Here is a 288,358-nt window from a genome sequence, read left to right on the forward strand (position 1 = left end):
CCGATCGGATGTTCCGCCCCCACGCGTCTCCTTGACGACGCGGAATGGGGACGGAGGAGGTGCGCGGTCGCCGCCATGAAGGTACGTTGGTAGACGAGGTGGACGACACCCGCCTATAGAGCTGATTTATATTGCAGCTTTCTACTTGCAGGAGCAATGTTTTAATCTGTCTTCCCGCATGCATTTTTGCGTGCAGGGAAGACAGATGAAAATTCCGCTTTCTTCAAGGGAGAGCTGTTTGACAGCTCTCTCTTGCAGACAACGAAGTTTGTTTACTTTTGCTTAGTGGGAGCTATTTCTCGGAGTAGGCACCCCAGGATATAGCAGGAGCTGGCCCTGGAGGGTGTCGGTCCCAGGGCCATCTATGGCTTCTCATGGAGGGACACTTGGCCCCCTCTAAATCTACATTTTAGCCCCGAAGAGGGGTGGTCCCTGGGGTTGTGGGTGGGCAGCCCCCCTCATTGAAATAGTATGTTTTCCCCGGGGAGGTGTTGGTCCCCAGGGCTGGAGGGGGACCGGAGAGCACCCAGCATTTGAAATATGCTGGGCGTGGTTCACCGGGGGCTGCAATTAAAGCAAGCGCAGGAACCTGCACTTGGTTTTTTAAACATTTTTCAATGGATCCACTGTTCTGCCATGATTCCTGCAGACGATTAAGAAATAAAATTCATTTTTGCTCTTGGGGTCCCTTTAGGACCCCACCACTAGTGCTAAGGGGTCAGTGTGACTCTACTCTGGCCACTATTCTTTTTTTTTTACATTTCATTTTGGGACTCAGCAGAAGTCGAGTCCCAGTATGGCTACCAACATTTCCTTGATGAAGTGTTGGCAGCCAATCAGATCCCAGCACAAGAGCTAGAGGGGTCAGAAATACTTTGCTTCCCTATATATACAAATTTGTTTTTCCTTTAATTTCTCTAAAGCTACTGAACACATTAATCACAAAATGACGCTTTTTGGACCAAGAACTTTCTGCCAAATTTGATGTAATTCCATCCATGGTTCAAAATCCCTATGGAAAAATGAAACGGGAAAATAGTTTTGGGACCCTCCCTTATTCTTGGCCCCCACTTTGCGGATCACCTTGAAATTTTCCAGACAGCAGCTAGCATGAGCACCCTATTGTTTTTGAACATTTTGAGAAGATTTTACAACTGACACCAAAGATATAGGCCCTCATTCTGACCTTGGCGGGCGGCGGAGGCCGCCCGCCAAAGTCCCGCCGTCAGGTTACCGTTCCGCGGTCGAAAGACCGCGGCGGTAATTCTGACTTTCCCGCTGGGCTGGCGGGCGGTCGCCTTCAGACCGCCAGCCAGCCCAGCGGGAAAGAGGCTTCCATGATGAAGCCGGCTCGGAATCGAGCCGGCGGAGTGGAAGCTGTGCGACGGGTGCAGTTGCACCCGTCGCGTATTTCACTGTCTGCGCAGCAGACAGTGAAATACATGTAGGGGCCCTCTTACGGGGGCGCCTGCAATGCCCATGCCAGTGGCATGGGCACTGCAGGGGCCCCCAGGGGCCCCGCGACCCCCCCTACCGCCATCCGGATCCCGGTGGTCCGACCGCCGGGATCTGGATGGCGGTAGGGGGGGTCGGAATCCCCGCGGCGGTGCAGCAAGCTGCGCCGCCGCGGAGGATTCAATGGGGCCGCGGTACACTGGCGGGACCCCGCCAGTGGTGCCGGTCCGACCGCGGCTTTACCGCCGCGGTCGGAATCCCCATTGGAGCACCGCCGGCCTGTCGGCGGTGCTCCCGCGGTCCTCCGCCCTGGCGGTCAAAGACCGCCAGGGTCAGAATGACCACCATAGTCTATAGAAACTAGGTCCTACCTATAACTACCTAGTGGCGACTTCCACTATGTTTTACTCATATATGTGTGCGTGAGTGTGTGTGAAACTAGATACATAGATAGATAGATAGATAGATAGATAGATAGATAGATAGATAGATAGATAGATAGATAGATAGATAGATAGATAGATAGATAGATAGATAGATATTTTTAGGCATCCTGACTTAAAAAGCAGACTTCAAGGGTGCATAAAGTTAGAAAAGTATTTTTGCAACATAGAAAGGTATCTTTTCCTGCCATAGGTTACCGCTTTCTTCAAGGGAGAGCTGTTTGACAGCTCTCTCTTGCAGACAACGAAGTTTGTTTACTTTTGCTTAGTGGGAGCTATTTCTCGGAGTAGGCACCCCAGGATATAGCAGGAGCTGGCCCTGGAGGGTGTCGGTCCCAGGGCCATCTATGGCTTCTCATGGAGGGACACTTGGCCCCCTCTAAATCTACATTTTAGCCCCGAAGAGGCGGTGGTCCCTGGGGTTGTGGGTGGGCAGCCCCCCTCATTGAAATAGTATGTTTTCCCCCGGGAGGTGTTGGTCCCCAGGGCTGGAGGGGGACCGGAGAGCCCCCAGCATTTGAAATATGCTGGGCCTGGTTCACCGGAGGCTGCAATTAAAGCAAGCGCAGGAACCTGCACTTGGTTTTTTTAACATTTTTCAATGGATCCACTGTTCTGCCATGACTCCTGCAGACGATTAAGAAATAAAATTCATTTTTGCTCTTGGGGTCCCTTTAGGACCCCACCACTAGTGCTAAGGGGTCAGTGTGACTCTACTCTGGCCACTATTCTTTTTTTTTACATTTCATTTTGGGACTCAGCAGAAGTCGAGTCCGAGTATGGCTGCCAACATTTCCTTGATGAAGTGTTGGCAGCCAATCAGATCCCTGCACAAGAGCTAGAGGGGTCAGAAATACTTTGCTTCCCTATATATACAAATTTGTTTTTCCTTTAATTTCTCTAAAGCTACTGAACACATTAATCACAAAATGATGTTTTTTATCAGCGATAAAGCACACACAGCCTGCAAAATCAGTCAGGAAAAAGTGGGAGGACCACGACAATATGATATAATTCCGTTCACGATTATATACACCTTCTTTGATAATTGAGCAATGGAGCAAAAGTATACACTTTACTTGAGTTCCTTATTTCTATTTTTAATTTTATAGTTTTGTTTGATTATCTTTATATATTTAGTAGGCTACAAGGATGTAGTCTGTGGCATTTCCAGTAATCAGTCCCCAATTCAGTGTGATTTTGGGTTTTCACTTCAAGGGAAAAATATAAAAGTGATAGATTAGATTTTGATTTACATTTTGAAATTTTTAGAACTGACAGACACTTCCAATAAAAATTAACTTAATTTGATGAGAGTCTGACATTCGTTTATAAATACGGTTGATTGGTTTTCCATTGGCATGGGCACAAGGTTGTATTCAGAAATATAAAATGCTCCCTCTCTGAACCATGTCCAGAATGGCATGTAGTTAGCGAGCAAGGCAAGTGACCCAGATCTTCCCTGCAAAGGTTTCCCTTCTTCTGTCTGTCTCGTTGTTTCTGCTGTAATCAAATTGACATTGAGTTCTCTCTTGATCCATGCCCAATGCATGTAATAAATTTAGTATCCCCTTTGATTGTCCCTGTTCCTACTGCCATAAGTAACTTTTCCTTAATCTCAGGAAAGGTTCCCTCCCACTGCAAAAAAGACTTGCCTCTGATGAGACGCTGAATTACATTAGTAGCCTGATTAGCACAATATAATGGTGTGGGGTATGCTCAACTGGAAGAGTGTTAAATTATAGTGTGGCCAATGTGAGAAACATTTTTATCCTGTGCATACGTGACCAGAGAGGTCCTCCTACTTTGTCTTAGGTTGCTTCCCAAGGCGTGATGGCAAGAAGAGGAGCTAGAGATAGACCCATGCAATTTCCAAGAATGTATTATTGTGTCTGATTTGACCAGGTCTGTATGAAATCGGACAGAGAGATGAGCGACAGATTACCCACAGATGAGCAATGTGGAGGCATTCTTTGTATGAATACAACTATGACAAATTGTCTGAGTCCATTCCCATGCAGCACGAGAAACATAGTCTGGCACAGGAGAAATATAATCATAGAGAAACACTTAAAGAATACCACAGGACTACAGAGGACTGACCCATCAGAGTGCACTGTATACAGGCAGTCTTGATAAATGTTCGATTTGGTCCATTCCAGGAGTGACTATAGTGTAGCTCACGACAAGCACTAGGTATAGACAGCCAAAGTAAAGGAGTGACCCATGGAAACGCCCTTGTTACATGCAGCTACAGTAAACGCTTTATTGAGTCCACTGCATGGGCCACCCCAATCAGGGAGGCCCCACTTATGGTGGTGGCGCCGGGCCAGAATGTGAGGGGTGGGGGTAGGGAAGCGGCAGGCTCCTGGCCTCCACCTCGCAACGAAAACACAGCCTATTGGCTGTAAAGGGGCCCGCGGCCCCAGAAGCACTGTTTTGCGGCCCCGGAGACACTCTTTGTGCTTCCGGGGTCGCTCACAGGGATGACATCACAGAGCCGCCCTTATAAGGCGGCCGCGGTGTCAACACCAGGGCAGTGCGCGCTCTATTGGCGACTAGAATGCAAAAACCCAGCACTCTCAAAACAACGTAATTTATGCATTGTGCTGATATGTTGTTGTTTAACCTTTTGCATTGCAGAGTTTAATCCTGAAGACTTATTTTTATTGTGTTTACAAATAATGTTCATTTGCAAAGTATTGCTGCAGGCTTTCAGAGTGTGCTAGGGTGTGGTCCCTTTCCAGGGCCTTCCAGAGACTTTCCCTGCAGCATGCCTGGGTGTGGTTGTGGGCTGGGCCAAGACTCTATAAAAGGGAGCCAGCCCAGCTCCAAGTGCTCCCTATTCAGAGGTCCCAGTGCAGAGCAGCAGCTACTTCCTGAGCTCCTGTCCCGGTGGCCTATTTGATCTTCCAGGCCTCTGCCCTTCATTCTTCATTTGTGATCCTTGTTCTGGGCGGTAAGACAGTGGTTGGGCTGACCTCCCGACGCCGTTATCGAGAACTTTCATATTCTTGGCCTAATTCTTTAATGATTAACAGATTACTTTGCGAGCTACCATTTCTTGACATTTGCATGGTGGCTTGCTAATCGGCAAGACTCGCGATTCGTTTCATGCTGATTTGATCTTGTTATTCATTGCGCGCTACCATTTCTTGACATTTGTATGGTGGTTTGCGAATCCGCAAGACGCGCAATTCGTTTCATGATGATTTGACTTTGTTATTCATTGCGCGCTACCATTTCATGACATTTACATGGTGGTTTAAGAATCGGCAAAAGACGCGCGATTCGTTTCATGGTGCTTTAATCTTGTTATTCATTGCGCTCTGTTATTTTTTGGCACTTACATCGTGGCTTACGAATCGGCAAGACGCGCGATTCGTTTAATGGTGATTTAACCTCGATATTCATTGCATGCTACCATTTCTTGACATTTTACATGGTGGCACTCGAATCGGCAAGACGCACGATTCTCTCTTCGAGCTTAATTCATGTTGTTCATTGTATGCCATTTATTCTAAGACATTTATTAGGTAATATTTGAGTTGATAAGCTGTGTGATTTGTTTCCTGAATCCATATTGTGTTATTCATGGTGCACAATCCTTTTATGGTGTTTACTATATATATATGAAAATCTGCAATGTGCGCAATTTCGTGTTGAAACATTTCAAGAGAACACAGAAGACCAGAGTTTCTAGATGCAATATTGCATGGTCCTAGTATGCATTCTCAAAAAAGGATTCATATGACTGGTTTAGAACTTATTCAGAATGTTTTCCTGATTCTCATGTAAAGGAAAGTACTTGAATTTGAAAGTTTCATTTAATCCATCCTGATTCCCTTTCAGGTATCTGGCCATCTAGAAACTTAGTAATTTTAAGCCTAATTCTTAGGTTGTTCATGTTTTCAGAATGACTAGTCTTAGAGTCATAGTCTAGTATTGATTTCATGAGATGTAATTTTCATATTGTGTGTTTTAACCTTTTTCTTACTACAGGTCTCCTTCCCAGCTGTTCCCTTCCTAATCCCCTCTTCCCCTCTTGAACTCTCTTAGCCTCTGTGATTTATCTATCAGAGTCTTGGAGCTGTTCAGTGGTGGACGTGTTGGGAACGTGCGCAGATCCCGAGGATCTGGTGACTCTGACACGCGGTTGGCAAGCGCGTCTTTTTCGCTCTCGCCGATCGGACCAGGGGGCCCTAGTGGCCGCAACAATCCATTTGGGCTATTTTTTCTTCATCGGGCTACTTTTGGGCTGCTTTTGGGCTACTTTTTTCCTTTTTTCTTTCTATGCACGTTTTTAACATTATTTAATTTGTTTTTATACTACATTTTGCAGGTTTCTTTCTGCAGCATTTCAGGGAAGAAGAGGACGATGCGAGTGGCTCAGCAAGCCTCACGGGGGGCCATACAGGTTTGAACTTAGCTTACCTGACCTGAGTTACTTTCGGTGGCAGCTCCTGTGGGGTTTCTGGGCTACTGGGTGAGCGGCCACCTGGCCAATTTTGTGTGGGGAGCATTAGTGATCCTGTATTTCTTGGTAGATAGGGTGTGGGGGGCCCTAAATGTGAGGTGAAGTGTAGGGGAGGTGCCTTTTGTCATACCTGTTGGGGTTTATGGTAAGGGGGCCCTTACATTAAGTGCTTTCTCGGTAAGGGGAGTCACATTGGGGTCGGAGAGCGAATTCCTGTTTGGAGGGGTTTACTTGGGGGGCCCATTTATAGATTTGCCTGTTTTTGTGGCCGTGCGTGGGTCATGGCTGAGAAACTGTCGCGAACAGAAGAGCTCCTTGAGGCCCTGATTCTTAGGATGGACGCTATGGACCAGGCCATAGCATCCTTGAAGGCGCAGACATCTTCTTCAGGGGTGGTTGCATCCTCTAACGAGGATGTCCCCCAGCGGGTGGGAATACCATCTAGCGAGGCAATCCCCCCAGCTCTGAAGAGGGTGCAGGGGCAGAAGAACGGTAAGGGCGCTGGGGGAGGCGGACAGAGGCCACCCCTGCACATGTTGGGAACGGTGTCAATCTAGCTTCAACGCAGCCTGAGGTTAGTGCATCACCAGTAGTGGATGAGGGGCACACTGGAAGTGGATCCAGAGTCAGGCGGCAGCGCAAACTGCAGGCGTTGTGGTCCCTCCACAAAACACAGTTGCGGGTAAAGACACTGGAGAGGCCAGTCAGCGGGATCTTGTAGGCCACTTGATGTCCGTATTGCCATGGCATTCTGAGATGGGGTTGCTGTCCACCAGTTTAGTGGGAGGCCGATTTTCAGGGGCTTATAAGGGAGACTTTAGGGAACAGGTGCAACAATTGGTTTCCAGGTTGGGAACTTCAATGAGTGCCCAGGGGTCTCAAGAAAAAGGGCCAGGGTCAAACACTAGCGGGGGCGTTCAGAGTGCCAGCTCCTTCTCCCCAAAACCCTACAGAAGGGGACCAGTTGACTACTGATGTGGCGTCCGCGGCACAACCGGTTACTTCTGCGTCAGGTGCGCCCGCAACCCAGACAGGTAATCCCCCAGTGGTGGTGACCTCTACAGCAACTACTTTGGTGGCCCGGGGAACCGCAAGTGCAGGTACTGGTCACCCTTCACTCCTTACGGACTTGGGGGATATTTGCTCAGAGCACAAACAGTTAGGGCTGCATGTACCGGTTGAGGTGAGGGAGAAGATTTTGGAAGGGGGCGTACATTGATATCTTCGATTTACTGGTTGAGAAAGCGGAGAAGGAGGAGGTGTGGAGTTGCAAAGAGTGTGCACATTTGAGAGAGTGTGGTCATAGGCCACAAAGAAGAAGTGGAGGAGTCTTTGCCCAACTGGGTTAGAGCGTTCTCCATTTATCAGGCCATTTTAGCGGAACGTTTCAGCGACTTAGGTGCGCAGTTAGCTTGCTATCAGAACAGGATCGTGGGGGCACGCGATGAATATGGTGGAAGACATGGAAGGAATATGATAAGGAATTCAGGAGAATTAAGGCATTTAAGCCTTCATTGGCATGGAATCAGATACATATAATCACTTGGTTGAGTTATACCAATCACACTCAAGGGCCAGGTCAGCAGCCCTTTCATGGGCCTACAGGGAACGGGCTCAAGAGACTCAGGGGGTACTGGCGCTAAGAGCGGGGCCTGCTGGGATTTCAACTGACGCACTTGCTCGTGTTCCCCCGGGACATGCCATTTTAAGCACTGAAGTTTCTTTTGTGACCAGGCCTCCCACCCAGAATTCAAGTTTTTTTTTAAATCACGAGATAAAGGTGCCAAGAAACAAGATTGCCAATTTGGGGTGCATCGGTCACACGGTATTTTTGATAAGGCTTCGTCCCCCGTTAATCTTTTCGCTATGGTCCCCTGGCTTAATGTTTACCCCAACCAAGCAGCTGCGCAGGTGTTGTATTTGGGTTTTAAGAACAGTTTCAGAATACCGGCTCATGACTATGTTGCTCGCCCCATTGTAAGAATCAGCTGTCTTTGCGTTCCAACCCCGGGGTGGTAAGTAAAAAAATCAAGAAGGAACTGGATTTGGGGCAGGTGGCGGGCCCTTTGATGTAATTCCCATACAAGGCTTTGTTTGTTCTCCTTTAGGGGTAGTCCCCAAGAAAGAGCCAGGGGTATTCAGACTGATTCACAATCTGTCCGCTCCAAAGGGGCAGTCAGTGATTGAGGCTATTGATGGGTCATTGTGTTCGGTTAGGTATGCTTCTTTGGATCAGGAAATTCAAATGCTGCAGGAGCTGGGGCCTGGGGCTTTGATGGTAAAATCGGACATTGAATCTGCATTTCGGTTGTTGCCTGTGCATCCCTAGGACTTCCGTTTGTTGGATTTCAAGTGGAAAGGAATGTATTACTTTGATAGGTGTATGCCTATGGGCTGCTCCTTGTCATGTTCCTTTTTTGAGAAATTTAGTACCTTTATGGAGACTCAAATGTTCTAAATATCTAATTGTGGTCTACATGCTAACAATTTGTTTTTCAGGTTTGTGGTGAATGGACAGTAATAGTTTGTCAGTTTGTCGTATTTGGGTACGATGGTGGGCAGGGTGAGATCATGACTGGGAATATAAATGGGTACCTTTTTTATTGCACAATTTGGTGACAATCTAATTCGATCCTCCAAAGGGTGATGGCTGGGAAGGGTGGATGACACACAGGAGTGTGGGGGGTTGCGAGCGGTCGCTGGCATCTGGCCCTTATGGCTAACCACCCTGTGAATGCGCAGAAGATCAGAAGCCAGCACTGGCCTTTGTGGGGGGTAGAGTTTCAGGGTTGCGGGGGTGCCCGAGGTAGGTATCCTAGCGGTCAGCCGGGCCCCCTCCACAGAAATCCAGTTTGGAAGGTATGAGAACATCCTGATGGAGATCCTACCCCTTGGATTTGTAGCGTAAGGAGGGGTAGGCTTTGTGGTATGGGATAACAGTCATGATCTCATTCACAGCCACCAACATTGGGTACGCAGGAACAAATGTTTTTTTAGTCAGTGACAGGAATGTGGATGTATTAGCGTACTCCTTTAAGGCTAGGCATTCTTTGAACTCTGTAAATACTTTGTGAACATGATTGTGGTTACTGCGTATAATTTTGATTAACAATATTTTGTCAATAAAAATACAGCCGGGGGTTTACGACCCCCAATCCCAAAGTGAAGTGCGTCTAAGGTTTTAATTCAAGCTTATGCGGAGGGGGGGGGGTGAGTGGTGCTTGGTGGTAGGAGACCTCGGCGATACTCGGCCATATGAAAAGTGACAGGAAAGCAACCCCAGTGCATGCACTGTATACAGTCAGCCATCTTAAATGAAGTACATGGTTTGTCCAAGAGCTTTACAATTAACCTGCAGGGATACAACCATAGAAATTATCTTCTTAGATTGCCCAAGGGAGAGTGTTAATGCTCAGGCATGGACTGTTTGAAAGCAGCTAGGGCTTCAAAATCACAGACGAAGATGCAAGCCTAGTTTAGACATCTTGAAAAACAAGATAAACAAATGTAGCAAGTCATAAATAGGGAGGCTATTGCCTTATGTCCAGTATTAGAATGTACTAGATTGGAGTCCATCAAGGATTAGTAGACTCAACTCCACAAGAAGAGTCAGAGGGACCATAGCAATGATTCTGTGGAGTCTATCCAGCGGCAGATGAGGAAATACACAACGATTTCCACATACAGGACTTGCTAGAGCAATAAGAGATATTAAGTGGGTACAGCAGTTACTCAGGTATGAAAAAAATGTAGTATAACCCAATAGTCCTTAATGCATAATAAAGGTATTTACTCACATCAGTATACCCTTATTCTTATTTTTGATATATGAATAAATGTGAAGTGATCATAGGTGATTTCACAGTGACATATGAGAAAAACATTAAAAAGTATAAATACTAGAACAATTGACTTATGAGCCATGATAACAACAGACTTCAAAAGTTACAATTCGCAGTACACTAATTAATACATTGCATTTCCTTAGCCTTATAGTTAACATGGCAACATTATTTTGACCTTGTGTGAGGAGGACCTTATAAGGAAATCATCAGGACTAAGTAAAATGAGAACAAAACGATATTGTGAGTAGGACTGCATTATGCAATCTCCAGATGGAATGTAGATTGGAGATAAAGATTGGTGTCAAAGGATCACCATTTAGTAGTCATAGTAATAAGCATGTTTGTATGATTTGCACCAGCCAGGGCAATCAATGGGCGGTAGGGACTGCAGTAATTGGAGAACTTTAGAGGCATATTTAAGAAAATGGTGCTGCACACAGTGCAGCGCCTCTTTTCTTGCGCCCCTTAGAGCCCTCCTATTGCCACCATGTATGCACCATATTTAAAATACTGCGCACCATGGCGGTAGTTAGGGGACTAGCGTCAGAATTTTGGATGCTAGGCCGGAGTTTTGCAGGATTATCATCAAAATTTTTAATCAACGGTGTGCCTCCTTTTAACGCCTGCTCTGTCCAGGCATTAAAAGTGCGGAACAAATGACACCAAGAAATCTCTTAGTTCCCTAACTACTGCCATGGTGCGCCGTATTTTAAATACAGCACACACGTGGTGGTATTAGGAGGGGTGCTAAGGGGCGCAAGGAAAGTGCTTTTCTTAAATATGCCCTTAAGAGGTACAAAGTGGCACAATGCATGCATTGCGCCACTTTGTAAATTTGGCGCGGCGATTTCGGCCTCATTGGCCCACATTAGGGTAAACAAAATGACGCTAATGTAGCGCAAGAAGGCGCTAGAGGCTCCTAAATTTGCCCCTTTGTCTAATCTACACTCCCATGCCTCTATTGTGTTCGTTGATTTAGAAACATTCCTCATGCTTAGAACTTGTTTTTTCTCCCTTCCAATACAGGCTGACGTGAAAAAATAAACATCCACACATTTTTAGGTTTCACATTTTTTAATTGTAAGCTTAGCATTTGGTCCTATGGTATGGTATTATTGTATACTGCCAAAACTAAAAGAATAATGTCAAACAGGCACGCACATTTTCTGAATCAAGCAGTTAAAATGAACGACTGTTCCAGGAACAATCGTTATGTAGAGAAATTTCTAATTTTAGCATACATCTGGGTACTGCAATAAAATACACCTGCAAGCCAGGCAAAGTAAGAAAGAAAATTTCCAATTTCCTGCGCTGACATGTAAAAAAGGAAATGCAAACTTAAGTTTGAGGCGTATCTAAGATGTAGGTGAAGAAGAACATGATTACATTCTGAGGGGCTCTGTGTAAGTAAAAATTTACATATATGATTTCTTAAAATTTTAGTGTTTGCATTTCTATTTTTTCGCTTCCGCTTTTGCAGAGCCTCGGTGTTTGACCTGATATTTAATTTGTTGTTATGTTTTAGAAACGTATTAATGTGTTCCTTGCTTCCTCTTCCTTCTAATGCTCTCCTATGAATAATGTCCCCAAAATCTGGTAAATCCTAGCATTTATGAAGCGAATAACTTTGGTTTTAGTATTGTGCATGAACACAACATTCAGGCAACCTTTCTCACACATAATAAGCATTTATGCCTGCAGAAAAATAAGATCCCGGACATATTTTCACAAAGTCCAGGAGACATTGTGACAGTCACGGCCATCGACCAATAAACATAGAGACACGAGTGGACAGACTACAGACGTTATCAGAAGCACAACTAGTCCCTGATATTGTGAGGAGTTCCCTTCACTGCTCCATTGCACAAAATCGGGGGTTCATTTTCTGGTCTATATGCCGTCCGTGGTGCATTTTATAACAGTTGGGCAGTGCCACTAGTTTCAGATTGTTATACTTTACACGGGGTTAGGGTCCTCTTGCAAGGAGATTTAATTAGCATGGATGGAAAACATTGCTTGTGAGTACGAATTGGACCAGTAGACCTAGTAAGATATGGAAATTCAGGCCCATATTTATACTTTTTGACGCAAAACTGCGCTAACGCAGTTTTGCGTCAAAAAAATTAGCGCCGGCTAACGCCATTCTGAAGCGCCATGCGGGCGCCGTATTTATTGAATGACGTTAGCCGGCGTTAGCCGCCGGCGCCGTCTGGTGTGCGTTAAAAAAAACGACGTACACCAGGCAGTGCCGGCGTAGGGGAAAATGGAGCTTGGGCGTCAAGAAATGGGGCAAGTCAGGTTGAGGCAATTTTTTCGCCTCAACCCGATTTGCGCCATTTTTTTTCACTCCCAACCCCCATAGAAATGACTCCTGTCTTAGCAAAGACAGGAGTCATGCCCCCTTGCCCAATGGCCATGCCCAGGGGACTTCTGTCCCCTGGGCATGGTCATTGGGCATAGTGGCATGTAGGGGGGCACAAATCAGGCCCCCCTATGCCACAAAAAAATAAATAAAAAAAACACTTACCTGAACTTACCTTAATGTCCCTGGGATGGGTCCCTCCAGCCTTGGGTGTCCTCCTGGGGTGGGCAAGGGTGACAGGGGGTGTCCCTGGGGGCATGGGAGGGCACCTCTGGGCTCCTTCAGAGCCCACAGGTCTCTTAACGCCTGCCTTTTGCATGCGCTAAAAAACGGCGCAAAAGCGGCCGTACGTCATTTTTTTTGACCCGCCCACTCCCGGGCGTGAATTTTGCCCGGCAGTATAAATCCGACGCACATGCCTCGGAGTCGATTTTTTCGACGTGAACGCCTACCTTGCATCTCATTAACGCAAAGTAGGTGTCCACGCTAAAAAATGCCGCAAACTCCATGGACTTTGGCGCTAGACGCGTCTAACGCCAAAGTATAAATATGGAGTTAGTTTTGCGTCGAAATTGCGTAAAAAAAAACGACGCAATTCCGGCGCAAACGGAGTATAAATATGCCCCTCAGACTCTATTAACCGGGACAATCAGTGGGAAATCGTGCTTTCTCACGCACATGGGGAGCGATGCTTTGATCCCAAACTAACAGAACTTAAAAAATACAACTTTACTACGATTTTTAGGAATCATCCACAAATGGAGGGCTGGAAAATTGGTGGCAAATGGTACACTTTAAGCACATTTATATAGAGAGTGCTGTGTTCATTCTGCATTTTTCATCACAAAGTACTTTTACGTGATTGCACAACAGGATCTTAGTATTGTTGACAACTATTTTTAATGTTTGGAGGTAGAGTGTAATTTCCAGGCTCTATACCGCATTGAACATTGAAGATTTTCTCAACACTTCTACATGGTAATACAGAGTTCACATCCCTATAACAATTGGTTTTGCTCAAAGGAGATGGAACTCGTTTAGAAAGTGGTTGGAAACAACAAATAATATAGCAAAGAAACTGAGCACAAAGTTAGATTATTAATGGTGCATTAACCGTACGCTGACGTCTATTAGGGGCAACTAGGGAGAGAAACTACTACAGATTGGCAGCCACTTGGTGCACTTGGGCAGTGACAAAATACATAAACTAACCAGAGCTCCAAGGACTTTTTTTTTTTTCTTTAGTTAAGGATATTAGTGGAACAAGTGTACAGCTGTATGATACAATCGATAGGGAAGAAGTGTGAAATGCAGTTTCAGCTACTCCAGGCATTTACTGAATTCACATCCATTACAACAAAGAACTGATTCCTACACTTTAATGATGTCAAAGAAGAGTATTAACAAAATATTAAACATTAATACCCTTTGTGAAAATGAGTCAGAATGTTGCATAAAGAAGAACATTGATATACCATTCTTCTATTGAAACCTTTTAGATAGCGGTGGGTGGTGAACTCCGCTCTGCTTGCAGAGTTTGCAGAGTTTTCCCACTCTGCATTCCTCTTAGAGGACAGAGCTCTGAAAAACTCCACGTATCTGAGTGTTTTCCTCATTCACGCTTGCCAATGTTAATTTGCGAGCGCTAGTGAGGAAAATCTTACTCAGACCACCTCCCAGCAAGATTTCTCAACACGGGAGGTCATGGATGGTCACTATGGCTAGTGTAGAGAAACCTTCCATTCGAGTTGAGGAAGGTGCAACTCGAATAGAAAATGTCTACGCATGGTGCCATTTGCGCTGACAAACACCCTGCGCTAAAATTCAACACTAACGGCATGACCTAATGCACTCTGCCGCTTGCGGAAATCCTCGTAGCAGGGTCACTTCGTGAAGTTTCGCAGACCTATTTTTAGAGAGAATTTGTATTTTAAAACATTGTTGTTTACTTCTCTAACATTAGCACAATGCAGTACCACATCCAGATAACTGTATTTTATTTGGTGGTGTTCTGTCACCTATCTGGATTGCTGCAGATTTGAGGAAGGCAGGGGTGTGTGGGTGGGGTCCTTGCACAGCAAACCACCATCTCTCCAGTTAGCCGTGGGTATCTGCACACTAGCCATAACAAAGAAATAGAGTCCCTGCTGATAGGATGCTCCCAGAGACCCATCTGCTCTTGGACTGAGAGTTAGGAGTATAGCTTCATGTTGGCAAGGAAAGCCACATAGGGTGGAGCAAGAAGATTGCAGTATACTAATAACACATTTTCTTTATGTGAAGAAGAGTGAGGGAAGGACATTATTGAGATCGGAGTTATAGGATGTAGGACACGGAGTAGCAGTTTTTTTTATATTTATTTGGAGGCGGGTGGGTAATGCCAAGGGTGGTGTAGTTGGGTGGCAGGATACCAGGTATTTTTTAATATATGGGAGGGTGATAAGGTAGAGTGGTAGTTGTTGGAAACAAGGTTCTGCACGGCACACCCTTCGCTGCTCCAACACTGTGCTGTTCATGTAAACATTAGAGGGTGTGGGAAGCCGTACATAAAATACATTTGTTCATGGGTAATTGTGAATAAGGAGGTGCCTTTTATCTCATAACTCTGAGTTACATCATAGAGAACTCGATCTTTGCAGTCACCTAAAATCCATTGGTGAAAAACATCCCCGTCGTTCTACACAGTTAACCATTAAGACTTATTTATATTATAACTTGAGTCTGTGGAATTTTCACATATGTTTTTACAAGTCACACGGGGAATCTAGTTCAGTGGAATTTTTTTGTAAAGTAAAGGGATTATGCAGTAAGATTTATTTGAGTAATACTCAGTGGTGGCATTACAATGTACTTCCAGAAAGAATAAGAAATGCATCAAACAGGTTTTAACACAAGTGACTGTCTAAATTAGAATGAATAGATAAAGGGGTTCGACATATGGGACTAATCGCAGCGTCAAAAAGACTGAAGCTGCAGTTATATTTGTATCACCTGCGTTGCAGCAGGCAGGGCATTTGGCTTATTAGATAGGTCTTAGAGCCCTAATTTCAAATGTATTTAATGTTCAGAGGAAGCATCTATTGAAATGCATTACAAATTTGAATTTAGTAATTTTCATTTAATTTTCAGACGCACTCTCAAACCTAGCCCTCTCCCCCTGTAAAAGACATGACATTAGTAAACCCGATGGCCTCGGCCCTTCCCGAAGCCCCCCTTCTGCCATCCTACGAATCCCTCATTCAGCGGTAATATAGCATAATATATCATTGAGGGAGAAGCTCAAGAAAGGGGTTACTTTTAACATTGTGGACAGGTGTGCAGTTGTCGGCTTTCATGGAACACTCCTTACTGTCTATGGTATATCTTGAATAATGTACCTTGATTTCGGATTCTCTATCATCCACTGACTCTTTCATCATCATACATCATTAGGACATGTACTGCCTTCGTACTATTGGCCACTGGCACCCTCTATTATTTCTCCTTTTCCTTCCAGCCGTACCTATCAGTTCTATGTCCAAGGCCATTATCTATAAAGCGCTGTCCAGTGAGCTTTCAATATTTTGGACAAAACCCATTCTGGCTGCAAGGCTCTCTTTGCCTTATGCCTCCTCAATTTATCCCACTTTTCCACTAACCCTCCTTCAGCTCTTTAAGTCAAATTTATCCTGTCTTAAAGTGCCATAGAAATAAGCAATATATATATATGCATATAGCATTCAGATCAATTGGGGAAAGTTTGAGATGTTTCTGCTCTGCTTACACTGCCACAACACGAGTTGAACCGGAGTACCCACTGCGCTGATATTTTGACTCAGTTAAATACCTCAACTTTAAAGTACATAATAACAATACTGTCAATGGCAGGTAAGATAGTCTTAATAAAGATGGTGATTTTGCCAAAGCTACAGCACCTATTTTTCAATGCACCAATAATTACCTTTGCCCAAGATCTTTACTCTTGACTTTTCTCTTTCTTTTAGTTGCAATAATTTAGGCACCGGAACAGGTTTGCATAAGCGGAGTGACTTGAAGCTAGATGACTCTAAGGGGGGTCATTTTTCCTAGATTAATGATTGCATTTTTATGCTGTGTATACTCCTGGTGCTATGTGTTGGCACCATTAACCACCTTCTGCCTCTTATGATAGTGGAGAACGGTGTGGTAGACAAAAGATGCTGCAGACCACTTTTCTGCCCCCATGTGAGAACCATTTACTTTTACAAACACATTGGTCTCCATATGTCGGATGTGGAAAAAAGCTGTCAGGTAAAGTGGAATTCACCCACTTATATTCTTCTGCATCACACCTATTGGATAATCCAATAGCCACATTGTGAATTGAGGGAACAGCAAGGGAAGCATTGCACAGTCTGAGTTCTAATATTGAAGGCATGCATTCAGGAAACAATTCTTCACATTAATACACTTAACACATGGGAGGACCACCATCAACCTAGACATGCTTATCTTCTTAAGATTTTTAAATGATTTGAAACAAATAAGCCCACCTTCCATGCAGAACCTGGAGAGTTACCCTGCTGACTCTACATTTATAGACTCAAGATATGCAAAACAAGGTTTCACAGCTCAACGCTTACTATGGACCATGCTCAGTCACCCAGAAGACAATTAGAGGTAGACCTTTAAGGGACTATTTAAATGACTGTAATGCTTGCTGTTGGCAGATTGTTGTAATATCTAGGCTTGTTAGATTACAATTTTAAATTCCTCCACCATCGCTGTTATACACCTATTATGTTATATACATTTAACTCATCTTGGAGTGCTGTATATCTGATGATTCTGGAAATTGGTTGTGCAAACCTAGATTGCAGGAAACCATTTTCTTTGTTAGAACCTTTACAGACTTTTCTTGGTTATGTGGTCCGCAAGGCTTCAAGATAAGGAGGTGTTGCTGTTGGATAAGAGAGAAATAATCATATCTTGTGTGTGAGGCCTGCAAGGAAAAGAAGTGGATATAGGATGTGGCTACCCGCAGTGAAATGATAAAAATATATGCATCACTGCAACATGATTCCTCACACCTAAGGATCTTTAGGACCTTTGATGATTTTGTTGGTCAGTGATATGATGAAAAGAGAAGTTTGCTGCCTGATCTTCATAGCTGTACTGTGATGCTTGTGCTACCACTCCCAAGATAACTATATGGATGCATCTAGATCATGGGCACCAAACAGGTTCATGTTGATTCTACTAGGCTTTGATGTCAACGTTGCCAATTTGCCAATCCCTTACATGTTTGGGATTGCTGGAGCATTGGGGCCCCGGAAAAATCCTACTCTCCAGTTCCAGGTTCAACTACCACCAGCACTCCGGGTGAGACACCAACACTTCATCTCACCTATTGAAGTTGACTGAATCTTTGGACTTGGTGAAGAGTGTAGTAGTCAGAATCACTCAATCACAAATCAATGACATTATACCAGAAACAATGATAAACACTATAGCAATTTAAACACTAAATCAAACTCCAAACTGAGTAAAGTTTTAAAGCTTTATTACAATCCCCAAATCAATGTCACATAAATGGTGTGCAAAACTAAGTTATAGACATACATGAAAACCATAGGCTGACCAAAATGTCTGAAAAGATTCAACCTACTAAACATCAATACTGTCAGACACCCCATAACAATAATAAAGATTAGCAACAATACAAACCAATGCAATATGTGCATGATTATTATCAGTCAATGCAGAAAGTGGAGAAATCGGTAAATCATCAAAATACAGTTTCAACAATTAGGGGGTTATTTTAACTTTGGAGGAGGTGTTAATCCGTCCCAAAAGTGACGGAAAAGTGACGGATTTACCACCAGCCGTATTATGAGTCCATTATATCCTATGGAACTCGTAATACGGCTGGTGGTATATCCGTCACTTTACCGTCACTTTTGGGACGGATTAACACTCCTCCAAAGTTAGAATAACCCCCTTAATTTCGGAGCTGGGCTATTCCTAATACAGACAAGGGACTTGCATATTTGGGAATGGGCTAACACATGCAGGCAAAAGCAGAATTAGTTTGGAAAACATCTAACTAACTCAAAAAATTTGCTGGTGTACGTGACTAAGCTAAAAAGAAACAAGAAACCACATTTAGTTATAACCTTCTTCCAGTGTCAGTTAATAGCTGCATCAGAGGATGGATCAGCAGTTTGGAATTAATTGGCCTTATTAGTACTGAACCACATAACAGAATAGGGCAGTTGAGATTAAGATGAAGAAACTTATCAGAATTCTCAGAGCATAGGAGTGTGAGAGAAGAGACTTAAGATAGAATTAGACAGCTTCCAAGCAGGAGGGGAACTAACTCTGAGAGGGTCTCCAGACAAACTGTCATCAGTTTCAAAATTTTTCACTAATTAAAATATGCACAATTCATTCTTGGTTCTTCAGGTGGTCACACTCTGGGTGTTGATTTCAGCATCCAATGGTAAGCAATGGCACTACCAACTTTTTCAACTTTCAGAAATCTTCTCAACAATAGTCCATTATTCCTATTATGCCTACATGCCATTCAGCCAAAATATTACATTTTCTAATAAGTTGCTACTTGTAGTTCCTTTCTCACAGCCCACAATAAACTAAACTAATTAATTTCACATGAGAAGAGCAGATTTCCTGTTCCATTCGACAGCTAAAACAAATAATGTTACATTATTGCATCTAAAATATGTCTCTTGCCTTCAATACAATAGAACATTACATTTTACATTAGCAGCCAAAGAAAGAATTCAGGTCAGAGGAGACAGAATAAACAAATGGTTTTCCATTGCTGTGAAAAATGAATTTCCCTCTTCAGGCCTAGTCAAGTCAGGATAGCCTTAATACACACGAATACATGTAATACATTAATACACCTATTGGGCACCTTACAATTCATATATGGAAGCAAATGATTTAATTGTAAACATTATTTATAAAATGTTAGAGTTAATTTTAAACGTGTATTTATTTTTCTATATATGCATAATTTTTAATAAAATTAATTTAACAAATATAAGTATGATTGATTCATATTCTTTTTAATACTTACATTATTAACCTCCATTTGAATAAAACCTTCTTTACGTTAGCACATTTTAGTACTTTCATTTAATAAAACTCAAACTCACATTATAAAACATGGTGTACAATCCGAATGGTGACCAGATGGCTCACAAAATTCAAACATCCACGTTTTTATTTCTACTGTATTTTCTCTATTAGGCCTTTAAATGTAGATTCATTAGCTGCCGTATGCCACTTATTTATTAGTCAAATTTGCTGTCTCTCAGGATTATGGATAACTCCTTATGTACTGGTTTTTGCCTGTACCTATAGTGTTGCCAAATGTAACAGGTACATTGTTGTGGATATCCTTATGCTCTATAAAAGTAATTAAAAAAATATCCCTGGTGTTGAGGCTTTATTCTCACAGATCATCTTGGTTATGCTTATTAAGAAGGCAAGGCTAACTGCTCCTTCTACCAGCTTTATTCCACAAAGAAGAATAGCAGAGGGTTAGAAGTAAAGAAACTTAAAATTTGTTGTTAAGAACCAGTGAGTTCTCAGAAAACACTCTTGTTCTGCCAGTGACAAATCTAGGTGCATGCAGTTGTTCAGTAATGCTAAATGTAGGAAATTGGGTGACTGGATAAGAGGACGGTGAAACCCTACTCAAGAAGCATCTGCAGTTTAGGTCAGGGTGATGTCAGAAGAAGACCCAATATTAATCTACGCTTAACCCTCTGGTAGATTTGCACAAAGCAGTCACCCTTAACTTATAGACAATGAATACATTATTTATGCAGCACTTCATACAGCAATAAAGTGAAAGCACAAGACAAGAAACATCACAAATTAATTTTGAAAAAATGAGTAAAATCTAACAAATTGTTTGAGACTAAACAAACAAAAATCCAATTAGTAGAACCAGAGATTCCAATTTCAAAGGTTTAAGGTACGTATAGGACCTACAAGTACAATGCACCACTTGGGGTTATCTGGTTGTGTGAGACTGGGTGAAAGTCACCAGTTCAGCCAACCGCAATGGAGCACATACTGGACACAGGGACTGGGTTTGTCTGTGGCAAGAGTTACCTTATAAAGTTCAGCTCAAAGAAATCTGTTTGCCCGTTAAGGGGGCCACGAGGAGCAGCAAGGGCATTGCAGATGGTTCATGCTGTCGTGTGAAGAGTAGACTGGGCATCACAGACAGTCTTCGCTATAATGGCAAGATTCTGTCTGGCATTTCAGACAGTAATTGCTGGAGATACACATTGGTGGTCACTGCGGGCTGATGATGCCGTAGAGCAAAGTGAAAATCTAGCATTGAAGGGCGTCACTGTCAGCTGCTGTAGCGCGAAGAGTCATGTACACCAGAACTTCACATTGACAGGCGGGGGTTGGCAAGATCTTGGTGCAAACAGGCCCGTTTGTGGTTGTGAAGAGCCCAAAACTTCAGCATTTCCCCCTTCAACCAATGCCACACCAAGAATCCAAGATCTGAGGCCCATCTTTTGGGGATTAGGAACTCCCTCCAGCAGAATCCAGCACCATTCAGACAGGTACAGTTGCAGATAGAGGCAGTAGGTCAACTTGGCAGATGCCAGAAGGCTTCCGGAACATGTCATGTCCCTACAGCTCAGAAAAGGAGGTCAGTCAACTGACCCTTGGAGTCACTTTGGGGTGGGATGAATGGTGCAGGTCCAGTCTTTTCTCTCAGAAAGCAGGGCAGTAGACAGCATTGCAGCAGAGTAGCAAGGCAACAAAGGGACAGTCCTTCTTGCAGCTGTCTAGCATAGCAGTCCTTCTTCTGTAGTATCCACAGGCCCAGATGTATATTGAAGTGTTTGGTCTGAGAGTTCAAAATTACCATTTGGTTCCGTAACCTGTCTGGGGAAATAAAAGACTAATGTTAACCCTTTGTGAGTTTGGTCAGACAAAGCCTTTGTGATGTGCAAGTATAGTAGGTGACAGCTCTGCTCCCTATCAAGTCAGATGTAGCCCAAATTGCCAACACCTATTCCCCTTTTGTCTCACTTACTGGGAGCAATGAATAAATACCAACTGCCAGCTACACCTAGTCATGTGACCCAGATTACAGGCTTCACACACCAAATGGTTGTGACAAGAAAATGCCAACTTTCTGAAAAAGGTGTTTTCTAAATTGTGACTTACAATCTAGCTTTCCCATCAAAGGGGTTTTTAATTACAATTATTTAGGCACTATGCATGACATTCCTACTTGCTGCTAATTGAAGGTTAGCATGTATTAGATGTCAAAAGGTAACCCAATGTTATCCTATAGTAGAGGCAGCCCCTTCAGGAGCGAAAAATGAATGTAAGTGTTTTTCACTACCAGGACATGTAGCACTTGCAACTATATGTCCAACTTTTAAAATACACTCACTTTGCCCTATGGGCTGTTTTGGGCTTAATTTTAGGAGTGATTTATAATTATTGAAAAGTAAGGTCTAGGCCTGGCATAAGGTTAGTTTTGCCAGATCAAAATTGCAGTCTAAACTGCACACACAGGCTGTAATAGCAGGCCTTCAGGTATGTTTAAAAGGGCTTCTTAAGTGGATGCCACAATCTGTGACACAGGCTCAATAGTACTATTTACTGTACAAACCCTGTGTACATGTAGTTCCAGTGTTGTGCCAATTAGATGTAAATCCTATCAAGGTGAGGGTTATCCTACCTTGTTCATCCTCTTAAGAGCGTGAATCGAGGGACCCTTGACTCTTTTAGATTTTTTACAAGGATCCTCACCCACAGGTACAACTCATTGGCATGCTTCATCATGGGATCCTCAACCACTGCACCTAGTGTGAGTGGGTGGGATCAAAACAAGTTGTAAGCAGAACACTTAGAGGGTCATTCTGACCCTGGCGGTCAGTGATAAAGCGGCGGCCATCCCGCAAACAGGCCGGCGGTCAAAAAAATGGAATTCTAACCCTGGCGGGAACCGCCAACACAAGCCGCCACTTTAACACTCCGACCGCCACGGCGGGACCGACAAACAGCGCGGCGGACACCGCCAACAGGCAGGCGGCAGACAATGTACCGCCCACCCTATCACAACTCACCAATCCGCCACCTTTTCCGGGGCGGGAGCCCCGCCGATAAAAACACGGCGGAAACAGACTACGAACGGGAAAACGCTCACCTATACACACTCCACGAGGAAGGAGGACAGCATGGAGCCTGAATTACACATCCTATCAGCTATTGTCTACCTGCTCATCTACCAGGAGTACGAACGCCGGCGCAGACGACAACGGTGAGTACTGCACCTACGACACAGGCGAGGGGGGAGGAGGAAAGCTTACGGGCACACACATGCGCCATACACCCACCCCCCACCACAAATACCTATACCCCAATGCCGAGCAACAAGTCAGAGTGACACCACACAAACCCCCCGGAATAATGCAAAGACACAATTTAAATGATCTATAAAATATATGTATAAATAGCTCCATTGAAGGAATGGCAAATATGCCATATAAAAGATACAAAAATAAGGAATGAACATAGTCAACAATATATCCATAGGCAAAAAGTCCTGCACATTCCGTCAAAGTTCCATAGTCCGTGGGCCAATGTGCACAAACACATGGGCAAATCCCACACAGGAGACCAGATACCATTGGAGAGAACACTGCAGGGGCATCAGATGATAAAACTACAGGCACCTCAGGGGGAAGGGAAGGGGGGGCACCTCAGCCACATGAGTCCACGACGCCAGATCCACGAGGGGCCTCCATGCCCACTGTCCCATCCTGGGGAGTGCAAAGCCACAGTCTCACAAGTCCCTAAAGTGGGTGGCTTGCCCACTGTACCATCCTGGGGAGTGCAAAGCCACAGTCTCTCAAGTCTCTACAGTGGGTGGCTTGCCCACTGGACCATCCTGGGAAGTGCCAAGCCACAGTCCATCAGATGGATTACCGACTCCACTGTTATTGGAGGAGGCACGGTGCCCAGAGTGCTTCCTGAAGCCCTGCTCGACACAGAACCGGCACTGACAATGGGCCAGCGGTGCTTGAGATGAAGGGCCCAGCGGAGCGGTGCTTGAGATGAAGGGCCCAGCGGAGCGGTGCTTGAGATGAAGGGCCCAGCGGAGCAGTGCTTGAGACGGCGGGGCCCAGCGGTGCGGTGCTTGAGATGAAGGGCCCAGCGGAGCGGTGCTTGAGACAGCGGGGCCCAGTGGAGCGGTGCTTGAGACGGCAGGGCCCAGCGGAGCGGTGCTTGAGATGAAGGGCCCAGCGGAGCGGTGCTTGAGACGGCGGGGCCCAGCGGAGCGGTGCTTGAGATGAAGGGCCCAGCGGAGCGGTGCTTGACAGGAAGGGCCCAGCGGAGCGGTGCTTGAGACGCCAGGGCCCAGCGGAGCGGTGCTTGAGATGAAGGGCCCAGCGGAGCGGTGCTTGAGATGAAGGGCCCAGCGGAGCGGTGCTTGACAGGAAGGGCCCAGCGGAGCGGTGCTTGAGACGTCGGGCCCAGCGGAGCGGTGCTTGAGACGGCGGGGCCCAGCGGAGCGGTGCTTGAGATGAAGGGCCCAGCGGAGCGGTGCTTGAGACGGCGGGGCCCAGCGGAGCGGTGCTTGAGATGAAGGGCCCAGCGGAGCAGTGCTTGACAGGAAGGGCCCAGAGGTTCTTCTGCCGGCGGGGCCCTGTTCAGCGGTGCTCCTCCCGGCGGGGCCCTGTTCAGCGGTGCTCCTCCCGGCGGGGCCCTGTTCAGCGATGCTCCTCCCGGCGGGGCCCGTTCAGCGGTTCTTGTCCCGCCGGGGCCCTGTTCAGCGGTTCTTGTCCCGGCGGGGCCCTGTTCAGCGGTGCTCCTCCCGGCGGGGCCCTGTTCAGCGGTGCTCCTCCCGCCGGGGCCCTGTTCAGCGGTTCTTGTCCCGGCGGGGCCCTGTTCAGCGGTGCTCCTCCCGGCGGGGCCCTGTTCAGCGGTGCTCCTCCCGGTGGGGCCCTGTTCAGCGGTGCACCGCCCGGCGGGGCCCGTTCAGCGGTTGTTGTCCCGCCGGGGCCCTGTTCAGCGGTTCTTGTCCTGCCGGGGCCCTGTTCAGCGGTGCTCCTCCCGGCGGGGCCCTGTTCAGCGGTGCTTGTCCTGTGTGTCTAGGGAGCCAGACCTGGGCAAAACTTCCTGCTCATTCACCATCCGAACTTGCGGTCGCGGCACCCTCCTGTGATGGAGTCCTGGGCCCGTGGGTGTCGTCCGTCACACCCGGAATGGGGCTGGTGGGGCCCTCCTGGGCAGCTCGCCTGCTGCCTGACTTCTCCGCCCTGCTGCCCTTGCCCTCCTTCGCTGAAGCTCTGTGGCCCTTGCCTCCCTTGGATGATGTGGCAGGTGACGGGGCAAGGCTACTGTCCTTGGTGGCAGCCGTCTCAGGCTTGTCGCGCCGGGCCTTTTTCTTTTTTGTCCTCTTCCCAGGGGGGGGGGCTGGCTGTCCCCTTGCTGCTGGCCGATGTTCCTGCCCTAGGATCTGGTGGACTCCAATAGCCCTGCACTATGGTCACAGTAGATGCAGGGCTGGTGGTGGCTGAGGTGCTTTTTTTACTCTTACCAGATGGAGGGGGTGGGTCAGTGATTGGAACGAGCTCAAGGTTGGAAAGGAAAAGGACAGGGACGGGTAGGTGCAGTGGGTTTGGGAGTGGAGGAAGAGGATGTGGTTGTAGGAGAGTCAAGTGTGCTGTCTCTGGGTGCAGGTGGTTGTGACGGAGGCTGTCGTGAGGTGGATGGCTGTTGGGTGGGTGGCTGCCTGCGTTTCTGTGCTTTGGAAGAGGGGGTGAGAACACAGGGGACGTGTAAATGGCAGTGGGGGTGGTCACTGCACGTGTGCGGACTGTAATGGAGGGTGTGCTGGTGATGGAAGTACTGGCTGATGGTGGTGTGCATGCAGGTGTGAGTGGAGACGTCACAGGGAGGGAGGAGGGAGATGAGGAGGTGGGGGACACAGAGGTGGTAGTGACTGTTGGCATGTCTGCATCTGGATGTTGCTTGGGTGAATGCTTGTGGGATCTGTGGTGCTTATGTCTGGATGAGCTGCCCTTGGGTGTAGAGGTGTGTGCAGGCTGGTCTGATGGTGTGGATGGGATAGGCAGAGGAACAGGAGACTGGGACTGGATGGAGGGAGTCAGAAGAGGGAGGCTGGAGACAGGGACAATGGCTGCCGTCAGTGCTGAGGCCAGAGCGTTGAACGATCGCTGATGGGCAGCCTGACCCGAATGAATGCCCTCCAGGTATGCATTGCTCCGATGCACCTCCCTTTCTACACCCTGGATGGCATTCAAAAGGGTAGACTGCCCAACAATGAGTGTCCTGAGGAGGTCAATGACCTCCTCACTGAGGGCAGCAGGGGTAACTGGGGCAGGGCCTGAGGTGCCTGGGGCGAAGGAGATGCCCGCCTTCCTGGGCGAGCGGGCACGGAGCGAAGGCTGAGGGGCTGCTGGGAGGGTGGGGCTGGTGCGCTGGGTGGCAGCTGTACCTGTTGTGGCGGTGGGCACGGATGTTGCCGCCACTGCTAGGGAGCTCCCTTCCGAGGACGTGTCGGTGTCGCTGATGTCTCCACGGGTCCCCGTTGTGGAGCTCCACTCGCCCTCCGTCTCACTGGTGTACTCAGAGTCTGTTGTATGGCCCGCCGGGGCCATGTGAGATGCAGCTCCCTCGTGCGCCGATGCCATTTCTCCTCCGCCTGATGATGCTTATGCACACATGAACAGGAAGACAAAGAAAATGGGGGGGGGGAGAAATGAAGACCGGTTGAGTGCATGCATTGGCAACACCGTTGTAGGAGAGGACAGACACAGAAGCCCCCTGAACTAGGCCGCGCAATGGGGGTACACTACTCAGTTATTGTGACTAGGCCTACGGGTCTATGGACGACAAATGCACACATGGGTGAGGCCGGACCATGGATAGCTGTACCTGGCACCATACAGAGGTGGGGGGCGGGGGCACAGGGCCGTGTCTGACGGAGGGGCCTAGCCTACAGAATGCGCCCAGGCCTGGAGATAGCCACAGCCCTCCTCCCCCACCCAGAGACCTTCACTGCGCGCAAAGATAGCAGAATGTGCTGATACTCACCCCCTTGTGTCTGCTGTGATGTCCTCACGCCCCCATCCAAATCGGGGTAAGCCACCGCCAGGATCCGGGACATCAGGGGGGTCAATTGGCGGCTGGCACCCCTCCTACGTTGGGAGGCCATCCCCAGCAGAGACTCGGCGGTCTTTCTGGTCCCGCAGCAGATGTCCTCCACCTCTTTTGGCAGTGGGTGCCCCATCTGTTGTGGACCCCCAGGGCCCGGACGTCCTTGGCGATGGCACGCCAAATGTCGATCTTCTGATGGGCGCTGACCTATGTGACATGTACAGGGTGGTAAAGGAAATCGCATCAGTTTTCTGCCTGGTCAATGTGAGTGCCCCCCACCTCCCCAACCTTGCCATGTGGCACATGCTCTCATCTTTCGTGCGTTGCACTCCTCATTCGCTCCCCTCCCCACCATCTTACATACACCCCACTCAACACAGGCATAGCCCATTCAACGTGCACCCTGTGTACTAACCTGTTGGTCTGGAGGACCGTAGAGTAGCGCATACTGGGGGAGGACCCCATCAACAAGTTTCTCCAATTCTTCGGCAGTGAAGGCAGGGGCCGTTTCCCCAGTCGCAGCAGCCATTGTATCTCCCAGACCGAGGTCACAGCAGCACTTGCAGTATAGGTCCTCTCCTGTGGGTGATCAGGTCTCGAGTGATTAATCAGATAGAAAATGGCGGCCACGCCCGCGGCGGTGCATACCGCGGCGGTGCGTCCCGCGACCGCCGGCGCACATCGTCATTGGCTCCTGAGACCCATAGGGTTCAATGTTAACCAATGCAGCTTTGCGCCGCGGTCTTCGACCGCCTACCGCCACGGTGTGTGCCACGCCAGCGCAGTGACCTCACATCCCACTGTCACACTTCACAGGTCAGGCAGCCACCATTTCAAGGGCCCACATGGCATGATTTATACTGCGTCACACAGGCCTAGGCCTAGCATTGCCACTCATACAAGCCATTCAATGCATAGCGAATCGTGTACTGTGCAAGCTGTGGTTACGTACCTGTGGGTTGCTTGACTCTGTGCTCCATGTTGTCCTTCCTAGGCACCGTCCGCTGGGACTTGCGAGGAGAAGGATGAATCCTCCCGTGTACCGACCGCTGGTGGACCTGTCGACAATGGAAGAACGACATATCATACTTACATACCGGCTTGACAGAGCAACTATAAATGAACTCTGTGCCCAGCTGCAGCCAGACCTGATGTCCCCCATCCGCCAACCCACAGGGATTCCCCCTCTGGTGCAGGTTCTGTCAGTACTCCATTTTTTGGCAAGTGGGTCTTTTCAGACAACAGTGGCCATATCATCTGGGATGTCTCAGCCTATGTTTTCTAATGTTTTGTCCAGAGTGTTGTCTGCCCTGATGAAATACATGCGGAGCTACATTATTTTCCCTGAGGTGGGCGAATTGGCTACAGTGAAGGGTGATTTCTATGCCCTTGGACATATCCCCAACATCATTGGTGCCATTGATGGGACCCATGTGTCTTTGGTTCCCCCCAAAGAAAGTGAGCAGGTGTACAGAAACAGAAAAAGTTATCATTCAATGAATGTCCAGGTGGTCTGTTTGGCTGACCAGTACATCTCCCATGTAAATGCCAAGTTCCCTGGGTCAGTGCATGAAGCGTATGTCATGCGAAATAGCAGCATCCCTTATGTGATGGAACAGCTACAGAGACACCGTGTGTGGCTAATTGGTGACTCTGGTACCCCAACCTGTCGTGGCTACTGACCCCAGTGAGGAATCCCCGGACCAGGGCAGAGGAACGGTACAATGAGGCCCATGGGCGATCTAGGAGGATCATAGAAAGGACCTTCGGGGTCCTGAAGGCCAGGTTTAGGTGCCTGCATATGACAGGGGGATCCCTCATGTACTCACCAAAGAAGGTGTGCCAGATCATCGTGGCCTGCTGTATGCTTCACAATCTTGCATTGCGACGCCAGGTGCCTTTTCTGCAGGAGGATGGTCCAGATGGTGGTGTTGTTGCAGCTGTGGAGCCTGTGGAGAGTGAAGAGGAGGAAGACGACGGGGGCGACACGGACAACGGGGATACAGTCATACAACAATACTTTCAGTAGCACACAGGTAAGAAACAGCCACCCCAATTTACATTTACTTAAGGCCTCATGCGTCTCCACTGTCTGTGTTTCCCCCCAGTTCCTGTTAACTGATTTGTGACTTTCCCTTCCCTTTTCAGAGCTGTATCATCCACTGCCTGACTTCAGCTTTGTTTGCCCATGGACTAAAGCTTATTGAAATTGGTATGTTGTCATCACAAAGTAACTGGACATTATTGCACCGTTATGTGTAATACATTTGTTAAGAATACAAGCAGACTTCTGTTTTTTTAAGTGGAATAAGTGATTTATTTTAAGTGCTACATATAGGTAAATGATTGGGAAGCGGGGATGGGTGGGGGTGGAGTAATGTCCATGGCAGAGTCCAGTTCTCAGTCGCACAGGTGCATTGTCCATATGCCTGGGGAAGGATGGAGCAGGGGCAGTTCAAGGTTGGACAGGGTGACAATGTGGGACAGTGGGATGACATCAGGGGGTATCTTAGGCTGGCGGGGGTCTTGCAATCCTACTCTGTCTTCTTGTGAGATCTCAGGTTCCGCTTGCGGGGTGGTTCTTCTTCTGCAGGAGGTGGGGTTCTGGTGGCCTGTCGTTGTGTGGGGGCCTCCTGTCCACTAGCGCCGGCGGAGGTGGTAGGCTGTTCCTGGCCTGGGCTAGTGACAGGGGCCCTTTGGGGTGCCACATGGTCCCGCAATGTGGTGACGATCTGGGTAAGGGCCACGACGATGGTCCCTATTGCGGAACCGATGTTCCTCAGTTCCTCCCTGAACCCCATTTACCGTTCCACCTGCAGTTCCTGGATCTCCTGGAACCGGGCCAGTACCGTCGCCATCGTCTCCTGGGAGCGGTGGTATGCTCCCATGACGGAGGAGAGGGCCTCTTGGAGAGTCGGTTCCCCGGGCCTGTCCCCCCCCTGTCGCACAGCAGCCCTCCCAGTTCCCCTGTGTTCCTGGGCCTCTGTCCCCTGGACGGTGTGCCCACTACCACTGCCCCCAGGTCCCTGTTGTTGTTGGGGTAGTGGGTCAACCTGGGTGCCCTGTAGTGGTGGACACACCGCTGATTTACGTGTCGTGGAGACAGAGGCATGGGCTCGCTGGGTGGGAGCTGTGCTGGTGTTCCCAGAGGGGGTTGGGTCTGGTGTAGCCTGTGGCTGTCTGTGGGGAACCGACTGTCCAGAGGTCCCCTATGGGCAGGGCTGGTCGTCTGGCTCCAGGGAGACAGAGCTGCTGTCATCACTGGGGGCCTCTTCTGGGGGTGGGATGGACATCTCTGGACCATCCGTGGCGGTGTGGTGGCGTTCGGGTCCTGCAGGGGTATAAAGGTATGGTTATTGCTTCTGTGTGTGGCATTTCGTGTGATGGGTGGGTGTCCGTGTACCCATGTGCATGCATTTCCTTGTGGCGGCTTTTGTGAGGGTGGCTTGTGGGGGTGATGTGTGTGTGCAGTGGGCATGCTTTGGTGATGGGTGTCCATGCTTTGTGGTCGCATGCAGGGCTTGGTGTTGGGATGGGTGGGTTGTGATGGTGGGCCTTTTGCTAGGGGTTGGTGTGATGGGGGAGGGGGTGGGGGTATGATTTGGCATGCAGGTGGGGTGGGGGTGGGAAGCAGTAGTGAAGATTTGCCTTACCAGAGTCCATTCCTCCGCCTACTCCTGCGAGGCCCTCAGGATGCAGGATGTGCAAGACTTCCTCCTCCCACACGGTAAATTCTGCGGGAGTAGGTGGGGGTCCGCCGCCAGTCTTCTGCACCGCAATGTTGTGCCTTGATACCATGGAACGCACCTTCCCCCGTAGGTCGTTCCATCTCTTCCTGATGTCCTCCTGATTGCGTGGATGCTGTCCCACCGCGTTAACCCTGTCCACTATCCTTTGCCATAGCTCCATCTTCCTGGCAATTGTAGTGTGCTGCACCTGTGCCCCGAAGAGCTGGGGCTCTACACGGACTATTTCCTCCACCATGACCCTGAGTTCGGCGTCACTGAACCTGGGGTGTCTTTGGGGTGCCATGGGGTGGTGTGGTTGAGGTGTGGGGTGGCGTTTGTGGTGATGAGTGTGGTGCGTGTGGTGGTGTGTGGTGTTTGGTGCGTGGATTCTGTGTGGGTGATGGTGTTGTGTGCCTTTGTGTTGTGGGATTGTCTATTCTGTGCTCTCTCTCTAGCCTTCGTCAATGATTTCGGGTCGTAGGGGCTTGTGGGTGATGTGGGTGTGTGTTTTATATTGTGTTGGGTGTGTGGGAGTGGTGTTAGTATGTGTATCAGGTGTGTGTATTTCGAACTGACCAATGTGGCTGAGTTTTCTATGTGTGTGTGTATTTTGACCGCGGCGGTGTGTACCGCCAATGGAATACCGCGTTTGAAAGACCGCCGCGCGGATTTGTGGGTCGGAATGGTATGGGCATATTTCTGTTGGCGTGACGGTGGAGGTTTAGTCATCGACTTTTTTTCGCTGACCTTTGGTGTGGCGGATTTTTGTGGATGTCGGGTTTTTGGCGGTTTGCCAGTTGCGGGTCAGAATGACCGTGGCGGTTTACCGCGGCCGCGGCGGTGTTATGGCGGCCTTCTGGCCGGCAGTAAGCGACTTTTACCGCTGAGGTCAGAATGACCCCCTTAGTCTAAAGTGATCTTTATTTCACATTGCCTGCAGGTTTCCATAATATATTCTTTATTGTGAGTACCTTTGGCAAGGTTAAAAATAGGCTTATAAAATTATGTTACTAGTGTATGACATGACTCAAACATCAGAGCTCGACATGTTTCAGCCCTACTCATTGCCGTCAGGCTCATTGGGCTTTCTTCAGGACCAATATCATCTATAATCACTATTCTCATTAGTTATTCACCAATCTACCATACAGTATAACAATGTGAAAATATCACACTTACAAACATGCAGCTATGAACAAACCATAAAGTGGGAATTTCCCTATGTTTGTATGGAACAAAAAGAGAGAGGTATATTTAACATCCTCTATTTTGTGGCACAAATCCTTGCTGTCATGTACCATGTTCATTATTTGTAGCAGTACACATTGCGTGTGTCAAGTCATGCCTACTCGTGAATCACAGTCACTCCACCACTCATTGCTGTAGCACAATTGAGTGAGAGCAATCATGTGTGATAACATATCACACAGTATAATGAGGGTGCAATGTAATGTGGGGTGTAATATATACTCGCACCCAAGATGACAAAGTACCAAGACCTGCACTGCCTAAGTATATTCTAAGGCTCCTTAAGGTCTAATTGGTGTTAAGCCAATTTTATCATGTTTTAGGGAGTGATCACATGCACTTTACTACTGGTTAGCAGCAGTAAAGTGCAAAGAGTCCTAAGGCCAACAAAACAATATCAGCAAAACATGAATGAGTAAGGAAAAAAGATTGTGGGAATAGCCCTGAAGTCTGACAAGTATAACATTAAAGAATAAAGGCAACAGAACAATAACCAGAATTAGCATCTAGAGTACATGTAGAAGAGCTGGACATGCACCATTGAGATACCCCGAAGCCATTATAATTACTTCCTTTTTTGATGTAACTTCCTAAAATTGCATAAAAAGGAAAGGAAGCCATGGTGGTATGACATTCCACTATGAATAGAACAGAATGCTTGCAATATTTTGGTTTGCTGAATACAAAGTGGTTATGAGCAGGGCTTACTTTCAGTTACAAACATTTACTAGAAGTAAGAGGAACTGCCCAGTGAGCTAAAATGTACTCCTGAATATCAGAGTTCTAAAAAGAAATGCTGAGTAGAACATGCTGCCTGGTGGAACAGCAAAGGGGGAATACTGCCAGCATAACAGACTTTGCCAGCAAAATAACAGTCACTGTGTTTGAAAATATGTGTGTGTACCTGGAATCCCTTGAGAACGGCAGTTCAAAGATTGAGCAGTTAAACTGTATTAGTTTTTGTCTCTGGGGTTGGAGGCTTCGAAGCACACTGGACTGTGCACCAAAAGAAAGGCAACAATTCAGTGAGCACTTAGGACACCTAGTCACAATCTGTAAGCAAAAAAAGTCACATGCCTAGCTACTCATCTCTACTGATAGTCTGCAACATGAAGAATATGCTCTGAACTAAGAAAAAAAAAGCATTTCAAAGCACACTTCTTCTTTACCTAGCTCTCTTGTTAACTCTTTTAGGGTAGTTGAAGTATGATTTTGCACATATATTTAACTCTTTCTTTTATCCATTTGGAGAATATGTTACCTTGTGTAAAAAAACAATGTATTACAGCCTATGATGGTGTAGCAGTGTTTTGAGAAATTTCCAAAGCTAAACATATGCATACTTCAACTTTTTCTTGCAGCAGATTTTAGCATTTTTGTTGTGAGGGCAATCGATCCAAAGAAGCAACAGTATCCATCATCAGGCATTTAATTGATTTTCTTAAAATCAGGAGGAATACAACTTCGTAGGTTTGATTGAGGCTCTAATTTACCTACGATGCAGTTGCCATCTTTGATCACCTGCTTCCATCAAGAATATACCTGTAGATCCAGTAGTCAGAAACGCATCCATCATGAGTCACCATCTTGATCCCAGGCTTAGATTACCTGAGTTAACTGAGAAAGCCTCTGTGTACTGTAATTTCTCTCATGCAACCTCTCTTCTTTAGGAGGAAATGAAAGGAGGAAATGAAAGACAACTGTCTGGGTCTACAGTTGGTAGGACATAACAGGAGGTTTGGCCTATGTTATTGACTTTGGGAGTTTAAGCAGTCCACCATTGAGATGTTATGTCTTGTAGTCTCCTCCCTGATGGTGCAAGGTCTTATGTATAGTTAAAGTCAGTAATCCCTGTTTGGCTTGTAAACTGTTAAGATGCATAGACATGTCAGCATCACCTTAACAAGGAGATAGACATTGGAACAGCTAAAATGATATGTCTTTATGCAATACAGAGGGAAAAGGGCTGAAAAAAATGACTAATTTCTGATTTTAGTACGCCCTGATTGGGCAATCAATACACACAGTAAAGGTTTATATTTTGCAACCTAAATATGTTTACAAGAGCTACCAAAAGATAAATGAATAACTACAGAAACATATAAATTGCATGATTTCCATAAAGACTAGCCGTGAGGCAATAATCTGTGTGTAAGTTTTCAATGATTTTATATTTGGAATTTACCTAGGTAAGAATAGGAACTATGGTAAATGTGAGTAAGCAAATGTTGCTTCCATTACGGCACTCTGAACATAATAAATAGATATCGCTTCAGAATAGATGTGTATGTTTTAAAAGTATCACCATTTAAGAATATGTGTGTCTGATACTTATCTACCATAAAACAGAGAGGACCTCACAGATTTGGTAATGTTAGCAACAAATTCTACTTATTTGGTGATTTTATTCTCCCTGTGGGCATTCTGGTTAATAAACATGTTTCAAAAGCCATACAATATCTAGAATTGTTAAGTATTTCTCCACATGTAGCTTCAACTACCTCTCAGTAAAACACATATTGGATCTGATTTTAATTTTTGACATGGCCAAATCAAATGCAATGATTATACCTTAAATTTGAATAGACCACCATTCGATCACACTGAATACAAAAGCACAAAGACTATGACCGCAAGTCATATCTAGTCCACTCCACAGAAATACAGAACGAAGGTTCCTCTTATGAGATAGAGTCAAACCTTCATCTTCATCAGCACAACTCCCTTACCACCTGACAATAAACCAAAGTCTCTCCTCAAAACCCCCCAAAATAAAATTTTCTAGAACACATAATATAATATATTATTTGCGATTTAAAAAATCATCAACACCAACTGTGAAGACAGCATACAAATTGTTTAACTTATTGTTGACAGGCGCTCCAGGGTAGAAATCTGGAAATACTTTGGAAGCACCTCGAAGAGGTACCTAATAGAAAACTGTGCACATTTCACATGGAAGAATAACCAGGAACATTCCACAATGCAAAGATAGATAACCTTTCTACCAGAATCAAGAAGACACCTAACCACACCTGCTAAATATTAAGATTTTTCAGTAAGTTAGAGAACAAGAGACTGTAAAAATGCCCATTTTACTACTGCTCAACCTATCAAAAATATGTTTGGACAGAAAAGTCTCTATCAGGGTGACTGACTTGCACCTCTGCCTCCAGGTCCCCAGCTGCAACAATATCTAGATCTCTGGTGCAGATTTAATAGTCATGAGCAAACATGTATCATGCATCTGCACCATGACCTACACTTGTCTCACAGATTGTGGTCTTGTTGGTCGGACACCCAAAGCACTACCCTCATAGTGTTAAAGGGCTACTGCCCTTAATGGGAGTTAAGATGCATGAACACGGTGGAAGCATCATTCTGTGTTTTAGTATTGATGATGACCAATAGTGTGAACAGGCCTTTTTACCTCTGTCACTGGAGTGGTATCTACCAGCCCATTGATGCAAAGTTTTACTGCTGTGTGCTTAACTCTTCCTCGGCCTACATCATGTTATCATGTAGCACTGTACAAACCATGTGTGTTTGCATGTGTGCTGTGATGTGTGTGTGCTTGTGAGTGGTACAACACATGAAGGCCTTTGGGCTCTGCATTTGAAACCCAGGGCCTTGTAAAGGCATGTGAAGGTGGTGGGGCCTGCCCCCCCCCCCAAGCAGATTTGTGGACTATTGCATTCCTGAGAGCTGGGTGTAATACACAGTGAAGGAAAGAAGTGCCAGGCTCTCCAGTGGATGTCAAAAGGGCTCTTTGATTCTGGAAAGGCTACTCGTCGGGCCTGGGAACATCTCAAAAGGGAGATATGGCTGCTAAGGAAATCATAACGAGTGGGGCTGGGGTGCCTTTTTAACATTAGCCAGGCATATATCAGTGAGGCTAGCATTCAGTTGTGATCCACATGTAACTCCCATGGCCTGTGTTGTGGTGCTGTCTGGATTGGAGTCACTCCTGATGTGACAGACTGCTTCCTGGGCAAAGGACAGGACAGAGGAGTGGACACTTCAAAGGACCCACACCCTGCAACACAAACTTCAAAGCATGAGACACTAATTCACATCTGTGTCTGGAAATGGAATATAAAAAGGAGAGCTTAAGTCTCCCAATTTGTCAACAATAAAACTGTCAGCCATGGCTGTACCTCAACATGAAGAAGCTCAGCAAGACTTCTGCATTGAGTGACCAGGGCTGGGGTTTAAAATATTTCAGTCTTCCAGTTGGGTGCTGGGACATAACCCAGGGAAATGAAGATCACATGCCCTGGAGCCCAGAACAACAGCATCTGCTTGCCTGCCAAAGCCAGAGAATAATGTGAACAGAAGGCTAGTCTCTGGAGGGAGTAAGGTACAGTGGGGATCTTGGTGAGCAGATCCTCACAGCGAGGTGCAAGATAATTGCTTTTGCACCTGTTGGGCTGTTTGCTCATTTGCTGAGAAAAGTCAGTGACCTCGATGCCACAGGAGGCCACCATGAAGATATCACTGCTGTCACACCGATTGGGCCATTTGACTGTGTGCTTACCAAAATTCAGTGACCCCGTATGTCAGAGGGGGCCACCATCAAAATATTGCTCCTGTTGCACTAATCAAGCAGTGTGTCCTGAGGAAAGTCAGAAACCCCATATGCAGAGGGACGTGTAAAGATATTGTCATTGTTGCACTTATTGCGGTGTCCATTTGTGTGCTGCGAACAGTCAGTGACCAAGTATGCCTGAGAGGGCTGCTGTGAAGATATTGCTGCTGTTGCACCAGCTTAGACATATTCCCATATGCTTGCCAAAACTTTGCAAACTCATATGCTAGAGAAGGTCATCAGGAAGAGCAAGGGCCATCGCCCTAGTGCACTATATGCATTCTGGGTGGGCTTTCCCATGTACAGCTTTGGAGCTCTAAGACCAGTGGGTGCTGACCCATGTGCCCAAAGCCCAGGTGGAAGCATCAGTATCTGAGTAATTGCTCCTAATCTGCTAGTTGGATCAGAGGAACTTACCACATCATCTGAAGAGAACTGAAGATAAACAGCCACCATTCCTGCAGCGACTAGAGTACCACTCATTGTTGACAGCCACTCCAGTCCACCGTGAAGCTGGAGTGATGAACACTCTAAGATATTTTGCATGACAACACAAGTGGGAGTGGGTAAGACTGATTGTTGAGCCAGATAGCTTAGGAGGAACTTCCTCTTTCGCACAGAACTACAGCACTGGAACATTTTGACTTCTAAAATGCCTTTGTGGAACTTTTAGGACTCAGACTTGTTAGCGGGCCATAATCTAAATGTTACAGATCATAAACGTGGAATGACCACTGCCTCAAGACAGGAACATGGGACTCAGGGCATAGCCTGGACAATGCTGGTGTGCTGCCCTTACGAGGGCTACCTATATTGTTTGTGTGTGTCGTATATCACTTTGTGTTTGCAAATAAATACTACTTTTGTCATATAAGTGAGTATCTGGCCGGATGTTCATTTTTTGAGCTTTCTGATTGCATTTTGAATCTTAGGCCTGTGTTCACGTTGCACATACCTCCCCCCTAGATGCCTTGGACTGCTCAACCTGCGCTACCACTGACAGTCAAGTGCTGCAGTAGTAGTATTCGGTCCAGTTGCTCAGCACCCATAGTAGCTGGAGCCCAGGGACATCAGGAGTAATCTCGTGGTTGTGTCCATTAGCTCCTGCTTGCCGCACGGCCTCTGAACGAGGTTATGACAATCTAATGTTCCTCTCGGAGTATAAAACACATCACTATCCAGGTGAAGACCGTTAACAGACCGAGTCCCACCTTTGTACTCCAACTGAGCCATCAAAAAGCTTCCTGCTCTTCTGCTTTTCTCATGTCTCTGCTCTCCTACTGGATGAGTCCCTAAACAAGAGCCTCAAAGAGCCTCGGTATGTTTTCCGCTTTGAGACACCTGTGAAGGCTTCTCCCCCTAGCTGTAACAAAGGTCTCTCTTTGAATATTTGTTCCAGTGGTGGTACCTTTATAGTGATGCAAATATAGATAAAGCGAGGGCCCAGATAAGATAACACCGATTCTTAAAAGTGTGCCTGAAAATGATTCAAGTTTATGGTCTTATCTGTCATGTCTTTGATGCAGAGACCTTAGTACTGGAGGCAAATAAAGGTAACCCGAGCCAACATGAGAAAGCTGCAAATGGACGCATTTACTGGAACCTCTCAAGTACCAACGATTCATTTTCTGAACAATTTTGTAGACCTGGGAAAACGCAGCACGAACAGGTTAACTTTATATTTTCCGCATCAAAGGTTCAACATGTTTACCGAAATCATCAATGCGAGCTCCGCCACTTCCTGCAGTAACTCAAAACATAAATTATAGCCTAGACGTTGGCAGGCCATCAAACTCTGCGGTCTAGCTTTAAGAGGCGCGGTTATCTTCCCGTTGCCCAAGATTAAATGAATTACAGCCTGCAGTGGCACAACACATCCACATATAGAAAGTATTGATGGCTTCACTCAAAAGATGACACGGGTGGAGCTCGTCAGTGCGTGGCTGACAGGCTCATGAAACATGCATTCCAACTACGCACCATGCATATTGGAAATCAAAACAAAGCCAGTTTGAGTCGCGTTATTGATTCCGAGCTTTAATGGTGCATACTTTTTTTTATAAGGATCAGACAGAGGGAAAGCGCTCTAGATAGGAAACATAACAGGAGATTTTTTACACACCGCACATGTAGCTCCCTTTCGCTCTTTTCGGAGAATTTCACCCCAGAAAAACATCAGTTGTACCTGCGGTATAGTCACTTTTAGTGGGATGGGAGGGTGGTGTTGCTGGGCTTTACCTTTCCAAGGAAGTGTGGCAATATCACACTTCATGTGGCTTCGATGTAACTGCTCTCAGAAATGTTCAACAGTCAGAGATCAATTTCGCCTTGTTTGGGGCAACACTGCGGCTACTGTTATGCTTTTTTAGCAATAATTCTTTGGATACGAAAGCTCGATGTTATTGGTGGTAAATTAAATAACATATGTCCTTCACTCGAGTGTCTAGCACAAAGGCATGTTCCCGCTGTCTATTTAACACCCTCATACCCTCACCCCCTAACAATGCATTGAAGTGTTTTACAAAAATAAAGGCGCAAGGGAAAGTTGTGCATCTAGAGGATGCTAACCAAAGACGGTTACGTAGTCAGGTAACTCACAATACAAGCAAAGATCGCTACGGGACTAGTAAGAGTCAATACACTCTGGAGCCCAATTATTGATGTAAGCAAATGGATGGAAACTTAAAATAAATGCAAGTGCTTGGAATAAAAATGTCAATAAATAGAAAGCCTTTCCCGGAAATGGAAAGAACAGTAACAGCCTAGGTTGGTTCAGTACAAAAAAGCTATCTAGTGTCAGGTATAAATCCTACTTTTTCTTCTGCACCCTCGTTAAAATATCTGCATGTTAATGTGATTCATAAGCGAGACATTTCCAGCAGCAATGTCCTGCTCACTTCAGCACAAGGCAATTGCATATATTTTAATAAATGATAACCTGCAATTCCTGTAAAAAAAATCACCTCTAATTTCCCTATTACGGTCTAGATGAGGTCTCTCTAGTAGCCAGTAATTAAAGAATGGCATAGCTGACCAACTTGAATAAGCTACTACATTTGAGTTGTGACATCACAATCCCCACTGCCAGGGTCAACAGTCAAGGGAAAAGTGAGGTCATAGAGCATAATTATAGCTGTTTAAATAAGGGAAATGAGAACTGGCTTTACCTTCTGATCTGTCTTTCCAAAATGAGCAGTGATCAGCAGGAAAGAGAGATGTTTAGGAATGCGGGTATTTTGTGCCCTATATGTTATTACAAGAAAGACTATGGTGGTCATTACGACTTTGGTGTTTTTTTTCAAGACCGCCGAAGCTGCTGACACCAACAGACTGCTGGCGGTTCGAAGACTGCCATATTTTGACTTAGGGAGGATTTCCACCTGTTTTCGAGTGGAAATCTGACCCCGTCAACCTGGCCGACGGAGGAAGAGAGGCAGTTCCACCGCCACGCCAACAAGACTCCTCTCCATCTTACGATACGTGATGCGCTGTGGCGAAGTCCTGTCGACAGTGCGGCGCTGGCAGTGGGAAACACCAGGACCCATTCCCTCCCAGACGATCACCTCTCCAGGAAAGGTAAGTTGAACATTCTGAAGTGGGGGCATGAAATTGGGGGGTGTTGTGTGAATGTGAGTGGTGTCTGCATGTGTGTATGAATGCGGGGGGGAGAGTGTGTGTGTGTGCGTGTGTGTTGTGTGAATGGGGGAGGGGGTGTCTGTGTGTGTGTGTGTGTGTGCATGTATGTTTGTGTGAATGCAGGGAGGGAGGGGGTGTCTGTGTGTGTGTGTGTGTGGGTGCATGTATGTTTGTGTGAATGTGGGGGACAGGGGGTGTCTGTGTGTATGTGTGTGCATGCATGTTTGTGTGAATGTGGGGTAAGGGGGTGTCTGTGTGTGTGTGAGTGCGTGTATGTTTGTGTGAATGTGGGGGTGTCTGTGTGTGTGTGAGTGCATGTCTGTTTGTGTGAATGTGGGGGTGTCTGTGTGTGTGAGTGCATGTATGTTTGTGTGAATGCAGGGGTAAGGAGGTGTCTCTGTGTGTGGGAATGCATGTATGTTTGTGTGAATGCAGGGGGAAGTGGGTGTCTGTGTGTATGTCTGAGTGCCTGCATGCAAGTGAATGTGTCTGCCTGAGTGCGTTCATGCAAGTTAATGTATATGCCAGAGTGCGTACATGCAAGTGAATGGGTGTATCTTAGTGAGTGTTTGGGTGCACAAATGCTGGCGGTCTACAGAGTCATAATACCGATGGCGGTATTGTGGCTACCACCTAGCTGGAGGTGCTCAACTCCGGCCCGGCGGTCCGACCGCCCTGGCGGAACATGCGGCGTTTCACACTTTGGTTTCAGCCAAACTGCCACAGTCGTGATTTGGCGGTCTTCACCGCCACCGCCGCCATGGTGGTCAGGCGACCGGCAAAAGCATAATGAACACCAAAATCTCGCTGTATGTTTCTAACCATTCTGATAATAGCCTATTTTTTAATCTTACTTACATTAAGATGATGGAAATTTTATTTTGCAACAGGTTGCTAAGTGCTTTAGGGTGTTTTTATTTGCACACAGCAGATTGCTCTTTAATGTTTGATATTTGCAACTGTACTACCTCTTTCATATGAACGAGCAAGACACAAAGGATTTAGGATGATTGTAGGAAGGGTGTTGATGTGACCGTGTATTATAAGTAGGACTCCCAGTTTCCCATTTTTACTGTTTTAATAGCTAAATATATAGAGAAAACTATCTATTTTCCTGTCTGTGGTTATTTTGAAATATGGAAGAATACAGAAATTTCTCCTTCTTTCGATGATTCTCTGTACTGTCAATCATGAGTGCCAGGTAAGTACGTGCAGATTGACAGGTAGGGAATTTTAGATAAAAAAACATTCGCTATTGAAGCCTAATTACGTGAAGATATAATGCTGTTTATGCTATTCTTCAATGCAAAGGTTTCCAGGTGAATATATTCTACGGTATTTACCTAAAACCTGTTGGGCATTGAAATGTGATTTTTCAAACATCAGTTAAATAAATATGGAAGTACACCCCTTGCAGCGTCATTTATATTCCAAACACAAAATAAAAATAGATAAATACAGAAAAAATGAGAAAAAATAAATATTGATAAATACAGATGTAAATGTAAAAAAAAGAAATACCATAAAACCGGGAGTCCTAATTACGAGCAGTGCCACTGAAATTATACTGGAGGAGAGGGCTAAATTATGTGCAGATTTGACTATATTATGCAGCAAAAAAGACAAATTACTCTGTGTAATGCAGCTCATTTTGTGACAATATTACTTCATTATTTTGTCATTTTACCCCTGTTACCACTCTCTTAGCAAAGTTTTCACCTCATTAGTACCACTTTGCCACTAAAATACAACAATAAGCTACTGAAAGGTGACCAGTCAACCTTTGGGAAGGAGCCTTCCACTGCACAGCAGCACATGTTGCTACAGGTTTCAACGCATTTTACCTGTTTCAGCTAGAAGCAAGTTTTTATCTCCAAATCAACCAGAAGATGGTGGATTATATGGCAAATGTGTTAATTCCATAATTATGCAAAAATGTTGCAACTGCAGAATCAAGGAATTCCAGACTCCCTAATTATAAGAAATAATAGTGTTGGTGTGACCACATATTATAAGGAATAACATACTCTCTGTCATATGTTAAAAGGACATGGCAAGCTACCTCAGAGCTCCACTAACTTATTAAGGAACTCTGCCTTTGCTTCATCCCTCCATGTGGTTGCAGAATTCCCCAGTGACTTACAAAGTATTAAAATGTATGGCAGGGAGAAATTTATCACATATATACATGGCACAAGATTCATTCAATTAATTGCATAAATCTGGATTCATCTATCAATATTAATAATAAATGAGAAAGTACTAGAATTACTTCCAAAGATAGTGTTTGCCAAACATAATAGGACTTCATACTGACATTGCTAAGTACTGCAGACAATAAGGACCTCATTATGACATTAGCAGTAAATCCCACTTACCGCCATGCTGACTGCAGCCAACATACCGCCCCGGCGGCGGATATCCATTCACCATATTATGACACACACACCAATTCATCACTATTCAGACACAGACACAAATCCACCACACCAAAGGTCAGTGATAAACTGGTAGTATCCAAACCCACACCGTTACACCAACAGAACAACACCCACAACATCATGACCCACAAATCACCACAGCGGACATTCAATGGCGGTAAAGTATTGGCGGTACAAACTACTGCGCTCAAAATATACACAATCAAACAAAACAACATGACATTGGGCAATTCAAACTACACACACCTGGCACACATACACACACCACACCCTCACACCCACACCACTATAAAACAGACACCCACACTACCCTCAACCCTTTACGAATACAAACAATTGCCACGCGACAGACACCATGACCACAGACAAGACCAGAGACACACATCACCATCACCTATACACCACCCACGCACCTTACATCACACACCCAACACATCACACTACACACCCTCACCCTCACTACTCACACAACACTCATGGCACCACAACAACACACCAGATTCTCTGAGGAGGAGATAAGCGTCATGGTGGAGGAAATCATCCGGGTAGAGCCACAGCTATTTGGAGCACAGGTGCAGTAGATATCCATTGCTAGGAAGATGGAGCTATGGCAGACGATCGTTAACAGGGTCAAAGCCGTGGGACAGCACCCCAGGGCAAGGGATGACATCAGGAAGAGGTGGAACGATCTACGGGGAAGGTATTGCTGCAAGACAGCAGCTCACAGTACAGAGGACTGGCGGTGAACTCCCACCTCCTCCACCACAACTAACAACTAACAACATGGAAGGAGCAAGTCTAGGCAACCATGCATCCTGAGGGCCTGGCATCAGTAGGAGGAGGACTGGATTCTGGTAAGTCAACTCTTTACTACTTTCACCCCCTACCTGCGTAACAACACATACCCCCACCCTCACCCTCACTCCCATCACTCCACCACCTCCCACACACCCCACCATCACAACCCACTCATCCCAATGCCAAGCCCTGCATGCCATCCCAAGACATGGACACCACTCACAGACCTTCATGGACACCTATCACTAAAGCATGCACACTAGAGACAATCAGCTAGCCCACCACATAACAACTCACACAAGGTAAAGCTGCCAGGGCAATTACAAGCATAGAGGGCAACCGACCCATGCACAATATGTCACACACAGAACCAATAACAGTGCATTTACATCCCCACAGGTATCCCAGCCAATGTCACCGGAGAAGAGGTGCCAGCACTATCCAGTCCCCCCACAGAAGAGGCCCACAGTGATGACAGCGACTCTGCTTGCCTGGATCTGGATGACCAACCTGGCCCATCAGGGACCTCCGGACAGTTGGTTACCCAGGCACAGTCACACACCACCACAGAGCCTCCCCCATCTGGAAACACCACCACAGCACCCACCCAGAGTACCCATACCTCTGTCCCCAGGACACGTCAATCAACTACAGGGACCCCAGGGCACACCTCAAACCCAAGACAGTCAGGGACCTGGGGCACACGGTTTAGGGGAGAGAGGCACAGGACAACAGGGAAGCTGGGAAGACTGCTGTGCACCAGAGGGAGGATAGGCCCAGGGAACCGACTCTCCAGGAGGCCCTCACTGAGATCCTGAGAGCATACCAACATTCCCAGGATATGCTGGGCCAGATCTTGGACAATGTGCAGGAGAACAGGTGGCAGCAGGAGGGACAGTACCAGGGGATCAGGGAGGACTTAAAGGCCATTAACACCCCCCTGGTCTCCATTGCAGGGCTGCTGGCAGATGTAGCCAACATTATGAGGGAGGCAGTCGTACAACAGCGGGCCCCTGCCACTAGCCAGACTACTGAACTGCCCTCCACCTCCGCTGCCGCTAGTGGGCAGGAGGCCCGCCACAGGACTAACATGCTACCAGCACCCATCCCCCTGCAGGAGGAGAACCACCCCACAAACGTTTCCTGCGATCCAGGAAGAAGACAGAGACTATTGCCAAGAACCCCGCCAGGAAATGAGACTCTCCTGATTGTCACACTTGTGTCCCACTTTGTAACCCTGTCCACCTTGAACTGCCATTGTTCCTCTTCGTATACTCCCTTGGACAATGCACCTGTGTTACAAATAGACTGGAACTATACCCTGGACTTTCCTCCATCATCACCTCAGCCCATTGCACTTCTTCCTTTTCTTCTTGCACTGCAATAAACACACTTTAAAAAAATACAAGTATGGAGTATGTCAAATGATTTAAGTATGTATCCGTGAAACAAGCTTTAAACATTTAAATTCAAATGTACAGTATTGTTTACATAGGAAAGACCTGTAGTTGGCTGCAGTGAACACACCAGGAGCGATAGTGGGGCACCAACATCTGCAAAAAAAGTTGCCAAAGGGTAAAGTGAGTGGGCATAGAAGTAGGAATTCACAGCCTGCCAGTGACAATGTTAAACAAAAAAGTGACAATGAAATGTGAAGTTACTCTGTCTTACCTGTGTGTCATTGGAAGTATTACAGGGAGTGCAGAATTATTAGGCAAGTTGTATTTTTGAGGATTAATTTTATTATTGAACAACAACCATGTTCTCAGTGAACCCAAAAAACTCATTAATATCAAAGCTGAATATTTTTGGAAGTAGTTTTTAGTTTGTTTTTAGTTTTAGCTATGTTAGGGGGATATCTGTGTGTGCAGGTGACTATTACTGTGCATAATTATTAGGCAACTCAACAAAAAAAAATATATACCCATTTCAATTATTTATTATTAAAAGTGAAACCAATATAACATCTCAACATTCACAAATATACATTTCTGACATTCAAAAACAAAACAAAAAAAAATCAGTGACCAATATAGCCACCTTTCTTTGCAAGGACACTCAAAAGCCTGCCATCCATGGATTCTGTCAGTGTTTTGATCTGTTCACCATCAACATTGCGTGCAGCAGCAACCACAGCCTCCCAGACACTGTTCAGAGAGGTGTACTGTTTTCCCTCCTTGTAAATCTCACATTTGATGATGGACCACAGGTTCTCAATGGGGTTCAGATCAGGTGAACAAGGAGGCCATGTCATTAGATTTCCTTCTTTTATACCCTTTCTTGCCAGCCACGCTGTGGAGTACTTGGACGCGTGTGATGGAGCATTGTCCTGCATGAAAATCATGTTTTTCTTGAAGGATGCAGACTTCTTCCTGTACCACTGCTTGAAGAAGGTGTCTTCCAGGAACTGGCAGTAGGACTGGGAGTTGAGCTTGACTCCATCCTCAACCCGAAAAGGCCCCACAAGCTCATCTTTGATGATACCAGCCCAAACCAGTACCCCACCTCCACCTTGCTGGCGTCTGAGTCGGACTGGAGCTCTCTGCCCTTTACCAATCCAGCCACGGGCCCATCCATCTGGCCCATCAAGACTCACTCTCATTTCATCAGTCCATAAAACCTTAGAAAAATCAGTCTTGAGATATTTCTTGGCCCAGTCTTGACGTTCCAGCTTGTGTGTCTTGTTCAGTGGTGGTCGTCTTTCAGCCTTTCTTACCTTGGCCATGTCTCTGAGTATTGCACACCTTGTGCTTTTGGGCACTCCAGTGATGTTGCAGCTCTGAAATATGGCCAAACTGGTGGCAAGTGGCATCGTGGCAGCTGCACGCTTGACTTTTCTCAGTTCATGGGCAGTTATTTTGCGCCTTGGTTTTTCCACACGCTTCTTGCGACCCTGTTGACTATTTTGAATGAAACGCTTGATTGTTCGATGATCACGCTTCAGAAGCTTTGCAATTTTAAGAGTGCTGCATCCCTCTGCAAGATATCTCACTATTTTTGACTTTTCTGAGCCTGTCAAGTCCTTCTTTTGACCCATTTTGCCAAAGGAAAGGAAGTTGCCTAATAATTATGCACACCTGATATAGGGTGTTGATGTCATTAGACCACACCCCTTCTCATTACAGAGATGCACATCACCTAATATGCTTAATTGGTAGTAGGCTTTCGAGCCTGTACAGCTTGGAGTAAGACAACATGCATAAAGAGGATGATGTGGTCAAAATACTCATTTGCCTAATAATTCTGCACTCCCTGTATCTAATCACTACAGTTCTGTTGTCCTCATCCTCTGCCTCCTCATCTTCACTGTCCACAGGGTTCACTGCTGCCACATGGCCATCTCCCTCCTCCTGCAGGAATGGCACATGGCGCCTCAAGGCAAGGTTATGCAACATGCAGCATGCCACGATTATCTGGCAGACTTTTTTGGGTGAGTATCACAGGGATCCACCAGTTAGATGGAGGCAACGAAACCTGGCCTTCAGGAGGCCAAAGGTACGTTCAATGATCCTTCTTGTTCGCCCATATGCCTCATTGTAATATTCCTCAGCCCTTGTCCTGGGATTCCTCACAGGGGTCAGTAGCCATGATAGGTTTGGGTAACCAGAGTCACCTGCAAATATTGAGGGACTGCATTTAGCCACACACTATGCCATATGGCCCACACCATACCCATACAACAACATCCCCTGGGTGGGAACCAGGGCTCACCTATTAGCCACACCCTGTGCCTCTGTAGTTGGCTTATCACATTTGGGAGGCTGCTATTCCTCAGGATAAAGGCATCATGCACAAATCCAGGATACGTAGCATTGCCATGGGAGATGTACTGGTCCGCCAGGCACACCATCTGGACATTCATTGATTAAAAACTTTTTCGATTTCTGAATACCTGTTCATTTTGCCGGGGGTGGGACAAATGCAATATGTGTTCCATCAATCGCCCCAATGATGTTGGGGATATGTCCCATTCCATAGAAGTCAGCCTTCACCGTGGCCAAATCCTCCACCTGGGGGAATACTATGTAGCTGCACTTGTGTTTAATCAGGGCAGAGAACATTCTGGTCAGCACTACTGAGAACATTGGCTGTGACATTCCTGCTGCCAAGCCCACTGCCACTTGGAAAGAACCAGTTGACAGGAAATGGAGCACTGATAGCACTTGCACAAGAGGGGGATCCCAGTGAGGTGACGGATAGCAGATATCAGGTCAGGCTCCAGTTGGGTCTCTAGGTGAGGATACTGTGCCTGTCCTCCATTATTGCCAAGTCCACCAGGGGTCTGTAAACAGGGTATGTCTCCATCTCCTATTCATCCGCAGCAGTAGCAGTCTATGGGACAAAAGAGTGAGGAGACGGTCACAAACTGAACATTGTAGCCACAACAGTACAATGCATGATGTTAATTTGAAATGTATAGCTGGCATATGTCCTGTATGTCAAATTGTGAACTGTGATGCAGTTATAATCCAGGGCCTGCCCCCCTGAAATGGCGTCAGCCTGTCCTGTGTGGAAGGACAGGTGGAAGTGAGGTAATTCCGCTGACATTGTGCAATGACGTTGGGCGGGAACCGCTGTGCAATGCCTCATTGGATAATATTGGCCCTCATGGGGTACAGTGGCCAATGGTGATATACACCGACGGTGATGGTGTGCAGCGCCATGGACGTCACCGCCATTTTCTATCTGTTCACTCACTTGCTACCTGACCTTCAACAGGAGAGAACCTACACTGCATGTGCTGCTGTGACCTGTGTCTGGAACTTACCATGGCCTGTGTGACTGGGGAAAGGGCCCCTGCCTTCACCTCGGCGGAGTTGGAGAGACTAGTGGATGGGGTCCTACCCCAGTACGGACTGCTGTATGGGCCTCCAGACCAACAGGTGAGTACACTGTGAGCATGATGCATGGGGCATGAATGCATGGAGTGGTGTGTGTGAAGGCCTTGTGTAGGGGAGGGGTTGGTAGATGGGCCCTGGGCAGCGTGCAGCTTGTGTGCTGGGACATGTCTGTGCAAATGGGAATGGGAAGGGTTATGGTGGGCCATGTATGTAAAAGGTGGGACTGTCTGACTAATACTATTTTCCTGTGTGTATTTCCCCTGTATTTCAGGGCCCATCAAAAGAAGTGTATATGGCGTGCCATCGCCCAGGATTTGCGGACCCTGGGGGTCTACGGCAGGCGGAGCACCCACTGTCGGAAACGGTGGGAGGACCTGAGACGCTGGGAACGGAAGACGGCGGAGGCCCAGCTGGGGATGGCCTCCCAATGAGGAAAGGGTGCCCGGCGAACCCTGACCCCCCTGATGCCCTGCATACTGGCGGTGGCCCATCTGGAGCTGGATGGGCACTTGAAGGCATCACAGCAGCCACAAGGGGGTGAGTACAATGCCCATTGTTACAACTTACGCATGGTGGGGTGGAATCTGGGTGGGGGATGTGTGTCTGTGGGTGCCCCTAGGCAAGGCCTGACATTGCAGAGTAGGTCTCATGTTGGGCAGGGTTCTGATGTGATATTCTTCCAAACTAGCAAGTAGGCATCCACTACTAGGCAGGGCAGTTGGCGGTATGTCTCCCTGCCCATGCCCTGGTGACTAGCATTGTTACTAGTAGTGCATTGCATAGTGTGTAGGGCTGTTCCCTGTGTGTGAGGGTGCTGTGTACGCCAACGGTGGTGTAGGTGCGGCCACTGACCAAGTGTATCCTTGCTTTGTCATCCTGTCCTTATGTGCATTAGCATCATCTGGCGGAGGAGCAGTGGCACCAGCGACGGAGGGAGCTGCATCCCACAGGACCCACAAGGCAGAGTCCACTGACGCTGAGAGCACCAGTGGGACGGATACCTCTGCCGATGGAAGCTCCCTGGTGGTGGCGGACACCTCTGTGCCCACCCCAGCTACAGGTACAGCCCCCACCGCCATACCAGCACCACTGTCCCAGCAAACCCTCAGCGAGTTGCCCGTGCCTGCTCACTCAGGAGTGTGGGCATCTCCTTCGCCTAAGGCACCTCAGGCCCTGCCCCAGTTAGCCCTGCTGCCCTGAGTGAGGAGGCTATTGACCTCCTGTGATCCACCTCTGTTGGGCAGTCAACCATTGTGAATGCCATCCAGGGGATGGCAGCCCAAATGCAACAGACCAATGCATTTCTGGAGGGCATTCACACTGGCTTGGCAGCCCAACAGAGACCAATCCAGGCTCTGGCCTCCTCTCTGATGGCAGCCATTGTCCCTGTTTCCACCATCCCCCCTCCAACTTCCACTACCCAATCCCATTTTCTTCAACCCCAACCTATCCCAAGCACACAGCCAGACCACCATGCACACAAGACAACACACAAGAGTGGCACAGGCAAACACAAGCACCACACTTCATCCCACAGGCACTCACACAAACACCATCCAGATGCAGACATACCAACATCCACTGCCTCCACTGTGCCCCCCTCCTCCTCCACCTCACTCCCAGTTGCGTCTACACTCACACCTACATGCACTACATCCTCATCCACTACCGCCATCACCAGCACACCTATCAGAACACACACCTCACTGGCAGACCCCACCCCAACAGCCATGAACATGTCCCCTGTGTCCTCTCCCACTGTGTCTGTCTCCCCCCTCCCAAAGTACACAAACACAAGCACTCAGACACCCATCAGCCATCCACCTCACAACAACATCCAGCCCAGGCACCTGTACCCAAACACAGCAGATTGACACCTCCTACAACCACACCCTCTTCCTCCACTCCCAAACCTTCTCCATCTTCCCACCCCAATTTCCCTTAACAGCTTTTCCTCTCCACCACTGACTTCTTCCCTACCCCTCCCCCCAGTCCTTCACGTCTGGTCAGGGTGGCTAAAACCCAGGCAAGCCCCTCAGCCACCCAGTCCACTGGCCCAGTAGTGTCCACAGCAATTTGTGGTGGAAAAGGATCCTGGGCACCAGGCAGCCACACGGAATGGGTGTCTGCACCAAGTACTGCTGGGAAGGGCAAGGAGCAATCCCCAGCTGCTGCCATGAAGGTCAAGGTGCCACCCCCAGCTGCTGCCAGGAAGGGCAAGGGGCCATCCCCAGTTGCTGCCAGGAAGGGCAGTGAGTCATCCCCAGCTGCTGCCAGGAAGGGTAAGGGGCTTCCACCAGAAGGCAGAAAGGACAAGGGGTCTGGTGGTGGGTCTCAGTCAGAGCCACCACCACCAGCCATGGTGGTGCAGCCATCCAGGTAGGAGCTTCCCCTCACCACCACCACCAGCAGCAGCACCACCACCAGCACCACCTCCAGCAGTGGGCAGCTGTCCAAGGCTGCAGGGGAAGGGCTGGAGCCATCCCCACCACCACCACCACCAGCAGCAGCAGCACCAGTGGGCAGCTGTCCGAGGCTGCAGGGGATGGGCTGGAGCCTCCCTCCACCAGCAGCACCACGACTAGCAGTGGGCAGCTGTACAAGGCTGCAGGGGATGGGCTGGAGCTTCCCCCCACCAGCAGCAGCAGCACCCCCACCAGCAGCGGACAGCCGTCCGAGGCTGCAGGGGATGGGCAGGATCCCCCCCCTTACCACCACCAGCAGCAGCACATTAGTGGGCAGCCGCCCAAGGCTGAAGGGGATGGGCTGGAGCCTCACCGCCACCACCAGCAGCAGCACCAGTGGGCAGACGTCCGAGGCAGCAGGGGATGGGCTGGAGCCTCCCCCCACCAGCAGCAGCAGCAGCACCACCACCAGCAGTGGGCATCCGTCCGAGGCTGCAAGGTTTGGGCTGGAGTTTCCCCCTACCAGCAGCAGCACCACCACCAGCAGTGGGCAGCCATCTGAGGCTGCAGGGGATGGGCAGAAGCCCCCCCACCACCAGCAGCAGCACCAGTGGGCAGCCATCCGAGGCTGCTGGGGATGGGCTGGAGCCTCCCCCCACCAGCAGCAGCAGCACCACCGCCAGCAGTGGGCAGCCATCCGAGGCTGCAGGGGATGGCCAGGAGCCTCCCCCCACCACCAGCGGCAGCATCAGCAGCACCACCACTGAGCAGCTGTCACCAGTGGCGGACAGTCTGTAGTCCTGTGTCCATGTGGCTGCTGTGCGGCCCGCCCCCTGCAAATCCTGTGGGTATGACACCCACCTAAGAGACTGGGACCTTGCACTCACCAAGATCTGCATCATGGGGCTAGATGCTGTAGGAGGCTGGCCTGACTTGTAGTGGGTACCAGAGGCACTTACACCTTGTGCCAGGTCCAGTTATCCCTTATTAGTGTAGAAGAGGTGTTTCTAGCAGCTTAGACTGATAGAAGGTAGCTATGGCAAAGCAGCTTAGGCTGAACTAGGAGACATGCAAAGCTCCTACTATACCACTTATATCATATGCACAATATCATAAGAAAACACAATACACAGAGTTACTAAAAATAAAGGTACTTTATTTTTATGACAATGTGCCAAAAGTATCTCAGTGAGTACCCTCAGTAAGAAGGTAAGTACTATACACAAGTTATATGTACAGAAACCAAAATTAGGTAAGTAAGAGAAAGAAAAGTAATGCAAACAGCGTAGAATTACAATAGGTTGCAATAGGAGCACATAGGTATAGGGGCAACACAAACTATATACTCCAAAAGTGGAATGCGAACCTCGAATGGACCCCAGACCTATGTGAGCTTGTAGAGGGTCGCTGGGACTGTAAGAAAACAGTGAGGGTTAGAAAAATACCCCACCCCAAGACCCTGAAAAATAGGAGTAAAGTACACCTACTACCCCCAGAGAGCACAGAAGTCGTGATAGGGGGATTCTGCAGGAAGAACAAACACCAGCAGTGCACTGACAATGGATTTCTGGACCTGAGTACCTGTAAGACAAGGGGACCAAGTCCAATAGTAGCGACAGTGTCCAGGGGGGGCAGGAGCCCAGGAAACCCCAGCTGAAGGTGCAAGGAAGCTGCCATTGGTTGAAAGAAGCTTGGAGTTCTGCAAGAAAGAAGAGGACTAGGGACATCTCCTTTGGAAGACTGATGTCCCACGTCGCGGTGAAGCTTTCAGAGGTATTCCCATGCAGAAAGACCGCAAACAAGCCTTGCTAGCTGCAAGGGTTGCAGTAGAGGTTTTTGGGTGCTGCTGAGGACCAGGAAGGACCAGAATGTCGCCTTTTGGAGGAGTAGACAGAGGGGGCACTCAGCAACTCAGAGAGCCCTCACAAAAGCAGGCAGCACCTGCAGAAATACCCCAACGGGCACTTAGAAGAAAAGTGAACTGGAGTCCACGCAAAGTCACAAAAGGGAGTCCCACGATGCCGGAGGACAACTCAGAAGGTTGTGCACTGCAGGATGGAGTGCTGGGGACCCAGGCTTGGCTGTGCATGAAGGAAATCCTGGAAGAGTGCACAGGAGCCGGAGCAGCTGCAAATCACGCGGTACACAGCTTTGCACTCTAGCATGGGGAGGCAAGGACTTACCTCCACCAAACTTGGACTGAAGAGTCACTGGACTGTGGGAGTTACTTGGACAGAGTTGCTGTGTTCCAGGGACCACGCTCGTCATGATGAGAGGGGACCCAGAGGACCAATGATGCAGTCTTTTGGTGCCTGTGTTAGCGGGGGAAGATTCCGTCGACATACGGGAGATTTCTTCGGAGCTTCTGGTGCAGGGTGAAGGCAGGCTACCCCCAGAGCATGCACCACCTGGAAACAGTCGAGAAAGCCAGCAGGATTAGGCGCTACAATGTTGCTGGTAGTTGTCTTGCTACTTTGTTGCGTTTTTTTGCAGGCATCCTGGAGTAGTCAGCGGTCGATCCTTTGGTAGAAGGTGAAGCGGGAGATGCAGAGGAACTCTGGTGAGCTCTTGCAATCGCTATCTGAAGAATTCCCCAAAGCAAAGACCCTAAATAGCCAGAAAAGGAGGTTTGGCTACTAAGGAAGGAGGATTGGCTACCAAGAGAGGTAAGAGCCTATCAGAAGGAGCCTCTGACATCACCTGCTGGCACTGGCCACTCAGAGCAGTCCAGTGTGCCCCCAACACCTCTATTTTCAAGATGGCAGAGGTCTGGGACACACTGGAGGAGCTCTGGGCACCTCCCCTGAGAGGTACTGGTCAGGAGAGTGGTCACTCCCCTTTCCTTTGTCCAGTTTCACGCCAGAGCAGGTCTGGGGGATCCCTGAACCAGTGTAGACTGGCTTATGCAAAGATGGGCACCATCTGTGCCCATCAAAGCATTTCCAGAGGCTGGGGGAAGCTACTCCTCCCCAGCCCTTCACACCTATTTCCAAAGGGAGAGGGTGTAACACCCTCTCTCAGAGGAAATCCTTTGTTCTGCCTTCCTGGGCCAGGGCTGCCTGGACCCCAGGAGGGCAGAAAACTGTCTGAGGGGTTGGCAGCAGCTGCAGTGGAGACCCCAGAAAGGCAGTTTGTCAGTACCCGGGTTCTGTGCTAGAGACCCGGGGGATCATGGAATTGTCCGCCCAATACCAGAATGGTATTGGGGGTACAGTTCCATGATCTTAGACATGTTACATGACTATGTTCAGAGTTACCATTGTGAAGCTATACATAGGTAGTGACCTATGTATAGTGCACGCGTGTAATGGTGTTCCCGCACTCACAAAGTCTGGGGAATTTGCCCTGAATGATGTGGGGGCACCTTGGCTAGTGCCAGGGTGCCCATACAGTAAGTTACTTTGCACCCGACCTTCACCAGGTGAAGGTTAGACATATAGGTGACTTATAAGTTACTTATGTGCAGTGATAAATGGCTGTGAAATAACGTGGACATTATTTCACGCAGGCTGCAGTGGGAGGCCTGTGTAAGAATTGTCAGAGCTCCCTATGGGTGGCAAAAGAAATGATGCAGCCCATAGGGATCTCCTGGAACCCCAATACCCTGGGCACCTCAGTACCATATACAAGGGACTTATATGGGTGTACCAGTGTGCCAATGTGAATTGGTAAATTTAGCCACTAGCCTGTTAGTGACAGATTTGGAAAGCAGAGAGAGCATAACCACTGAGGTTCTGGTTAGCAGAGCCTCAGTGAGACAGTTAGGCATCACACAGGGAACACATACAGGGCACATACTTATGAGCACTGGGCCCCTGCCTGGCAGGGTCCCAGTGACACATAGACTAAAACAACACAGTGAAATATGCGGGTAACATGCCAGGCAAGATGGTACTTTCCTACACACGCCCCCTCCAGAACCAGTGGGCATGGCACCCACTCACCCCATCCTCCCCAGGATGAAGAGCACAGGGCTAATGCCCCCTCCAGAACCAGTGGGTATGAGACCCACTTACCCCATCCTCCCCAGGATGAAGATAACAGGGCACAATGCCACCTCCAGAACCTGTGGGGAACACACCCACTTACCCCATCGTCCCCAGGATGAAGATCACAGGGCATGATGCCCCCTCCAGAACCAGTGGGGAATACACCCACTCACCCCATCCTCCCCAGGATCAAGATCACAGGGCACGATGCCCCTTCCAGAGCATGTGGGCAAGTCACCCACTTAAGAGACTGTGGCCTTGCACTTCCCAGGACCAAACCCAGGGCATGTTGCCCCCTCCAGAGCATGTGGGCAAGTCACCCACTTAAGAGACTTTGGCCTTGCACTCCCCAGGACCAAGCACAGGGCATGTTGCCCCCTCCAGGACCAGTGGTGTTGTTCCATCTGCCGGCTGAGGTGCCCCCCGTTCCCCGTCCCCCTGAGGTGCCTGCCTATTTTCAAACTGATGCCCCTGCAGTGTTCTCTCCGTGTTGTTGCAGGAGACAAGTGGGGCCTTGGACTTTGTAATGGGGCCCACGCACATTGAGGCCTGGGCAGTGTCCCTTGATTTGTACATATGTATATACTTTTAGATTGGATGTATGTATTTCTACTTTATATATATTATTACACTCACTTTAATTTATTCCTGTAGTCCTTGCATTATTCCTGAGGGGTACGGGGTAAATATGTTACATTACGGCATTTGATTGTGTGTATGGTGTTGGGGGTGGGGGTCTTGCGTGTTGTGTGTGTGTCACTCTCTTCTCCCCCATGTGCTAGGCGGCTGTACTCACTGTGGTCGTCTTCGCCATTATTGGTGTTTGTGGTAGAGCAGGACGTAGAAAATCATTGGGAAGATCTGCAGTTCAGGCTCCATGGCGGTGTGGTTCTTCCTTGAGTCTCCAGTGGTGATTCGTTTCCCTTCTGTGCAGTAAGTCCACCAGGCTTTTGATGTCGTTGGTACTGTCCCGGAAAGTGTGGCGGATTGGGCTGCCATAATACAATGGGCGGAACATTGGCTTCCGCCTGGCTGTAGGCGGCTACCCCCGTCTTGCCTGTTGATTCCTCCCTGGCAGTTGGTGTGGTATAGAGGCTGCATGTCTGAGCTCTTTCTGCCATGGTCATATTTTGGGGGTATTTACCTCCAGCCTGTTGGCGGTATCACCGACCACCAGGGTTGTAATGAGGGCTTAAGTGTTAACACTAGCCAAAGTAATGCTGCTCAGTTTACTGACCTCCGAAAGATAGAAGGCTGGGTCTGACTTGACTTGATTAGAAATGTTGACTTGCAGGTTACCAAGGCCGTTCAATTCACTGAACTATCTTTAAAGCTATAAGCATGAGTCATATTTGTTATTTCATCATCATTGCCATTTCTGACATCAGTGTGGCAACTAGTGCCCAACACTTTTTAAATTTCCAAATTTGATGCCTAGATGTTGCAAATTAAACTGCACTTTGCAGGTGATAGATCCAGTGCCCAAAATATTTGCATTAAGTCTGTTGAATATGTATGAGATGATATATACTGATCAATGAGGCTGATTATCTGTGTGTGAGACTCCAGGTGATTCAAAACATCTCCACCAAGCTGATCAGTCATATGGGCGTATACAGCTCGGCTTCAGCCTCGTTGACTACCCTTCACTGGCTGCCAATGCTGAAAAGAGCCAGCTTCAAACTCTTATGTCATACATATAAAGCTCTACATAAGATAGGGCCTTAAATTCTGCTAACTAAAGTGGAATTTTATACCCCAGCATGCAATATGAGGTCATGCAACCGTGCTCTTCCAAAAGTCAAGCAGATAAAAAAAAAGTAGAGTTGGGGGCCATTCGGTCTGTCACCTAAAAGTGTCTCATTGGTACGCATTACCCCTAGACTTACGTCTTACCAACGGCTACCTAAGAATCAGAAAAAAGGTAAAAACCTGGCTCTTCAGAGGATAAGGATTGTTTTGTTGTTACAATTCTTCGCTCAGGCTCATAGTTTAAAGAATAAGAAGCTCTTAGTGCAATGATATCCCCTAGGGCATGAGTTTTGTGCTCTATAAATACCCCAAATAAACACATACACACACATATATGTATATATATATATATATATATATATATATATATATATATATATATATATATATATATAGATAGATATAGATATTTATATATATATCTATATCTTTATACATATATAGATATATAGATAGAAATAATTATATAAATATATATATATATATATATATATATTTATATATATATATATAGAGAGAGAGAGAGAGATAAATATAGATATATAGTGGTAGCTCCAACACTGAATACTCCAACCATCTCTCATTCAGTCAGAGAGTGTCTGTGACATGTTTCTTCCTCTTCTAAGTGCATCCTGGTTTGGAACATAAAATTCAAGAAACATGAACATTTATTCTACCCACTTATTGTCGATGTCTCAAGTGCAAAACTATACCATAAAGGCAGGGATGTTGTTTTAAATAGTCGGAGTATAAAGATAGAGGGCATGTATTTTTATTTCCTCCTTTGCTTTCTCCTTTGAGATCTTTCCCAAAATATTTCCTCCTTGATATTTGTAGCAATGCGATACTGATGAACCGTCTTACCCTATTGTGTGGATCGCATTTGGGGATCATTGCTGGACTCTACCAGAAGACGTGACATTGGGTGAACAATGCAAAGAAACCAGAAAAAAAGGAGCTCTGAAGAGACAGGACAGGGTGGAGAAGATTATATCCAGTGGATCCTGCTAATTGGCAATGGTAAGTAAAGCACAACAGTATGCGTCCTCATTAAGACAAGAGGTCAGATAAATTATACAGACATAGGCAGCCTAGCAGATTCCTTTAGTATGACAATGAGGAGGAACCCACCGAGCGCATACCTTATAGTTGTCATTCATACAGTGTGGCAAATGTTCATGATTATTTCTCGATAAAAGTAAGTGCACCAATAGTGATTTCAGAACTATAACATCTTTCTATTAATGAAAGTTTACGCAATGGCAGCACACAATGTCTCAAACCTTATATTAAAAAAAGAGATATACATGAAATTTCCCAGTTGGCTCAAGCATCTGGAATGAATTAGTTGGCATCTGTCAGTGTTCATACGGGGGCTGCCATTTAGTACTAGGGGTCAGAAGATGAAAAAGTGCAATTTTTGTGCCATTTTTGCACAGGAATTCGCAAACTGTCAACAAAATATTTTTTAAAACAGAAGGGAAATCCCGGGCATTGAAAGAAATTCAAAATTTAATTTGAATCCTTACACCAGCCTTGCCTGATTTAAAAACAAATGCATTTGATAGAGTTCAAAAGGGAAAAGGGATTATTTTTGAATGTCGCATATATTTTGGTTATACCTTGCCTCAAGCCTAAGTAACATTTTGCCTTTTTGTGTAGGATAACTACTAATGCTCCTCTCCCAAAGCCTGAGAAGGCCTTAGACCTCATGAACAAGCAACCATAACAGTGACAGGTTTGGTGTAACCAGCTGAAGGTTGTTATCACTGTCTCTCTTCTTAGATACAAGAAACATTGCTTCTGGGGAGCCTGTTCTTGTCGCGTCTGTGTTTTTTGGAGATTTCCGCATTGATTATTCAATGCATTCTGCACCTGAAAACTGGAGCTCACTGCACACAGAACTGCACAGCATCCGAGTATTTGTCAGCATAATTTAGTGAACATTTGCAATCCTGCAATCCTGCTGACATGCGCCATCGAGGCCAATTTGTTAAGCCACGTGGGTGTATTCTTTACATTTGCCTTATCATCACACTTTTATACTTGGCTACAGGATACTCTCTGGGTGCCATGCTGCTGACTGTATCTCAACCCTCACATCTTGGTAAAAAGTGCAGACTATACAGTTCTGTACATGACAAAAACTCCGTTCACGAAGCTTTAAACTCTTTGCTTATCTAATCATTTTAGCTAAAAGTTGAATATTTTCGTATTATTAATACTCGGTATCCTAAAAGAAATGCAGGACAAAGCTGCTCTGCTTTCAGATTTAGCTGTTGTTTATTTGTATTCTCGCATTTTTATTGTCTTACTTAAACACATGTGCCAAACCTGGAATGTATCTAGAAAGATGAGATAGTCGACAAGGGAAAAAAAGAACAAATCTATTTTCCTCTTAAGTAGAAAGCGGCCTGAAATATTTTGGTAAATATTTACAAGGAAGTGGAGGAGCGTGGTGATGCGCCAAATTGATCAGTGCCACACTGCATCATTTCTGAAACGGAGGGATGCACCATTTTTACAAAAACATGGCACACTCCTGTGCCTTCCCTAGCGTTGGAGCCAAATTCAGCTGCCTAGCGCCAACACAAGCACCCTTGAACCATGGTGCAAGGGTGCCTGCATTGCTGGGAATGATTGTTTATGTGCGGGAAAGTGTCCCTTTCCGCACATAAACAATCAATACTGGCGATTTGTTATTTCTATGTTTGCTGCAGAATGCAGCACACCTAGAAGTTGCAAATCGTCATTATTCAATGATTGTTTATGTGCAGGAAGGGCCAAATTCCTGTACATAAACAATCATTTATGGTGTTTTGCTCTTACATAGAAAAAGCAAAAATGAGGAGAAATAAAAGTATTTTTCCTTGTTGTGCCATGCTAACCCTACCCTGGGGTGGTGTTAGTTTTTGGAGCAGCCTCAGATTTCCGTTTCCTTTTAAATTTGGGGCAGTGCCAAACGCAATGGGTGTTAGTGTAGAATACCCACACCAACACCCGTTGCTTACCCCTCTGCTGCAGAAAACTGTGTTGCAGGGGCCCATATTTACAAGGTGGCGTTAAGCCACAAAAAGTGGCTTAATGCTGCCTTGTAAATATGACAATGGGAACAGCGCCACAGGAGCGGCACAAAAAGTGACGCTCCGGTGGTGCTAGGGGCTTGTAAATATGCCCCTTTAAATTGAAGAAATAACTAAAAAGGTTGTCTTAAAAGCTAAACAATTAATTTAAGTAGAGATAGCGAATAAGGTTTTTTCCAGAGGAGACCTGTTGTGACACCGTCAATTCCAAATCGATATTTTGCTGTGTCCTTATGTCAAGGATTATAATAACAATCAGTTTGCAGGAAATGTGGACACAGAATTTAAATATAGATACAGGGACCTAGGTCTGGGATAAAATGTCCATGCAAATAAATTGATTCATGTCACTTCAATAAAATGAAAAAATAGGCAATCGATGTCTTGGACAGTGAAGCAATTCCCTGGCTAGATAATGACTTTGAAGTGCAAGATAAATTGTGGGATTAAAAAAGGACTGCAGTTCGAATATGACCTGCTATCAGTATCATCTCATTTTAAACTTCCATTTCCCCGTTCCAGGGTATTCTCTGTCCATTTTGAAAGAAGGGAGCTATGTTTTTCTAACAGACACACAACCTAAAATTCGCTAGAAACTTCAATATACATATAATTATATTATATGTCTATATGTTGTCAATTGTGCATCTACTGTAAAATAATAAATACAGTTTTCAGATCTAAAATAGATGTTACCTATTACTCAGCTGGAGAGCATTCAGGTAAGATCTGCTCAACCGAAATATATTGTAGCAAATAATTTATAGTTATTATGCTTACAGAACTGTAGAACTTCAGTTTTCGGCATAGTAAGCAGATTCTGAGAAAGGGTCGACACTTGCCCCATAAGCTTTGAGGAAATGTCACTTTTATTGCAAGTAAGCAGAGCTCACGAATACTGACAATCCTTTCGTTTAGCTAGACAACCTTTAACATCCCAGCCCTAAACATTACCCACCACTTAGGGCTCTAAAGTCCTCTCACCCCCTTTAACATCCAATACTTCAGCATGTTCTTCTAAAAACTGCTATTTAGTATCCTATGTTCTTGATTCTCTATCACCGTCCTTCCAGCCTGTCTGCTCTAGGCACAGGATGCCTCCTATTCCATGCTAGATCAGACACCTCCCAGTCATTCTCTTCTCCTAACCTCCCCGTCCTTGTCCGAAGGTATCTTTCTTTCTGACTGCCTCCTGTGACAACTTCTAATGCAATTCCATCCCAACACCTCGTCCTCCTTGCTTCCAAGCCTATCCCTGTAACTTTTACCAGGGAGGGGATAGGCTGATTGTCACATCCAAAAGGAGTGAATGGTCCTGTTTTTACATGCACACCTCTTTCTGACGGTGCAATGGCGCAACAGCTTCTGACATCGATTCCCCTATACACCGCTCCTGCTATCTTCCAAAGGCCCCACGTGATGTGGGCAATTTTGTCTCCTGCGCACAGCCCCCCCCCCCCCCTTACAGCATAGCGTTCACCAATTAATTGGCAGCTTGAAAAGTCTTGCTGTGCAGACTGCTTTGACTTTTCCTGTGGTGTGGCCCTTTTGGAGGGGATAGGTCTTGCATCCTTATAACAAGGCTATGTAAGTGTTATCACTGAGGCTTGATTTTAGGTTATGGTGCACGTCAGTGTCTCCTTTTCCCTTTGGGTTACTCATGTGTATTCTCAATATCAGAGTCTCTATATTCCAATGGTGGTTTATTAATGCAAACGTGCTAATTTATTCCTAGACCCTGTGTGAGAGGGTTGCCTTTCCCTGATATGGCACATTCCCATAAGTATTAAGAACTGTCCTACTTTCCCTTATTTCACATATAAAGTTCATCTGATTGATTGAACTCTTTCCAGGCGGCAATATGAAGGAGAGCTCTCAAGTTCCTTGCCCTAATTTCTACAGTGGCCGGCAGAATGCAGAGCGGATGAGAGGAATGAAAGCAGGAGTAGCTAAGGAACTGGTGGATGCACCCTCCTTATTTATCTAAGATCATGAGGATGGTGAGAGGATATGGACATTATGCTTCGAGGGAGAAGCTAGCTCCAGTGTGGATACAGATTAAACCTGTCACTCTCCATTCTCAAGGCAGCCTGGACTTGACTGCCAGCGATCTAGACCTTACTTCAAGTGAATGGTCTGGCTGATGCAGTGAGGTACATGTGTCTAGGTCAATAGAGAGCACGTGCACCAGAGCTCAGTGTAAGAGAGAGAATGTGATAGAGAGAGAGAGGGAGCAGGGAGCAAAAGAGAGAGGGAGAGAGAGAGAAAGAGAGAGAGGGATTAGCAAAAACTGGATATGTATATTGAATTAGAATGCATCTATACGTTATTGTCTTGATTGAAATATTTGATATGAGCAGCCTTTAGTGGAATTTGTCAAAGACGGTTGAGTAGGTTTTCTTTCACACATGTGTAATTATGGGGTTTGAAAATAATTTACTAAGAGGTTTCACTAGTGAGTAAAATCGTCATATACCCAGAACATCACTCATTTCAATGGTACAATATTTCTTCTTTGTGCTTACATCCAGAAAACGTCTTGTGTCTGCAACAGGTGCTCATTTTAGATAATGTTTGTGTTAGACGCTGTAAAAGGTTTTTGCCTGCAATAAAGAACCAACTATGATTACATCAGCCAAGTAGGCCCAAATATGATTTTGTCTTCCAGAGAGGCCAAATAAGCTTTCAGATAATATTAGAGGATCACTTTGGATTCCGTCTGTAATGAAGGTAAGGACTTTCCTGCAGTGTAGGCCCAAGTAGGAACAACTCTATACAGCTATTATCAAGGGCATGGTTTAGAGATTCAGGGTTATGTAAAGTTTGACCATCATTGACGAGATTACTAAGTCTGAAGTCATCACCGATGCAGGAAAACAGCATATTTTACATTAGCACCCCCTTCTAAGTAAGTCCTTATTTTTTTTCTTAAATCCAGTTAAGATCATGATAAAATATGCCAACATAGGATTATGTGTACATTGCATGCCGAGCTAAGATCACATCTGCAGTGAAGTTGCAGTTAGAGTATTGATAACAATGAAAATACAGTTAAGAAAGTACCTGCAGGGAAGCCCAGTTAGGATTTTAATGGAAATTAAGGCCACAATAATATTGTGTCTCCAGTAAAGATGCAGATAGAATCATGGCTGCAATAGTGGACCAGAGTGATTATATTCATTTTAATTATTTAAACACATCAAACATAACGTGCAATATTATAATAATATGAAAGGAGAAACATCTTTAGTAGTGGGTGTATCGACACTAAAAATATCAGAGGCAGGTTAAAGATGATTCTAATGGCATTTATAGTGAATATCTAGAAACAGCAGGTAAACCCATTTACATCTTTTAGAAATATTTGAACTTTGCAATTCAGCATCTTTCATGAAGTGTGGATCCCAGCACATCAAAAACTAACAGTAAGGTGGCACATATACAATAAAAAACAGTTTTCAAAGTTTCACAGATTCTAGTCCTCATTACAACGTTGGCGGTAAACCCGCTTACTGCCGTGCAGAAGACCGCCAACACACCGCTGCAGCGGCAGAATTCCGCGACAGCTATTTCGACCCACAGCTCGGAATCCGCCCAAATCTAGACACCCACACAAGTCCTCCACACCAAAGGTCAGCGATAACAAAACCTCCACCGTCACACCAACAGGAATGCGCCCACAGTATCGAATCCACGCGGAGGTCTTTCAACCGTGGTATTCCATTGGCGGTACACACCGCCGCGCTCAAAATACACACACATTTACAAAACACAACCACATTGGACAATTCCAAATACACACACCTGATACACATACACACACCACTCCTACACACCCAATCCAATATAAAACACACATCCAAATCACCCACAAACCCCTATGACCAGAATTGCTAAAGAAGGCAAGAGAGAGACACCACCATCAACAAACTAGCATCCACAGGCACACAACACCATCACTCACACAACATCCACACACCTCACACAACACACACAAACACATCCCCTCACACATCACAACACATACAACCTTACACATCACCCACACCACCCCATGGCACCGCAAAGACACCCCAGGTTCTCTGAGGAGGAGCTCAGGGACATGGTGGAGGAAATCATCTGGGTAGAGCCACAGCTTTTCAGATCACAGGTGCAGCACACCTCCATAGCTAGGAAGGTGGAGCTATGGCGCAGAATCGTCAACAGGGTCAACGCAGTGGGACAGCATCCAAGAACATGGGATGAAACCAGGAAGAGGTGGAACAACCTACTGGGGAAGGTGCAGTCTGTGGTCTCAAGACACCAGATTGTAGTTAAGAGAACTGGCGGCGAGCCCCCGCCTCCTCCCCCACAACTAACAAAATGGGAGGAGCAGGTCTTGGCTATACTGCATCCTGAGGGCCTCGCTGGAGTAGCAGGAGGAATGGACTCTGGTAAGTCAACTCTTTACTACCATATCCCGACCAGTAGCAGCACCCCCCACCCCCCCTCCCTCAGCACCTTGAAACCTAACGGGTACGAAGTGCGCTCTACAAATATTGTGATTGATTGATTGATATCCCCCACCCTACCTGCACGCTATCACATACCCCCACCCTCACCCACATCACTCCAACACCTCACATATGTCCCACTATCACAAACCACCCATCCCAACACCATACCCTGCATGCAACAACAAAACATGGACACCGATCACCAAGGCATGTCCACTACAGATGCCCACCCAGACCCCAAAACCATTATCAAACAAGGTCCTACACAAGAATGTAAGCACTGGGGTACATGGTCACCCACCCATTGCACACGATGGCACACACAGATGCAATAATCATGCCTTTACACCTCTGTAGGACCCCTACCCAACGTCACCGGACAGGAGGTTCCAGACATGTCCACCCCCCCAACAGAAGAGGCCCAGAGTGATGACAGCAGCTCTGTCCAACTGGATCAAGATGACCTGCCTGGCCCATCTGGGACCTTGGGACAGTCGGTTCCCCACAAACTGGCACATGCCACCACAGAGCCTCCCCCCTCAGGAAACACCAGCACAGCACCCACCCAGCGGGCCCATACCTCTGTCCCTAGGACACGTCAAGCAGCAGTGTGTCCACCACTACAGGGAACCCAGGCAAACCCACAAACCCAAGAACAGCAGAGACCTGGGGGCTGTGGCAGTGGGCACACGGTTCAGGGGACAGAGGAACAGGAAAACCGGGGAACTGGGAGGACTGCTGTGTGACAGGGGGAGGACAGGCCTAGGGAACCCACTCTCCACGAGGCCCTCTCCAACATCATGGGAGCGTACCATCATTCCCAGGAGACGATAGCAACGGTACTGGCCAAGTTTCAGGAGACACAGTGGCTGCAGGAGGAACAGTATTTGGGGAGCAGGGAGGAACTCAAGTCCATCAACACCACCCTGGTCACCATTTTAGGGGTGCTGAAGGACTTTGTGAACACCAGGAAGGACACTGTGGCACAACAAGGGGCCCCTGACACTAGCCTGGACGATGAACTGCCCACCACCTCCATCGCCGCTAGTGGACAGGAGGCACCACCACAGGAGCACAGCACCAGCACCCCACCCCCTGCAGATGGAGAACCACCCCGCAACCGGTCCCTGAGATCCAGGACAAAGACAGAGAACAATGCCAAGACCCCCGTCAAGAAATGAGACCACCCTGAATGTCATCCTTGTGTCCCACTTAAGTCACCATGTCCATCCTTAAACTCCCCTAGCTCCACTTCCTATGCCGCTTTGGACAATGCACCTGTGAGACAAATAACTGGACTCTGCCATGGACATTCCTCCACCATCACCCCTGACCATTTTACAACCCCGCCACTATTTTGCACTTAAATAAACACCCTTGAATCACAAAACAATCTGGAGTCAGTCTGTGCTTTCGCAAATGTGTATTTGCAATAACTGAGGAAAATAGCAATGTCCATTGTATTGTCAACATACCTATGTCACACAGCTCTAGTCCATGAGGTAACATAGCAGAGGTCACACAGTGGGACCCACACCTGTGAAATGGAAATGCAAAGTGACAGGTCAGGTTCCATACATTGGGTGAAAGTGACAGACATATGATAGGTCTAACAAATGTGTGAGATGTAGGAGGCAGTGATGTCTTCTTACCTGTGTCTCACTGGAAGTATTGCTGGATCACGTTGTTTCTGTTGTTGATATTCTCTTTTTCTGCTTCCTCTTCTTCACTGTCCACAGGCTCCACAGCTGCCATAAGACCTCCTTCTGGACCATCCTCCTGCAGAAAAGGCACCTGTCGTCGCAAAGCCAAATTGTGCGGCATACAGCAGGCCACGATGATCTGGCACACCTTCTTTGGTGAGTAGTACAGAGAACCACCTGTCATATGGAGGCAACAGAACCTGGCCTTCAGGAGGCGGAAGGTTCTTTCTATAATCCTCCTAGTTCGCCCATGTGCCTCATTGTAGCGTTCCTCTGCCCTTGTCCTGGGATTTCTCACTGGGGTCAGTAGCCATGACAAGTTGGGGTACCCAGAGTCACCTGCAAATGTCGAGGGACAATTGTTAGACACACACTAACCCTTAGGGACAACCCCAGACCCAGACAACTATTCACAGGGTATAGTGTCGTTGTCCTCACCTATTAGCCGCACACGGTGCCTCTGGAGTTGCCCCATCACCTAAGGGATGCTGCTATTCCTCAGAATGTAAGTGTCATGCACTGAGCCAGGAAACTTGGCGTTCACATGGGAGATGTACTAGTCGTCCAAACACACCATCGGCACATTCATTGAATGATAGCTCTTCCGGTTTCTGTACACCTGTTCACTCCTGCCGGGGGGGGGGGGACCAAGGCCACATGTGTCCCATCAGTGGCACCTATGATGTTGGGGATATGTCCCAGGGCATAGAAGTCACCTTTCACTGTGGGCAAATCCTCCACCTGGGGGAAAACAATGTAACTGCGAATGTGTTTAAGCAGGGCAGACAACACTCTGGACAACACGTTTGAGAACATAGGCTGGGACATCACTGATGCTATGGCCACTGTAGTTTGAAAAGACCCACTTACCAGAAAAATGGAGTACTGACAGGACCTACACTAGAGGGGGGATTCCTGTGGGATGGCGGATAGCTGACATCAGGTCTGGCTCCAACTGGGCACACAGTTCCTGGATTGTGGCACAATCAAGTCTGTAGGTGACTATTACATGTCTCTCTTCCATTGTCGACAGGTCCACCAGCGGTCTGTACACCAGAGGATGCCGCCATCTCCTCACCTGACCCAGCGGACGTGCCCTATGGACAAGAACAGTGAGCACAGAGTCAGCCAACACTGAGGTATTGAAAAAAGAATTTATTGCACACATTTGTTAATCCGCTATGTGCCTGTCTCTGTGTGTATGCAAGGCCTAGATATGTGTGACGCATTTAAAAATAATGCCATGTGGCCCCCTGAAATGGCAGCTGCCTGACCTGTAATGTGGGACAAGGGGATATGAGGTAACTGCGCTGGCGTTGTATGCCGTTGCGGTAGGCGGTCGAAGACCACAGCACAATCATGCATTGGTTAACATTGGGCCCTATGGATCCCACGCCGGCGGTGATGGTATGCACCGCTGCGGACGTGACCGCCATTTTCTGTCTGTTCATTCACTTGATACCTGACCTTCGACTGGAGAGGACCTACACTGCAAGTGCTGCTGTGACCTCATTCTGGAAGTGACGATGGCTCATGTGTCTGGGGAAAGGGCCCCTGTCTTCACATCGGAGGAGTTGGAGAATCTAGTGGATAGGGTCCTCCCCCAGTACACGCTACTCTACAGTCCTCCAGACAAACAGGTGAGTACACTGTGAGCATGCTGTACGGGCAATGCCTGTTTGGAGTGGTGTGGATGGAAGATACGGGGGGATGAGGCCTCCATGAGCGGACAGTGAGTGTATGTGCGTCAAGGCAAGAGTGGGAACGTGGGACAATGACTGTGACGGTCCGGACGGTTAAAGTTTTTCCTTTTCCCCTGTACTATTCCTCTAGGTCAGCGCCCACCAGAAGAAGGATATTTGTCGTGCCATCGCCAAGGACGTCCGGACCCTGGGGGTCCACCACAGACGGAGCACCCACTGCCGGAAAAGATGGGAGGACATTTCGCCGCTGGAGCAAGAAGACGGCGGAGGCCCAGATGGCACCATGACCCCCCTGATGTTCCGGATCCTGGCGGTGGCCTATCTGGAGTTGGATGTGTGCTTGAGGGCATCACAGCAGCCACAAGGGGGTGAGTACTGTCACATCCATCTGACTCTGCGTGCATTAGGAGGTGTCTGGTTGGGGGAGGTGGGCAGTGGGTTCCCCTAGGCTAGGGCGAGCTTTGTAGGCAAGGACCCTTTGTGAGGCAGGCTAAGTGGCACCCAAACCCCACAAGTGGTAAGAGCCATCTACACCTAGTCAGGCTCCTGTGACTTCCATGTGTGCAGCAATCAGACATAGGCCATGTACCCCATGTCCCTGTTATTAATTAGGGAACTCTAAGTGCATGGCGTAGTGCAGAGGGCTGCTGTGTCTGTAATGTCTGCCAACGGTAGTGGTATTGCATGCACTGAACATGTCTTACTTCTTTCTCCCCCTCTTTTTGTGGTCTCCCTGTTCTTGTGTGCATTAGCGTCATCAGGCGGAGGAGCACTGCCATCGGAGCAGGAGGGAGCTGCATCCCACATGGCCCTGGAGGGCAAGACAACGGAGTCTGAAGTCACCAGTGGGACGGAGGGTGAGGGGAGCTCCACGGCGGGGACAGGAGCAGAGACCAGCAACATCGACTCCTCCTCTGATGGGAGCTCCCTTGCAGTGGTGGGCCCCTCTGTGCCCACCACATCTACAGGTACAGCCGCCACCCCCCCTCCCAGCAGCGCCCTCCCAGCAGCCCCTCAGCGTGTGTCCCATGGCCATTCACCCAGGAGGGTGGGCATCTCCTTCGCCCCAGGCACCTCAGGCCCTGCCCCAGTCACCCCTGCTGCCTTCAGTGAGGAGCCCATTGACCTCCTGAGATCCCTCACTGTTGGGCAGTCTATCATTCTGAATGCCATCCAGGGTGTAGAGAGGCAGTTCCAACAAACAAATGCATACCTGGAGGGCATTCATTCTGGCCAGGCAGCCCAACAGCGAGCATTTCAGGCTCTGGCCTCAGCACTGATGGCAGCCATTGTCCCTGTGTCCAGCCTACCCCCTTCAACTTCCTCCACCCAGACCCAATCCCCAGTACCTCAGCCTATCCCAAGCACACCATCAGACCAGCATGCACACACCTCAACACACAAGGGTGGCTCTGGCAAACATAAGCACCACACATTCCACAGGCACTCACACAAACATCATAGACATGCACACATACCAACATCCACTCCTTCCACTGTGTCCCCCTCCTCCACGTCTCCCTCCTCCCTCCCATTCATGTCTCCACTCACACCTGCATGCACTACATCCTCAGCCACTACCTCCATCACCAGCACGCCCATCACCACACACCGCTCACGTGCACTCACCACCCCCACTACCATTCACACATCGCCTGTGTCCTCTCCCAGTGTGTCTGTGAGCCCTCCTCCCAAACTACACAAACGCAGTCACACACCCACCCAACAGCCATCCACCTCACAACAGCCTACAGCCCATGCACCTTCACCAAAAGTCACCAAATTAACACCTCCCACAACCACTACCTCTTCCCCCACGCCCAAACCCCCTCCATCTACCCGTCCCAGTATGTCTAAAAAGCTTTTCCTATCAAATTCTGATGTCTTCCCTACACCTCCCCCGCGTCTTTCCCCTAGGGCCCGCCTTTCCAGGTCCCAACCCAGCACCTCAGACAGCACGTCACCAGGCAAAGTGGTGCCAGCAATAGCGGGATTTTGGAGTGTGCCAAGCAAGAGGGCTGCCAGTGTCCCAAGGAGCGAGGGCAAGGACATTCCGCCACCTCCAACACAGAAAAAGTTGCCCACAACCCGGAGGGAGAAGGCGAAAACACCTGCCACCAAGGGCTCAGGCAAGACAAAAGTTCAAAGTGGCAAGACAGCTGCGCCACCATCCAAGGTGGGGACGGGCCTGAAAATGAACGCCAACCTGTATGGCAGACAAGACCACCACCGGCACCGCCACCTGCACCGCCACCAGCACCCCAGACACTGAGCCATTCACCAGCACCGCAGACACTGTGACCTTCACCAGCAACGCAGTAAGTGAGCCCGCCATCAGCACTGCCGTTACTGACACCGTCGCCAGAACCGCAGTCAGTGAGCCCGCCACCAGCACCGCCGACACCGCCACCAGCACTGCAGTCAGTGAGCCCGCCACCAGCACCGCCACTACTGACACCGCCGCCAGCACCGCAGTCAGTGAGCCCGCCACAAGCACCGCCGGCACAATGGCCGCCACCAACACCAATGCCACAGAGCCCGCCGCAAGCACCGCCGCTACTGACCCCGCCGCCAGCACCGACAGCGGCCCCGCAACATCCTGAGCCAGTGGCACCACCGCAGACATGGCTGCCATCCCCAGTGTTCATTCGTACGAGGATGGTGGTCAGTTCCAGGGGCCTGGGCAGCTTGCATGTTGCACCACCGTCAGTGGAGATTCAAATCCACTACCTCAGTCCTTGGCAGGATGAAGCACTCTGGGCACAAAGCCCCCTCCAGAACCAGTGGAGACTGTTATCCACTTGAGAGACTGTGGCTTTGCACTCCACAGGATAAAGCAATGGGCAACCCACTCACTGGAGAGACTTGAGAGACTGTGGCTTTGCACTCCCCAGGATAAAGCAGTGGGCAACCCACCCACTGGAGAGACTTGAGAGACTGTGGCTTTCCGCTCCCCAGGATGCAGCAGTGGGCAACCCACCCACTGGAGAGACTTGAGAGACTGTGGCTTTGCACTCCCCAGGATAAAGCAGTGGGCAACCCACCCACTGGAGAGACTTGAGAGACTGTGACTTTGCATTCCCCAGGATACATCAATGTGCATGGAGCCCCCTCGTGGAGCTGCCGTCGTGCACTCATCCGGCTGAGGTGCCCTCCTTCCCTTCCCCCTGAGGTGCCTGTTTCATTTCGATCTGATGCCCCAGCAGTGTTCTCTCCGTTTCGAGTCTGGTATCGAGTGTGGGCCTCTCCCATGCATTTTGGGCCCAGTGGTCCACGGACAATGAATGGTGCACTACCCGGACTTGATTGGTTGGTATACATAATTGTTTATACTGTAGATAAAGTTTTGACTAATGGATTTTTATTGATTACAATCGTTCAACTCATTTCCTTTTGTCCTTGCGTTCTTGAAAGAGGGTTAGGGGGGTGTAAATGTAATGTTGCAGCATGTATTTGTGTGTATGTTGTTGTGGGTGAGGGTGGGGTTGGGGTGTTGCATGTTGCGTGTGTGTGTCACTCTCTTTTCCCTCCCCCTCCCCTGTGTAGTAGGTGCAGTACTCACCGTGGTCGTCACCGCCGTCTTTCGTGCTCCTGGTAAAGGAGCAGGAATACTATCGCAGGGAGTATTTGGAGTTCAGGCTCCATGGCGTCCTGGTTCCTCATGGGTTGTGTGGAGGTGAGTGTTTTCCCTTCCAAGTCCTGTTTCTGCCGTGTTTTTATTCACGTTGAATCCACCCCGGAAAAGGTGGCGGATTGGCCTGTCATAACAGTGTGGGCAGTACATTGTCTTCCGCCTGTCTGTTGGCGGTGACCGCCGCTGTATTTGTTTGTACCGCTGTGGCGGTCAGAGTGTTAAAGTGGCTGTCTATGTTGGCGGTTTCCGCCATGGTCGTGATTTCATTTTTTTTACCACCGGCCTGTTGGCGGTCTTACCGCCGCTTTAACACCGACTGCCAGGGTTGTAATGAGGGCCTCTATGTCATAGTGAGGTATTACAGGAGGATCCCACATGGTTTTCCCCAATATTGCATAAGTACATCCTCAAAGCTTCTATTGGGGGTGACAATGCAGTCTGAAGTGTACCAGACATCTGTACTACAGGTCACAAAATTTCTGAACCAATCTGATATGTTAGTTAATGGTACCTGTAATCATGCAATAGCCACACACCTCTTAGCATGAACTAGTGTTACTGTTCACAGCCTACAAACTACACTAAGAATTTACAGCACAAAGCCAAATAGAGCTTGTAACTTGAATAATTAACGACCACAAACAAAAGTTTGAGACAGTTTTTATACTATCTGCCTCAGATACACCAATGTACCTCTACCCCATGCCAAATACAAAAGATATACATTCAGTTGGCAGCATGAAAGGCAGCTTGGGCTCTATATACTTCCAAATTTATGCAATACTACCAGTGAGAAACAGATGTGGTGTAAAAATTTGAATCAAGGAAATATGAGTATTTTATTTATAGATACTAGTACTGTTTGCCTACAACAATAATCCCTGTGAAAGTTCTGTCAACAAGATAAATTCATCCAGATCCACTGAAAAACACAGGCTCCTTTTTTGTTAAGTGGTCAGAGGCTGTAATATGCGAACATATCTAAGGATGTGGTAGTTCTGTCAGCACTGAAGTACGCTAAAGTCTGAAATTGTCTATTGAACACATGTGGCCAAAAGGTATCATATCAGCCTTTTCGTCCATCACTTAAGGGTAGTTCAGGTAAGAGCAGCAATGCAAAACCCAACCTAGCAGCGAAACTGAACCATGCCTGTTTGTATTGTACCTGTGTTTACAAGGTGCTTCTTTAACCACCTAGTATGGCATACGATTGGGCAGAGGAACCCAAAATATTGTGAAATGAGTATGAGTGTGGCACAGAATGGGGAAGAGAAAACCAAAATATTGTGAAATGAGTTTGAGCTGAGATTCAGAGACTGAGAATTCCCTTTTCTCACATGGCAGTATTAGTACCTCCCACCAAACATATGCCTGTCTACTTTCTTAAGTGAAACATATTAAGAGAGTGATGAAAAGGAGCTTTTGATATTCATTGGAATATTGGTAAATTCTATAGAGGCATTCAAAAGTTACCCTATAAGTAGATAATATTATCAATGTCCTAAATCTAGATAAAGAGCAACAGAATTGTGTTCATTATTTGTGGTATTGGGAGATGATCAAGGTTGTGTATATCAAGAAAGAATTGCATGACATACTCTTACATTTCATTTTCTTTTTTCGGGACATTTAGTGATTTGACCAAAATCACATAATATTGACCGAGCTCTGAGGCCAGGGTTTTAACATCCCCAGCTATTCTGAAAAGAGTGTCCCACAACATGAACAACAAAGACAATCTAATCTACCTACATGCCATGTCGGATAAGAGGTACCATCCCTGGCCAATAATTATCTGGAATCACTACTTTATGGTCACACTGAACCTTGATCCCAAAATAATTGAAGGAATGGTATTCTAGCAAAGTGGGTACTCAAGCTCTAATTGTAGATTGGTACTGGTAAGAGGAAAGACTTGCTTCCAGTTCATCTGTGGTCTAAAGAAATCTAGAAAACGAAAGTTGTTCAGATATCAGGGAAACAATTATGGTCTTGTCTGGATGTGTAATAAAAAGTAAGTAAAACGTTAAGCCAATACATTGATACCAATGCCATCTAGTGCTGAATGAAATGCTCCTGTGTGCATGATACCCGCATAGGTCCTGATTCACAAAGGGCCTCCACACTTATGGAGGAGGCCCCAAGGTCATGGAGAAGTCCCTGCTCTCGGGACGGTATCTCCGCAATGACAATTCTCACTGTGGAATTTCCATCCGAGTGTGGAAGAGTCTCCACATTTACAGGGTCTCCACCACCAGTGAGGAGGTCCTTTGTAAATCAGTTTATAAACCAATAGCTCTACATCATTGACAAAGAGCTGGGTAGGGAGAAGACAAGCCTTTCTTATGCCCCGGGGGTTAGGGTATTTAACCATATCAAATTTGTCTCTGCTTGAGGTCCAGCTAGGACAAAACTGGAGTTTGTCTGTAGTGGAATGCCAAATAAGATCATATCTACAATAAAGACTCAGTTAAACCATATAGTGGAGGCTCTTTTGGGAACACCTCTTTAGTAGAGGCTCTTTTGGGAACAATTCTCTAGCAGACACCAGATAAGGACAAGTTAAATGTATTTCTACAGTGAGGGCTAAGTTTGGATTGGGCTTGCAGAAGTGCCTTTGATTGGGTGACACCTGCAGAGGGCTTTTAGATAGGATTTTGAATGTGTTGGGGGTTCCATTTGGACTGTATCTGTAATGGAGGCACAGTTATAAGCATTTTCCTCCAAAACACAATGTTGACTAATTATTTGCCTGTTTGGTACTATAGTGAATCTTGGTATGCAAATTTCCATCTTAAGTCTATGGGTTTCCCCATGGTATTGGCTTTAAAAAGAGCTGCTTCTTGTGACCTTTCACCAATGTGATTAGTGGTTCCTGTGTCTCAGTTACAGTCTGTGGTTTATGTGTGTGTGAGAGACCCTCTTTTTTGCAATATTTTTCTTGCCCTTTCACTATCTCGGTGTCATTGAGTTTTCCCTGCTTCAGTATGTATCTATCCTCTGCTAGTATGAGTCACTCTTTCCAGTAAATATTCCAATGTAAGTATATTCCCTGACAAAATATCGGTCCATTCCTTACCCAAGTTTTGATGTATTCCAAGAAATCTGTTCCAAAAATGCTGCAAAAACATGATCTTACTGTTCTTAGCCCATACAGACCAGGTTTGGGAAGAGACAGAATTAGGGGACTACTAATTTAACTTATCCTTGGGGCTTGGGAACCGGGGCACACTAGGGTGCAAAGTGATAGCTCCAGGCACTGTCTACATTTGCAAAAAGTATTCATGATTATGTTGTTCCACTCCAAAAAATGATATAAATTAAAGACAGAAAAAATACACCTATGCCCAAAATTCTGAAAAGCTCTCATGTCTATTTACATAGTGTCACAGCATGAGATTAATTGGTTTGTGTTGTATTATAAGATTTATATATGCTTACTACCACTTTGTGGGGTGCTGAAGCACTTGAATACATGGGCAGCACACTATACCATGTAGGGTGTGTGATTGAAAGTGTTTTGTCTTTGTTTTGATCCTGTATGGAAAATGTTCGAATGTCGTATTAGTTGCAGTTATTGTGTTGTGGGATGCAGCACTTAGCAATGTGATGGATAAAGAAGTGTGAGAAATAGGGGTGGGTGGAATGCTATACCAAAATTCCACAGAGTGAACAAAACAACTCTGCAAACTCCACCTAACTGTGCGCGAACGACCGGAGGTGTGCAAGCTGCCCATTCACACTGACTGGTACAAGTAGCGTGCTCCGCATTGCAACACGCGTGTGAACAGCACCACATGGTTGCCTGCAAGCGGCCATCTTGTTTTTCCTATTCTAGGCATGGTGTCGGTTCTACTTTTCAATCCCTAGTATATCTTAGCCATCATTACTTTATCCAACTTATCCTTCCCTGTTTTACATGTATTTCCTTAATGTGTGTATATGTGTTGATGTATTTTACGTTTTTGCCTTTTTGTTATTTTCTGTGAATTTTTTGCCCCTTTATTACTTTTCCCCTAAATTCCTAATTTCTCCCTCCCTATTCTTTCTTTTCCTTCTGTCTTTTTTCTGTATTCCACTCAGCACCACGGCAGAACATGGAAGACAAGGTGACGCCAGTGCAGCGAACCGCACACCCTGCGAATGTCGGCGCCACCAGGGGGAACAGCCTTGCACACTGTTTAGCAAGAAGGATGTGGGCACACTTGTTTTCTGTGCAGCACCACCTCCCCTCCATGCTAGCAGCAGGCAGCAGGCCCTGGAGTGGGTCTGGACTGCAGAGTGTCAGCTGTTGTGGGGGAAGGTGCTCCATTGTGTCCACCAATGCACTGGGGTTCGATGCACCCAGGAGCAGCTGATGCACCACTGGCCCGATATCATGGACCAAGAGAGGGACCTGCTTGACCTGCTGGGTGTCCAGGTTGTGGGGCTTGGTGAGGACTAGTAATTAATTATTGCTAATTTAGTTACGTCCTATTCAAATAGCATGCTGCTCACACTCAGAGGTAAATAAAGTTCATGTAACATAACTTATGAATATTATGTGATCTAATTTAGGGAGCCAGGTGCTTGGTGCTGCCTAGTTCTGCTCGTTACTATAGGCGCTCTCTTGGGCTGATTATTTAAGAATTTATGCTGACTCCTCCACCCTCCTGTATCTAAGGCAGTAGTACTTTGGTAGTAGTAATATCAGTGAGTTAGCATTCTTTGTGACTTTCTTTTAATGTAGCTTGTATAGTCCCAAGCAACCTTCCAGTGATGTGCAGTATGCATCTTTGCAGTAAAAAGGGAAAGTGACTGAGTTGGCCCGTCAAAGGGGGTTGTGATTTGTGAAGCAAAGATGATTTGTAGCAATACAATAGTACTTCCAAAGGTAGTTTAGGAAATTTGGATTAGGGCTTAGGTAAGGTTTCAGAAATTAGGAATAGTCCAACTCGATAATATAGGCAACCTGATTCAGAAAAGTACAATGACAATATAGTACTACATTACTATTTTTGTTATCTTTTTCATTTCTTACCTCATCACCCAAGGGCAAGGAAATTGCATCAGAGGGTCAGGCAGAGGAGTGTGCCACCACCAATGCCACTGCAGCTGGAAGTTCCAGTGCCAAGACCACAGTAGACAGCTGTTATGGCCCCAGCAAGTTCTCATTAATATTATTTATTTCTCTAAATTTTACCTCTCCCCATTAGATAATCGTTTCCTCCTTTCATTCTTACTGTGACTTTTTTCAATTGTTCTTCATTCTATTTAATGTTTATTCTTGTTATCCCTCCCTTCATTATCCTTTTTTCTATATTTCTTGTTTCTCTTGCTGACTTCCTCCTGTTTCTGTACTACTCTTCATCTTAAGTTTTCTTCTGCTTGGTTATGCTGTGGACTGTTACAATAAGATTAAGACAATAGATTATGTAGTCTGCTGTGACGATTGCGGTTTCCAGACCACAAGCAAGCTCTTCTGGGCTTGTTTGTTGAGAAGTCTTTCTATTTCTTGCTTGTGCTCAAATAATGGGAGTGTGGCCATGGTTATGGTTATCCCCCACCATTGCTGTGTTGTATGTATTATTATTCAGTATCCCAGCAGTTTTGATGGGAGTGCAGCATGGAAGGAAAGTAGTATGAGGACAATCCCATTGTATTTGCCAACAAAATCCATATGTTCTTCACTGACCAATTTATTCTACCCCTTCATTGCTCTTTAAGTGACTCAAGTCTTCATCGTATCTCTGCCCCCCATTATGGTTGGCTTGACTACCTACTTCTCTAACATAGTCAGCCAGAAAAATGCCCAATGTGATATTATATATGGGAGAGGAATTACTGTGACGTAAACTGTAGTCATATGTTGCAGTTTTATTTTGATTAAAAAAAAGGGGGAGATGTATCTGGCATCTAAAATGTGTAATGTTTTTTCTAGCTGCACAGACCACCAGTACTTGAGCCAGCAGCAGTGCGCCAGGTGATGCAGCAACAACTGAAAGGGGTGTCTTTGCTGTGGCAGGGACGGGTGATGGTAAATCATATTGTTTGTATATTGACAATTGCTCTTTTGCCCAATGTTTAGTGAGGCAGATCCCACCCATCATCATTCATGACCTCCCTGCCCAATGCACTTTGCGAGTCACGACCCGTGGGACATGAACCTACCCAACTGCAGCATGGTTCAATCCTGCACTGCAGTATTGGCTGTGCAATGTGCATCTGCTTCTGTTAATGTATAATTTGCTAAGCTTTCAATTAATTGGAAACCAAAACAATGTGTCTTTCTCTTCCCTCCCAGTGCCCACTCAGAGGCGACACTCCTTTATTCATTCCTAAGTTCTGTCCACATAGAAAAAAAACATTTTTGGCATGTGCCACATGTTACAACTCAGACAAGTGATTCACATAGCTTCCATGATGGATTTGCTTGTTCAAATTTGATTTTCAGCAACCTTCAGCTTTAACTTCAGTGGCTGACTGAGCCTAAACTACATCATCAATTAACCCCCCTCCACAATTCTATAGCAAATCCTCTACTATACCTACCCAGCCTTTTCCCTGTACCTTACCCTGCTGCAGCAGACTGAGGGCCTGATTTAGAGTTTGGCAGAGGGGGGTTACTCTGTAACAAATGTGATAGATATCCCATTCGTCATATTACGAATTGTAATATGGCGGATGGGATATCTGTCAAATTTGTGACAGAGTAACCCCTCCACCAAACTCTAGTCTAAATCAATCTCTAAGTCAAGTTTCTTTTCCTTACTGCCAAACAGATGTATTTGATTTAAATAAATTGTGTTTGAGGATGAGGGCAGGAAGTAAAATGGGATAAAGTGTCTGGATTTTCTTGTTTTGTGGATGGGATACTCTATGACGAACATGTTCAATAAAGTATATATATCCCGTTCATTTTCCTGTACTGCAGTGCATCTTTTTACCACCATCTACATACGCCAGGCAGGATGTTTATTATTATCTGCATGTTATGCATTACATGTGTGACATATTAATCATCATCTGCCTCTTTGGAGTCAGGGTACATTTGAAAGGCATTTGGAGAAGATCAGGGCCATTGGAATGAAAGATCATTTTTTGTCCGTTGCAGCTGCCCCAGCTGCAGACTGCAGAGATTAGCAAATTTGTACCCAATGCGCTAGCTACCATGCTTCCCGTCATTTAACACCACAATAATTTAATACTTGTACCCCATAGTGGATGATGCCTTACTCATTAAGCAGGGTTATGTTTCTTTTTTCTACACAAAATGGCTCTGCTGCCTATTTTTTGGGGGAATTCTTTACCATAAAAACAAAAAATCGCTCAGTTTTAAAAAAAACTTATGCTGCCTCCTTTCAGCCAGTCATTAGTTTTATGTGTTGTTAAAATCATGCCCTCCCCTGTGAATAACTTTCCAAATCACATCCAAAATTCCAATGGCCTCAGGGGACCAGCAATGAACTTATACTATGCCACTATGTAATTAAAAAAAAAGAATGTTTGCACAGAGCATTCTTTAAAATTTCACTTTTTCTTTCTTGATATTGCTACTCCTGCTGGTCCACAGAGGCTGGAGATCACCAGGGCATACTATCAGCAGCTGGTGGATGAGGAAGGCCCAGCACATGCTCCTGCTCCTGGGTCCAGTTCCACTAGCCAACCGCATGTGCCTCCAACCTCAAGACCACATCAGCATGGAGCTGCCCATCTCCATGCACTTCCCCTTTCAGTCTAGCTCCACCATCGTCATGTGCTGTGCAAGCTGACACACTTGCACCATAGGACGGCACACCTCGAGTCCGGGATTCAACACCTGGAGACCCTCATAGAGAATGACCTCAATTAGCCCTTTTTTCATTTTTTGTTTTGGTGGGAGAGAGTTGTTGTGGGTGTAGAGGGTGGGAATTTAGGCAGCACATGTTTCATCTTCATAGCCAATTTGGCCTTGGACATCTGTATATTTATTTTGGACATTGGTTGGGGATGGGGATAGATGTGGGAGAGGTATGGACCTGTTGTGGGTGGAGAGTGTGCGGTTTATATTTTATTATGTATATGTTAGTAAAGGGGAAATCTTTATAATTCACTTTATGTCTGAAGTTTCTTTTATGTTTTAGCACTAATGCCTTTTCATACAACCTGTCTTTTTAATCTATTTCTCAAAGTATATGCCAACTAGGAAGGTATACTGACATTGTATATATTGCCTACAGAAACATAAATAAACAAGTACTGATCTCATTATCATCTGCAGTAGACATTAGTTAATTACTAAGTAAAGTAGTTCACTTCACCCCACAGTTCTCTTAACTAAATAGATGAAGTGATGCCTGGTGGCTGCTCCCTCTATCTTCCAACACCTTACTGGAGAGTTTCCCAAAGTGCCTTCTTCACAGTAGTGGTTGTGTTCTAATAGGGAAGGCATTACTGTGAGGTCCCATTCCCAGCTAGGTGATCTCCAACTATAGGATTAATCAAAAGGATCACAGGAAACTAAATTGAAAGAAAAATCGAGTTAGTAGGTTATACATAAACATTTGTATTAAAGCTTTAGAAAGATTGAGGACTACCACCATGTCATATCAAAGAATACCCCATATAATATAAAAACCTAGCAATAGTAAAATATTTGGAGCAATGGTAAGCATGGAATTTCAAAACCAAAGACATACTCAAGACAGGAAAAATGCACCCAAAGTCTGTACTCTGTAGTCAGCCAGGTTAATCATTTTATTTATGCATGACAAATGCCTGAATGATGATATTGATGTTAAAGAATGACATTCTTACTTATGCATGGTTGGGTAAGTTGGGCTGGTGTGGGCTGTTGCTCAGGCAATAGCAGACCTCAAAGTGAGTTGGTGTTGCAATTAACCACATCCACCCCACCAAGTGTGTGATCTGTTCAGTGTAAATTAAGACACACCTCCAAAAAAATCACACAGCCTGAGGAAAGAGGGCGAGGGGTTTGATGAAAGGATGAGAAAGGGGATTTGGGGAAAGATGTAACAAAGACAAACGCAAAAACATATTCATCAAGGAGATGAGCAGCACATCATCATCATCAATCTGTTGTGGAAGGAAACAATGGAATGAGTATGACACAGTTCAGTAACATCCATTACAAACAGTCCTTCTGCTCCAGAGACTCAAGTATTAGATATCTAAATCTTCTGTCTTCTAGGTTTAAAAAAATAGAATTATGGAGGAGTGAATTGAACTCATCCAATTCTAAAAATGTGATTGTTAAAAGAAAAATTACACTCTATTGCCAAATTCGGCAGTGCATCTGCATTCTCCTTGAGAACGTCTGGCACTCTTGGGTGCCTGTCTGAACTGATTTGGCAGGTGAGCAGGAATGTTGACCTCAGCTTTCACCTTTTGTTCATGCAGGAGAGGAGAAAACCTGCAGATTGTAAAACAGAACCTTTATTGTAGAGTCAAGGCGAAAGACAGAAGGAAGGTAAGCTTTATTAGAAGTGTACCAAGGAGACTCAGAGGAAGAGCAACAAAAATAAGAGGACTCAGAGTTTCACTTTTGCTACCAGTGCAAAATACACACTCAGCAGCATTTCCCAAATCAACAGATTTTTCCATTCCACATAACTGAGTACTAGGCCTCAGAGTCATGGTTTCCCTTTGAAGTTGATAACTTCCTCCTTCTAGCTGTTGTGGATGAGGTAGTCTCACCCTGAGTCCTTCCATCCTCTTCCTGAGTCTGAGTAGATCCGTCCTAGTCATGACCCAAACGAGATAGACCTGTAGGGCACTGCTGTTGAAGAACAAGTGGAGAGAAAAAGAATTTCAACATTTTATAAAGATTGTGTTTATTAACTTAAGTGACTGGTCCGGTCTCTGAAGAACCAGAAAAATGGAGTGGACCATACAGATAGATTTTTGCTAAGTTAGTTTGTAAAGGCCAATCGCCTTCAGTAAACATTATTACCCATCAGGCATCAAACATTGCAATTCATCAAAGTCAAGTTTGCTATTAATTGAACACCCTTCCTCACAGTCTGCCTTCACATAACTCATCACTCACAGTCACACACTCATTGTTGTAATAGTTGTAATTACCTCTTCCAATCCAAGATGGGTAGGTTAGGTACACAATTGTATCTTTGACACAGGCAGCACATTGGAATTTGGTATTGGCACTCTTGTAAATCAATGATCTTCTGGGACAGCCCTGGAAAGTGAGGCAAAAAAGGATAGGCACACAAGGGAGACTGACACTGTCTCCAATGTGATGAAGGGAAGGAATTGTTGTTGAGGCTTCTTCAGTGAACACTAGTCCAACTCCAACCCGGCCATATATGTGACTAAAAAATGGTGGGGCAGCATAAATCTGACACAAACTTAGGCCCTCATAATGAAAACAGCGGTCCGTTCCGCACCGCCGGCAGTGGCGGTAAAAACCGTCAACAGAAGAGCGGGCCGGACCGCCAAATAAGGAACCAAACGAAAGACAGGCATCCCAAAAACCACCCACCGCCAGTAGAGGAGTGCTGACGACGACGGCAGAGTCTGCCCACAGGCCTAGGGAAAGGCCCAACCCGCCCATCAAATAATGAACCACCAGTCCGCTGCCAGTTCTGGGGCGGGAACCACTGCCACGCAAAGCCAGGTGGAAATGAACCAAATCCAATGAAACACTCACCGGAGGCCCTCACAACGCACTGAAGCAGACATGGATAGAGAGCTGCAGATCATGCCAGCCCTGCTCCTTGCCATATACCTCACGACGGAGACCGCCGACGAAGATGACGACGGTAAGTACCGCAACCTACGAAACAAGGGAGGAAAGGGCACAGTCACATACCCATCCACTTCACCCACCCTGCGACGCTTCCCAACCCTTCACAGCAGCAAAAGTCATACACCCCACAGCAAGAGGTACTTACCCGACACAAGGCAAATCCAACTTGATCACAGTACATACAAATGCCCCACACCCATAAACAATGAAACGAAAGACCAGGGTACAACAGTGTGCTGCCAAAACACAGGCCACACAGAAATATTTAATGAAAGCTCACAGAGCCAAATAGTCTAAACAGGGCCAATGGCCAGTCCGTACGGCTACAAGTGCCATGGGCCACAATGGACCCAACCTGACTCCCAAAAGTTCATGGTACTCCACCTAATGTGGCAACAAAGGGGCATACAGACACCTCACGGAATGGGGGCAGGGGGTGGTGGGGGTGGGGATTTGCGATGGGGTGGGGCTTGGACTTTTCGTTTGGAAGGTGGAGGGGCGGTGGGCTTGTCCTTTGAAGGGGGGGTGTTTTGAGCGGGTGGAGCCAGATGGACTAGGCTCTGCCAGGGCCTTTTTTTTTCTCTGGGGAAGGGGCACGGGAATGTGAAGGGTGGACAGGGCTGGACCGTGAAGTGGAAAGAGTGGAAAGGGCAAGAAGGCGAGCACGCTTGGGGACAAGACAGGGTGGGCCAGTGGGTTGAAAGAGGTCAGCACAGGAGAGGAAACACTTTTTCGGAGCAATTGGGGTGGTTCTGGAGGAGGGTGTGGGAGTGGAGGCAGAGGCAGTGGATGTAGGTGGTGTAGGGGTGCGTGTAGTGGGTGCAGGTGACTGGACAGTATGCTGTGGTGTGGTGGATGTGTGATGGGTGGGTGTCTTGGTGCGCTTGTGTGTTTTTGGAGGAGGGGGTGGACACAGTGGGAGAAGACAGGCAGCTAGTGTGGAAGTATGTTGTGTGGGTGTCTGCAGGTCTGGTGAGTGTGCTGCATCTTTCAACTACAGTAGTTTTGGTGAGTGCAGGTGTGATGTATGGGGTGCATGTATGGATGTCTGCTATTGTGGTGAGTGCAGTAAAAGGAGCAAGCAACAGTGACTGAAGGTGCAGTTAATGAGGGTGTGGATGTAGAGGGGCAGACAGGGAGGTGGAAGAGGTGGGCACACTGGTGGAAGTGGATGTTGTTGTGTGTGCATGTGTATGTTGGCTGTGTGAAAGCTTGTGGTGGGAGGTGTGGTGCTTGTGTTTAGAAGTGTGCTTCTTGTGTGTTGATGTGCTTGACTGCGTGTCTGAATGTGTGCTTTGGACGGGTGAAGGGAGTGGGGTGCTGGAAGGGGTAGAGGAGGTTGAAGGGGGGACGGAATGGCCATGGAAACTGGCTGCCATCCAAGAGGAGGCCAGAGCCTGAAATGATCTCTGTCGGGCAGACAAAGCACCGTAAATGCCATCCAGATAGGCATTTGTCTGCTGCACCTCTGATGACAGCCCCTGGATGGCATTGACAATGGTTGTCTGCCCTACAGAGATGGTTCTCAGGAGGTCAATAGCCTCCTCTGTGAGGGCAGCAGGGCTGACTGGGGCAGGGGAGGAGCTGCCTGGGGTGAAGGAGACACCCAACTTTCTGGGTGAGCGGGCACGTGCAACACGGTGGCGAGCAGAAGGGAGGGCGGTGATGAAATGGGGGTGGTGGAAGATGTCACTTTAGTGGTCTGGCCTCCAGTGGTAGTTGCCTCCCTGTGGAACTCCCCTCACCCTCCCACCCACTGGTCCCCTGGGCGTCAGATATCTCTGCCTCCGAGGATCCATGTGCTGCTGCTTCCCCACTTGCCAGTGTCTCAGATCCCTCGCCAGATGTTGCTGCTGTACCAAACCAGCACAAGAGAACAGGGATGGGGAGACAAAACAGGAGAGACAATTTTAAATAGCTGAATGGAGGTACATAATGGCCAGACATACACCCACCCAGAAGACACACCCAACAGGCAGCACCATTCACTATGCCCATGGCCATGCCCCTGACTACTGACCAGAATACTGCTCTACACCCATCCCCTGGACTACCTAAGGAGGTGACGTGTTGGAGCCCTGACAAAGACACCCTTTGGAGACCATAATGTACATGGACATCAGTCAGAGTCCATGCCTCTAAGCAGCATGAACCCTAATGCACACACAGACATCCTTCCAGACTGAAGTTTGTGACATGAGTACTCACCCTCTTGTGACTGCTGTGCAGCCTTCAAGCTCCCATCCTCCAGGTCTGGGTATGCCACTGCCAGGACACATCACATGAGGGGGGTCAGTGCCCGACGGGCACCCCTTCCACATTTGGAGGGCCTCCTCAGCTGGGCTTCTCAGATCTTACACGCTCTGCACCGCAGGTCCTCCCACCTCTTCTGCAGTGGGTGCTCTGCCAGTTGTAGACCCCCAGGGTCCGCACCTCCTTGGCGATGGCATGCCAAAGTGCCCTCTTCTGGTGGGTGTTGACCTAAAAGGGTGACACAGATATGGAACACAGAGGTCAGGCACTTGCAAGATAGGTACAGCTGGCTAATTGTTCACAATGGGACGGACAGTACTCACAGGCATACACACGCAGCATGCCATGCACCACGGCCCATTACACCCAAACAGTGCCCCCCAAACCCAGACTCACCTGTACCTCTGGCCGTCCGCACAGTTTTGCGTACAGGGGCAGGACCCCGTCCACTAGTCTCTCCAGTTCCTCCTGGGTGAAGCCCGGGGCCCTTTCCCCTGCAACACGAGCCCCATCCATTGCCAGAGGCAGGCCACAGCAGTACACACAGTGGATTACCTGTCCGCACAAGATCAGGGAGTCAAGTGAATAATAGATGACAAAATCGCCTACGTACCACGTCGGTGTGCACCGTCACCACCGGCGGCGATCATGATACGCCAGGATTCCCCATTGGCATCGATGTTAACCAATGATGGTGCGAACGGCGGTAAACACCACCTTTCGCTGTGACTTCAACCGCTAGTAGTCTGAGGTCACTTCCAAAATGAAAGGCCTGGATTACTGTGGGCAGACATTTTGGCAGTAACTACGCATCTAAAAATAAAAGTTTGCACAATGCAGGCCCTACTAGCCACATGAAGCACCTAAGCATGTGGCCATTCCTTAATATACCACACATGGAAAACTCTGTTCCCTCATTGTGCCAGAAGCAGTTAATGTTGAGTCACTCCAAAGAACTATGCAGTACACAAATGATGACAATGTGTGCCTATGTATATGTGTTCATCACACCTTTTTGATACCCCTCGTAGGTACCGACCCTTGTGGCGAGGAAGGGCACCATCGGTGTACAGACCACTTGTGGATATGAGGACCATGGTGGAGCGTCAGATCATAATCAATTACAGACTCACATGTGCAACAATTCAGGAACTTTGTGCTTTACTGGATCCTGCACAAACTCCAGGAAATCGTAATCAGCATGCCATCCCTACTGAAGTGCAGGTGCTCTCTGCACTCCATTTCCTGGCCACGGGCTCATTTCAGGTGACAGTGGGCATGGGTGCTGGAATTTCACAGCCAATGTTCAGCATGGTACTGACAAGATTTATAAATGCATTTGTACGACACCTGCAGCCCTATGTGAGGTTTCCCCAAAGTACTGACCTTGCTGCTAAATTCTATGTCTTTACCAACATACCCCATGTTATAGGTGCCATCGATGGCACCCACATACCGATCATCCCCCCAAGAGTCAGTGAACAGGTGTACTGAAACAGAAAGAACTTTTACCCCATGAACATCCAATTGGTATGTACTGCAGACCAGTACATCTCACTGAATGCCATGTTCCCAGGTTCAGTCTGTGATTCCTTGTGTTGAGGAACAGTAGTGTGCCACAGAGGATGGAACAACTCCAAGAGGACAGAGGGTGGATCATAGGTAAGTGTGTCTGACACATAGCAGACAGCCAGGCTATCTGACTAATGGGCGTAACAATAACGACTCTGTATTGCACCTTTTTCTAGGTGATTGCCAAACTTGCTTTGGCTCCTGACACCAGTGAGGAATCCCAGGACGGATGCAGAGAGGAATCACAATAAGGCCCATGGACACTCTAGGAGGGTGATAGAGCGCACAATATGTATCCTGAAGGCTAGATTTTGTTGTCTACATATCTCTGGGGGTTCCCTGGCCTATGGGCCTGAAAAGGTGCGTAGAATACTGGTGGCCTGCTGCATGCTGCACAACGTGGCAGTGAGACATTCTAGTCCCCTCTTGGAGGTGGAGGGTGCTGTATGTCCTGACCAGCTACCTACCTCAGAGAGGGGAGGAAAGTGATGGTGATGATGAGGAAGGGGAAGATGTCAATTCCAGGACCCAACTGATACAACACTACTTCCAGCAACTGTGTGGGACTTTGGGCTGACATTGGGGTTTGTGCCACATCCTGCCAGTGTGCTCAGTCATATGGGGGGTTGACAATGATAGGTGAAACATGGTCCAGTTCTGCATGGTACAGATTGATATTTTCCGCATTTACTTAGGTCCCACGTTTAGGCACACAAGACTCCCTTCATGCACAGATTTGACAATAAAGTAGGTATCAGCCAGTTGCATTCATACTTCACTTTGTTCACAATTTAACACAGGGGACAGTGTTACAGGTGTGATATGTGTTTTATTGGTTGCAGGGAGTGAATAGTGCTATTTACAGTGATGCAAGTCGTAAGCGGTGGGTGTCCTCAAAACCAACATGGTGTCAGCCTTGTTGGTAGTAATGATGGGTCCATCTTTTCTTACATTAGTTCATATTGCCTCTTAGCAATGTGTGGTGGCTGATTGAGTGGGATGGTTACTGTGCAGATTGTTGCTGAGTTACTTCTTGAAGGGGGCCTTGTTCTTTGCTGGGGTGCCAAATCTTGGCCTGAGGGTCCGTTTGGGAACCTGCTGTTGATCTTCAGGGGATGACATGGTAGGCCCTTGGGTTTCTTGTGAGGGTAATTCCTGGGATGTTTCTGCTGATGGTGTAATCTCATGGTGGTTGTCCGGTGCTGTAGTGGGGGCCTCCTGTCCTGTGGGGGTGTCAGACTGGGTTCGTACCAGCTGCAGCAGTGCTCCTGCTATGGTGGGCACTGTGGCGTTGTGCTGTTTCCACTGCTCCATGGGCTGTTGGTGGTGTTCCTGCTGCATCCTCTGACTGTGCTCCAGGGTGGACACAACCTGTGCCAATGTGTCATGGGTATGCTGGTAGGCCCCCAATACCTCTGATATCACGTCCTGGGTTGCTGTATCCATCCTGTGGCCTCCCCCTGGCCCACTGCCACCCTTGCACTTGCCCTAGCCCCCTGTGCTTGTGTCCCCTGCACAGGTCTGGCAGTACCACTTATACTGGGGCCCTCACCTTCTTGCATGTTGGGAGTGGGAGATTGTGGCCGCTGTACCTGTTTTCCACCAGTCTGTGGCCTGGATAAACTGGTGTGGGGACGCTTGCCTTGGGCTGCTGGTCTTGACTGGGTGGTAGGGGTGACAGTGGTTTCCTGGGTGGGGCTGCTGCATGGTGACAGTCCAGAACTGTGTGAGGGGGTGCCTCCTCATCACTGTCCAGGGATCCTTTACCCGTGTCCTGTGAAGTGCCTCTGTCTCCCTGGGAGGCACTGGCACTCCTTGTCCTGTCCGTTAGGGTGGCATGGGTGGTGGTGCCTGTTGGGGGACAAAGACATGTCTGTTACAGCTGCATTAACATTTGAGGTGAACAGGACTGGGCTATTTTGTTCTGGGGTTACTTTCAGTGGCCTTATAGGGTGCCTTTGTGAGGTTGACACTGCATTTAGCGTCGACTGTGGGGTTGCATTGTGGGTACTTGCAGGGGTAGGTGGCTGTGCACAGGAGGAAGGATGTGGGCCTGTTAGTGGGTTTGTGGTCATGCAGGGGGGGGTGGATTTAGTGGCTGGTTCATGGGTGGGTTGTTTGTCTTGGTCTGGTGTGTTGCATGCATTACAGGTATGGTATATATGGAGTATATGTTGATAACTTACCCGAGTCCATTCCTCCAGTGAGTCCACTGAGTCCCTCAGGGTGCAGGATGGCCAGTACCTTTTCCTCCCAGTCTGTGTATTCTGGTGGTGTTGGTGGCAGTCCTTCCCCGTGTCTTCTGGACTGCAATGTGGTGCCTTGATACCATGCCCCTGACCTTCCCCCGCATGTCCTTCCATCTCTTCCAGATGTCGTCCCGGGTGCGTGGATGGTGTCCCACTGCATTGACCCTGTTCCGAATGGTCTACCATAGCTCCATCTTCCTTGCAATGGGTGTGTGCTGCACCTCGGTCCAGAATATTTGTGGCTCCACCTTCAGGATCTCGTCCACCATGGTCGTTAACTGTGAAGCGTGGAGGTTTGAGGGGGTGACATGGTGAGTGTGGTGAATGATGTTGGGGCTGGGAACGCAGTGAGGGTGCTCTTCTGTGGGTGGGTGTGCGTCTCGTGTATGCTGGCATTCAGTGTCTGCCTCTGAACTCTCCGTCTTCTTGGCCTGGTTTTGTTGCAAAGGACTGTGGGGTATGTCTAGGGGTGTTTTATGGGGTTATGGATGTGTGTCAGGTGTGTGGGTTAGACGCTTATCCAATGTGTGCACTTCCTGCTGTTAAGTCCTCTTGCCACCCGTTGCGGTTGGAGCTGTCAATGGTCGTCCGTCCTGGTGATTTGTGCATCATTATTCGGAGGGTGGGATGTGGGTGTGCTCAGTGGTGGCGGGATGGGGAGGTCCGGGATTCCTCCTGACAGGGTCATGGCAGGGAGTGGTAGTCTGGTGATTTTTGGCGGGGTTGGATTTACGTTCATTATATGGTGGGGTTCCATTCACCGCCAACTGCGGACTTATGTTCACCGCCGCCACGGCGGTGTTTCCCACCATCTTCATAATGACCGCAATAATGTTCCACTAGCTACTTTTTTCTTTTTTGCAAAGAAAGAAATTCAATGAGAAATAATGAAAAAGTTCTACTCAGTCTGGGAAGTTGAATTTGTCCTCCATCTCAGGTGGTACACCCAGAAGTTGGTCAGCTAACACACTTGATTCTCACCAATCATCCTCTTCCTCCTGTGCTGTATTAGGAATGGTGTAATCGTATAATATGAAATGTTGGTTTATTTTGAAAGTTGGCAATCTCTCCACAGTTTAAGGCAAGAGTCTGGTCCATCTCACGGTAGAAACTGCACCAGCTACACTAAACACACACTCAGCAGACCCACTGGAGCCCAGACATGCCAGATACATTATTGCCAGCCTGTTCAGCTCTGGTCATTAGTGGATCTTCCCATACCAAGACACCAATTGGTTTTGATCCACGTAGACCTCTTTTAGGTCATCTTGATACTCCTGGAATATCCTATGAATGGTCATTAATCCTGCCACTTTTGCCTTCGCCTCTGCACTGCCTCTGCCTCTGCACTGAACTTAAGATCTACCACTTGAAACCAAGCGAATGCAGAGGTTGGGTCAGATTCTTTCATTGATGTTGTTGTTGATGGTCTTGCTGCTGGTTTTGGCTGCTGTGATGAGACAAGGCCACCCTCTTAGGAAGTTGAAAGCAGCACCCAGAAACTGTGGAGCTTGCCCAAAAATCCACCTCTTGTATTTTGAAACATCACCTTCAGAAAAAAGAATGAAAGTGGGCAGAATCTGTTTGCACAGTGGATCAAGTAGGATGTCATAGATGTACTCTTTGGATGAGATGATGTAATTTTACAGCCTTGCATTACAAGCCAAGCAACATAATAAGCTCTCAACCAAGGTATGCACTTCTGTGTTTTCGTTCACACCTGCAAGTGAGAACCTTTCAGACACCTTCTTTAGCTGGTCCTGTGGCAGATTCAACAACGTGACAGCTTGGCCCATCGTACTCCTTGCTACTTCCCATGTGAAAACCTCAAAAAGGAGTTTGTCCTCATTCATCGTCATAGCTTTCCCAATTGCATCATGTCCTCTTTGAATAACAGTTATTGATCTGTTTGTAATGCACAAACAGATGTTGCAAGATGTAATAGGTCGAGTTCCAATGATTTGGCACCTCCTGTATCAGAACTTTAAGTGGTACTTTGTTAGCACTCTGAATAATCTGCAACTGCTTCAGAGTTATAAAGGAAAAGGAAAGGCTGAAATTAGTGCAGATTTGTCTGCGGTTGGTCAGTATGTTGCTGACTATGGGCCTGATTACAACTTTGGAGGACGGTGTTAAACCGTCCCAAAAGTGGTGGATATACCACCTACCGTATTACGAGTCCATTATATCCTATGGAACTCGTAATACGGTAGGTGGTATATCCGTCACTTTTGGGACGGTTTAACACCGTCCTCCAAAGTTGTAATCAGGCCCTATGTCTTCTTTTTTTAGAAAGTCTAGCACAACCAGTTAGATACAGTGCATCAAACACAGGACCCTGAAATAGCCACCGGCTGCCATGGCCTTGTCTATGTTACTGCCATTGTTTGTGTCAAGAAATCCAATCCTGAGATGTCTGGGCTGCAGCCATTCAGACCCCTTGCTGTTAAATTTGACCAAGATGTTTGCAGCTCTATGTGATTTGTCTTTGGAGAACATGGCTACTGTTGAATGCCACTGAATGCTCTTAAAAATGTCTTTAGGGGTAGACCTGTAGATAGCTTTTCCTTTATCCCTGCAAAGGAGGTCCAGTGTTCTGTCACCTGATCCTGTTCCATGTGTCTGTCGTCAGGTGGATAGTGTGGACAACACTTTGCTGCAAAGCTTGTCCAGCTAATAGCAACACATTGTAATGCAGTGTTGCAACAGAAACTCTGGCAAAATAGGTCCGACTTGGAACCTTCCATTTCTGACACATGGCTGCCATAATTTCTAAGAATCCCCCTCCTTCCATAAAAGAAAACACATTGGCAAAGCAATGGGTCATGCATTTAATTGAGTTGCAGCTTTTGGCATTGTAAATGGATAACTGGACTTTTCTTGCCACATAAATTGGTCAACCCTGCTGCATATTTTGGTCCTCTGTGCCACATAATTCCAGTGGCCCTGTAAATAACCTTAAGATAATCACTCATACTAAGGAACTGGAACTGGAAATATTACATGTAAGTGCATTACAATCATGAAAAGTCCCAAATAGACTTAAAATGCATTGACATTTCTACATACAGAAAGAAAGGTGTCTGCGTCGAGTACGTGAGCATATAGACATGCGTTGCAAGCAATATGAACCATTGAGACATGTACATGCATAAAGCACTGGAAAGGTAGTTATGTGTACGCCGGTGGACTCCCAAACACGTACACTCAGGCCCAAACTCACACATTCACAGTGACACACACAAGCCCTGTCCCAACTTCCTAAGCTTGCGGCACATTGCTATGAAAAAAAAAAAGTATTATTCTCCTGTGTTGGGCCCTCGATTGCATTTGTCAATTGCTTGCTGTGAAGTTTGTCGTATTTCATTTGCTTAGCCACTGTTTCATATGCTCCTGGATTTAGCCAGTATTTAAACAGCAAGGCTAGTGGTAGCCTACTTACTGATTTTCAGTAACAAAAATCTCAAACCCTGGATCCTGTCCAGTCATGTGCACTTGGAATCTGCCCCATCATTGAAACAAAACAACAACATCTTAGCCACATAATGTGTTGTACAGAATGATGCTTTTATAGGCCTCATAAATACTTAGAAGGTTTACTATACACAGTTTTGCAGCATGAAAGTATCACATGGAAGCATAGCAGCATTTGTAAGGTTGTTCATATTGTGTAAGGTGTTCTCACGCACCAGGGGACCCAGAATTACGACCAGTGGTGTATACATATTATATTTTTTGGGGGTGTCACACATTGAACTACAGATGAAACTGGTGGGGCATCCACAAACCAAGCCTCCAGCTTTGAGCGATTTCGCAAATTGGTACTTTCGGGGTAAATCATTTACAAAGCGTGATGACAACATTTATTTTCACCATGGCTGCTAAAAAGGAAATTCAAACAGGCTTTTTTTTTTTTTTTTTACTATATTGCCTTTTTTTGTTGATTAATGGCTGTCTGCTACACAATTCTTGCCATAATGTGCTGGTGCATTCCTCTATGGAGCTGGCCGAGCACACTCTTATTTTAGCTCCTTGCAGGAGCAGGGTCTTAAGAATGATGTCCTCTCTCCTGCTTTGTAGCAATTCACCAATGTGGATGTTGTGAGTGCTGGCAGGGAGGGGCCTCTGGAGATAGAGACTCCGGATGCAAGGCTCTGCAATGCATGTTTTAATTGAATGAAGATGCTGAGGGAAAGAAAAAGGGAGTCAGGGGTTAAGGGTGGGTGCAGTATGGGAGAGTATGTTGACAAATCCTCGTAAAAGAGACGATTTCTTTGGAGAGTCGATGTGGCTTAAATGCAACACTGTGAACTTTGAAACTGGGGATTGTGGTTTGAGAATCGTTTTGGTTCTCCATAATGAAGGAAAGTCTCTAACAAAATAATAATAAAAAAAAAATGGTCAGGGAAGTTTGTTCCTCACATGGCTCACAAAGGAAACACAAAGTGAAACAATGTAGCATACCTAGTGCTCATGCAAAGCACTCCAATATCACCGATCAAGTTAGTGCTGTATCAAACTTTAAAGCACCAGGAGTGTGAAGGGCAGATATAAAAGAAAAGTAGTTTGGCACACTAAAGTATATCAGCAATGGTGCAATTATCCATGTAACAGGTTCAATCTGCAAGGCGTGACAAAACAGCCCCAGGGAGGGACAGAAGTGAAACATTTACCAATTACATCAAGGGATTTTTGAAAGGCAAGCCCATGAGCGAATGAAAGAAATGGGTGTGGTTAAACCACACATATAGATTACAACAGGTCGTAAAAACAGCGCTGTAGTAAACACATAGGCTCAGTATGTTGAACAAAGGTTTATTGAAGAGACTCCTCGTACATCACCTCCTCTCCTGAGATCCCTCACTCGCTCTCACACCTGAACATTCTAAGGTGTACTCCCGGTTGTTCCACTCTTCAACATTCTGAGAGCATATGGAGCATACCAACAAGAACATGGATTATAATATAGCGGAAATATGTTTGTTAATTCTATGTTACATGACTGATGAATGCAGTAAGAGTAGATATACTTTCTCTAATGTGAACAATAAATATTGTATGAACATATATTATAACAAGCGCCTGCACGCTGCTATGGTCAACCTAAAAAGGGAGGAGATCCAGCTCTTAGATTTTTGCCAGCTTCCCCTTATACCCCGTTGGGTGGTTGCAGTCATAGGGCCCCTCCTGCCTAAAAATGTCTGTAATCGTAGCCTAGATGTTCTTCTTTTCTGGGGCCACTGAAGCAGGTAACTATTGAGAAGTAGGTGGTGGTAGACCCAATGTACGTTGTGAGGCAGTCACTATATGTAGTGGTGTCTCCATCTGAATCCGAGTCTTCTTGTGCCATTGTGAGGTCACTGAGGCAGGTGATTCTGGTGCACTGCCGGGGACAGGGCTGCTTTGCATGAGGATGTCACTCTCTTCTTCCTCATTAGCACCTCCCATTGTGATTGGATTTTTATCTGATGTTTCCTGGCTCTCCTCATCTCACTGTCATGACCCATTCAGCAATTGGTTAAGGTGCTCACCCCTTTGGATTGTGTCATGTTTTTTCATATGGGTTTTTTGGCCTCCAGTACCATAAAGTGAACCAGGCTTACCTCAACAAACACTTGCTTGGCAAATGGAGCATATTGTAATGTTCTCCTCCTGTTCACTAATTGTAAAAAAAGTCCCAAACTGGGGAGAAGTCCTTTCTTAGTAGGCCACTGCCAATGCCTGAAGAACAACTGAAGGCAGGTGGGAGTGTCATCAATTGCCACTCTGGAGTGCATACTTCTACTAAGCTAAGGGCTGGCACAGGTCTCAGCTGGGAGATTTACAAATATGGGATCTGGTGGAGCTACCTGTGACACATCCCTCAGAGCAGGTTGAGTAGTAATGTCAGACTCCTCTGTGCCAGCTTCCACAGTGACTGGCTCATCATCGTCATCCTCCACATTATCCCCTTCCATAATTCTAAGGCTTTCTGGAACTTTTCTTTTCCCTTGCCTCTCCTGGTGTTTCCAGACTCTGACAGGGCACACTCATGTCATCATCATCTTCATCAGAAGTGGTGCTTAGAGAAGACGGTGGAGTAGTACCCTTCCTTTTTCTTGCTAGAGATCTGGAAGCCAATGGTTCTAAAAAAAAGAAAGTTCTTGCTGAGCAGGAAGCTCAACCTCCTGTTCTGCTCTAACTTCAGGACGATCTACTATTGCTGGCTGCGAATGCTATCCACTTTACTCTGTTTCCTGCAATGATTGGGTAATACTTTGTGAAAGAGACAAGTCCAATTCAAAGTCACTGCTTGCTGGCATCACCTTGATTCCAGTGGCTGCCACACTGACAGACATGGTATTAGGCATAGGTTGGTGTGGTGCTATTGATTAAGGAGTGCTGCTGCCAGGTTCGTCCCAAGAGGCTGGTGCAGCAGACACACGTCTCCCAAAAAAGGTTGTGGTTAGCATGCCACTCGTGGAAAGGTGCTTCTTCTTACTGACCACTTTTTTTTTTAGAACAGCATCTTTTGGGGGCTTCTTTAAGCTGTCAGTTGGCAGTGGCCTTAAGCTGCAAAAGCGGAAGATATCAGAGTACTGACATCAATGTAAAGTCTTTCTGTTTAGCAGTACCGCGGGTGACACCTCTTCTTCTCTTGTGCACATAAAGGCAAACAAGAACGAAAAACATTTAATGAAAAGTGGCATTGTTCAGTTTGAATTACTACAGATAAAAATAATAGTAGTGTGTTGGTTACTTAGGTTATTATAAATCCACCACTTAAAAGTCATGCCAGACCACAATACCATAAAATGTAACTTACGATCAGAACACAACATATAGATATAGCTCTTTGCTTTATGACTATCTATTCTAAAGTAGACACCTGTGGCAGTCAGAGAAGTGCATAGGTAAATGGAATAATCTTTAAAAACACAAAGGTTAGTGTGCACCTATGGCATGAATTGTGGTTGAGGGGAAAAGAAATAAATAATCATAACAAAATAAATTAATGATGTTGATGTGTCTGCAGCGCACCGCAGCCAGGGTGTCCAGGAGGAAATGGATTTATACCTAAAAAACTGAATGCTATTGTGCAGCGGTGTGCCTATGATGGATGGATGAATGGATCGTGGCAAAATTGAAAAAAAATGTAAATGAATACAAAAAAAAATACAAAAAAAAATCTAAAATCTAAAATAAAAATAATAAAATTTTAAAATTTAAATAACACATTAAAATGAAGAAAAAGAATTACAGATGTTTGTATGGGAGGATGAGAAGGAACATATTGTGAGGCAAAAAAGTGGTGCAAAATAAAAAATGCTTCATATTGCATGTAATGTGAGCACTGTTCATCCAATTCATATTCATAATATGCATATACTAAAATGATCCTCAAGCATAGTATTAAGGTGATATCACATACATCCATGCAAGCCTATGGCAAAGGTACACTGGTTGAATGCACAAAATGGCTGCCAGCCACATGGTCAAACAACAACAGTGTGCAAGGAGGCATGGGGAACAACCAACATATGCAAACCTACTGCAAAGGCACACTGTCTGGATGCACAAAATGGTGGCCAGTCACATGGTCAAACAAAACAGAGAGCAAGGAGGCATGGGGAACAACAAACACATTCAAGCCTATGGTAAAAACACACTGGCTCGAAGCACAAAAGGGCCGCCTGCAACATGGTCTAACAACAACAGCAAGCATATGGCAAAAACACACTGGCTGGTGCAGACAATGGCCCCAGCCACATGATCAAACAACAACAGCGAGAAAGAAGGCATGGGGAACATAGAACACATGCAAGCCTATGGCAAAGGTACACTGGCTGGATATCTGAAATAGCTGCCAGCCACATAGTCAGACAACAACAGCAAGCAAGGAGGCATGGAGAACAAAGAACACATGCAAGCTTATGGCAAAGACATGCTGGCTGGATGCACAAAATGGCTGCCAGCCACGTGTCAAACAACAACAGCCAGCAAGGAGGCATGGAGAACAAAGAACACATACAAGCCTATGGCAAAGACACACTAGCTGGACACAAAATAGCCACCACTCAAACAAAGAAAACATTCAAGGCTACGACAAAGGCATGCTGGCTGGATGCCTAAAATGGCTCAAACAAAAGCGAACAAAGAGGTATAGGTAACAAAGAACACATGCAAGCCTATGGCAAAAACACATTGGCCCTCATTCTGACCCTGGCGGTCGGTGATAAAGCGGCGGCCAAGCCGCCAACAGGCCGGCGGTCTAAAATATGCAATTCTGACCCTGGCGGGAACCGCCAACACAGCCCGCCAACTTAACACTCCGCCCGCCACAGCGGTACAAACAAACAGCGCGGCGGTTCCCGCCAACAGCCAGGCGGCAGACAATGTACCGCCCACCCTATTACGACCCACCAATCTGCCACCTTTTCCGGGGCGGGAGCACCGCCGATAAGAACACGGCGGAAACAGACTACGAACGGGAAAACGCTCACCTCTACGCACTCCACGCGAGATTCCGGCAGCATGGAACCAGAGTTGCAGGTCATCCCCGCACTCCTATTCCTGCTCATATACCAGGAGCACGCCCGGCGGCGCGGAAGACATCGGTGAGTACTGCACCTGCGACACAGGGGAGGGAAAAGATTACCGGCACACACCCACCCACCCACACCCACTACAACACACACATCAATGCATTCCCACAGATCACTGTCACAACCCACAAACCACCCCCCTCCGAAATAATGCAAAGACCAAAAGAAGAGATCATAAACGGGCAGATATATTGAAATATGGACACCAGTAATCCCAATAAATAAATAAACTATATACAAAATATATACATCTACTAAATGTAGTCCAACCACTGTCCGTGGATCACAGGGGTCCAGTGCAAAGGGGCAAGGCCCAGTCCCACGACAAGAACTCCACGGAGAGAACACTGCAGGGGCATCAGAAAGAAAATCGGACAGGCACCTCAGGGGGAAGGGAAGGGGGGGCACCTCAGCCACTTGAGTACACGACGCCAGATCCACGAGGGGACTCCATGACCACTGGGCCATCCTGGGGAGAGCAAAGCCACAGTCCAAACAGTCCATACAGTGGGTGGCCTGCCCACTGGGCCATCCTGGGGAGAGCAAAGCCACAGTCCATACAGTCCATACAGTGGGTGGCCTGCCCACTGGGCCATCCTGGGGAGAGCAAAGCCACAGTCCATACAGTCCATACAGTGGGTGGCCTGCCCACTGGGCCATCCTGGGGAGAGCAAAGCCACAGTCCATACAGTCCATAACAGACCCCACTGCCACTGGAGGAGGCAAGTTGGCCAGAGGACATCCTGCAGCCCTGCCCGAGATAGATCCTGCCCTGCCACGTCTGCCAAAGGGCCAGCGGTTCTTGCCTTGAAGGGCCCAGTTCAGCGGTTCTTGAGACGGCGGGGCCCAGTTCAGCGGTTCTTGAGACGGCGGGGCCCAGGTCAGCGCTCCTTGCCTTGAAGGGCCCAGTTCAGCGGTTCTTGAGACGGCGGGGCCCAGTTCAGCGGTTCTTGAGACGGCGGGGCCCAGTTCAGCGGTTCTTGAGACGGCGGGGCCCAGTTCAGCGGTTCTTGAGACGGCGGGGCCCAGGTCAGCGCTCCTTGCCTTGAAGGGCCCAGTTCAGCGGTTCTTGAGACGGCGGGGCCCAGTTCAGCGGTTCTTGAGACGGCGGGGCCCAGTTCAGCGGTTCTTGAGACGGCGGGGCCCAGTTCAGCAGTTCTTGAGACGGCGGGGCCCAGTTCAGCGGTTCTTGAGACGGCGGGGCCCAGGTCAGCGCTCCTTGCCTTGAAGGGCCCAGTTCAGCGCTCCTTGCCTTGAAGGGCCCAGTTCAGCGGTTCTTGAGACGGCGGGGCCCAGGTCAGCGCTCCTTGCCTTGAAGGGTCCAGTTCAGCGCTCCTTGCCTTGAAGGGCCCAGTTCAGCGGTTCTTGAGACGGCGGGCCCAGTTCAGCGGTTCTTGAGACGGCGGGGCCCAGTTCAGCGGTTCTTGAGACGGCGGGGCCCAGTTCAGCGGTTCTTGAGACGGCGGGGCCCAGGTCAGCGCTCCTTGCCTTGAAGGGCCCAGTTCAGCGCTCCTTGCCTTGAAGGGCCCAGTTCAGCGGTTCTTGAGACGGCGGGGCCCAGTTCAGCGGTTCTTGAGACGGCGGGGCCCAGTTCAGCGGTTCTTGAGACGGCGGGGCCCAGGTCAGCGCTCCTTGCCTTGAAGGGCCCAGTTCAGCGCTCCTTGCCTTGAAGGGCCCAGTTCAGCGGTTCTTGAGACGGCGGGGCCCAGTTCAGCGGTTCTTGAGACGGCGGGGCCCAGTTCAGCGGTTCTTGAGACGGCGGGGCCCAGTTCAGCGGTTCTTGAGACGGCGGGGCCCAGTTCAGTGGTTCTTGAGACGGTGGGGCCCAGGTCAGCGCTACTTGCCTTGAAGGGCCCAGTTCAGCGGTTCTTGAGACGGCGGGGCCCAGTTCAGCGGTTCTTCAGACGGCGGGGCCCAGTTCAGCGGTTCTTGAGACGGCGGCCGGTCTATGGCCAACTGCTAATTGCCTGGTGGTGCCCTCCTGGGCAGCGGGGATGGTGCTCCTTCAATGCCCACCTGGACTGTGGGTGGTGGGGCCCTCCTGGCCAGCTGGGCTGGGTCCTCCCTGGGCAGCGGCTATGGGGGTGGTGGGCTCTCCCGGGGCAGCTGTGCTGGTTCCTCCCGGGGCAGCGGCTATGGGGGATGTGGGCTCCTCCTGGGCAGCAGGCCTGCTGCCTGACCTCTCCGACTTGCTGCCCTTGCCCTCCTTAGTCGTGGGCCTGTGGCCCTTTCCTCCCTTTGGAGCTGTGGCTGGTGACTGTCTCTGGGTGGTGTCCGGGGGGGATGTAGAAGGCGGGCTCCTGCGGCGCCCCTTCCGCCTTCTGCTCCTCTTCCCAGGGGGTGGGCTGCCTGTCCCCTTGCTGCTGGGCGAAGATCCAGACATGCGGGCTGGCGGGCTCCAATACCCCTGCACCCTTGTCAAGGGGGCTGCAGGGCTGGTGGTGGCTGAGGTGCTCTTCTTACCCCGACGAGAAGGAGGGGGGGGCTCAGGGTCAGGAAAGAAGTTAGTAGTGGCGAGGAAGAGCTTCTTGGGACAATGGAGAGTGGTAGGTACAGTGGGAATGGGAGTGGAGGGAGAGGATGTGGTTGTAGGTGAGTCACGTTTGCTGTCTTTGGGTGCAGGTGCAGGAGGGATAGGCTGTCGTGAGGTGGATGGCTGTTGGGTGGGTGGGTGGCTGCGTTTGTGTGGTGTGGAAGAGGGGGTGACAGACACAGTGGGAGAGGACACAGGGGACGTGTAAATGGCAGTGGGGGTGGTGACTGCACGTGTGCGGACTGGAGTGGAGGGTGTGCTGGTGATGGAAACACTGGCTGATGGTGAGGTGAATGGAGGTGTGAGTGTAGACGTCACAGGGAGGGAGGAGGGAGACGAGGAGGTGGGGGTCACAGAGGTGGTAGTGACTGTTGGCATGTCTGCATCGGAATGTTGCGTGTGTGAATGTCTGCGTGATCTGTGGTGCTTATGTTTGGATGAGCTTCTCTTGGGTGTTGAGGTGTGTGCAGGCTGGTCTGATGGTGTGGGTGGGACAGGCAGAGGAACAGGAGACTGGGAGGAGGGAGTTAGTAGAGGCAGGCAGGAGACAGGGACAATGGCTGCCGTCAGTGCTGAGGCCAGAGCCTGGAACGATCGCTGATGGGCAGCCTGACCCGAATGAATGCCCTCCAGGTACGCATTGATGCGATGAACCTCCCTCTCCACCCCCTGGATGGCATTCAAAAGGGTAGTCTGCCCAACAATGAGCGTTCGGAGGAGGTCAATGACCTCCTCACTGAGGGCAGCGGGGGTAACAGGGGCAGGGCCTGAGGTGCCTGGGGCGAAGGAGATGCCCGGCTTCCTGGCAGAGCGGGCACGGGGCGAACGCTGAGGGGCTGCTGGGAGGGCGGAGATGGTGCGCTGGGTGGCGGCAGTACCTGTAATGGCGGGGGGCACGGATGGTGCCACCCCCGCAAGGGAGCCCCCTTCCGAGGACGTGTCCGTGTCGCTGCAGGCTCCAGTCGTCCCCGTCGTGGAGCTCCCCTCGCCCTCCGTCTCACTGGTCCAGTCTGACTCTGTGGCATGGCCCTCCTGGGCCATGTGAGATGCAGCTCCCTCCTGCCCCGATGCCACTTCTCCTCCGCCGGATGATGCTGATGCACAGAAGCACAGAAAGACAAACAAAAAGGGGGGGGGAGAGAGAAATAAAGGGATATTGAGTACATGGATCTCCGGTACAGTTAGCGGACATGACAGACACAGATGCCCCCTGCACTAAGTTGCGCACTTGGGGTCCGCTACGCATTCCGTGGAACATGCCCTACACGCCCAGAGTTGACAACTGCACCCATGGATGACACGGCCCAGGGATGGCTGTACTGACAAACTACTGAGGGTGGTGGCTGGGGACACAGGGGCTTACGGGGGTGCCCAGCCTACAGATATCGCCCTGGCCTAGGGGGACCCCCAGCCATCCTCCCCCAACCAGACACCTCCACTGCGCGACAACAGAGTAGATAATGCTTGTACTCACCCCCTTGTGTCTGCTGTGCTGCCCTCACGCGCCCATCCAATTCAGGGTAGGCCACCGCCAGGATCCGGAACATCAGGGGGCTCAGTTGACGGCAGGCACCCCGCCTACGTTGGGAGGCCATCCCCAGCAGAGACTCGGCGGTCTTCTTGGTCCCGCGGCGGATGTCCTCCCACCTCTTGCGGCAGTAGGTGCCCCGTCGATGGTGGACCCCCAGGGTCCGGACTTCCTTGGCGATGGCACGCCAAATCCCGATCTTCTCATGGGCGCGGACCTATGTGACACGTACAGGGAGGGAGAAATACCACGTTCAAGTTTGTCAGCATTTTCCTTGCCAGTGGCCCAACGCCCCCCATACCCGCCAGGCCCCCCGCCAGGCCCCCCGCCAGGCCCAACATGCCCCCCATCCCCGCCATGCCCCCCGCCAGGCCCAACATGCCCCCCATCCCCGCCAGGCCCCCCGCCAGGACCCCCGACAGGCCCAACATGCCCCTCATCCCTGCCATGCCCCCCGCCAGGCCCAACATGCCCCCCATCCCCGCCAGGCCCCCCGCCAGGCCCCCCGCCAGGCCCAACATGCCCCCCATCCCCGCCATGCCCCCCGCCAGGCCCAACATGCCCCCCATCCCCGCCAGGCCCCCCGCCATGCCCCCCGCCAGGCCCAACATGCCCCCCGTCCCCGCCAGGCCCCCCGCCAGGCCCCCCGCCAGGCCCAACATGCCTCCCATCCCCGCCAGGCCCCCCGCCAGGCCCAACATGCCCCCCATCCCCGCCAGGCCCCCCGCCAGGCCCCCCGCCAGGCCCAACATGCCCCCCATCCCCACCAGGCCCCCCGCCAGGCCCCCAAGCCAGCCAGTGTCCCCAAATCCAGATTGAATTAAACTCACTTGTTGGTCTGGAGGACCGTAGAGTAGCGCATACTGGGGGAGGACCCCATCCACGAGTTTCTCCAACTCCTCTCCAGTGAAGGCAGGGGCCCTTTCCCCAGGTGCAGCAGCCATTGTCCCTTCCAGACCGAGGTCACAGCAACACTTGCAGTATAGGTCCTCTCCTGTGAAAGTTCAAGTCGCAAGTGGATAAGTAGATAGAAAATGGCGGTGACGTCCGCGGCGGTGCGTACCGCGGCGGTGCGTCCCGGCACCGCCGGCGCCCTTCGCCATTGGCTCCTGAAACCCATAGGCTTCAATGTTAACCAATGCGGCTTTGCGCCGCGGTCTTCGCCCGCCGCCCGCCGCGGTGTGCCACGCCAGCGCATTGACCTCACATCCCATTGTCACACTTCACAGGTCAGGCAGCCGCCATTTCCAGGGCCCACATGGCTCAATTTCAACTGCGTCACACAGGCCTAGGCCTTGCATAGCCACTCAGACACGCCATTCACTGCATAGAGAATCGTATACTGTGCTAGCTGTGAGTACGTACCTGTGGGTTGCTTGACTGTGTGCTCCATGTTGTCCTTCCTAGGCACCGTCCGCTGGGTTGGGCGAGGAGACGGATGAATCCTCCCGTGTACCGACCGCTGGTGGACCTGTCGACAATGGAAGAACGCCACATTATCCTGACCTACCGTCTTAACCGTGCCACTATCCATGAACTGTGTGCCCAGCTGGAGCCCGACCTGATGTCCCCCATCCGCCAACCCACAGGGATTCCCCCTCTGGTGCAGGTCATGTCAGTACTCCATTTCTTGGCAAGTGGGTCATTTCAGACAACCGTGGGAATTGCTTCTGGGATGTCTCAGCCCATGTTTTCGAAGGTGTTATCCAGAGTGTTGTCTGCCCTGATGAAATCCGTGAGGAGCTACATCATTTTCCCTGAGGTGGGCGAATTGGCTACAGTGAAGGGTGATTTCTACGCCCTTGGACATATTCCCAACGTAATTGGTGCCATTGATGGGACCCATGTGGCTTTGGTTCCCCCAAGAGACAGGGAGCAGGTGTACAGGAACAGAAAAAATTACCATTCAATGAACATCCAGGTGGTGTGTATGGCTGACCAGTACATCTCGCATGTAAATGCCAAATTCCCAGGGTCAGTGCATGACGCCTACATCCTCAGGAATAGCAGCATCCCTTACGTGATGGAACAGCTACAGAGACACCGTGTATGGCTAGTGGGGGACTCTGGGTACCCCAACATGTCGTGGCTACTGACCCCAGTAAGGAATCCCCGGACCAGGGCAGAGGAACGGTACAATGAGGCCCATGGGCGTACTAGGAGGGTGATCGAACGCACCTTTGGCCTCCTAAAGGCCAGGTTTAGGTGCCTGCATATGACAGGTGGATCCCTAATGTACTCACCTAAGAAGGTGTGTCACATCATCGTGGCCTGCTGCATGCTTCACAACCTGGCTTTGCGCCGCCAGGTGCCTTTCCTGCAGGAGGATGGTCGAGACGGTGGTGTTGTGGCAGCGGTGGAACCTGAGGAGAGTGACGAGGAGGAAGACGACGGGGCTGAAACAGACAACAGGGACAGAATCATTGAACAGTACTTCCAATAGGACACAGGTAACAATTCAAAGATAATTTAGTAAATCTGAACTACTCTCCAGCATCTCTGCTGCCTGTCTATTTGCCCCAGTGTATGATGACTGAGTTTTGGCTTTTCCCTCCCTATTTCAGATCTGGGGTCCCCACTACGAGTCCTGTGCTTCGTTTCCCCATGGACTACAGCTTTGTGGCAGCTGTTTGTTGACTTCACCATGTACAAGGACATATTTGCACTGTCATGTCAATTACAATCTATTGAAATCACAGCCAGACTCCAGATATTTTGGTGCAAAATAGGTGTTTATTGAAGTGCTCAAAATGGGATGGGTGGTTTCAAGTGGGTGTGGGCTATGGTGAAGGAATGTCCATGGCAGAGTCCAGAGTAACAGTCACACAGGTGCATTGTCCAGAGGCCTGTGGAGAGATGGAGCATGGGCAGTTCAAGGATGGACAGGGTGACAATGTGGGACAGTGGGATGACATCAGGTGGTATCCATTGCTGGCGGGGGTCTTGACATCCTACTCTGTCTTCTTGCGAGATCTCAGGGCCCTCTTGCGGGGTGGTTCTTCTCCTGCAGGAGGTGGGGGTCTGGTGGGCTGCTGCTGTGCGGGGGCCTCCTGTCCACTAGCGCCGGCGGAGGTGGTTGGCTGTTCTTGGTCCAGGCTAGTGGCAGGGGCCCTTGGGTGTTGTTCAGTGTCCGCCCTGGTGTTTACGAGGTCCTGCAGCAGCCCTACCATGGTAACCAGGGTGGTGTTGATGGCTCTGATGTCCTCCCTGTACCCCCGATAGTGTTCCTCCTGCAGTGCCTGGATCTCCTGGAACCGGGCCAGTACCGTCGCCATCGTCTCCTGGGAGCGGTTGTATGCTCCCATGATGGTGGTGAGGACCTCGTGGAGAGTGGGTTCCCTGGGCCTCTCCTCCCCCCCCCTGTCGCACAGCTAGCCTCCGAGTTCCCCTGTTTCCCTGGGCCTCTGCCCCCTGGCCGGTGTGCCCACTACCACTGCCCCCAGGTCCCTGTTGTTGTTGGGGTGGTGGGTTATCCTGGGTGCCCTGTAGTGGTAGACACACCGCAGATTGACGCGCCCTGGAGACAGAGGCATGGGCCCGCTGGGTGGGAGCTGTGCTGGTGTTCCCAGAGGGGTTAGGGTCTGTAGTGGCCTGGGCCTGTGTGAGGGGAACCGACTGTCCAGAGGTCCCCGATGGTCCGGGCTGGTCATCGGTGTCCAGGTCGACAGAGCTGCTGTCATCGCTGACGGCCTCTTGGGTGGGGGGTGAGGATAATTCTGGCCCCTCCGCCGCGGTGTGTTGACGGTCGGGTCCTGCAGGGGTATAGAGGTATGGTTATAGTTTCAATGTGTGGCATATGGGTGTATCTGTGGGTTCTCGTGTCCCCAAGTGCTGGCATTCGTGTGTGGGGGCTTTGGTGAGGGTGGCTTGTGGGGGGGATGTGTATATGCATTGGGCATGCTTTGGTGATGGGTGTCCATGCTTAGTGGACGCATGCAGGCCTAAGTTTTGGGATGTGTGGGTTGTGGTGGTGAGACATTGGCGGGGAATAGGTGTGCTGGGGGTGGGGGTGAGGATGGTGGTGGGGGTGAGGATGGTGGTGGGGGTGAGGGTGGGGGTGAGGATGGGGGTGGGGGTGAGGGTGGGGTTCGAGGATGGGGGTGAGGGTTGGGGTCTGATTTGGCATGCAGGTGGGGGGGAAGCAGTATTGAAGCTTCAACTTACCAGTATCCATTCCTCCGCCGACTCCTGCGAGGCCGTCAGGATGCAGGATGTTCAAGACTTCCTCCTCCCATGATGTGAATTGTGGGGGTTGAGGTGGGGGTCCTCCGCCAGTCTTCTGCACGGCGATGTTGTGCCTGGATACCATGGAACGCACCTTCCCCCGTAGGTCGTTCCATCGCTTCCTGATGTCTTCCCGATTTCTGGGGTGCTGTCCCACTGCGTTCACCCTGTCGACAATCCTCTGCCATAGCTCCGTCCTCCGGGCAATGCTAGTGTATTGTATCTGTGTGCCGAACAGCTGGGGCTCTACCCGAACGATTTCCTCCACCATGACCCTGAGTTCTTCGTCTGTGAAGCGGGGTTGTCTTTGGGGTGCCATGGGGTGGTGTGTATGATGTGTGGGGTGGAGTATGTGTATTTAAGTGAGTTGAGTGTGGTGGTGTGTGTTGTTTTGTGTGTGGATAGTGTGTGGGTGATGGTGTTGAGTGGCTGTGGCTGTTATTTTTTGGATGCTGGTGTCTCGCTCTTGCCTTCTTTACGAATTTTTTAGCGTAGGGGTTTGTGGGTGATGTGGGTGGGTGTTTTATATTGTATTGTGTGTGTGGGAGTGGTGTGTGTATGTGTATCAGGTGTGTGGGATTCAAATCGTCCAATGTGGCTGGGTTTTGTTCGTTTGTGTGTATTCTGACCGCAGCGGTGTGTCCCGCCAATGGAATACCGCGTTTGAATGACCGCCGCGTGGATTCGTGGGTCGTAATGGCATGGGCGTATTTCTGTTGGCGTGACGGTGGAGGTTTTGTCACCTCCACCTTTCCGCCGACCGCTGGTCTGGCGGTCTGTTGTGGCGGTCGGATTTTCAGAGGTTTGCCTTCTGCGGGTCAGAATGACCGTGGCGGGTTTCCGCGACCGCGGCGGGATTATGGAGGATTTCTGACCGGCGGTAGGCGCCTTTTACCGCTGAGGTCAGAATGACCACCATTGTCTGGATACACAAAATTGCCACCAGTCACATGGTCAAACAGTAGTGAGCAAAGAGACATGGGAAACAAAGAAAACATGCAAGGATATGACAAAGGCATGCTGGCTGGATGCCTAAAATGGCTGCCATCTACATGGTCAAACAACAGCAAGCAAAGAGGCATAGGGAACAAAGAACGCATGCAAGCCTATGGCAAAAACACATTGTCAGTATGCACAAAATGGCCACCAGTCACATGGTCAAACAACAACACCGTGCACGGAGACATGGCGATCAAAGAACACATGTAAGCCTCTGGCAAAGACACACTGGCTAGATGCACAAAATGATTGACAGCCACCTGGTTAAACAACAACAGCAAGCAAGGAGGCATGGGGAAACAAGACCACATTAAGGCCTATATTTACAGACTATGCAAAATGACCCTTGGCCACATGGCTTGGAGAAAATGACCCTTGGCCACATGGCTTGAAGAGTTAAAAAACAAATGGTGTCTGATGACAAACAAACACACACACACACACATCAGCCAGAAAAAAGAGGCATGGTAAACATTTTGAGGAAAATACTACCATTAATTCATAAATGCAAAACACAAACATTTACTGAGCTATAAAAATAAACAATGCACATCTTCCTGTGGCATCAAATATTATACCACATAGATACATGTTGTTGAAGAAAATGAAATTCAAACAACAGCCAACATTCTTATTTTAATTAATTGCCCTAAATGAAGTTTGAAAAACATATACTACAGAAAGCTTTCTTTCATGCACTGATGACTACAAGTACTGGGCCTACTGGCTAGAGGGTTGGTTGGAAGTCTAGGCCACATAATCAATCAATCAATCATTATAATTGTAAAGCGCACTACATACCTGCGAGGGTCTCAAGGCGCTGGGGGGGTGCTGCTACTGCTCGAAGAGCCAGGTCTTGAGGTGTCTTCTGAAGGTGAGCAGGTCTTGGATCTGTCTTAGGTTGGTCGGGAGGGTGTTCCAGGTCTTGGCGGTGAGGTAGGAAAAGGATCTGCCACCAGAGGATTTTCATTGTATGCGGGGGACGACGGCGAGGGTGAGGTTGGTGGAGCGGAGCTGTCGGGTGGGGTTGTAGAAGCTGAGTCTGTTGTTCAGGTAGGCTGGCCCAGTGTTGTGGAGTGCTTTGTGTGCATGGGTGAGGAGTTTGAAGGTGATCCTCTTGTCGACGGGGAGCCAGTAAAGGTTTCTCAGGTGGAGGGTGATGTGGTTGCGGCGGGGCACATTAAGGATTAGTCGGGCGGAGGTGTTTTGGATGCGTTGGAGGCGCTGCAGGTGCTTGGTCGGAATACCTGCGTAGAGTACGTTGCCGTAGTCAAGCCTGCTGCTGTTCTTCTTGTTTCGGTTGGGATCCACTTGTAGATCCTGCAGAGCATGCAGAGGGTGTTGTAGCAGAAGGAGGAGATAGCGTTGACCTGTTTTGACATGGAGAGGGATGAGTCGAGGATGAAACCAAGGTTGGGTGCGTGGTCGGTCAGTGTCAGTGGGGTACCCAGCGAGGTTGGCCACCATGAGTCATCCCAGGCAGAGGGGGTGGGCCCTAGGATGAGGACCTCCGTCTTGTCTGAGTTCAGTTTCAGGCGGCTGTCTCTCATCCAGTCGGCGACAGCCTTCATACCCTCTTGAAGGTTGGTTTTGGCAGTGTGCAGGTCCTTGGTTAGGGAGAGGATGAGTTGGGTGTCATCGGCGTAGGAGATGATGTTGAGGTTGTGTTGGTGGGCCACTTGTGCGAGGGGAGCCATTGAACAGTGTCGTGCTGAGGGATGAGCCCTGGGGTACACCGCAGATGAATTTGGTGGCTTCGGATTGGAAGGGAGGGAGGCGAACTCTCTGGGTTCTGTCAGAGAGGAAGGATGTGGTCCAGTCGAGGGCTTTCTCTTGGATTCCAGCTTCGTGGAGGCGGGTTTTCAGAGTTTGGTGGCAGACCGTGTCGAAGGCGGCTGACAGGTCTAGGAGGATGAGCGCTGATGTTTCGCCATTGTCGAGTTGGTTTCTGATGTCCTCTGTGGTGGCGAGAAGGGCGGTCTCGGTGCTGTGGTTCTGTCTGAATCCGGACTGGGAAGGGTCCGGGATGTTGTTGTCTTCGAGGTGGCAGGTCAGTTGCGTGCTAACGATTTTCTCGATGACTTTCGCCGGGAACGGGAGCAGGGAGATGGGCCGGAAGTTCTTGAGGTCCTTGAGGTCCACCTTGGGCTTTTTGAGAAGGGTGTTGATTTCGGCGTGCTTCTAGCTTTTCGGGAGTCTAGCTGTTTCGAAGGAGATGTTGATGACCTTCCGTAGTTGGGGTGTGATGGCTTTGTCTGCTTTGTTGTATATGTGGTGTGGGCACAGGTCTGATGGTGATCCTGAGTGGATGGAGTTCATGATCTTGTGTGTCTCATCGCCGTTGACGTTGGTCCATGAGGTCAGGCGGTTGGTAGGGGTGGTGTTCGCGGAGGAGAAGACTGGCGTGGTTGAGGTGGTCGAGGTGTTGAAGCTGTTGTGGATGTCAGTGATCTTCCGGTGGAAAGTGGTGGCCAGTGCGTCGCACAGTTCTTGGGAAGGTGTGTTGTTATCAAGGCGGGCTTTGAAGGAGGATCTCTTGGCCAGCCTGATGAGTTGGTGATGTCTGCGTGTGGCATCCTTGAGTGCTGTGTGGCTGTCGGGTGTGCGTTCGTGGAGCCATTTCTTCTTGAGTTTCCTGCAGTTGAGCTTGGAGGTCGTTGGTGAACCATGTGGCTTTTTTGCTGGCTTGGTTGTTGGAGGGCTTCTTAAGTGGTGCGAGGTGGTTGGCGCAGTCGTTGATCCATTGCCTGAAGTTGTGGGCTGCGTTGTCAGGGTCGGTGGGGTTGGTAGGCGGTCTCTCCGCTAGGGCGTTGGTCAGCTGATCTTCGGTGACTTTGCTCCAGCATCGACAGGGCGGCAGATCGGTGTGGTGGTGTTTGGTTTGTTTCTTGAACAATAAATGATTATTGCAAATGTAACAAATGTAACAAACATGGGGAAAGAGTACTGAACTATGCAACTTTTTTTCCTTTGCAAAAGATGAATAATGAAGTGCAAAAAAATAACTAGCCCCCTACTTAATCTACAGACCACCCACCGCAATGAAATTTAAAAATAAAAAAAGTACAAAGGAATACTGCTGCATGCCCTATCAATCAAACAACACCCTTATACAATAGATTTTGAAGTTACTTGGGTGATATCACAAAAACAAAGTCATCAACTCTAAAGGTATATATCCAGCAGACAAAGAGAGTTACACTTCCACCTTAACATCCACATGGTAAGTGACCAGAAGATGGACAAAGCAATGGGAGGAGCCTGTTGGACATGAACAGGAAGTTAGAGTCTCTGGGGCACTACCTTCCTGTAGGAAACAAAAGCAAAAAAATGGCTTGTCACACTAAAAAACAACTTGAAAGGCCTGTTGGAGAAAATCCATTCAAAAACACCTTTTTGAGTAGATTTAGCTGATTCCCAAGTTGAAAATGTATGTGAGGTGCATTTGTGCTAGCTAGTGGCACTCTATTGGCAATGTCATGACTGGAAGCGGCGTGTGCAGTTACCAAATCTCTTGCACAAGTGCTCACTAGCAACCTGAGAATATTGTGCCGCAGGAGAGTGCCAAACACAAGTCTTGTATGTGCAAACGGAAAAGAAAATGCTGCTTCACGCCTGATGGTGCAATTCAGCAACTCTGCACTACTCCTCATAGTATAGACTACCTGAATCTCAAATGCTTCACCAGCGGAGCAGAGTTTTCTCCCCGGGTCCAGTGAGAAACCGGCTAACAAATTTTGGTTTTCAGTAAATGGGCCACTTTGAGCAGCTTTGCAAGTCCCTGTGTGGTATTTCTTTTGTTCTTGGTCCAATTAGGTGGTTACTGCACTGGTTGTCTATTCTGAGATAGAACACCAGCATAAATTTGCCAATGTTCAAATAAAGGCCCACATTTATCAATACTTCACACAACGCAAGGCAGCAAGCCACCTTGCTACACTGTACTGCATGAAAGGAAGTGAGAAGGAATGTGTTGTACTTAACAATTGACAGCATATTCCTGCTCTCTGGCTGCACTTTGCGGAAACTGCTGCCTTGTAGCAACACAGTCACCCTTGCACCATATGCAAGGGTGTCTGCGTTGTCAGCAGGAAAGGGCACCTTCATGCACCTGCACAAAAGCAATCCTCAAAGGTATTTTCCTCCTCCTTATTCCTTATGTGCCTCACAATGTAGCACACTTAGAAGGAGGAAATAGCGAGGAGAAATAAATATATTTTTCTAGCTGTGTCTCTGGTGGGGAGGAGTAAAATTCAAATGCAGTATCAAATCTACCAGTGCTGGTAAATCTGGAAATGTGTCAGAACACATGGGTGGATGTGTGGGAACACTCACGCTCTGCCCATGGAGCAATTTGTACTGCCTTGCTCTACTCTAAATTCATGAAGCAATGCAGGGCCATGCAAGATGGCTGTGCGTGACATGTTGAATCTCAATTAGGTTTTGCATGGCTTTTGTGTTCCCTTGTGTGGTGCAAAGGCGATGCAATCCCTTGATAAATATGGCCCAAAATATCTTACAACTGGGTGTTAACTCACTAATGAATTTTAATGAAAAAAACCACAAACGGTCATTATATTACAATCCAAATATGCGCATGTGTAGGCATTGCTGTTGATGACCACCATGTGGAGACTGGCTGAAGAGTTTGCAGTACTTCTTCTAGGTATCTTGTTAAGATCCTTTCGTCTAATTCTGGACATACTAAGAGGGACCAAAAAACAAACAGCACACTTGAAGCTACCAATTCACAAATTCTTTTCAAAAATAGAATACTACTAAGATAGCCATACTGTACACATATGTTGTGTAAGATTACAATTTTGCCATGTAAATTTGTCATCATTTGTACTGTTGGTTAGCCAACTTTTTACAATTTCATTTTACAAAAGGTGAATTCATATTATTGAGCCTAGATAGAGATTGCCCCTAGGGTAAAATCAACCAGACCAATATTTTGGAGACTATGGGCCTGATTCTAACTTTGGAGGATGGTGTTAAACCGTCCCAAAAGTGGCGGATATACCACCTACCGTATTACGAGTCCATTATATCCTATGGAACTCGTAATACGGTAGGTGGTATATCCGCCACTTTTGGGACGGTTTAACACCGTCCTCCAAAGTTAGAATCAGGCCCTATGTAGGTCTAAAAAAAAATCAAACGTTGTAGTTTTAGGTGTAGTCAATATGTCACAGACTCCTAATTAAACAACCTCTTTATGCAAATGCTATTTCCAACTGTATGCTAAAATGCCTTAGCATATGCCTATCTTAATCATAGACATGTTTTTCTCCCTACACACTTAGATGCAGTTATACTGTTAAACACCTCCAAATGGGAGAATCTGTTCTCTTTCCCATCCGAGAATGGAGTTACTACAGCCATTGTCTAGTGTAAGTTTTCCACCATTTACCTGGTTGGAAATGGTTAGATTTCAGTGTGTCGGTGTCCACCCATGTACATGGATGCACATACAATCATACAAGGCAAACCATGCCTAGCAACACCTGCTTCCTATCCTTTACTTGGGATTTACTATTGTGGATTCTCCTACACACGTAGTGGATAACTCTGCAGTGAATGCATTTACACCTGTCACAAATATGTTCATGAACGTCTAACAGGCGTAAATGAGTTGTTCTTTCATCTCTAAACATGTGCTTTGTTAAAGAGCTCAATATCGTCAACCCTTTCACAAAGCACTTCTCTTGCACATTTGTGAAATGACCTGTATTCACAGGAAGAGCAACTTTATTGCCCGATTTTTGAGTATTTCACCCAGCTTCCTTCAGACACATGCCCAATCTTTCAACCTCAGTCTTGAGTGCAAAGACTATTTGGTCTATTCTTGGTTTGAGGTCTGTTGTACTTATGGTGATTAGTAGGAACTGAGGAGGAAGTCATGCACTGAGAATATTTGGGAAATGAGGAAATCTCATATCAAGGTGCATCTTGTGACTAAACTCTGTTGTCACCAACGATAATCCGTCCCCTCTGGTACTCATAGACTGAAGTGACTCATCCACTCCATACTTCACATAGATACAGATAGTTCCCTGATCATGCTTAATTTTGTTGCCAATGAGAAAGCCTTTTAGGATTCACAACTGAATGGTTTCTGTATGTTCTGGGGCTTTGTTCCCAAGTTGGCCACTCTTGGAATTCCTTTATTTCTAAAGCAGCACTAGTCTATTGCGCTAACATAATACATCTTAGTTCTATTTATATTAGCTGAATATGTTACATACCATGTCAACAGAAGTGAATGATTAAGAAGCACACGAGCAGATGGACCTTTGGTCCTACCAAGCCAAATTAACCATATCGTTAAACTAGACTTGTTAGCCATTTTCATTGTTGATTTCCTGCTTACCTGTCTACACAATTAGCATCTACATGCAGTAAATGACCAAGTACTTTACTCATTACGTTTCCGCACATCACTATCTGCTAATGTTTTGGAATTCTGGAGTGGAAAATTCCAGGTTGGGGTGATTCTGTGGGGGTGAAACACTGGGGATGTTCAAACACTGGTTCATTGGTGTTATGTAGGTGACAGTTGGCCCAGGCAGGCGTTGCACCTCTTCTACTAAAGCACCAGTCTTGAAACTCCTCCTGTTGATGGTAATGCTTTTTTCATTCTAATGATGAGCTGTTGTTAGACCTCAATATGACCTGGGCTGAGCCTATGCATGTGCAAGCATTTGACAAGTGATTAAAATACATCTGCAAGTGAATTGTAGAAAAAACAGCGTGCATCTGCAGAACAGCCTTTCCGTGCCATTAAATATAGAAAGGTAAGCTGAAAACAATGGATCTCGGGTGCAAGATAAGAGGCAGTGAGAAAAGAGCCAGCACTGTCAACAACTTATGCTGCTCATATCAGCTCAGGTCCCACATTGCAATGATACACATTACCCTTTGCATTCTACGAAGTGTGGATAGTGATCTATGCATAGTTGAAAGTCCAGGTAAATTCTGGTAGTAAAGTTGATCCCCCATCAAAATACAGGAATCAGATCAAGCTCACTGACACTGATGCTGACGTCACATGTCGGTCATCTTAAGGGCCCAGGTTTCAAGTCACCTACAGGCATAGAAAAAAACAGTCACTCTGTGCCCACAACTAGAGGAAAATAAGGAAGTGACACCAGTACACTGATGTGTCAGTCAGACTGGACATTAAGAAGTCATTTTAGTAACTGCCTTGCATTCAAGTAGTAATCCTCTTATGTTTGTGGCACCAAGGAATGGTGGAATTTTATAGCTGGTTTGTTTAAGGATTGACTAAAAAGCTAGCCATTTGAGTTGTACCTTAAAGAGAAAATACTTTTAGTTGGATTGATGAGTATGAAGATGAGTTTAACAACATCAAGGAAGACAAACAGGTATTATTTCCTGGCTAAGACATTGTGGGGGTAATTGATGCTAGCACCAAAGGTGGTGGGGCTGATCTTATGCAGCAAGCGGAGCACTGAGAGAAAACCATTGCCTTTGCACTAAGGACATTGAGGGAGTCTGGGATCAATTACTCAGTCCTTGAGAAAGAGGCACATGTGATGACTACTGCATTAAAGATATTTCAGAACACCCTATTGGAACTGACATTCATCTTTACAACGGAAGACCATCCATAGAAGAGCACGTTAGGAAAAAATGGTTGGATGCTTTTTTTTGCAGAATAAGGCACTGGTTTGTCAATCTTCTGGAGCATATGCATCTCGAATTTCGACATCAAAACATCAATGGAACACAATATTGAGGACAATATATGTAAAAACAATATGAAGAGGTAGCTAAGTCTAGATTTCCTATACCCAACTCACATATGTACTTAAGCGGTATATATGTCATCAAGGTATGCAGATATGGAATTAGGAATAGTGAATCTATACTTCCCTATATGCACTTACTTTTTGAAATTTGTCCCTCAGTATTCTTTCTTCGATATTCTTGTATCACAATATTCTGGGGTTCAATATTCAGTAGTACAGTACTTCAGGAGTTTAGCTTCACAGTGAAACATATTTTGAGTGCCCACAACAAGCTAGCTGTTCTTATCCAGGCTCATCCATGTTGACAAAAACTCAGTAAACTCAGTGAAAAGGATGGTCTACACAGAGAGAACAGAACTATTTCCTTAAAAGATAAGGTTGTACATTTGGAGCATGTTGGTCATCTTGGCATCATGAATATCAAAGAATGGATTTAACGAGATTTTTGGTGGTCCGATTTGGTCACACAGGGAAGGTTTGGTTCATGACTATGTTGAATGCTGTAATAGTTTCAACGGTTTGAGAACTTTTACTCCTCCCATACAGAGAAGGCACCTTCCTGACTCACTGTGGGTAGAGGTTTCCATTAATTTGGTGGACCCTTTTCATGGAGTACAGTCTACACCATAACATTTTTTAGTGGATTTGCTTTTAGTATGACCTGAGGTTGAGTGCGTGGGGGACACTAGTTGCAATGGAATCATAAACGTTTTGGAGAGCATTTCACAGGGAGAGGGTTTAACAAAGTCAGTGTTTTCAGACAGTAGAGTTAAATTTTGCTCCAAGAATGTGGATGAGTATCCATCATCATGTGGGATCATCCATAAAAAAGTGTTCTACCATTCTGAGACCAAAAGGGTGGTTGGACATTTCGACTAGAGTTTAAAGGAAGGCCTACAGATGGCTAGAGTGAATGGGTTGTCATGGAAGGGAGAGCTGAGGAAAAGTGAGATCAGTCACAGAATGTGTCCCCATTCCACCAATGGTCAATTTTTCTTTGAATTGTTTAAAGGAAGGAATACTGGAGCATGGATGTCTGCTGGTGGATATCAAGTCCAAGGGTAGTCTGAGTGTGTCTGGGTATGAGGAGTGGGTGAGATGGTAGGAGAGATGTCAGAAAAACAGGAAGAATGACATCTACATATAGGGGGTCATTCTGACCTCGGCGGTAAAAGGCGCCTACCGCCGGTCAGAAATCCTCCATAATCCCGCCGCGGTCGCGGAAACCCGCCACGGTCATTCTGACCCGCAGAAGGCAAACCTCTGAAAATCCGACCGCCACAACAGACCGCCAGACCAGCGGTCGGCGGAAAGGTGGAGGTGACAAAACCTCCACCGTCACGCCAACAGAAATACGCCCATGCCATTACGACCCACGAATCCACGCGGCGGTCATTCAAACGCGGTATTCCATTGGCGGGACACACCGCCGCGGTCAGAATACACACAAACGAACAAAACCCTGCCACATTGGACGATTTGAATCCCACACACCTGATACACATACACACACCACTCCCACACACACAATACAATATAAAACACACACCCACATCACCCACAAACCCCTACGCTAAAAAATTCGTAACGAAGGCAAGAGCGAGACACCAGCATCCAAAAAATAACAGCCACAGCCACTCAACACCATCACCCACACACTATCCACACACAAAACAACACACACCACCACACTCAACTCACTTAAATACACATACTCCACCCCACACATCATACACACCACCCCATGGCACCCCAAAGACAACCCCGCTTCACAGACGAAGAACTCAGGGTCATGGTGGAGGAAATCGTTCGGGTAGAGCCCCAGCTGTTCGGCACACAGATACAATACACCAGCATTGCCCGGAGGACGGAGCTATGGCAGAGGATTGTCGACAGGGTGAACGCAGTGGGACAGCACCCCAGAAATCGGGAAGACATCAGGAAGCGATGGAACGACCTACGGGGGAAGGTGCGTTCCATGGTATCCAGGCATAACATCGCCGTGCAGAAGACTGGCGGAGGACCCCCACCTCAACCCCCACAATTCACATCATGGGAGGAGGAAGTCTTGAACATCCTGCATCCTGACGGCCTCGCAGGAGTCGGCGGAGGAATGGATACTGGTAAGTTGAAGCTTCAATACTGCTTCCCCCCCACCTGCATGCCAAATCAGACCCCAACCCTCACCCCCATCCTCGAACCCCACCCTCACCCCCACCCCCATCCTCACCCCCACCCTCACCCCCACCACCATCCTCACCCCCACCACCATCCTCATCCCCACCCCCAGCACACCTATTCCCCGCCAATGTCTCACCATCACAACCCACACATCCCAAAACATAGGCCTGCATGCGTCCACTAAGCATGGACACCCATCACCAAAGCATGCCCAATGCATATACACATCCCCCCCACAAGCCACCCTCACCAAAGCCCCCACACACGAATGCCAGCACTTGGGGACACGAGAACCCACAGATACACCCATATGCCACACATTGAAACTATAACCATACCTCTATACCCCTGCAGGACCCGACCGTCAACACACCGCGGCGGAGGGGCCAGAATTATCCACACCCCCCACCCAAGAGGCCGTCAGCGATGACAGCAGCTCTGTCGACCTGGACACCGATGACCAGCCCGGACCATCGGGGACCTCTGGACAGTCGGTTCCCCTCACACAGGCCCAGGCCACTACAGACCCTAACCCCTCTGGGAACACCAGCACAGCTCCCTCCCAGCGGGCCCATGCCTCTGTCTCCAGGGCGCGTCAATCTGCGGTGTGTCTACCACTACAGGGCACCCAGGATAACCCACCACCCCAACAACAACAGGGACCTGGGGGCAGTGGTAGTGGGCACACCGGCCAGGGGGCAGAGGCCCAGGGAAACAGGGGAACTCGGAGGGCAGCTGTGCGACAGGGGGGGGAGGAGAGGCCCAGGGAACCCACTCTCCACGAGGTCCTCACCACCATCATGGGAGCATACAACCGCTCCCAGGAGACGATGGCGACGGTACTGGCCCGGTTCCAGGAGATCCAGGTACTGCAGGAGGAACACTATCGGGGGTACAGGGAGGACATCAGAGCCATCAACACCACCCTGGTTACCATGGTAGGGCTGCTGCAGGACCTCGTAAACACCAGGGCGGACACTGAACAACACCCAAGGGCCCCTGCCACTAGCCTGGACCAAGAACAGCCAACCACCTCCGCCGGCGCTAGTGGACAGGAGGCCCCCGCACAGCAGCAGCCCACCAGACCCCCACCTCCTGCAGGAGAAGAACCACCCCGCAAGAGGGCCCTGAGATCTCGCAAGAAGACAGAGTAGGATGTCAAGACCCCCGCCAGCAATGGATACCACCTGATGTCATCCCACTGTCCCACATTGTCACCCTGTCCATCCTTGAACTGCCCATGCTCCATCTCTCCACAGGCCTCTGGACAATGCACCTGTGTGACTGTTACTCTGGACTCTGCCATGGACATTCCTTCACCATAGCCCCCACCCACTTGAAACCACCCATCCCATTTTGAGCACTTCAATAAACACCTATTTTGCACCAAAATATCTGGAGTCTGGCTGTGATTTCAATAGATTGTAATTGACATGACAGTGCAAATATGTCCTTGTACATGGTGAAGTCAACAAACAGCTGCCACAAAGCTGTAGTCCATGGGGAAACGAAGCACAGGACTCGTAGTGGGGACCCCAGATCTGAAATAGGGAGGGAAAAGCCAAAACTCAGTCATCATACACTGGGGCAAATAGACAGGCAGCAGAGATGCTGGAGAGTAGTTAACATTTACTAAATTATCTTTGAAATGTTACCTGTGTCCTATTGGAAGTACTGTTCAATGATTCTGTCCCTGTTGTCTGTTTCAGCCCCGTCGTCTTCCTCCTCGTCACTCTCCTCAGGTTCCACCGCTGCCACAACACCACCGTCTCGACCATCCTCCTGCAGGAAAGGCACCTGGCGGCGCAAAGCCAGGTTGTGAAGCATGCAGCAGGCCACGATGATGTGACACACCTTCTTAGGTGAGTACATTAGGGATCCACCTGTCATATGCAGGCACCTAAACCTGGCCTTTAGGAGGCCAAAGGTGCGTTCGATCACCCTCCTAGTACGCCCATGGGCCTCATTGTACCGTTCCTCTGCCCTGGTCCGGGGATTCCTTACTGGGGTCAGTAGCCACGACAGGTTGGGGTACCCAGAGTCCCCCACTAGCCATACACGGTGTCTCTGTAGCTGTTCCATCACGTAAGGGATGCTGCTATTCCTTAGGATGTAGGCGTCATGCACTGACCCTGGGAATTTGGCATTTACATGCGAGATGTACTGGTCAGCCAAACACACCACCTAGATGTTCATCGAATGGTAATTTTTTCTGTTCCTGTACACCTGCTCCCTGTCTCTTGGGGGAACCAAAGCCACATGGGTCCCATCAATGGCACCAATTACGTTGGGAATATGTCCAAGGGTGTAGAAATCACCCTTCACTGTAGCCAATTCGCCCACCTCAGGGAAAATGATGTAGCTCCTCACGGATTTCATCAGGGCAGACAACACTCTGGATAACACCTTCGAAAACATGGGCTGAGACATCCCAGAAGCAATTCCCACGGTTGTCTGAAATGACCCACTTGCCAAGAAATGGAGTACTGACATGACCTGCACCAGAGGGGGAATCCCTGTGGGTTGGCGGATGGGGGACATCAGGTCGGGCTCCAGCTGGGCACACAGTTCATGGATAGTGGCACGGTTAAGACGGTAGGTCAGGATAATGTGGCGTTCTTCCATTGTCGACAGGTCCACCAGCGGTCGGTACACGGGAGGATTCATCCGTCTCCTCGCCCAACCCAGCGGACGGTGCCTAGGAAGGACAACATGGAGCACACAGTCAAGCAACCCACAGGTACGTACTCACAGCTAGCACAGTATACGATTCTCTATGCAGTGAATGGCGTGTCTGAGTGGCTATGCAAGGCCTAGGCCTGTGTGACGCAGTTGAAATTGAGCCATGTGGGCCCTGGAAATGGCGGCTGCCTGACCTGTGAAGTGTGACAATGGGATGTGAGGTCAATGCGCTGGCGTGGCACACCGCGGCGGGCGGCGGGCGAAGACCGCGGCGCAAAGCCGCATTGGTTAACATTGAAGCCTATGGGTTTCAGGAGCCAATGGCGAAGGGCGCCGGCGGTGCCGGGACGCACCGCCGCGGTACGCACCGCCGCGGACGTCACCGCCATTTTCTATCTACTTATCCACTTGCGACTTGAACTTTCACAGGAGAGGACCTATACTGCAAGTGTTGCTGTGACCTCGGTCTGGAAGGGACAATGGCTGCTGCACCTGGGGAAAGGGCCCCTGCCTTCACTGGAGAGGAGTTGGAGAAACTCGTGGATGGGGTCCTCCCCCAGTATGCGCTACTCTACGGTCCTCCAGACCAACAAGTGAGTTTAATTCAATCTGGATTTGGGGACACTGGCTGGCTTGGGGGCCTGGCGGGGGGCCTGGCGGGGATGGGGGGCATGTTGGGCCTGGCGGGGGGCATGGCGGGGATGGGGGGCATGTTGGGCCTGGCGGGGGGCCTGGCGGGGATGGGGGGCATGTTGGGCATGGCGGGGGGCATGGCGGGGGGCCTGGCGGGGATGGGGGGCATGTTGGGCATGGCGGGGGGCCTGGCGGGGATGGGGGGCGTTGGGCCACTGGAAAGGAAAATGCTGACAAACTTGAACGTGGTATTTCTCCCTCCCTGTACGTGTCACATAGGTCCGCGCCCATGAGAAGATCGGGATTTGGCGTGCCATCGCCAAGGAAGTCCGGACCCTGGGGGTCCACCATCGACGGGGCACCCACTGCCGCAAGAGGTGGGAGGACATCCGCCGCGGGACCAAGAAGACCGCCGAGTCTCTGCTGGGGATGGCCTCCCAACGTAGGCGGGGTGCCTGCCGTCAACTGAGCCCCCTGATGTTCCGGATCCTGGCGGTGGCCTACCCTGATTTGGATGGGCGCGTGAGGGCAGCACAGCAGACACAAGGGGGTGAGTACAAGCATTATCTACTCTGTTGTCGCGCAGTGGAGGTGTCTGGGTGGGGGAGGAGGGCTGGGGCTCCCCCTAGGCCAGGGCGATATCTGTAGGCTGGGCACCCCCGTAAGCCCCTGTGTCCCCAGCCACCACCCTCAGTAGTTTGTCAGTACAGCCATCCCTGTGCCGTGTCATCCATGGGTGCAGTTGTCAACTCTGGGCGTGTAGGGCATGTTCCACGGAATGCGTAGCGGACCCCAAGTGCGCAACTTAGTGCAGGGGGCATCTGTGTCTGTCATGTCCGCTAACTGTACCGGAGATCCATGTACTCAATATCCCTTTATTTCTCTCTCCCCCCCCCTTTTTGTTTGTCTTTCTGTGCTTGTGTGCATCAGCATCATCAGGCGGAGGAGAAGTGGCATCGGGGCAGGAGGGAGCTGCATCTCACATGGCCCAGGAGGGCCATGCCACAGAGTCAGACTGGACCAGTGAGACGGAGGGCGAGGGGAGCTCCACGACGGGGACGACTGGAGCCTGCAGCGACACGGACACGTCCTCGGAAGGGGGCTCCCTTGCGGGGGTGGCACCATCCGTGCCCCCCGCCATTACAGGTACAGCCGCCACCCAGCGCACCATCTCCGCCCTCCCAGCAGCCCCTCAGCGTTCGCCCCGTGCCCGCTCTGCCAGGAAGCCGGGCATCTCCTTCGCCCCAGGCACCTCAGGCCCTGCCCCTGTTACCCCCGCTGCCCTCAGTGAGGAGGTCATTGACCTCCTCCGAACGCTCATTGTTGGGCAGACTACCCTTTTGAATGCCATCCAGGGGGTGGAGAGGGAGGTTCATCGCAGCAATGCGTACCTGGAGGGCATTCATTCGGGTCAGGCTGCCCATCAGCGATCGTTCCAGGCTCTGGCCTCAGCACTGACGGCAGCCATTGTCCCTGTCTCCTGCCTGCCTCTACTAACTCCCTCCTCCCAGTCTCCTGTTCCTCTGCCTGTCCCACCCACACCATCAGACCAGCCTGCACACACCTCAACACCCAAGAGAAGCTCATCCAAACATAAGCACCACAGATCACGCAGACATTCACACACGCAACATTCCGATGCAGACATGCCAACAGTCACTACCACCTCTGTGACCCCCACCTCCTCGTCTCCCTCCTCCCTCCCTGTGACGTCTACACTCACACCTCCATTCACCTCACCATCAGCCAGTGTTTCCATCACCAGCACACCCTCCACTCCAGTCCGCACATGTGCAGTCACCACCCCCACTGCCATTTACACGTCCCCTGTGTCCTCTCCCACTGTGTCTGTCACCCCCTCTTCCACACCACACAAACGCAGCCACCCACCCACCCAACAGCCATCCACCTCACGACAGCCTATCCCTCCTGCACCTGCACCCAAAGACAGCAAACGTGACTCACCTACAACCACATCCTCTCCCTCCACTCCCATTCCCACTGTACCTACCACTCTCCATTGTCCCAAGAAGCTCTTCCTCGCCACTACTAACTTCTTTCCTGACCCTGAGCCCCCCCCTCCTTCTCGTCGGGGTAAGAAGAGCACCTCAGCCACCAACAGCCCTGCAGCCCCCTTGACAAGGGTGCAGGGGTATTGGAGCCCGCCAGCCCGCATGTCTGGATCTTCGCCCAGCAGCAAGGGGACAGGCAGCCCACCCCCTGGGAAGAGGAGCAGAAGGCGGAAGGGGCGCCGCAGGAGCCCGCCTTCTACATCCCCCCCGGACACCACCCAGAGACAGTCACCAGCCACAGCTCCAAAGGGAGGAAAGGGCCACAGGCCCACGACTAAGGAGGGCAAGGGCAGCAAGTCGGAGAGGTCAGGCAGCAGGCCTGCTGCCCAGGAGGAGCCCACAACCCCCATAGCCGCTGCCCCGGGAGGAACCGGCACAGCTGCGCCGGGAGAGCCCACCACCCCCATAGCCGCTGCCCAGGGAGGACCCAGCCCAGCTGGCCAGGAGGGCCCCACCACCCACAGCCCAGGTGGGCATTGAAGGAGCACCATCCCCGCTGCCCAGGAGGGCACCACCAGGCAATGAGCAGTTGGCCATAGACCGTCCGCCGTCTCCAGAACCGCTGAACTGGGCCCCGCCGTCTCAAGAACCGCTCCGCTGGGCCCCGCCGTCTCAAGCACCGCTGAACTGGGCCCTTCAAGGCAAGGAGCGCTGAACTGGGCCCCGCCGTCTCAAGCACCGCTCCGCTGGGCCCCGCCGTCTCAAGAACCGCTCCGCTGGGCCCCGCAGTCTCAAGCACCGCTGAACTGGGCCCTTCAAGGCAAGGAGCGCTGAACTGGGCCCCGCCGTCTCAAGCACCGCTCCGCTGGGCCCCGCCGTCTCAAGAACCGCTCCGCTGGACCCCGCCGTCTCAAGCACCGCTGAACTGGGCCCTTCAAGGCAAGGAGCGCTGAACTGGGCCCCGCCGTCTCAAGCACCGCTGAACTGGGCCCTTCAAGGCAAGGAGCGCTGAACTGGGCCCCGCCGTCTCAAGCACCGCTCCGCTGGGCCCCGCCGTCTCAAGAACCGCTCCGCTGGGCCCCGCAGTCTCAAGCACCGCTGAACTGGGCCCTTCAAGGCAAGGAGCGCTGAACTGGGCCCCGCCGTCTCAAGCACCGCTCCGCTGGGCCCCGCCGTCTCAAGAACCGCTCCGCTGGGCCCTGCTGTCTCAAGCACCGCTGAACTGGGCCCTTCAAGGCAAGGAGCGCTGAACTGGGCCCCGCCGTCTCAAGCACCGCTGAACTGGGCCCTTCAAGGCAAGAACCGCTGGCCCTTTGGCAGACGTGGCAGGGCAGGATCTATCTCGGGCAGGGCTGCAGGATGTCCTCTGGCCAACTTGCCTCCTCCAGTGGCAGTGGGGTCTGTTATGGACTGTATGGACTGTGGCTTTGCTCTCCCCAGGATGGCCCAGTGGGCAGGCCACCCACTGTATGGACTGTATGGACTGTGGCTTTGCTCTCCCCAGGATGGCCCAGTGGGCAGGCCACCCACTGTATGGACTGTATGGACTGTGGCTTTGCTCTCCCCAGGATGGCCCAGTGGGCAGGCCACCCACTGTATGGACTGTTTGGACTGTGGCTTTGCTCTCCCCAGGATGGCCCAGTGGGCAGGCCACCCACTGTATGGACTGTATGGACTGTGGCTTTGCTCTCCCCAGGATGGCCCAGTGGGCAGGCCACCCACTGTATGGACTGTATGGACTGTGGCTTTGCTCTCCCCAGGATGGGCCAGTGGTCATGGAGTCCCCTCGTGGATCTGGCGTCGTGTACTCAAGTGGCTGAGGTGCCCCCCCTTCCCTTCCCCCTGAGGTGCCTGTCCGATTTTCTTTCTGATGCCCCTGCAGTGTTCTCTCCGTGGAGTTCTTGTCGTGGGACTGGGCCTTGCCCCTTTGCACAGGAACCCTGTGATCCACGGACAGTGGTTGGACTACATTTAGTAGCTGTATATATTTTGTATATAGTTTATTTATTTATTGCGATTACTGGTGTCCATATTTCAATATATCTGCCCGTTTATGATCTCTTCTTTTGGTCTTTGCATTATTTCGGAGGGGGGTGGTTTGTGGGTTGTGACAGTGATCTGTGGGAATGCATTGATGTGTGTGTTGTAGTGGGTGTGGGTGGGTGGGTGTGTGCCGGTAATCTTTTCCCTCCCCTGTGTCGTAGGTGCAGTACTCACCGATGTCTTCCGCGCCGCCGGGCGTGCTCCTGGTATATGAGCAGGAATAGGAGTGCGGGGATGACCTGCAACTCTGGTTCCATGCTGCCGGAATCTCGCGTGGAGTGCGTAGAGGTGAGCGTTTTCCCGTTCGTAGTCTGTTTCCGCCGTGTTCTTATCGGCGGTGCTCCCGCCCCGGAAAAGGTGGCAGATTGGTGGGTCGTAATAGGGTGGGCGGTACATTGTCTGCCGCCTGGCTGTTGGCGGGAACCGCCGCGCTGTTTGTTTGTACCGCTGTGGCGGGCGGAGTGTTAAGTTGGCGGGCTGTGTTGGCGGTTCCCGCCAGGGTCAGAATTGCATATTTTAGACCGCCGGCCTGTTGGCGGCTTGGCCGCCGCTTTATCACCGACCGCCAGGGTCAGAATGAGGGCCATAGTGTGCCACAAAGACTGCACTAATTTCTGTGGGTGAATGGTTAAAGATTCCATTTCCTGTGAGCTGCACCTTTGTCCTCTTTGGTCCCTCATGTCATTCAAGAATGCCTTTAAACTGAACTGAGCTCTTAGTTAGGTATCCTTGTGTCCTTGTACATCTCAAAGGAGTATATTAAGGACAATGTATGAGGAGATGGAAAGGCACAGAGGAGTAGCCAGAAAATTAAAATACCACCCACTTTTATCTATTCCTCAAAGGCCACTGTGTGAGTGAAGCAAGTAAGTCCTACCCAGCCTAGATGAGGTCCCTTTATCACAATGTACACCCATCTAGCTCTCCATCCTTTAAGATTTCCATGCATCCATCCATCTTTTCATGCGTCCATCCATCATTTCACCATTCCATCCATAACTTACAAATCTGTCTATCTACCCTTTTATCATTTCTATCCTTCCATTCAGTCATTCTTCCATCCTTCTCCCATTGATACAGCCATTATTGTTCATCCATCTGTCATTTCGCCCATCCTTTTTCAATTCACCCATCCATCTAGATTTCCATTCATCCATCCACATATTGAACCAGCCTTTCATCATTGCAGCCATTTCCTCTTTGCCCACTCATAACAATATTATTTTACACTTCCCTTCATCAGTCCTTTGACCCTGGCATGCATCTTTGCATGCCTCATGGCCTCCCTTCTTGTCACAGTTATTTTCTTCTTTTCAGATACTCTTCATTACACTATTCTTACTATCTCTCTTTCTCTCTCTAAAAACAGTCTCTGTTGCGTATTCAGTGTATTGTGGGCCTTAGCGCAAGGAAACAATGAGCCCCACACTGCTATTTAAATGATAAAATACAGGGAATAAAGCAGAGCACAGTGAGCCTGTCAGGCCTCTGGGCCTCAGTGCCACTGCACCTGATGCACCTACTGAAGCTATACCTCTGAAGACTCTATTCCTCTCTTTCCCTCATCGTTTCACCTTTTGGGCCTTTTTATGATTGTTTTTTCATCTATGGCCTCAGTTATAATAGTTCCTTACTTAGTTTAAGATCTGCAGAGCTGCAGACAGACCAGACTAATAAATAATTATAAGTCAACACCACCCCCCCTTAAATTGTGAAAGTGTGAGGGTCCAATGTTCCACTGAGGACAATGGTAGCGTATGTATTCCTGAACAGTGGGAGTGCAGAAAGAGTATAAGGAAGACGCAGAAGCCTGGATATTTGAAAATCTTTGTTTAGCACAATCTTCAATTGCCTTGAGCATGCCAATAATGTTTTGTCTTATAGCTTGACATATTGCTAATATAGGCAACACTGTTGCCCTTCTAAGTGACTTGTTGGCTGCTATGGTCTCTTGCATTATTTTTTGTTGACCTTCCTTGAGGCTCCTTTTTAGGGTCGAGCGCAAAGTGCTCCGTCCCTGGTGTAATCTCTCTATGGGCTTGTAACCACGCACATGTCAAGCCCATCAGTTTGATTGGTTTGTGGGCTTGCCTTTTAAAATTAGCTTGATTTCATTAGTGAAAGGCATGCACACGTCATGCCTTTTTTGGTGTTTAGCCCGCCTCAACCGCACCGGCCAAGTACTGAAAACATATGAGGTTCCATGTTTTCCGTATGGTTTCTGCACTATTTTTTCTCTTTATTTCGTAGGCAGTGAGATCTCGCTGGGCAGTAGTAGAGTGTTTTGTATGACATCGACCCTATTACATGGATATTTGCACTTTTGCCAGTTACATGGATAATTGCACTTTTGCTGGTTACATGGATAATTGCACTTTTGCCTGTACTGTTCCCTTTTGTGTGTTTGCTTTGCACTCATGGCTGTCATTGGCTGGCTTATATGAAACTGTTTTACTTTTCAGTTTATGTGGCAAGAAAAGTCTGGTTAGGAGTTTGCAATGCTAATAGCTTTAATTCAAGTAAACGCGAGACCCGTTGTATTGCAAAAGCTTGTTTATGTTAGTTTATAACTTGATTTGATGTTTAATCCTTGCCTGTTCTGATTGTGGGAATCTTTGTCAAGAGGAATAAGCGTGGTGTCTTGGTATTGTGGTGTGGAGCACTCTGGGCAGAAGATGGTACTGTGGGGGAGAAACACTCTGAACCTGGGATACTGGAACACTGGGTCAGTGGTGTTCTATAGGTGACAGCTCAGAAGGGAAGTGGCTGATGTCTTTACTAATAAAGTTCCTACCTAGAAATGTATCCACTGGGCCCTGAAGCTTACATCACACCCTGCTCACTCGCTCTCAGAATCTCAACGCTTCATGGGACTTGTCACTACTTTCTTGCTTCTGCAGGAGCAATCCCTATCGGCCCTTACTAGTCCCCTGTCAGCATTTGGAACATGAGAAGTCTCTCTGCTTGCCCCTGCTTGCATCACAGTGTGTGTTCTCAGACACTGTGGACTAGATTTACTAACAGTTCGTGTAACGCAGAGGAGCAAGGTAAGATGCTGCGCTGCATTGCGTTTATGGGAGAGAGCTGAACTGCGCCATATTTACAAAGATAGAATGCTATTCAGCTAGCTCCCTGTGCTGGTACACTTGTCGCTGCCTTGGCCCATGGTGCCCGCATTGTGGAGAGGATAGTTGTGCAGCACACTTGCAAAGAGGAACTAATGTGTAGAGTTAAATATATTTCTCCCCTTTATACCTCTCTCTGGCAGGCGAATCACTCTGGAGAAAACCCAAGTTTACAATCTTTAATAAATATACGTTTGTATCAAAATACATAGGTGTATTAATTTGAACGCCGATGGTTCACTATGGATTACCTTTTTTTTAACAAAGCCAAGCAAATCGCGCGTTGCTTGGCTATATAATTACTGAAATACACTCTGCATCGTGGCTGGGCCAAAACGAAGCGCCCCCAGAATTCAAAATGTAGGTAAATCTAGTCCTAGAAGTTCCGAAGAGAAAACACAAGTCGGCAGAGGGATTTTTTCTAAATTTCCTTTCTTCAGAATTATGAAATGAATGTGACAGCTAGCATCAAAACAAATATCGAACTATGAAAATGAAAACTTGAAAACTCCTATTTTCAGCATGATTCGAGAGATAACTCAGCTTACATGCATGTGGCATTCCTGTGCCAGATTGTCATGAATACAGTTCTAGTGATCAGTAAAGGTTTTGAGTCCTGATAACACTTGTTTCACCTTAAGTCTAGAAAAATGAGTTACATTTAAAAGATGATGCATGATATAAAATGACATTGTTGGATCTTGGAGAAGCTTACGTTTTTAGCAGTGTACTTCATACTTTTACACAACCTTTGGCCCATTTCAATCACAGTATTTAACCCTCAGCTGTTTCTAATTAAGTAGGACAGTCTCATGATTTCGATCCAAGTTTCCATGTTGCTCCTTCAGGTCTCTTATTGTTGTGCTTTATATTTTTGTTCCATATTAGTGTTTGGCATCCTGAATTATGAAACTTGGAAAAACGTCTGAAAAAAGTATTTCCAAGTCATGTGAGTTTTATTTTTACTTTTGTTTTTACGTGCTGTTTCTGCCAAACTTTACACCGAAAAATAACACTGAAGAATAAGGAGGGGGAGAGGAGGGAAAGAGAAGGGAGGAAGAGAGGAGAGAGGGAAAGAAGGGAGGGAGCAGGAGAGGGCGGAAGAGAGGAAAGACCGAAGGAAGGGAGTGAAGGAGAGATGGAGGGAGGCTAGCTAGCTGGTGCAGGGGCGTAACACAGACACCCCTGCCCCCATCTGGACCAGATGATTAAGGATAAAACTGGCAAGGGAGGGTAGATTACAATGTGGGGACAGCTTACAGGTATAAGTAATCACCTACCAGATGAGGTAACTAATACTGCTACAACCTTCTTGTATTGTGAAGAAAGACAGCCCTGCTCACACCCAGTTCACTTTAGATCATAAGGCCATACAAGAAAACATTTCCAGAGCATGTCAAAAGGTCAAATAGTTGCCTTCTACTAAACAGTGAGGATACGATCTTTTCGGATTTTTTTTTGATGTTGTTAAGGCTATTTTGAGTTACTCAATGGTAAGGAGAATTGCCAAATGAAATGCCCTAGTTTTCCTTGAGTTTCATAAATATCCTTCAATATTCTCCAGCGACTGTGATCAGTCCCAATCAAAAGTGTTAACCTCAGTTTATACACCAGTCCAGCATTATTTGATATATAGAAGTTCCTTAGCTACTCAATCCAGAATCCATGCCTTACTCGTGGTATAAAAACTCCATCAAATAAATACTATATTTGGAGAAGACTGATATAATTTAACTGGGTCATTTGTGATCATATCGTGGTTAAATTCATTCGCCTTTCTTGCTCAGCATAATTATGCAAAACAGAAGAAGGAAAATGGTAGTGGTAAACAGAGAGCAGTTTATATTGGCCCTATTGTCTCCCTACTATTTTTATTTGTTAAAAATCATAGTGTCGGGGCGCGCGTGAACCGCCAGCAAAGATGGCCGACTGAAGACGGAGCTCCCTGCATCATCGGACGCGTTTTGTGGGCCACAACTGTTTCTACTTCATTTTTCATGGCACTTTGAGCATATATACTTGCTGGATGTTTTGGTGAGTGTTTTCAACGTTTTAAATGGCTCCTTGCATTTTGTTTTGCATCTTAAATATGCTTTTATATTTTTCCTCATGGCGGCGGCCATCTTGAATATTAATTGCTCACCAGTATAAGCTTATTTCTCTTGAATATGAATCTTCGGTGACTAAGTTCGTATTTTATTGCGTGAGTCATGTAATTCCCTCTTGCTGTTTCCACAATATATTTTTGGAGTCGCTGTGTTACTCGCTTGCTTATTGAAGGTTTTTCTTTTTACATGGGTAAACTAAAGAAAATAAATCTTTGTCACATCATTTCTCTTCTACTGACAAACTCTCACAGTTTTTAAAGCTGGATACTTTTGCAGCAGCGTCTTCCTCTACCACGTCAAAAACTTCAAAGATGTCTTCCTCACCTTCTTCGCCTAAAGTCTCTCAGAATATTTCTACAACTACTCATAAGAGCGTCAAACAAGACCCACCTTCACCAGTAAAATCCCCCTCACCGATTTCTCTTGAATTTGTGCTTGACGAAATACGTGCACTGCGTCCCTTTATTGAAGAAACTAATTTTCGGATGCAAAATATAGATACTAAGTGGTCTCAAATGGAAGTGAGAGTCTCTGTTTTGGAGCAAAGAGTCAGTGATGTGCAGGATGAAACAAATATAAGTTTAAGTTTGGAGAAGGAGGTAGCAACTCTGAAGACACTCACTGAGGATTTGGAGAACAAAAACAGGTGCAATAATCTTTGCCTTTATGGATTACCGGAAGGTCTTGAAGGGAGTGACCCAATTTCAGTTTTTGCTTCATTCTTTCCAAAGTTAGTGGATTTGCCATCTTCTACAGTATTGAACATCCAAAGGGCACACCACATTGCACTTCGTCCTCAGCATTCTTCTTTATCTAAGCTAAGAGGTTATTTTCTTTCTTGAATTTACTGATCTATTGAGAGTTCTTAATGCAGCGAAAGCCAAAAAACACATTTCTTGGCAAGGAAGTAAGATCTTCATTTCACAAGATGTGTCCAAAGCTATAGAAGAAAATTATTTATGGATCTTCGTCCACAGCTTCTTGATTTGGGAGTTCAGTTTGGATTATTCCATCCCTGTTTGTTTAAAGTGATATATCAAAACAAGACAACTTCATTGACCTCTCCTGCAGTTCATCGTGATTTCCTAAGAATACATTCTACAAACTCTATGGAAACAGCTGGCCCTTCTACACGTTGACTGCATGAATCTCTTACTTCATTATGCCCTTTGTTCATTATTAATAAGATGCAACTGATGGTCCTTCATTTGTAGTTTATGTATTTTATTATATTGATGTTAATATAGGTCTTCTTTGTTACTATATTTGTTTCTTTCCACAAGTTCCTAGTGTTTTATAGATTATTACTCTTACTCGTCTCATTTGTCTGTTGATGTGTTCTGTTTCCTTGCTGTGCCGACTTCAGTCTGTGCTGTCACCACCCCTGTCCCATTGTCCATTCACATCAGGTATGTTTTTGCAGTCATCTTTATTTGACATGTACTGTCTTTTCTTTTTCTCTTGAATATCTTCAATCTTTTTTCTTTTTATTATTTTCCCTTCACTCTTTCTTTTCTTTCTTTTCCTTCTTTTCCTAACCCTTATATGTTTCTTCAGTTATGTATGGTACAAGACCTTTTGTGTGTATATATGGTTATGCAACGTAAACTTCAGAGTTATTTCCTGGAATGTCAAAGATTATATTAACCCAATAAAAAGGCAGAGAATTTTATCCCATTTAGCTAAATATCATCCAGACTTGGTTCTTTTACAAGAGACCCACTTGACGGATTCAGAAGCATTAAAACATAAAAGAGGTTGGGTGGGCAATGTTTTTACTTCTCCTACATCCACAAATAAAAATGATGTAGTTATGCTTTGCCATAAAAAGTTATCAGTTAGTGTTATTCCTCAAGACTGGGATTCCGATGGTAGATGGCTCTTTATGAAACTAATTTTTAATGGGATTATAATGACCATTTGTAACATTTATGGTCGTAATCACTCAGATTATCTTTTTTGGCCTAGTGTTACTAAACAATATTTACAATATAATGATTATCATTTTCTTCTTGGAGGGGATTGCAATCAAATTATAGATCAGGCAATCTGCAGTCACATTTTCTCCCCATAAAATGCATAAACAATCTAAGGCACTTTTCTCACAATGTAATCTAGTTGACTCATGGAGAACCTGTAATCCTGACAGTAGGGATTTTTCGCTTTATTCTCCACCACGTGGCTCCTTATCTAGACTCAACCATATTTTTGTTTCAAAATCACTTTCCTAAAATCTTATCAACTCCTCCATTGAACCTATGGCTATATCTGATCATGCTCCATTCATTACGGATTTTGATTTACTCCCGGTGCATCCCAAGTCCAATAGAGGGAGATTTAACAATTCTTTGTAGCTTGACTCTAAATTTTCCACATCCTTTGTTCCTTTTGTGGAGGAGTTTTTCCAATTTAATGATGAGTCTCCTGTCTGCCCGCAATTGTTATGGGATTCCTTTAAGGCTGCAGCTCGTGGGCATATGTTACATTTTGTATCTAATAAAAGGAAAACTTATAACACACAACATCAATCTCTACTTCTAAAATGAAATGTTTAGAACATCAATATTATTCCTCCTCTTCTAATTTTAATCTGCAAGAATTTATTCAAGCAAAATTGTAATTTTATAAAATCTCGTTGAACAATGCCTCCTCTTTTGTTCTACATAGTAGTGCCCGCTATTATGGAAGTCAAAATAGATCGGGAAAACGTATTGCTAAATATTTAAAATTCAGAAAGCAACGCCACACAGTGAAGTTTATAACTACTGATACTGGTAAGTCTCTTTTTTAAGGATGACGACATCCTAGCTGAACTATTATCAACTATTATCAAACACTTAATAGTCCTGAATCAATCCTAAAAATCCTTTCAGATAGATGACTATTTAAAGAAAATTCCAAACCCTAATAAGACGTTATTTGATATCTCTTCCCCTGAAGTGGATATTTCTTCGTCAGAAATTTTTAATGACCCTCCTGGTCCTGATCGATTCACAGTGGAATTTTTCCTACATTTTTCTGATATTCTACTTCCCAAACTTTTACAGCTTTTTCAATTCTTCTCAGGATCTGGCTCTACAGGGGGAATTTTTCAAGAAGCCACTATTTGTTTAATCCCAAAGTAGGTGAAGGACGATACTTTTTGTAAAAAGTATAGGCCAATTTCTCTGCTCAATACAGATTATAACATTTTTGCTAAATTTTTAGCCTTACGTCTTGATCCCCTTTTACCTGCAATGATAGGTAAGGACCAAACTGTATTTGTCAAAGGTAGACTTGCTTCTGATAACTCTCGAACATTCTTTAATGTACTCAGTAAAGCATCCGCTCTTTCATACTCCTTAGCAGCAATTTCCATAGATGCATAGAAGTGTTTGATCGGATCGACTGGTCTTTTATTTTAAAAGCCTTAGCTTAGCATGGTTTAGGGCCCCAATTCATTTCATTTATCTCTTTACTTTATGAATCCCCAATGGTATCGATATTGGTGAATGGGAAATTGTCTAGATACTTTTCAATAAGTTGAGGCGTTTGTCAAGCTTGTCTGCTCTCTCCACTCCTATTTAGCTTAGCTCTAGAGCCATTTCTATCCTGTATTAGAAATAATATTAAAATTGAGGGATTCCAATATGGGGAGAAACACTTAAAATTAGCGGCATATGCAAATGACATACTTTTATATATTTCAAACCCTGAAATCACGATACCGTTTGTACTCCAGGAGATAGAAGATGTTTCTTTGATTTCAGGTTATAAGATAAATTTGGATAAAACTGAAATACTTCCTCTAAAAAAATTTTGTTTTAGATCATCGTTTGATATTACTGACTTTCATTGGAATACATCCAAGATTAAATATTTAGGTATTTGGTTCACCTCTTCCATTAAAAAATCAATTGAAGTAAATATCTCTGATGCATTAGAGAAGGTTGATAGATCACTTTTTTTTATGGAATCCTTTATTTTTTATCTTGGTGGGGTCGTCTAGACTCTATAAAAATGATGATTTCTCCCATCATTTTATATATTCTATACATGATTCTGATCCCTCTTCTACTTTTTTCAAACAACTTGATTCAAGACTATCAAATCAAATCAAATCATTAACATTGATAAAGCGCGCTACTCACCCGTGCGGGTCTCAAGGCGCTAGGGGGAACGGGTTACTGCTGCTCGAAGAGCCAGGTCTTGAGAAGTCTCCGGAATGCGGAGTGGTCCTGGGTGGTCCTGAGGATGGTGGGGAGGGTGTTCCAAGTCTTGGCCGCCAGGTAGGAGAAGGACCTCCCACCCGCGTGGAGCTGCGGATGCGAGGGACGGCGGCGAGCGCGAGGCTGGTGGAGCGGAGAAGACGGGTGGGAGCTTAGAAGCTGAGGCGACGGTTGAGGTATTCTGGTCCCTTGTTGTGGAGGGCTTTGTGTGTGTGGGTGAGGAGACGGAAGGTGATCCTTTTGCTGACGGGAAGCCAGTGCAGGTGTCTCAGGTGTGCGGAGATGTGGCTGTTGCGGGGTATGTTGAGGATGAGGCGGGCGGAGGTGTTTTGAATTCGTTGTAGACGTTTCTGGAGTTTAGCGGTGGTTCCAGCGTAAAGGGTGTTGCCGTAGTCCAGGTGGCTCGTGACGAGGGCGTGGGTCACGGTCTTTCTGGTGTCGGCGGGGATCCAGCGGAAGATCATTCGGAGCATGCGGAGGGTGAGGAAGCAGGAGGATGATACGGCGTTGACTTGTTTGGTCATGGTGAGAAGAGGGTCCAAGATGAAGCCGAGGTTGCGTGCGTGGTCTGAGGGGGTCGGTGCGGTGCCCAGGGCCGTGGGCCACAAGGAGTCGTCCCAGGCGGTCGGGGTGTTACCGAGGACGAGGACTTCCGTTTTGTCTGAGTTCAGTTTCAGACGGCTGAGTTTCATCCAATCTGCAACGTCCTTCATTCCATCTTGCAGGTTGGTCTTGGCACTGGTGGGGTCCTTGGTGAGGGAAAGTATCAGTTGAGTGTCGTCGGCGTAGGAGGTGATGATGATGCTGTGTTTGCGTACGATGTCGGCGAGGGGGCTCATGCAGACATTGAAGAGTGTCGGGCTGAGCGAGGAGCCTTGTGGGACGCCGCAAATTATCTCGTTGGGGTCTGAGCGAAAAGGTGGAAGGTAGACTCTTTGGGAGCGGTTGGAGAGGAAGGAGGCGATCCAGTCCAGGGCCTGGCCTTGGATCCCGGTGGAGCGGAGGCGGGTTATTAGGGTGCGGTGACAGACGGTGTCGAAGGCAGCCGAGAGGTCGAGGAGGATGAGGGCGACTGTTTCTCCGTTGTCCATCAGGGTTCTGATGTTGTCTGTGACTGAGATGAGGGCGGTTTCTGTGCTGTGGTTGGCTCGGAATCCGGACTGAGAGGGGTCGAGAAGGTTGTTGTCTTCAAGGAAGTTGGTAAGCTGCTTGTTGACGGTCTTCTCTATGACTTTGGCAGGGAAGGGGAGGAGTGAGATGGGGCGGACGTTCTTCAGGTCGCTTGGGTCAGCCGTAGGTTTCTTCAGTAGGGCGTTGACTTCAGCGTGTTTCCAGCTCTCGGGGAAGGTGGCAGACGAAAACGAGGTGTTGATGATGGTCTGGAGGTGCGGGGCGATGATGTTGTCGGCTTTATTGAAGATGAAGTGTGGGCAGGGGTCCGAGGGGGCACCGGAGTGGATGGAGTTCATGGTGGCTTTGGTTTCTTCTGTGTTGATGTGGGTCCAGGCGTTGAGGGTGATGGCTGGGCGTGTGGGTTCTGTGAAGGTCGGCTGGGTCTGGTGTCCGAAGCTGTTGTGTAGGTCGGTAATCTTACGATGGAAGAAGGTGGCGAGGGAGTTGCAAAGGTCTTGTGAGGGCGTGATGGCGTTGGCGTTGGGGTTGGAGAGCTCTTTAACGATGCTAAATTCCTTTGGAACAATAAGAAATCTAGAATTTCTCTTAGTCAACTGCATCACTCTAAACAGGAGGGTGGTGCAAACTTTCCTGTCTTTCCGACTGTACCATAAATCTTTTTGTTTGCGTCAAGCTTCTAGATGGATCTCCTTGTCAAGCTCGTTGTTTACCCCCTTGTTTGGATATTGAATGTTATTTTCTTCTAGCTCTTTCTCCTCGTGAGGTGGTATCCTTTTCTTATAATATTTTGGTTATATCCTCCCCGTTTCTTAAACATACTTGTGCTCTTCTGTGCTCTCATTATTTATCTCCATCCATCACTTATTCCACTTTTCTAAATTCCCCTATTTGGCATAAATATAAATAAAAAAAACTTTATTTTGGAAGTCTTGGAGTCAAAAAAGTATAGCATGGGTCAAAGACACTTTCCAATGACACTTCACTTTCATTCTCACAATTCCAACATATATTTCACTATCCTAATTCCTTCATGCCTAAATATCTTCTTCTTCTTAATATTATCCTTGATGTACTATTTTCATTGCCTTCTCTCCCTTCTTCTTCAGGATTGCCTTTTTCTTTGTCCTTCTTTCTTACCTCTTTTCCTAAGGCATCAAGTATTTATAAACTTTTTCATTCTCCTGTTTTGACAAGGCCTAAGTCTAAAATTGAATCTCAATGGGAATTGGATTTGGGATCTACCTGGACTACTCCCTTCTGGAATAATATATGGCATAGATTATATAAAATATCTATATCAGCTTCTACCACACAATCACTATTCTTTCTTTATCACAGACTTTATTTTACCCCCTCTACCGTAATTACATTTTCTGTATCCTCAACTTCAAATTGTTGGTCTTGTGACAACCAAAAGGGAGATCTTATGCATGTCCTCTTCGAATGTCCTCCCACTGTCTCTTTTGGAGAAATGTTTGGAGCCAGCTCACCTCCATTTTTCATTTGCGATCCCAATTAAATCTTTCTGTGCTTTTCCTAGGTAGTTTATCTGATGATATTGCTTAAGTTGATGATAATTTAAAGTTGTTGGATCTCATGTTAGCTTTAGCCTTTCAGCAAATTACTCTCAATTGGAAAAACTCATCCAACATTTCCTATAAAGCTTGGTGGTATAATGTTTGCCACTATCATAGGCTAGACATAGGCTAGACATTGCATTTACTTCTTTATACTGCCCCTCCATAAACAGAGATCTGCATTGGTCACCTTTGACTACTTATCTTGATGGTGTTGCTTGCAATCCTATTAATTGTACACTATCTGAAAATTTTAAGCCACCGTAAATGGTTTGCTTTCTCTGTTCTTGATTGAATTTAATTTAAATTTCATTATATGGTTTTACTGAGTATTAAAGTTTCTAGTTTTTAATACGCATTGTATCTCTCTTCTTTATATTGGTCTTGTTCCTTTTTATTGTTACCCCCATTACATTGTCAAATGTTAAACAGCTTTTTCAGTTCCTTTCAGATTTATATTGTGATTGTTGTGATAGATATTTGGTACTGTTACTGTGAGTTTCATGTGTATTTGATTTTAATAAAGCTGATTTACCTTAAAAAAATCATATTGTCAAACCATAAATAGTACCGTCAATGTGCTCAATATTGCTAAAGTGTCATAGGTTTAAAGGAGAAGAATTGTGACATATGGACACCCAAATTTCTGAAACAGACTTTGACCCTTTTAGCATCTGTGGCAACAAACTTTGACCTCTGGCTGTAGCCTTTACACAAGACATCTTATCCCTGTGTGCAGCGCTTTTCACCTAGCTTTTGGTCAAAGTGTGTCTCTCATAAAACATCCTGGATCCAGGGGATGTTAAAGTAAACAACAGAATGAACGACTTCTCGGCCTCCTTTTTGGTCCAGTACCCACACAACCCCTCAGAATTATCTATTACTGAGAAAACAGTCAGTCTTTTCATGTAGGTTTTCATTAGTGTGTATTAGTAGACACTATAATTAGCTATGTCTATCTTTGTGAAAACTATAGAAAAGATAAATATAAGTGAAAGTTTCATAATCTGTAATAAGAACGCTATTGTTAATAATAAAACACAAGAAATTTATATCATTGTATAGCAATGATGCATATTATTTAAGCATTTTATGCTTCCCTTTTCACTGTTCTTAACTTCCATACTTTTATGACATAAATTAAGTGTTGTATAGATACTCATCACTGAACAGTGGGAGAAAACAATCATATAAACTATTAAAAAAACATAAGTGCATACTATGTTTTTTTTAAAATTGACATTACTATGCTTCTACTATACTCTCACTACAAGTAATTACCTAACTGTTTTACCTATACTTGTTAAGTAATATTATACATATAAGGTTAATGTACGTATTTTTCTATATGAAGAGTGTTATTATACGAGTAATACATATGAATAATAGCTATAGATGACATCACCTTTGGTAGGCCGCATAATCTAGTAGAATCTACTAATCTATTAAACAGGAGTAGAGCATGTCAGTGTTCTAATTCTTTTCATAATTTCACAGCTGTTCTTGAAAGATGTGTTTGATTGTGATCTTCTTCTTATGCTATTCTGTCCATCCAGCTTACGTTTTTAAAAATAAATACAATATCCAAAAACATATTTTAGTTTAATAAGTTTCAGCAGTATTCCAAATAAGAGTTCTTTGTCCTGGTTTGTAGTTTGCAATGTGTGTTTCCAATTTAGTGCTATATCTGTTGTTTCGCACCAAGAGTAAGTACATTTCAAGATTTGAAATCCCTTATGAAGACTTTCACCCTCAGTAGGCCATATATCTTCCCAACCCATCCTCCTCCATTACCCTTTTCACCTCCCTTTCCTTCCCCTTTCTTCCCCATCCTACCTTTCTCTCACCCCTGTATCTCTCTTCCCCCCTTCTTCCCCCCCTTTTTTGTTCCTCCTCTTTCTTTCTTTTCACCCCCTCCTTTCTGCCTCCTTTTTTCCTTTTTTCAACCCCCCCGGCCCCTTTCCTCTTCCTCCCCCGCCCTTTTCTCCTCCTCCCCATCCCTCTCTCCTTCCTTCCCTCTTTCTCCTCCTTTGTTTTTCTTTTTTCCCCCCTCCCTTCCTTCCTGTTCTCCTCTCTGGAGCCCCATTCATTTTCCTTTCGAGCCCCCCAGCCCCCCGTCCTCCTTCTGTCCCTTCTGACGTTTTCCTCTTCTCTTTTTTCCCTCCCTTTCCCCCCCTTTCTTTTCCTTTATTCCCCCCCCCCGCCACCCCCCTTTCCCTTTCCCGGTTGTTTTTTATTTCTGTACTTTATTTGATCTCTTCTCTCCTTCACCGCTCCCGCTTTCAATGGCCGCGGTCCGCCAGGTAGTCCTCGTTCACCGTGGCCGCCGGGGAACTACATTTCCCGGTCACCCCCACAGGCCCCGAGTCACTTCCTGATGCGCCGACCCGCGGGAGGGCCGGAACAACGCACTGGCCAACCACAATGGAGTCTCCACCGGGTCCCACATCCTATTGACGTTGGGGCACAAGGGAGTCTACGAACCAGCCGACCGCAATGGAGGCTGTGCTTCCGGGTCCCACGTCCGATTTTCGCCCGGACCTCGGGCTGCGGCAGGGATTGCCTTCACCTGTTTACAATTAACACTGGCGTGCATCACTATATTAACCCGTGTCTCCCTGGCCATTTCATTCAAGCGGTCCAGGGAGAGGATGGGTTAGGCGCACAGTGAGCGCCCACCTTTGATGTAGTGAGTGATCCGGCAACCTCTGGACAACACAGATAAGATTTCAATACGCTTCCTTCTCTCTCTTTCCTTTTTCCCTCTTTCTTCCTTCACCCACTTCTCTTCTGCTTCTTCCCCTTTGCTTCCTTTTCCTTTCTTTTTAGCTTGGTCTTTTTTCTTTTCTTTTTTGTAAATTTTTTTTTTACCCTTTTTTCCCCTGTTCCTCCCTCTTCCTTTTTTCTTTTTTCCTTTTTTCTCTTTTCTTTCTTCTTTTTTCTTTTTTCTTCTTTTTCCTTTGCCTTTTCGTTTCTCAGTCATCCTCTCCTGTTCATTTTCCTTGTTCCATGTCTTTCAATTTCTTGTTTTCTCCTCCCATTTGATCATTTCGTCCTTTTTCTGCATCCCCCCTTTCTTCTCCTCTTTTCTCCTCTGGGCCAGGTGTTTTTTGTGTTATGGAACCTAGCAGGTATCCTTCCACCAAGGGGCCTCGCCTCCGCATCTCTAGAGGCCGGTCCTCTTTGCCCTTTGGTTTTTAACTTCACGTAGTTTTCCCCTTTTTCCTTCTTCTGAACCTTAGTGTCTGACAATAAGGGGACACTCCCTCACCTGGACACCAGAGGCCAGTAGCCTCTAGGGATAGGGTAAGATCTTCTTAGATACCATCCTAGTATTACTGTCCACAACTTAGTTGTGATTTTGTCCATAAATTGTGTGATATATGCCTTGTGCACCCAGTAATTCTGCTTGCTGCATGATTATCTGCTTCACGTGTGCTGTGGTTTGCTGTGTAGTGCTGTGCCACAAAGCTACTTTCATTGTTGGTCTGTTTTACTTCCAATAGGCCCCCTCCCAGGTAGTTCCTGGCAAGGTAGGCCCCTTATATTATATTTTTTCGGCACTTACTCATACACTGAGGATGAGTAGCAGGGATCCTTCGCCCTGATGAATGCCCCGAGACGTTCCATAACTCATTACTGAGGGCAGAAACATGTTGGCTCCTTCCTCCTAGATAGGTGACCCTGTGAGTTCTTGTTCTCACAGAGGTGTCCCAATCTCCTCTTTTTAACCACGCCAAACAGAACCTTCTATTAAATACTCACACAGGTATCTGTTTAGGTGTCTTTATTCCTTAGTTCAGCTGGATCCCTCTATTTCCAGAACCAGAATTAATTTACGCACTCCCTCCTGTTCCTTTAACAGTGAGGTTGAGTCCGACCAGGTGGCATTGTCCTACCTGGGTGGGGCTAGGTGGTCATATGGTGAAGCATGACACTATGGGGGTCATTCCGACTCCCGCCCGCCGCGGTCACCGCGCGGCCGGCGGGAGCCGCCAGAATACCGTTCCGCGGTCGAAAGACCGCGGCGGCAATTCTGACTTTCCCGCTGGGCTGGCGGGCGGCCGTCTTCAGGCCGCCCGCCAGCCCAGCGGGAAAGAGGCTTCCACGATGAAGCCGGCTCGGAATCGAGCCGGCGGAGTGGAAGCTGTGCGACGGGTGCAGTTGCACCCGTCGCGTATTTCACTGTCTGCGCAGCAGACAGTGAAATACATTTAGGGGCCCTCTTACGGGCACTGCAGGGGCCCCCAGGGGCCCCGCGACCCCCCCTACTGCCATCCGGTTCCCGGCGGGAGAACCGCCGGGAACTGGATGGCGGTAGGGGGGGTCGGAATCCCCTCGGCGGCGCAGCTAGCTGCGCCGCCTTGGAGGATTCCAATGGGCGGCGGTACACTGGCGGGAGTCCGCCAGTGTTGCCGGTCCGACCGCGGCTTTACCGCCGCGGTCGGAATGCCCATTGGAGCACCGCCGGCTTGTCGGCGGTGCTCCCGGGGTCCACCAACCCGGCGGTCATTGACCGCCGCGGTTGGAATGAGGGCCTATATAGTGTGTGAGACCACCTAGTCCGTAAAGGAAATTCCCTTTTTTCCCCCCTCCTGTTTCCCAGACCCTCTGCAGCACCATAGCTCACTGATACCCCGCCTCCAATTGAGGACCACAAGGGATCTGGTGTCATAATTGATGCACCATTGATCCATCCCTCGTTACATTAAAAGAACCCCGTACTCCCTGTTGTGTTTTTGTGACCATATGTCTTAACCTGTAGTAGCAGTCCCAGAAGTGTACTATCCTCCTTAGAATTTTGGTTCAAGAAAGACAAGGCACGAATTTGGTAGATTATAAGGTAATCTCTCCTTGAATATAAGATTGTTGTTCTTACACTCTGCCCATCCAGTTATCTTTTCTTTAAGAGATGGTGCAGTGTCCAGATGTAATTCTTACTCCTTCATTAACAATAATGTCTATACAGCTATATAATGTAGCAGAAATAGAGATTTGTACAGCTTTAAAATGTGTAATTTGTGTTACCAATTTAGTTCCATCTGCAGTGCATTGCTGTAGCATTGGGATGACAAACTTCCTAGTTCTCTTATATTCAAAGTTAATAGAAGATCTGAGTTGCATTTTGTGCAGCTGTTATTCTGTGATGCATCTTTAAACAATTTCATAAAACTGACAGTTTTACAGTCTGGTAGAGTTAAGTAGATATACTGTTCTGAATCTATTTGTGTTTTTGAAGACAAAGAACAACTTTCACAGTCATGCTGGCATGAGTAAATACATCAGAATAGGTCATCAATAGGTACCATCTCTTCTTCTACAATACCAATGTTTGTTCTTCTTCTTGAGTGTTTTGTGTGAAGTGTATGGAACCTGTGCACACATCTACAAGATCTCTAATACGAGATACAGAATATGTTTTAGTTCTATCACTACACAAACATTGTAACAAAGTGAAAAGTGTAAAGCACAGTCTTTTATCATTTTTCTGTTCAATTATGTGAACCCGAGGAGGTGAAGACAATATTGCATTGGGAACACCATTGGCATAGCAGTTGACTCCCGAGGGGTTTGACAGGTAACCAACAATTTCACCCACATTTTTTGTAGTTTTTTCTCCAAAACTTCTTTTTTATGTTTCTTGACCTTTTCTGAGGAATGTCATTGTCATCCTTTGAAAGATTTCATTTTGGTAAGTTTCTAAGCTTTTCGTGAATTGGATACTGTCCTAAATGAGGAGCATAGACCCTTCACAAACAGTTATGCTCTATCAGACAACTCGGATCAGTATTTACTTTACTGCCATCAAACTCTGTCAGATACAAACCAGACAAAGTTTCTAACCTGTGCCAAAGCTATGTGTGACATACCTTAGCTGCATGCAATGCTACCAATCTTAATAATGTTGAATCTACATTTAAAACTTGAGACTTATATATTGTTACAGCATATGCCAGAGATCCCTGGAACTGCTTTCTGTGAACATTCAAGTATTTTACAAGCAAGAAACATGCAACAGACTTTACTATCTACCTTACACTTTCAAGTTGATCAAACGTAACAGGTAGGAATTCAATCTCATTTCTATTTGGTTGCAAAATGAAATTAATTATTTTACCTATGGCTCCATTAATTAATCCTTCCACAATGTTTAAATTATGCTGCAAAATTAGTCTACAGTTTTCACAAACCTGAAATCACTTTTCGAATCTTGCAGTTTTGGAAACAGGCTTCTCCAAACAATCCAGTTTTGATTGTAGTTTTCAGTCAATAGTAATGTCATTCCTTGGTGTTCCATTTTATTAATTGCTGTCCCATTCAATATATGTATTTTTCCAGTTGCAGCAGTTGTTCATTAAAAGACGTACATACTTGAAGAGTAAGTATTGGACACACAATGGATTTTTGTTATTGAATAAAGTCAAACATTAGCTATGCTACATACTTTTAAAAAGGAAATAAGTACCTTATAAGTTGAGATTGCAAGCAATATTTTCCTTCTGTTGACAGTATTACTACCCTAATATCCTTCAGAATATTTCCATATTGCATATCAGATGACTGACGTATGTTTCCAATTCATTCTTTGTATTTGGAGATTCAACCAATGTTTACAGTTCCAATACTTCCTAAAGAATTTTGAGTTCCTCATTATAAAAGGGTCTTAAACACAGGCTATCCTTTCACAGTTGCAATATATCATCAAAAACAATTACATGCTTTCCTCAAAAAATACATCATACTGTGACTTCAATAGCTTTCCATTCGCAAATGGGCAACGGAGAGCATTAAGTGTGAAACCATGCTCACCTCATCGATGATGAAAAGTTTCAATTGCTTCAAAACTCTAGAAACTTTGTGACTAGCTTCACCAGATAACACACCAAAGAGATAAGCACACCAAATGGGGATTATTCTTTTAGAGTTCAAGCTTGAACAACCTCCAGCATCAGTTAGGTGTTCCCTACTTAGCTGAGGAGGAAATCCTCAATACCACGGACATCTCCGTATATAGTACTGAGGGGTCTTTGTATATAGTGAGACAGAGATAATCAGGAGGACCCGCAAATTAGAGACTGACCAAACGTTGGCAGGGCCATGTCACATAGCTTCTCATTATCATAATGAGATTACTGGATTTGAGTGGCAGAAACGCCTGCGGTGTGGGGGACTGAGTTCTAACCCACTACAGGTGACACCTGTCACGCCAATACAGGTTTTGATCTGGCTAACTAGCAGTGCCTCATCTCTACTCAAGAGCAGGGATGATTAGCCAGCCGAGCGCATGACACAAATGATTCCTCAGGGAAATCGTGGTCACTCAGATCTCATCTGTTTCTCTCAGTTACATTAGTCTCACATATACAATGGCAAGCCGAGGCAGTATATGTTTCAATAAGGTTTTAATGAAATGGCTGCATCTTAGAGAATAAAGCATGTACTGCAATAACCAAGACGATAAAGCTTAACAGGATTAAAATTGTAACAAAGAGTTTAAAGCATAGAACTAATGGTACCATGTTGTCACTAAAGTCAATAGACTAACTTCTACCTAGGCTATAATAGAGCACAGAATGTTGAGCTCTAATTCTGCCTCTCAGGTTCCCCTGGGAAGACATCATCCCCCATGCCTGAGCAAAGGTCTGAAGTCTGCATAAGCAGCTGCAGTGAAGCGTTCAGCAATCAGCATACAGTCGTGGTCCTCCAGCTGGAATCTTCATCTAGCGTGTATGGGACAAGGAAGTGTTTTTATAATAAAACAGCTGATGTTCTGAGAAAACGTCCCTACTTAAGGATGTGTGTTTTCTATGAATACCAGAGACAAAACTTTTACCATGTCTACCGGCAACCTATCTTAATGTAGCCTTGAGAGAATCACAGAGTGCTTGTTTAATAACACAATGCTGGCCTAAGCAAAAAACAGCCAGACAGAGAAAAATAAAACAAGACTGCCAATGTGGCTATTGTTAAAATAATAAACAAAGCTGAATAAAATACATCTAGGTTAAAGTGCACAGCGGCAGGCCTAGTGTGCTAAAATAGCGTGCATATAGCTATAACTAAAATGGCTACACAACAAGACAAAGGAAGTTTCCTAGATATCAAATGAGATATCAGGGGGAGACAGCCCTGTACAGTGTACTTATTCATGAGTGGTGTCACTATGCTGGCTTGAGTGAAAACTGGAATGCGTGTATGGCAGATGCAGATCCAGAAAATGTATTAGCTTTTTTGTAGACAGTGCCAATTGAAAAAGAAAAAACGTTCTTTTTTTAGGTTGTCGAGGCTGGCTCCTCTTATTTGCTTATCATAAAATTCATAAGAAATGTGTTGAGTTAGAACAGGAACATGAACAGATGGAAAAACAGTTAGCGGAAGCCAAAAATACTTCCACGATGTTATCATGTCAGAATAAAGTGTTACAAGAGTAAATACTTACCAGATTGTGGCTGCGTGGCGCAGTATAAATACAAGGGTTTTCAGACTCTGGGAAAGGGTGTTGTCAAAATAGTAGTGGTCAGGGTGAGTTAGAAGAGCAGAAGGTGGTCCATGCACGGCCCATATTTAGGTGGAAAATACAAAGCACTTCGACAAAATCCGGTGGGGGTGAGATGCACTCGCTACAAAATTATTCTCAGCAGGAAATTAACAATATTTTAGCTAAGTTTTGTCAAAAACCTGTGAAAACTTTTCTTACATGGATGGTGCGATTGTTTAACACAGAAGCTTCTGGAGAGGTGTTGGATGTGGGAAACACAGTTCTGTAAACTTAGCAATAATCCCATTATTCAGGAGCAATTTAGAGGATATGAGGATGTCAGAGCAACTGGTTTGTTACAATTAGCAGTTATAGAGTGTAATCACAAATATCATACAGAGTCAGACTGGCCAACACATTTTAAGCCCTGATACACATTGAGAGATGCTATGTAGAGAATCAAGAAAGAAATTATGAAAACCGCTGTCCTCTTGAATAAGGCTCACATTTTGTTGGATGTACCACTGATGGTGTCAGTGCAAAACAAAATAATTTGGTTAACTCCACCAGCTTACAAGCAGGTAAGAATGACTCTGTTAATTAATCAAACAGTACACTTGTTGAAGGATGTACTTGAGGCAGTTCCTGAGTTTGTAGAGTTGGGAGAGTGGATAAAACCTGAGAGAACCTCTCAGTCTGAGGGCCATACAAATAATAACAGGGTATCTAGGAGAGATATGTTTATGGCATTGTTGAAGAATGATATGAAGAAAGAGCAGATAAATGGAATAGATACCAAGAATCTGTGGGAAATGTTTTGAAAGTGAGGATTGGACAGAAAATAGGATAGCAGGAAGGTGAATAAGCAGGATAATAAGCGGATAAGTCAAGGCATTTAGAAGTTAGGGAAGATAGAGAGGGAGAGAAAAGCATACCCCCAAAGGTTAAGGAAGAGGGAGAACGGGACACTGATTGGTTGATCAAGGTCAATGCAGGGAAGAGGAGTTGCCCTGCAGGTATAAGAAGGTATAACTGGATTTGACCTGCGTGCAAGTCAACCAGTTAGAATCAGATTAGGAAATAGGCCAAGCTCCGGTAAAGGGATGGGCTCGCAAGGACAAGAGACCGCATGATGATTTAGAAATTTATTGGAAAAACAGAAATGTTCAGAAGGTCAGGGCCCTCATGGACACTAGAGAGGAGGCCGCTTTGAAATTTGGAAATCCTGAAAAAGTTTAAAGGACAGAATTACCCCATCACAGGGCTAGGTGGAAAAGAAACCTCTGATGTGCAAACTAATATCCACATCAAAATAGGGAGAAGGTCAAAAGGAGGAAGCACTCTCTTTACATTGTCCCTCTTTGAATATATTTTTGGGATTGATATTCTGAAGGGGATGACTCTATATTTAGAAGGTGGGTACTATCAATTCAGACCAAAGAGATACATCGCAGCAGCAGTAGTGAGGGTGGGCCATTTGAAAATACCTTTTGTGAAGGTGCCCCCAAGGTGGTTCATTTGAAGCACTATCAGGTCTCAGGAGGGTATGAGGAGATAGGTAAGCCCTGGTCACCATTGCATGGAATAATCCTGTGTGGTCTGCGCACAAAGTTGCTCGGAGCTGGAGAATGACAGTTTATTACTGTGAATTGAATAAACATACACTCCATTCAACTGCCACCATACCAGACACCATCTCTTTGACTGTAAAGAAACAGAGACATAAAGGCACTTGGTATGCGACAATTGATATTGCCAAAAGCTTTTTTCACTATACCATTGGCCCCTGAGAAGCAAGAAAGTTTTTCATTTTTGTGGTTTGGAAGACAATTTAAATGTTTAAAGCTTCCTATGGGCTATGTACATAGCCCTACTACCTTTCACCGGCTGGTGGCAAAACACCTGGATGAAGTACCTGTCATTCCAGGGGTCCACCTTTCTCATTTTATTGATGACGTGATGGTGCAGGGAGAAATACAAAAACAGGTGCAGACTCATTTGGAAGAATTGTGAAACATTTGCAATGTAAAGAGTGGGAGATAAATCCCGAAAAGGTGCAGGACCCTCCCAAAATGTGAAGTTCTCAGGAATTCAATTGAATCAACAACATAGGGAGGTTTTGCTGCAGGTGAGACAAAAGACACAGGAATTTGCAGCACCACGTAATAAGCAGGGAACTCAGTAATTCTTTGGATTGTTTGGTTTCTGGAGGCAACATATCCCTGCCTTGAGTCAGAGTTTGGCCCCTTTGTACAGAGTGACTTAAAAGAAACATGCGTTTGAATGGGGAGAGCAGTATGTGTTTGAATTGGCAAAGGAGGTGATTCAACATACTTCAGGCTTGTGGCCAGTACAGGAGGGAGAAATTGAGTTTCATGTGACAGTTCAGAGACAATACACAAGTTGGAGTATGTGGCAAAAACATGCAAAAAAGAGGGTTCCTCTAGGTTGCTGGACCAAAAAGTTACCAGATGCTGGAGAACGGTACACTCCATTTGAAAAGCAGTTACTGGCATGGTATTGGGCTCTAGTGGATACTGAGCAGATGACAATAGGGAACAATGTGATTTTGAGGCCTGAGATCCCAATAATGCTGTGGGTGATGAGTTCACCGAAAATTCACCAAATACGGCATGCACAAGAAGCTAGTGTCATTAAGTAGAAATGAAACATACAGGGCAGGGCCTGAGTGGGACCAATGGGAACCGCGGCCCTGCATGAACAGGTGGCACAGCCCCCCGTGAAAGATGTGGAGGTGTTACAGGAGGTACCAGAGGTAAAAGAGTCACCAGTGAAGTGGGGTGAGCCATTTGAGTCCTTGTCCCCTGAGGACAGGAAGCATGCATGGTTCACTGATGATTCAGCAAAGTATGTGAGAGCCAAGAGACATTGGAAGGCAGTGTCATGCAATCCAGTAGCTAAAACGTTGCTTTCTACCACTGGAGAAGGGAGAAGTCAATATGCAGATTTGTATGTTGTGTATCAAGCTTTAAAACTCAACTTACCTGGGAAATGTCACATTCATACTGATTCTTGGTCTACTGCCAATGAGAAATCTATCTGTCTCCCCACGTGGCATGCAGATAACTGGAAATACATTTGAAAGAGGTGTGGGGCAAAAAATTGTGGCAGGAAATTTGGGAAATGTTACAGCAAAGTACCATCACTGTTTATCATGTAGATGTCCACTGTCCCACTAACCCCCTAGAACAGTGGTTTAATTCCCTTGCAGACAAAAATGCCAAAATCTCAGAAGCAGAGGTGGTGACACAGGATTCTGACTTGGTGGTAATAGGCTTGAAGGCTCATCAAAAATGTGGATACCTGGGAGAGAAGGCCACTAACAGGTGGGCAGAGATTAGAGGGATGCACATTCCCATAGACGTGATCAAAACTGTAATTATACAATGCCCTATTTGTCAACACACACAAGAGAGATGTGTCCTGCAGACTGTCAGAGGTCAGTTGGTCAGTTGGGGAGAGGAAAGTTGCCTTGGCAGATATGGCACATTGATTATATCAGGCCAATGCCCATTAGTCGAGGTTGTCTGTATGCTTGTACTTGGTGAATACTTATTATGGCTACTTGATAGTGTTTCCATGTAAACGTGCTACTCAGTTTAAGACGATATAGACACTAGACTTGTTGATGTTGTACTTTGGAGTTCCACTCCAGATCCAAAGAGATAACAGATCCCATTTGGAAGGTAAGTTGATATAGGATTATGGTTTGCAGCATAAAAATGGAGTAGATTTATAATTTTCCATATTACGCACAGGCTGCAGGATTGATTGAGAGAATGAATGTATTGTTGAGGTCTCAGTTGATAAAATTGTCAGACGGATCACTGAAAAAATGGAGAGATCACTTAAATGAAGCATTACAAATACTGAACAATAGGCCTTTGACAAATGCAGAGTCCCTGTTGATGCGAATGTAAACCCCCACATTGCAAATATAACCCTATGTGGTGACCAGTACTTTTACAGATTGGGAACCAAGGACAGGAGCTTTAGCTTCAAACTGAGCAACACCAGAAGCTGCTGGTATAGACTAAAACCAAGAGATATGGTACTCATTGAGACAGGTGTCTGGATACAAATTCCCCCGTGGCATTTTGGATTGATTGCTCCTCGATCTGAGTTGGCAATCAAGGGTATTCAGGTCTTTAGGTCTTGGGGGAATGATTGATGCAACTACCAAGGTGGAATCAAAAATATTTTTTTGAACAGTGGAGACACAGATCAGAAAATGTGTGGCTATACCTAGCACAGACTATGCTTAACAGGTCAGAGTTTTGCATGACGAATGTGAAAAGCACCACAGATGTCATTTCTACCTGCTTAGTTGCCATTCCAACTTCTGCTAGTGCTTTGCTGCAAATAAGGATGAGGTGGTGGAGGAAAGTAACATACAAACTCATTCTTCACTTTATGAATAGTGCCGGTTTTGCCAAGAGACAACTGACGAGAAGTGTAATAACTTAACCCAGATAATTACCTACAATATCACCACAGGTGACGTGTGTTATAATTTAAATTGTGACACCAAAAAGATTGGAAAATGTGCTCAAATGTGCCTTGAAGCAACAACAGTTCCCCCTCAGGGGATCTTGTGGAAACAAAACACTCTTTGTCAACACAGAAACAGCTGAATGTGTAAAAATGTAAATAATAGTATGTTCTACAAGAATGTAGTGTCTACTGCTAGTCATCTCAAGCATGTTAAGTTGCCTTCTTGATGATTATTTTCTTGTGGCAATATCACTTACACTTGCATCCCTGCAAATATAACAGGAGGGTCGTGTGCTTTCACGCAGCTAGGACGTATGATGTTTCCATTGTTCAGCGTTACATACTTGAAATACAAGGGAAACAGTTCTAAGTGAAGACTGTAACTCTGAAGTTCAGTTACTTTCTAGATCAGAATATATAAACTTAGGTTTTTCTATAGTAGGAGTTCCAGGATTAGCTTTTTATAACACTTGAGTTATTAACAAATTAGCATGTTTAATGGTCCAAAATATTAATCGCACATCTATTGCTTTGGCACAACTATTTCTAGATGTACAAGGCACTAGAAAAGCGGCCTTGCAGAATAGGGCTGCAATAGATTATTTGCTTTTAAAACAAGATCATGGATGCTCAGAATTTGAAGGAATATGTTGTTTTAACTTGTTGGACCATTCTAAATCTATACAGTGTCACATTGGAGCCTTGCATGAATTGGTAAAGGGGGTGAAACAAGATGTAGACAAAGGGTGGTGGGACTGTTTTTTTAGATGACTCCTTGAGTTTGGTCATCTTTGTTTTATTTTATTTGCCATAATTATGGCAATCTGTATTATAATAATGCTATGCTGCTGTGTACAATGCAGGCCTAATCTAATACCCATGTTAGAACAGTGGTTTAATTCCCTTGCAGACGAAAAGGTAAATTTTTCAAACCTGTGCATTGTGAGAGTCAATAGTCAAAGAGTGGAGTGTAATGCTATTCAGATTTAACCATCATTTGACCATTGACTCCATTTTGTGCAAGTGACTCCATTTTGAGCCCTGCTGCAGTTGCAGGGCAGCGCAAATATTTTTCCATACAAAATATGTTTTTCTCTTCATCTGCGAAGAGCTGGACAGTGCTGGAACAAATTATGTGGGATGTGGACTAGATACGAGTACAAAGGCTAAGACTGTTTTTATCACCAGAATGTACAAGTCTGTCTCAGAACAAACATTGGGAGAATGGCCATCTTCTATGAGTGTTTTTGACACAGACAAAGTACAGTCAGGGTTTAGTTTCATACCAGAAAGTAGGGGGATTCCTAGAACATTCTTCTTGAGGTGGTTTAAGGTATAAAAGATTAGGAGACTTGGTGCTCAGGCAGGAACTAGCCTGTGAAGAGGACATGCTGCCCAGAATCTGATTTGTGATCCCAATCGGGGGTCTCCTGTCTTGGCTGATCAAGGGTTCTCCAGTCTTGCTGACGAGGATGATGTCAATCCCCATGATGATGTATTTTAAATCTTGATTATTTAGCTTATGAATACTGCTTTGTTAACACATTGCACATTTCTTTTTCAGTCTTGACCACTTGATATATGCATTTATCTTTGTATATACTCATGTTTTACTGTATTTGAGTAATATGCTATTCTCATATATTTATATGACTTTTATTAGATATTTGGGAAGTTCCTTCATAAATTGATTATTTAGACTAAGAGTGCTGAACTTTTTCAGCATCGTGTCCTCCTAGTTTAAGTGACAGCAACACATATGGCATCAAATTAATTAGGTTGTACTCCAGACTTTCATTCTTACCTTGTATTTTATCAACAAACTTCCTTTCATAAAGACTTTGCAGATGAACTCCTGTCTTTAGAATAGGGTTCACAGTATAAGACAGTCCTGACAAGTCACTCTCAAATAACAGATGAATATATATGGTGTACATTGGAGGAACCTAGCGTCCTCTGAATATAATCCTGTTGACCTGTACTCTGCTACTGGTATTTGTACAGGCCAGTCATCATATCACCCACCTACTCCTGTGGGACATAACCGTGAAAAACAACGAGCCTCTAAAGTTTTTCCCCAAACACTCACTGGAGCTCCTCTAGCTTGTTTAATTAGGAAAGGATCAATGGTATCCCCAACAGCTTCTTTGGAATGAAGTGGATGATTACTGTAGTGCTCATATATTCCCTCTAACTTTTGTTTATCCACTTTTTTCTATTTATCCACTTGATTGTAAAACTGTATTGTTAATACAAGTTACATCTTCAGTAACATCAACATTTTTGCAAAAAACATTATTTTCTTTCAAGTATAATATGGCTTGTTTCGCTTTACTCACATTTACTAACTCTTGCCAGATGTTTTTTTTACTTTTGGTCGGCACTCTATTTATTACAATAATAAGTAGATCATCTGCATCTTTCTCAGTAACCACAGTCTCAAATTGTTTTTTAAATCTAAAGGTAAATAGACAACTCTTCCTGTAAGTCCTTTCTGTAGCTCTGATAGTGGTAGCTTTCCCTGTCTTCGGTTCCATTCAAACTATTGCTTGAAATGGAAGGACAGTTTGTATTACAATTGGTTCATAAACATTTAATTGTTGAAGTTCTTCTGGGATTGATATTAATTCTAATTTGTTATATATTGCTCTAGCTGGCATTTTATTATCCTCTTATTCATAATAACAATAATTACATATTGTTTGTTTTGTGGCTAAATCGAAGCATTCTTCTACAAATAGATATGCACCAAATTCCTGCCACTGAACAATCTTATTTTGCTCAGTTTTAAAAAACACAACTATATTATGGGTTTGTTTTTTGTAGTGAATGTGATGACAACAAATACAAACATACTCAGGCTTCCCAGAAGGTAGTGCATTGAACTTGCCTATCTCTTTTACAAAATTGTCAATACTAATCTCAGTGTCCTGTTGCTCTACACCTCCAGTCACTATCTTCTCATTTTCTCTTCACTCCTCTTCAGGAATGAAGAAACAAAACTGAGGCCCATATTTATACTTTTTGACGCTAAACTGCGCTAACGCAGTTTAGCGTCAAAAAATTTAGCGCCGTCTAACGCCATTCCGAAGCGCCATGCGGGCGCCGTATTTATGGAATGGCGTTAGCCGGCGCAAGCAGACCGGCGCTGCCTGGTGTGCGTGGAAAAAAACCACGTAGACCAGGCAGCGCCGGCGTAGGGGGAAAATGGCGCTAGGGCGTCTTAAAATGGCGCAAGTCGGGTTGACGCTAAAAAATCGTCTTAACCCGATTAGCGCCATTTTTTCGACGCCCAGACGCCATTTAAATGACTCCTGTCTTAGTAAAGACAGGAGTCATGCCCCCTTGCCCAATGGCCATGCCCAGGGGACTTCTGTCCCCTGGGCATGGTCATTGGGCATAGTGGCATGTAGGGGGGCACAAATAAGGCCCCCCTATGCCACCCCAAAAAAATTGAAAAATAACAAAAATTATACTTACGTGAACTTACCTGAATGTCCCTGGGGTGGGTCCCTCCATCCTTGGGTGTCCTCCTGGGGTGGGCAGGGGTGGCAGGGGGGGGTCCCTGGGGGCAGGGGAGGGCACCTGTGGGCTCATTTTGAGCCCACAGGCCCCTTAACGGCTACCCTGACCCAGGCGTTAAAATGTGGCGCAAATGCGGGGTTTTTTGACCCGCCACCTCCCGGGCGTGATTTTTGCCCGGGAGTATAAATACGACGCATTTGCGTCGCCGTCATTTTTTTAGACGGGAACGCCTTCCTTGCATCTCATTAACGCAAGGAAGGCGTTCACGCTAAAAAATGACGCTCTTTGCCAATACTTTGGCGCTAGACGCGTCTAACGCCAAAGTATAAATATGGCGTTAGTTTTGCGCCGAATTTGCGTCGAAAAAAACGACGCAAATTCGGCGCAAACGGAGTATAAATACGGGCCTGAATGTCTTCACAATCGTTTGCTACCTCTGCCTCATTACCATGCGATAGAGGTCTATTCATGTATCCTAAACATAAAGCTAAAGGCTTTACATAAAAAAGTCTCCTTACTAAATTTTGCATTTTTAAATGATGCACAGTTAACATTCTAAAGTAATGTAAAGTACTTTTACCCACTTTCTTTGAAAGACATGCCAGTGAACGGCCTTGTAAGTTAGTGTATTTCCAAACTTTGCATGGTTCTAATCTGTGCAGCATTATAATTTTCACTTTGAGACTTCTGCATGAATATTCTCTTAGGACAATTCTCAATTTATCAATTGATTCCTGACAGACAGAACAAATACTGCTGCACTTCCACTTGTACACAGGAAACTGTCCATGTCTTCCTTGTACCTCTTCAGCTATCACTTGTCCTACATTCCTAGGAACTATCTCTTCTTTTTCTATGGCAGGACCACCTTTTACTTCATAGTAGCGACCACTTGTATCAACTGCATGCACTCATGTTCTCTCTTTCAAGTAGCTCTCCTCATTAAAAAGAGTTCTGTACTAGATGTGTGTATCCATTCACCTTTAAACATTTTACAAAGAATCATTTTGTTAATAAGCCTGTTCCTTAATGTTCTTTTCCTCATGCACAGTACTGTTTTGTCTAGTGACTTCATTCTGCTCAATATTAAGATAAAATGTTTCTTCTTCAGAGCAAATGCTTTTTCCTCTGTACTCTCAATATGTTGCTTCTCCTCTTATACTTCTTCTTCTTTAGCATATTTTGTATTGCTACAGTTCAAAACATTTTTACTCTTGTAAGTGGATATCTGCAAATCAAATAAAAAATACATTTAGTGCTACTGTAAATAGTATAAAATTACATACTGGAAATAATTAGATGTGTCAGTGTGTTCACTGCCAAGTACATGTGTGTCACTGATTGTCTAGGTGAGAAGTGAGTTCTTTGTGGTAGTAGACTTTGAGGCTTGGCAAATTGATTCTTTAATGGCAACTCGAGCTAGCAGTAAAACTGTACACTCAGGCTCTATAGTATTAGATCTGAACTGTGTTTAAAGGACTACTTCTCTGAACGGCTGAGTAGATTGTGCAAGTACTTGACTACATATCTGACAGAGTACATCACTAGCTCTATGAATGTCCCCCCATATGTTTAACTCACCGGGTATGTAACTGTGTGCAACTGGCCCGAATACTAGTAGAAACATAACTGCTGTATGGGTGTCCACATGAATGTATAAACAGCCCTCCCAGTGTCTGACTAGATGTGGCAGTAGCTCTATAATTTTGTTGACAGGTATATGAGTTGCAATTTTGGGTGTGTTATTGCATATATAAGTGAGCATAGGAGTCTACAAATGCAAATCTAACACAGTGAAACTTAGAAGGACATTTTTCATCTTTTAGCCACAAAGCGCCCTTCTCTATCACCTACCTACGGCCTAGCTGAGTACTCACCTTTCTGTAGTAAAATGACAGTTTAAGGATTGACAAGCAGCCTTTCTAATGGCAAGTTGAGCTGTAAAAGTGCACACTCAGGGTCTGCAGTAGTAGGCCTCACCATGTTTAAAGTAGATCTTGTATGGATGCCCGAGTAGTTTGTGTCAGTTTTTCATACATATCCTACAGAGTTGATCAGTACCTCTTTGAGTGTCCCACCAGATGTTTAAGTAAATATGGTGAATTCAGGGGTATGCCACTGTGTGTACAACTCATGTGAATACTCCTGGAAACATAACTGCTGTCTAGGTGTGTGCTTAAATGTATGAACAGCCCTCTCACTGTCCGACTGGATGTGTCAGTAGCTCTATCCTTTTGTTAAAAGGTATATGAACTGCACTATGAATGGGACATTTTTTCATATAAGTGAGCATAGGAGTCTGCAAGTGCAAGTCTAACTCAGTGAAGCTTAGAAGGATATTTCATGTTTCATGTTTTAACCACAAAGTACCCTGCTTTATTACCTACCTAAACATAACTACTGTGTGGGTGTGTGCATGAATGTTTAAGTGGCTCTCTTGGTGTCTCGCTGGGTGTAGCTGTGACTCTATTCTTTTGTTAATAGGTACATGAGTTGCAGTATGAGTTGGACACTGCATATATAAGTGAGCATAGGAGTCTGCAAGTGCACATCTAACTCAGTGAAACTTAGAAAGACATGTATCATCTTTTACCCACAAAGAATGCTCCTTTGTCACCTACCTACACCCAGGCTGAGCACTCAATTATCTGTAACAAAAGGAAAGTTTAAGGATTGTCAAGCAGCTTTTCTAATGAGAAGTCGAGCTGACAGTAAAGATGCACATTCAGGGTCTGGAGAAGTAGGCCTGAGCCTTATTAAAAGTACTACTTGTGTGGATGGGCGTGTAGGTTATGTCACTATTTGCTACATATCTGATGGAGTGTATCAGTACCTCTATGAGTGTGCCAACAGATGTTCAAGTAAATATGGTGAGCACAGGGTTATGTAACTGTTTGTGCAACTAGCCCCAATACTTCTGAAAACATAACTGCTGTCTGGGGTGTGCATGAATGTATAAGCAGCCCTCTTAGTGTGTGACTGGGTACATCAATGGTTCTATCCTTTTGTTCATATGTATATAAGTTGCATGCAAGAGTGTAAATATACCCGGGCATAGGGGTCTGCAAGTGTACATCTAAGAAAGTTAAACTCAGAAGGACATGTTTCACCAATTAATCACAAAGCACCCTGCTCTATGGCCTACCTACAGCATACCTAAGGGTTGAGCTTGTGTGCTAAAATGGGAGTCTAATCTTAATTTGATGATTATTATACTTTTACTTATGGCATGCCTACTATTTATATTCTTTTTAGTTGTTATGAACATGCTACTCACTTTCATTCACCTTATCTACACTCATTCATTTATTAACACATTTTAAATTAGACTACATCTTACTACACATACCTGTCAAGGGTGTTCGTTGGTCTGTATGTTGGTCTCTCAGTGGCAGTTAGATCTTCTTCTCACTGAAAATACACAAAAAAGCAAAGGAATGGCACTGCACTCTCATGCAAGGCAATCATTAACGCCAAACTTTTCAGCTTTGCTATCAAGGTAACTCAATCACAAAGCCAGTCACAATCTCTCTTTCATATTTAACTTATGCTATACATCTTCTGACTCGTTCTTATAGTTAAGGTTACAGGGACGTTATAGTTTGAAAATTGAATTAAAAACATAGAAATTAATTTATAAAAACAAAGGCAAGTTATAGTTAGGCTCACATTTTTAAATGTGCGAAACCATAGAAATTCACCTATTATAGTTAGAGTTATCTCAAGTAACTATAACTCATGCCCTAAGGTAACGATAATTCATTCCTTTGCCATGCACTGCTAACTAACCCACAAATTTCTTCACTCATGACAACTTTGATAACATCATTGATAGTATCAATGCAATATTTGCAGTAAAATGTTTGACAAAAAATCCGTGCATGGCGGGTGTGTGAGTTATAGTTACCTTAGGGCACGAGTGTAGGCATCTTACTTAAATTACATTGTATGCTTTGTGGGTTTAGGAAAGCAATGCAGATGAAAAGAGCACACAAATTCTAGTGAAGGTGGTTAATGTGATTAATGGGTTATCTTTGGGGCCGTCAAGAAGACTATTTCTGTGCTGTAGAATATTGGTGGCTTTTGAGAATCAAAAATATTTATTTGGTATGGGTGTCAGAAACACAGTAATTTAAGGGAAATTATGGGTGTAGCTATGGCATAATAACATTTAGAAATATTTTCCAAGGAGCCTCAGGAACTTGCACTGTTTGGTTGTCTCGCAGCTCCAGCAATATTTCTTGATGGGCGTTCATGTTTGCTTCTTAAATTGATCAACTCACTGGATTTCTGGGACATTGTCTTTCGGAATGAAGCAGCAGGAATTTATTTTCCTGCACATTCCACTTCAACGTGATAAGAAACAAAAACTCAATTTACTCAAACTTAGATTTTGAAGCAGTGATTTACAATGTTTGTGAATTAAGAATAATGATAATGTTACTGTAGAAGATATAGGCTGTGCCATTGCACTTCCCACAGGATACTTGATAGCATGTACTATATCCCTGCTTTCGCTCAATCTCATCAGCTAGAAAGAGACATCATGCAGTGCACAAGATCACATAGAATAATTGACAATTGGCATGTTTATGCTCTAGTGGATACAAGTAATCTATAATGTACAGTGTATAAAATGTGTGGATTTGGTGTTAAAGTGTTCATATAAAAGACTATGATGGGAGTGATTTTCACAATACTTGATCCTGGTTTCCCAATGAAAATCAGCAACTTCCAAAGGAATAAATGTATGCCCCCTCGCAGTTAAATAAGGTCGTTTGGGGGCACTAGACAGCCCAGCTGCAAGATGGTCCCTGCCTAGAGTGACTCCGCCAGCTGAAAAATCAACCTGGCATGTATGTGCGGTACTAGATTGCTCCAACCACTACAGTTAGCTGGCACCTGCAGTGGGTGGTGGCATGAGGTGGCCATGCGCATAATTTCTGCTGTCAGAGGTCCTGGGGAGGTATCCTGTGGCTGTGCCTTACCAGCTGTGATGAACCCTCAGCTGTGTGGTGCTGATAACGCTGGCTGAGGCAGCACACTGGGCCTAGCAGGCTTGCTCAGTTTATCCTTGCTGCGGGGCACCTGCAAGATTTGACGTAGGGTGCCCCGTGACACCACCAGCCCTTGAGGGAGCAAGTAGGAGAAAGTAAGGTGAGGAGGCAGCTGGAACTGGGAGGCTCTCCAGTGGATGCTGCGGGCCTCTGCTCTGCATCAGCCTAGGGAAATTAGTGGTGCTATGGGGGGACAGCCTTGGTTGGCCCCATTGCACACAGCACAATGGGGTGCCCTTTCCCCTCTATCCTCTAGTTACTTAGTTAAGTGCACCCATTACTGTACCTGTGGTCCAGTTTAATTCACTGGGGAATGCCCACTGGTGCTTCATGCTCCTAGTCTGCTTGTGCCCCTGGCTGCACTTAAAAGGGGGCTAGGATAAGGTGGCACTCGGGGATTACAGATGACTGGCACTGGTCGAGGGACACACACCTCATCTGCAGTTGTCTATCTACATGTGATTGCTGACATCTGGAGGGCCATCTTTGTTTCTAAATAACTGTGTAGACTACATGACACCTGAGCTTTGACTGCCTTTACTCTTCCCTGCCATCCAAGTGTGTTATAAAATTTTCCTGTGTCCCCCCGGCTCTGTAAGGCTCCCTTTGCTGGCGTGAGGTGGGACTCACTACACAGTGATGTGCAGCACTTGCATGCCATCGGTAAACAGGACCATAAGCAATCGATGTTGCCCAAACCATCAAGGAAATACTGGTTGACGTCAAGAACTGCATCCAAAATATTGACACAAAAATAGGTTCATTGACCAGCAGAATGGACTGGAGAGAGTGAACAAGCATGTACATGTCTTAATCATTTGGAAACCCGCACCTCAGACATTGAAGACTCACAAGCTGCTATAAGTGAACATATCCTACAAATGGAGAAGGTGCTAGAACTCATCAAGAAGAAATATGAAGACCTTATAGCTCAAACCAGATGAAATCCTTCTGCCTAGGAAGTCCACCTGGCCCTCAGCTGCCCCAGCGTGATGACTTCCTAAGTGTTACATTGCTTTTTGTGAATGTGTCTTCAGTGGAGGGTGGGTAGGTTCATTTTAAGCAGTTCGGGAGGTTGAAGTGCGTGGTGAGTGGGACTTTTTTTAATGTTGTATTCCCTCAGTATTACTTTGCATACCTCACAAGTTATGATGATGCTGCCCCTTCCTTGACATCCTGGTGCAAGAATTAGACACTAATAGCACTACTGCAGTAGCTCTATGACCTCTATGACAACCATGACTTGCCTGACCTTGAATATCCAGTGGCTCAATGACCAACTTAAGGCGTGGTTAGTGCATGGGTATCGCAACAGACACCACATAGACATATGCTTGCTACAAGAGCTTCATTTGACCTTGTCAATCATCTCTTGCCTCTGGTCCGGCTGGATCTCTGAGTCCCATGCTTCTTTGTACTCCAACTATGCCCACTGAATGAAATTCTTCTCCGCAAGGGACTGCCATGGCACACACAGCTTGCTCTCCATGACCAGGAAGGCAGGCTTGTCCTAATTCAGTGCAACCTACATAACTCTCCAGTGATGCTGGCCTCCATTTATGGCCATAACACAGGCAGCCCAGAATTATTTTCAGAGATATAGCTTATAGTATCCACACTGGGGTCTGGAACCATTATTTGGGGAGATTATTTTATGTTCATCTCAGATCCCATTATTGATCAGTCCAGCGACACTCAACGACCACACCCTGGTGCTGCACCTCAATTTTACACCATCATTAGGGGCAACAGTCTCTGTGATGTCTGGTGTTTGAAACAAATCTAGGGCAAAAAGAGCCCCTGTATTACTTCCACACACAACACATGGTCTTGCATAGATTAGTGGCTCCTCACACACAACACCCTTGACCAGACTTCAAATGTTTCCCATCTCTTCAGAACCCTCTTGGACCATGCTCTGGTGATGCTGGAACCCACTTTTCCCACTGCCTCCTCCTGGTCTTTCATTTGGAGGCTAGGCCCGAATGCACTAGGTGATGTGGTATTATGGGATGACCACTACAAGGCCAATTATTGATTTCTTTGCTCACAATATGGGTTCAGTTGAGCCTCTCTTCCTGCTCTGGGAGGTGTTTAAGGTCGTTATCTGGGGTATCTAGATCAAAACTGTCTGAAATTCTCAGGGCAATCTGCATGCAACTCCATAGGCTAGAAGCAAACATTTGCGCACTAGAACTAGACTTCTACATCTCAAATGATACGTCACTCCTCACTGCACTAGGAGTCAAGCTGTGCAAATATGTGGAGGAGGAGGCCCAGAAGACATATTATCTTCATAGAGAGCCGTTGGAGCATCGCTATGGAGAGGGAGATAGACCTGGCAAGATGCTAGTGAGTCTCCTCATTAAACCCTGGGCCAGTTCATACATCTCCAAAATGGATGACCAGTAAGTACTCCTTACCAGCTCTGATGAGATAGTATAGTTCATGACATCCTATTACTTTAAGTTGTACACCAACACTTCAGCCCTAGACCCAGTGGCTCTGGACGTGTACCTAGATATGCTTCAACTCCTCTGTCTTGACAACTCTCACTGCTTGGATTTAGATATCCCCTAACAACAGAGAAAATAGTGCAGGTTATTCAGAGCATGCTTAGCGATTGGGCACCAGGAGTAGATGGGCACACCACATCCTTCTATAAGGAATATGCTTCCATCCTTGCTCCCCATCCATTAGCAATGTATGGTGAGTCTCTATCCTCAGGCCAGCTCCCACCCTCATTGTGCCAAATGGTTATTGTTACTATTCTGGAACTGGCCAAGCCAACAAATAGATGTGACTCTTATTGGCCACTGACAATCATAAACATCAGCAATAAAATATTTGGCAAATTAATAGGCAATTGCCTTTTACTGCTCCGGCCCACCATTGTCCAGCCGGACCAATCTGGATTTGTGCATGGACGATTGACAATGCACATCCATTGTGCGTTGTTCACACTAATGTGTGCAGTACATCCTCAACTACAGGCGAGTGCAGCACCTTTAGATGCCACCTAGGTGCTTGATTTGTTGGAATGGTCGTACCTCTTTCGCCTCCTTCCCCGCCTCAGATTTAGCATCTGCTTCCCATGATTGATCAAATTAATGTACTCCTCGCCTACAGCCTTGCTGCATATTCATGGAAGAATCTCTGACTCTTTTCCTATTACCAGAGATACCAGGGAGAGGTGCCCTCGCTCCTCTTTTATTCATGATAGCTATGGAGCCTCTGACTGCATGGTACACCGACATCATGCTGACTGAGGCCTCTCCTTTACCACCAGGGGGATTCTCGTATCTATATATGCTGATGATTTCACCTGATATGTTTGAGACCCCAAATCTAATCTGTCTCCTGTTTTTCAGGGGGTGATTCTCTTTAACAGCTTCTCCGGAATTGTCATCAACTGGTTGAAGTCCATCCTCTTTTCTCTCACTCTAGCCACATGTCAGTTTGACCTTAACTTCCTACTCCAAAGGGCGACCGCACTGATCCAATACATGGGCATCTGGCTTAGCAGGGATATTGATGAATTGTGGTGGACAAACTGTGGAAAAGCCATGTGATGGCTTGAGGAACATATTCTTGCTACGGCAAGATTGCCCTTATCCACGGCAGGTAGGATACCTATTATCAAAATGGTTATACTCCCTAAGTTCCTCTACCTATTCATAAACATCCCTCTCCCTACACATTTTTTCAAAGGGCTCCACTCGCATTTAGTATCCCTGATATGGGCAGTGAAGCAGTTAAAAGTGGCTTGGGAAACACTCAATGTTGACATTCCAGCATGGCGGCCTTAACGTCCCTGATGTGTATTTACGTCTACTGCTGGAAGCCCAATTCATGCATTTTTGGCTTCACCCTACCACATTTCAGCCACACACTGTTGTGGAAGCTGATAAAGTGGCCTTGTGCTTTTGGACATGGCACTATACCAGATGTGCGGGCCACCATGTGCAGAGATCGATACAATCTCCTGTACCAGATGGACCTGGAATGGACTGTGGAGGTGAGCCCACATCTCCTGCCTATATACACCTAGCATGTCATTAGCTAATAATCCTCTGCTTCCCATGTTGACTGATGAGGGCTCCTTTCTGTGCACTCGGTAATTGGGACTTCTCATGTTTGATGATCTGTACCCAGCCAAGAATTTTCTTCTCTCTTCTGGTACCAACATTCACCACCAGCCCACTGCACTTGAGGTCCTGCTACACCACCAGCTGCGTACTACATGCCGGGCTTCACACAACACGTTTCCAACAGTCCCTCTCATGCTTCATACTCTGGAACATTTGATTGTCAGCCCCTTCTCTCACAAGCTCATTGCTTGCCTCTATACTACCATAAAGGAGAAAACACCTAAATGTGACCCTGGGGCCTGTGCTGCCTGGGAGGGACATATGGACCAGACATCACTGCAGCTCAGAGGCATTTCTGCTGCACTCAATCTAAGGCCCTATCCCTGAACTATAGACTGTGTCTCATCTACCTCAAATTTCTCCAAAGACTGTATCACACACCTGCCCAGTTGGCCCGGAAGGGACTCACGGAGGATTCATGATGCTTTCAACATGCTGCCCTACAGGCCTCCTTCCTCTTTCTAGCATGGAATTGCCCTGGAGTGGCATGCTTCTGATACAGTGTGTACACCAAAATGGCTCAGGTCACTGGACATCTCCCACAGAGGATCCCACTGTTGGCTCACCTGAGGCATGTGGGGAGTTCCCCTGGAGTCACAATGCCTCTCTGTGATGCTGCTTCTACTGGCTAAAAGATTGGTGGCCATGCACTGGGGGAGGCAGCCTGTGCCTAAGACAGCTGATTAGCTGCAGAAAGTTGTGGAAGCAGAGGCACTTAAGTTATCTAACAGATATCATGTTATAGAATCCACATTTGAAGAGGAACCCTTACTCCCAGAAGATCTGTCCAGCACAATCGCAACAGCTACAGTTCAGATATGTTAAAAAAATGCTCTGCTCCCTTTACTTTGTATACATGTACGGTGACAGGTGTGGACCTTTTAGGGCACATTGTGTTGTCTTGCAAAAAGAAGCTGGGGAATGATCAACATCTCTTGTGGTTGTAAGACATTTTAGGAGGAGCTTCACAAACCTTACAGTGCCATGATTTCTCGAGTAATATGAATAATTTCTGGTTGGGTTCCCGCTAAAGTTTGGTTTTATTGACTGTGATCCAAAATAGGTGCTGATAACATTATATCTTCCCCTGCTCCTTCGAATACTCGGTCTGGAGTGTGTAGGCACTGGGCTTGAGGATGGACAGTGTGCGTGTGTGTGTGTAAGTATGTATGTACATGGTATTTCTATAGCGCAAACCTAGCCAGAAGGCATCAGAGCACTCTACACGGTCAAAGACAAGCATAATGTCAACAAGTAATAGGAGAGGAACATGGGTTGTAGACAATTGATGCACTGGTATGTAGTGTTCTTTAAAGAGGTAAGTCTTCAACTCTTTGCTAAATTGGAGCAGCAATAGGGTAGTCTGTGATGGATACAAAGATACTGTTCCAGATTGTGTGCATAGATGTAAGTAGGCTCCCGACTTGTGTTTTTATTTATTTTTTCACTTCTTAGGCCCTCATCAAGACATTGGCAATAAATGCTGCTTACTGTCACAGCGACGGCCGCCAACATACTGCAGCGGTGGTGGATATCCGTTTGCCATATTATGACACACACACACCAATCCAACAGATTGCTGCCACATACACAAGTCCACCAACCCAAAGGCCAGTGGTAAAGTGTTGGTGCCAACACCCATACCGTTACGCCAACAATACAACGCCCACCACGACGGACATTCAATGGCGGTAAACCATTGGCGGGACACACCAGCGCGCTCAGAGTGAACACCCAAATAGAAAACAACACTACATTGGCCAAAACTGAAACCACACATCCGACACTGACACACAAACCACACCCACTCACCCACACTCACCCACAGCACTACAAAACACATACCCACATAACCCACAACCCCTTACGAACAACAATTATTGACACCAAACTGATACCAAGACCACTGAGACAACTACACACACACACCACACACACCCATCCATCCATCACACACCCCACCTCCCACACCCACTACACTACTCAACATCCTCTCACCAATACACACCACACAACACCCATGTCCCCACTAAGGCACCCCGGTTTCACTGATAAGGAGTTGCGGGTCATGGTGGAGGAAATAGTCAGGGTAGAGCCACAGCTGTTTGGAGCACCAGTACAGCAAATATCCATTGCCAGGAAGATGGAGCTATGGCGGAGAATCATGGACAGGGTGAACCCCATGGGACAGTATCCAAGAACAAGGGATGACATCAGGAAGAGGTGTAATGACCTCAGGGAGAAGGTACGTTCCATGGCAGCAAGGCACCAGCTCACCACCATCCATATGACTGGCGGTGGACCCCCACCTCCTCCCCCAAAGCTCACAGCATGGGAGGAGCAAGTCTTGGCAATACTGCATCCTGGAGGACTCACTGGAGTAGCTGGAGGACTGGACACTGGTGAGTCAATATTTTCTACTTATCACCACCCACACCTGCATGCCATTACACCCTCTCACTTCCGTCACTCCACTCCATCCCACACACTGCATCTACACATCTGACTAACCCCAATGCCCAACCCTGCCTGTACACCCATCACAAACGCATGCACAGAATGGAGAACTAACAATCCCACAACACATCACCATACACAAACAAAGATGGAAGGGCATCAGCAACAAGACAGGGAAAGCTAGGGATGTACAATTTGTCACAGACATGTAACATAATACATCACTTACATCCCCACAGGTGCCCCCGCCAATCTCAGCGGAGAGGAGGTGCCACATCTAACCAATCCCTCAACAGAAGATGCCCCCAGTGATGACAGTAACTCTTGACTTCTGGATCTGGATGAACGCCCTGGCCCATCAGGGAACACTGGTCAGTGGGCTACTCCAGCCCACTCACAGTCCACCACAGAACCTCCCCCATCAGTATCCAACACCACAGCACCCATCCAACATCCCCACACCTCTGTCCCCAGGACACATCAATCAGCAGTGTGCCCATCTGTACAGGGAAACCAGTCCACACCTCACCCCCAAGACAATCAGCGACCTGGGGTCAGTGGGCACATTGTTCAGGAGACAGAGGTACAGCGGAACAGGGACACTTGGAGGACCTCTGTGCCCTAGGGGGAGGACAGGGCCAGGGAACCGACTCTCCAGGAGGCACTCACCAATGTCCTGGGGGCTTACCAACAATCCCAGGATACGATGGACCAGATCCTTATCAACATGCAGGAGAACACATGGCTGCAGGAGGAACACCATCAGGAGATCAGGGAGGATTTGCAGGCCCTAACCACCACCATGATCTCCGTAGCAGGGGTGCTGGGAGACTTGGCCAACACCATGATGGAATGGACAGCACACCAGCGGGTCCCTACCACTAGCAAAGCCTACTGACCAGCCCTCCACTTCCGCTGCAACTAGTGGGCAGGAGGCCCTGCCATAGGACCTACAGGCCACCAGCACCCCTCCCCCTGCAGATGGTGAACCACCTGCAAACGCTCCCTGTGACCCAGACAGAAGCCAGAGACAATTGCCAAGACCAAGACCACTGCCAGGAAATAAGAACCTCCCGAATGTCCTCCTTGTGTCCCACCCTGTCACCTTGTCCACTTTGAACTGCCTTTGCTCCCCTTCCTATGGCCCCTTGGACACTGGACATGTGCTACAAACAGAATGGAACAATACCCTTGACTTTCCTCTACCATCACCCCATTCCATTGCACTTTTCAGTCAATTATTTGCACCACAATAAACACCTTTGAACATAACTTGTTTGATAGTGTATAATGTGATTAAAATGTGCATTTATGGAAACAGTCGTATCATGTGCAAATGATCTGAAAACTGTGATAGCATAAAATTAATGACCTCTAGCTGTCTGTAGTCATCACATCAGTACACTATTGTTATATCATCAACATCTGCAAAATGAGAAGCCATAGGTGACAGTGAGTTGAGGTGCAAAGGAAGTGAATGCCATCCTGCTACAGCCACACAGATAAAACAATATTCAGAGGAATGGTCAGTTACATTGTGTCACCTGCGTGTCATTGGAAGTATTGACGTATGACTGATGTTCTGTTGTCCACATCCTCATCCTCTGCCTCCTCACCGTCACTGTCCTCAGAGTCCATTGCTGCCACAGGGGCATTTCCAGTCTCCGCCTCCTGCAGATAAGCACATGTCGTCTGAGGGCCAGGTTGTACAACATGCAGCATGCCATTACTATCTGGCAAACCTTCTCGGTGAGTAGCACAGGGATCCATCTGTCAGATGCAGGCATCTGAACCTGGCCTTCAGGAGGCCGAGGGTCCTTTAGATAATCCTCCTGGTTCACCCATGTGCATCATTGTAATGATTCTCAGCGACTGTCCTGTCATTCCTCACAGGGGTCAGGATCCACGATAGGTTTGGGTAGCCTGAGTCACCTGCAAGTTTTGAGAGACAAACATTAGCCTTACACAATGGTATGGGGTGAATACCAGGAGGCATACACTGACATACATTAGGTGGGCACTCAGGCTCGCCTATTAGCCACACTCTGTGCCTCTGTAGTTGTGCCATCACTTTTGGGATGCTGCTATTCTTCAGAAAAAAGACGTCATGCACTGACCCAGGATACTTGGCAGTGACGTGGGAGATGTACTGGTCCACCAGGCACACCATTTGCACATTGAGTGAGAGGAAACTCTTCCGATTCCTGAACACCTGTTCATTCTGGCGGGGGGCAAATGCAATACGTCTTCTGTCAATCGCCCCAATAATATTGGGTATATATCCCATTTAATAGAATCCTGCCTACACAGTGGCCAAATCATCCACCGGGGGAAAATCAATGTAGCTGCACATGTGTTGGACTAAGCAGACAGAACCCCTGCCAGCACAATTGAGAACATTGGCTGTGACATTCCTGCTGCCAAGTCCACTGTCACTTGGAAAGCACCAGTTGCCAGGAAATGGAGCACTGATAGAACTTGCACAAGAGGGTGGATCCCAGTTGGATGACGATATAAGATATCAGATCAGTCTCAAATTGGGCACAGAGATCTGTGATTGTGGCCCTGTCCAGTCTATTGGTGAGTACTATGGGGGTCATTCCGACCCCGGCAGTCAAGGACCGCCGGGGCTGGGGTCGGCGGGAGCACCGCCAACAGGCTGGCGGTGCCCCGCAGGGCATTCTGACCGCGGCGGTTTGGCCGCGGTCAGAAGAGGAAAACCGGCGGTCTCCCGCCGGTTTTCCGCTGCCCGACGGAATCCTCCATGGCGGCGCAGCTTGCTGCGCTGCCATGGGGATTCCGACACCCCATACCGCCATCCTGTTCCTGCCGGTTCGCCCGCCAGGAACAGGATGGCGGTATGGGGTGTCGTGGGGCCCCTGGGGGCCCCTGCAGTGCCCATGCCAATGGCATGGGCACTGCAGGGGCCCCCGTAAGAGGGCCCCACAAAGAATTTCTGTGTCTGCTGTGCAGACACTGAAATTCGCGATGGGTGCAACTGCACCCGTCGCACCTTCCCACTCCGCCGGCTCCATTCGGAGCCGGCTTCCGCGTGGGAAGGGGTTTCCCGCTGGGCTGGCGGGCGGCCTTCTGGCGGTCGCCCGCCAGCCCAGCGGGAAAACCAGAATGGCCTCCGTGGTCTTTCGACTGCGGAGCGGCCATTTGGCGGTTCCCGCGAGGCGGGTGGCTACCGCCGCCCGCCAGCCTCAGAATGAGGCCCTATGTGTCTATCCTCCAGTGTAGCCAAGTCCACAGGGGGTCTGTGCACGGGGGATTGTCTTCTCCTCCTATTTATCCGCAGTGGTAGGTATCTAAGGGACACAGGAGTGAGTAGGCTGTAACAATTTGAACAATGGAACCACCACCTCAGTGTACATAGAGCATTAATGTGATGGGACAGTGGGAATGGCATTGTGCATGCAATCTTCAGCAATGATGCAGTTATGGATTATCTGAATGTCGTCTACCACCATTAAATGGCGACTGTCTGTCCTAGATCTAGGGACAGGTGGAAGCGAGGTAACTCCGCTGAGGTTGGCTGTCGTGGTGGAAGGCAGTCTTGCACCACTGTGCAATTCCTTATTGGCTAATATGGGGCTCTATGGAGTACAGTGACAAATGGGGATCAGTGGTGGTGGTGATGACTGTGTACACCGCCGCGGACGTGACCGCCATTTTCTATCTAAATATTCACTTGCATCCTGACTTTCCACAGGACAACACCTACACTGCGTGTGCTGCTGTGACCTGTATCTGGAACCTACCATTGCCCGTGTGACCGGGGAAAGGGCCCCCACCTTCACTTTGATGGAGTTAGAGCATTTGGTGAAAGGGGTCCTTTGGACTGCTGTATGGGCCTCCTGACCAACAGGTGAGTCCACCTTGGGCACGATGCGTGTGACAAGGTTGCATGGAGATGTGTGTACAAGCATTGTGTAATTTTGGGGGTGGTCTGCCTGTTGGTAGTGTACATGGTGGGTGCCAGGTGATGTGTGTGCCAATGGAGATGGAAATGGGATATGTGGGCCATATGTGGGAGGCTGCATTGTATGTGCAATGATGTCCTCCCGTCTGTATTACTCTGCAGGTCAGTGCCCATCAGAAGAAGGGATTGTGGCATGCCATTGCCAAGGACGTGTGGACCGTGGGGGCCGACAGCAGGTGGAGCACCCACTGTAGGAAGAGGTGGGAGGACCTGAGACACTGGGAACGGAAGACCACGGAGGCCCAGCTGAGGATGGCCTCCCAATGAGGAAGGGGATCCCTGTTGGAACTGGACCCCCCTGATGGCCCGGATACTGGCAGTGGCCTACCCACATCAGAATGGGCACCCCAGGGCATCACAGCAGCCACAAGGGGGTGAGTACAGTAGGCATAAATACAATCATTGGTAGGTGGCATGGGATCCGGGTGGTGGGTGTAAGTCAGTGGGTGCCCCTTAATGCCAGGTAAGACACTGCTGAATGACCCAGCTCAAGTGAAATGGGTGTATAGCAAATTCAGGTAACCTAACTAGGTTGTATTCCATGTCAAACAGGGCTTAGTGGGTCCCAGGAGGGCTGCAGTTGGGGGTGTTTGGCCCTCATCTTGCTGTGGCACCTAGCCACTTGATTGCCAGTGTGGTGCATAGTGCTCAATCCTGAACCCTGTGTGTGATGGTAGTGTGTATGGCAACTGTGGTGTTGGTGCTCTAATTGACTCAGTGTTCCCTTTCTTTCTCTTCCCCCTTTTTTCTTCTGTCATCCTGTCCATGTGTGCATTAGCATCATCTGGCGGAGGAGAGGGACTCAGGTGACAAAGGGAGCTGCATCCCACAGGACCCAGGAGGCAGAGTCCATCAACGCCGAGGGAACCAGTTGGACGGAGGGTGAGGGGAGCACCACAGCGAAGACATGAGGTGACAACACTGACACTGATTCCTCCTCTGATGGGAGCTCCCTGGTGGTGGCGGACACCTCTGGGACTACCCCAGCTCCAGGTACAGCTGCCCCCCGCACCAGCACTGCCCTCCCAGTAGCCACCCACTGAGTTGCCCGTGCCCGCTCACCTAGAAGGGTCGGCATCTCCTTTGCCCCAGGCACCTCAGGCCTTGCCCCAGTGAGCCCTGCTGCCCTGAGTGAGGAGGCTATTGACCTCCTGAGAACAATCTCTGCAGGGCAGTCAACCATAGTGAATGGCATCCAGCGGCTAGCATCCCAGATACAGCAATGCAATGCATTCCTGGAGGTCATCCAGGTTGGATTGGCAGCCCAACAGAGATCGTCTCAGGATCTGGCCTCCTCTCTGATGGCAGCCATTGTCCCTTTTCCTACAGTTCCCCCCTCCAACTTCCACTTCCCAGTCCCAGTCTCCTCAACCCCAACCCATCCCAGGCACACATACAGACAAGCATGCACACAAAACATCCCACAAGAGTAGGACAGTCAAACACAGGCAGCACACTTCAGGCCATAAGCTCTCACACAAACAACAGACAGTTGCACACACAACAAAATCCACTGCCTCCACTGTGTCCCCTTCCTCCTCCTCCCTCACAGTCACATCCGCATTCACACCATCATGCACTGTTTCAACAGCCAGCAACACCATTACTGCACCAAGCAGCACACACACCTTACTTGCAGACACTTCCACAACATCCATCCATGCGTCCCCTGTGTCCTCTCCCACCCTGTCTGTCCCCCCCAAGGGACACAAACACACACACTCAGACACCCAACAGCCATCCACCTCACATCAGCACACTTCTCATGCATCTGCACCCACGTCCAGCAGACATACACCTCCAACAACCACTCCCTCAACCTCCACTCCCATCCCTCCTCCCACATCCCATCCCAAAGTCCCTAAGAAGCTTTTCCTTGCTCAACTTGACCTCTTCCCTCCCCCTACACCCCCCTGTCCTGTGCGTAAACAGTTCATGGAGACAGTGGAGGCACCTCCTTGTCGTGGAGACAAGAAAGTGAAGGATCCTACTCCACCAACCAGGAAAGGGAAGGATCCCACTCCACCAGCCAGGAAAGGGAAGGATCCCACTCAACCCCCGATGACAGGAGAGGTTCCCACTCAACCACTTATGAAAGCAGCAGTTCCCAGTCAACCGCCAATGAAAGGCAGGAAACCCTCACCTCCAGCTGAGACACAGCAGCCCTCACCTCCAGCAGAGGCTGCCTAGGAGACACCTCCCCCAGCAGAGACAATACAGCCCTCACCTCTAGCAGATGCTGCCCAGGGGACACCTCCCCCAACTGAGACACAGCAGCCCTCACCTCTAGCAGAGGCTGCCCAGGGGACACCTCCACCAGCAGAGACAATGCAGCCCTTACCTCCAGCAGAGGCTGCCCAGGGGACACCTCCCCAGCAGAGACAATGCAGCCCTCACCTCCAGCAGAGGGCATATAGGCCATCCTCCAGGGACTGTTGTACAAGGAGCCCCCTCCAGAAACAGTGGGCGAGTTCCCCACTTCAGAGACTGTGACCTTGAACTCCCCAGCATTGGGAAATGGGCATGGAGCCCCCTCCAGAAGCAGTGGGTGAGTTCCCCACTTCAGAGACTGTGACCTTGCACTACCCAGCAGTGGGAAGTGGGCATGGAGCCCCCTCCAGAAGCAGTGGGCAAATTCCCCACCTCAGAGACTGTGACCTTGCACTCCCAGCATTGGGAAATGGGCATGGAGCCCCCTCCAGAAGCAGTGGGCATGTTTCTCACTTCAGCTGAGGTGCCCCCACCATCCTTCCCCACGAGGTGCCTGCCCACTTCCAACATGTTGCACCTGCACAGTTTGGTGCAGAGAATATCAGGACCAAGTTGGGGCTTGGACGGTTCACTGTGGCCATGTGGGCCTTTTGTACTTTGGACTAGGCATTGGACCTTTCTGGACAATTTTTCATGTATGTTTTTTGTCACTTCAGTACTTATGGTGGTTGTTGGCATGCAAATACATTTTCAATTCTGCCTTACTATTGTCCTTGCATTATTATGAGGTGTGTCCTATAACATTGTTTTTCATCTGCAGCTGGTTGTGTGTATGGTGTCTGTGTGAATGGTGTGTGTTGTGCGTGTGTGTGTCACTCTCCTTTTCCTCCCACCCTCCCTTGTCTGCTAGGTGGCTGTACTCACCCTTCGTCGTCTTCGTCGGCATTGGTGTTCCAGGTGGAGCATAGCATAGAAAAGTATCGGGAAGACTTGCAGTTCTGGTTCCATGGTGGCATTGATCTTCGCTGTGACTCTGATGGTGAGTGTTTGGTCTTCTGTGTTGTGTTTCCGCCAGGCTTTTGATGGCGTTGGTACCGCTCCGGAAATCGTGGTGGTTTGCTGTGTCATGATATGGTGAGCAGTACCTTGTCTTCCTCCTGGCTGTTGATGGCTACCGCCGTGTTCAGTGGTGTTAAGGCCCTGGTGGATGGTGTAGTACATTGGCTGTCTATGGGAGTTATCACCGCCATGGTCTTAATTTGAAGGTGATTACCGCCAGCCTGTTGACGGTAATTACCGCCAATGTCATAATGACCACCTTAGTCTGCAATCTAATGGTGGCTTTGTAAATGATGCTGATGGCTTTGAAGATAGTGGAAGCTGGCAAGGGAGTCACTGGAGTTCCATCAGGATGGGGGTGATGTGTTCATCAGCCATTCTTTTCTAGGCAGACTATCAGATCCAAACCCGGAATCACCCTTGTGGCTCTGAGCCAGCTCTGGGTACTGGATTAGTAATCAGATAGATTCTGTGGCTGGAAGGAGCAAACAACATCTTGCAGAGATGATTGTGAGCCATAAACATCTGCTCTAGATATCTATTTCTCCTTTCCACTCCATCAAGTTGAAAAGCTAAGTTGGTGATGCTAGATTGGTGTGTTTCTGTGCCTGAGATTCAGATCGGTGGGCCAGAGCAGGAATCTATCCACTAGCTGGACAGATGTGGACCAGGACATCATAATCCTGGCATAACTAGAAATGTGGGTGACGAATTGTAGTCTCTGGGCAGTGGGAATGTTTACCTGTAATGACAAAGGTGGGAGGCATTGATGTCACCAAGCTTCATTGTGGTAAGGTGCGTCTGCCTATAAGTCTCAGAAAGAAGAGAAAGAATGTTGTTGTTGACTTATTTTTCAAGCCACATTTGTCTGCCATAAACAGTCCTCCATCAAGAAGGCTCAGATTCAGATGACAAGGAAGAACTAAGCAGAGGGGAAAAATAGTTAGATATTCATTGTTTATCTATTGAATCTAAGATGGTGGCTTTGTCTAGAACAGTGTACTTAGTGTAATAGAATTTGCTAAACATAGGAGAGTGTTGGCACCCTGGAATGTTTTCATACAACATCAATGTCTTCCATGGAGAAACTGATGCAGCTTCAGCACTGTGTAATCTACACTGTGATTCATAGAGAGAGAGAGCTTAAAACACCTTGGATGGAGAAGATCACTGATTAGTATTGTAAGCTAACTGGCAGAGCAGGAGCCAATCAGTCATTTAGATAGATTGGCACTTCTTCTGGATGATTTTTTAGGAAACTGGGGAGGATAATGAAGAGCATTCCTTAATAGAGATTTCAGCCACCTACTAAAACACTTTCGGGCATGGAGTGAGGGGTTGTTGGTATGAATATAATGAGTGTGAGATCTCCTGGGTGCAGAAGCAGGATACTTAAACCAGCAACAAAATGAGGATGTCTAGAAATATTTGAGCACAAGATTTATATGTTTCCTGATTGGAAGCCTGTTACATAACAGTAAAAAAGGCCCAAGTTACCTCCTAAATATGTTGGAAAAATGAGAGGTTGAATCTTTTGTTAGTTGTCCTTTGTACATAGGTAAACCATGATTGTGCGATATTTCTGCTTACACAGAATAGATCTTCTTTTGTTTTTTTTCTATATGAGGTGCAAAAACATAGAGGCTAAATTCATTTTTACATTACCTACTTAAACTGCCGGCCATCTGGGTTACATCCCGGGGGTAGGAGAATCTCTAATCTGATTACTTCCAAGCCTGTCCACCATTGAGATGACATTAGACATAGGCCCTCATTATGAGTGTGACGGTCTCAAGACCGTCACACTCATGATGATGGTCGGACGTCCACAGCCAGGGTGGTCTGAATGCCCTATTATGACTGTGGCAGATGTGCCACGGTCTGACCGCCAGCACTGCCAGATTGCCACCTGTCGGCCACCTGGCAGTCCCGGCGGTTGCAATCCGCCAGTGCAGCACTGCAAGCAGCGGTGCCCTGGGGATTACAAGTTCCTTTTCCGCCAGCCTTTGCATGGCAGTCTCACCGCTATGCAAAGACTGGCAGAAAGGGGGCGTTGGGGCAGTGAATTACCGGCAGTGAAATGTGTGCCAGGTGCTGTCGCACCCGATGCTCCACAACATTGCTGCTGACTCAATTACAAGCCGGTGTCAATGTTATGGTGAGTTTTCTGCTGTGCCAGTAGGCGGAAACGCTCTTTTCGCCTGCTGGCCCAGTGGAAACTCCTAATAGGACGACAAGCATAACGCCAGCACTGGTGGTATGCTGGCTGCAGCGGCTTCGTTGGTCATCACCTGAAGACCGCCAAAGTCATAATGAGGCCCATAATGTAACTTGGTGACTGTTCTCAAGTGTTGAATTTCTATGTTGCTGTATACTTCATTAGACGTCTTTCCTTTTTGTTGCCCCAATTTTCTGCTTATCGGACTGAGCAAAACCTTGGGAGGGATTTTTTTCTTGGCATCTTTTATTATAACTGAACATAAACCTTTAAATGTATCAGTTTCTGCTGCTCTACCGGTGCTCTGGATATTTCGTAGTTTATGTTTTTCTTGTCAAAGGTGAACTTTTTATTGCACTGCAAAAACAAGCATTTGCAAAGCCAACAGTTCTGATTTTGAAAGCTGATGTATTAGTTAAATATTGTTTGTTTTTTATTGCAGTAAAAAAGAGGACAAAGCGAATATGCTACCAGCTAAATGCAGATGCCACCTGCTTGCAAGAAAAGTGTAAAATTGAACAAGCATTCATTGATGTGGGTTTTTTGAGTTTTTTTTTAAATAAATACGAACCCTTTCTTGTGGGAATAATATGTCACCATCTAATCAAGCACTAAAATCACTAGCAGCTTTAATGTTACAATGTCAATTTAAAATACAAACTTTGAAAAGAGATGAACAATAAATCACTAACTAGCTGGGCACTCAAAGTACAGACATAAAATATAGCCTGTAATTAAAGTTAATTTAAAAATGAATTAAAAGTCATATATTGAACCATCTATAGCTCTAAAGAAATAGATACTAATTGTAGGCAGATGTGAATAATGTGCAGACTCTTTGTGCAGTCACTACCCCAGTGAAGGGAGCTAGTAGGTAAAGTGGGCTGATCCCTTGCCACCTGCTCGTTGCTGTGGTGGACTGAACCAAAATGTGAATGACAATTAAATAGACAATGATGAAGCAGCTGGTCCAAAGGCTTCCTATTTATGTAAATATATATATTTTTGTGAAAAGATATTCTCGTAAAACAGCTAAAGCTATCTCAAAGGACAGATCTAAAATTACTAAAACGGTAACTAGGGGTTCTATCTTTACTGAAATAAATGAGACAAAGCGATCCAAGTATTTGGAAATCCAAATTGATGTTTACTTGCCTCTAATTATTTTCTATGTTTACTTCACAAAGTTCTCCCTGCTCCTATTACCTATGTTTAGTCTACTTTAGTTGGCAATGTGCTGCTCACCCAAACTTAAATAGATGTTCTTACATTTACTTTGTGGTTGAAGCATCTATATTATAGGCTGCACATGTTGCCTCTAAGCTATTTCCTGTGAAGCTATGTATTATTTTCTGTGATGGGAGTTTTTTTTCACCTTGTTCCATTTATGTTCTAAAGACATCCATACAGTGATGTAATGTAGTGCAGTTTAACCAGAGAAGAACATTTCTAGTTGAAGACATTTTCAGCTATTATTCAAAAACGGCAAACCATAAAAATGCACTATCCCCATTTAAATTTAATAAAAAAAAATAATCTACACTGATTACATACATAACAAAAAAAAGTCTTAATTTTGCAGACAAGATGGCGACAGAGAGAGAGAGTTACAGAGAGGCAATGCACATAAACTCTCTCATCCATCACTCACCTTTCCTTGGACGGCAAAACATTTATTGCCCCTCACACCGTAATGGATAGAGCCGGCTAGATCATACTGACCTGTACAGCTGAAGCCTAAGGCAAGTATATCCGAAAGTGGATTGAGACCTTCTGAAGGGCGCTTCCTCCATGAGCACAATAGAGTGCTGGGGCGAATTAGAAGAGGAGCGTTCGGAGTGGAGTTAAGGTTTACCCTGGATGGTCCTGGACTCCTGGGAGTCAGATCAATGGTTGCACTTCATGAGGTGTAGAGCTGCTTGTTTCCTCTCCCTGTCTTTCCATGCACGACGTGACTTCCCACTCATCAAGGGCTTATACCGTGCCTGAATATGAATGTTAGCTGAATTTGATTAATTGTAGTGTGCTGGAGTCAACGTTGGGTGGAGGGAGCAGGCTATCATCTGCCTTGAAGCTTTCCACAGCAGTTATGAGCACAGATGCTTACTGCCCTCACCACATTTCAGGCAAACCATATTCTGGTGCTAGACCTGGAATCGAGATTGGCAGCAGGTCACTAAACCTGCGGTCAGAGAATCTTGTGGACTTTCATTTTATTGCAGGATGTTTGGTTTCCCACACATTTACTGACTACATTGTTCTCTCTAAATACCCATCATTAGTAACTCTTTCTTGAAAACACTGAAAGTGTGTGTGCCTGTGCATATATCTTTGTGGTGCTCCACATTGGTGGGAGCAAAAAAAAAAATGGGGGAAGTGTTAGGAATGCTATTCAAGAGGCAGAAATTATGAAGGGTTGAAGGCCCAGCTATTCCTTTTAGGTGGAGCATAGCAGCACACAAGCCCTGCTTTTCCAATGTCTTGGTATCTATGTGGGATTTTAACCATGCTTTGATCTTCTTGAATCTGTTTTCTGTGTGTATATTAAATTCACAAGTTTATAAACGGCTTGTTATACACTATGACATCTGAATTAGATAATTATGCATTAAGTCACAGCTTATTGGTCAACATGTGCTGTAAATATCAAACTGAAATGGAAACTATAAAACGTTTTAAAAAGCAATAAAGTATCGATTTTCAAAAACTGCCCTGTGACAGTACTAGAGGCAAAGAGGCTTGAAATAAAATAGCTGTCAAAATGTGCAAGTTTTAAGTCATACATTTCCACATAAGTTGAGTCAGCTTGCAAGCAGCACACTGATGCTAAGACTCTTTCAGCAGACACAATCTTAAAAAAAACACCATATGGGTTCTCCCAAAATATATTTTTGCCAAGTCAAAATTGCTGAATATATTTATCACCAAAATGATGGCCAAAAGGATTCTCAGTATTTTGCTTTTAGAAAATACAGCAGGTTCCAGATACCACCCACAAGCACTGACCTTTATCACCAGCAGATTCAGCAGAAGGCAGTTCAAGCCAAACAATTGAATGAGCTCTGGGTTACTTTCCATCATTCCCAGTTTTCATTGTATGAGCTCTGTGTTACTTTTTCTCAGTCTCAACCTTCATTGCGTGAGCTTTCGGCTACTTTTCACCAGTTCCAAATTTCACTTTCATTTACTGTTCTTTAGAAGTTACTACACTTTTATTTTCAGATAGAGAACTATTGTAATTGTTAGAAATGGGGTCTCTGGTTGGCAATCTAGAATGCTAAGAACTCTAACTCAAGCAAACGCAAGACCCATTGCATTGCAAATGCTTGTTTCCTCAGTGGGCTGGAATGCAGCTGGACTTAAAGATAAGATTCTACTTTCAAACTGGTTGGATTTGATAGATAAAGTTGAGGTTGAGGTTTTGCATGAAAACGTGTGTCATCACACCAATCCCATTTATAGTAATTTTCCTGCTATTCCTGCCCTGCTATACCTTCTACACATGGGAGAGCTAGTGGCGGTCTTTCTATATAGGATAAACTGAATCTCAGGGTTGAAGCGATCATTATCGATTTAAGTAGTCCTGCATACAAGGCTCTGCTTACTAAAGATAGTCTGGGATCTTTTTATTTTTACTTGCTAGACTTTTATAACAACAACTTTACCAATTAATTTCAGCATCTATTTGAGGAGTTGTTCTGTTTTATACAAGTCTGAAACCAATTAGGTCTTGTGTTACACTTCAACGTAGATTTTTGCTCTGTGGGGACTTCAATGCCAAACTTGGGGTGCCACATGAGGAGTTGGGCTTTGAGGTCTCTGTTTCAGAAGAAGGCCACCTGGATATTAGAGGGATATCAGAGGGAGAGAGCTGAGGAACCTTTTAGTCTCAAATGATCTCATAGATTTAATTAATTTTTTCAGGGTGAAGGACCGAGTAAAGCCACTTTTGGGGGGCAGACATCCATTACTGATTATATATTTGTTCCAAGTAATTTCCTTCAGGGGTGCTCTAAGTGTTCAAGTATAGACACACAACGGGGAGATCATAATGCACAGTGTACAGAAGGGCTTTCCCTGTGAGCAAGGACAACCTGCCAGCAGTTGTACTGACATTAACCATCATTCAAGAGATGAGCTCAGATTTATCAGGTTTGTGAAGGATCTTGTCACTTAGGCTCTCATTTTTCTAATGAGACTACTGGATTTCGAGCAGCAGGATCGTCCATGGTGTGGGAGACTGAGTCTAACACACTGCGGGTGACACCTGTTGCTCTAATTCCGGGTTTTTCTCCAGCCAACTAGCAGTGCCTCATCTCTACCAGGGGATAGTGATGATTGGGCAGCCGAGCGCATGACATATTAGGCTTCTCAGGGAAGTCGTGGTCACTCAGGTCGCATCCAGTTCCCTCATTTACAATTCAGTCTGATATATAAATGACAAACATAAGCAGTATATGTTTCAATGATTAGTTTAATAAAACAACTGCATCTAAGATAGCAAAGCGTGAGTTGCAATAACCAGGACGACACAACATGACAGTAATAAAATGGTGACAAGAAGAGTGAAGCATAAAAATAGCGCTATCATATTGTCTCTATGATAGATGGATTATTTCCTATCTAAGTCATAATCTGAACACAGCAAGTTAAGCTCTAATTCTGCTTTTCAGGTTCCCCTGGGAAGACATCAACCCTCATTCCTGAGCAAAGGCCTGTAGTCTGCGTTTGCATCTGTAGCTAAGCAATCAGCATACAGTCGTGGTTCCCTGGCTGGAATCTCCCTCTTAACGTGTAACGGGACTAGGAAGTGTTTTTATAATAAAACAGCTGATGTTCTGAGAAAATGTCCCTACGTAAGGATGTGTATTTTCTACGAATGTTGGAGACTAAACTTCTACCACGTTCACCAGCAAAGTACCAAACTGTAGCCTTGAATGAAGCACAGAGTGATCAAGAATGTCTTGTTTGAGAACACAGTGCTGAGCTAAGCAAAAAGAGTTAGATAGATGAAAATAAAACAAGACCATAAAAATGGTTATTGTAAAAATAACAATGAGAAGCCGAATAAAATATATCTAGGTTAAAGTGCACGGCGGCCTAGGTGTGTTCAAATAACGTGCATGGAGCTATAACTAAAATGGCTACCCAACAATCTCAAGGCTACACTTGGTCTCCTTAAAACTCCATCTGTTGGTATTTATAGGGTGTTTAATAGAGAACCCTGGACAAGTCTTATTTGCCTGCTATCAATACTAAAGCTTATGTGTTAGGAGCCATTTGATGAACCCCTTTGGCCAGCTCAAGATCACCCACAATGGTTCGTTGAGCATTGTTTGGCAGCCAATCACCATTTAATCAAAGGCTCTCTCAGGGTGCCCAAGAAATGTTGAGGAGGTTTGGGACGCCAGGAGGGTTTATAAATGTAACCATTAAGGATAGGAAGCTACAAGGAATAACAGCAAAGTGTTCTGGGATATTGTCATTAGGTTTGGCCAGAGGGTTGCCTCACCCAACCAGCTTTTAATTTGTAATGTATCTGACTTGGATTGGGTTAAGCACTTTACCACTATCTATCAGGTGTCTAAGGACAAGACTCAAAATGATTAATTTGGGAAACTCCCCCTCAATTCAGACTTCCCTTTCAGAAATGGAGGAAGCAATCAGGCAGAGCTCGGGTGGTAAAGATCCGGGGTCTGATGGGATACCCCTGAACCTATTTAAGTGTAATATTGAACTCTGGGGTCCTTTACTCACACATTTGTTTGATAATTCTCTGTGTAGCAGGGTCCCGAGATTTTGGGCACCTTCAAAAATTGTCCCAATCTTTATAAAAGGGGACCTTGGGTCTCTCAAGTGTTATTAGCTAATTTCCCTTATCGATAGCACAGTAAAGATTCTGGGATGGATAATATTCAATCCTTTACAGGCGTAGGTCAGTTGTATGGTTGTCATCAAGGTCTTGATACTGTGGAACATTGCTTGAACCTACACTTGATTGTGAGTAAGTATATAATTGCCAGGTGCTGTGCACTGTACTTAGTCTTAATAGATTTATCTGCCACATTTGATTGAGTGAATATAACAAAGATATGGCTGATTTTGATAGATCTGGAAGTGGAAGTTCCCCTGGTGAAATTCTTGCATACATTGCATGAGAATTTAGAGGCAGGGTTGGATATGACTGAGAAGAGGAAACTTCAGACACTTTCCCTCTAGATAGAGGGGTTGCGCCAGGGGTGCATTTTGGCACCTTTGTTTTCTTTACTATTTATATCAATGAATTGAGTGCCCGCTTCTCTGCAGCTACTAGTAGCATATGGAAAATTGTTAACATACTTGTACCAGCATTATTATATGCTAACAACACTGTTTTAATGGGAAGGACTTCCAGTGCTATATGTATCTTGGTAGAGTCGTTTGTCTCATTCATGGTTAGATTGGATTTGTCAACAAATTACTGGAAATCCTGGATCATTGCGTGCCACCGAGTACACCACAAGGTGGTGTCACCCCTCATAGTACCGATCTGGTTCCCCACCTGGCAAGGGGCAAGGGCTACCATTGACCCTCATGTGAACTCTTGCTTCCACGGGCTCTAGGCCCAGGCACACATTTGGGGTAGCATTTTTATCGAGACTAGTGGGGGAACTCTGGGTGGTAGAAAGTTTGCTGTATGCTATGTGCATTACAATCACAGCACTACACTTGATGGATAGGACATATGCTAAATTCTCACGGGCTACCCTCTGTGTCAAAAACTACAATTTTTCATAAGTCATGAAGTTCTCGAGGGAACTTCTGAAAATTTTCAGCATGTTTACCTTAGTTTCAAAGGTAGCTATGCTCCTTTAGTTCGAGAAATGAGCCTTGGGGCATACTCGGACACCCCCAACTTGAATCCACAAACTATACAGAGTTGGATTTAGCTCAGTCAGTGTGCTAATTGGACATGAAAGACATGTCTTCCTGAGCCTCATGTGGCTGCCACGGAAGCCATTAATAAAGGTTCATTAGGCATGCGTTCAGTAATGTTCAGGAAGAAGGAGGCGGTGACTTGACAGATGGTAAAATGTAGTCAAACTTTTTCCGTCCTGTGGCATATGAATGTGATGGGCCCTTGCATGGTGGGAGTAAGTTGATGTGAGTTCACTGATTGGCTGGATTAGGTTTGTGGCTGGTGGTTTGAAGGTGTTGTGTGTGGTGCGTGAATGGTGTGTGAATGGACCATAAAGTGGTTGGTGCTGTGAAGAGGCTTTAAAGCTCACCTTCAGAATGCTTGGTTTCAATATTGAGATACTTTAATAAGTATTTATGCTTTGAAACCAGAATTTCTGGAGGTTCTAAAACCAAGTAGTGTAAGTGGTGGATTACGTTTAGCAAATTAGTACTAAATTTACATCTGTTGCAGTAAGATGGCCCTCACTAAAAAGTCCTTGTTTTCTTTTTTTTGTTATTATAGGTAGCTGTTGATTTTTGGCACTAGCTCAGTCAGCACCTAGGCAAACCTGTACATTTCTGAAAACTAGACAAGTTGGGGAGTCCAGGGGTGCATGACTTGCATGGCTCTCACCAGTTTTTTATCCAGAATCCCATGCAAAGCTCAAGCTTTGCCTTAAAAAACACAGATTTCTTGCTTTTCCAGGAGGAAAAGTTCTGGAATCTACAGCAGCAACAAATTTCCTTCCAACCAGTGTTCCCCCAAGTCTCCAAAGAAAAACGGTTCCTCACTTTTGTGTGGTGGACCAAATGCATTTCTGCAAGGACTGCTGCAAATGCAAAACAGCAGATGATGGACAGAATTAAGAACAAATCAAACATTCACCCTCAGAAACAAGCATCTCGTGACTGGTTTGGGGTATCACCTCTCATCCACCAGGCTAGCTTGAATCGGGTGGCATAGTGATAAGAGACCCACGTCTGGGCATACCCTTCCTACTTAGGGCGACAACTGCAAAAACAACAGATGATGATGGATGGATGGAATAAACCCAGATATGTGACTAGTGATAAATGTTGATTTGTTCCGCATTGCATCCATCGTTTGGTTTGTTTGCATTCCTGTTGCAGACACTATACCCAGGCACACCAGTGGGGTAGCATTTTTATTGTGACAAGTTGAGGAAAACAGTGGATGGTAGGACGTTTGTGAATACCTAAATATTCCTGCAGTTTACATCACAGAAATGCAAGGAAAAATAGTGTTTTTATTCATGGTTTCATCTTTGCAGGGTATTCTGGGTAACAAAACACTGGGGGATCCATACAAACTATACCTCCCTGGACTCCCCTCTATGTCTATTTTTCAGAAATGTCTAGGTTTCCCTACATGGTTGCTGACTCCAGAACTAATTAGTACATCTACCACGGTTATCATTATCACCACAGTATGTTTTGGGTCCTCCCCTGTCTTGGGCACTTGGCCCACCCACACAAGTGTAGCAGCATTTTTATCAGGAGACCAGGAGGAATGCCAAGTGGTAGAGAACTTGTGCCGGTCTGGTGATCCCACAACTTTCCCACACAGAAAACTTTGAGGGATCCATGCAAGCCACACCTCCCTGGCATCCCCCTGTGTCATGTTCTCAGAAATATCTGGATTTGGTGGGTTTGCCTACATGGCTGATAAGCCTGGGACCAAAAACGTAGATCCTCTCCTTGCAAAACAGGTTGTTTTGTGATAGATAATTTTGATGTCTCCCCAACATGTTTTGGCCCCATCCCTCTTGCCAGGCACTTGAACCACCCACTCAAATGAAGCACTGTTTTTCTCCGGAGACTTGGAGGAATGCTGGGTGGTAGGACATTTGTGGTTACCTGCAGAATCCAGGATTTTTCCTTACAGAAATGTAAGGAAGATCTATTTTTAGGCAAAGTTTGAGGTTTTCAGGAGATTCTGGGTAATAAATATGAGGTGAAAGCCACACAAGTTAGGCCACCCATGACTCCCCAGCTGTCTAATTTTCAAAAATATGCTAGTCTGGTTGGTTTCCCTAGATGCTGGCTGAGGTCAGGTCCAAAATATAGAGATATCTACTTTTGAAAAAAAGGGTCAATTTTCAGTTGTAAAATGCAAAGTGTCTATGTTGTGTTTAGGACATTTCCTGTTCCAGGCACTAGATCTACCCACAAAAGTGAGGAACCATTTTTATCTGGAGACTTGGGGGGATGCTGGGTGGAAGGGAGTTTGTGCCTCACCACAGAATTCAGAACATTCCATTAAAGATATGATAGGAAAATGTGTTTTTTGGTCAATGGTTGAGGTGTGCAATGGATTCTGATCGGAAAATGCAGTGATACCCACATAAGACAGCCTGGATACCCCTAGGTGTCTAATTTTCAAAAATGTACAGGTTGGCTAGGTTTCCCCAAGTGTCGGCTGAGCTGGGGTCCAAAATGTAGAGCTATCCACATTGGAAAAAAAGGGCTAGTTTTCGGTGGAAAAGTGTAATGCTTCCATATTGCGTTCTGGGCTGTTTCCTGTCGTGGGCAGTGGGTCTACCCACATAAGTGAGGTAGCATTTTTATCGGGAGGCTTGGGGGAATGCCTCGTTAAAGGAGAATTGTGGCTTCCTACAGATTCCAGGAACTTTCCTACACAGAAATGTGAGGGAAATGCACTGTTTTGGTCAAAGATAAAATGCTATGCGTCCACATTGTGTTTTGGGCCATTTCCATTCACGGGCACTAGGTCTACACACACAAGTGAGGAACCATTTTTTGTTGCAGACTTGGAAAAATACTTGGTAACAGGAAGTCTGTGTCTCGCAGCAGATTCCAATGTTTTTTTTTTTTTTTTTTTGTGATAGTTTTACATTTGCAAGGTATTCTGAATAAAAGAGTAGCAAGACCCATGCAGGTCTGCCCACCCTGGATACACCTAGGCATCTAGTTTTCAAAAATGTATAGGTTGACTGAGATTCCCTAGGTGCCAGCTGAGCTAGGGTCCAAAATCTAGTGCTACCCAAGTTGGAAAAAAGGGGCAGTTTTCTGTGGAAGAATGTGATGCATCGATGGGGCACTTTTGCCCGTTTCCTAGACAACTGAGGTACCATTTTGATCAGAAGACTTGTGGGAGCATAGACTAGTAGAGCATTTGTTGTTACCAATGGACTTTGCTGCATTTGTGTCTTTCAAATGTAATCCAGTTTATGAAAAGATGACATTTAGAAAAATACCCTCTAAACTTTACGATAGTACAGGTACCCAGAATTTCAGAGCCGTACAGATAACCACTGCTCCTAAACTCCATAATTTGTGCCCATTTCAGAAATACATTGGTTTCCTAGATATTCATTTTGCACAGTGCCTATTTTGCTATATGAATTGATCTATACTTGGTAGTCAACAAAAGAATATTATTCGGTTGAGCTTAGTTGTTGGCTCTGGGTACCTTGGGTTCTTAGAAAGACTACAAACCCTAAATATGCCCAGAACCAGACATGTCTAGCAGAAGTAATGCTATATTGTTGTTGTAAATCAGCCATTGTAACAAAAAGTTACAGATGAACATGTTGTCACAAATGTTTTTTTTTACTCTTCGATTTCAATATTTTTTATTTCAACAATTTTTTCTTCCTTGGAAAAACTTTGAGGGAGCTACCCAAATAACCCCTTGCTGGATTTGGAATTTTGGCTACTTTTCAGAAATATATAACTGTTCTGCATCCCCCATTATTTTCATACCGGTTTCCACCACAAACTGGAAGTAGGTTGAGATCACAAAAAAGAAGAAAAGTAGGCTTCCTCCTAGAAAAATACCAAAACTGTGGTACACAATTATCTGTTTTGATTCAGCTATGCAAGTTACTGAAAGCTGGGAAGATGGTGACTTTAGTACAGCACACTGTTTGTAGATGTTGTTTGTAGGAAATAAACCAGACACTTTTATCTGGAGCACTTGTTTCCTATTGTTCTAAAAAAAACTCACCTTTGTGCTATATTTTGTCTATTTTCTCCCTCCCCTTAAGGGGAATCCACAAACTCTGGGTACCCTTAGAATCCCAACGATGATGGAAAAAAACAATGCAAATTTGGCATGGATACCTTATGTGGAAAAAGGTTATTGAGCTCTAAACACAAAGTACTCCAAATAGCCAAAGAAAGGGCTCAGCACTGGGGGCGGGGGTCCCAGCAGTTATGGGGTTAATGTGGCAGGTCCTATATTATGCAATATTTGCTGTACCAACTCCTATGCAGCTGTGATGGACCCTCAGCTTGAGCTTTCATGGAGGGAGGGCATGATTTATCCACAGTATATCGGTCACACCGCATCTTTAGCACCAGTGCCAATTTGTAATCTGAAAACAACAAAGAACCAGAGAGCTCTTCTTTTTTTCATGATCTTTTCTTTCTTAATCGATGGTTCATTACATTGTAGATAGAACAATTAAAATAGTCACCTTAATTGTTGAGGACTCAATGTCCAGATTAAGCGCTAAAGGGTTCAATTGAACAGCAGAATCTGCATTCTAATATTGCTTGTTTGTGGGAGACTATAATTGGAGACATAAATAGATTGCTGTATAAACAAATGTGTGGCAACCTTATATATGGGAGTTATGCCAGTGCTTCTCTTAAGGGCAGTTATATTTATCTTTCATGCTTTTTTCAGTTCTTGGCAAATAAAGCAGATCCTGGAGATAAATGTTCCCTGGTGGTAGCTGACTATTTGTAATGCTTATTTCAAACCAATAAATGTAGTAAAAACTTTAAAACATGCCATTTATTTGTAACTTCATACCAAGAAAAAAAGGCAAAACCATAAACAGTGTAGAACAAATTACATTTTCTATTCCCAATCCATCTTAAACAACATAGGTAATGTTTTAGAATGCGTAGGGAATACAATTCTCACTGCATAACATAATTTAGAAAATGGTGGACTTTGGCTGGGTCAGATTTGTAATTCTAATCCTAAACTTAACACATGTAGGAAAACTGTTACACTTTGTAGGGTGTCATACTTACTCCTCCTTCAACATGAGCAACACTAGAGAAAGTGTTGGGCTTTGAAGGGGTCATATTTAGTATTTCCACTAAAACCTGAGCAATAATAGGGGAAATATTCTGCTTGGAAGGGTCAGATTTACTATTCCCACAATAGAATGAGCAATAGAAGGCAAAAGTATGAACGATGGAGAGGTCAGATTTATGATCCCCATTTTAACCTCAGGTACACTATGGAAAGAGTTGGACTTAGAGGGAGGTGTGGCTGGGGGCTACATTTACTATTCCCACCCAAACCAAACACATTTGTGAAAAGTATTGGACTTTGTTGTGTCCGAAGTATTATTCCTCTTTCCTCAAGCTCGACAACCTATAACAATTAAAGCAAGCAAATAGAAAGAAAACAACTGTGAATTACAAACCACAGAGCCAATAATAAGCAAAGGGAATAATGCACTTCTAGGGAAGCTTTCAGAATGCCCACAAGAAGTTGTGAGTAAACCTAGACTTTAACCTAAAAATGTGGGAAAGGAGTTTGGGCCAGATGTATGAAGAATCCTCTTTGCGATTCTCTAACAGCAATTTTTAAGAAATCGCTATTTCTGATTCACAAAATGGTATGCATCATGTTTGCGATTTGGTAATAGCGATTTCGTAAAAATCTCAAATTGTCTTACTGAATAGCAAATAGCGATTCTGAGCCCATTCGCACCTATGGGCCTGTTTACGAATTCCTAACTGGGCCCCCTCTGCTGCACCCCAGAAAAATATTTCAGGACATGTAAGGCGCACACATGCCAAATGGGCATGTGTGCGTTACATGTCAATTTTCAAAATGCATTTTTAATTCATTTTTAAAATTTGCACATGGTTACCACCAAGTTTTACTTGGTGGTAATTGCGATTCCTTAATGCCCAATTCGCATCAATTTAAACTACTCCACTCAGATCTATCCCACTCCAATGTAGCACTCCACCCTACCCACACTTCCACTCAAATTTACCCCACTTCAACCTAGCCCACTCACATCTACACCTCTGCAACCTAGCCCACTCCAATCTACCCCACTCCAATCTACCCAACCCACCCGACTCCAGTAAATCCTATGCATTTCCAATTTACCCCACTCCAATCTAACCCACTCAAAGCTACTCTACTCCACTACAGTTTACCTCAGTCTACCCACTACTGTCTACCCCAATCAACCCCACTCCTTTCTACTCCAATCTACCCCACTCCTGTCTACACTAATCTACCCCACTCCACTCCATACCAATCCATGCCACTAACTTTTAGCCATGATGAACAGCAGTCACACTGGTGGACAACATGGCTAAAACACATTTTCAAACACAATAGCTCTAGTCTAGGCGAGACCTACTGGCTTTGCCAATGCTTTTTAAAGCATTGGCATCTGCTAAAAAAAAAAGTAACTAACAATAGACTGTATGTTCTTAGGGAAAGCAAAAACATACTATAACTGAGCTCTTTGCTGAAAATATCAAGGGTTGTGTATATATTTATACATATACGTATTTTGTGCATGCATAGATTTATCACGAATTATTTTTGGACGTTCTTATGCATCTTTCAGAAAAATAAATCAACAAGCATCGTAATTCTGATCTTTCTTTGAGTGAACGTTAAACTAGAGTCTTCAGAGCAGTCAGGAAAAGCTTGTGGTGACACAGGCCACACATTACAGTAGTTAAGCTGTATAATTCTGCACTCATAGACTTCTAAAAACAATTATCGAGTTGATCGGGTTTCAGTATCCCAGCCACTATGTGACCCCGGTAGGTACCAGAGCATGTTCCCCTTGTTAGGGCAGTAGTGAGTTATTAAGAGAGCCTACTGAGCTAGGTACCTGCTGGGCATATCCTTATGTAATCTGCAGGTAATGGGTTAAAATCCCACAATTCTGAATGAGCATTTCATCATCCAAAGGCCGATAACATGGTACCAATAGTTAGTTATCTATAGCATTATCAAATGTTGCCATCTAGTGCATGAGCTAATGTATTAATTTGCCTTATGCAATATTCAAATATCTTTTCTTTTCTATCGAAAAACGTAGAGCTATTTCACATTATCAGCAAATTTGAGCATTGAGCAATTTATTCCTGCTTCAAAAATCATTACTGTTGAAATTAATTAGCCTAGACTGCAGATTTCAGCTCATTTTAATGTACTTTTTATTGATAACCCCCACAGATTAAAACAGTCTTAATAGTACAGTGAAAACGTATAGAACAATTCCAAGTCCATTATAAAATTCAAATTGGACTATGTTCAGATTTACAAAATAGTCCAGAGGAGCTAAGAGAACAGCATAATTTGTAATCTGCTGCATTCTTTGCAAGTGATACCGGAGTGAAAACCTTAAAGCTGGTAATGATAACGATGCCATTTTTTTTATGTAGGGTAGACATTGAACTGTCAGAAATGTAGTCAATCTCTGATAGTCATTTTCCCTTTAATGCATTACATATATTGGAAAAATATTAATCTACCAGACTTTGTCATAAATATTTCAAGGAGCCCTCTTGACGTTTTGGTGTTTTCTTTGAGAGATAACTATATTATGGGAGTGAATAACGGGAAAGGAACAATTTATTTTTATGCTCATCTGCATTCATCCCTTTGGGGGCTGGTGTCATTTTAAAGCTGAATATCACAAGCAAGCAAAGCCAACCCCCAAATACAGTGTGTAGTGTTTTACCCAGAACACCTAGAAAAACATAAATTAATTTGGTGCATTTCATTGCGTCTTTTCTCAAATAAATGGCATAAAAAGCTAATGGTTTAAAGAAAAGCTCTGATGTGGCACTGTAAAATCAAATACTTCAGAATATGCAGCTTGACAGAAATTGTACAGATAATTGTACAACTGGCAACCAATCTTAACAAGTATTGGCTAAGCCAGTAGATTTCGTCTGTGAAACCTATTGGCATTTCCAATGCTTTCGTTGCCTCAGATAGCCCTCACAATGGATGGGATGAGAATTGTTAAAATAATTTAATTCATCATTACCCTCCACGAATCCACGTACATGTGAGGGTTCCCATCTTGGAATGGTCAGAAAATCATTTTAAGATGGCTGCCCTCCTTTAGCATGACAGGCCATGAAAAAATAAAAACGAGTAAACGAGGCTGTTGAGGGGGGCCAGCCCAAGCTATCCATTCTGGAGTAGAGAATTGAAACAGAACAAAGCTATCCAATCATGAGCAAGGGGCTGACCCACAGCCCACTCCAAGCATATGTGATGGAATGAAAACAGTAGGTCTCTAATACATTGATGAAGCTGCCTGTAACCGAGACCTAAAAGCAATCTTGGTTTCCAACGTACACTAAAGAATCAAACACATTACAGGACTCAAATGCTTAAGCTCAAGTGCCCCACAGTGGTCGGAAAGAAGAATGTAAAAACACTTGAAGGGATGGTGTGTGAATGTCAATTTCCCTAAAACCAATCAACTTAAGACGTAATAAGATTTATAGAACATTTCTGATTTGGGGCCTGATTACGACCTTAGCAGTTTGGATACTCCAACACAAATATGACGGATATCTTACCCACCATTTTACGTGTTCCATAGGATATAATAGAACTTGTAATACGGCGGACGGGATATCCATCATGTTTGTGACTGAGTATCCCTTCCACCAAGGTCCAAATCACACCCTTGATTTGTGAAAATATACAATTAGCTCCTTCTTAATAAACGTGTTATCATCTCCTATCAAAGGCATGTGAGAGCACCAGTGTTACTTTGCCTTTTAACTTTGACTTTTAACAAATGTGTAGCCTTCAGGAAACAATTAAAACATCATGATACCTTTTGTGATTAATGTCCCTGCTAGTGAGAGAGTTGGGAGTTTTGTCTAGTAGCAGCTTTGACTCACCATAAATTAGCGCAGCGGGTTAAAATGCCTGCAGCAAAGAACAGGACTATATTTTATGTGGATAGCTGAGTGGATTAGTAAAGCTAGCCTTTACAAGTGCTTTAAAACAAATGAATGCATGTGAAATGGGGACTATGGAGAGATGAGGGGCTCATTTGCCGGGTGAAAGTGAGTGAATCCGAGGAGTTCGTCATGAGGTGGGGGGCAAAAATAAAAAATACACAGTGAACAAAATAACACCCAATGCAATGGGCGGGCTGCAAGGCTGTTGATTTCTATAATATATTTGAACAAAGGGCCTTAGAACCCAACAAACTATAATTTGGTACAAACAAACCGACCAAAAGTTTCAAAGATAAAATATGTTATTCCTTTCTCCAACTGGTTTAAGTACTATTCCATTTTGTATTCAAATATCTTTACACATTAATACTTTTAATTTTATGTATATTTTTTTTCCTATTTATGCTATCGCCGTTTTGTTTACTATTCTGAACTCGGAAACACAAATAATGTGAAAAGAGAAAGATGTGTGCTGGCTTTGTATTATTGCAGCAGCATGGTAGCAAAGTTAAAGGTTGTACCCATAGGTTTCCCCGACACTTTATAAGTTGAATCCAGTGTGCCTCGGTGAATGCCGACTAGCCTATGAAAGAGAGTTCTAAAAAAAACTACTGTATCGTTTGCAATGCTCAGCCTTCTTGAGACCTTAGCTTGACCCATGGGATAACTAGTGCTTTAAATGGAAATACAGGAGTGCCGATATTCAGTATTTGGAGTACCTGTGTGCTCCTAAGAAGTGCTAGTACTCTCCCATTAAATATACTTCAGCGGTGCTGCGAAGTGCAGGTACTTAAGTGCAGGCACTCAGTACCAGACAGCACCTGCCCATTTGAAGATCAGATAACCAGCTATGTCGTGTTTGGCTGCAAATGTTCCTCATGGACTGATAGATCATGACTCTGATTCACAGGCACAAGGGGGGAGATTGTTAATAGAGCAGTCAAATTTGAATCTAATCTTACCTTTCACTGGTAACTAGTGGAATTGAGTGCATTTCTAGCCTATGTAACTAGGGGCCAGATGTAGCAAACGATTGCGACTCGCAAACGGGCCGATTCGCAATTTGCGACAGTGCAAAATCGGAAATGGGATGCAAAAAGCCCATTTCCGACTCGCAAAAATCGATGGGACCCGTTTGCGAGTCGCATCCGGTGCGACCCCATTTTGCGACCCGCAAATTGCAAGTCGCAATTTGCGAGTCGCAAACCTTATGCAATTGCAACTCGCAAATTGCGACTAGTCGCAAAAAGGCCAGTTTGCATGTCCCATTTACCACTAACTCAGAGCAGGTGGTAACCATTACCAAAGTATAAAAGGGGACCCAGAAGGCATCTGGGATACTCAAGATGGCGGAGATATACCTGATAGCAGTGAGGAGGAGAGTCTACGCAGCCCAGCAGAGGAGGAGGAGGGGCCACAGACAGAAGAAGATATATAGAACCAGGCAGACTCTTTTTCAGCAAACTGAAGCGGAGATCTATGACAGCCATTCTAGAATTAATAGATTTACTGAAACCACAGCTAGAACACAAGACTCTGCGTGGCTGCGCCATCCCTACGCATGTGCAAGTACTATGCGCACTGCACCTCTTGGCCTCATGGAGCTATCAGCGGGTCATTGCCGTGGCAGGTGGGGTATCCCAAAGTGCAGTGTCAAGGTTCCTCAGGGCATTCCTAGATGCCTTAGTCACGCACATGTCTCACTTCATATACTTACCAAGGAATGAGGCAGAAATTAACAGCACCAAGCTGGACTTTTACCCCATTGCTCACTTTCCTCATGTCATAGGGTGTGTAGATGGGACACACATTCAAATATGCCCCCCTGCTAATCTGGAACACATTTTCCGCAACAGGAAGTGTACCCACTCACTCAACATACAGGTTGTTTGTGATGCCCATTATGTCATCACGGACATCGTAGCTAAGTTTCCTGGCAGTACCCATGACTCATACATTTTTAGGCATAGTGGGATACATCAACGCCTGGAACGTGGGGAATTTGGAGACGGTTACCTCCTAGGTAGAGCCACAGACACTTGCAGACATGCACACAGGTCACTGTGCACGACAATCTGGACTTCCTAACCGTGTACTTTTGTGCCCAACAGGTGACAGTGCATATGCTCTCAGGCCTTGGATCATGACTCCGTTTTTAACACCCAGAACTGAATCAGAGAGGCAATACAACAGTGCGCATAAGAGGACCAGGAACCTGATCGAGCGCACCTTCGGACTGCTGAAGGCAAGATTCAGATGCCTCCACCGCAGTGGAGGCGCCCTCCAATACACCCCCATTACCGCTTTCAAAATTGTGGTCGCATGCGCCATCCTCCACAACATAGCCACCCAACGTGGGCTACCTCTCACCCCTGCAGACCCAGATCCTGATGATGAAGAGCAAGAACAACCACATCGCCATCATGGGGATAGGAGTCTAGCTAATCAAGGCAGACTGAGACGGGACCACATTGCAACGCAATATTTTGGACGGTACGTGTCAACTCCCACCATACTCACCTATTAACCATTTGTTAAGTGGAACAAAAATAACTGTTTTATTAATGTCATGAAGAAACTATATACAAGTTAAAATTGTCCATGGGCAGGAAAATGCCAACCAGTCATGTGGCACATTAACGCCATGTGCCACATTAATCTGTCCTGGCTGTTATCTATGATCTCCTGCCCCTCCTGCCAGCCTGGCTGGTCCCTGCTGCGTCCATGGTGCTGTGCCTACCACTCCTCAGCACCCTACTGTGAGTGGCAGAGACACTGCTCACTGTTGAGCCCTCCTCCCAGGTGTATTTGTTAACTTCCTGGCTGTGATGTCATCATCATGTGCCAGGAAGTGTTTCCAGGGTGTTCTGGTATGCTTTCTGGAGTGTTCTGCTGCATCTGCAAGCAATTTTGAAGGTATTCACAATTTGCGACACCCACTCGCTAATTGCGAGTTCGTTTTTGCACACTCGCAAACAGCGACCTCGCAAACTGCAGACTCGCACACAGCGTTGCGAGTCCGGCTGCGAGTCGCAAAATCGGATCGCTTTTTTTTCTGGCATTCCAATTTGCGACTCGCATTTTGCGAGTCGCATCAACTCGCAAAATGCGAGTCGCAATTTTTATTTTTGCTACATCTGGCCCCAGGTCCTTTCTAGCAAGGCCTGTAATCAAGCGTTAGCATTTTGCACTCTCTGAAGCCGATTACTCTGAAAGGCTGGAAGCTTTGAGTGAAGACAAATACACGGTTGCGCTGAAGCTCCATGGCGGCCTCACGTGGCAAGAAGGCTTGTACACCATTTGCAAGGGCAATCACTCTGGATTTCTCTGCCTGACATAACTTAACCGCTATCTCCTTTACAGGCACGCAGCATCAGGATCACAGGGCTTACTACCACGTCACGTTGCGGAAAGGCAGAAACAGTTGCCACACATCGTCAGCGGCCAGCACATACGGACTGCTAATCCCCTTGGCCGGGTTGTGCTAAAGCTCCATGGAGGGCTTCAGGTTGCAAAAGAGGCTTGTACACCATTTGCGAGGGCAATCAGTTTGGATTTCTGTGCCAGACATTACGTGCCCGCTATCTCCTTTACGGGCACACCGCACAAGGATCACAGGGCTCACTACCACACCAAGGGTGCACTGTGGCAGGGCAGACACGGGTGTCACACATCGGCAGTGGCAGGCAGATAGGGGCTGCTAATCCACGCAGTGCGGATGTGCTAAAGCTTCGTGGGGCTTCAAGTGCAAAGGAGGCTTGTACACCATTTGTGGGGGCATTCACTCTGGATTTCTGTGCCTGACATTACTTGTGTTCTATCTCCTTCACAGACACATCACACCAGGATCACAGAGTTTACTACAATACCCAGAGTGCATTGAGGAAGGGCAGACACAGGTGCTGCACATCAGCAGTAGCCGGTACATAATGGCTGCTAATCCCCCGCAGTGCAGGACACACACAGGACCTGCCCAGGAGCATGCCCTGGTAGAGACAGGGCCAAGAGCGGGTCCATCTACACCTGTCCACTGTGGAAGAACAAAGCCAGGCCCACTCTCTTGGCTTTTCTAATATCTGGGCCTGAAGCAGCCAAAAGCTGGTAAGAACATCCTTTTTTGTTTATGGTAACTGACGATGACTGTGTTTTGACCCTGCTTGGCTAAGAAGGCATTAATACGGGCAAGAGGAAACTAGCACAGGCCCACAGAGGAAAAGACATGCAGTCAGTGGAAAACCACCAATGCCATTACAAAATCTCTCACTAATGCCATGGGTATTATAAACAGTGAAATTGTTAATGCAGAGGAAAGGCTGGCTGCAACAAAGTCAACCTTACGTAGTGCTAATGAGGATGCCGGTGCTGAGATTACCTTGCTAGATGAGGGACCTTTGGTTATATGCGATAACATGGCAAAAAATATACCCAAGCATGCACAGACCCCCTGTGCTTCTAATGTTCCTCTTCAGATAACTGAGCTATCTTGTAACATTAAGCCAACCCCTCCACCAGTGAAGAAATACCACCAGCCATTGGCTCCTTTGGCCCCTAGCCTAAAGAAAGCAAGTATTTCTACCAGGGCCAGCGGAAAGGGTAGTGACAATCAGGGGGCTGACAAGGAGAAGGACTCGGCTCATTCTACAAATCTGGAAATGACATTGCAGAAGGTATATGTCATTGGAGAATTTTTAGGAAAAACCTTTGGTCACGATTAAGGAAAGGATCTCCATTCTGGAGAAATCTGTAAATAAAACCTTAGCCTTATATGAGATCACAGAACAATCTCACGCCATTTTCTCGACTACTGCTTTGATTGATACTATTCCATAAGGCCCTGGAAGTAAAGCCCAACCTAATGGTTGTCCTTCTAGCCTCAAGATAGCTGGCACTTCCAACTCAAACTACTTTTGAATGTCACATACCCCTCACCCTGCTCCCCAGGAAAAACTACCTGTGCTTCCTGAAAGAGCTCTCGAATTGGAGCCTACAGTTTCTGTATCAGATATTTGCACCTTCCACCTGAGGTGACCCTGTGTGTTATTGTATTGAGAGATGTACCTAAGTTACCCTCAAAGTTACCTGTGTCATGGAGTGTTCGAAAAAACAAGATGATATACTGGATGTCAAAATAGATTTGTGATGCAAACTTTTTATCCCATGAAGTTTTCATGTGAGAAGGGTCGATTTGGATTGGCCCCTCTAGATAATGTAGGCCACGGTGATTGCATTGTGGTAAATTTCTGCTCCCCAAAGATGGTTAAATCTTTACTTTTTGACTTTGGCAGTAGGCATCATCCTAGAGGTAATCCAATTTGTAAATCACAGATGAACCTCTTGGCTTTTTCTATACACCAACTTTGATTAATAACAATTACAATTGCCCTGCACACACACACCCCTATCTAATCCCAGTATTCAAACACCCGTTATAACCACTAACCTCTAACAGATTTGCACCTCTCAAAAGTTGTGATGAATAGGACTGACTACAGGGGCTCATCAAGCCTGAATTGACTATCACCCCAAACATAGTTTCAGAACATATTCCAGTGGAAAGGGGGATTTTTCCATCATTCCCCCGGCCATCTCCTCAAACACTGGATGGGCTAAGTGGGTCTAGACTTATTAATATCCATAACTGCCCCTCTCACACAAAAAAAGTTTTATTCCAGCTCACCTCACTTCTACATTTTCCACCTTCAGACCAATGAACATTAGAGTATTATTCTTATTATTTTCTATGATAACATATTTGACAACACTATAACCGGGGTTAATCTTAAAAGGGAGCTCGAATCTTTTATAAATCACAATAAAAAATGATTGTATCTTTACCTGGGCAGGGGACTTTAACATCAGCAAATGTTATGCTTCATCGGCTAAAAACTGATATAAAAGAGAAAATGGGGACAAGCTGCCAGATTTCCCACATAATTTATATGGGGTGGCGATCAACAAAATAATTTATAAATGTAACTTAGAGCTGTTAGAACACTGTTACAATCTAGAAGGGGCATCAATCACAACATTTCAAGGGAATGATCATAACTCTACTCTTGATCATATTTTAGTTTCTGAAAATGGTTTGGTTTGAATGAATCCTCTGAGGTCGACCCAAGTCCCTTTAGTGCATCCTCTGTTGGTGGTTTTCAATATCAAGACCTCCCATACGAATGTCCTGCAACTTGCAGACCACATTTAATCCCATGGTAACAATGGTATCAGCCTTAGATGGATGACTGTTAATGGTACTACCCTCTTAAAAAGCGTATTAAAGAAAGTCTTAGTGATATAATTACTTGTACTGATTGGAACCTCTCCCCATGCCTAATCATAGTTGCCTTCTGAAATGAATGGCATAAATCTCTGGTAAACTTAGATCTGCCAATAAGGCCACTGATAAAAAGACTCATGGTTGGTTTGGCTATTATTGGTCCCACATGAACTGGAACCTGAAGAAAACTCTTGCAGGCCATACCCAGAAACAGGGACGAAATTATTATTTTGAGAGTCATTTATAAACAAGCCTTGGCAAAAAGGAGAAAAGAGATGCAAGACAGTGCGCGGGCCAACCTAGAACAGGCAGTTGACACAAGAGATAATACACTTTTCTGAAAACCATTAATCATCCATTCCTTAAAAACTCAGCTGCCCCCAGTGGTGAGGCCCTCATACAACAGGAGGATTGGGTAACACACTTTGGAGGGATCTTTAATCCTGATGACCTTATCGTAGATTTGCCCCTGTTGCCATATATCCAACATGGCCTGCACATCTAAACTCAATAAGCTCAGAGGAGGTAACCAAGTCAGCTACTGCAAAGGTCCCTGGTCCTGATGGAGTCCCAATAGATACTTTAAAATCACACATTACCTTATGGGCCCCTAAATTAAAGCACGTCTGCAAAGCTGCAGCCAGCAGTTACATGCCTGCAACCTGGACTGAGAGAATTATTGCTCCAACATTTAATAAGGGGGGTAGGGGAGATGCAAGGTCCTATAATCCAATATCCCTCCTGGATTATAGTGCCAAATTAATGGGCAGAGCTCTCCTGGGGAGGATAGAAACATGGGTGTCTAAAAATCATATCAATAGAGGGACATATCCACCTTTGTTTTGCAGACTGAAGTAGTGTGTTAGATTGAGTGAAACATGCTAAGTTGTAGCAGACATTGGCAAAGTTTGGTGCCCCAAATGGGATCATTACATTCCTATCACAAGTGTATAACCACCTGACTGCCTATGTACCAGACGAGCCAAGGGGGTAAAGCAGCTCCTGTTTTAAGGTCACATGAGATATGACAGGGCTGTGTCCTTGCTTCCCTCCTGTTTTCATTATACATTGATGCGGTGGATCAGATATTGCAAAAAGAGAAGGCTGATGCTCCCTGGGTCGATACGCACCAAACCCCCATTCTCCTATTCAATAATGATGCAGTGATGATCTCCAGAACCGCCAATGGGCTCCAGCTTTCGATCAACACTTTCGTCTTGTGGAGGAAAAAGACATGAAAATGAATCTAAAGAAAACATTTATTATGGTGTGTGGGAAAGGGAGGACCAACAAGAAGACCCATCATATTAATGGTGAAGGTTTAGCAAAAACCCAAAATTTCACATACCTTTTCATACAATTTTCTAACAGTGGTTACTGGGGGTCACAGCTGAAAGCTGGAAAACTGACATTTTAAAAATCTACAGAAGCCTTTTTTAGATTTTCTGGTAAAATAGGAAATACATCAATTAGAGACTTACTGACTCTATACACAAGTAAATATCTACCCAGTGTCAGCTGTGTGGCCCCATTGTGAGGTTTCGCAAACAGCTCTTCCCTACAGACACAAGAGAATCTCCTCTTAGGTAGATTTTGGCAACGCCTCCTCTTACATCGTACACAAGGAATTGGCAGCTTCTTACCTAGAAGATTCTATCCAAATAAGTCCTGTTTTATTTTTGGCATAACATGTGGAGCACAACTGGTAAACATTCACTTAAGAGTTGATAACTGATTATTTAATACAAGCGTATGGCTGGCCTATATTTATAGCCTCCAACATGTTGAGGATGAAAATATTAGTATCTTACGCTATATCAAAAAGGAACTAAAACAGTTTTTAAATGGGAATAAGGAGCCAGATACGGAAAATGAGAGAGCAATATGTTTTCTGTACATAGCTATTGCTCAGGCCTCACAAAAGAAGGAATTAAAAATTATCTGTTAACTGTATGGAATATGTAACACAGATTTTATCTTACAAGATTATGACTGGGCACCCTGTACTTTATGGTTGATTTCCCCAAAATTGGAGTTTGGACACAGATACTTCCTAAATGTCCGGGTGGTGGTAAATCTAACCAGTCAACTGTGCACTTTATTCTGTTGGGTAAATTGTATAGGGACATAGGAAAGCACATTTTACAACCATTTTTTACAACTGGAAAATGTATGCATTACCTGGTAGCTTTCAACTATATCTGTACACTTAACAATGTGGATTTATGCAATTCTGTTTCCGTTTTTTATCTCAAATGCCATCTCTAGAAGGAAACATCTTCCATATTTGGAAGCATTTACATATGAGGCTCAGTAATGACAATGGTTTGAAGTAAAAAATGTATTGATTTTTATTTGTTTTTCATAGGTGAAAACCTTACATTACGCTTGCATTTTTGATGTCGAAGAATATTGTATTGTGATCATCACATATATCCACTGTATTGAAGAGAGATGTTTCTTTTTTAGTGTGAAAATATTTTTTTTCACTATACTTTTTATTTTCAACAGGAAGGAAGTGCCCCCGAGGCTCCAACTTCCTCTTCCTGTCCAGCAGGCTCCTCCCAGTGTTCTGTTTATCTCCTGGTCACGTTTCACTTGGATTTCGAGGATCACTCTCTCTGTCTGCAATTTTTCCTTCATTTATTCCACTGGATTTTAAGGACTTTCTTTTTGGGATATCACAAGTAAGTTGAAAATCTTTGGGTGGGGATAATATTTGATGCTTTGGGAGGACGTGTGTTGTTTTAGAGCTCACTGAATTGTTTTCATTTTTTGGCATTGCTGAGTTAATGGTAGTGTTTTCTTCATTGTTACCATGCCTCCTTTGTTTGGCCAGTGGGTGAATCTGTGTTTGCCATGGGCCTCCAGTTGTCTTTGTTTGTTCTCCATGCCATGTGGCCGGGGCCATGTTGAGTAGCAAGTGTCCATAGGCCTACCTGTGTTTTTTGTTATCCTTGCCTCCTTGCTTGCTGTTGTTTGATGGTGTGGCTGGCAGCCAGCCTTTTTGCGCAGTCAGTAAGTGTGCTTTTCCCAGAGGCCTGTATATGTCTTTGTTCTTCAATGCCTCCTTGCCTCCTGTTGCTGCTGTTTGACCATGTTGCTGGTGGCCATTTTGTGTAGCCCGCCAGTTTGCTTTTGTCATAGGCCTGCATGTGTTCTTCTTTGTTGTCAATGCCTCCTTGCTTGTTGGTGTTTGTCCATGTGGCTGGTGGTCATTTGTCTAGGCAGTCAGTGTGCTTTTGCCATTAACATTAACATGCTTGAGGATCACTGTAGCATATGTATTAACAATGTTTAATATTACTGTATATACATTTTGTTCCATTTTTACCTGCACTTCCTTGCCTCGCAAATCCTAAAGGTTCCTTATAATTCCCTAGTACAAAAGCAATTACTTTTTGTATTTATTTATTTGTATTATTATTTAAATTATATTCATTTATTTTGAATTTATTTTAAAAAATGCTCTCCATCCACACTCTGCCTGCCATAGTGCCTGTTAAGCACCAGCATTCATTATTTTTTAAGGATTGTCATTACTCATTTTTCCCTGGATCCCCTGCCTAGCATAGGTACACAGCCACACACACCAGCATTTGTTTTTTAAAGATTTATTCTATTTGCCATAGACTCCCTACCTGCCATTGGTGCATACCAGCATTCATTTTTTAAAGATTAATACATTTTTCCTTATACCCCTCTGTCTGCCACAGGTGTCTCCCCTTAGACAGAGATAAAGAAAAATTTTACATCTACATGTTGTTATCCTGATTGAAAATGAAATCTTATGTTATATTTGTGTGGATTGAGTTTGTAATGAATACACTTACCACACTAATTTATATTGTCTATACTATGACTAATGAAAAGAAAACTGTAAAAATGTGACGTTTAACTACATTTATTTCTTGCTTATTTGCTTTTATGTTCACAAAAGGTAAGAGACATCAGCAACAGAGTACTGCCAGAAAGAAGGCCAGCACAAAGTGACATGACCACAACACATGAGCCCTCCAGTCTCTTCTGCTTTTGCACCTAAGTGCCAATGCAGTTTACAGACCTTCAAGATGGACCCAAAGAAAGGTACTGCTAAGAAATTGGCCAATGAGGAGAGGAAGAAGAAACAGACTTCCACCTCTGGCATGCCGCAGGAAACCTTTTTATAGACCTGGAAGAGGAATGGTTGGAAATGAGAGGCCTGGGCAGAAGTTCTGGCACGCAGCCTGTAACCTCCAGAGAGGGCAGCAGTAACAAGAACACCAGCAACAACAGCAATAGAAGAATTGGACCCAACCTCTAATGGTTTGGTCCCAAGCAGCTGGGCTTCAGTCAAGAGCAGAGACAAAGGTAAAAGAGGGTGACTAAATGGCAGCACCGGTGACCATTCAGAAAATGTTCTAGGACTCTCTGGAAGGCTCATAAGAGGTCTACGTGAATCAAAATGCATTGGTCTTGGTGTGAGAAGTTGTGCCAATGGCCAGAGCTCAGCAAGCTGGCAATAAAGTATCTGGCTTGTCCGGTAACCAGTGTGTCTGCTGAGTGTGTTTGCAGTGCACCTTGGGGCAGTTTTCACTGTCATAAGGTACAGTCTCTCACCTTAAAACATGGAGAAAATTGAGCATGATCAAAATGAACCATTACTGTTCCTGAAATATCAATGGAGAAGGAGGTATATGAGGCTGGTCAGACGCAAGTGCATTAGCTGACCAACCTCTGGGTGAAAATCCTACGTTTGAGGACAAACTCTACTTCCCTGACTGAGTAAGCCACCACGTAATGTTTAGTTATTTAATGTAGAACTTCTTAGTGCTTTGCCAAAATAAAAATGATTATAGCTAGAGGAACAATATATAATTTTTGTGTCTGACTTATGCCATCCTACCATTTGAGGCAAATGTATGGTCGGATTGAAGTTGGGCCAAAAATCCTCCCCATTCCCTACAAAGACATTGGAGATAATGCCTGCCTCTGTTCCATGCCTAGCCTCTTTTATTTCAATCCCTCGCAGGGATGCCCAGTAGAGATAATTAAATTCACAAGACTCCCAAATTCTAATGTGTTTCTTGCTGCTTGGATCAAGGACGAGACACAACTATGTACTACGGTGCTTGGCTAGGAACAGATAACTTTTGCACAAATGTGTGATATATTATTATTGAGTGATTGTAAGTGATGATTCATAATTCATGTGGTGGCAGGCAGTAAGGGAGAGTGTTCAACTAAGTTGTAATCTTCATTTCAATGGCTTGTAATGCTTGGGGCATGATGGGTGACCATATTTTCTAGAAGGTGATTTGCCCTTTCAAACTTAGTGTGATTTACTTGCAGGGACCACTACTTTTTTGTGGTTTTTCAGAGACCAGACCAATCACTTTAGTTTGCAAACACAAATCTACACAAAAAAACTCAAATTTAGTTTCTCTTCTTTTTCTTCAACAGCAGTGCATTACAGGTCTTTCTCGCTCGGGACAAGACCAAGATGAAGTGAATTGTTACTTAGAGTCAGGAAGAAGATGGAAGGACTCAGGGTGGGACTATCTCAATAGCCACAAGAAGGAAGTTATCAACTTCAAAGTGAAACCATCCAACATGATGATGGCTCTGAAGCCTACTCAGCTCTGGGGACTTGTGGACTAGACAGAGGTATGTTGATTTGGGAAATGTTGCTGAGTGTGTGTGCTTGCTCAAACGTGAAACTCCTCTTATGCGGATGTGGCCAGTCGGGACTGTTGCTTGTAACTGAAGAAGACTTGTGATGCCACATACTCATCACTTGATACACACACTTGACTTAATGTTATGATGACAGTTGTGAGACTGACCAGCTTGGTACACGCTGCTAATTGCCCGTGTTTCTTTGTAAATTGCTCTCACTTCTCAATTATTTGATTTCTCATGAGTCTTAAAATGAATGATTTCTTGCTTTTCCTCTGAGTCTTGATACACTCCTCATGAAGCTTACTATCTTTCCTTCTGCCCTTCTGCTTCACTCTACAATATTGTTTCTGTTTTACAATCTACATGCCTTCTCTTCTCCTGCACAGAAGGCAACAGCTCAGACCATAACACTCCTGCTTACCTTAACAGACTGGATCAATGAGGCACTGAAGACGGGCATTCCGAGAAGAATAGAGATGCACCACCTAATTTGTCATTTCTCGTATCATTTTTATTCAACAATCATAATTATTAGAGCTGTGTTTGATCCTTCCTCCATGATTTGTTGTTTTCAAACCCAGATGAAAGAACATTTAGATATAACTTGTGTCTCTGGGGCTGAAGGATGGATTGCAATGCATTGAACTAAATTGTGTTATCCCTTTATTTCCTTCTCTAACAGATTGATGATGATGATTACTGATGTGCTGCTCATCGCCCTGATGAATATTGGTATTGTGTAGAGTTTGTCTTTGTCACACCTTTCCCTAACCCCCCTTTCCATCCATTCATCAAACCCCTAACCCACTTCCCCCTGCATGTGTGATTTATTGAGGTGTGACTTAATTTACTCAATAAATGGATCACAGACTTAGTGGGGTGGATGTGGTGAAAGCAATACCAACTCACCGCAGGATCTTCTATTAACTTAGCAATAGCCCACACCAGCACTACTTACCCACCCACACATAAAAAAGATCCATATTCTAGAAATGTAACATAACGTTTGACTCATCAACATCATCATTCAGGCCTTGTGTTGCATAAACACTTAACCTTGACATTGACTCCTGACTCGCAGTCCATCTTTCCTGTCTCAATGATTTTGTAAGTTTTTTTAGTTTTAATTAAATATTAGCTCACCACTGATCATAGGAAGTTACTATTGCCAGTTTTGTTTTATTCTTTTTTATAGTATCAGGTCCTCTTTGATGTGTCATGGTCATGGTAGTCTGGTCCCAGTATTTGTAAATTTATGACTCACAAACTTTGCGTATTCTTTCAATCTAGTTACTTGTGAAGGATAATCCTTTTGATTAATCCTATAGTTGAAGTACACCTGGGTGGAACGGGGCCTTGCGTGTGATGCCTTCTCTGTTAGTGTGCTAGCCTACTACTATTACCACCACCATTAAAAAGGATCCTTGGGAAACCCAGTTGTATGCTTTTGGAAGACTGAGCGGGGTAGCAGCCATTGCATCATCTATTCTGGTAATAGAAATGTGGAGTGAAGTGAACTTGTTTAGTTAGTAAGTAAGTAAATTCTACTGCAGATAGGTATGTTCTGGTTCATCCAGGTTGTTTTCCGCAACAAAGGCAATGGCAGCATGCCTCCCTAATGGCTAATATAGTTACAGAGGGTAGTAGGATAAAAGTATAACTAACTATAGCTAACTGCTATACACTTTAATAAGCGGATTAACATGCTACACAAAAAGGAAGCAGTGCAAAGTACAACTAAAAGTAAAACACAAACTATGTTAGTATAAGAATCATTTTTCTTAATTTCAAAATCAACAATAATACAATAATATAACCCACCCTCTATACCTACAACAGGCCCACCCTCTCCCCAAACAAATCACCCCTTCCCCAATCAATGTCTAAACAAAATCCAGGTCTCTTCTCTATTCCCACCCTCTCCACCCACAACAAAAGTCCCTCCCACCAAAACAAAAAAATACAAAGGACTTAGAAGAGGGCATCATTGATGAGGGTCAGGAGTCTTCCCACCTCCTGCCCAAGGCTTGCCACTGCTGGAGAGGTGTTCCAGCTCTTACTGCATGCAATGTTGGAAGTGGTATAGTTATGGAGGGGCAGCAGCGGTGGTTCAGGCGGTTCCCAGCTGGTGCTGTGCCCCGGATGGAGGTGCTGGAAGCCAGCTGGAGGACCCGGGGGCTGGGGCAGAGTCAGATGGGCCTTCAGGCTCATCCTCCTCCAGAACCACCAGGTGACTGTATTCCACCAGAATAGACTCCATCCGCTTCTGACACAGTAGGGCTGATATCTCCTGCAATGTAGGTGGTGCTGTGTGACCAGCAGGAGTAGCTATATCAAGAAAAATAATAATAATAAAGACAAACGGTAAACAATGCTCTGCGCAAACGCTTTTTTAAAATTGTAAAGTTGCACAGTAGCAGTGCATTGCTGGTCCCCTAAGGCCAATGGATTTGGATATGATTCAGAATCACAGGGCCATTTTTTATCCACATACGCCTCACGTAAAAGCACTGAATAGCTGCAAGAAATTTGGCCATAATGTATAATACTACCAGGTTAAAAACTAAACAGACACATTGTGTGCAAAAAGATAAATATATTGCCTTCCAATAATGAGTAAAGCATTATGCACTATACAGTACAAGTATTCTTGTTTTGCTAAGTTAATGGAGGCATGCTAGCTCGTCGGATACTTTGTTACTCTCAGCAGTCTGCAGCTGGGGTAGCAGTAATGTTATATGTTATGTTATAATATTTGTAAACCGCATGGCTGCTCCATCATTGGAGCTTCCAAGCGCTAAGCCTAATTTGAGATTAGATGCAACTGCTGAAAGTGAGAGCGGACTATCTCTTCAAAATGCTAAAGGGAAAAAAGCTATGTCTTAATGGACAATTATCTTACTTTAATTACAATGGCCTTGCCCTTCTCCAAATGCCTTTCAATTCTTCCCTGACTCCAAAAAGGCAGATGAAAAATAATGATACTATGTTACACACATCACTTATAAAAGATATAGTGAATATCCTCTCTGCCACAAGTAGACGGTGGCAAAAATTATGCTCTGCAGCAGAGGAAAAGGACTGGGATATAGATTTTATTTGGCACATTTGACACAGAGTATCCCATCTGCAAAACTCTAAATTAGGCGCTAACGGCCAGATGTTGCACGCCGTTTGCATGGCGCAAACTGCGAAAAACGCAGTTTGTGCCATTCAAACGGCCTCATGCAATGCTCATTCCCAAATTACGAGTCGGTACCGACTCGCAATTTGGGAATACGACTCACGAATAGGAAGGGGTATTCCCTTCCTATTTGCGACTCGCATCGCAATTCAGAGTTGGTTTGTGACCGCGAATGCGGTCACAAACCAACTCGCAGTTACCACCAGTGTCACAATGGTGGTAACACATTCGCAAAAGGGAAGGGGTCCCCATGGGACCCCTTCCCCTTTGTGAATGTCGACATAAATATTTTTTCAGAGCAGGCAGTGGTTCTATGGACCACTGCCTACTCTGAAAAAAACGAAACCAAATGGTATCAGACTTTTTTTTCATTTTGCAACTCGTTTTCCTTTAAGGAAAACGGGCTGCAAAATGAAAAAAAAAAATGCTTTATTTAAAAAGCAGTCACAGACATGGAGGTCTGCTGACTACAGCAGACCACCATCCCTGTGAGTGCAGGGACTCGCTATGGGGTCGCAAAATGCGACCCACCTCATGAATATTGATGAGGTGGGTCTTTGCGACCCCATAGCGAGTCGTAGAAGGTGTCTGAGACACCATTCTGCATCTGTTTTTGCGACTTGCAAATTGCGAGTCACTCAGACTCGCAATTTGCAAGTCACAAAAACGGATTTTACTACATCTGGCCCTTAGTCCCCTTTTACTCCCTGTCCTCGCCCTCCACCACAAATAATTTCAAGAAATACATTCTCTTGGCAGTAAGGAAAGGAAACTTAACTTACTCTACTGCAGGGTAAGTTAAATAAATTAGGCTGGGTAGGTAGAGGTTTGCTGTAGAATATTGAGGTATCACTATAGTTGACAAATGTTGAAACTAGAAAGGGAAAAAATTTGAACAGGCATAAATCCATACTGGAAGCCATGAAAAATATATACATAAATGACTTGGCAAGAAAAATGCGTCACATGCCAAGAATCGATTTTTAATTGTTTTTGGTAGGCTGGGACAGGACTTAGGAAAGAATAAAGGAGTGAAGTACTAGGATGTGACTGAGTGGGCACTGGAAGGGAAACACACCTTGTTTTCGCTTTGTAATGCATTGAAAACTTTGTAAAATATGCATTAACTGAAGCAGACACACAGTGCACAGCTGACACTGCAGTGTCACATTGAAGCATGCTGCAGTTGGGTCATGGGTGGCAAAATGCCACGGGCAGGGAGGTGATGAATGATGATTGGTGGGATATACATCTGCCTCGCTTAACAAATACAGTCAGTACATACTAATAATTTTTGCCAATAACCAAACAATATGACCTACTACTGCATGTCCTTGCCACTGCTGCAAAGTCTGGCATATTGGAGCTTCCACTGGCCCGGGCACTGATGGCCTGTGCAGCTAGACAATAAATTACACGTTTTAGATGCCAGATACACCTCCCCTTATGTTTTTAAACAAAATATAACTACAAAACCTCACTACAGTTTGGTTAGCAGCATCTTCTATTGACAATATCACTTTGGGCATTTTATTTTGTATATTCTAATATTAGAAAAGCCACTTAGTCAAGCCAACCAAGGCCTTTTTGTAAAAGAGGGACAGAGCTGATAATTCTGAGTCACTGAAGTGCAATGAAAGGTTGGACTAAATTGGTCAATGAAGGACATATGGTCGTGGTTGGCAAATGTAATGGGATCTCAAACTATTTTCCTGCCATGCTGCTCTGTCATGGAAATTGCTGGTATAGAATGAATGATGATAACACACAACACAACATTGAGGGGCGGGGTCCATCATGACCATGGCCACTCTCTTGTTTTACTTTCTGAACATGAGCAAGAAAAAGAAAGGCTTCTCAACAAACATGAATAGAGAAAAACAGTTTACTTGGACCTGTAATCCCCACAGTAAAGTACCTAAAATATGTTTTCTTAGTCTTACAGTACCAGTTCACAATATATATGAGGGGAGATGGAAAGCTTAGTAGCAAAGCAGAAGAAAGATACAGACTAGTACAGACAGGAGGAAGGCAGCCACTGAAATATAGAAAAAGTGATAATGCAGGGATAACAAGAATTTAACAAACAGTAGACAGAAGAGGAGTTGAAAAAAAGGAGATAGTATAAAAATGAAAAAGGTAAAATTATTCTAAATAGGGAGGGAAAAAACTAGTTAGGGAAATAATTCATAGTAGGATTTATTGGGGTCAACAGATTGATCAGCTGCTGTACTGGTGGTTACAGTCCTTTCACCTTTGCCCTTCTTCGATGATGTCCTCTTCTTGCTGATGTAAGAAATAAAGAAGATAAGAAAATAATTAGTAGTGTAGTTAATCTCCCCAAAAATATTTTGGCAGGCAAAGGCAAACACAGTAACATTGTACTTTTCCAAATCAGATCGCCTATAGTACTAGTATTGAGTTGACTTATTCCCCTAATTTCCTACACCTAAGCCCAAATCCAAATTTCCTAAACTACATTTGGAACTACTAATGCATTGCAACAAATGATGTTTGCTTCTCACCCCCTTTGGTGGGCCAACTCAGTCTCTCTTTTTAATGCGTTGATGTGCACTACATAACACTGGGAGATTGGGGCTGTAAGAGCTACATAAAGAGAGGCACAGAGGATGTTAACTCAGATATACTGCTGACTATCTCTATCTTAGTGACAGGAGGACAGAGGAGTCCTCATGTCTTCTTCAATAATTGGCCCAAGCAAGTGCCAACCAGTATTATTAGGTGGTGTGAGCACCTGGCTAGCTCAAGCTGGATCACATAATATTTGTAACGTTAGTTAAATTTAATTTACCTCCTAATGTCAGCAGCATGGTATTTGAAAAGAATAGTATTTTAGAAAACAAACAATAAATAATTACTCACCAATCCCTGCAACCTCGATGACTAGAAGGTCGAGCTAGTCCTGTTCCCCATTGAATATGTTGGCACACCTGTGCCTCAGCTGATGCTCAATGTGTTGGACTGCAGTGCTCCAGTGCACACACCGGGGCACTCTCCCCACAGTAGCTGACACTCCTGCAAGGCATACCCTCACTCCCAGGCCTGCCATCTGCTGCTAGCATGGAGGGGAGGTGGTTCTGCACATCAAAAATAAACGTGGCCACCTCTGCCTCAGGAAAAATGAGGTAGGGCTGCATGCCTTGGCAGCACTGGAGAACATAAAGTGTGCGGCTAGCAGCCACACTGGTGCCATAATTTCCTGTGTGGCGCTGCTCATCTGAAATTATGCTGGGCAGGAATTGGACAAAAATGTAGGAAGGAGGTAAGAGATAAGAGTGAAGCAGAAAGGAAAGAAAGGGAAAACAAAAAAGTCACAGAAAAGGATAAAAAGAGAAAAATCATAAAATATAGAAACACAAAGACACAGATAAAAAAGGCAAATGGGAGTTGGAGAACTGGGATGGTGGGGGATTGAATTAGATAGAAAAATCATGCCCAATACCATGCAGACAACAGAAAGAAAGTAAAACAAAATGGCTGCACCCATGCCGCCAGGATAGTACCATTTGCACTGATCTTTCAGGTTGGAAGGGTAGCACAGACAATGGGACAAGCACTTCTGCCTGTTCTAGGAGCTCTACATAATCTAGCAGAGTTTTTTGGAACTCTGTGGAATTCCACAAAGCAAAACTCCACGAGTTCAGTCCATGCCTGATATTTACCAGGTATGGTTGTAGACCTCGTATTGGGGGTGATTTGTGATATGAGATAATGGTGTTCATTAGTTGGGCCTTGTTGGCTCTCTCCTTCTCTACTCGCTTCAGACGCATGTTCTTAATTGCAGGCTGCCCATCCCTACCAAGATTGAGGGATCCTTAAACCAACCGGGTATCTATAACTTAGTTGTTAAATCTTTGATGTTCTTCAATTAGGGAATTTCTAGAGCCTGGTCCAGGCCTAAACAGTATAATATAATAGATGTATTCAATTTTTCCTCCTTGCCAGTCCAACCTCTGTGCCACAATATTAGCAGGATGATCTTTATTTGATGTTCAATATGCTGAAGGCCCAACACTCTGTGGTATTAAAAGGAAGCCAGGAGTGACAAGAAACTCATGGGACAAGCATTTTCAGAGATTTTTAGGACAAGGCCTTCTGGTGGCCCTGAATGCCTGCCCCATAACTGGCAACAGAAGTACATTTTGTCAAGTATATAGTAGACATTTGTTTAAGGGCCTTGATGCTCAGTTTTGAGATAAATGCAAAAAGAAGTGTTGTTGCTATCACAAACTGTTTCTAACATTGATGTGGTGTTTCCAACTACCCTTATCAATGTAATTGAATCCCATGTACAAAACATTGGAAGTGTTTTTGAGTTGCACAGTTTTCAAATAACACTTATCAGGGATGGCCACTTGGATGCCACAAGACAGGACTTATGTTTTACCCATGCTAACTTTGATGGGTAACTATTCCATCATGTGTACAAAGTTATCCACCAGCAATTGCAGGGCTTCAGGAATGCAGCCCAATGGGACCGCATCCTCAACATAGAGCGGAGAGGGAATCTATTGATGTCTGATCTGCGGCATGTCCCTGCACCTCTTCACCAACACCCCTTCAAGATTGCTAATGTAAAGGGTGTAGAGTAAAGGAACAAAGACTCATACCTCCTGTTTCCTTCTATTTACCTGAAATTCATCAGTGCATTTCCCTCCTAAGCTAAATCTCTTTTTTAGCAATGAAACTGTGTTAAGTCTTCCTTATGAAGTGAATAACAGAGCTGTCCACACTCTCCCTTATATGCCAGAGCTTACCCTGTGACACACAGACGAATACACTGGACACATCCATAACCCTAAACATATTGAGCCCTGTTTTGCAGCCAAGGATTTACTGATCAGTAGGGAAAGATTAAGGCACTGATCTTCTGACCCTATCCCTCTCCTGAACCCATACTGTATATTTGCAAAAAAATGTTTTTCCTTATCCCATTCCTCTAATCTTGCAAATAATGTGTGCCCTAGCACCTAAAACAGTGAGTCAAAGAGAGAAAGGGGCGGTAACAGCTTGGGTCATTGCAGTTGCTCTTTTTGGAAGAATAGGTATGATTGAGACCACTTATGGATCTTGCCTGTTTTTACAGCTGACCTCAAAACATTAATAAGTAAGTGGCCCAAGAACTTATGCCCATATTTATACTTTTTTAGTGCCACATTTGCACCGTTTTTTGCCGCAAAAGTGGCGCAAACTTACAAAAACAATTGTATTTTATACGTTTGCGCTGTTTTTGCGTCAAAAAGTGACACAAATGTGGTGCTAAAAAAGTATAAATATGGGCCTTAATATATGTGTTATAGAGGTCCAATGGAACCACAATAGAGCAAAGGGCTGTGGCATTCACACTTTTCCTAAGTACCATATTACCTTCCTCCAGGGTAAATTTGATCGGGGCTAGCATCATCAGTAAGGGAACTTGAATAGCCTTTAAGTCACTATAAATGGTATAAATGTATAAGTCACAATATATATATATATGTACATATATATATATATATATATATATATATATATATATATATATATATATATATATATATAAAATAAGGACCTTCTTTGCATACTTACTAGTAATAGTACAAAAAGCCTGCTTGACTTTTCCTTCACATGCATGTTTATCAAGGCCTATACTTACATGCAGAAGATTATGCCTAACAACCTTGTCTAAGAATTTCTCAGTATTATTCCCTTCCTATTTTATATACGGTCCATTTCTTCTAGTCACATTCAAATCAACAACACTCTCTGAATCCTGTGCCATACTTCCCACTACTCAGATTTAATCTCAAGACTTTGTGAATAATGGTGGCTAAGATAATAATGTGAGTTGAAGAGTTAAGTCTGTGTGATGCCAGGGTAGCTGATAATAAATTAAAATTCATAAGGGTGCCAAGACCTCTTCTGATAAATGTAGTAACTAAGGGAGCATCTTATTTACCAACCTCATTCCCAAATGCAAACTTATATTTTCAAAATTAGGTGATTGATATTTGTTTGACCATTACCTTCCATATCCATGCACCTCCAAACCTCCTGCACTGGTGCTTAACCATGATGTGCATTGAAGTCCATTCCTCAAACAAATCATTTCCAAAGTGTACAAAACTTGGGCGGTTACTGAATTAAAAGCATTACTTTCTATCACAAATCTATATACCTTTCCAATTACTTGGGTTGAAATTTGCACTATTGGGTCTTCTTAAGATTGACTGAGTTTCCAGCATTATGTGTAACCTATCAATCAAGCATGATTCCTTGAAACAAAGGAACAGGGAATCCTTGGGTAAAATCGACCCTTTCTCTGTTGGTCAATTCACTGTTATGCCAAGCCATAGTACCATTCTTCTTTTTCTTTGTGGGAGGCACATTTTCAGTTAGTGGGGGAGAAGATGAGGGTGAGACTTCAATTAAGAATGGATCAATAGATATGCATTGATTCCCCATAGTTAATCTTTTCCCCAAATTAAACCTGGGGGTTGACTGGCTAGCAACTCCAGCAGAAGACAGTTCATCTACTTAGGGCCAGATTACCAGTTGTGTCAGTCAAACCACAATATTACAAGATTGGCAGTCTGTGCAATCACAAGACCTCCGTCTCCGCCAGGATCTCTGATTGCGACAGGATGACAGTAGTCATGGTTGTACTCAGCCACGACAATGCTGAAGTTTGCATCCCTATGTTAATTACAACCATGTTCTCCACCAGCCTTTTCATGGTGGTTCAACCGCCAAGAAAAGGCTGGTGGAGAATAAGTGCAGGAGGCCATAGGAGGAACACTGCACTGCCCACAGCATTGTCGTCGGCAGTGTAGGGACCCCCCTCCCCAGCTCTGTCGAAATGCACACTGTCGGCTGCGTAGACAATGCACATTCCGACGGTGCTAGGGGTGCCCCCTGTGTGACGGCATTGGACTCGGCTACATGTGGAGCCGAGACAATGCCGCCTCACGTTTTCCACCAAGCTTACCGGCGGAAACGTTGGTTTCCCCTGGTCAGCCCAGTGGAAAACTTATGGTGGTCTTCTCACCACGGATCTGGTGGTTGGGTTTTCCGACTGCCAAACTCAGAATCAGGTCCTTAGTCTTTTGGCCTTGCTATTAGGGTTAAGGATTCAATTCTTGCCCCTGCAAAGCTTCTTTGCGTCTTTCTTTTTTTTTGTTAAATAATTTTTATTGAAAATAAAATATAACAATAAGTATTACAATAAAATATGTCACATATATAATACATTAATAGTAATCTTGAATAATAAAGTCATATTCTATGGAAGTAATATTAAAAAGAACATAAAATTAGCATGAGGAGTACATTGTTTTTATAGAAAAGAGAAAGAGAAAGAAAAGGAGCAGAGAGGAAAATGAAAACTAAAAAGAAGTAGAATAAGAAAAGATAAAAGGACAGGATAGGGAAATTAATGTGAGAGAGATTGCCTAGATAAATAAGAAGTAAAAGGTAGCCAATATGAATCTGATTTAATGTTATGAAGTATTGATAGTGAAGAAACAGTAAATATTCTATGCTCTTCACAAATTAAATTCTACCATGTTATTTTAGATATCTTAAAGGTATTTTTGCAGCAAGAGAGTATAACTATAAAGGCAATTGCAATACATAGATCTAATAGCAAAGGATTAGGAAACAGATGTTCCAAATGAATGTGTGTCAGCACAACGCATGCCTGAACCACGCATGCCTGAACAACGTGGTCGGAACAACGACTGCATTGTTACCACTAATGCCTTTACCACAAATGCCTTCACAACGTTTTTTCGTTGTAAAGGCATTCCTGGTAAAGGCATGCATGGTTCCACCTTTTAGACTCCACCACTGCCCCTAAAATTACCGTGACCTCCCACCCCGCCCCTAAAACCTAAAACCACAACAACTCCCTACCCCAACCCCTAAAACTACAGCGACCCCTCACCCCACCCCTAAAACTTAAAACTACCCCGACCCCCACCCCTAAAATTACCACAACTCCCCATGCATGCCCCTAAAAGCACCCCAACCCCCACCCTGCCCCTAAAACCTAAACTACCCCAACCCCCACCCCCCTAAAACTACTGCAACCCCTCACCCCAGCCCCTAAAACCACCCCAACCCACCACCCTGCCCCTAAAATTATCACAACCCCCTACCTCGCCCCTAAAACCTAAACTACTGCAATCCCCCACCCCTGCCCCTAAATCCTAAAACCACCCCAACCCCCACCCCTAAAATTACCACAACCCCCACTCCAGCCCCAAAAACCTAAAACCACCCCAACCCTGCCCCTAAAACCTAAACTACCTCAACCCCCCACCCCGCCCTTAAAACTACCACGACCCCACCACTAAAACCTAAAAATTACCCCAACCTCCGACCGCACCCTGAAAATGACCACAACTCCCCGCCCCTAAAACCTAAAACCACCCCAACCCCCAACCATGCCCCCAAAACCTAAAAAACCCAACTTCTCACCACTAAAACCTAAACTACCCCAACCCTCAACCCGCCCCTAAAACCTAAAATTAACCCAACCACCCACCCCTGCTCTTAAAATTACCCCAACCCCCACCCCACCCCTAAAACCTAAAATTACCCCAACCCCCACACCTGCCCCTAAACTTACTGTGACCCCCCACCTCCACCCCTAAAACCACCCAACCCGCCCCTTAAAAAACAAACCCTCGCCCTGCCCTGAAAAACTAAAACTACCCTCACACTCGCCCCCACCCACTAAAACTCCCCCCCAACACTACCCCAGCCCCACTTACCCGACCGCGTCCCCTCCGATCTGGAGTTTGTTTTCCTCTGCCTTCACCACGCATGTTCGTTCTTTCAGACATGCGTGGTTAAGGCAGAGGAAAACAGGGTCGTTGTTCACAAAAGGGTTGTTCGGCTTTCATGGATAACAACCCTCGTTGTTAAGGAGTGGTGGTTTAGGCTGCTTCCTATTCCAAATCAGAGGATATTGATCAAAGAAAAACATTTTGGATCGTAAGTGGAACATTACATTGGAAGATTTTTTAACATTTAGACCATATAGCTTTCCAAAAAATAGAAACTTTTGGGCAGTAATAAAGTACATGAATTAAAGCACCATTAGAAAGGCACTCATCACCAACAAAGTGGGGACACCAATGAATCCAATTTTGAAATAGCAACTGGAGTAATAATAGCTCTATTATAAATAAAATATAGGAATTGAGTAATGCGTGTAGCTTAAGAAGGACAACACATTTTAGACCTATATTTGTCCCAGTAATTCACAGAGAAAGATATGGAAAGCCTTGTTTCCCATTTTACTTCTATCAGAGTTTTGGTGTGTTGATAGGATAGTGTTAATAGAATATTATATATCTATATGAGCAGCTTTAGGAATGGTGTCTTGTTTAATAGTGGTTTAATGGGTAGGGGTGGAACTAGTTGAGTAAGTATTCTGTTAGTGTTCATAAAGGAGTGGATAGCTGATAATATTAATTCATATTCTTTGAAAAAAGTAGCTGGTAAATTATATTGTGATTGTAAGTGTGAAAAGGGTATAACTGAGTCATCATTTACATTCTGGTGAATAAACATAATACCTTTTTCTTTCCAGTGTTTGAAGTAAAAGTATTTGTGCCTCAATTTGATAAATTTGTTATAGCAAATTAATGAATTAAGCAAAGAAGCATTGCTGAGAGTTGTAATTAGCTGTGAACACATTAAGTAGTATGATTTGGGAATACTTTAAATAGGATGTTTAGAAATAAAAGTGCAATTAGACATGTAGATCTCTGAATTAAAAATCTTTTAAAAAGGAACTTTCTAAGGCAATCCAGCATGGCATGGGAAAATCAGGAAAATCATGCCTTAATGCATAAAATTTCCTGATTAGAAAGCTGAGTGAAATAATTTAAAATCTGGGAATCGAACACCACCTTCACTCTTAGGACATTTAAATCTAGATAGAGCAATACATGGGAGTTTATTGTTCCAAAGAAATGTTGTACATTGCATTAATTTGAGAAAAGTAGTAATTAGGGATCTCAAATGATAATATAGACAATGTAAAAACAATATGCAGTACAGTCATCATTTTATGAGTATCCAATCTACCCCACCATGATAGGTACAGACGGGGACCAGGAGAAAAGAAGCACCTGTACCTTAATTTTAAAGATATTTGAAGTAGTCATTGAGAACCAGACTTCAAGATAATTAATTTTAGATGGGCACTAAGTGAAATTAGAATTAACAAACATATATTGATGGTAACAGGAGTTTAATGGCAATATTTCAGTCTTTAAAAAATATAGTTTATATCCTGGAATCTTGGAATATAAATTAATCTCTTGTAAAAAGGGGGTTTAAAAAGGTCAACAAATTGGCCTTATACATGAGTACATCATCAGCATACACTCAAAGTTTTATTTCAAGGGAATTATATTTGAATCCAAGTGTTTTAGATATGAGTGTATTAGAACTGATATGTTCGAAGAAGGGTTCTAGACAAAGTATAGAAAATGACAACCCTGTCTTGTGCTTTTGTGTAAATTGAAGTATGGGGAAAAATTACCATTAACAAATACACTGGATTGGTGTTCTGAATATAGAAGTTTTATCAGAGAAATTAATTTGGTGCTCAAACAAAATCATTGAAGAGTATTAAACATGAAGCGCCAATTGATACAATTGAATGTTTTTTCAAAATCAAGAGATAGAGCTGCAAGGGGATCTTTATAGTTTTTGGGTAATGTAATTATATTGGAAAACATTCTGGCATTATTTGAGGCAACTCCACCTTTAATAAACCCTGACTGATCTGTTTTGACAAGGAAGGAAATAACATTTTCTAGACGAGATGACAGCATCTTAGCAAATATTTTACAATCATAGTTGATTAATGAAATGGGTCGATAATTCTTACAAAGGAAATTATCTTTATCAGGTTTTGAAATCAGAATATTCAGAGCTTCTATAAAAGAACCACTAGCTTTAGCAGATGTAATAAATGAATTAAAAGCTCGACTTACTTAGGAGCAAGAAAGGAGGAAAAGGATGATAAAAGGTAAATGTAGAAACCATCAGGACCAGGAGCCTTTGCTTTTTGAAAAGATTGATATAATCCAAACTTTCTTGAAGTCTAATATTAGTTTCTAGTTTTTTGAACATGTGGTGAGGAATGGAGGTTTGGGGAGGCCACTGAAAAATGTATATTCGGGTCTGATGAATCAGTGTCCTTAGTGTATAGTGATTGGAAAAAGATTGAGAACTTGCAGAGATATCAGAATCTGAGGTCAGTATAGTATTAGTTGATTCATAATGGATAGGGCCTATAGTTTTGCGTTCCAAATTAACTTTGAAGTAATTTGCAAGCATCTTTCCTGCTTTATTTTGACATCCATGGTGTTTAGTTTTAACTTTGAGAAGAATATTACAAGCACCAATAGTTGTCATTTTGTTAAGATTAGATTTGGCAGAAGTTTATTCATGTAAAACTGTAGATGTTTTAGAGGTAGAATAGGTGTGTTCCAATGATTATATTTGTTGAAGTATAGCAATATGTGAATTTAGCTTCTTTTTCTTGATCGCAAAAAAGCAATAAAAAGATTCTTTAAAAGCATCCCAATTATTTGATATAGAACTGTCCATTGTTGTTGTTTGAAATAATTCTGTGATAAAGGCAATGGCATGTCAGATAAAATTGTTGAATCTCCAACGAACAGTCTTGGAATTGTTAATAGATAAAGCAAAAATAAATTTTACAAGGGCATGATCTGAAGTGAAAATGGAGTGCTTTGTAGGATTTGCTTGGAATTACTTTGCAACTACACTTTCTATCTGTGAATGGGTCCAACCATTGATTAAAATCAACTCCCACAATAATATTGGGGTTGATAATGGAGGTAAGTTTTACTTTAATGTGATGCCAAAATTCGGGTTCAGGTTGATAGACCCATAAACATTAAAAAAGAAAAACATTTATTATAAATATTAGCAGTAACAAATACCCATCATCCATCAGTGTCAGCTTCCAAAGATAAGATTTGTTTATTCAACAATTTATGACATAAAATGACAACACCACCCTTGCGATTGACTACTGGTGAGAAAAATACCTGATCAGCACATTGGAGTTTCCATTTGATAGATTCAACATCATTACAGTAGGTTTCCTGTATATGAATGAGACAGTTTCTTTTGTCTTTTAACTGGATGTCCCAAATCATGAATGTTCCATGAACCAACATTAAAACACAAAGTGAAACAATTACAGGGGAACAGGAACATGGGTGACAATCTGCAGAAATCAAAAGGGAAACAAAAAGACACCATTGATTAACAACATCAACATTATTATGGATATGTGCACCTTGGGGTCAGAAAACCATTTAGCATTCTTGTAACTGAGAGGAAAGAAAAAAGGAGAATATAAAAGTGAATGAAAAGATCAGAAGAAAGCAGCAGATCAAAAAAGAAAGCCCAGATCTGGGAGAACAAACAAGAAGACACGTCTTTGGGACAAGTTGACAGCCAGAACAAGAAATGGAACAGGATCTTCAAAGGATTGTGTAAAGCCCTAATAAGTGATTTTACATATACAAGGATGGAGAATGTCATAACGAATATTTAGTGAATACATTTGAGGTCTGAGATTCAGAAATTCTTAAGTCTATCACCTCATCTAAAATAGTGTCTAAAATAGGACTTTGAGATGACAAGATAGGTGAGCGAGGATCATTTCTGCTTGTTTGGGTTTAGGGATAGAGGAAGTTATCTTAGGGGATGTGTGTGTATCACTTGCCATATTGATGAATCGAGTAGAGTGATGATGTTTTGATGTGATTTAGTCCTTCCATTATAATAAAAAAATTAAAAAGAAACACGAAATCAAGGAGACATCATAAAGTATGACCTCTATTTAGCAAAAAGTAGCTAAAAGAAGTAAGAATGGTTCTGGCATACACAATAGTATTGTAATATGTAGCCGTTAGAGATGATATTCCACAAAAGAGGATTGCAAAAACACAGTAATATTCTTGGCCCGCTGTGTGGTATAAAATTAAAAAGTCATAAGAACAACTTTAACAAGCTTTAAAATTGACAATAAGAAAGTCAATTGAGAAGAAATATAATTATAACAATACTGCTGGCTCCATGAGCAAATGTCACAATTCAGTTGTTTCAGTGAGCATAGAATGCAAAAGAGCAGCATGTTCTTCTACATTTGTTTTGTATTTTGAGGCAAATGCAGGCAGTAGATGCAGATGGAAGATACAGATGCATGCCAGCGTTTAGAAAATAAAAAAATGAGAAGAAGTAACTCACCGCCACGACCCAGGTGAACATTTTTATTACCTTATGGGCACCATTGATGCGGTTATGACTGCACAAAATATGTTTCCTGTGGTACTACAGTCAAATATTTGTGTAGGCAGTAAAAGAGCTGGTAAGTTAGCGCACATTTCAAGTGGCCACTGTGTCACTGTGGTAAACACCACTGCAACCCAGGAGAAAGTTATTGCATTATGTAGGCTTGCCATAACTCACACATGGATTTCAGAAGATATGACTCACCAAGCTGAAAGAAAGCATCAAAATGTTTTTTTTATTTATAGTAGCTCATCATTGTATCAGAGCTCAGCAGTCCATTGCCATCTTGTTTGGCATGGAAACCACGCCGCAGAGCTTATTTCTTGAGCAACTACCTATTCACGCTTAATAAAATGTTTTCTAGAGTATTGGTCTCGGAATGTGTTTAAATGGTACCTTTGGAATTTAATGTGCAGGACAGTAGGGTGATAATGATCAGCAGAATCAGGGAGGCAAGTGCCTAGAGAGTTGGTTCAGCCCATCCTCTTTAACCCCTTCGCTGCCATGCCTTTTCCCCTCAGGTGCCAGTCCTTTTTTTGGCTATTTGGGGCAGTTTGCGCTTAGGCCCTCACAAATTTTTGTCCACATAAGATACTCATGCCAAATGTGTGTCCTAGGAATTCTAGAGGTACCCAGAGTTTGTGGGTTCCCCTGAAGCCAAATACAGCAAAAAGTAATTTTTCTTCAACAAAAAAAAAGGGAACAAAGGGCTACAGATGAAGGCTTGTGGTTTGTTCCCTGAAAATGGCATCAACAAAGGGTTTGCAGTGCTAAGATCACCATCTTCCCAGCTTTCAGGAACAGGCAGACTTAAATCAGGAAACCCAATTTTTCAACACAATTTTGGTGTTTTACTGGGACATATTCCATTTTTACTATTTTTTGTGTTTTCAGCCTCCTTCCAGTTGGTGTGAAACCAATGCTGGATCCTGGAAACCTAAACATTTCTGAAAAGTAGACAAAATTCATAACTCAGCAATGGGTAACTTGTGTAGATCCTATCAGGGTTTCTAACAGAAAATAACAGCTAAAATTAAAAAATATTGAAATTGAGGTGAAAAAAACAGCCATTTTCTCCACGTTTTACTCTGTAACTTTTTACTGCAATGTTAGATTTTTTAAAGCAATATACCGTTATGTCTGCTGGACCCTTCTGGTTGCGGAGATATATATATCTTGTAGGTTCATCAAGAACCCTGGGTGCCCGGAGCCAATAAATGAGCTGCACCTTACAATGGGTTTTCATTCTATACCGGGTATACAGCAATTAATTCGTTGAAATATGAAGAGTGAAAAATAGGTATCAAGAAAACCTTTGTATTTCCAAAAATGGGCACAAGATAAGGAGTTGAGAAGCAGTGGTTATTTGCACATCTCTGGATTCCAGGGTGCCTCTACTAGCATGTGAATTACAGAGCATTTCTCAAATAGATGTCTTTTTTACACCATCTTAAATATGGAAGGAAAAAATGTAGAGAAAGACAAGGAGCAATAAAAACTTGTTTTGGTATTCTGTATTCCCCTAAGTCTCCCATTAAAAATGGTATCTTACTTGCGTGGGTAGGCCTAATGCTCGCGACAGGAAACACAACATCGACACATCACATTTTTACATTGAAATCTTACGTGTTTTTAGTAAAGTGCCTAGGTGTAGATTTTGGCCTCTAGCTCAGCCGGCACCTGGGGAAACCTAGCATACCTGTGCATTTTTGAAAACTAGACACATAGGGGAATCCAGGTTGGGGTTCTGATACCCAAAATCCTTTGCAAACCTCAAAATGTGGCTAAAAAAAACACTTTTTTCCTCACATTTTGGTGACAGTAAGTTCTGGAATCTGAGAGGAGCCACAAAGTTCCTTCCACCCAGCATTCCTCCAAGTCTCCCAATAAAAATGGTACCTCACTTGAGTGGGTAGGCCTAGTGCCCGTGACAGGAAATGCCCCAAAACACAAAGTGGACACATCACATTTTCTCTAAGAAAACAGAGCTGTTTTTTGCAAAGTGCCTAGCTGTGGATTTTGCTCTCTAGCTCAGCCGGCACCTAGGGAAACTTAGAAAATCTGTGCATTTTTTAAAACTAGACACCTAGGGAAATACAAGATGGGGTGACTTGTCGGGCTCTCAACAGGTTCTGTTACCAAGATTCTTTTGCAAACCACAAAATCTGGCCCAAAAATCACTTTTTCCTCACATTTTGGTGACCGAAAGCTCTGGAATCCTAACAAGCCACAAATTTCTTTCCACCCATCGTTCCCCCAAGTCTCCCGATAAAAATGGTAGGGAAAAAGTTGTAAACCTGCACATTTTTTTAAACTAGACACCTAATGGAATCTAAGATGGGGTGACTTATGGGGCTCTTCCACCCAGCATTCCTCCAAGTCTCCCAATAAAAAATGGTACCTCACTTGAGTGGGTAGGCCTAGTGCCCGTGACAGGAAATGCCCCAAAACACAAAGTGGACACATCACATTTTCTCTAAGAAAACAGAGCTGTTTTTTGCAAAGTGCCTAGCTGTGGATTTTGCTCTCTAGCTCAGCCGGCACCTAGGGAAACTTAGAAAACCTGTGCATTTTTTAAAACTAGACACCTAGGGAAATACAAGATGGGGTGACTTGTCGGGCTCTCAACAGGTTCTGTTACCAAGATTCTTTTGCAAACCACAAAATCTGGCCCAAAAATCACTTTTTCCTCACATTTTGGTGACCGAAAGCTCTGGAATCCTAACAAGCCACAAATTTCTTTCCACCCATCGTTCCCCCAAGTCTCCCGATAAAAATGGTAGGGAAAAAGTTGTAAACCTGCACATTTTTTTAAACTAGACACCTAATGGAATCTAAGATGGGGTGACTTATGGGGCTCTTCCACCCAGCATTCCTCCAAGTCTCCCAATAAAAAATGGTACCTCACTTGAGTGGGTAGGCCTAGTGCCCGTGACAGGAAATGCCCCAAAACACAAAGTGGACACATCACATTTTCTCTAAGAAAACAGAGCTGTTTTTTGCAAAGTGCCTAGCTGTGGATTTTGCTCTCTAGCTCAGCCGGCACCTAGGGAAACTTAGAAAACCTGTGCATTTTTTAAAACTAGACACCTAGGGAAATACAAGATGGGGTGACTTGTCGGGCTCTCAACAGGTTCTGTTACCAAGATTCTTTTGCAAACCACAAAATCTGGCCCAAAAATCACTTTTTCCTCACATTTTGGTGACCGAAAGCTCTGGAATCCTAACAAGCCACAAATTTATTTCCACCCATTGTTCCCCCAAGACTCCCGATAAAAATGGTAGGGAAAAAGTTGTAAACCTGCACATTTTTTTAAACTAGACACCTAATAGAATCTAAGATGGGGTGACTTATGGGGCTCTTCCACCCAGCATTCCTCCAAGTCTCTTAATAAAAATGGTACCTCACTTGAGTGGGTAGGCCTAGTGCCCTTGACAGGAAATGCCCCAAAACACAAAGTGGACACATCACATTTTCTCTAAGAAAACAGAGCTGTTTTTTGCAAAGTGCCTAGCTGTGAATTTTGGCCTATAGCTCAGCCGGCACCTAGGGAAACCTAGCAAACCTGTGCATTTTTGAAAACTAGACACCTAGGGGAATCCACAATGGGGTGATTTGTGGGGCTCTCAACAGGTTATGTTACCCAGAATCTTTTGCAAACCTCAAACTTTGACCAGAAAAACATTTTTTCCTCATATTTTGGTGACAGAAAGCTCTGGAATCTAAGAGAAGCCACAAATTTCCTTCCACTCAGAGTTCCATAATACTCCTGACAAAAATGGTACCGCACTTGTGTGGGAAGTCCCAGCGCCTGTGACAGGAAATGCCCCAAAACACAACGTGGACACATCACATTTTCCCAAAGAAAACAGAGCTGCTTTTTGCAAAGTTCACAGCTGTGGATTTTGGCCTCTAGCTCAGTGGGCACCTAAGGAAACCTAGTAAACCTGTGTATTTTTGAATACTAGACACCAAGTGGAATCCAAGATAGAGTGATTTGTGGGGCCTTCACCAGGTTCTGTTACCCAGAATCCTTTGCAAACCTCAAAATTTGGCCAAAAGAAAATGTTCCTCATATTTTGGTGACAGAAACTCTGGAATCTGAGAGAAGCCACAAATTTCCTTCCACTCAGCATTCCACAAGACTCCCGATAAAAATGGTACCTCACTTGTGTTGGTAGGCCTAGCACCCGTGACAGGAAATGCCCCAAAACACAATGTGGACACATCAAATTTTCCCTAAAAAACAGAACTGTTTTTTTGCAAAGTGCCCAGCCGTGGATTTTGGCCTCTAGCTCAGCTGGCACCTAGGGAAAAAGTTGGAAACCTGCACATTTTTTTAAAACTAGACACCCAATGGAATCTAAGCTGGGGTGACTTCTGGGGCTCTCACCAGGTTCTGTTACCCAGAATCTTTTGCAAACTTCAAAATGTGACAAAAATCACTTTTCCTCTCATTTCAGTGATAGAAAGTTCTGGAATCCGAGAGGAGCCACAAATTTCCTTCCACCCATCGTTCCCCAAGTGTCCTGATAAAAATGGTACCTCACTTATGTGGGTAGGCCTAGTGCCTGCGACAGGAGATTCACCAAAACACAACGTGGACACTTCACATTTTCCCCCCAAAAAACAAAGCTGTTTTATGCAAAGTGCCTAGCTGTGGATTTTGGCCTCTAGCTCAGCCAGCACCTAGGGAAACCTAGCAAACCTGTGCACTTTTGAAAACTAGACATCTAGGGGAATCCAAGATGCAGTGACTTCTGGGGCTCTCAACAGATTCTGTTAACCAGAATCTTTTGCAAACCTCAAAATCTGGCCCAAAAATACTTTTCCCCTACATTTTGGTGACAGAAAGCTCTGGAATCTGAGAGAAGCCACACATTTACTTCCACCAAGTGTTCCTCCAAGTCTCCGGATAAAAATGGTACCTCACTTCTGTGGGTAGGACTAGTGCCCGCGACAGGAAATGCCCCAAAACACTTCGTGGACACATCACATTTTCCCAAAGAAAAAAGAGCTGTTTTATGCCAAGTGCCTAGCTGTGGAGTTTGGCCTCTAGCTCAGCCGGCACCTAGGGAAACCTAGAATACCTGCACATTTTTGAAAACTAGACACCTAGGGGGATCAAAGATGGGATGACTTATGAGGCTCTCACCCTTTTATTTTACCCAGAATCTTTTGCAAACCTAAACATTTGACCATAAAAACACTTTTACCTCATATTTTGGTGACAGAAAGCTCTGGAATCTAAGAGAAGCCACAAATTTCCTTCCACTCAGCGTTCCACAATACTCCTGATAAAAATGGTACCGCACTTGTGTGGGTAGTCCCAGCGCCTGTGACAGGAAATGCCCCAAAACACAACGTGGACACATCACATTTTCCCAAAGAAAACAGAGCTGCTTTTTGCAAAGTTCACAGCTGTGGATTTTGGCCTCTAGCTCAGTTGGCACCTAAGGAAACCTAGCAAACCTGTGTATTTTTGAAAACTAGACACCAAGTGGAATCCAAGATAGAGTGATTTGTGGGGCCTTCACCAGGTTCTGTTACCCAGAATCCTTTGCAAACCTCAAAATTTGGCCAAAAGAAAATGTTCCTCATATTTTGGTGACAGAAAGCTCTGGAATCTGAGAGAAGCCACAAATTTCCTTCCACTCAGCATTCCACAAGACTCCCGATAAAAATGGTACCTCACTTGTGTTGGTAGGCCTAGCACCCATGACAGGAAATGCCTCAAAACACAATGTGGACACATCAAATTTTCCCTAAAAAACAGAGCTGTTTTTTTGCAAAGTGCGCAGCTGTGGATTTTGGCCTCTAGCTCAGCTGGCACCTAGGGAAAAAGTTGCAAACCTGCACATTTTTTAAAACTAGACACCTAATGGAATCTAAGCTGGGGTGACTTCTGGGGCTCTCACCAGGTTCTGTTACCCAGAATCTTTTGCAAACTTCAAAATGTGACAAAAATCACTTTTCCTCTCATTTCAGTGATAGAAAGTTCTGGAATCTGAGAGGAGCCACAAATTTCCTTCCACCCATCGTTCCCCCAAGTGTCCTGATAAAAATGGTACCTCACTTATGTGGGTAGGCCTGGTGCCTGCGACAGGAGATTCACCAAAACACAACGTGGACACTTCACATTTTCCCCCAAAAAAACAAAACTGTTTTATGCAAAGTGCCTAGCTGTGGATTTTGGCCTCTAGCTCAGCCAGCACCTAGGGAAACCTAGCAAACCTGTGCACTTTTGAAAACTAGACATCTAGGGGAATCCAAGATGCAGTGACTTCTGGGGCTCTCAACAGATTCTGTTAACCAGAATCTTTTGCAAACCTCAAAATCTGGCCCAAAAAAACTTTTCCCCTACATTTTGGTGACAGAAAGCTCTGGAATCTGAGAGAAGCCACACATTTCCTTCCACCAAGTGTTCCTCCAAGTCTCCGGATAAAAATGGTACCTCACTTCTGTGGGTAGGACTAGTGCCCGCGACAGGAAATGCCCCAAAACACTTTGTGGACACATCACATTTTCCCAAAGAACAAAGAGCTGTTTTATGCCAAGTGCCTAGCTGTGGAGTCTGGCCTCTAGCTCAGCCGGCACCTAGGGAAACCTAGAATACCTGCACATTTTTGAAAACTAGACACCTAGGGGGATCAAAGATGGGATGACTTATGAGGCTCTCACCATTTTATTTTACCCAGAATCTTTTGCAAACCTAAAAATTTGACCATAAAAACACTTTTTCCTCATATTTTGGTGACAGAAAGCTCTGGAATCTAAGGGAAGCCACAAATTTCCTTCCACTCAGCTTTCCACAATACTCCCGATAAAAATGGTACCGCACTTGTGTGGGTAGTCCTAGCGCCTGTGACAGGAAATGCCCCAAAACACAACGTGGACACATCACATTTTCCCAAAGAAAACAGAGCTGCTTTTTGCAAAGTTCACAGCTGTGGATTTTGGCCTCTAGCTCAGTTGGCACCTAAGGAAACCTAGCAAACCTGTGTATTTTTGAAAACTAGACACCAAGTGGAATCCAAGATAGAGTGATTTGTGGGGCCTTCACCAGGTTCTGTTACCCAGAATCCTTTGCAAACCTCAAAATTTGGCCAAAAGAAAATGTTCCTCATATTTTGGTGACAGAAAGCTCTGGAATCTGAGAGAAGCCACAAATTTCCTTCCACTCAGCATTCCACAAGACTCCCGATAAAAATGGTACCTCACTTGTGTTGGTAGGCCTAGCACCCAAGACAGGAAATGCCTCAAAACACAATGTGGACACATCAAATTTTCCCTAAAAAACAGAGCTGTTTTTTTGCAAAGTGCGCAGCTGTGGATTTTGGCCTCTAGCTCAGCTGGCACCTAGGGAAAAAGTTGCAAACCTGCACATTTTTTAAAACTAGACACCCAATGGAATCTAAGCTGGGGTGACTTCTGGGGCTCTCACCAGGTTCTGTTACCCAGAATCTTTTGCAAACTTCAAAATGTGAGAAAAATCACTTTTCCTCTCATTTCAGTGATAGAAAGTTCTGGAATCTGAGAGGAGCCACAAATTTCCTTCCACCCATCGTTCCCCCAAGTGTCCTGATAAAAATGGTACCTCACTTATGTGGGTAGGCCTGGTGCCTGCGACAGGAGATTCACCAAAACACAACGTGGACACTTCACATCTTCCCCCAAAAAAACAAAACTGTTTTATGCAAAGTGCCTAGCTGTGGATTTTGGCCTCTAGCTCAGCCAGCACCCAGGGAAACCTAGCAAACCTGTGCACTTTTGAAAACTAGACATCTAGGGGAATCCAAGATGCAGTGACTTCTGGGGCTCTCAACAGATTCTGTTAACCAGAATCTTTTGCAAACCTCAAAATCTGGCCCAAAAAAACTTTTCCCCTACATTTTGGTGACAGAAAGCTCTGGAATCTGAGAGAAGCCACACATTTCCTTCCACCAAGTGTTCCTCCAAGTCTCCGGATAAAAATGGTACCTCACTTCTGTGGGTAGGACTAGTGCCCGCGACAGGAAATGCCCCAAAACACTTTGTGGACACATCACATTTTCCCAAAGAACAAAGAGCTGTTTTATGCCAAGTGCCTAGCTGTGGAGTCTGGCCTCTAGCTCAGCCGGCACCTAGGGAAACCTAGAATACCTGCACATTTTTGAAAACTAGACACCTAGGGGGATCAAAGATGGGATGACTTATGAGGCTCTCACCATTTTATTTTACCCAGAATCTTTTGCAAACCTAAAAATTTGACCATAAAAACACTTTTTCCTCATATTTTGGTGACAGAAAGCTCTGGAATCTAAGGGAAGCCACAAATTTCCTTCCACTCAGCTTTCCACAATACTCCCGATAAAAATGGTACCGCACTTGTGTGGGTAGTCCTAGCGCCTGTGACAGGAAATGCCCTAAAACACAACGTGGACACATCACATTTTCCCAAAGAAAACAGAGCTGCTTTTTGCAAAGTTCACAGCTGTGGATTTTGGCCTCTAGCTCAGTTGGCACCTAAGGAAACCTAGCAAACCTGTGTATTTTTGAAAACTAGACACCAAGTGGAATCCAAGATAGAGTGATTTGTGGGGCCTTCACCAGGTTCTGTTACCCAGAATCCTTTGCAAACCTCAAAATTTGGCCAAAAGAAAATGTTCCTCATATTTTGGTGACAGAAAGCTCTGGAATCTGAGAGAAGCCACAAATTTCCTTCCACTCAGCATTCCACAAGACTCCCGATAAAAATGGTACCTCACTTGTGTTGGTAGGCCTAGCACCCATGACAGGAAATGCCTCAAAACACAATGTGGACACATCAAATTTTCCCTAAAAAACAGAGCTGTTTTTTTGCAAAGTGCGCAGCTGTGGATTTTGGCCTCTAGCTCAGCTGGCACCTAGGGAAAAAGTTGCAAACCTGCACATTTTTTAAAACTAGACACCTAATGGAATCTAAGCTGGGGTGACTTCTGGGGCTCTCACCAGGTTCTGTTACCCAGAATCTTTTGCAAACTTCAAAATGTGACAAAAATCACTTTTCCTCTCATTTCAGTGATAGAAAGTTCTGGAATCTGAGAGGAGCCACAAATTTCCTTCCACTCAGCATTCCACAAGACTCCCGATAAAAATGGTACCTCACTTGTGTTGGTAGGCCTAGCACCCAAGACAGGAAATGCCTCAAAACACAATGTGGACACATCAAATTTTCCCTAAAAAACAGAGCTGTTTTTTTGCAAAGTGCGCAGCTGTGGATTTTGGCCTCTAGCTCAGCTGGCACCTAGGGAAAAAGTTGCAAACCTGCACATTTTTTAAAACTAGACACCCAATGGAATCTAAGCTGGGGTGACTTCTGGGGCTCTCACCAGGTTCTGTTACCCAGAATCTTTTGCAAACTTCAAAATGTGACAAAAATCACTTTTCCTCTCATTTCAGTGATAGAAAGTTCTGGAATCTGAGAGGAGCCACAAATTTCCTTCCACCCATCGTTCCCCCAAGTGTCCTGATAAAAATGGTACCTCACTTATGTGGGTAGGCCTGGTGCCTGCGACAGGAGATTCACCAAAACACAACGTGGACACTTCACATCTTCCCCCAAAAAAACAAAACTGTTTTATGCAAAGTGCCTAGCTGTGGATTTTGGCCTCTAGCTCAGCCAGCACCTAGGGAAACCTAGCAAACCTGTGCACTTTTGAAAACTAGACATCTAGGGGAATCCAAGATGCAGTGACTTCTGGGGCTCTCAACAGATTCTGTTAACCAGAATCTTTTGCAAACCTCAAAATCTGGCCCAAAAAAACTTTTCCCCTACATTTTGGTGACAGAAAGCTCTGGAATCTGAGAGAAGCCACACATTTCCTTCCACCAAGTGTTCCTCCAAGTCTCCGGATAAAAATGGTACCTCACTTCTGTGGGTAGGACTAGTGCCCGCGACAGGAAATGCCCCAAAACACTTTGTGGACACATCACATTTTCCCAAAGAACAAAGAGCTGTTTTATGCCAAGTGCCTAGCTGTGGAGTCTGGCCTCTAGCTCAGCCGGCACCTAGGGAAACCTAGAATACCTGCACATTTTTGAAAACTAGACACCTAGGGGGATCAAAGATGGGATGACTTATGAGGCTCTCACCATTTTATTTTACCCAGAATCTTTTGCAAACCTAAACATTTGACCATAAAAACACTTTTACCTCATATTTTGGTGACAGAAAGCTCTGGAATCTAAGAGAAGCCACAAATTTCCTTCCACTCAGCGTTCCACAATACTCCTGATAAAAATGGTACCGCACTTGTGTGGGTAGTCCCAGCGCCTGTGACAGGAAATGCCCCAAAACACAACGTGGACACATCACATTTTCCCAAAGAAAACAGAGCTGCTTTTTGCAAAGTTCACAGCTGTGGATTTTGGCCTCTAGCTCAGTTGGCACCTAAGGAAACCTAGCAAACCTGTGTATTTTTGAAAACTAGACACCAAGTGGAATCCAAGATAGAGTGATTTGTGGGGCCTTCACCAGGTTCTGTTACCCAGAATCCTTTGCAAACCTCAAAATTTGGCCAAAAGAAAATGTTCCTCATATTTTGGTGACAGAAAGCTCTGGAATCTGAGAGAAGCCACAAATTTCCTTCCACTCAGCATTCCACAAGACTCCCGATAAAAATGGTACCTCACTTGTGTTGGTAGGCCTAGCACCCATGACAGGAAATGCCTCAAAACACAATGTGGACACATCAAATTTTCCCTAAAAAACAGAGCTGTTTTTTTGCAAAGTGCGCAGCTGTGGATTTTGGCCTCTAGCTCAGCTGGCACCTAGGGAAAAAGTTGCAAACCTGCACATTTTTTAAAACTAGACACCTAATGGAATCTAAGCTGGGGTGACTTCTGGGGCTCTCACCAGGTTCTGTTACCCAGAATCTTTTGCAAACTTCAAAATGTGACAAAAATCACTTTTCCTCTCATTTCAGTGATAGAAAGTTCTGGAATCTGAGAGGAGCCACAAATTTCCTTCCACCCATCGTTCCCCCAAGTGTCCTGATAAAAATGGTACCTCACTTATGTGGGTAGGCCTGGTGCCTGCGACAGGAGATTCACCAAAACACAACGTGGACACTTCACATTTTCCCCCAAAAAAACAAAACTGTTTTATGCAAAGTGCCTAGCTGTGGATTTTGGCCTCTAGCTCAGCCAGCACCTAGGGAAACCTAGCAAACCTGTGCACTTTTGAAAACTAGACATCTAGGGGAATCCAAGATGCAGTGACTTCTGGGGCTCTCAACAGATTCTGTTAACCAGAATCTTTTGCAAACCTCAAAATCTGGCCCAAAAAAACTTTTCCCCTACATTTTGGTGACAGAAAGCTCTGGAATCTGAGAGAAGCCACACATTTCCTTCCACCAAGTGTTCCTCCAAGTCTCCGGATAAAAATGGTACCTCACTTCTGTGGGTAGGACTAGTGCCCGCGACAGGAAATGCCCCAAAACACTTTGTGGACACATCACATTTTCCCAAAGAACAAAGAGCTGTTTTATGCCAAGTGCCTAGCTGTGGAGTCTGGCCTCTAGCTCAGCCGGCACCTAGGGAAACCTAGAATACCTGCACATTTTTGAAAACTAGACACCTAGGGGGATCAAAGATGGGATGACTTATGAGGCTCTCACCATTTTATTTTACCCAGAATCTTTTGCAAACCTAAAAATTTGACCATAAAAACACTTTTTCCTCATATTTTGGTGACAGAAAGCTCTGGAATCTAAGGGAAGCCACAAATTTCCTTCCACTCAGCTTTCCACAATACTCCCGATAAAAATGGTACCGCACTTGTGTGGGTAGTCCTAGCGCCTGTGACAGGAAATGCCCTAAAACACAACGTGGACACATCACATTTTCCCAAAGAAAACAGAGCTGCTTTTTGCAAAGTTCACAGCTGTGGATTTTGGCCTCTAGCTCAGTTGGCACCTAAGGAAACTTAGCAAACCTGTGTATTTTTGAAAACTAGACACCAAGTGGAATCCAAGATAGAGTGATTTGTGGGGCCTTCACCAGGTTCTGTTACCCAGAATCCTTTGCAAACCTCAAAATTTGGCCAAAAGAAAATGTTCCTCATATTTTGGTGACAGAAAGCTCTGGAATCTGAGAGAAGCCACAAATTTCCTTCCACTCAGCATTCCACAAGACTCCCGATAAAAATGGTACCTCACTTGTGTTGGTAGGCCTAGCACCCATGACAGGAAATGCCTCAAAACACAATGTGGACACATCAAATTTTCCCTAAAAAACAGAGCTGTTTTTTTGCAAAGTGCGCAGCTGTGGATTTTGGCCTCTAGCTCAGCTGGCACCTAGGGAAAAAGTTGCAAACCTGCACATTTTTTAAAACTAGACACCTAATGGAATCTAAGCTGGGGTGACTTCTGGGGCTCTCACCAGGTTCTGTTACCCAGAATCTTTTGCAAACTTCAAAATGTGACAAAAATCACTTTTCCTCTCATTTCAGTGATAGAAAGTTCTGGAATCTGAGAGGAGCCACAAATTTCCTTCCACTCAGCATTCCACAAGACTCCCGATAAAAATGGTACCTCACTTGTGTTGGTAGGCCTAGCACCCAAGACAGGAAATGCCTCAAAACACAATGTGGACACATCAAATTTTCCCTAAAAAACAGAGCTGTTTTTTTGCAAAGTGCGCAGCTGTGGATTTTGGCCTCTAGCTCAGCCAGCACCTAGGGAAACCTAGCAAACCTGTGCACTTTTGAAAACTAGACATCTAGGGGAATCCAAGATGGTTGTGACTTCTGGGGCTCTCAACAGGTTCTGTTAACCAGAATCTTTTGCAAACCTAAAAATCTGGCCCAAAAAAACGTTTCCCTCACATTTTGGTGACAGAAAGCTCTGGAATCTGAGAGAAGCCACACATTTCCTTCCACCAAGCTTTCCTCCATGTCTCCCGATAAAAATGGTACCTCACTTCTGTGGGTAGGACTAGTGCCCGCGACAGGAAATGCCCCAAAACACTACGTGGACACATCACATTTTCCCAAAGAAAACAGAGATGTTTTCTGCCAAGTGCCTAGCTGTGGAGTTTGGCCTCTAGCTCAGCCGGCACCTAGGGAAACCTAGAACACCTGCACATTTTTTTAAACTAGACACCTAGGGGAATCAAAGATGGGATGACTTGTGGGGCTCTCACCAGTTTATTTTACCCAGAATCTTTTTGCAATCCTAAAAATTTGACCAGAAAACACTTTTTCCTCTTATTTTGGTGACAGAAAGCTCTGGAATCTGAGAGAAGCCACAAATTTCCTTCCACTCAGCGTTCCCACAATACTCCCGATAAAAATGGTACCTCACTTGTGTGGGTAGGCCTAGCACCTGTGACAAGAAATGCCCCAAAACACAACGTGGACACATAACATTTTCCCTAAAAAAACAGAGCTGTTTTTTGGAAAGTGCCTAGCTGTGAATTTCGGCCTCCAGCTCAGCTGGCTCCTAGGGAAACCTACCAAACCTGTGCATTTTTTAAAACTAGACACCTAGGGGAATCCAAGATGGGGTGACTTCTGGGGCTCTCACCAGGTTCTGTTACCCAGAATCCTTTGCAAACCTCAAAATGTGGCCAAAAAAAAAAAACTTTTTCCTCTCATTTCGGTGAGAGAATGTTCTGGAATCTGAGAAGAGCCACAAATTTCCTTCCACCCAGCGTTCCCCCAAGTCTGCCGATAGAAATGGTACCTCACTTGTGTTGGTAAGCCTTGCGCCCGTGACAGGAAATGCCCGTAGCTGTTTTTTGCAAAGTGCCTAGCTGAGGATTTTGGCCTCTAGTTCAGTCAGCACCTAGGGAAACCTAGCAAACCTGTGCATTTTAGAAAACTAGACACATAGGGGAATCCAAGATGGGGTGACTTATAGGGCTCTCACCAGGTTCTGTTACCCAGAATCCTTTGCAAACCTCAAAATTTGGGCAAAAAAACACCTTTTCCTCTCATTTCGGTGACAGAAAGTTCTAAAATCTGAGGGAAGCCACAAATGTCCTTCCACCCAACATTCCCCCAAGCCTCCTGATAAAAATGGTACCTCACTTGTGTGGGTAGACCTAGCACCCACAACAGGAAATGCTCCAAAACAGAACGTGGACACATCACATTTTCCCAAAGAAAACGGACCTGTTTTTTGGGATGTGCCTAGCTTTGGGTTTTGGCCTCTAGCTCATCCCGCACCTAGGGAAAACTACTAAACCTGCATATTTTGTAAAACTAGACACCTAGGGGAATCCAAGATGGGGTGACTTGTGAGACTCTCACCAGGTTCTGTTACCCAGAATCCTTTGCAAACCTCAAACTTTGGCCAAAAAAACACTTTTTTGTCTCATTTCGGTGACAGAAAGTTCTGGCATCTGAGAGGAGCCACAAATGTCCTGCCATCCAGTGCTCCCCTCAGTCTCCCGGTAAAAATGATACCTCACTTGTGTAGGTGGCCCAAGTGCCTGTGACAGGGAATAGCCAAAAACATGTCGCAATTGAGGGAGAACCAAATCGGGTCCAAAGGGCAGTTTGAAAAAAGACATTTGTAGGTTGACAAGTGCAGCAGAATTTCTATCTATATAAATGAGACAATGTTGGATGGTAGGAATTTTGTGGATTCCTGCAGATTCGTGAAGGTTCCATCACAAAAATGTGGGAAAAATATGTGATTTCCAGCAAAGTTGGTGGTTTGCAGGGGATTGGGGGTAAGAAAATGCTGAGGTGTGCTTGTGAGGCACACCACCCTGGAATCAACCAGATGTTTAGTTTTTGGATGTGTCTAGCTCATGTGGATTTTTCTACATGGCAGTGTCCCAAAGTCAAAAATGTGCAGTCCTCGCCATTCCAAGTGGGACGATTTTGAGAGTTATCAAGCTCTCATGGCCCAAATGTAAAACCACAACCCACAATAATCAAATGTCCTCTTGCTTGCTGTGGGATAAGATGTTTTAGTGTGCGGGGGAGAGCTGAACGACTGTTACCATCTTCAGTTGCGGTGAGGGTATAACCAGGCCCATACTGGTTGGTAACCACCACCCCACATTTTTTGTATTTTTTTTTTAATATTCCCTGGTATTTAATAGGCTTTCTGCCCCTCCCCCCCAGGGTGTGGCTCGGAGGTAACTGCCCAATCTGCCCACTGGTGGGCAGAACAACTTAGGCCCCAATTATTTGGGGTCGGAGTATGGCCACACCCCCACCATCTTATTTTGAAAAAAAAATCTTCCTTGGTCTCTGGTGAGCTTTCTGCCCCCCTTTGGGGCAGATGGGCCTTACAAAAATAGGCCAATCTACCCCCAAGGGGGGCAGATATGGCAAACAGTAATGTGGCCCCATGGGGAGAGACCTTTGCCCAAGGGGATGCCCCCCAAACAAAACACATACATACACACAGACACACCAATCCCTGGAGTCTAGTGGTTTCTGGGGACAGATTTGCCTAACAAAAATAAGCCGATCTGCCCCCCTTGGAGTCAGAAATGGCCTAAATACAATTTGCCCCCATGGGAGTGACCCTTGCCTAAAGGGGTCGCTCCCATACATAAAAACAGAAAGTAAATTAAAAAAAATATATATCCCTGGTGTCTAGAGGTGTCTGCCCCCCCCCCAACCAGCAGTTTAGTAACTTAGTAGTTTGCTCTTCAACATTTACCTGGAGTCATAAATTATTATGAGGTCAAGACCAACTCTGACTTTCCTCTTTCTTTCCTAGGCCAGTAAACTGACTACTATTAAACTGGATAGTAATAATGCTTCATCGATTACAGTGCTTAGAAATGGCAGAAGCATCTTTTGTAGAGCTCTAAAAATACATTCATTATTATACAGTACAAGTTTCCCCAGTCTCCAGTCTCATAATGCATCATTTGTTGCATGATTTATAACTCTGCCACTAACCATTTGAAATGGATTCTGAATGAAGTATCTCCTTACAGGAAATCATCATTGCACCATATGGAGGATCCCTGCTGGCAAAGCATTTAGTCTAATGAACCGTAAAGGAGATCTCAATCAATATATTTCTTTTCACTGAGAAAACTCGATGTTTTGTCACTTTTCACATCTGATGTTGCACAGCTGGTCTGCAGCCAACTGGGCAGCAAGTTATTAAACCATCGTAGTGTGCTGAGCCACATGGTTTATTAAGTACAATAGACGGCACACATCAATATGCAGTAAAAAAAACAACCCAAATAAGCACCACTTCTTAATGTATGGAACGGCATTTTTCATTTTTTAATTATACACTTTTTTGTAGGAAATGTTGTTGTGTGTGGTTTTGTCTCTGTAAAACCAGTCTTTAATTGAAAGTTAATGTATCCTTCTGCTTCCGAAACTTCAACGTTAAAAGGAAAAAAACATTAAAAATAATTTCCTTCCCTGCTCAAATTTGTACTCACATTTGCTTAGTTTCATCCAACAGAACTTGGCAACTCAGCGTCAGAGGGATAGCCACTCAAGTTTCTCAAGGGCTGAGGGCTATCATCTAAAAACCGTTCTAGTAAAAACATTTGTGTCAACCATGGTCTCCACTGCTGACAGAGCTTCTAATTCAAAGCATCATTTTCTGAAACCCAAACGCATTCTGTGTCAGGAAAAATAAATCCAAGGCTAGTTTTGACTTTAAAATATTTTGTAGTTTTTTATTATTCTTGTCACATATATTGTAGTTGCAGGATTTAATCAAAACGTAGTTTTTCCAGTTAGGAGCAAATGACATTAGGGCGAAAGCTTCTAATATATTTTCACGGGAATATATATATTTTAATTCCCATTAGCAGGCGTCTGAGATGTGATTAAAATAGAGAGCTGTTTAGAAAATGGACATTTCGTCAAAACTCTCTTCCATTATATTACATATTTTCTCTCTTTCCAGGCACTCCGTCTCTCTTCTTTTTAAATACACTCCATCTACCTATGTGTTTGTCGTTCGCCTATCTCGGTAATTTGCAAACTGGGTCCCATGAGGATCTGCTTTGAATGTGACGTTTCGGCCGCTCCATGTTCAGGGGCTCACACGTGGCCCTGTTAATCTAAGCAAGTAGAAGAAAGTCAGATGCCTCGTGACACTCCGCTGTATGCTGAAGAAATTTCTCGGTCCCACGGGATTGCACTGGAAGACAGTGAACATGCAGAGAATACCAAAAAGGATACGGAAATGTGAAAACATTGAATCATCCCTTTTCAAATTAAGAGCTAAATTCCCAAGGTCACCCTTTTCTTTGACCCTGCTGTATTTTAAGTGTTTAGATTCCCAGGGAATAACTTAATTTAAAACTATAAAACACTTTTGGAAGAGTTTCTTTAACTTCTCGACTATATTTCAGAAATATCTCTTAAAAGTAAGCTATTTATGCAGGTTACTTAAGCAAAATATCAGTTCGCAGTTATTTTTCACCACGCTATAATTCTATTGTTCTGCTTTCCATATTGTACACGGTAAGCATCTACTTTTGGTCTAGGTTTCAGGTGACATGTTGTGGGATGCGATATTCATCGCACTCCTTTATAATTTCTGATAATTTCCTAACCTCAGTGATCATATGTGAAACCCTCATCACCCCAGGTTTCTTAAAATGGCTCGTGTTCTGAGTTTCGCCTAAAAAAAAAGGGAAAAATGAAAATTATGAGGCTCATCATACCAGCTCTGTATGTTCGCTACCTAGCAGTATTTTTTTCCCATGGGGAATTTCAGCAGGTTTACAGACCAATATTTTTCTAGGGTGCAAACTTTATCCCACTCGGTAATTACCAGAGCCTGTATTACTGATAGGGTGCACTGTCCTTGTTTGCACCATGTCAGACCTTTAAACAGGCGTGCCTTGGGCAAACAAGGACAGTGTGCCCTATTATTAAGAATGTGCTGCCTTTAGAAAAGCTGCACCCTCACACTGCCATGGGGCAGCACATTCAGTGAAATATAGAGCGACTGCTTCAAAGCTGCTCCATGTTTCCCTTTATAGGTGGCAACCTGTCTGCACTTTGAACAGAGGGGAGATCTCCCCCTGCAGGCGGGTGCAGTGAATGACTTCACCTGCCTGCAGGGAGATGTCTTGGGTGTCCATGGGTTCCATTTCCCCCTCTGGCGGGCTGCCCTTAAGGGCACACCGAGGGTGCACAACCTTTTTATGGCACACAGTCAATGCGCCTTCCAAGGGCATATTTGCCTCTGAGCGGTGCAGGTGCAGAGGCGAAGCCTTGCACCTCATACAAATGAGAGAACACCCTCTGAAGATAGTTTTGTGGCCACATGTACGCCAGCACTAGTAGAATTACAGAAGGGGCTACACAGGCATCTGTGGCCCCTTCTGTAATACCCTGCTGCCCCAGGGGTGTAAAAGGTGGGCACACATGCCCATTGTGCCTCTGTGGTACTTTCTGTAATACAAATCCTGCTGCAGTAAAGTTTGCACAGCTAGTAGCAAATAGGTGTTTGTGCAGGGATAGTAAAACTCTGGGGCACGAATAATCAAGGCCGTAATGTTTGCTGTCCGCCTATGAGAGCACACTACATACATTTCTCAGCATTTCCTAATGGGGTAATTGATCAATCTCATGATTATTACTACAAGGAAGCAACGCAACAGAACTCATTCCTGACTCCCCACTCTCATGTAGTTTGAACACAATCTCTGCTAAGCTCACCAACCACAGTTTTGCTATCCTCAAAATCAGTATTCATCACTATGCACCAGCAACGTGAATTGGATGGCAATATGGCATCCAACGACACGGAGAAGAAAATCTACATAAAAACTGGACTTTCAAAATATAATTCTAGTTTTTATTCCCCGTTCCTTCATCGACCATAAAAAGACTGTCTCTATCACACCATCTCACCATTTCTGTATGATGCTCGAGTTATCTTGCAGATGTTTTCCCAAGTGTGGCATTCCACAAGCCAATCAGGAAACCTGAAGTAAGGTCATGTGACACAACCAGGGAATCAGTACTTAGCAGGGCCTTCCGAACCAAATCTTAACCAAATCTTACATTGCATGGCACTCATGTAAGGGAATTATGTTCCTTTTATCAGCCTCTGAGAACAATTTATTTATATCTTAGTAGTTTTAATGATCAAGTCTAAGCCCTCTTTAGTAACAAAAGTCTTGCGCTGGATTTATCAGCAGAAGTTGATATAGTTGATATTGGAGCACATTTGCACTTTTCACATGAATAGAGATTAAAGTGCATAGTATAGTGGGGGCCTCTTTTATGCACCTTTACTAAATCTTTTCAGTTGGCCTACCTATATACAAACTCTTAACATTGTTGTACTGTGTGCCTATTTGCTGGCTCTTTCTTCAGCACAGTTAAGCATCTACATAAATGTGTTCTTCGATCTAGTTCTGGGTTCAGAATCTCACTTCAGCAGGAATAGAGCTACAATATTGGTCTCGGCTCCCTTTGGGAGCCAAGGCCTATGCCATACCACACCAGCACCATCGAAATGCACACTGCCTGCAAAGCAGACAGTGCACATTTGGATGGTGCCGGGCACGGGGCACAAGCACTGCTCATGCCCACTGAGCATGGGCACTGAGCCCCTGCACTGGCTTTCTGCCAGTCTTTCAATAGGGGGGGTGACTGAAATGGAAAGGCTGGCAGAAGCTGAGTTGTAAACAGAACAGTGTTGCTGAGTTCAGCACCCCTGTGGCTGAGTACAACTCAGACCATCGTCAGTCCATCAGGAACAATGCTCCTGGTGGGAGTGGTGGTAGGAATGCCTGGAGTGCAGTGGTTTGACCATCCCCGCAAGTGTGGTGTCCCTTAGACCTTTACACTCATAATGAGGCCCTTAGAATTTCCACTCAAACAGATATTGGTGAAACTTCTCCAAATCAGTTTTTTCAAACTTTCATTATTATGCAAAGTCAAAACATCCATCTCCACACCAAAGATTTCAGAATACCCATCAGTAGCCTAGAAATTTCGAAGTTAGACAGTGGAAATGCTCTATTTAAGTCACTCTCTCTTTGTCTCCTTCTGACAGTATCCCCTTTGTAATTCAATTTCTCATGTTTGGCATACAGTTCACACAAAAGTGATCATGTCACACCTATTCTTTAGACTGCACATGGCTGTCTCTTGCATTTTAATTTGTGCCTCAAGTTGTACCTTGTGTAGTGTATCTCTCAGTATCTCTCAGTTACACTACCTACTGCAGTTGCTTTAGAGCTTCCACCTTTGAAAATTGTTGAAGCTCATCAATTCCTCTTTTCAGGTGAACACACTATTTACACTGTCATTTGGCATCTGTGAAATTTCTTACCCCAGAGGTTCACCTTACATATAGGACTACATTTCTTTATACTTGCAACTTCCACAAGAAGAATTTTGTTCATATTTTGCATGCCTTCCTAATAATTCTGTGTTTTTCGTGAGTGTGCAGGGTTGGGTGGTTATGGGGTGTGGCTGCAGGGCCTACGGTGGTTAGATCAACATATAGTAATTACAATTACTTAACGTTAAAAGAACACAGGCATTCACTGAAAAAAACAAAGGTTACAAGGATGTTGTAGTTAGGAAATAGAATGTAAAACACTTTAGAAATTCACTTAAAAAACAAAGGTTACAGGGACGTTATACTTAGGTTCTGAATTTACTCACACAAAAACAGGGAAATTCAGTTCTACTTAGAGTTATTTCAAGTAACTATAACTTGCGGCCTAAGGCGACTATAACTTGTGCCCTCACCATGAGCTGCTAATTACCCAGAAATGGATATTACAGCACTCAGGATAACTTTTATAATATCAATAAAAATATAAAGAAACATTAGCAGTAAAAGTATTGAAAAAGAAACTGCAAAGTCTTTAAGCATAGGTTTGACACAGTGTCAACCTTGCCGATCTGTAAAATGAGAAAAGCCATTTACCACTCCAGGCACAGTATATATATATTGTATGTATATATCTACTGGTGGTGGTCGACAGTAGGTAGTTATAGTTATGACCTAGGGCCTGATTACATGTTTGTGGTAACAGACCTGCCGTCAGTTTTCCAAATAAAAACTCGCAAGCCGGTGTGACGGTCCGCCCGCTGTGTTTAGATGCTGCTGATCCCATAGACTTTAAACCAAGTCCCGCCAACTCTGCTAAGGAATCGCATCTGCCTCCATGGCACCATATGAAAGAGTAGATGATGGAAGGACTTCAGCCACACTTACTGCTGAGCCGATTTGGATGTGCCATACCCCCAAGCAAAAAGTAGCGGTCTGACCTCCACTTCTGGCTTGGAGGATTCAGGAGGAAACGGGGTGAAAACTCACCTTTTCTCCCAATTTAACATCTGTTTCCAGCTGGCCACGACTGGAGAGTACCCTCTGTCGCTGCTGCCACGTGACCCTCGTGAAAACTGGACCCCCCATAGCTGGACACAAGGGTGGAAACCTGCATTGGCTGTGTATGTTGAGGGAGGTCACTGCATGTGGGAACGGGACCACAGCAGACATGTACAAGTGAAAGTAATTGTTTTAAATGACTGTGACATCCACATGTAGGGAACACAGGTGGACCAAACATGAGTGGGGATACACTGGTACACAACACATATCAAACACACGCACAACTGTCATTATAGCGTCAGTATTCATTGCCAAATGAATGCTGGCACCACAGTGAAGATATTCATATTTGTCAACTCTGCCGATGTGTGCACATTGCAAGGGGACGTACCTATCATGTTGTGTTTGAGTTGCGTATGTGAGTCAGTACATGTATATGTGTGTGCTGTAAGTTGCTTGGTGTGGTGGAGGGAGATGCAGTGGGTGATGCGTTTGTGTCAGTATGTGTGCCACTTGCACATTGCATGGATGTTGTGTATGTTATGTGGTAGATTGTGTTGATGCATTTAAAACTCCAGTGCATGTTGTTGTGTGGCTGTCACTGTTATATTTGTGTGGATGAGTGTGTTGGTTGTTGTGATAGTGTCCTGAGTAGGTTTAGTGTCACTAACATGTGTATGTTGTGTTTGCGGCATGTAGGTGTTGTGCTGTGGTGACATTGCAATGTATAATAGTGTGTATGTGGTGTGTTGTATCATGTTGTGTGTGATGCAGGGGGACACATAAGTGAAGGGTAGAGTGTGTGTCTGTGACACACCTATTTTCCACAGCCACTGGCATTGTCTGATGTCCACTGGGTCCAGCGATGTCCTCCCACCATCAGAAAACTGCCACTAGTACACTGTCAGTCAAACTGTAACATCTAAATGTGGTCAGCAGGAACCCGCCTGCCTGATGGCTAGGGAGAACACTCTGTCGTGGTGGTCTTTGGCTCAGCTGCAATACATCTAAACATGACAGGCAGAAGAATGTCAAGTTGACAGTCTCTTCGGGTCCGCCACCAACGAGGCTTGGCAGTGAGACCACCAAGATGTAAATCAGGCCCCAGATTCCCTTGAAAAAGTAGTTTTTGACTTGCCTACATCTTTGGCATGTATGATGAATCATCACAACATTTTCCAAAAAATATGTGCCCAATAATCTTATTCTAGGAAGTTTCGGGGTTATCCGTCAAGTGGTGGCCCAGAAAAAATGGAGACAAAAAAGTGCATTGCACATTATAATTCATATAGGGATTTTTAACACGACTACAGTCTGAACTGCTGAAGAGAATTACACCAAATTTCTCAAAAAGGTAGCTTTTGGTCCAGATTGAAGCCTTTTCATTATTTGGTGTAAATCCATTCAATAGTTTTTGCAATATTACAAGAAAAGCAAATTTGTATATCTGGAGTCGTGAAAGCTTCGCAAATACTCCTGATATTGTGCAGAGATATGATTGGCTGCCAACACTTCAACCAGGAAGTGTTGGCAGTCATTTTGAGGCTCATCGGATCTCAGATATCACTATGGTTTAAAAAAAAAAAAAAAAGAAAGTGCGGTCTCCTGTGCTTGCTTTTCATTTTGCCCCCGGGTGGGCAAGGTCCTGGGGCATTGCCAAAATCCCCCTCTTATAGCTTACCAAAGCCCCGGGGACCACCACCTCTGGGTAACTGCACATTGTGGGCCATATTTACAAGAAAGTGGTGCATCACTAGTGATGCACCACTTTTCTTGCGGCCCCAATACGGCGCACCATTGCGCATGTTAGGGGCAATAGCGTCATTTTTTGATGCTAAGGTAACACTATAATGGATTAGAGTAAAAAAGAATTACACTAATCCAGTATAGTGTTAAGAGGCCCATTGAAATCAATGTGAGCCTCATTTTAATGCCTGCTGTAAGCAGGCATTAAAAATGATGCAAGAAATGGCACAATGGAATCTTGTAGATTCCATTGCACCATTTTTAGCGACCCTCTAACGAGGGAACGCCCCTTTTGCATACATCATGCATATATTGTGCATGATGTGACGCAAAGAATTTACAAGGTGGCTCAATTCTAGTTTGCACCACCTTGTCAATATGGCATTATTGTAGTGGCCTGTTAGCGTCACATTTGCGGCAGAAATGTTGCCACAAATGTGGCGCTAAGGGGTGCAAGGGCCATGTAAATCTGGACCTATGTGTGCAGCATGCTTGCTCGCACCCCAGGGAACACCACCTCAATTGCTCAAAAGTCCTTAACCCCTTCGCTGCCAGGCCTTTTTTTGCCTATTTGGGGCAGTTCGCGCTTAGGCCCTCATAACTTTTTGTCCACATAAGCTAACCAAGCCAAATTTGCGTCCTTTTTTTCCAACATCCTAGGGACTCTAGAGGTACCCAGACTTTGTGGGTTCCCTTGAAGGAGGCCAAGAAATTGGCCAAAATACAGTGAAAATTTCGTTTTTTTCAAAAAAATTGGAAAAAGTGGCTGCAGAAGAAGGCTTGTGGATTTCCCCCTGAAAATGGCATCAACAAAGGGTTTGCAGTGCTAAACTCAGCAGCTTCCTAGCTTTTAGGAACAGGCAGACTTGAATCAGAAAACCCAATTTTTCAACACAATTTTGGCATTTTACTGGGGCATACCCCATTTTTGCAATTTTTTGTGCTTTCAGCCTCCTTCCAGTCAGTGACAGGAATGGGCATGAAACCAATGCTGGATCCCAGAAACCTAACCATTTCTGAAAAGTAGACAAAATTCTGAATTCAGCAAGGGGTCATTTGTGTAGATCCTACAAGGGTTTCCTACAGAAAATAACAGCTGAAAAAGAAAAATATTGAAATTGAGGTGAAAGAAACATAAATTTTTCTCTACGTTTTATTCTGTAACTTTTCCCTGCAATGTCAGATTATGGAAAGCAATATACTGTTACGTCTGCTGGACTCCTCTGGTTGCGGGGATATATAGGGCTTGTAGGTTCATCAAGAATCCGAGGAACCCAGAGCCAATAAATGAGCTGCACCCTGCAGTGCGTTTTCATTCTATACCGGGTATACAGCAATTCATTTGCTGAAATATAAAGAGTAAAAAATTGCTATCAAGAAAACCTTTGCATTTCCAAAAAGGGCACAAGATAAGGTGCTGAGAAGCAGTGGTTATTTGCACATCTCTGAATTCCGGGGTGACCATACAAGCATGTGAATTATAGGGAATTTCTCAAATAGATGTCTTTTTTACACACTCTCCTATATTTGGAAGGAAAAAATGTAGAGAAAGACAAGGGGCAATAGCACTTGTTTTGCTAATCTATATTCCCCCAAGTCTCCCGATAAAAATGATACCTCATGTGTGTGGGTAGGCCTAGCGCCCGCGACAGGAAACGCCCCAAAGCGCAACGTGGACACATCCAAAATTTTGGGAGAAAACAGAGGTGTTTTTTGCGAAGTGCCTACCTGTAGATTTTGGCCTCTAGCTCAGCCGGCACCTAGGGAAACCTACCAAACCTGTGCATTTCTGAAAACTAGAGACCTAGGGGAATCCAAGGAGGGGTGACTTGCGGGGCTCGGACCAGGTTCTGTTACCCAGACTCCTTTGCAAACCTCAAAATTTGGCTAAAAAAACACATGTTCCTCACATTTCTGTGGCAGAAAGTTCTGGAATCTAAGAGGAGCTACAAATTTCCTTCCACCCAGCGTTTCCCCAAGTCTCCCGATAAAAATGATACCTCACTTGCGTGGGTAGGCCTAGCGCCGGCGACAGGAAACACCCCAAAGCGCAACGTGGACACATCCTAAATTTTGGAAAAAAACAGAGGTGTTTTTTGCGAAGTGCCTACCTGTAGATTTTGGCCTCTAGCTCAGCCGGCACCTAGGGAAACCTACCAAACCTGTGCATTTCTGAAAACAAGAGACCTAGGGGAATCCAAGGAGGGGTGACTTGCGGGGCTCGGACCAGGTTCTGTTACCCAGAATCCTTTGCAAACCTCAAAATTTGGCTAAAAAAACACATGTTCCTCACATTTCTGTGGCAGAAAGTTCTGGAATCTGAGAGGAGCTACAAATTTCCTTCCACCCAGCGTTCCCCCAAGTATCCCGATAAAAATGATACCTCACTTGCGTGGGTAGCCTACCGCCGGCAACAGGAAACACCCCAAAGCGCAACGTGGACACATCCTAAATTTTGGGAGAAAACAGAGGTGTTTTTTGCGAAGTGCCTACCTGTAGATTTTGGCCTCTAGCTCAGCCGGCACCTAGGGAAACCTACCAAACCTGTGCATTTCTGAAAACTAGAGACCTAGGGGAATCCAAGGAGGGGTGACTTGCGGGGCTCGGACCAGGTTCTGTTACCCAGAATCCTTTGCAAACCTCAAAATTTGGCTAAAAAAACACATGTTCCTCACATTTCCGTGGCAGAAAGTTCTGGAATCTGAGAGGAGCTACAAATTTCCTTCCACCCAGCGTTCCCCCAAGTCTCCCGATAAAAATGATACCTCACTTGCGTGGGTAGGCCTAGCGCCGGCGACAGGAAACACCCCAAAGCGCAACGTGGACACATCCTAAATTTTGGAAAAAAACAGAGGTGTTTTTTGCGAAGTGCCTACCCGTAGATTTTGGCCTCTAGCTCAGCCGGCACCTAGGGAAACCTACCAAACCTGTGCATTTCTGAAAACTAGAGACCTAGGGGAATCCAAGGAGGGGTGACTTGCGGGGCTCGGACCAGGTTCTGTTACCCAGAATCCTTTGCAAACCTCAAAATTTGGCTAAAAAAACACATGTTCCTCACATTTCTGTGGCAGAAAGTTCTGGAATCTGAGAGGAGCTACAAATTTCCTTCCACCCAGCGTTCCCCCAAGTCTCCCGATAAAAATGATACCTCACTTGCGTGGGTAGGCCTAGCGCCGGCGACAGGAAACACCCCAAAGCGCAACGTGGACACATCCTAAATTTTGGAAAAAACAGAGGTGTTTTTTGCGAAGTGCCTACCTGTAGATTTTGGCCTCTAGCTCAGCCGGCACCTAGGGAAACCTACCAAACCTGTGCATTTCTGAAAACTAGAGACCTAGGGGAATCCAAGGCGGGGTGACTTGCGGGGCTCGGACCAGGTTCTGTTACCCAGAATCCTTTGCAAACCTCAAAATTTGGCTAAAAAAACACATGTCCCTCACATTTCTGTGGCAGAAAGTTCTGGAATCTGAGAGGAGCTACAAATTTCCTTCCACCCAGCGTTCCCCCAAGTCTCCCGATAAAAATGATACCTCACTTGCGTGGGTAGGCCTAGCGCCGGCGACAGGAAACACCCCAAAGCGCAACGTGGACACATCCTAAATTTTGGAAAAAAACAGAGGTGTTTTTTGCGAAGTGCCTACCTGTAGATTTTGGCCTCTAGCTCAGCCGGCACCTAGGGAAACCTACCAAACATGTGCATTTCTGAAAACTAGAGACCTTGGGGAATCCAAGGAGGGGTGACTTGCGGGGCTCGGACCAGGTTCTGTTACCCAGAATCCTTTGCAAACCTCAAAATTTGGCTACATAAACACATGTTCCTCACATTTCTGTGGCAGAAAGTTCTGGAATCTGAGAGGAGCTACAAATTTCCTTCCACCCAGCGTTCCCCCAAGTCTCCCGATAAAAATGATACCTCACTTGCATGGGTAGGCCTAGCGCCGGCGACAGGAAACACCCCAAAGCGCAACGTGGACACATCCTAAATTTTGGAAAAAAACAGAGGTGTTTTTTGCGAAGTGCCTACCTGTAGACTTTGGCCTCTAGCTCAGCCGGCACCTAGGGAAACCTACCAAACCTGTGCATTTCTGAAAACTAGAGACCTAGGGGAATCGAAGGAGGGGTGACTTGCGGGGCTCGGACCAGGTTCTGTTACCCAGAATCCTTTGCAAACCTCAAAATTTGGCTAAAAAAACACATGTTCCTCACATTTCTGTGGCAGAAAGTTCTGGAATCTGAGAGGAGCTACAAATTTCCTTCCACCGAGCGTTCCCCCAAGTCTCCCGATAAAAATGATACCTCACTTGCGTGGGTAGGCCTAGCGCCGGCGACAGGAAAGACCCCAAAGCGCAACGTGGACACATCCTAAATTTTGGGACAAAACAGAGGTGTTTTTTGCGAAGTGCCTACCTGTAGATTTTGGCCTCTAGCTCAGCCGGCACCTAGGGAAACCTACCAAACCTGTGCATTTCTGAAAACTAGAGACCTAGGGGAATCCAAGGAGGGGTGACTTGCGGGGCTCGGACCAGGTTCTGTTACCCAGAATCCTTTGCAAACCTCAAAATTTGGCTAAAAAAACACATGCTCCTCACATTTTTGTGGCAGAAAGTTCTGGAATCTGAGAGGAGCTACAAATTTCCTTCCACCCAGCGTTCCACCAAGTCTCCCGATAAAAATGATACCTCACTTGCGTGGGTAGGCTTAGCGCCCGCAACAGGAAACGCCCCAAAACGCAACGTGGACACATCCCATTTTTTGAATGAATACAGTGCCTACCTGTGGATTTTGGCCTGTAGCTCACCCGGCACCTAGGGAAACCTACCAAACCTGTGCATTTCTGAAAACTAGAGACCTAGGGGAATCCAAGATGGGGTGACTTGCGGGGCTCGGACCAGGTTCTGTTACCCAGAATCCTTTGCAAACCTCAAAATGTGGCTAAAAAAACACATGTTCCTCACATTTATGTGGCAGAAAGTTCTGGAATCTGAGAGGAGCCACAAATTTCCTTCCACCCAGCGTTCCCCTAAGTCTCTCAATAAAAATGGTACCTCACTTCTGTGGGTAGGCCTAGCGCCCACGAAAGGAAATGGCCCAAAACACAACGTGGACAGAACATATTTTTTCACAGAAAACAGAGGTGTTTTTTGCAAAGTGCCTACCTGTGGAGTTTGGCCTCTAGCTCAGCCGGCCCCGGGAGGGGGGGGGGAGAAATGCCCTAAAATAAATTTGCCCCCCCCAGCCCCCCCCCTCCGGGAGCGACCCTTGCCTAAGGGGTCGCTCCCCCTGCGTGACATTGGCGCCAAAAAACAAATCCCAGGTGCCTAGTGGTTTCTGCCCCCTTGGGGGCAGATTGACCTAAAATCTGCCAATCTGCCCCCAAGGGGGGGCAGAAATGGCCTAAATACAATTTGCCCCCCAGGGGAGCGACCCTTGCCTGATGGGTCGCTCCCCATCTCGAAAAAAACAAACAAACAAAAAAAAAAACACAACAAAAAAATTTGCCCTGGTGCCCTGAGGGTTCTGCCCCCCCCTGGGGGCAGTTCGGCCTAATAATAGGCCGATCTGCCCCCAGTGGGGGCAGAAATGGCCTAAAATAAATTTATCCCCCCCCGGCCCCCACCACCCCCCCGGGAGCGACCCTTGCCTACGGGGTCGCTCCCCCTGCGTGACATTGGCGCCAAAAAACAAATCCCCGGTGCCTAGTGGTTTCTGCCCCCTTGGGGTCAGATTGACCTAAAATCTGCCAATCTGCACCCAAGGGGGGCAGAAATGGCCTCAATACAATTTGCCCCCCAGGGGAGCGACCCTTGCCTGATGGGTCGCTCCCCATCTCGAAAAAAAAAAAAAAAACACAACAAAAAAATTTGCCCTGGTGCCCTGAGGGTTCTGCCCCCCCCCGGCGGCAGATCAGCCTAATATTAGGCCGATCTGCCCCCGGGGGGGCAGAAATGGCCTAAAATAAATTTGCCCCCCCCCAACCCCCACCCGGGAGCGACCCTTGCCAACGGGGTCGCTCCCCCTGCGTGACATTGGCGCCACAAAACAAATCCCCGGTGCCTAGTGGTTTCTGCCCCCTTGGGGGCAGATTGACCTAAAATCGGCCAATCTGCCCCCAGGGGGGCAGAAATGGTCTAAATACAATTTGCCCCCCAGGGGAGCGACCCTTGCCTGATGGGTCGCTCCCCATCTCTAAAAAAAGAAACAACAACAAAAAAAAACACAAAAAAAAGAATTTGCCCTGGCGCCTAGAGGTTTCTGCCCCCCCTGGGGGCAGATCGGCCTAATAATAGGCCGATCTGCCCCCAGGGGGGCAGAAATGGCCTAAAATAAATTGCCCTCCCCCCCAGGGAGCGACCCTTGCCTAAGGGGTCGCTCCCTTTGCGTGAAATTCACGCAAAGAAAAAATTCCCTGGTGTCTAGTGGTTTCTACCCCCCTTGGGGGCAGATTGGCCTCATCAAAATAGGCCAATCTGCCCCCTTTGGCCAAAATATAATTTTCACCCAAGGGGAGCGACCCTTGCCTAAGGGGTCGCTCCCCACCAAAAAAAAAAGAAATGAAACATAAAAAAAAAAAAAAAAAAAAAATGGTCCCTGGTGCCTAGAGGTTTCTGCCCCCAGGGGGGGCAGAAAAGGCCTTCTCAAAAAAATGCCCCCCCTGGGAGCGACCCTTGCCCAAGGGGTCGCTCCCTTTTGTCTGTTTCAATAAAAAAAAAAAAAAAACCCTGGTGTCTAGTGGGGTTTCAAAAGCCGGATTGCAAGCAATCCGGCTTTTGAAACCCTCGGAGGGACTTCAAAGGGAAGGAAATACTTTTCCTTCCCTTTGAAGCCCCTCCGGGCCTCCCAAGTGATTGAAAAAGAAATGCTTTTGCATTTCTTTTTCAATCGCTAGGGAGGCCCCTGTGACAAATCAGCGCGCGCTCGCGCGCTGACGTCACAGGGGGGGGTGGGGGGGGTCGGGGGTGGAAGGGGAAGGTCTTCCCCTTCCATCCCGACTTGGGGGGAAGGGGGGTGCACGGGGGGCGCGCTAGCGCGCCCCCAAGTTCCCCTGTGCCTAGGACGAGATGATCTCGTCCAAGGCACAGGGGAACTGTAGCCTTGGACGAGATCATCTCGTCCAAGGCACAGAAGGGGTTAAAGTCCCCTGTGGCCCACCCATGGTTCCAGGGAATGCAACCTCTCTGGGGCAAAAGTTGTTAAAATAATGTAGGAAAAATTGACCAGTTATAGTTAGAGTTACCTGAAGTAACTATAACTCGTGCCCTAAGGCAACTATAACTCATGTCCCCGCCATGCACAGTTTTTTTACTGAAAATATTACATTGATATTATCAATGATGTTATCAAAGATGTCATGAGTGCTGTAATTTGTGGGTTAAATACCAGTGCATCATGAGGGCGTGAGATAGAGTTACCTTAGGGCAGGAGTTAAAGTTACTTCAGATAACTCTAACTATAATTGGTGAATTTCTATGGTTTTGTATTGTTAAAATTTGAGCCTAACTATAACATCCCTGTAACCTTTGTTTTTTTAAGTGAATTTCGATGTTTTCTTATTAATTTGATTTCCTAACTATAACATCCCTTTAACATTTAGTATTTTTTCAGTGAATTTCTATGTTTTTTTAACATATAGGCCCTCATTTTAACTTTGGCAGTAAAAACCACCTACTGTTGCAGCGACGGCCACCAAAAGACCATCGCCGCGGCTACCAGCCGTCCGCCCTATTATGACCACAGTCGGATTTCCGCCACAAGAATGGCAGAAATCCGGCTGTGGCCATGCCGGCGGATGATGGTATTGTGGCGCTGCTACCACCAGCAGGTCCACCCCAGTAGACCACCACCAGCTGTATTATGAATTATAATACGGCCTGGCGGTGTTCTGCTGGCAGACGCTGCTGGTGGTAGCAGCGCCCCATATCATCTCCTGCCGGAGGACCCCCTGGCTCCAGGTAAGCCGGGTCTCCGACAGGGGAGGTGGGTGTTGTGTGCGTGTGTGGGGGGGTGTGAATATATGTGTGTGTGTGAATGTGAATGTGTGCCGAGTGTTGAATGCGTGTGTGCATATATGGAACTGTGGGTGTGTGTATGTTGTGAAATGTGAATGCGTGTCTGCATGTATGTTTGGAAGTGTGTGCAGATGTGTGTATTATTGGATGTATGCATGCGTGTATGTGTGTGTGGATGAGTGTGTGCATGCATGTGTGTGTGTGTAGGGAGGGGTGTGGATGTAGGGGGGGTGGGGAGGCAACTGGAGGAGTAAGGAGGTGGGGGAGACCTCTATCAGTGACAGGGAAGGAATTCCCTGTCACTGATATGGCCTACCGCCATGGTTATCGTGGTGTTACGAACACCACGAAAACCATGGCGGTAGACGGTATCATAATCCTGTACTTCCCGCCACATTATCACTGACCACCGGGGTCGTAATTTTCATTATGGCAGTCATTATGAACATGGCGGGAAAGACCGCCGACCGCCGTGGTGGCGGTGAACAGAATCCTGCTGGAAGCGGCGAATGGAAACCCACCATATAATGAACAAAAAACCCAGCCCGCCAAACATTCCCACACCACCACTCCCCGCCAGGACCCTGTCGAAGGGAATCCCGGCCCACCACACCCTGCCACCGCCAAATAATGATGCACAAATCACCTCAGCGGACAGTGGAGGCCGGACGACCATTGGCGGCTGCGACCGCCACTTGCAGCAAGTTGGCCCAACAGCAACCAATACACACATTGGCTAGGCTTAGCACCCATACACCTGACACACATCCAGAATCCCATAAAACACCCCCAGACACATCCCACAATCCCTTGCAAGGAAACCAGGACCAGAAGATGGAGAGCACCAGAGACAGACATAGAATGCCAGCAGACAGGACACGGATAGCGACGTACTCAGGAGCACCCAAACACCGTCCCCAGTCCCAACGCCATCCACCACCCTCACCATGTCCCCCCCAAAAATCCACACTTCACCGAAAGGGAGCTAAGGACCATGGTGGACAAGATCCTAAAAGTGGAGCCACAAATATTCGGTTCCGAGGTGCAACACACACCCATCACCCGGAAAATGGAGCTGTGGCACACCATTGTCAACAGGGTGAATGCAGTGGGACACCATCCACGCACCAAGGACAACATCCGCAAGAGATGGAACGACCTGCGGAGGAAGGTCCGGGCCATGGTATCCAGGCACCACATCACAGTGCAGAAGACTGGGGGAGGACTTCCACCCACAACACCCGACTACACCGACTGGGAGGAGAAGGTACTCGCCATCCTGCACCCAGAGGGACTCACTGGAATCACTGGAGGAATGGACTCGGGCAAGTCATCTACATTTACCCCATATGCACCATACCTGTAATACATGCACCACCCCACCCCTCCCACACCCACCTAGACCCACACCCCTCCCAGCAATTACCCACCACATCCACCACCCTGCATCACCCACAACTCACTACCAGGCCCACATCACTCCCGCTGTGCACAGCCACCAACCCCTGCACGTACCCACAATGGAATAATAACCCCCACCACAATGTAATGCCTCCACTGCCACTAAATACAATGTCCACCTCACAAAGGCACCACTGAAGGCCACTGAAAGGCACACCAGCACTAAATTGCATAGTACAGTCCACCTCAAGCCCTCATGCATATGTAACAAACATTTCTATGTCCCCCAACAGGCACCACCACCCATGCAACCCTAATGGAGGGGACAAGGAGTGCCACAGCATTCCAGAGAGACAGAGGCTCATCACAGGACACTGGTGAAGGATCCCTGGACACTGATAAGCAGGCAGGCCCCTCACACAGCCCTGGATGCTCACCATGCAGCAGCCCCACCCAGGAAAACACTGTCACCCCTAACACCCAGTCAAGACCAGCAGGCCAGGGAAGGCGTGCCCATACCAGTGGAACCAGGGCACAAACAGGTGGAACACAGCAACAGAGGCCACAGTCTCCCACCCCCAACATGCAAGAAGACGAGGGCCCCAGTACTAGTGCCTGCAAGACCTGCGCAGGGGAAATAGGCACAGGGGGCCAGGGCAAGGTAAAGTGCCCCAGTGGGTCAGGGTGTAGGGCACCGGATAGATGCAGCAGCCCAGGACGTCATTGCTGAGGTATTGGGGGCATACCAACATACCCAAGACAGGTTGGCACAGATTGTAACCACCCTGGAGCAAAGTCAGAGGATGCAGCTGGAACACCACCAACAGGCCATGGAGCAGTGGAACGAAAACAATGCCACAATGGCCACCATTGCTGGAGCACTGCTGCAGTTGGTCAACAAACCCTCAGACACCCACACCGGACAAGAGGCCCCCACAACAGCCCTGGACAACCAGCAACAGTTGTTCCAAGCAGCTGAAAGAGCACAGGAAATACCCTCCCAGGAATCACAAGGGCCAACCATGTCACCCCAAGCAGCTCCACAGCAGGCGCCCAAACGTAGTCTAAGGCCAAGATATGGCACTGGAAACCCAGCTAAGAACAAGCCCCCTTCCAACAATTGACACTGCTACTACTGCCAAGCAACCATCCCACACATTCACCAACTGCACTTAGCTGAGGGCTAAATAAAGTACTAAACTACAAATAGGACCCACCTATGATATCAAACAGGCCTGCCACCAAGTCGGTTATGAGGACACCCAACCATTACGACTTCCATCACTGTACATAGCACATTTCACTGTATTCTAACAATAAACAACATATCTCACCTGTAACACTGTCCCATGTCTTCAATGTTGAACAAAGTAGAGTAATGATGCAACAGACAGGGGTAAACTTTATTGTCAAATTGTGCATGGTGGTGGTACAGCGTGTTTCAAAATAGTCAGGAAGGGAATGCATATATTTTCTGTCTGTACCATGCTGAAGAGGTCCATGACTCCCATATCCTGACCGATTCCCCTTAGTTGACATAGCACACTTACAGTAAAAGTCACTAAACACACATACAGGCTGAAGTCCCAGACAGTTATTGGAAGTAGAGTTGTATCAGTTGGTTTCTGGAATTGATATCTTCCCCTTCCTCATCCTCAGCACCACTCTCCTCACCTCTCTGAGGTAACAGATCAGGACCTAAAGCACCCTCCACCTGCAAAAGGGGGATTGAATGTCTCACTGCCACGTTGTGCAGCATGCAGCATGCCACGGCTATCCTATACACCTTATCAGGCCCATAGGCCAGGGAAACCCCAGAGATATGTAGGCACCGTAATCTAGCCTTCAGGAGACATATAGTACGCTCTATCACCCTCTTAGTACGTCCATTGGCCTCATTGTATTTCCTCTCTGGTTCCGTCCTGGGATTCCTCACTGGTGTCAGGAGCCAATGCAAGTTTGGATAGCCAGAATCACCTAGAGAAATGGTCAATACAGAGTCGTCATTGGAATGTCCTTAGTCTGACAGGCTGTTTTTCTGCAATGTGTCATTTAGTGACAGGCACACTTACCTTTGATCCACCCTCTATCCTCTTGGGGTTGTTCCATCTTTTTGTGGCACACTACTGTTCCTCAAAACAAATGAATCATGGACTGAACCTGGAAACATGGCATTCACATGGGATATGTACTGGTCTGCAGTACATACCAATTGAATGTTCATGGAGTGAAATATCTTCCTGTTTCTGTACACCTGTTCACTCAATCTTGGGGGGATGATGGGTATGTGGGTTCCATCGATGGCAGCAATAACATGGGGAATGTTTGCACAGGCATAGAAGTCTGACTTGATGGCAGGGAGCTCAGCACTTTGGGGGAATCGCACATAGAATTGCAGATGTTGTTCAAATGCATTCAGAAATCCTGTCAGTACCTGGCTGAACATTGGCTGTGAGAAACCAGCACCCATGCCCACTGTCACTTGAAAAGAGCCCGTGGCCAGGAAATGTAGTTCGGAGAGCACCTGCACCTCAGTTGGAATGGCATGCTGATTACGATTTCCGGGAGTCAGTGCAGGATCCAGTAATGCACATAGGTCCTGAATAGTTGCACGTGTGAGTCTGTAAGTGATAATGATCTGACAGTCCACCATGGTCCCCATATCCACAAGTGGTCTGTACACAGATGGTGCCCTTCCTCGCCACAAGGGTTGGTACCTGTGAGGGGTAAGAACAAGGAGTCATGTGCACACATACACTGGCATATTTGCTATAAACATTCACTGCATTGTTCATAGTAGTGTCTGTACAATAACTGCAACCTGACAGATGTACATTTACATCACTAAGAGGGAACGGAGTAAATCATGTGTGTTTATATACTCTATGGATAGAGACATAGGTGCTTCATATGGCTAGTAGGCCGAGCATTGTGAATTTCAAGATGCGTGGGTGATGGCAAAATGTCTGCCCAATGTAGTTTTGCCCCTTTGTTGTGGAAGTGACCTAAGACCGCTAGTGATTGACGTCACAGCGTAAGGCGGTGTTGACCACTGTTCGCACCCTCATTGGCTAACATGGATGCCAATGGGGAATCCTGGCGTATCATGATCGCCGCCAGCGATGATTGTGCATACCGCCGTGGAACGTACGTGCGTTCTTCATCGTGAGATCACTTGACTCCCTGATCCTGTGTGGACAAGTACTCCACTCTGTGTACTGCTGTGGCCTGCCTCTGGCTATGGATGTTCCACGTGGTGCAGGGGAAAGGGCCCCGGCCTTCAACCAGGAAGAACTGGAGAAACTGGTGGAAGGGGTCCTGCCCCTGTACGGCAGACTATACGGAGGTACAGCTGAGTCCGGGTTTGGGGGGGCACTGTGTGTGTAATGGATGTAGTGGATTGCTCAGATGTGCACTCCTGTGAGCCAGGATGGGGCTTGGTGCATGGAATGCTGCGTGCCACTCTCCTGCATGTATGGGAGTACTGTCTGTCCTATGTTTAACAGTCAGGCAGCTATTGCCATCTTGCAGGTGTCTGACCTCTGTGTTTCTTCTCTGTGTCTCCCTACTAGGTCAGCACCCACCAGAAGAGAGCACATTGGCATGCCATCGCCAAGGAGATACGGATCCTGGGGGTCTACAACCCACTGTCGTAAGAGGTGGGAGGACCTGTGGCGCTGGGCGCAGAAGATCAGTGAGGCCCAGCTGAGGAAGTCCTCCCAACGTGGTGGGGTGCCCCTCGGGCACTGACCCCCCTCATGCGAAGGATCCTGGCGGGGGTGTACCCAGACCTGGATGGGCGCTTGAAGGCTGCACAGCAGTCACAAGGGGGTGAGTACTCACAGCCCATACTTCAGCCTGGAAGGATGAGTGTGTGTGCGATAGGGCTCATGGTGCTTAGAGCAGGGTTTTTGACTTTTGTCCAGCTACTGTCTGCTCCCCAAAGGGTGTAGATTGTCCCTGTCAGGCTTCACCTACCTCAGCTTCAATGCAACAACAGGATATGGGTGTAGGTCAGTATACTGCTCAGTAGTCAGGGCCATGGTCATGGGTCTAGTGCACGGTGCTGCCTGTTGGGTGTGCCTACTGGGTAGGTGTATGTCTGGCCATTGTGTATCAGCATTCAGCTACTTACAAGTGTCTCTCCTGTTTTGTCTCCCCATCCCTGTTCTCTTTTGTGTGTCTCGTACAGCATCAACATCAGGCGAGGGAGCTGAGGCACCAGCTAGTGGGGAGAAAGCGGCCGACGGATCCTCCGAGGCAGAGACAACAGACGCCCAGGGGACCAGTGGGTGGGAGAGCGAGGGGACTTCCATGGGGGAGGCTACTACCACAGGGGGTAGTGACTCTGAAACCTCCTCCGATGGTGGTCCTCCGGCGGTGGCGGACACTAGTGGACAAATCACAACTGTGAGATCTTCCCCCACCACCCATACCATCAGTGCCCTCCCTTCTGCTCCCCACCGAGTTGGCCGTGCCCGCTCACCCAGAAAGGTGGGTGTCTCTTTCGCCCCAGGCACCTCCTCCCCTGCCCCAGTCAGCCCTGCTGCCCTCACAGAGGAGGCTATTGACCTCCTGAGAACCATCTCTGTATGGAAGACAATCATCGTCAATGTCATCCAGGGGCTAGCATCAGAGGTGCAGCAGACTAATGCCTATCTGAATGGCATTCACGGTGCTGTGTCTGCCCTACAGAGATCTTTTCAGGCTCTGGCCTCCTCTTGGATGGAAGCCAGCTTCCCTGCCCATTCCGTCCCCCCTCCAACCTCCTCTACCCCCTCCAGCACCCTACTCCCTTCACCCGTCCAAGGCACACATTCAGACACGCAGTCAAGCACATCAACACACAAGAAACACACTTTCAAACACAAACAACACACATCCCACCACAAGCATTCACACAGCCAACAGACACCTGCACACACAACAATGTCCACTTCCCCCAGTGTGACCGCCTCTTCCGCATCCCTGTCTGTCCCCTCTACATGCACACCCTCATGCACTTCACCTTCACTCACTGTTACTCCTCCTCTTCCTGCACTCACCACAATAGCTGACAGCCATACATGCACCCCATACACCACACCTGCACTCACCACCTCCACTGTAGTTGACACATGCAGCACACTCACCCGACTTGCAGACACCCACCCAACATACATCCACACTAGCTGTCTGTCTTCTCCAATTGTGTCCACCCCCCACCTCCCAAAACACTCAAACCAAGACACCCACCCATCAGACATCCACCATACCACACCACAACATACTGAGCAGTCACGGGCACCCACTACATGCACTACTACACCCCATACATCAACTCCCTCTGCCTTCACTACCTCATCCACGCCCACCCCAATTGCTCCCAAAAATGTTTCCTCTCCCGTGGAGACCTGTTTGAACCCACTGGCCAACCACGTCTTGTCCCGAAACATGCCTACCTCCTTGTCCTTTCTGCTCCTACCACATCGCAGCCCACCCTGGTCCAGCCTTCCCATTCCTGTGCCCCTTCTCCAGTTAAGAGGAAGGCCCGCTCAGAGCCTAAGGCATCCTGCTCTGCCCGAGCCAAACAGCCCCAAGCCAAACAGCCCCCACCCCCTTGAAAGGAGAAGCCCATCCCCCTTCTACCTCCTCACGCAAGTCTAAGTCCCACCTCCGTCGTTAATCCCGACCTCCACCCCCCTGTCTCCATTCCGTGAGGTGCCTGGATCCCCCTATGGTGCCCTGTTGAGTGGAGTACCCTGCACTTGTGGGAGTCAGGTGTGGCCAGTTGTGGCCAAGGACAATTGACTGTTTATGGACTGGCCTTTGGCCCTGTTATCATCATTTAGCTCAGTGAGCTACTGAATAAAGTTTCTGTGTGGCCTGTGTTTGGGCTGCACGCAGTTCCACCCTGGTGTTTGTTTAAATAATTTATGGCTGTGGTGCTATTGTATTGTGCTATATGGCCAAGTTGCAGTGGCTTTTGGTCAGGTACGTCCCTCTTGGTGTGGGGTGTCTGACTATTGCTGCTGGGAAGGGTTTGGGGGGCCTTGCGGGGTGGGTGGAGTGGGTGGGTATGTAACTTTGCCCTTTCCTCCCTTGTTTTGTGGGTTGCAGAACTTACCGTCGAGATCTTCATAGACGGTCTCGGTCGTGTGCATATGGCAAGGAGCAAGGCTTGCATGATCTGCAGCTCTCTGCCCATGGCTGCCGCTGCACGTTTTGTTGAACTCCGGTGAGTGTTTCCTTCTCTTTGTTTCTTTTCTGCCTGGCTTTGTGTGGTGGTGGTTCCCGCCCCGGGAACTGGCGGCGGAATGGTGGTCCATAATTTGATGGGCGGGTTGGACCTTTCCGACGGCCTATAGGCGGTCTCTGCCATCGTCAGCTGGACTCCTTTCCTGGTGGTGGGTGGTGCGCAGGATGTGTGATTTTCATTTTGTTCATTATTTGGTGGTCCGGACTGCTCCTCTGTTGGCGGTTTCTACCGCCACCGCCGGCAGTGCGGAACGGACCACCATGTTCATAATGAGAGCCTATATGTTAATCCAACAACCGCTGCGCAAGGCCAAAGGCTACACATGGCAGCAGTTGGCCACAGTACCTGGCCTGTGGCCATGCCCTGAGGCCAAGCCCCTATAATTACTCAACTTTGCACCATGCACGACCGTCACTCAGGTGCAGCAAAGGTTGCCTGCGAGACCTGGCCTGCAGTCAGACCCTGACGCGAACCCCCTAACCACCCAACCCCATGCTGTGCATGGCCCTTTGGGTGTGTGTGGTGGTAGTTGGCTGTGGCGTCTCTGGATGTAAGAATAGGTATAAGTGGGTGTATCTGGGGATGTGAGTGGCTGTGAGGGTGTCTGGGTGTGAGAATGCATATATCAGTGTTTTAGTGGGTGCATTAGTGTGTGTGTGAGGGTCTGTTAGTGGGTGTTTGAGAATCTGAGTGGGTCTGTGAGTGGGTGCGTAACTATCTAACTGGGTCTGAGAGAGAGTACTTGAGGGTGTCACTGGGGATGTGAGTGGGTACATGAGTGTCTGAATGGGTCTGTGAGTGGTTGTCGCATTGGCTTTTCATTGTACCAGTGAGGCTGCTGAATTTGGGCAGCAGCATCTCCTGCATTGTGGGGAACTGAGTCTAATCCCACACCATGTGACAACTGTCAGCCTAATCCATTTGCATCAGCTAGCAGTGCCTCATCACCACCCAAGAGCAGGGATGATTTGTGGCAACCGGGCACATGACATGGTGACTTCTCAGAGCAATCGTGGTGGATCAGATCTCACCCTTTTCTCTCAGTTACATTAGTTTCATACATGCAAAGACAGACAGAGGCATTAAAGGTTTCAAAAAGATTTATTGAATCAGTTGTGTCTTGGGTAAAATGACATGAAATGCAACAATTAGAATGATGAAACATACTAGAAGCAAAATGGTGACAAGGAAATTGAAATGAAGGAAAAGTCCCACCATACTGTCACTCTGCACAGTATATGCGATTCGTCCCTAAACTATGTTAGAGCACAGAGGGATAAGCCCTAATCTTCCCTTCAGGATTCCCCCCTGGGAAGACATCAACTCCCATATCTGAATATGACAGCAGGTCAGTGCCCATCAGAAGAAGGGGATTTGGCTTGCCGTCACCAAGCAAATGTGGACCCTGGGGGTCCATGCCCGGCACAGCACCCACTGCAGAAAGTGGTGGGAGGACCTCAGATGCTGGGACTGGAAGACCACGAAGGCCCAGCTGGGGATGTCCTCTCAACGAGAGCCTGACCCCCATTAATGGCCCGCATTTTGGTGGTGGCCAACCCTGAGGTAGATGGGCGTTTGAGGGCATCACAGCAGCCAAAAGAGGGTAAGTAGAGACTGACACCTCCCTAATGGTAGGCGTGTATGTGTTTGGGTAGCCCACTAGTGGGTAGATGGTGTGTAGATCACTGGTAGTTGCACATCGGCTATGAAATATGAGCCACCCTGGCAGAAATTGTATCAGTTATGTGTGCCAATACCATGCAGATGGTGACTCATGTAGGAACATGATGTTTGGATATTGTCTCCTGACATCTGTCATATTTTGGGTGACCATCTCCTTCCATCAGCATCAATATACCTGAAGTAACATGGCATTGCCATCACTAATAGTCTGCCACTATGACAGAGGTAATTGGTGTGATCTCAATCAGCTACCTCAGAATGTAGGTGTAGATGGCTGCAAGGGACAAAATGTTACAGGCCGCATCGTTTATGGATTTGTTGGTATGCTACATTGCCATGCAGGAATCAGTAGAGTAGGGAGTACAGGGTAGGTCTGTGTAAGCGACAATGGATGTGTGCCAAGTACTGTGCTACTATGCATTGTATGACCCTTCATGTAGTCAAAAGTGCTAATGTTCCCACAATAGTTGGATTAGAGTGCATAGATCCTATTTCCCCTCTGATTTCCTAAAGCTGAGCATTTCAATGTAAAGGCATGCAATGGCATTGCATACCAGCAGATGTTTTGGTTGTCAGTCTGTGAGACTGATGTGTAGGTATTGACCCATTGTACCCTTTCTTTCTCTCCCACCGTCCCTCCCTCTCCTGCTCTGTCTTTGTGTGCATCAGCATCATCAGGCGAAGGAGAAGGGACACCGGCGAGTGGAAAGCATGAGGCTGATACCAGCAGAGCCGAGGGGACCAGTGGGACGGAGGGCGAGGGGAGTTCCACCGGCGAGACCAGATCTACAACATCCTCTTTGGATTTCTCCTCCAATGGATGCTCCCTGGCAGTGGCAGACCCATCTGAGACAAACCTGCACCATCCTTGTCCACCACCCCCTTACCAGCACTTCCCTCCCTGTAGCTCCCCACCCAGTTGTCCGTGGCCGCTCACCCAGGAAGGTGGGCATCTCCATTGCCGCAGGCACCTCTGCCCCAGTCAGCCCCGCTGCCCTCAATGAGGAGGCTTTTGACCACCTGAGGTCCAGCTTTGTGGGACAGTCAACCATTGTGAATGCCATCCAGGGTCTGGCATCACAGATGCAACAGACCAATGCCTTCCAGGAAGGCATTCACAATGCCATGAGTGGCCTGCGGATATCCTTTCAGGCTCTGTCCTCCTCGTTAATGGCAGCCAGGATCACTTCGTCTTCCATTCCCCCTCCAGCTACCTGTGCCCAGTCCCACACCCATCCAGAGCACACAGTCAGACCAGCATTCATCCACCTCAAAAGACATGGTTCGCAAACACAAACACAGGCACCACAAGTCCCACCACCACTATGCACACAGACAACAGACACATGCAAACCCAACAACATCCACTCCCTACACAGATTCCCCCTACCTCCTCCCTCAAAGATGCTACACCACTCACACCAGCTTTCACCACATCATCACTTTGAGATCCACCCACAAGTCCACTTATGCCCACCATCACCACAATAGCAGTCCCCATGCATCCACCCCATTCACCACATGTGCACTCACCACTACTACTGACACCTCCACTTCAGCACCTCCACCTTACCTGCAGGCACCACCCCAACAGACACTCACAGATTGATTTGTTTAACGTTTGGTGGTCCGAAACGGTGTGCCCATAACTCCCTCCTGTCAGAACACAACACCACATAGGACAGTTAGAATACCCCACACCAGACACACATCCACACACCAGGCAAACCTACTCACAGCACTATATAACACACACCCACAAAGCCCACAATCCTTTGCACAACTAACGAATTACACAGACCCCGAGAAGCCACAATTCAATCAAGTAGCACATATACACCTAGGCACTCATACACTTCAAACTCACCACAAACTGCCCCACAGCACCACCAGCACCATACACACATCACAACTAAACAGAAACACCACCACCTACCACCCCTCACTGCCAAATACTACCACCCCACCAACCACACCCTATCACTCCCCAATTCACTCCATCTCCCACTACACCTCCCCCTACTCACCTAATGTCCCTATCCTGCATGCCACACCACCACCCACCCCAAGCCCACATACATCCTGCCAAGTGTACGGATAGCACAGCCAAGAACAATCACTGCAACTCCTGCAATGCACTAGCCCACCCACCATAAAACCTGCATTGTGTATGTCACATCATACCTCTTGCATGTATGACAATTTCACTAGCTACAGCAACTGGATGCTTCGACTGAGGATCACCACATGGAAATGACAGCAATGCTCTGGTACTACACAATTAAAAACTAGCCCAGACCCAGACACAGTACTGTCACCAATCCAAAGGGCTACTAATCTAGGCCAACTACTCTGAAATGGACTAATCCAGGCCATGTAAGTAAGGAGGCATACTCCATGCATAACAGGCACAGACAAGACAAACAACCTTGCATCCACACGTACCTGCCTTCCATTTATACACCATGCTGCAATGAACAGACATTCCCAGTCACATACCTAGCAGGCCAGAATGCCCATCAGCTTACAGGGAAAACCTGTCATGTGAACCATCACACAGGAACATAGCCAACCTGCTGAGCTAAAGTGACCAGGCCTGATTCAAACAAGCCAAAGGAGCATGGTACACATTTATCAATCCACAAACAGTGTTGGAAGTGCTGCACCTGTCAATGCCATTGCTGGGAATCAAGTCAAGCCACTGTATGCATCAGACTAACAGACAACCATACACACCTCCAACATTTAACTCTCTCTCACTCCATCCACAGGTACCCCTGCCACACCAACAATGGAGAGGTTACCAGAGACTGCCAGCCCTCCTCTGGATGAAGGCCCTAGTGAGGACAACGCCGCTCGATATCTGGACAAAGATGATCTACCTGGCCCATCTGGGACCCGTGTTCAGTCTACCACTCCCTATCTCACCCTGCCCACACCAATCCCCCCCCACCTTGTGGCAACAACAAGTCATCCAACCCTTCATCCACAAACCTGTGCCCCATATGTGGTACATTGACCTGTCCTGCACTGAGCCTGTATGTATTCATGCCATATACCTACACGGTGGCACCGCCAATCATCCAATGAGTATCTGGACATGCCGTTCATCAGACACCCAGCAACTTAGGGTCACTGTGTCATGCATCTCACATGTATGTGCCAAACCATGATGGGACCACTTAGGCCTACCCTGCTATCTGCTGTATAAGGTGTATGGTGCACTTATTTTTCGGCATAATGGCATAATCTATGCCTTAATGGCAGCTTCCAGACCTGCAGCACTGGACAGGTGGTAGTGACCTAATTCCACCAGCGTATGTCATCATGGAGATAGGTGGTTGCAACCACCTTGTAACTTGTCATTGGGTAACCTTGCTGCCTATGGGAGACTGGGGCTATGGGCGATCACCCCCGGCAGTGACGGTCCTATACTGGGTGGTCGTGACCGCCATTTTCTGCAGCCTAGCTCACTTGACTCCTGACACTCTAGCAAGCTAGACCTCCACAAGCTGAGCTGCTGTGTTCTCTGGGAGCCATTATGCCACGTCCTGCATATGATAGGGCCCCTCTCTTCACCCCAGAGGAACTAGAGAGGCTGGTGGATGAAGTCCTACCACTGTATGAACAGCTTTATGGGGCACCAGAGGAGCAGGTGAGACCAATGCCATAGTCATGTGTTAAAGGGGTGTGTGTGATGCTGAATGGCGTACGAGTGCTGGTCAGGGAGTACATGCATGCAGGGGGCAAGGAGGTTAGGCATGTGAACCATGAGAATGGGTATGTGAGGCCATCTGGTGGGTCTGATGTTTATAGTTCAATGCTGATGGTATGATGCTAGTCTACATAACTTTCTCCTTCTGTCTGTGTCAACCAGGCAGGTCAACGCCCGTCAAAGGAAGAGGATCTGGTGTGCCATCGCCAAGCAAGTGCGGACCCTGGGGGTCCATATCCTGCTGGGCACCCATTGTTGCAAGCAGTGGGAGGACCTGAGATGCTGGGCCCTGAAGACCATGGAGGCCCAGCTGGGGATATCCTCCCAAGGAGGGAGGGGTGTGACTCAGACCCTGACCCGCATAATGGACCACATTTTGGTGATGGCCTACACTGAGATGTATGGGCATTTGAGAGCAGCACAGCAGGCACAAGGGGTGAGTACTGTCTGTATTGCTGGCCTTATTTGGGATTGGGTGCCTAAGTTATGCCAAAGTGGCATTGCAGGTATTGCTACATATGCATCAACATTTGGAAATGGGCAATAGACACCTTTTCTGAGTATCTTTTGTTGTTGTGTCCCCATGCTCTACTGTCAGTGGTTTTCCATCTCCCTGTTCCATACCTCTCCAAGGTTGTAATGAGAAGATGCACAAATGACATGGGCATATGTGTGATTCCATCCTGGCCCTATGATGAAGTAGTACCCTAAGCATTGTGTATGACCAGCTCCAGCCATCTGCATCAGTGGCTCTGAGGTGTGAGTCCACTCCCATCTGTGTAACTAACCTGAATATGTGACTTTCCTTCCATCCCTGGGACTATGTAGATCTTGTTCTGTAACTTGAATAGATAGATTGTGGGGCTGGCATTACAGTTCCAACACTGCACTGCCCTTTATGGGATAGGAGTACTGGCCTGAGAGCTGACTAGGCATATATAGGTGATCTGCTGAGTGTAGGGTATGTGTAGGTCAGCACACTCATACATATAGATTTGATAAGGTCTGATTGCACAGTTCTAACATTCCTGGGGGCTATACTTGTGGGGATCCATCCTTTCAAAGTATGGGTTGATACTGGTGGTGGTAAGTGCCCTGGGAAATCCCTGATGTGTCACCATGGTGTGTATATGGCATGTATAACAAAGCATTAGCTTGTTGCTTGCTGTATTGCTGACTGCCTGCCTAGATCATGTTGACATGGATAGTTGGAGCACTTCTGATGGCCTGTGACTATTACAGCTTGGCTTGGCTATTAGTCTGTGGCAGATTGGGAGTGGTTTAGGTATTGCATGACACATCTGATGTGAAGTGTTTGGGTGTCTTACTGGTATTGGCCAAATCTTAGTTTTCCTCCATGATGGTCTCACTATACTGAAGTGGGCAGCCATATGTAAGGAAGGGTAGGTGTTGTGTGCTCAGTGTTTGTTGTTGTCTTCACTGTAATGGACATTTGCCAGTGGATAAGGACTATTCTGGTGTTGTCACTATAGGGTACTGCAGTGTATTGTCTAATCCGCACATCCAGTGGGTGATAGGGTATGGTGAGGTAAAATGTGTAATCAGGCATGGTTTTGATAGTGCATCCAGGGCATGCTGTGCCAGCTTAAGAGGGCATAGGCTGGCATCATGGGGATGAGTCTAGTAGTGCTGTCCTCCTTAGGTATTGCTGTAGGTGTGAGGGTTGGCAGCCAGGTGTGGGATGTTTTGGCAAGTCATGACATGTTGTAGGTAACGTATCTTTGCCAATGATATTGCCTATGCATGATATTTATTATGACCAATGTACATGTTTCGTAGTATCAATGTGAGGTGTATGTAACTATTTTGCCCCTGTCTCTCTCCTCCACTCCCATCTCATGCTCTCATTGTGTGCATCAGCATCATCTGGTGGAGGACCAGGGGCACAGGCGAGTGGGGAAGCAGCAGCCCACGGGACCCAGAAAGGTGGCACAATTGACATTGATGGACCCAGTGGGACGGAGGGCAAGGGGTGTGCCACAGGAGAGACCAGATCCAACACCTCTTCTTTAAAGTCCTCCTCCAGTGGACACTCCAAAGCAGTGGCGGACCCATCTGGGACCACCCTAGCACCATCTTTGTCTGCCACCCCCCATACTAGCACCGCCCTCCATGTAACTTCCCACCCAGTTGCCCATGACCGCTCACCCAGGAGGGTGGGCGTCTCCTTCACCGCAGGTACCTCTGCCCGTGGGGAAGCAGCAGCCCACGGGACCCAGAAAGGTGGCACCATTGACATTGATGGACCCAGTGGGACGGAGGGCAAGGAGTGTGCCACAGGAGAGACCAGATCCAACACCTCTTCTTTAAAGTCCTCCTCCAGTGGACACTCCAAAGCAGTGGCGGACCCATCTGGGACCACCCTAGCACCATCTTTGTCTGCCACCCCCCATACTAGCACCGCCCTCCATGTAAATTCCCACCCAGTTGCCCATGACCGCTCACCCAGGAGGGTGGGCGTCTCCTTCACCGCAGGTACCTCTGCCCGTGCCCCAGTCAGCCCTGCTGCCTTCAGTGAGGAGGCTAAATGTGCACTCTCCAAAACTCAGTGATATGACCATTTCAAACTTGCTATATGCTGATGATGTAGTACTCCTGAGTCAAACCAAAGTAGGGCTAAGGCGGCTCATCGTAAAGATATTTGAATATGCTGAGCAGAATGGAATGGAAATTAATCAGAAAAAAAACAAAGTAATGATAATCAGTAAAAAAACCTTCTAAAGTCAAAAAATGGTCCATGCAAAGGGGTGGTTTGGAACAAGTAAATCAGTATAGATACCTGGGTGTACTCTTTGATGAACGGGGTTCTTTTCTCCCCCAGAAACAGGAGCTATACAGGAAAGGAAATGTTTTACTTTTCGCTTTCCGGACTTTAAAAAATCTGCTTACTGGCCCTAGTAACCGGCCCTTACGTCAAGTCATTGCAGCCAAACTAATTCCAACTTTAGGATACGGAAGTGAAGTGCTTTGTGGTCAAGATGCTATTATCCTAAATAAAATAACTGGGAAAATGTTTAGGTCCTTATTCCAGCTACTGGGGCATACCTCCCAAGCTCAAATTAGGCTGGAGTTTGGAGTTTGGCTATTCAAATCAAAGTATAGATAGGAAAGCCAGTTACATTAAAGCCTGGAAAAGTTTACAGGCTTTAATGGGCTAACAAATGAAAATCAGCTGTGCCGAGCACTTTGGAAAGAGATTAGTTCAAACTCTAAAGCCAAATCCCGAGTACTTAGACCAGGCACTAATAGACTTGGAAGTAGTGGAATTATGGGATTCAAACCTTTTCTACCTTGCCTTAAAAAAATCTTAAACCGAACTGTGAGGAAAAGATCAGTAAATATGAACAAGAGCTTATTAGCCACCAGATCGCATTCCTGGATGGTAATAAACGAGTATAATCTCTTGAAATATCAGCCATATCTGGAGGCTGGGTGGACAAAGTCAAACAAGGACCTTTTCATCAAATATTGATTTTGCATCATTCCCGGTGGTGCCCATGTCGTCCAGTGGGAACGCCCTGCAATAATCCCTCAGTGCAAGTTGTGTGCCCATGGTCAAGAAGATATAATTCATTTGATCTGTATTTGTAATGACCTATGAAATGAACGCAAATTTCCATTGAAGGCAGCATTCAATCAAAGGGTCATACGGTCTTGCAGGCAAGCGCTGATTGCCTGTTTTATACATTCAACATTGTTCTGAATGCTAGATTTGCCATTTTTTTACGCTTAATATCAAACAAATTTTTTAATACAAGTTCATAATTAGTATAAATATAATAAGTATTCGTACAGAATTTACGGAATTACTTTTACCTTTTATTCCATATAGTATTTTAGAGTTTAACCCACAAGGGTACGGTTGATTTGTATTCACCTCAAAATAGGAGGTACTTATTAGAAAAATTCTTAAATTATATTATCCTTATGCACATTAAGAATTTATAGTAGTCATCGCAGACTGTATATATTTTGTTTTAATTAGAATGATGTGATGTATTGGTTTTTATTACCTATGCATTAAAAATAAAACTTGAATAGCCTTGAAAAGTAAGGAGGCTATTGACCTCCTGAGGTACTTCTCTGTGGGTCAGTCCACCATTGTGAATGCTGGTAGCTCAAGTCCAACAGTTCAATGCGTTCCTGGAAGGCATTCACAGTGCCATGGCTGGCCTCCAGAGATCCTTTCAGGCTCTGGCCTCTTCACTGATGACAGCCAGTATCTCTTTGTCAACCGTCTCCCCTGCACCTACCTCGTCCCAATCCCAAATCCCGCTCCAAACACCCCTCCAGAGCTACACTTTCAAACAGGCATGCATTCACCTCAACAGACACGGTTGGCACTGACAAACACAAGCACCAAAGGACCCACCACCGGCATGCACAGACACAACACCCACCTGCAGACACAACAACATCCACTCCCTGCACAGACTCTCCTGACACCCACTCCTTGACAGACACTACACCTGACACTCCTGCAGGCAGCACATCATCATTTGCAGATCCAGCCACCAGTCCCATCTTACCCACAGTCAACACAATATCAGGCCGTCAGACATTCACCCCAGTCACCACATCCGCATTCACCACAACCACCGACACCCACACATGCAGCACATGTACCAGAGCTGCAGACACCACACCAGCAGACAGTCAACCGTCCAGCATGGCATCTCTCAGTACCTCCTCCCCCCAAGACATCTAAATGCCCACACTCACCCATCCAACAGACCCCTGGCACACACAAGCATTCCATGCAAGCACCTGCACCCAGGATAACCAGAAAGACACATCTTACAACCACTCCCTCTGCATCTACTTCCAAACCCTTTCCCCATGACCTACCCTGTGTTCGAAAGAATGTTTTCCTGTATGAGTGTTCCCTGTTCCCTACCCCTCTCACATCCTGTGTGACCCTCGAGCACTCTGTGTCCCTCCCCAAGTCCAGCCCTTCCACCTCAAAGTCCTCCCCTGCCATCCCTGCTGGTGTCCCTGTCCCTCCCCCTGCAAAAAAGTCACCCCCCCCAGGCCAAGGCGCCCCTCCGAAGGCCAGACCCAAGGACTCCCCACTCAAACCAAATCACAAACACAAGGACCCCCCTTCCAATCCCACCCCAACATCCCCTCTCACCACTGAGGTGTTTGCATGCCCTCTTGACGCCCCTACCCTATGGAGGTCATTTGCTGCCAGGAGTCAAGTTTGGGCACAGTGAGGTGCCTAATGTGACTTTGCCACCTAGGACATTGGACTGCCCTAAGGGTTATTATTGTACATAGTTAAATATTTCTATTAATTTTAAAGATTTAATGCATCTGGGCCAACTAGATGTTGGCATCCATCAAACACTACTTGTCCTACCTTTCTTTCTCCATGTCGGATGCATTTGCGATCCTTAGTTTGTGTGTGTGACATGTGTGTGTGTTGGTTGTGCGTGCTGTTGTGAATGGCCTGCATGTGTGTGTTGGCCCTGGCATCAATCCCACTGTGATGGGTGTATATTGTGTGTGTGATATGATTGTGTAGTCACATGCATGTGTGTAGCTGTATTGTGTATTGTTTGTGGTGCAATGTGTTATGTGGGTGTTGTGTGCCATTGTGTGGTTGTTGTGTGTGTATTCGTGTGTGTGGTGTTGGCTATGTCATATGCGTTGTGTGTGGTGTGGGTGTGGTGTGACAACACATTAATTGTATGGGTGTGTGTTAGTGTTGGTTGTGTCGTGTTGCTACGTGTTGTTGTGTGTATATGTTGTGATGTGGAGGTGTGCAGTGAGAATGCTTGGTGAAGCTTATGTGTACTTGCAGTTGTGATGTGGTTTTGTGAGTTGGTGGTGTTGTGTATGAATGTGTTTGACAGTGGTGGTGTTGTGTGTGTGTGGGTTGGTGTGTATATGTCACATGTGTGTTTACCGTGGTATGTGTATAGTATGTGTGTGTGTGTGTGTGTGTATGTCGAGGTGTTTGTGTGTTCACAACACATTACAACTCCCAAACTGATTTAGAAAAGTAGATAAACAATGTAATACATTATTTGACACCAAAGCCATGAAAATCCAATTAGTAGAACCGTAGTTCTGATTTTTTTTAAGTTTAAGGTTCAAAATGGCAAGTCCTTAGTTTTGAAAACTGGCCACCTAGCCAAATTTAGCACCATAAGCAAGGGTCAAGAATGGAGACCTCTTGGGGGTTCAAGAGTCACTCAGGCAGGGTACAGATACAGGTTGAAGATGGTGGGAGCTGTTATTTCTCTGTGGCTCAAAAAAGGAGACCAGCTAAACTAGCTTTTGGAGTTACTTCTGAAGTCCTGGGTGCAGGTGGATGATGAAGTGCTCTATAGAAGGGCCTGCCTTTGAAAGTTCCAAACAGGCACCAGACAGAAAAGCAGTCCTTTCAGGTACAGCAACAGTTTGCCAGAGTGCACAGCAGTTCACAGCAGCAGGCAGTCCTCTGAGAGTCCTTCCACAGGTCCTGTCATGAACTGAGGAGCAGGTCTGAGATTTCTATTTTTATACCCTGGTGCCTTGCTCCTAGAAGATGTGAGAGGTTTCCAGAAGGGTTTTCTGAAGTTCCAGAAATGTCCTGCCTCCCCTGCCCTGGCTCCTAGCTGGCTGCACTGACAGGTTCATTAAGCCTATTGTGTGATGCAGAGCCAAGCATATTCAGTTGCAAGTAGGGCTGTTCTTAGCTCCACTCCATCAAGTCTGTTAATAGCCCATTCCGGCTCTGTTAATTCCCTTATGGGGTGACTGTCTGGGATGAATTCACAAAGTCCCAACAGTGAGTTACACACAGTCATATGACCTAAGCCAGGTTACAGTTACAGAGGGCAGGAAAATGCCAACTTTTTAAGAGTGGCATTTTCAAACTTGTAATGACAAATCTGACTTCAACATTAAAGAGGGTTTATCGTTACAAGTTCATAGATGCCAAAAATGATTTATCTACTCCCTCTGGTTTAGAAATTACAGCTGATTAAATACAATAAGCAACCCCTAATGTTATTCAATGGGAGAGGTTGGTCTCACAGTAGTGAAAAAGTTAATTTGGGAGCTTTTCACTACCAGGACGTGTAAAACTAAAAAGTACATGTCCTACCTTTCAATTACACTGCAACCTGTCCTAAAGGCTACCTAGGTCCTACCTTAGGGGTGATATATTTAATAAAATGGATTTTAAGGCTTAGCAAGAAGTTTGAAATGCCAGGTTGACATGGCAGTGGGGCACTGCCTTCAGGCTACAAAAGCAGGCATGGGACAAGTTGTAAGGTGTTACTTAAGTATGAGGCACAATAAGTGCTGCAGGTCCACTGGTATCATTTAATTTACAGGCTCTGGGTATATGTTATACCACTCTATAAGGGACTTACATGTAAATTAAATATGCCAATCGGGTATATGCCAAGCAAACCATGTTTAAGAGAGTGAACACAAGCACTTTAGCACTGGTTAGCAGTGGTAAAGTGCACAGAGTCATAAGGCCAACAAGCAAAAATTCAGCAAACAGTAGGAAGAGAAAGGCAAAAGGTTTGGGGGTGAACCTGTAGAGAGGGCCATTTCAAACAATGGGTTTCTAAGTGGCAAGGGTAATTTTAGGGTTCAGGGTGGCAAGGTTTTTTTTTAGGATTTAGGGTGGGTATGGGTTTTTGAATGGCAAGGGTAATTTTAGGGTTTATGGTGGGTATGGCTTTTTGGGTGGCCAGGGATATTTTAGGATTTAGGCTGGGTATTGGTTTTTGGGTGATCAGGGTAGTTTTAGGGCTTAGGGTGAGTATGGGTTTTTGAGTGTCAAGTGTAATATAAGGGTTTAGGGTGGGTATGAGTTTCTGGTTGGCTTGGGGTACTTTAGGCCTTGGGTGGGTATTGTTTTTTGGGTGCAAAGGATACATTTAGGTTTTAGTGAGGGTATGGGTTTTTGAGTGGAAAGGGAATTTTTATGGGTTAGGGTAGTTTTAGGTTTTAATGTAGGTATAGGTTTTTGGTTGTTAGAGTGGGTATGGGAGGTGGTTCAATTAACGTATAGTAGTTAAAATAACTTTAACCGAAATTCAATGAAAAAAACAAAGGTTACAGGGACGTTGTAGTTAGGTTCACATTTTAAAAATGCAAAATCATAGAAATTCAGCTATTATACTTAGAGTGATATCAAGTAGCTTTAACTTGTGCCCTAAGGTAACTATAACTCGCTACTTCACCATGCACTGTTAATTATCCCAGATATTGCACTGGTACATTTACAGTAAAATGATTGAAGAGATAACTGTGCTTGGTGGGGGTGCGAGTTATAGTTACTTTAGGGCATGAGTTATAGTTACTTGAAATAACTCTATAATAGCTGACTTTCTGTGGTTTTGTACGTTTATAATGTGAGCCTAACTATAACATCCCTGTAGCCTTTGTTTTTTTTTTAAGTGAATATATATATATATTTTTGAATTCTATTTCGCGCCCTTGCCATGCACAGTATTTTTGTCAAAAATGTTACTGCAAATATTACATTGATATTAACAATGATGTTATCACAGATGTCCTGAGTGCTGTAATTTGTGGAGTAATTAGCAGTGCATGGTGAGGTCTTGAGTTATAGGGGGTTATTACAACTTTGGAGGAGGTGTTAATCCGTCCCAAAAGTGACGGTAAAGTGACGGATATACCACCAGCCGTATTACGAGTCCATTATATCCTATGGAACTCGTTATACGGCTGGTGGTAGATCCGTCACTTTACTGTCACTTTTGGGACGGATTAACACCTCCTCCAAAGTTGTAATAACCCCCATAGTTACCTTAGGATATGAGTTATAGTTGCTTGAGATAACTCTAAATCTAACAGCTAAATTGCTATGGTTTGGTATGTATAAAATGTGAGCCTAACTATAACGTCCCTGGAACCTTTGCCTTCTTAGGTGAATTTCTACATTTTTTAAATTATATTCCCTAACAATAACGTCCCTGTAACCTTTGGTGTTTTCAGTGAAATTCTTCATTTTTTTTAAAACGTAAAGTAATTTTCATTAATATGAGTTAATCTAACCACCACCATGCACGGTCTGTGGCTGTGCCCTGCGGCGCTTAGCAGCAGAGCCTGGCCTGTGCACCCCACCATGCAGTTATCTGATCAATAATTTTACAGCAGATGTTACTGTGACATTTTTACAGAGTGCTGTAATTTGTGGGGTAATTAGAAGAGCATGTCGAGGGGACAAGTTATAGTTATAACAGGTGAATTTCTATGGTTTTGTACATTTAAAATGTGAGCTTAGCTATAACATCCCTATGAAGTTGTACAATTTTTTTTTCTATTTTCCAACATGTGTGAGTGGATCTGTGAATGGGTGCATGAGGGTGTGAGTGGGTCTGTGAATGTGTGAATCAGGGTGTGAGTGAATCTGTGAGTGGTTGCGTGACAATGTGAGTGAGTCTGTGAAAGGGTGCATAAAGGTGTGTCTGGGTCCGCGAATGGGTTCATCAGAGTCTAAGTAGATCTGTGAATGGGTGCATGAGTGTGTGACTGGGCCTGCAAATGTGTGCATGAGGGTGTGACTGAATCTGTGATTGTGATTGAGGGTATGACTGGGTCGATGAATGGGTGAGTGAGGGTGTGACTGAGTCTGTGAATGGGTTTGTGAGGGTTTGAGTGGGCCTGTGAATAGGTGCTTGAGGGTGTGACTGGGTCTGTGAATGGGTGCATCAGGGTGTAAGTGGATCTTGGAATGGGTGTCACTGGTTCTTTAAATAGTTGATCAAGGGTGTGAGTGGGTCTGTGAATGGGTGTCTGAGGGTGTGAGTGGGTCTGTAAATGAGTATTCACGAATACATCATGATCATCAAGAAACTGTTGCGACCTCAGATATACAAATTTGTTTTCCCTTTAATATCTCCAAAACTACTGGACAGATTTATACCAAACAGGCAAAAGCACAATCTGGGTACTGAGAGCTAGCTTTCTGCCAAATATGGTGTAATTATGTCCACCGATTCAGGCTGTAGTCGAGTTCATAGGTCTTATAGGTATTAACATGGGAAATGCATGTTTATTTACCCCCCTTTTTCTCAGCCCCGTTTGACAGATCTCTACCCATCCCAGAACCATAAATGCCTTCCAAGCCCTAAGCACTGCCCTTCCCTCATTCCTAAAAAACCCTTTCTAGAGGTCACTACTACCAATCCTTAGCCCTAAAACCACATGCTACCCCTTTACACCACTTATCTTTGAACCCTAAAAAACCCTAATTAATCCTTACCACTACCCATCTCTGAATGCTAAGAACCCCTTACTACCCCTACTCAACACCCATCCCTGAACCTTGAAACCCCTTACTACCTATTACTCTTTTCCATCCTGAACTCTAAAAAACCCTTACTATCCCTATGCGCTACTCATCAGTTATCCCTAAAATCCCATTGCTACCCCAATTGACTCACCATCCCTAAATCCTAAAAACCTCTAACTACCTGATACCACTATGCATCTCTGGACCCTAACACCCTCAAATACTCATGTTAGTCACCCATTTCTAAACCTGGAAAATTAATTCCCTCACATTACCACTAGCCATGCATGAACCTTAAAAAAACCCTTACTAACCATTACCTCTACCCATGACAGAACCCTAAAAAATCTTTACGACCTACATACCACCACCAATCCCTGAAACTTACAAACCCCTTGGTACCCTTATATAGTATACACCCCTGAACCATAAAATGCCTTGCTACCACAAATATAAACTAAATTATAAGTGTAATACATTGGATCCTGCTTGGTTGTAACTTACCTCGTTGTATTGGTGTATACATTGTTGTAAAGGACTTGTAGTGGCCCCTGTAGGAGGCTGGCCTGACTTGTAGTGGGTACCAGAGGTACTTACACTTTGTGCCAGGTCCAGTTATCCCTTATTAGTGTAGAAGAGGTGTTTCTAGAAGCTTAGGCTAATAGAAGGTAGCCATGGCAAAGCAACTTAGGCTGAACTAGGAGACATGTAAAGCTCCTACTATACCACTGGTGTCATATGCACAATATCATAAGAAAACACAATACACAGAAGTACTAAAATTAAAGGTACTTTATTTTTATGACAATATGCCAAAAGTATCTCAGTGAGTATCCTCAGTATGAGGATAAGATATATACACAAGATATATGTACACAAACCAAAATGATGCAGGTAATGGCAAAAGGAAGTAATGCAAGCAATGTAAAGTTACAGTAGATTGCAAGAGGAGCACATAGGTATAGGGGCAACACAAACCATATACTCCAAAAGTGGAATGCGAAACACGAATGGACCCCAAACCTATGTGAACTTGTAGAGGGTCGCTGGGACTGTAAGGAAACAGTGAGGGTTAGAAAAATAGCCCATCCCAAGACCCTGAAAGGTAGGTGTAAAGTGCACCTACTACCCCCATAGAGCACAGACGTCGTGATAGGGGGATTCTGCAGGAAGAACAAACACCAGCAATGCAACAACAGTGGATATCCGGACCTGAGTACCTGTAAGACAAGGGGACCAAGTCCAATAGTCGCGACAGTGTCGAGAGTGGGTATGAGCCCAGGAAATGCCAGCTGAGGGTGCAAGGAAGCTGCCACCTGTTGGAAGAAGCTTCTAGTTCTGCAAGAAAGAAGAGGACTAGGAACTTCCACTTTGGTGGATGGATGTCCCACGTCATGAAGAAGCTTGCAGAGGTGTTCCCATGCAGAAAGACTGCAAACAAGCCTTGCTAGCTGCAAGGGTCACGGTTAGGGTTTTTGGATGCTGCTGTGGCCCAGGAGAGACCAGGATGTCGCCACTTAGATGAGGAGACAGAGGGGGCGCCCAGCAAGTCAGGGAGCCCTCACAGAAGCAGGCAGCACCCGCAGAAGTACCAGAACAAGCACTTAGAAGAAAAGTGAACTGGAGTCCACCCAAAGTCACAAAAGGGAGTCCCACGACGCCGAAGGACAACTCAGAAGGTTGTTCACTGCAGGTTAGGGTGTCGGGGACCCAGGCTTGGCTGTGCACAAAGGAAATCCTGGAAGAATGCACAGGAGCTGGAGCAGCTGCAAATCATGCGGTGCCCAGCAATGCAGTCTAGCGTGGGGAGGCAAGGACTTACCTCCACCAAACTTGGACTGAAGAGTCACTGGACTGTGGGAGTCACTTGGACAGAGTTGCTGAGTTCCAGGGACCACGCTCGTTGTGCTGAGAGGGGACCCAGAGGACCGTTTCTTTTTGCCTGCGGTTGCAGTGGGAAGATTCCGTCGACCCATGGGAGATTTCTTCAGAGCTCCTGGTGCAGAGAGAAGGCAGGCTACCCCCAGAGCATGCACCACCTGGAAACAGTCGAGAAAGCCGGCAGGATGAAGCGATACAAGGTTGCTAGTAGTCGTCTTGCTACTTTGTTGCGGTTTTGCATGCGTCCTGAGCAGTCAGTGGTCGATCCTTTGGCAGAAAGTGAAGAGGGAGATGCAGAGGAACTCTGATGAACTCTTGCATTCGTTATCTGGTGGGATCCCCAAAGCAGAGACCCTAAATAGCCAGAAAAGGAGGTTTGGCTACCTAGGAAGGAGGATTGGCTACCAAGAGAGGTAAGAGCCTATCAGAAGGAGCCTCTGTCACCTGCTGGCACTGGCCACTCAGAGCAGTCCAGTGTGCCACAGACACCTCTGTTTCCAAGATGGCAGAGGTCTGGGACACACTGGAGGAGCTCTGGGCACCTCCCCTGGGAGGTGCAGCTCAGGGGAGTGGTCACTCTCCTTTCCTTTGTCCAGTTTCACACCAGAGCAGGGCTGGGGGATCCCTGAACCGGTGTAGACTGGCTTATGCAGAGATGGGCACCATCTGTGCTCATCAAAGCATTTCCAGAGGCTGGGGGAGGATACTCCTCCCCAGCCTTCACACCTATTTCCAAAGGGAGAGGGTGTTACACTCTCTCTCAGAGGAAGTACTTTGTTCTGCCTTCCTGGGCCAGGGCTGCCTGGACCCCAGGAGGGCAGAAACCTATCTGAGGGGTTGGCAGCAGCTGCAGTGGAGACCCCGGAAAGGCAGTTTGCCAGTACCCGGGTTCTGTGCTAGAGACCCGGGGGATCATGGAATTGTCCCTACAATGCCAGAATGGCATTGAGGTGACAATTCCATGATCTTAGACATGTTACATGGCCATGTTCGGAGTTACCATTGTGACGCTGCACATAGGTAGTGACCTATGTACAGTGCACGCATGTAATGGTGTCCCCGCACTCACAAAGTCCGGGGAATTTGCCTTGAACGATGTGGGGGCACCTTGGCTAGTGCCAGGGTGCCCACACACTAAGTAACTTTGCACCCAACCTTCACCAGGTGAAGGTTAGACATATAGGTGACTTACAAGTTACTTAAGTGCAGTGGTAAATGGCTGTGAAATAACGTGGATGTTATTTCACTCAGGCTGTACTGGCAGGCCTGTGTAAGAATTGTCAGAGCTCCCTATGGGTGGCAAAAGAAATGCTGCAGCCCATAGGGATCTCCTGGAACCCCAATACCTTGGGTACCTCAATACCATACACTAGGGAATTATATGGGTGTACCAGTATGCCAATGTGAATTGGTAAATTTAGTCACTAGCCTGTTAGTGACAAATTTGGAAGTAAAGAGAGAGCATAACCACTGAGGTTCTGATTAGCAGAGCCTCAGTGAGACAGTTAGGCATCACACAGGGAACACATATAGGCCACAAACCTATGAGCACTGGGGTCCTGGCTAGCAGGGTCCCAGTGACACATAACAACCATACTTACAACATAGGGTTTTCACTATGAGCACTGGGCCCTGGCTAGCAGGATCCCAGTGAGACAGTGAAAACACCCTGACATATACTCACAAACAGGACAAAAGTGGGGGTAACAAGGCTAGAAAGAGGCTACTTTCTCACAGCCCCTTGTTGTAGTGGATGCATTGCAGTGGTATAACACTGTCTAACATTCAGAACAATTGCAAATTGTGCTGCAGTGTGAACAGGATACTTGCAAACACTGAGTTTCAATTCTCCAAACAGGCATTCAACACTAAAATCAACAGTTCCCTAGGCTACAGGATTCTTCTCCAGAATTAGCTTGTGCCCACAGATATGGCCGATTTTCTACTACACCCCAAATTAAATAATGAAAAAGAAATTTATAACAAGGAAACCAGGGAGATCAGGGAGGCATCATAATGCACCTGTGATATTAGAGTGAAACAGAACCACATTATACTACCAAGACTTCACTCCTTAATGTGAGTTGCTGAATGAATAAGGGAGAGAGTGATTGAGTTATTGAAGGAGTGAGTGCACAGTATACATCATGGTGTGGGGTCACCCTTCCTTTTTGATGTCACTGATACTTTTATGCAAAATTATTTTTAGCAATTGCTGCAAATGTTGATAAACATTTCAGTGCTAGAAAAGGAATAGTTGCAGATTTGCTTTATCAAAATATCCAGAAATGTATAAAATCGCTAGATCAGGTGGCCAAACAAAACTGGAGAACAAAGCGGTTACAAAGAAAGTCAAGTGAAGTGACGTGCCAAATCAAACTGGAAAGAAATGGAGTGGGGGCTATTGTCTGGGTTGCCTCTGGCACTAGATTCTGGCAGCAAGTTTAGGCCACCACGGATTTCTAGTGACTTCCTTCATAACACAGTGATGGTCAGAAGAATAGAATACACCAGGCATAAAACGGTCAGGGCACTGAAAGGCCTTGTTCAAGTACACTCTATTGTATATCAGTCTAGTTCTCAAAGAGGAGTGTAGAAGGAATTATTGTACTTGTTTAACATAACTTTTTTCTAGGATTTCAATAAAAATTGTGTGTAAATTCAGATATTGTTTGACAAGCCTTTTCCTTTATCCATTAGTCTGAGATCATTGCTTATACATGTATATATTTGTTAGTTGTATAGTACGAACATATGCCAAAAGGCAGCAGAGCACTGTACACGGTCCAAGGCAACAGTCAATGAGTGATTGAAAAGGTGTCTTGATATTGGTAGCATAAGTGGACTGTTACTGCATTGTGATTTGATATTCTTTAGAGACGAATGCTTTTAGGGCCACATGTACAAAGATCCAGTTTTGCGACTCGCAAACTGCGAGTTGCAAAACCGAGTGTACAACAGTGTACTTTACACTGTTTGTGATTTCCAATGGAGTCGCAAATGACCTACCTCATGAATATTCATGAGATAGGTTGCAATTTGCGACCCCATTGGGAATGGCCGCTCTCACAGGGATGGTGGCCTGCTGGAGACAGCAGACCACCATGTCCGTGACTGCTTTTAAATAAAGCTGTTTTTTTGGGGGGGAAATGCAGCCCATTTTCTTTAAAGGAAAACGAGATGCATTTCGAAAACAAAAATTAAAAGTTTTCTTTTCATTTTTTCATTCTGTGGGACCACTGCCTACTCTGATAAAATATTTTTGCTGCCATTCACAAAGGGGAAGGGGTCCCCTTGGGACCCCTTCCCGTTTGCGAATGGGTTAGTAACAGTTTGAAACTGGTGGTAACTGTGATTGTTTCAATCATACATACCATTTGGATTCAGTATTAGGAAGGGACGCCCTTGTCACGCCCCTTCCTAATACCGAATCTCGAAACCCAAACTGCAATTTGGTAACAAGTTACCGAATCGCAGTTTGGGATTTGTACATCCCAAAAAGCATTTTTCAAGTCGCAAACGGGCCGATTCTGTGAATCGGCCCCTTTGTGACTTCAAAAATGCTTTGTACATCTGGCCCCTAGTTCCTTCCTAAATTAGAGTATGCAGGAGGTGGTCTTCATGGAAACATGGATGTTGTCCTGACCCTGAGTGAATAGGTTAAGAAAGCCTACTGCCTTGTTTTCTTTTTTCTTTTTTCTCTTTGCCTCCAGTTTGATGGTGATTGGCTGTTGGTGTGCCGAAACCCACAGGAGATCAGTGTGAAGTTCTGTCAGGATGGAGGTGATGTGATCATATTTCTTCAGGACTTTAATGAGATATGGTGCAATGTGTAGTATGCCCTTAAGGTCGGTATTGTGGACTGGGAAGTTTTAGTGCAAAGCTTTGACACCATCAATTGATTCCAGAGTGTATGAGTCTTGAATAGCAGTTCTGAAATTGCTGTCTTGGAGAAACGTTTTAACCTTCTCCAACAGACAGAAAAGATACCAGGCTGTGTGGCATTAGGTTCTTCATTTTATAATTCATTTGAGTTGATTTTCTGATTTATTAAAATGTTTAGACTGAGATAAATTGCTTAAGTTTTTGTGCAATCATAACTTGTTTGACTCATGTACCACAAAACCAAAACAGAAAGAAGATGGTGAAGGCTAAGCTCATGTATAATGATAAAAAAGGGAAGGAGCAGGATACAGTTTTGGGAAAAGCAAAGCTATATAGCAAACACCCTCTCAATCAGTAAATCATTTAAAAAGAGCCAATTGTCCACAAATGGAATAAACTGCTGGTGTAACTAGATTGTCACCTTGTAAAATTTGTCATGAACCTCCTGATAGATCAAATGTGTGTTCACGATTACTATTTCTACAGGTCACTTTCTAAGTTGTTGGTTTCTTCTGAAAACACATATTTTTCGGTTTTGCCAAATTTCAATTTTGGATAAATTATTTTCCTTCTAGTTAGCCTTCATCATTTTTTCAAAAGTTTTCCTAAACAACTTTTTCTCTGTTTTTACTGTGTGCAATGCGTGATCTTCTTTCTTCTGCCATCATGATAAATGTCTTCTCCAATGGTTTCGTTAAACATCTCAAATTGTTTTCATGTGCCTTAACATTGTCTATTGGAAGAAAAGGTCTAAAGTAATGCCAAGCTGTTTAGATTTATTTTGCTTGTGGATGTAAGCTCATGCTCTACTGTAAAGGAACACTTGAAAGAAACATGTCGAAGCTAGAACATTAATATTCAAAGTGTTGTTGCCTACAAACTAAGCTAAGCAATGTACTACACGTCATTGCGTATGACAAAGGCTTGCGATGGTATGCCACCTCCATAGTAGTTGATGAAGGTAAGTTCACACACACATTACAACTCTTTGCGTCTAAAGCTTGTGTGTATTCTTGAACTAACCCAGAATAAACACTTGTTGTGTAATCGTACAATACAATATTGTTGTGTAATCTTGCAATAAAATACAATATAACACACTTATAAAGCTCACAGCTACCTCCGAAGAGGCATCTTTCATGTGATCTACAAATGAAGCTTTCAATTTATTGTCATCTGTCGCATGTACAAATTAAAATACAGACATTTCTTTCTCTGGTGTAAAATGTTTCACTAGCAATAATGCTATGGCTAATAATATTGATACTACAAGTGTACACTAATAATAATCTTGCATCTAGCTCTGCTTAAAAAACATGTTTGCCTAAAGTCAGATCCCTTAAAAACAGAAAAAGTAGCAGCAACAATGTTAATACTTTGTTTTCAAAGGGGATTATTGCAGAAGCAGCTTTTCAATTGTTCTTCTTTTCTTTTTAGTTTAGGTAGTTTTTCAGCTTTATTTATATCTAGTCATCCTTAACTGTATTCAGTCTTTTTCTTAAGTTTTATCCCTACTCTTGTATTAGAGCCTTGAGCCTAAGGAAATCGTATTTTCTTTATTTAGCAACTTCACAGTTGTTTTCTAGCTTATCAAATTTCTCATTCAAATAAAGGGGGTCATTACTACCCTGGTGGTCGGCGGAGAAGCAGCGGTCTTACCGCCAACAGGCTGGCGGTAAAGATTTTGGAATTATGACCATCCGACCGCCAGGGCAGAGATGACTGTTGGGCTGGAGACTTAGGTCTCCAGCCCGGCAGGCGTCACAGTACCGCCGGCGGTATCATGACCTGGCTGACCGCCATGGATTTCATGGGGTTTGAAACCGCCATGAAATCCATGGCGGTAAGCACTATCAGTGCCAGGGAATTCCTTCCCTGGCACTGATTGGGGTCCCCCCCACCCTCCACCCCTACCCCGAGTCCTTCCCCTACACCCCCCACCACCCCTGCCACCCCCAAAGGTGGCAGGACCCCCTTCCCCACCCCGACCCCCAACATTACCTTACACATCCGACACGCACACAGGCACCACCAACACACTTACCCGCACACACATCAACATACATGCCAACAGCCACACACACAGTCATATGCACACACACACATTCAGACATACATGCCCACATCCATACAGGCATACATACAGACATATATGCACTCATTTCCAAACACACAACACCCCCGCATGCATACACACACTCACACACCCCCTCTACATACACACACGCACACCCCCATGCACATAATAAGGCTCAATCAAAGGTTCATCTTTTATGTCTGGCATTTGCTTGATGCATAAATCTGTGACATCTAGACAAAATTATTCTCAAAATCATCATTTATATCACTCTCAGGCAGTGGTAACAAGGTGGATGGATTTAAAATCTGGCATCACTTTGAAGTCATATTTTCTGATGCAAGGATTTGCGGCTCACATTTTCTAAGTCTGGGGTTTGTCATGTGCTGGGTTTTCATCCTGATCAGCAGAATTTCCACTGAGTGTTAGACTATAACAGTTAAAGGATATTCCATCACTATACTTCCATACCGGTCTTTGCTGACACCAACATTTGCCACCAATTTAGGACAACTGGACAGCACTGCATTTGCAGGGTCGAGGGTAGTTTAAACATAGACCACAGGTCTTCCTGAGTCAGCATGCATCTCTAAAACAATGTGAACATCTTACGGTAATCTTGCATTCCTAGTGCCAGGGCGCAACACTTTCTCTCAGCTCTAAGAAAACTTTTAAGCATTTGTTGTCCCACGGGAGTGGATCAGGCACATCCTTGTGTGTCAGCCTCAGTAAAGGCCTAACCTTTATGGAAACTTTTGGTATTCACTGTCTACAGTAGCCAACCATTCTCAGGAATTTTCTGACTTCTCTCTGTTTTGTGCAGAGTCATCCTCAAAATTGCCTCAATTCTTTCCAGTGACACTGTTCTCATTTGCCTTCTTTTTGACACTATTGCAGTTTGTTCGGAGTCACTTTCAGTCCCTTTTCAGCTAGGTGATAGAGCAGAACAATGGTATCTTGTTTACAAGCTTCTCTATTGTGTGATGCTAAAAGTAGGTCATCGATGTACCACACAAGAAATGAATCACAAGGCATCTGCAGGGACTCAAGATTTTTTTTCCAAATTTGATTGAAGATAGAGACTTTTGCTATACCCTTGTGTAACTCGGTACCATGCCAAAACTCTCTCTCAATATATGAAAGAGAACAGGAATTGGCTGCTTTCATGCAATGGGATGGAGAAAAAGGCTTGGCACGCATCCATACATGTAAACCATCCTGCAGTGCATAGAATTGGAAAAAGGATAGGGGCTGGATTTAATACCACGGGACAACATAGAACAACAATGTCATTAATTATTCGGAGCTCTTGGACAATTCTATACTTCCCATTGACCTTCTGCAAGCTCATACTTGGTAAGTTGCAAGGGCTCCCAACAATCTCCCTCAGGACCCCTTTTCACAGCATATCCTCAGTTGTTGGTGTTATTCCTGCCACTGTCTCTGGGGTCAAAATGCATGGTGGTGTTCTTGAAACAACTGCATTGGGTTTCACTGTGATACAGAATGGTTCTACACCTTTGATTACTGTGATATATTTTCCTGTGCAATAATGTGTAGAATTTACATTTAGGCCTTAGATTAAATCCAATGCTTTCAATTGAAGTGAAAGTACTAGACTGTCACATTTGGATGTATTAGATTTGAATAACTGAAACAACATTTTCTACAAAGCTGGCCTAGGTTAAGAATGTGAAATGTTACATTTCTGACAAGCTGACCTGTTTTGAAAACAACTACTTAATGTAAAAGAAGTTAGGATTTAGAAATCTTATAGCACCTTTTCCAGAACTAGAAGGTTGAGAATGTTGCATTAAGGAAGTTGGAGACAGTTTCCTAACACTAGTTATTGGCCCTCATGCAACCTATTATCTTGAGATACATACATAAAAAATATTTGGAGAGTATGACAGAATAACTAGCATTCATTCCTGTACAGTCCCTTTAAAATTTCAGGTGTTATTTGTGAATGCTGTAGCTGAGAACCTGTGCAATTAGATAAAGAGAGTGCTCCAAGTAATGTGAATAGCTGCCCAACTCTGCACATGCAAATTAATGTGCTAAATAATTGTTATGGAACCTGTTCACACATCTATCTTAAAGTGAACTTGGTCAAGAACAAGAGGAGGTTCACAACTGTAGCAATCCAGCTGTAGTAGAGTTTGCTGTGTCAAGATCAATGAGGTTAACAAGGCAAAAAAGTACAGAACAGCAGTTAGTAAAGAATATGCCATTAGGGAAGAGGATTGTAATTAACTACCTTTTTTGCAGTTTTATATAGCACAAACTCAGCCCAAAGGTCTTTTAGTACTTTACTTGAGCACTTGTTACATAACACAAGGACAAATGTATTTTTAGGCACAAGGAGATAGAGTTCTTTGTCCAGAATCACTGGATGTTGCCCCGACTCCATGACAAAATCTGGTTTTGCATTTCCAATGTAGGCACAAACGTAAACTTACACTTTTAAGTGAATTTACATTTCTTTGGTATTCGTAAGCCACAACTTAACAATAAGTTTACCTCTACAAAGACTTCACATCCAGGTGGACAACCGCACATAAAAAGATAGACCTGTCCTTTCTTGTAGTTTGTGAATACCAAAAAGAACATTGACTTACACAAAAGTGTAAGTTTAACTTTGTGAATTAGGTCCACAATGTGTAGAGATCAATGAGGAAGAGTACTCTTTGGTAAAGTCAGAGGAGCTGCCAACTTGTTTCTATAAAACGTTTAATTTCACATGTCTGCAGTTTGCTAACAATTTTATTGATATATGTCCAACTTAATGGCATTGGATTCACAGACCACTAAGGATGGACGGCTGAGTGGGTTGTGCTGTGATCTGAACGTGTGCAAGCAGCAGTGGCAGTAGTGAGTATTTAAGGTAATGAGCCATCATACCTGTTTGGTGAAGAATGTAACGTAAGACGCGAGACTGTAAAATTAGGAAGAACAGAAATAAATTTAATTTGGATATTCTGGTGAAATCGGGTGATTGATTAAGAAGATTTAAAGCAGATAGTAACCATAGTTAGCAACCATGAAGAAAATATCCAATTTTATCGTATCAGTTTTTTTGTATAGCTCACAATCATCCTGGGAAGTGAGCCATCCATTTTTGCTAAAATAATACCAATTCAGATTTTTCAAACAGGGGATTAGCCAGAAACGGGGCAGGTTATTCCAGTGTAGACTGTTAACGCTTAGTAGGTTCAACCCCCCTTTTGCTGACATATGCAGCATGGAACATGGAGAAGGCGTAGGAAGAGTCGAGTAGACATGCAGGGTCCCCTAGTTGTATATAGTTCAGTAGAGAAGCGTAGACTTTCAGAACATGGGTCCCAGTGTACAATTTCATAAAATTGCTGTATTGCTACAGAAGCTATTGAAGCAGTTTAGATAAATCCAAGCATCTTGGTTCAAACTTGCAGAGCTCCCAAAAATTACTTTTGTGCCATTTTGATTTCTGCAATTTGTTGATGAAATAGCTAAGTATGGAACCCCCTGCAGACGGACAACCACCCGCAAGCGGTCCCTGAGATCCAGGAACAGGACAGAGCAAGATGGCAAGACCCCCGCCAGGAAATGAGATGACCCTGATTGTCCTCCCACTGTCTCACTATGTAACCCTGTCCAGATTGGAACTGCCCCAACTCCACTTCCTATGCCCATATGGGCAGTGCACCTGTGAGAGTTATAGACTGGACTCTGCCATGGACATTCCTCCACCATCACCCATCACCATTTTACCACCCCCCTCCAATAATTAGCACTTCAATAAACACCCTTGAACCACAAAACAATCTGGAGTCAGTCTGTGATTTTGAAAATGTATATTAGCAATGACAGTGACAAAATGCGTTTTTTAAATGTAATGCCAATATACCTATGTCACACATCACAAGTCCATGAAGGATGCAAGCAGATGACACACGTTGGTAACCACACCTGTGAAACCGTAAGGGACATGTACAACTCAGTTACCAAATACTGCTACTAATTGACAGACAGGATAGAGGTAGAAGTGTGAAAGTGAATGTAATAGTAAAACAATTGTTCTCACCTGTGTGTCACTGGAAATATTGCTGTATGACTGACTCCCTGTTGTCTATGTATTCTTCCTCAGCTTCCTCCTCATCACTGTCCACAGACTCCACAGCCTCCACAGGCTCCACATCTGCCACAACTCCGTCATCTGGACCATCCTCCTGCAGAAAAGGCACCTGGTGTCGCAAAGCAAGATTGTGAAGCATTGTGCAGGCGATGATGATCTGGCACACCTTCCTTGGTGAGTAGAATAGGGAACCACCTGTCATATGGAGGCACCTGAACCTGGCCTTCAGGAGGCCGAAGGTGTGTTCGATCACCCTCCTAGTCCGCCCATGGGCCTCATTGTAGCGTTCCTCTGCCCTGGTCCTGGGATTCCTCACTGGGGTCAATAACCATGACAGGTTGGGGTAACCAGAGTCCCCTAATAGCCACACCCGGTGCCTCTGGAGTTGACCCATCACAAACGGGATGCTGCTATTTTGCAGGATGTAGGCGTCATGCACTGAGCCAGGGAACATAGCATTTACCTGGGAGATGTACTGGTCTGCCAAACATACCATCTGTACATTCATGGAATGATAACTCTTCCGGTTCCTGTACACCTGTTCACTCCTGCGTGGGGGGACCAGAGTTACATGGGTGCCATCAATAGCACCTATGATGTTGGGGATATGTCCCAGGGCATAGAAGTCACCTTTAACAGTAGCCAAATCCTCCACCTGAGGGAAAACGATGTAGCTCCTTACGTGTTTCAGCAGGGCAGACAACACTCTGGACAACACATTTGAAAACATAGGCTGGGACATCCCTGATGCCATGGCCACTGTTGTCTGAAATGACCCACTTGCAAGGAAATGGAGAACTGATAGCACCTGCACTTCAGGGGATATTCCTGTGGGATGGTGGATTGGTGAGATCAGGTCTGGCTCCAACTGGGTACACAGTTCCTGGATTGTGGCACGGTCAAACCTGTAGGTGATAATCGAATGTCGCTCCTCCATTGTTAACAGGTCCACCAGCGGCTGGTACACCGGAGGATTCCGCCATCTCCTCAAATGTCCCAGCTGACGGTGCCTAAGAAGGACAACAGCGACCACAGAGTCAACAAATTCCCAGGTATGTACCCACAGCTACACAGAACACAACACCAAATACAAAACTCTTCCTGTATGTGTGTTGAGTGTAGGCCTAGGTATGTGTGACGCAGTAGTAAATCACGCCATGTGGGCCCTGAAATGGCAGCTGCCTGACCTCTAAACTGGGACAATGGGATGTGAGGTATTTGTGCTGGCGTTGTACACCATCGCAGTAGGCGGTCGTAGACCGCGGTGTAATGCTGCATTGGTTTGCTGTGACCTCGGTCTGGAAGAGACAATGGCTGCTGCGTCTGGGGAAAGGGCCCCTGCCTTCACTGCTCAGGAGTTGAAGAAGCTAGTCGACGGGGTCCTCCCCCAGTACACGCTACTCTACGGTCCTCCAGACCAACAGGTAAGTACACAGGGAGCACCTTGTATGGGCTATGCCTGTGTGGAGAGGGCTGGTTGTGAGAAGGAAGGGGGCAGAGTTCAGCAAGCATGAAGTAGTGTGAACGCATGTGCCACATGGCAAGGGTAGGGAAGGGGGCCACTTACTTCGATGGTGCAGTTGGTAATGACTTCTCTTCTTCCCCTGTACATGTCATGTAGGTCAGCGCCCACCAGAAGAAGGACATTTGGCGTGCCATCGCCAAGGACGTCCGGAACCTGGGGGTCCACCAGAGACGGGGCACCCACTGCCGTAAAAGATGGGAGGACATTCGCCGCATGAGCAAGAAGACAGCGGAGGCTCAGCTGGGGATGGCCTCCCAACGTGGGAGGGGTGCCCGTCGCACCATGACCCCCTTGATGTTCCGGATCCTGGAGGTGGCCTACCCGGAGTTGGATGGGCGCTTGAGGGCATCACAGCAGACACAAGGGGGTGAGTACAACATCATTCAGCAGACTTTGCGCGCAGTGGAGGGGTCTGGGTGGGGGAGGAGGGCTGTGGGTTTCCCTAGGCCAGGGCGAGTTACGTAGGCTAGGCCCCTCCGGAATGCAGGCCATGTGGCACTCCACCCCATCTCTGTAGAGTGCCAAGTACAGGTATCCATGCCCCTGTGTCATCTTTGTGTGCAGATGTCCACCATAGCCATGTAGGCCAGATCCCAGGAATTGCATCTGTAGAGGCCAAGAGCACGGCGTAGTGCAGGGGGCTGCTGTGTCTGTATTGTCCGCCAACGGTAGCGGTAAGCCATGCACTCAACCTGTCTTTCTTCTGTCGTTCCACCCCCCCCCTTTTTGTGCTCTCCCTGTTCTTTTGTGCATCAGCATCATCAGGCGGAGGTACAGTGGCACTGGAGCACGAGGGAGCTGCATCCCACATGGCCGTGGAGGGCCACACCACGGACTCTGAATACACCAGTGGGACGGAGGGCGAGGGGAGCTTCACATCGGTCACCGGATCACCAAACAGCGACACAGACTCATCCGCCGATGGGAACTCCCTTGTGTCGGCGGCACCATCTGTGCCCACCACTTCTACAGGTACAGCCGCCACCCCCTCTACCAGCACCGCCCTCCCAGCAGCCCCTCAGCCTTCACCCCGTGCCCGCTCACCCTGGAGGGTGGGCATCACCTTCGTCCCAGGCACCTCAGCCCCTGCCCCTGTCACCCCTGCTGCCCTCAGTGAGGAGGCCATTGACCTCCTCAGGTCACTCACTGTTGGGCAGTCTACCATTGTGAATGCCATCCAGGGTGTAGAAAGGGAGTTGCAACATGGTAATGCATTCCTGGAGGGCATTCATTCTGGTCAGAAATCCCTTCATCGAACCCTGCAATCTCTGGCCTCAGCACTGATGGCAGCCATTGTCCCTGTGTCTAGCCTCCCCCCTCCAACTTCCTCCACCCAGACCCAGTCCCCTGTACCCCAGCCTATCCCAAGCACACAATCAGACAAGCATGCACACACCTCAAAACACAAAAGTAGCTCAGGCAAACATAAGCACCACACAACCCACAGCCACTCACACAAGCATCACCCACATACAGACACAGCAACATCCACTGCTTCCACTGTGTCCCCCTCCTCGTCATCTCCCTACTCCCTCCCAGTCTCGTCTACACTCTCACCTGCATGCACTACATCTACAGGCACTAGGACTCGCACCAGCACACCCAGCACCACACCCCGCTCACCTGCACTCACCACCCCCACTACCATTTACACGTCCCCTGTGTCCACTCCCAGTGTGTCTGTGACGCCCCCTCCCAAAGTACACAAACACGGGCACCCACACACCCAACATCCATCCACCTCACGACAGCCTCCAGTACCTGCACCTGCACCCAAATCACCTAAAGTTACACCTCCTACAACAACCTCCTCTTCCTCCACTCCCAGACCCCCTCCAGCTACCCGTCCCAGTGTTCGTCAGAAACTCTTCCTCAGCAACGTTGACCTCTTTCCCCCCACCCCTCCAATTCATAGGTCCTGTAGTAGCACCTCAGCCAAAAAAAGTCCGGTACCAGTGGTGCGTGTTAAAGGTGTGTGGAGTGCACCGGCCACCAGGGCAGCCAGTGTGACACGGAGCCAACGCACTGCCAGTCCACCCCCTGTAAAGCACCTTAAGTTGGAAAGTGGCCAACGGGAGAGGGTGAAGACTCCTGCCGGCAAAACAGCTCACAAGGGTCCCGGGGGGAGTGCTGAGTCAGCTGTGACTCCTCCCAAGGTGGTGAAGGGGCAGAAGAAGTCTCCAAAGTCTGGGAAGAGCAGCACGGCGGGGAAGGCCGCCATCCTCCCCGCCGGCCGGGACGCCACCGCCAGCAGTATGGTCACTGGTCAGGAGACCACCGCCAGAGTCAGTGCCCTGGAGGGCAGCAGTATCGTCACAGGTCCGGAGACCACCGCCAGAGTCAGTGCCCTGGAGGGCAGCAATATTGTCACTGGTCAGGAGACCACCACCAGAGTCAGTGCCCTGGAGGGCAGCAGTATCGTCACTGGTCCAGAGACCACAGCCAGAGTCAGTGCCCTGGAGGGCAGCAGTATCGTCACTGGTCAGGAGACCACCGCCAGAGTCAGTGTCCTGGAGGGCAGCAGTATTGTCACTGGTCCTGAGACCACCGCCAGAGTCAGTGCCTTGGAGGGCAGCAGTATCGTCACTGGTCAGGAGATCACCGCCAGCGTCAGTGACCTGGAGGACCCCGGCAGCCACAGCCCCGCTGGGCACTGAGGGACCGTAATGCAACACAAAGCTGAACAGGGCAAAGCACCGCTGAACAGGGCAAAGCACCACCATGGTGAAGACCGCTGAACAGGGCAAAGCACCACTGAACAGGGCAAAGCACCGCTGAACAGGGCAAAGCACCACCATGGTGAAGACCGCTGAAAAGGGCAAAGCACCGCCAAATCAAGCATCGTTAGGCCATGTGCAGCTGGGACAGTGACGGAACTGGGACCGTCACGGGGAGCGTGATGCACTCTGGGCACCATTCCCCCTCCAGAACCAGTGGAGACCTGCATCCCCTCTGTCTGTCCTTCACAGGATGAAGCACTCTGGGCACCAATCCCCCTCCAGAACCAGTGGAGACCTGCATCCCCTCTGTCTGTCCTTCACAGGATGAAGCATTCTGGGCACCAGTCCCCCTCCAGAACCAGTGGAGACCTGCATCCACTCTGTCTGTCCTTCACAGGATGAAGCACTCTGGGCACCACTCCCCCTCCAGAACCAGTGGAGACCTGCATCCACTTGAGAGACTGTGGCTTTGCACTCCCCACGATGGTACAGTGGGCAAGCCACCCACTGTAGAGACTTGAGAGACTGTGGCTTTGCACTCCCCAGGATGGTACAATGGGCAAGCCACCCATTGTAGAGACTTGAGAGACTGTGGCTTTGCACTCCCCAGGATGGTACAGTGGGCAAGCCACCCACTGTAGAGACTTGAGAGACTGTGGCTTTGCACTCCCCAGGATGGCACAGTGGGCAAGCCACCCACTGAAGAGACTTGAGAGACTGTGGCTTTGCACTCCCCAGGATACATCAATGGGCATGGAGCCCCGTCGTGGATCTGGCGTG

This window comes from Pleurodeles waltl, chromosome 1_2, assembly GCF_031143425.1.
Source record: "Pleurodeles waltl isolate 20211129_DDA chromosome 1_2, aPleWal1.hap1.20221129, whole genome shotgun sequence".
Taxonomy (NCBI): domain Eukaryota; kingdom Metazoa; phylum Chordata; class Amphibia; order Caudata; family Salamandridae; genus Pleurodeles; species Pleurodeles waltl.